Source organism: Chionomys nivalis, chromosome 15 (assembly GCF_950005125.1).
Source record: "Chionomys nivalis chromosome 15, mChiNiv1.1, whole genome shotgun sequence".
NCBI lineage: Eukaryota > Metazoa > Chordata > Mammalia > Rodentia > Cricetidae > Chionomys > Chionomys nivalis.
The window spans coordinates 23,613,492-23,862,900 of NC_080100.1; the positions used below are offsets into that span (position 1 = coordinate 23,613,492).

The 249,409-nt window shown below is 37.4% G+C and overlaps 2 protein-coding genes across 3 annotated transcripts; both read left to right on the forward strand.

The window, feature by feature from the left end:
- Nucleotides 1–26,873: 26,873 nt before the first annotated feature.
- On the forward strand, nucleotides 26,874–27,407 carry LOC130887512 (60S ribosomal protein L21-like). The gene has a single exon (XM_057789996.1). The coding sequence runs from the start codon at nucleotides 26,893–26,895 to the stop codon at nucleotides 27,373–27,375; it is 483 nt and encodes a 160-aa protein (XP_057645979.1). The 5' UTR covers nucleotides 26,874–26,892; the 3' UTR covers nucleotides 27,376–27,407.
- Nucleotides 27,408–71,165: 43,758 nt separating this feature from the next.
- Nipbl (NIPBL cohesin loading factor) lies at nucleotides 71,166–226,983 on the forward strand. Of its 2 annotated transcripts, none has more exons than XM_057789441.1 (47): nucleotides 71,166–71,498; nucleotides 132,052–132,194; nucleotides 133,293–133,458; nucleotides 136,161–136,288; nucleotides 140,756–140,852; nucleotides 141,510–141,661; nucleotides 146,528–146,688; nucleotides 147,398–147,494; nucleotides 149,414–150,040; nucleotides 157,480–159,087; nucleotides 169,690–169,872; nucleotides 174,254–174,451; nucleotides 174,685–174,756; nucleotides 174,840–174,929; nucleotides 176,486–176,589; nucleotides 178,697–178,783; nucleotides 182,161–182,392; nucleotides 183,532–183,683; nucleotides 184,134–184,214; nucleotides 184,743–184,843; nucleotides 186,399–186,537; nucleotides 188,114–188,196; nucleotides 188,724–188,856; nucleotides 189,441–189,584; nucleotides 191,705–191,794; nucleotides 192,693–192,907; nucleotides 193,011–193,113; nucleotides 193,797–193,895; nucleotides 193,989–194,135; nucleotides 195,010–195,144; nucleotides 198,109–198,207; nucleotides 199,031–199,084; nucleotides 202,156–202,264; nucleotides 203,642–203,778; nucleotides 207,299–207,439; nucleotides 207,619–207,712; nucleotides 208,087–208,241; nucleotides 209,267–209,357; nucleotides 211,442–211,615; nucleotides 211,957–212,147; nucleotides 213,809–213,916; nucleotides 214,319–214,519; nucleotides 218,554–218,700; nucleotides 220,331–220,605; nucleotides 222,686–222,860; nucleotides 224,345–224,533; nucleotides 225,082–226,983. In XM_057789441.1, exons 2-47 carry the CDS (start codon nucleotides 132,131–132,133, stop codon nucleotides 225,445–225,447), a joined length of 8,394 nt encoding a protein of 2,797 aa, XP_057645424.1. In that variant the 5' UTR covers nucleotides 71,166–71,498; nucleotides 132,052–132,130; the 3' UTR covers nucleotides 225,448–226,983. The 2 variants fall into 2 exon arrangements, with proteins under 2 accessions (XP_057645424.1, XP_057645425.1); XM_057789442.1 differs by having other exon boundaries at nucleotides 224,345–224,574; nucleotides 225,082–225,212.
- The last annotated feature ends 22,426 nt before the right edge of the window (nucleotides 226,984–249,409 follow it).

A 249,409-nucleotide genomic window follows, 5' to 3' on the forward strand; every position in this document is an offset into this window, starting at 1 on the left:
CTCTGATCCTGGCCATTTCTCATCCTTATTGGGAAACTGCTGTCCTCGTTTCTCTTGTCCGTCCTGAAAATATCTGGTTTGGTCCTATTGATTAGCAATTTATCACCCCATTCTTACTTACAAGATAACATTGTAGAAAAATCAAAATATTCCTTTGCAGAAATCTCCCAGAGGTGAATTGATAAACACCTCCTCTCCTTTCTGTCACCACCTGTGTTATGAAATATGACCTGTATTTTGCAATCACTCAGAATATTATTAGCACAATGAGATAGAAACCCAAGTCAAATGGCGCTACTTGTATGAGAATGTTTAGAATGTACTGCCTTTGACTAAACCCCAACTCGGCTGCCATTCTGAGCGCTGTTATGACAGACAGTTCCCATCTTCAAGAATCCCATAAGCTCACACAAGCATCCTTCCTTATGCCATCTTCTATGAGCGCAGCAAAAGCTCTTCAGCCCCTGTGACGTCATCAGCGAAGCGATCCACCACTTCTCTGGCCACTCACTACTCCAGCCGCATTCCTCCTGGCTTTGCTGCCCTCTGTGCCCAGAGTTTCTCTTTCTGCATCCTTATTCAAGCTAAAGAACATTTCTGGAGGAAATAACGTTATCAGGCTCAAGGATTTCTGTGGCTTGTTTTTTACTATAATGGAGAGGAGTTGTTTTGTCATTTGTTTTCTGTTGTTGTCTATTAAGGTTTTCTTTGGGGGGGGGTGTAGCCACAAAGGACAGAGGAAGGTGCTGGATCCCCTGTAGTAAGCAATGAGTATTGTATTTTCCTCTAAATTTTAGGAGAAATTAATGGTTTCTGTCAGACCCATACTGACTTTATTTGTTTTTAAGTTTTTACACACTTACAGTTTAAAGTTTCAAGTAACCTGAAAGAGTATCGAGTACAAAACAGGTCTCCCTTCAATCCCTGATCCTCGGTCCTGGATGTCCTCCCAAGGAGCAACCCCAGTGATCCTCGGTCCTGGATGTCCTCCCAAGGAGCAACCCCAGTGATCCTCGGTCCTGGATGTCCTCCCAAGGAGCAACCCCAGTGATCCTCGGTCCTGGATGTCCTCCCAAGGAGCAACCCTAGTGTTTTACTTTTGCTGTTGTTGTCATTGTTTTAGATTTATTTATTTTTTTATTTTGTGTGTATGAGAGTTTTGCCTTCATGTATGTATGTGCATCACATGGGTGCCTGGTGCCTGCAGTGTTCAAAAGACGTCATCAGATCCCCAGAGCTTGGCATTACAGACAAAAATATTGATTCATGGAACTGAACCTGGGTCCTCTGCAAGAACACCAAAATCTGCTGAACCATCTCTCTAACCAACTTGTTTGTTTGTTTTAATATCTTTTCTGAAGCTGATCTAGTCAAGATCAATTGGGTTATAATACAGCAAATTTAATTCAAAATGCTAGTAGCTGAATACAGTAAAGATGTTTCCACATCAAAATATGTCTTGAACCCGCATTGCTTTCTGAAGCAAGACTGCAGTGAAATAGAGAGCCAGAGACTGGTTGGACATATACCTCTCTTACCCAGAGGGACTCACATTGAGCTTGGACTAATCACAGATGTACTTAACAAAGATTCATTTTCTGTGAGTCTAGGAACAAGAGAGCCACGTAGCGGAAAGAGCCAGTAATCTCTACCACACATGGGCAACTTTGTTACTTTACATAAATACATAAATGGTGCGTACCAACACAGTCTTTCCACCTTGATTTTTATTTTGCATTGTCTGTGATAGTTCCTTATGTATGACTGAGTATATAATTCACTTATTTAAAACTTGACTGTAGGATATTTGGGTTATTTCTTTTGTTGTTGTTGTTGGTTTTTTTTTTTTTTTTTTTTTTTTTTTTGGTTTTTCGAGACAGGGTTTCTCTGTAGCTTTGGTGCCTGTCCTGGAACTAGCTCTTGTAGACCAGGCTGGCCTCGAACTCCCAGAGATCCGCCTGCCTCTGCCTCGCGAGTGCTGGGATTAAAGGCATGCGCCACCACCGCCCAGCTATTTGGGTTATTTCTAGGGATTTTTTTGTTTTGCTTTGCTTTTTGTTGTTGTTATTGTTGTTTTTCAAGAAGACAGAAGGCTTTTCTGTAGCTTTGGAGCCTATCCTGGAACTTGCTCTGTAAACCAGGCTGGTCTCGAACTCATAGAAGTCCTCCTGAGTGCTGGAATTAAAGGCATGCACCACCACTTCTCGGCTATTCCTAGCTTTTCTTTCTTTTTTTTTTTAAATTATTGCTTATTACAAACAATAGCTGCCGCAAATATCCTTGTAAGACTAATAAAAATCATTGTCAGATGCATTCAGACCTCACTGTGTGCAAAATGCTTTTTTTTTAAATATTTATTTATTTATTATGTATACAATATTCTGTCTGCACGTATCCCTGCAGACCAGAAGAGGGCGCCAGATCTCATTACAGATGGTTGTGAGCCACCATGTGGTTGCTAGGAATAGAACTCAGGACCTCTGGAAGAGCAGCCAATGCTCTTAACCTCTGAGCCATTTCTCTAGCCCCCTGCAAAATGCTTTTTAAATCACAGTACATGTTTGGACACCTAATACTCTTGGCAGGTGACAGAACTTACGGGTTCCTTATTTACAGTGACCTTGAACCTGGGCAGTTTGTCCCAGGGCCTGTCACAGTCACACAGTATTACACGTGTACCCCAGAAGGCTCACTCCCCAACCAGAACTCATAGTTCTATTTGAGATCCGCTGCCTCTGTTTCGGTTGCCTTCTAGATAGGACCACACATAGGAGTCTCAGTCTATTCCAAATGAACCTGAGTCCTGCACCTGTCACCTCCCACCTTTCCCGTGTCTGCAGATGCTGTAACTTCTTCAAGCAGGCGTCCCAGCTGAAAATTCAAGTGTGAGCCTTGATAATGTCCTTCCTCCCTACCTCACTCTCCCATCTCTGCCCCTCTCTGTCACGCACATCCCAGTCAAGCCCTGTGTGACTCTTATTCCTCTGCATGCCCAAACTCCTGGCAGAAACACCTTAAGGGAGGCAGAATTGATTTTGCTCATAAATTTGTTCCGTCATGGCAAGGAGGGTGCAGCAAAGCAGAACAATTTACATTACGGGAGCCAGAGAGCAGGAAGGGAGGGGGTTTCTTCTTTCCCCCTTTCGATTCCTGCTATGCTCCCAGCCTATGGGACGACACCAGCCGCAGTCAGAGCACCTTAGTTCTCTCTGGAAAAGCTCTCACAGCACAGTGAGGAGCGTCTCTAATCTCCTAGGGACTTTGCAATCTAATCCCATCGACACCTAGCTCAGGCACCACAGGCCTCTTTCAAACTCCACCTTGACTCCATCCGCTCTTTTCCATCCCCACTTCTTTCTGAACAAAGCTTTTCATTAGCTCCGAGCTGAATTATTAAAAGACCTTCTTCACAAGCCGCTGTGTCGTTCAGAGTTATTTTCTAGGCGGAGACGCTTAAAACATAGATCATATCATACTCTCCCCCGCCTCAAGCCTTTGCTTTGAAAATCAAATTAGAACTTCTGAGAGGGCTCGCTCAGGTCTGTGTGATACGGCTCCAGATTGCCTCACCAAATGCGCACATTTCATGTCAGCCTCCGCCTCCATTTTGGCTCTGTCAAATGTGTCAAACTTCAAGGTCTTCGTTCTTGCTGGCCCTCTTCTGAAAGGTCTCTCATCCTCCAGTGTCACTTCCTCGGTCGGGCTTTCATTGTCATCTGAACGCGAGTGGATCTTACCAGTTATTTTCGGTTATATTTCCTTCACAGCAACACTCGCAATTGGTCATTTTAATATGCATTTGCTTGCCGATTTTCTTTCCTCACAAAATGTAAGCTCCAGACATTTCTGTGTTGTTGGGAAATCTATTCCCAGGGCCTTAAGCGGCATTTATCTTAAGGAAGGTGGTGGAGTAGAAAGCAAGGACTCAGACATTTGAGTGATATCACAGACACAGGAATGGCCTCCTATTTAAAAACCAAAAATACCTAGAATATGAAGCCACATCTGTCTGGCTCCAAAGCTCATGTTTGTTGTTGTTGTTTTGTTTCGTTTTCTGTGTCATACTGACCTCTCATACACTTTACACCCATGATGCTCAGCTAATTGCTCTTTTTAAATTTTTTTTTTGGGGGGGGGTTCAAGACAGGGTTTCTCTGTGTAACAGTCCTAGCTGTCCTGGAACTCACTCTGTAGACCAGGCTGGCCTCGAACTCACAGAGCTCTGCCTGCCTCTGCCTCCCGAGTACTGGGATTAAAGGTGTGCACCACCACCACCCGGCCTTTCAACGTATTTTAACACATATTAATTCTACAAAACAATGACACTCGTTGGGACATTTTCATGTGTACAGATAATGTAATTTGATGACATCATCCCCATCTCACTTTTCTTTTTCCCTGCCCCCAATCTTATTTCTCATCTCTACCAGTCCTCCTTCTACCTCTATGGCCCTCTCCTTGAGTCCACATATTAAAGAAAATGTAGTAGTTACTTTTCTAAATCTTGTGGAACATTTGTTTACACTGTAAAGATGTGTCTCTGCCTAAGGTACCTTCTGATTGGTTTAATAAAGAGTGAAGTGGCCAATAGCTAGGCAGGAGAGGATAAGCAGGACTTCTGGGGGAGAGAGAACCCTGGGAAGATGAAAACCTGAATTGCCAGAGGGATGCATTGGGAGCAGCATACGCAGTATGGAAATGAAATGACAAGTCAGTGACAGGATGTAAATTTTAAAAATGCGGGTTAATTTAAGTTCTAGGAGCTAGTTGGAAACAAGCCTAAGCTCAAGGCCAGGCTTCCATAATTAACAAATTTCCATGGCTTCATTTGTGGGCCAGCCGTCCTGAGAAGAAAGTACTGCTACAAATGTCTCTTTTTTGTTTGTTTTTGGGGGGGTTGTTTCCTTTCTGAGACAGGGTTTCTCTGAGCCACTCTGGCTGTCCTGGAACTCACTCTAGATGGAATGACCAGGCTGGCTTCGAACTCAGAGATCCACCTGCCTCTGACTCCCAAGTGCTGGGATTAAAGGTGTGCACCATCACGTGGCTGGTTAATTTTTCTCAATGTGATGATCTCCAGTTCTATCTACTTTCCTATAAACGATATGTGCTATGACTTTGTCCTTATTAATGGCCGAGTAATACTCCACTGTGTAGTACTTAGCACTTGGTTGTTGTGTATTTGGACTCACTTTACTATGGACAAGAGCAGCCACAAGCCTCCTGGTAAATCTAATATGAAAACTGAATTTGGTGCTAAGCCCTCGTTTGGATTTCACACAAGAATGAAAGTGCTACATTGAAAGCACTGGTAAAAATCCATCCGTGTGTTGAATTAATTCACTGAGACACGTTTCCCCATCTGGAACTCGGATTTCTGGTTTGTGCTATCCTGTGAATAAAGCGATATAAAAAAACACTCGAGATTCTGGGCTCACCAGCTTTCACATGAGAACTGAGAAATTGTCAGCAAGCTCCTTTGCTGTTGCAAAACCCATCCAAGTCATGGACACTTGGTTGCCAGAAGATACTGAGTAGAAAAATCATCTACAAGAATATGGTGTCTAAGGACAGCAATTGCCCCAAAAAATTTCTTCGCAATTCCAAATGCTTCCAATGAAACAAACAGAAAAGTTTGTCCCATTGTGTGTAATAATTTGAGATGCTCAAAGTAGATTTTACTAGTAGTTCTGATTGGATGAACCAGTGATTTGGTGGATTGGAGAAATGACTCACTGATTAAGAGTATTGGATGCATTTCCAAAGGACTGAAGTTTGATTCCCAGTATCAAAACCAACTGTAACTCCAGTTCCGGGAGCTTTGGCGCCCTCCTCTAACCCCCACAATGCCCAGGAAGCACAGAAACATATGCAGGCCAAACACTCACACACAATAATTAAAACAGTAACTTTTTAAGTAGTAACTGAGAGCTAGAGAAATGGGTCATGAGGAAAATGCTTGCAAGTTGAGCATGCAGAACTGGTTCTGATCTACAGAGTCCATGTAAAAACTAGACATGACAGCTTACCCCAGTCCTGGAGAGGGGAGACCAGCAGGTCCCTGGAGCTCATTATCCATTATCCAGCCATAGCCAAATTAATGAGCTCCAGGTTCATCGAGTGACCTTAAAGTGGAGAGCAACAGAGAAAAGCACTCAACAATATCAGCTTCCGGCCTTCACCTGTGCATGCAAGGCAAGTACACTCATACACACGTGCATGCACACACACCACACACAATGATTTACACTCTGGTAGAATAAATAAAACAAGACTATTTTCAGTTTGCATAACTGACTTCATGTATTGTCATTTACGTCTACCATGTTATTGAAAACTGTGTTTCTTCTGATCAACTGAGTGGCGTAATGCTATATGGTCTCGATGTGTTGTAGGGAAAATTACCCAGCAGGTTTCTGGGTAAACTAAAGGACCCAGCAGAGTTTCTTCAACTGTGTTCCATGGATCATTGAATTCAGAGTCACAAAGAATGCTTGTCACGAAGTCAAGTTCCTGGCAGTTTCCCAGACTTTCTCCTACATCACTGACGATTGGGGCACGGAACCTGCTTGTTAGCTCTCTGGGTGGTTGATTCTTATATGAATTAAAATTATATACCCACATATAATGTGTTCCTGCCCTTGCTTGGCTCAGCGCTGAGGTTTGCCTCTAGACTATGAACAATCCCCCAAACCACCTAAAGCAAGACTCTGTAGCTGATACCTGAGCAGAGGTCTGTCAAGATAGCAGCCCTGTTAACGCTGGGACTCTGGATGTTGCCAGAATTAGCATTCTTTATCATCACTCATTTTCCTTTCTACAGTGTTTTTAGTTGGAAAATGGAGAACCAACTATATAAAACAAAATTATACATATATTAGGTCAAATTTTACCTGCACACATCACTCTTTGAGAATAGAATATATTTTCACAAGTTAAGCTAAGTCATTCAGTTCAATATCTTTTATCTTCTTAATTACTTCTTCAGTGTATCACTCCTCTTGGTCTAAAAGAAGTATATAATTTCTTAAAGCACGTCTTTTATTTCTACAGGGACATTTTTACAAGGATATTTTCACATGTGGAATAACTTCGAATGCATTTTATGACATACTTGATACTAGTTTTTGGTTCACTTCTCATAATACTAAGTCGTCTGGGCAAAAAGTAATATATTTAGATACTGTGGAAAGTGCATAGACAAATCTCAGAATGGGAAGAAATATTTGAAATCCGTGTATATTAAGGGACTGGTACTTACAATATATAAAGACCTGAAACTTAGCAACAACAACTGATTGTATGTTATGAATGCTGTTGGTTAATAAAGAATCTGCTTTGGGCGTATTGCAGCACAGAATAGGGCAAGGTGGGAATTCCAAATAGATAGATGTAGAGAGAGCATAGGGGGAGTCAATGAGAAGCCATGTAACTGCCGCAGGAGACAGACAAAACTTACCGGTAGGCCACAACCATGTAACGATACACAGATGAATAGAAATGGGTTAGTTTCAGATATAAGAATTAGCTAGAGCCGGGCGTTGGTGGCGCACGCCTTTAATCCCAGCACTCGGGAGGCAGAGGCAGGTGGATCTCTGTGAGTTCGAGGTCAGCCTGGTCTACAAAGGGAGTTCCAGGACAGGTTCCAAAGCTACAGAGAAACCCTGTCTCGAAAAAACCAAAAAAAAAAAAAAGAATTAGCTAGAGAGCTGGGCGGTGGTGGCACATGCCTTTAATCCCAGCACTCAGGAGACAGAGGCAGGCGGATCTCTGTCAGTTTGAGGCCAGCCTGGTCTACAAGAGCTAGTTCCAGGACAGCCTTTAAAGCTACAGAGAAATGTTGTCTTGAAACATGCCCCCCCCCAAAAAAGAATTAGCTAGAAATATACATAAGCTAAAAGGCCAAGCAGAGTTTTAATTAATACAGTTTCTGTGTGGTTATTTCAGATCTGGGTGGTTGGGAAACAAACAAATGACCTCCACCTACAAATTGGCACTAATGTGACGTTTGGGGCTGATGCCTGCCACCACTTCAGGTCCAGATGCTTGTGTACCCACTCGGGTTGGGATGAAAGTAGCTGAGACCATGCTGGTGGCTCCGCATTCCCCACCTGGACAGGTGGCGGGATCAGGTCTGCTAAGAGTGCACAGGCAGGAGAGCATGACAGATTCTTACCACCGTACACAGAGATATTTCCAGGCCATGCAGTTCGCTGCATGGCAGATTTAGTTTTTATTCAGATAAAAAAGGGTTTGTATGCTGCATGGAGCTACCCACAGTTGAGGTACTGAGCATGGGTCCCATCCGGTTGTCCCAGCCCTGGTAGTAAATTACCTCTGCCATATTTAAAGCCTGAGAGAGGTGGAGCCAGTATCCAGGGCTGCAGCAACCACACTGCTTACTAATTTAAAATGTGTTTTGTCAGAAAAAGATCTCAGATTCAGATCCACAATAGGACAAATTCAGACATAAAAGACCTCTCAACAAGATACAGTGTATTTAAATAATGTATGTAGGCTTGGGAGAGAGAGAAAAAAAGTATAAAAAGTTATATAAAAATGTAAACCACTTAGAAAAAAATAAAACAAAGAGTATAGTTTGTTTGTACAATGGAGTCATAGATTAAAGGAGAAAAGAAAAATAAGCCATGTAAAGATGGATTATACACAGAGAGCCTGGATTATGTATATTATTGTGTTTTCTTTGAAATTTTTGACTATGAATGAACTAAGTACAGAGAGAAATTTTCTTGTACAGGCTGCTAAACTAAACCAACATATGTATTTTAAAGGTATCTAGACTTCAAAATTTGGGTCTCAGGATATGTTACTTTGGAAAAGAGGTTCTACTTTTGTTTCAACAGAGTATGAGAACCTATGGATTCCTTCCAGACTAATGTGTTTTGATGAATCAAGACCCCCCCACACACACTGAAAGGTCTCTATAAAAACCCAAAAGTACTTTGCCCAACAAAAAGTAGGAAGCGGTTTGAAGAGAATTATGCCCAAATTCCCAAATATTGTTTTTATTTATTTATTTATTTATTTATTTATTTTATTATTTTTACTTTTATTATTTCTTATGACTTACACAGATGGAAAAGAAAAACTTGGTAAACTAATGTAACACTAGGTTCAAGTTCACAAAGCTAGGGAAGAGTGAATAGCTCGGTTCCATAAGCACATTTTCTTTTTTTTTTTTTTCTTTTTTTTTTTCTTGCTGATTTTTTTTATTAATTAATTAATTTAATTATTAAAGATTTCTGCCTCTTCCCCGCCACCACCTCCCATTCCCTCCCCCTCCCCCAATCAAGTCTTCCTTCCTCCTCAGCCCAAAGAGCCAGCAGGTTTCTCTGCCCTGTGGGAGGTCCAAGGACCACCCACCTCCATCCAGGTCTATTAAGGTGAGCATCCAAACTACCTGGGCTCCCACAAAGCCATTACATGCAATAGGATCAAGAACCCATTGCCATTGTTCTTCAGTTCTCAGTAGTCCTCATTGTCCATTATGTTCAGCGAGACCGGTTTTGTCCCATGCTTTTTCAGTCCCCGGCCAGCTGGCCTTGGTGAGTTCCCGATAGAACATCCCCATTGCCTCAGTGTGTGGGTGCACCCCTCGCCGTCCTGAGTTCCTTGCTCGTGCTCACTCTCCTTCTGCTCCTCCTTTGGATCGTGAGACTTCAGTCCAGTGCTCCAATGTTGGTCTCTGTCTCTGTCTTCTTTCATCGCCTGATGAAGGTTAATATTCAGGGGGATGCTTATATGTTTTTCTTTGGGTTCACCTTCTTATTTAGCTTCTCTAGAGTCACGATTTATAGTCTCAATGTCCTTTATTTATGGCTAGAAACCAAATATGAGTGAGTACATCCCATGTCTGGCTTACCTCACTCAGGATAGTGTTTTCTATTTCCGTCCATTTGTATGCAAAATTCAAGAAGTCATTGTTTTTTACTGCTGAGTAGTACTCTAATATGTATATATTCCATACTTTCTTCATCCATTCTTCCATTGAAGGACATCTAGGTTGTTTCCAGGTTCTGGCAATTAGACCGTAAAAGGTTAATCAATCCAATTATAAAATGGGGCACTGAGCTGAACAGAGACTTTTCAACAGAAGAAGTTCAAATGGCCAAAAGTCACTTAAGATCATGCTCAACTTCCTTAGCAATCAGGGAAATGCAAATCAAGACAACATTAAGATACCATCTTACACCGGTCAGAATGGCTAAAATCAAAAACACCAATGATAGCCTCTGCTGGAGAGGTTGTGGAGAAAGGGGCACTCTCATCCATTGCTGGTGGGAATGCAAACTTGTGCAGCCACTTTGGAAAGCAGTGTGGCGGTTTCTCAGGAAAGTCGGGTTCAACCTACCTCTTGACCCAGCAATACCACTATTGGGAATATACCCAAGAGATGCCCAAACATACAACAAAAGTATATGCTCAACTATGTTCATCCCAAATATTGTTTATAAATGTGTGTTTACATTTAAAAGAGGGTATGCTATAGAGATGAATATTTTGTATTGGTATGGATCTTGGTTTAGTGATACAAATTTAAGGTCAATTTTGTTATATGTATATTTCTGCTCTTGATTAAAGTATTGTGTTTGTGTGGATCATTTAAAATGTAATATATAATTAAGAAACACGGGTTAATAGATAATTTTCTGTAATAATCAAGCTTCTAGTCATGTTAGTTAGGCTTTCTAGATGTACAAAGATATATTTTAAATGGATAGCTATTTTTCTAAACCTTTCAAAGACTAATAGAATTTGGCATTTAAATGTTTTAAGAACTTTGACTTATCACAATAATGAGACTCATCTGCTCCTGAATTCACCATCTACTTCAAGAAGATGATAGGCATCAAAGAGGCTCCTTATGGAGTTTGCTAGCCAGTTGGGCAAGAAACGGTTCTTGCCTGGACTGCTTGATGATACGCTGCATGAACTGGACAGGCAGGACCCACAGAAAGATGATTGCTGAACTTGCCTAAAGGTGAGATGATCCTTCATGGTTCCTGCTTCATGAAAGAGTCTGCCAGACATTCTGCAGGACACAAAAGACAGTGACTGACAAACTGCCAATATAGGCGAAACTGTCTTTGAAATTTCTTGTTTCATGGAAAAGTCTATGGGCCTGTAGACTGAAGATGGATGCCCCAATGTTACAGAAGAACTTTGGCTGTTCAGGCAGAGAGATGTATCTGTCAGTTCTAGAGTTTAAGAAATTGCTTACGATGCACTTCCTATTTATTTAGGTAATGTTATATCCTTCTGGGATCTTTGATGGAGTTGAAGAATAGATAGCTATAATTTTCCTTTGTTATAATAAAATATAAAGAGATATAAATATTATAAATATAATACTTGCTTGATAACTGTTTTGTTATATGTCATTTTATTATATTAAAGTTAAAGTCTTCCTTTTCATTTAGACAGAAAAGTGGGGCTTGATGTGGGCTTCTCCTCTGTATGTTGTGAATACCATTGCTTAATAAAGAAACTGCTTTGGGCCTATTGCAGTGCAGAATAGGGCAAGGTGGAAATTCCAAACAGATAGATGTAGAGAGAGAGTAGGCGGAGTCAATAAGAATCCATGTAGCCACCACAGGAGACAGACACTGGACACTGGACAAAACCTTACTGGTAGACCACAACCACATAAATAGAAATGGGTTAATTTAAGATATAAGAGCTAGCTAGAAATATGTATAAGTTAATAGGCCAAGCAGTGTTTTAATTAATACAGTTTCTGAGTGGTTATTTCAGGTCTGAGTGTCCAGGAATGAATGACAACAAACAACCAAACTGAAAAATGGACAAAAGGCTTAAACATTCCAGCAAAAGATAGATATAAATATAGACAGTCTGTAAACACATTAGCATATTCACCATTTTTAGCCATTAATTTCAAGTCAATGCTATAATGAAATATGACTTCGCATTCAGTAAGATGGCTATTATTTATAAAATGGGAAATACTAAGATTGGCAAGGATACGGAGAAACAGAGAAGTTTTGTGCTTTGCTGGGGGAGGTAAAATAGTGTGGCTAATGCAAAAAGAAATCGTATAACACTTCTTCAAAACATTAGACACAAAATTTATCATGAGATACAACAATTCCATTCCCCCAAGGAAATAAAAAAAAGAAACTGTAAACTGATGTCCGTTATTACATTATTTAATAGCTGAGAGGTTAAAAAAAAGCAAAAACCAAAAACAAAGCAAACCCTAGTATTCACAAACAGGTGAATGGAGAAATAGAATGTTGCCTATACACCAAGAAATCTGTCTTTAAATGCTGATATTACAACATGGGAGAACCTAGTAGGTATGTTACTAGGCCATAACATACCTAGTAAGTATGAAATAAGCCAGGTACAAAAAGAAAAACATTATCTGCTTATACTTATATGGGCTATCTAAGGCAGGCAAATCCATAGAGACAGAGACTAATATAGAGGTTTCCAGGTGTTAGTAACAGGAGGAAATGGAAAGCTGTTTTAACTCTGCGTACAGAGTTTCTGTTTGGGGTAATGATAAGTCGTGGAAATTGATAATTGTGCAACATCGTGCCTGTGAGCGGTCCCTGAATTTTTATTTAAATTTTATTTAAACAGGATAAATGGTGATGTCTATGGCATATACACTTTCATACAATTAAAAACATACAAAGTAAACACAACTGAACAAGCATTTCTGTAGCAGGTTATCAAGTCTTTGGGTATATACCAATGAATGGTATAACTGGGTTATATGGTAACATACTTTTAGCTTTTTTAAGAATGCTCCTCACTGATTTCCATAGTGGCAGGAACAATTTGTAGCCCCACCAACAGTCAATGAGAATTCCTCTTTCCCCACATCACTGTCAAGATATATTGTCAGTCATTTCCTTGATCTTAGTCATTCTGAATAGGGTACGATGAAACCTCAAAATAGTTTTAATTTGAATTTCCCTAATTACTAAGGTTGTAGAATACTTTGAGAGAAATCTTATTTCTTCTTTTGAGAACTCCTTGTAGATGAATGCAATAAAGTAATCCCACACTAGCTAATGGAGCTTTAAGAAATGGTTCTTTATTTAGGGACAGACTCACAGATCAACAGTCCTCTGCACGAGCAGGGAACAGGAACTGAATCTAGCAGCCAAAAGAGAGAGAGGGAGAGCAAGTCGCTGTGAAAGTTTTACTTCTGCATTTATAGTACAAAAGACAATGCCCAAGTGTGTTGGTATCTTAAAGGCTGAGTTCCCACAGCAAGTCCATGTTCAGACTGGTAGCTCAATTTTAAATTGGTACTTTTGTTTGCTTTTTTTAAATTTAAACTTTTTTTTTTCATTTTACATACTAGCCCCAGTTCCCCCTCCCCTTCTCCCAACTCTCCACCTTCCTCCATCTCACCCCCATCCACTCCTCAGAGGGGGTAAGGCCTCCTTTGGGGAGTCAACAAAATCTGGTATACCAAATTGAGGTATGACCAAGCCCCTCCCCGCTGTATCAAGGCTAAGAAAGGTAACCCACCATTGGGAATGAGCTCCAAGAAGTCAGTTCATGTACCCAGGATAAATCTCACTGCCAAGCCCCCCTCCAACACCAAGTCATATAACTGTCATTCAAAGGGCTTAGTTTGGTTTTATACAGGCTCCATAGCTACCAGTCCAGAGTTCGTGAACTCCCACTAGCTCAGATCAGCTGTCTCTGTGGTTTTCCCCACCATGATCCTAACCACCCCTTGCTCATATGATCTCTCCTCCCTCTCTTCAACTAAGAGCATGGCTGTGGATCTCTGCATCTGCTTCCATCAGTTACTAGATGTAGGTTCTATGATGACATTTAGGGTAGTCACTAATCCAAGTATAGGGGAAGGTCAGTTCAGTCACCCTCTCCACTAGGAGTCTTAACTGGACTGGAGTCATCCTTGTGGATTCAGTGGTTAAAAAAAAAAATGACATCTTGAATTTGCAGGCAAATGAAGTAGAAAAAAACATCCTGAGTGAGGTAACCCAGACCCAGAAAGACAAACATGATATTTACTCACTCGTAAGTGGATATTAAACATAAAACAAAAGATAACCAGAACGCAATCCACAGCACCCAAGAAGCTAAGTAACAAGGAGAACCCTAGAGGGACACACATGGAGGGCCCCAGGAAAGGGTATAGTCATGATCTCCTGGGTAAACTGGGAAGGGAAGGAGAAGGAAGGGGAGGGAGGATAGGAACATGAGGGCTGGAGATGGTGGAATTGGGGGAGGGACACAGAGTGGGAGCAATGAAAGAGCTGTCTATAGAGGGAGCCATTATGGGGTTAGGGAGAAACCAAGTGCGTTTGTTTCCTTGATTCTTTGTTTTATAAGTTCTATCTTCTAGATCTTAATCTTTAATTGGATAAATAGGTGACAAAGATTCTCTCCCGTTCTCTGGGAGCTTTCCCTTCACTAGGTTGTTTCCTTGCAATACAAAGGTCCCATTTGTTGGCCGTAATTCCTGAGAAGTGAAATCGTGTTCAGAAAGCGCCTTCCTGCACCTCTATCCTGTGGGGCACTGCCTGTTTTCATACAGATCTTTCCGTTTCAGGTTTCACATGGAGGTCTTGAGTCAGTGCAGCTGATTTTTGTGCAGCATCGTAGAAAATGGTCGAATTTCATTCTTCCATATGTGGATATTCCGTTTTCCTAGCACCATTTGTTGGAGATGCTGCTTTTACTCCAGAGCGAGTTTGTGTTGCCCTTGAATATCAGGTTGTAGCACGATTAATAAAAACCCAGAGACAGAAATTGGGGTTCAACCTGAAGGTCAGAAAAGCAAAACAGACAGCCATTGGCTCTTACCTCTACCTCAGTCAGCAATGGCGATCCTGCATCCAGGAATTTTTAGAATGAGACTGTGAGTGAGAGATGTCTTCTCCCATCGTATATTCCTTTCTAGTGCTGGGGTTAAATGCGTGCACCACAACCACCCAGTTTCTATGGCAAACTAATGTGGCTACTAGGATTAAAGGTGTGTGTCACCACTGCCTGATCTGTAAGGCTGACCAGTGCAGCTGTGTCTCTCTCCGAACTTCAGGCAAGCTTTATTTATTAAAATACAAGTGAAAATATTCATCAGGTGGCTCTAATTTTATGCACTTAAGACTGGCTCTGCCATTTTGTTCCATGGATCTATGGACCTGTTTTTGTGCCAGTGTCATGCTTTTTATAGCAGAACCATATATTATAACTCGAAATATATAGATATAGATAGATTTCTATATATGAAACCTATAACTGTATAATAATATAACTTGAAATCTGGTATGATAATCCTGTCAACATTTTCTTTTTGCTCAGAATTGTTTTGATTATTCAGGGTCTTTTGTGGTCCCATAGGAATTTTAGAATTTTTTTTAAAAAAATATTTTTATTAAGAATGTGAGAATTTTAATCAGGATTGCACTGGTTCTCTGATGGTCATTTTCACAATATTTCACAATATTCCATCACATGGAATTGCTTTTCATCTTCTAGTGGTTTTTGCCATTTCTTTCTTCTGAGATTTGAAGTTTTCGGTGTAGCAGTTCATTGCTGCTCTGTTCACAGTATCTAGGAAACAGAAGCAGCCAAGATGTCCAGTAACTAATGAACAGTCAATGGGGGTGTAGTATACTCATACACAATGAAATTCTATTCAAATGCAAAAACATGAAATCATGAAATACACAGGTAAGACAAATGCCACGTTTGTTCTCTCTAATTTGTGAGTTCTCAATCCCAATCTTTAGGTCTGAGGTATAAACTGAAGTAGCTAGGGAAGCCAGGAAATGAAAAAAGGAGAAGTGAGGAGGATCTCCACAAAGGAGACTGGCAGGGCAGTGCTATGAAGGGAAAAGGGAATATGAAGAAAACTTAATTGGGGAGGGAAGATAATACAGAAGGAAAAGGAAGGAAGAAGTGGGAGGAAACTAACATTAAGGATAATTAAAAGTGCCATAGGAATTCTATAATCTTATTAGTTTACTTAAAATACACACACACATGCTTGTTCATGCACATGCCTGTGCATGCAGACACACACGTGCGCACACACACACACACACAAATAAATATGAGGTCATGAGTCTCAGTGGTCAGCAGGTACAGGAGGAGCTACAGGAGAAGGAGTAGCAATGATGCAAATATAGTGTGCAATTTCAAAGAAGATACACATCTTAATAATTTCTTATATTGATCACAAGCTGAAATGGTTACATTGTGCATATATTATTAAATAAAATCCATCAATATTAGTTTTGCTTATTTCCTTGAATTTTTAAACTAGAGTTTTAAATTAATGTGTAGGTGTGAAGATGTCATAGTGATTCCATTATTTTATGCATTCATTAAAACATTTAAAAATCATTCAAAATATACAGAAGATACAAAATATACAAACATTTTAAGATAATGCTTCTTTATTTCTATTATAATTTCATTACTATTTGTTTAATTTAGATTAGTTTTTGAGACAGTCTCACACTGTACTGCAGGCAGCCTCGAACTCACAGTAGTGTTCTTGCTACAGTCTCCTTCAAGTGCTGAGGTCATAAGCTCAAGACATGATGTCTGAGAAAGTAATGCCTGCAGAGGGTGAAACATACCATACTAATGCTTTAGCCAGTTGTCAAAGGCATACAATTAGACAGAAAGTTAAACAGAACAAAAAGAAATATCAAAAGCCTCCCATTTTTCTTCAATTTCTGAGTAATATAGCCTTCTAGAACATCAGTTAAATAAATTAATTTACCTTGTTTTATCAGATTTTGTGAGCACATTCCATGCTATTGAAATATGGAGTAGCACAATGTTATGGTAATGTTATTCACAGAGCCAGTGTGTATTTTATTACTTATGAAGTCACTTGTGGAAATTATATATGCCAAATCAATACATATTTTATCAGTGTTTTACCTCTTAGGAGATAGATGACTTACCAAGACATTTATGAATAGTTTGTTCCCATTATGAATGTACTACAGTATCTGTTAGTATAAATGTATATTTATATTTCCTGGAAATCCCCTCATTCATTGATGAAAATGTTGAAGATTTGTTATTTTTATTTTTCATTATTCCATAGAAAATTTCAAAGATAAAACTGTCATGTATCCTATAATAATTGAAAATATCAAAAGGCATTCATAAATTGGCATATAAGACCAGTAACTAGATAAACTGAAAGAATTGATAAACAATAGAAATTAATGTCTCTATTATCTAACTGGAATAGTCAGTGACACAATTATTACTTCTGTACTGAATGAAGAGTTATTGTTTCCGTATTAAGTCAAAACTACTATTATAAGCCAGGTGGTGATGGCACACACCTTTAATCCCAGCACTGGGGAGGCAGAAGCAGATGGGTCTCTGTGAGTTTGAGGCTAGCCTGGTTTACAAGAGCTAGTTCCAGGACAGGTCCCAAAGCTGCAGAGAAACCCTTTCTCAAAAAAAGCCAAAAAAAGCAAACCTACTATTATACAATCTGCAGTACTGATTATTATTTCCCCTGGGATCACATGAAGCATTTTAATATAGCAATACAGTTAATATTTCACAAAATTAATTTCTATTCTTACAAAAGTATAACTCAAATCAATCTTTTTAGCATGCTGCTTTGTCTTAATATTCTGAACAAACCAGTTTTACTGTAAAATTACTGCCAGATTTCATTTTTATGTAATTACTCTACTTTTGATTTTATGTTTCCTTTTTTGTTTTTTTTTTTTTACACAAAATACAGAGTGTCTTAGTGTTTCTATTGCTGTGAAGAGACATCATGACCATAGCAACTCCTTTAAAAGGAAAAACACTTAATTGGGGTGTCTTACTTACAGTTCAGGGGCTTAGTCGTTATCATCATGGTGGGACATGGTGGCATGCAGGCAGCAACGGCGCTCTAAAAAAACCTGATAGTTCTACATCTTGATCTGTAGGCAACAGCAGGTGAACCAAGATGCTGAGCACAACTTGAGCATAGGAGACTTCAAAGTCCACCCCCACAGTGGCACACTTCCTCCAACAAGGCCATGCCTACTTCAACAAGCCGCACCTCACAATGGTGCCACTCCCTACGAGCCAATTACATTCAAACTATCACAGAGTATAAAGCCAGTTTCCAAACTGATTCTCTGAACAACAGTTTGCAAATAAAAAATACTGACTGATGGCTACAAGAAATTGTGAATATTTAATGCTGAACCATGGACTTCTCCTATATTTGAAATTTATGTTAATAAAGAGTTAGTTATTTATCCCCAGATCTATTGGTGCAATTTGTACTGGCTGTTCTATTACACTTTCGATTGTAGAAGTCAAAATGCTTCAAGCTGCCTAGAAATTTAGTTGTAGAGCATCACCCCTAAATTGCATCTGCATGAAGCAGCTGAAGCTGCAAAGCTGCAGAAAGCCCCATACTCACAGTGTCCCGCAACGGCTTACACGCCATGCACACACTGATGAAATGCAAACCAGGAAACCAAAAGCAGTGCAAACGAGATTGTAAAGTACAGGGAAGAAGAGTGCAAAGCTTCAACAAAGGACCAATCAGGGGAAGAATCTTGGCTCCACCAAACCCTCAGTGAACTAGTTCATAAGATACAAACTCTAGTATTTAAAATATACTGCCTATTATTTGCATTATTTTTTTACCCACTATTTGAATTAACTAATCAATAACAGTAACAATATTAGCAGTGTTTACTGTCCTAATTACATCTAGAAGGGCTTGCCTAAGGGTGCATTAATAGTCCAATACATGTCATAAAAATTTTAATAATACAAGATTTATGTTATTTGGTATGTAAAATACATGGAAGTTTGTCTAAGTGTAGAGTAACAATTCCTGATATCTTAAAATGTTGCATTTAAAGTGATGTTAGCCTAATTTAATAGAAATGGTTAGATAAATCACTGATTCTTATCACTTAGCTTTTAAATGGTAAAGCAGAATGAATTAATTTTTTCTCTTTTAAAAGCTTTATTTTTAGCTGTGTGCATATGTGTGTATCAGTGTGAAAGTATGTGCACATGAAATACAGGCCCCAGGAGGTCAGAGGAGGATGTAGGATCCCATGGAGCTGGATTACAGGCAGGTGTGAGCAATCTGTATGGTGCTCTAAACGCTGGTCCTCTGGAAGAGAAGTTCATGCTTTTAGCTACTGAGACATCTCTCCATCCCCTGGTTTTATTTTCTTGTGTTTTGTTCTAGTTGCAGGGCAGTGCTGTTAATATTATTTTAAAAAAAAAATTATGGAGGAGGTGAAGGAGGAGAAGGATAGAAATGCAATACAGTTTCTCAGGCTTTCCAGGAGTTAGAGTAGAAATTCTAGAAAAGGAACCTTTTAAAAGCACATTTCACAGCTTTCCGGAGGTACGATTGGCACGTAATAAACAGCGTATTTCAGGAATTTTAAAGTAAAATTATATTTTCAATTTTACATCACGATCTTTTAAGCAGGAAAGTATTTAAAGTATAGAGCCTTATAAGACCTGAGAAGTCATCAAGAAACTGCTGGTGCTTTGGAACCTGAGACAGGAGATCATGAGTTTGGAGCCAGCCTGGGCTACAGAGTGAGTGCCAGGCAAGCATTGGATATATAGCAGCACTCCATCTTAACAGTAAAACAACAAAACCAAGCTTCCCAAGCGGTTGTACGTTTGTTTTATTCCCGTCTTCACACTGCCAGCCGCTCTACTTTCTTGCTAGCGGGTGGTCCAGTCTGCCTCTTCAAACTTTAAACTGCCTAATAACTAACGGTGTCAAGTCTTCCCATGTGTGAGTTTGTTATTAACAATTCCTGGCAAACGCTCCTCAGATCCTTTAGGCACTTTCCATTGATTTATTAGTATTTCTATTCCTAGGTAAACATTCTTTCCTGGACATATATTTGGAAACTAATTTTCACCGGACTACGGCTTGCGTTTTGAACTTTATAGCCATGTCTTTTAAACAGGAATGGGTTTCAACATTTTACAGTTTTCATTTTATTCTTTAATATTTGTTCTTTCTCTATATTTTGAGGAAGCATTTGTCCAATCTAGTATTATTAAGATTGTATACTATGTTCACTTCTAAAACATTTATAGCTTTAATGCTTAAGTTTAAGATGGTACTGTATTTAAAGTAGTTTGTGCATATGCATGAGTGAGGTAAGAAGAAGCTGATTTTGTTTTTGTATTTTTTTTTCAGCATTTTTCTGTCTATTTGTTCTGGCACCATTTGTTGACAGTTCTATCTGGAGGGGGAGATGCTAACAAGGGTAGCAGATATGATCAAAGTACATTATATTCATTTACAGAAATCTTATAACAAAGCAAGTTTTACCCAATTTTTTGTTTGCTTGTTTTTGTTTTTCAAGACAAGGTTTCTCTGTGTAGCTCTGGCTGTCCTAGAACTCACTCTGTAGATTAGGCTGGCCTCGAACTCACAAAGATATGCCTGCCTCTACCTCCCTGAGTGTTAGGATTAAAGGCGTGGGTCACCACCGCCCAGCTTTGTACAATTATTATATGTTACTATAAACCCTAAAACAATTGTCCTTCCCTTATGGATTTGTCTTGGCATCTTTATTAAGACTGACTCCTTGCATATGTCATAGTGAATGTCTAAACTCTTTTCTCATGTTCACTGATCCTCTCTGATGTTTCCTCAAGCAATTCATTAGTAACTTTGGTACTAATAATCAAAAATTAAGTTCTCTATTGTAGTAAATTTCATTTTTAACCGACAAAATTCAAATGCCACTGTCCTGAATCCCTGAACTTCTGTATGTGGCCTCATTTGGAGCTAGAGTGTTTACAGCGGTGGCTGAATCGCTAGTGTAGACCCTAATTTAAAGTGGATGGTATCCTTTTATTTTTTTTAATTTGTCATTTGTCAGGGGGGTGCTACTGTTGTTTTATGGTTTTGTTTTCAAGACAAGGTTTCTCTTTGTCACCCTGACTGTCCTGGCACTCACTTTGTAGGCCAAGCTGTCCTCAAACACAGAGATCTGTCTGCCTCTGCCTTCAGAGTGCAGTGATTGAAGGCATGGGCCACCATGCCCAGCAAGATGGATGGTATCATTTTAAAAGAAGAAATCTGGAGACACACACACTGGCACACAAACAGAAAGAACACTACATGCGGTGGAAGACTCCCCCACACATACACACACATGCATACAAGGCACAGAGAAAGACCTGCAATGGCTCACCAAAGGATTGGGCTCTCCGGAGCTGAGACAATAGATTCCTATCTCTTAAGTTACTTATTTGTGTTTCTCTACCAAAACTGTGATAGAAAACTAATGCATTGATTCACAACTTTGGAAATATATCACAATGTGGCAAATTTGTGGAAATGGAAATGGAATATTTCTGACTGAACTTAGATTTTTTTAAGGTTTTCTCATAATGTCAATTTCATTTGCAAAATCAACGATGGATTTTTTAACCACTCCCATAGTCTTTCCACATTAGGTTCTCGCTCATGCCATTTCTTTGGATGCTGGGAGCCGATTCAAGTGGCCGCCATTACAAGATGGCGCTTGGCCCCGGCCTCGCTTGGTAAACAACTCCATATTAGGCAATGCAGTGGAACGGTGCCTCCGCATGCGCAGTGGCGATGATGTGCTTAGGGCCAATCCCGTGGCCAGGAGCATCGGCAGGCGCGCATCGGCCAATCCAGGCACGACTCGTTCCCTTACCCCCTATGTAAGCAGACACCTCTTGGCGCTCCCGGCCCCTTGCTTCCGCTCTCCCTTCAAGCAAGAGGCTCCAATAAAGCGTGATTTGCAGAAGAATCCTCGACTCGTGGTCGTCCTTCCCTGCTGGTCAGGGAGTGCGCTGCATTTGGAGACTCTTTCTGGAATCCCACACTATTGTGCCTCTTGTCTCTCCCATAAAGCAGATTTATCATAGCAAATGGTAACGTATGCCCAGACACCAGTGAGGCACTAAAGTAACCATGGTGGCACCTAGGACTGGAAATATTCTGAAAAGCAGCTTAGAGTAAGTCGCATGCTTTTACAAGGACAGAAGGTTGCAGACTCCAAAGAGTGATTCCAGCAGGTGCTGATTTTTCATTATTGAATGGGCATGTAAGTTTCAGTGACGTAGAATTCTTCTGGACAAAAAGGACTGGTATCACACGGCCATATTAGGAACCTTTTCTCGCACTGGCCTCTAGAACTTTTAAATATTATGGGTTTGTGGGGCACTGAGTTTTACAATGCCCAGCAAGCCTCACCTCTAGCAATTTCCCGCTTACTCTCTGTGCCACTGATTAAAAGTTAATCGGGCACTAACTTTCAGAGTTATTAATCTTTCTCTTCATGTATCCTGTCTTTCTAAGTAGATTATGAGTCCCTCCAGGGCAGAGGCTTCTCTGTAGCCTTTTTTTGTAACTCTGTTTTATGGTACTTTATAGTGGTTATGATGATAAAGATAAAAAGAAAAAATGAATTAAAAATTAAGTACAGTCATAGCACTTTTTTTCAGTGTTATTAGATATTCAGAATGTAAATTAGACATGGCCCTCAATCTTGAGTATCAGAGCAAGTGAACACACTCTGAAGAATGTAGTATTCAAGCGGATTTAAATTTAAAAGACTCTCACCACAGCCTTTTTATTGCATCACCCTCAGTACCTAGCATAACACTGAATATCATTTGCTCGTAGCTAAATTGCTTTGATAAATGATTGATAGTCACAGATATACATTTTCTCAAAGACACGAGGATGGTTAGTTAGTGGTTCCCAAATCTTGGATATCATAGACTTACAAAATTCCATAGACACTTTTGGGCCTGACGTAAACTTGTCGGTCTCTCAAGAAGTGTGGTTACCATTATGGTTATAATAAGAAGGTGCTTTAATACCAAATTAATATAAAGGATATATTAAGGACAAGAAACAGTCCTTTACAGAATACATATAACTTCATTTAGTAAAAACCATACTCCATGCTAATGAGACATCTTTGAGTGGAAATATTACCTTACCTCTGACTTTAAGCAGGATTACACAAGTGTAAGTGTTGTTTCCGTGGACCAAAACAGAGCAGTAGTAAGCAGGTTCTGGGCTTTTGTACTGGACATGAGCACTGAGCACTAGGAATTCAAATGGCACAAATGACCTCATTCAAACAGGAGAATTCAAAGTGCTTTCCTAGCTGTTACGGCTTAGATATGACATGTCCCCAGACAGGCACAGTGTATACTCTGTTTCAAGTTAATGGGAGGTGGTGGATCAGGAGGTGGAGCCTTGTGAGAGTAAAGAGGTCCCTGGAGACACAACTTTGAAGGTTCACAATCCATTCTTGGCTTTCTGTTTCTCGGGTCAGGATACAGACTGCTTGCTCTGCTATACCCTGGCTGCCATAATGACTGAATGCACTGAAACCCTATAGCCAAATAAATCCTTCCTGGCTTAATTTGTTTATGTCAGATATTGTGTCGGAGTAATGCAGAAGCAGCACAGTAGCCAGACTCACTTCATGAAGCACAGAACTTCAGGATGGAAGCCACAGCCATAGGAGCCTGAGCCACAAATCCAGTGACCAGCCTAAGGGGCCTCTCGGAGACAATGTGTTTTACTAGCTCCTAGGAGAACCAATTTGCCAATATAAGACTGTGTTCTAAATTAGAATGCTCAGAGTGGGGAAGAGATGTTACCAGCTCCAAAGCTGTTAGAGAAGATTGGCTCAAAGAAATAGGGAAAGGAAATTTTCCAATGAATATGAACCTATAATAAGAAGAAATCAACATGTAGCAGTAACTGTTACCATAGCAGAACAAACCTGTTCTCAAGCAATAGAAGGTTTGCTCCCAAAGAAATGGAAAGAACAGCAATCGGGAAAGTGCTTGGAAACAAGTCTGTCTTATATCTTCAAAGATAATGAAAGATAACCAATAAAAATTATGAAAAATGGGAAGAAGTTAAACATGAACAGATGGACTTTTAAATCAAAACAATCAGCAATTCTAGAAACAATTTTAAAAAGCAACAATCAATCGTTGTTGTGTTTAATGGTACATACCTGTATACTCATCTCTGGGGAAAATAAGACAAGAGAATTGGAAGTTCAAGGCCAGCGTGAGCTACATGGCCCTTGTCTCAAAACATATAGTCACTTAAATTTATTTTACACAAGGCAACAATGCTTTAGAATCAACCCTTAACACAGCATAGGAAAATATATGTAAAGTTAAGCTATGTACTAAATAGACTGAGAGTTTACTTCATGCAGTAATACAAACTCTAGAAACAAAGTTTAGAGAAAGTGACTAGAACGTTCTAGAATTTAAATGCATAAATTGAAAATACATATTTTTATCTTGTGCTGTATATTATTTTACTTTGTGATGTATGTGTGGGGGGGTGAGCATAGAGAGGTCAGAGGACAACTTGCAGGAATTTCTTCTCTCCTTCCAAGAGATGAGTCTTGGGATCAAACTCACATCATCAGATGGTGACAAGCACATTTAGCTACTGAACCATTTCTCCAGCTCTTACATTGTATTTTTTTCATTTTTAAATAAAAGCACACATTGAATCACTGTGTTTATTTAATCATTTTGCCAGTTGTGTAGCCTAAAACCAGTAATTTGCTTCTGATTGGTTCTAAGAGTTATTCATATTAAGTACTCCCCAAACTGGGATACAATCATTACAACAGCAATTATGTACCTTTATGGGAGCCAGTTTAAACTGTTTTAATGGCTAATAATTTTTGTTGTCCTATAGCTCTTTGAAAAGCCAACAAGTTCGGTCCTTGCCCTTGAGACTGTTTACACCTTTACAACTTGGTAGAAAGAGTATTTATTACGTGACTTCTAAGACAAGGTCATAAATGGCAATCATTTACTCCTGAATTCCTCCTTAAGACCTTCGCCCTTAGACACAGAGCTTGTGTGAGCTAGCCATGAGAGGTCAGAAGAGGAACCTAGTCCTCCAGACTGCAGCCCTATCTGAGTACCCAGCTGACAGTCAGCACCAACTAGCCAGTTGCAGCAAAGAACCACATTGGATTCAGTTCCTGCATTGCTCAGTTAAACCACCCAGTGTATCACATATGGAGCAGAAACTCATTTCCCCAACCAAGCTCTGAACAAATCACATACTGTGGTCAAACAGTTATTGTTGTGTCAAGCCACTAGGTGTTTCTCAATCTACTATCCAACACCAGAAAACTGAACCACTTGTATCAGCACTCACAGGCCTTTACGGAAACAGAAAAAAAAAATACTATTTAAATCACATGTTGAAAAAAAGAGTAAAATCAGTCAATAAGGAGTATTGTTAGTATATTAGTAGAAATGGTGCACAAAGACGTTGACATAGTTTTTTGCAAATCTAAGTAACTGTTTAATTGAGTTATTTTAAGTAGCTTATTAATCTGAGGAAGCAAATGTAATGCTAGAATGGATGCAATGCAAAAGACAGGTTTGTAGATAGAATGCTAAGCTTATTTTATTAAATGTCTTATGATGTGGGATTCCCCTCTCTATGCTAGGAATGTGTTTTATTGCCATTGGTTAATAAAGAAGCTGTTTTCGGCCAATGGCTTAACAGAATATAGCCAGGCTAAAAAAGATACATAGAGAGACTAGGCAGAATCAGTGAGAAGCCATGTAGCCACCACCAGAGACAGACCGGCCAGAACCTTGCTAGTAAGCCACAGCCATGTGGCAATACACAGATTAATAGAAATGGGTTACTTTAAGATATAAAAGTTAGCCAGAAATACACTTAAGCTATTGACCAAACAGTATTGCAATTAGTACAAATTTCTGTGTGATTCTTTCAGTTCTGGGAAGCCAGGAATGAATGAACAACCTCCACCAACAATCTTAGGTATTTCTAGAAAGTAAAAAGTTAAGTATATGGAATAATGTATAAATTAATAAAATGTCTTTTTCATGACTGATGTGATCACTTAAAAACAATTTGGCACTAATGTATTTTTTAAAATGTAAAATTACTTTAGAAAACAATTTAATATACTCTTATAGAGTTGGTCATACTTGTCTTACATAACAACATTTCTGCTCCTGAACATATTTCAGCAATCTTTTGCTCTCTGTGTTGGAGAAGAGATTAGAACTTCCAGAACAATAGCAAACAACGGCAGCAACTCAGAGGCCCCCGGATTAACAGAACAGTGTTTACACTCATAGGGTGAAGACCAATGACCCTTTACTCCCTGTGTAACGTGGTCTTAATATTGTTAACTAACGTTGGATGGAAAAAAGCAAGCCCTTTTCAAAACCTTCTTTGGATTCATTTGTTCTTTTTCATGATGTCCTTTCAACATAGCACCCTTTTTGTAAGATTCAACAGTACCCAGAATTAAAATTCCAATTACATATGTTTGCAATAAAATTATTTTTAATGTATAATTATAAAATATGCCTTTAGAGGCTAGAGCGATAGCTCAACTGTTAAGAACATTTGCAGAGGACCTAGGTTTGGTTCCCAGCTCCCACACAGCAGCTTATCCAGGAATAACACAGTTCCAGGGATCCAAAAGTACCTTTTGTGGCCTCCACAGGTACCAGAAACTCATGTGGTACACATACTAACATGCAGGCAACCACTCTTTCATATAAATTAATGATTAAAAAGATGTTTTTATATCTTCAGAAGGCAAAGGGATGGTAAGTGCAGATGTTAGGACAGTGACTTTCTAAGGGACATGGTGGAAAGGGAGGGCACTCGAGGATTAACGACAGATGGATAAGGTAAATATTAGCTATTAATTTAAAAAATTCTTGGTTTGGGTGTGTATTCATAATAAGTTTTAAAGGAAGAGATGGCAAAATTTAAAAATAAAATAGAAACCAGGACTGTTGTCGGCCGCGGTAGCCATCTTTCAGTAACTCGCCAACATGACAAACACAAAGGGAAAGAGGAGGGGCACTCGCTATATGTTCTCTAGGCCCTTTAGGGAACATGGAATTGCTCCTTTGGCCACATACATGCAAATCTACAGGAAGGGCGATATTGTAGACATCAAGGGCATGGGCACTGTTCAAAAAGGAATGCCCCATAAATGTTACCATGGCAAAACCGGAAGAGTCTACAATGTCACCCAGCATGCTGTGGGCATCATTGTAAACAAGCAAGTTAAGGGCAAGATTCTTGCCAAGAGAATTAATGTGCGGATTGAACACATCAAGCACTCGAAGAGCAGAGACAGCTTCCTGAAGTGGGTGAAGGAGAACGACCAGAAGAAAAAGGAAGCCAAAGAGAAGGGCACCTGGGTTCAGCTGAAGCGCCAGCCTGCTCCACCCAGAGAAGCACACTTTGTGAGGACTAACGGGAAGGAGCCTGAGCTGCTGGAGCCCATTCCCTACGAATTCATGGCCTGATGTACAAAAAGAAATAAAAGACCTGGACTGTAAAAAAAAAAAGAAAGAAACCAGGACTGTGGATGTAACTCAATAGCAGAGAGCTTGCCTAGTATGTTCAAAGCCCTGTGTTCAAACCCAGATAAAATAAAATACAAAACTAACAGAAAGAAAACAATTAAAGACCATTCATGAGCCAAGAAAGACAATGTGTTATGATTAATTCAGTTTCTTTGCCTGTGATTCAAATGTATGTCGATTTAAAATCAATGGGAAAACCTGAAAGACTACCAAGGGGGAGGAGAAAAGATGAACAGGGACAATATCATGCCCACTCCACATGTGACATTCCTTTACTTTGTGTGTGTGCTTCCAGCGTTCATTACAGATGATAGCAAATTTCCTTATGCCCTGGTTCCTGGAGACCAAGTACCTAGACCAAGACCATCTCCTCTCTAGCTCTCAGATGGGTGAGACTCTCATGACTCAATTTCACATACTTTCTTGGGAATTGAGGATAAAAGGATTCGCATCTGATTTCTTTAAATTTGTATTCTTAAAATGCAGAAGCCAGTGACCATAGTATTCATGCAACTGCCCCTCAGAAACACAAGATTTCAGACTCAACATTAGCAGAAACCAGCCTAGAGATATCACTCAGCCAAGCACTCCCAGAAGCTTAGCCCTGAATTGGCCTTATTTGCACCATCTGCTCATCGATCTTGCTTGCAGAAAAGTATTCTCATCAGATATTAACAAGCTGAAAATAAACCAGATCACCCACACCAGTTTGCCTCTTATCACGGAGGTAAATCATTGCATTAAAGAGCCGAGTACAGCAGTTTCATCCCTCATTTCACCCTGCTCTTCTGTGTGGTCCCTGGGGCATGTGTGGTGCGTCCAGAAACTCTTTCCTCCTCAGACCTGTCACCCTCAAATTGCTTAGTCAAACATCAGGAGAAACCCTCCCTCAGTGGCTTAGTGGCTGTATTCAAAGAAATCTTATTTCTCCCCATCACCCCACACTGTTACCAACCTGATTACACTAACTATCAGATGTAAAATAGTCTATACAAATACACAGAAATGATAATGTTATGTTGGATGACAATTACAAGTAAGAATCACTCCTAGGACTTACAAACTCATTTCCTGATAGCCTAGGCTAATGATAAAAGTGCTTACTGTATATATTTCCTATCTGAAACAGCTACTTTAGTATTATGAGTTGTCTTGGTCACTGTTCTAGTGCTATGAAGAGACACCATGGCCAAGGAATCTCTTATAAAAGAAAGGGCCTGGATGGAAGTGGGAGGACCTTGGTCTTCCTGTAGGGCAGGGAATTTGGACTGCTCTTCAGTATCGAGAGGGAGGGGGAATGGACTGTGGGGAGGAGAAGAGGAGTGGGGATGGGGGAGGGGAGTGGGGGAGGGGGCAATATGTGGGAGGAGGGGGAGGGAAATGGGAAACGGGGAGCAGTTGGAAATTTTAATTAAAAAAGAATAAAAAAAAGAAAGGATTTAATTGGGGTTTATTTACAGTTTCAGAGGCTTAGTTCATTATCAGAGCAAGGAGCAAGGTGGCATGCAGGCAGGTATAGTGCTGAAGAAGGAGCTGAGAGCTACAGCTTTATCCATAGGAAGGGAGAGGAAGAAAAACTGGGCCTGATACGGGCTTTTGAACTCTCCAAGCCCACCCCAATGACAAGCTTTCTCCAATTAAGGCCACACTGTAGAAGAAAGTTTCTGTCCCACTTGGTCCCACAGCCATTCAGTCTCAAATAAACATACAGAGGCTTAAATTAATTATAAACTGTTTGGCCTGTTAGTTCAGGCTTATTATTAACTAGCTCTTAGAACTTAATTTAACCTATAATTCTTATCTATGTTTAGCCATGTGACTTGGTACCTTTTCTCAGTAAGTCATTCTCATCTTGCTTCCTCTGCTTCTGGGTGATGACTGCATCTCTGCCTTCCTTTTGCTTCATCTATACTTCCTGCTGGCTACTGACCAATCAGCATTTTATTAAACCAGTATGAGTGTACAAGACCATTATCCCACAGCACCACACCTCTTAACCTTTCAAACAGTTTCATTCCCTGATGACTGAGCATTCAAATATATGGGGGGGGTATGTTCTTATTCAAACCAACATATGAGTTTAATCATGATTTATTTCAAATAAATTTATTTTGTAATTGATTGTTGCAACACTTATTTCAAAATTTTATTTAATATTTAGGGGAAGTTTAAATTAAATTTTACTTCTTTGGATCTATATATACATTTATTTTACATGGAAAAATGTGGCAAAAATGCTAATTTGCCAAGGTGATCATTCCTCCAAGGCAAACATAACAGTTATTAAGTATGAGACTATTATTAGCACCTTTGTTTTTAACCATCTTGGTTATTGGTGTAATTGTTATATCAAGTTAATAGTAGTTATTGAAAAATTAAATGACAATAAAATATTTAACAATAAAAATATAACTATTCTCAGAGTTATTGCCTTCTACTAGGGAACAGCAAAGAATAATTTACACAGATGTATGCTTAAGTTTGTTCTCTTTTTTCAAGTGAACCTCTGCACACAGATGCACATAGACACCACTTGGAATTTTGACCAGACTCTTGCATCCATCATAGCAACAAAATATAGCACTTTTGTAGACTGATAAAGGTGAGGGATTTAGCATAATCATTTCAGTCTTTTGTTCCCAGCCTATAAGCTGTATTAATTATACTTCCCTCCTCAGTTATTGTACTAATTATAGGAAATACAAATAAAAGACTTGGCATGTACTCAATAAAGAGCAGCTATGAGTAAAAACAAGTATTGAAAGTTTGTGGATATGTTGAGCCTGTTTCAGGTTTCTTCTGATTCCTTTTCCCGTAGCTAACAGCTTTAGCTCGACTTTCCATAAATATTTACTAAAAACATCCCACATTATTAGAACTTCAAGACAAAAAAGTGAATTAATTGTTTTGCACATAGTAAATGTGTAAACAATTCAAACCAACTGCATTTGCATTGAAGACACATTATTCTTATTCTTGAAAATTGTGGAAGCTGGAGAGATGATTCAGCGGTTTGAGCACTGTTGATCTTTCAGAGGACCCAGGTTTGATTCCCGGCACCCACATGGGGCCCAGGACCATCAGAAAGTCCAGTTCCTGGGGATCTGACATGCTCTTCTGGTCTCAATGAGCACAAGGCACACTCATTCTGCACATACAGACAAAACACTGATATACATAAAATAAATATATATTCACAAAAATGCTAATATGCGAAGTATTTCTTGCTTGAGCTAATCATATAGTACATTTTATTTCATGCTTAAAAGTTTTGAGTAAAGCTTCGTATACCAAAGAAAACAAGTATTTGATTATATTTACTTAATCATTTTGTGTATGTGCTTGTCCGTATATGTGTATGTAAGTCTCTCTCTCTCTCTGTATGTGTATGTGTGTAAGACAGTGCATCTGTGTAGGTCAGAGGATAACTAGCAGAAGCTGATTTTCTCTTTCTACTATGTGAGTTCTAGGATTGAACTCAGGTTATCAGTCCTGGTGGTAAGGCCTAAGCCATCTCTTGACCCTGGAAATAAATATTTTAAATATACATTGTTTAGAGTCTGAAAGTTAAATAAAATAGCTAATTCAGAGATGTACTAGGGAGCATAAGAGAATCAGGAGAGACATATTTGTTATATCTCATGGCAAAAAAAAATGGAATCCCTGGTTCACTTGTACACCCTGAGACCTTTGGCAGTAAACTTAAGTCATTGCTAGTTTGAACACACCCCTTCAAAGTTTAGGTGCTGAAAACCTGATTCCCAAATTCATGTGCCATTGATATTTGAGCATAAGGTTTTCAGAAGGCAATTAGGATTAGATGAGGTCATGAGTTTGGGACTCCCATGGCAGAATGGGTGACTTTGTAAGAGGAGAAGAGATGCCTGAAGACTAGCTGTGTCTTCCTGCATGACAGTCTCTCCTGTGGTGCCCTGTAGTATAGAAAGCCCTCACTGGGTGCTCAGCAGGTGCTCCTCCATTCCCAGTCTCTAAAAGAGTGAGCCAAATGAGCCCTTTTACATAAAAAAATAAATGTCAAAAATATATACATATGTAAAATATAAAATAAATTTAATTCTGAAATGGAAAATGTTTATTTGTTATTTATTGAGGAAACCTAATATCTATCACAGATTAATCTCAATTTCATCTGTTTGGTATTCCTGCTAAAATGCTTAATGTAAATCTAATTATGATAAAAAGCGCAGCATTAACTAACACACACACACACATACACACACTGTATCTTAACAATACAATGACTGAGAGCCCTTCCTTCTTTCTCCTTGCGTCTTTCATCACCTTTTATCCTTGCCCTTTCATCTCCTGGCTATTTGTTGGCTAAATTGGTATGTCCTTGTTCTGATTCTGGCATGATGCAAAAATCATTGGCAAGTAATTCCATTGAAGCCATTAGTACATTCTCTTTCATAAGAAGGCATTCATTTTCAAGTTCATATGATTTTTTTTAAATTCAGACCATCTGCATCCGTACTTCTTTTGTTCTTTGGCTACTCAAACTAGACTTTGTGTGTTTTTCTAATCAAAATTAAAATTTTATAAAGTTCATGGAGAAGAACTTTATTAAAGATGAAGTTTCTGTTTCTCAGTTGTCTACCTGTCAGTTAAGGAAACATTATCTGCCTCTCAGGATTGCCAGGAGGATAAAGGAACAAACTCTAGGGAAATGCTGAGCGCATAATAATAATACCATTTATTAACATTCAAAAATCTCATAACAATGATTATTACCTAAACTTTAATTTAAAGGCTTTTTCTCTGTAAGGAAAATAGTGAGACACTATGCACAAGAATTCAAAAGGAATCTCAGAGCTATTGTTTCTGTGACCAAAACTGTGGAAAGCATCATAAAGAGCAAAATGACCTCCATAACAGACATCACCTAGTCAATAAAAAGCAAGTATTATGGAAATTCACAGATAGGATTAAGATACTGTAATTCCTTATGCTATAATCTTCAACTCTAAGTATTTCTTATAGAATTTCTCTTCTGGTCTATGGGGATAGTATATAATGACCTTTTTTCTCTTTTCCACATTTTCAGCTCTCCCATAAATGTAAATAATAGATAATCAATAAATGTTTCCAAATTAAAGATTAGAGAAAAGTATAGAATGTATGTTAATGGGAATGATCGTAGAGAGAGGGAAAATTTTGATAATGTATCTTAGTCCATTATGCATGTTCTAATAGAACACCTGAGACTAAGAAACTTCTAATAAAGAGAATTTATAGGCTCACCATTCTAGAGGCTAGGAAGTTCAATATTAATGCCCAGTCATCTGTCAAGGGCCTTCTTTTCATTATCCCATGGTATGAGGGGGCAAATGAAGTCTAAATTCACCATTTTGATGGAGGAATTACTTTCATTTAATAAAGAAACTGCCTTGGCCCATTTATAGGCCAGCCCTTAGGTGGGTGGAGTAAACAGAGAGAATGCTGGGAGAAAGAAGCCGAGTCAGGAGTCGCCATGATTCTCCCACTCCAGACAGACGCAGATTAAGACCTTTCCTGGTAAGCCAGCTCATGGTGCTACACAGAATATTAAAAATGGGTTAGATCAATATGTAAGAGCTAGCCAATAAGAGGCTGGAGCTAATGGGCCAGGCAGTGATTAAAAGAATACAGTTTCCATGTAATTATTTCGGGGCATAAGCTAGTCGTGCGGGCAGCCGGGTGGCGGAACACAGCCCCGCCGCTCTTATTACAACACCATTTTATAACAACATCAATCCTACCCATCCAGGCACAGGCCTCATGACCTAACTACACCCTTGATGATTCCATCTCTCGATATTGTTACAATGGCAATTAAACATGAACATGAGTTTTAGAGGGAGCAAATGACTAAACTGTAACAGTAGGGAAGAAGGGGAAAGCTCACTAGAAATTTGCAAGGACGAGATTGGGTTTTAGGAGGAACCCAGATAACGCGCCTAAAAATAATGCTTCCCTTCAGTAAGTTCACTTGCAAAAAGAAGCTGGCATCTGAGAAGAGAAAAGCAGGTGTGACGTGGTCACCTGAAAGAGCAGGAGACTGTAGAGCGATTCTCAGAACCACCGAGGGTCCTCCCGGGGCTAACTGCTCTCAAGGGAGACCAGCAAATGCATTGCTTCAGCTCTGTGTGGCAGACAACAGATGAAATAACCAGGGTTTTGACTTTGCCATGTTAATCTTACGAGGTAAGAAAGGTAAAAGGATTTTATAACAAATTAAAGTGAGTGATTATAGCACCTGACTATGGAATTTTAAATAGGTAAGGAAGGGAAAGTGATCAACAGGAGCAGGCATGACAGCTACAAAGTAATAACGTCAATGGACTAGTTTTCAGCCTAAAGCTTGTTGGTCATGACAGAGAAGAGCCAGCTGGAGAAGTAGCTGTCAGGGAAGAGTATGCAGAAAAATTGATATGATGGAGCTATTACAATTGTTTAAATAAGAAGGTATGGAATATAACTTTAGGATGAAGAGTTATCAGAGTATTATAGGTTTGATGGGAATCAAATCTCAAGATTACTGAGGTAAATAAAGATTATTGGAGGATACTGGGTGATGGTGGTGCACACCTTTAATCCCAACACTCTGGAGGCAGAGGCAAGTGGATCTTTGTGAGTTCGAGGCCAGCCTGGTCTGCAGAGTGAGTTCCAGGATAGGCACCAAAGCTACACAGAGAAACCCTGTCTCAATAAAATAAAACTAACTAACTAACTAAAAAGATTATTGAAGGAAATATGTTTGAGGAACTAAGTGTCCAGGATATTGGAAGTATCATCCACATATTTACTAATATCACCAAGAATTAAGTGATATTAGACAGGAGTAATGTATCATAAGTCAGGAGATGAAAATCAGGAAATGAGGATCAGTGTTGGAGAAATGAGGACATAAGACATAAATTTGAAGTTATAAAATGAGTGACAGGAACTGAGAGCACACATACTCACAACCCCAAGGCCCCTGAGGGCAGGAAATAACATCTCACTACTTGAGAGCATCATATTAGACTTGGAAGAGATGCAGGCTCATTTCAGTAAGAGCAGGCAGCTGAGAGGAATCTGAGAGAAAGCTGAAGATACAGAACGATCATAGTTCCAAAGCACGCCATGTTAAATAAAATGAGTGTAGGCGCAAACAGTTTTATCATGAGGAGTTCAAGCAGATCCTGGAGGTAAAACAGAAAGCAGTGGGAGACAAGAAGCTGATTTCTGAGTTTCGTCTTAAGTAAGAATATCTAAATATCTAAGAGAGCTCATTCTTCTTTCATAAGTACAAGAAGTGTCCTCTAGGTCTCCAAACGGAAATTAAACTGTGTTCTTGACCACTCTTGACCCTGCCCGTGGAGGCCAGTCTTTCCTCACTACGGCTATCTGGTTTGGTGAGGAGGACCTTACCAAGGGAAGAAAGGCCTTCATCCAACTGCGGCACCTCTCCACCCAAGGCCAAGAAAACAAGAAATAGGTTTTCTTGGGGAAACCTGAAGCCAGTCCAGGACTTGGAAATTTGGAGACAGCTAGACAGCCTTTTATTTTATCATTTGGATTTATTCGAGGGCAGGAAAGAAGACTTTGTGATCCACAGTCCCTTTCATGAAGAAATGAAATATCTGTGCCTGTTTTATTTACCCATGACCGCACTTTGTCAAGGAGTCTAAGAAGCAAGTAGTCTGTCAGGTCTCTCATCTGGAAAGGTGCGCTCTTTATCTTGGTTCCTCGTCTTAGGCCAAATTCCTGGACCTGGAAGCAGGCACTTAGAGACTGTTGAGAACACCAGAACAGGGTATTCCAGATACCCCGAGAGGTCAGGCCGGGTGCTCTGGGTGCCCCGGGAGTGGGGGTAAGGGCTTGGAAGCAGGCACTTAGAGACTGTTGAGTACACCAGGACAGGGTATTCCAGATACCCCGGGAGGTCAAGCCAGGCGCTCTGGGTGCCCCGGGGGTGGGGGTCAGGCCAGGGTGCCCTTGGTGCTTTCAGAGGTCAGGGCGGTGATCCAGGTGCTATGGCGGGGTTTTCCTTGCACCCTGGAAATAACTTTCTCTATTGCTCAGTTCTCCTCCATGGCCCTAACCTCCTTCCTGTCCACCCAGCCCCCATCCCTTTCTCCATTCCACCACATTAATCCAGCTCACCTAATGTAAAAGAAATACTAATTCATACATCTATTTTTATCATCACTGTTGCCCCCAAAAGCCAGGTGAAACAGTGCAATTAAGGCTGTTGGCAAAATCTAGAAGTCGTATGGATTTTGTCATAAGACTAATTTAATTTCAGTACTAGACTCTGCACATAATCAACATTTGTCTTGTAAGCAATTTAATTGTTTCAAATATTATTAGATAAAATAATAAGTTATTACTACTGGCATTCTTGGCAAAACCATTTTCAGCGATCCCTTCCTATTTCCCAGCACTTGGAAGGCTGAGGCAGGATAATTGTAACATTTAATGAGAATAAATGGCAGTTGAACTCAGAAACTTTATAAATAGTTGTGTAGATTTAAATTTTGAAATAATAAACTTGGTAGCGCTAACCGCCTATCAGATGGTGTTAAATTCACTCTTCATCATTTTGCTTTATGCCAGTGAGTACCGACTATTCATATCACTCAGGCATTAGGCTGGCATTTCTATTTAGTCCACATTGTGGGCATTCTCCGAAGGTTCTTGTGTGGTCTCCAGGGTTGACGCTAGAGCCACACGCTGCGGTGTTGCCGCCGTAGTCTTTCACGTGAGTGGGCTGTAAAGGTGAGTCATGCCCTTACGTTTCTGCAGAAAGTGGTCAGTTCCCAGATTACTGCAATAAGTCATCTTACAAACAGGCTCTGGAACCCACCCAATGGTCACTCACATAGAGGCAGTGTTACTGTCACTTTCCTTTTGTCGTTTCCTGTAGCAGCGCCGGCTTTACACGTTTCACTGTCTCACCAAGGTGTCCTCAGCTCAAGCACACTTGATCAAAAGATCCAAAAACAAAGTTCTTCCAGGTCTTTTCCTACATGCCCCCACCCACATTGTCCCTTCAGGCTGTTCTGATGATAGCTTTCTCTCTTGCTCTGTCAGCGACCAGCCTCAACAAACATACCTCTTGCCAGGGTAGAGGTGTTGGGATTTTGAAATACAGTAAGGAATATGAAGATGCGTTGAAAAATAATAGGACAGAAAAACATATGATAGTATCGGGAGGGAGTTCCAGTGAATACTGAAATTTCCCGCATTTAATTTCCAATGGCTTAAAATACCCCTGACCCCAAAAGGTGGAAGTAAGACAAAAAGGTGCATTAACATAATCCAAGGAAATGAACAGACCAGTTGAAGGTTGCAGGCTACAACCACAGTTAAACATTCTGTTGCTAGAACAAGTCACGCTCACACCCTAGACCGAAACATTCTGTAGGCAAACCACTCCAGAGGTGGAATCCATTGTTATCTCCTTAAGGGAACTGGAACCCTAGTTGGATCCTTAGACTTTTGTTTGAGGTAGAGACATATCTACTTCTCTATTCCTGAAATACAAGGTCTATTAGCCACACCTGTTGACAATAACCTCGCGAGAGCAGAACTCTCTGGTCTGAATATAGGTGGGACCTTTGTTTGAGGTAGAAACACAATACCTTGAAGGAATAGAGGTAAGTTCCAACACTCTGACCTTTGGTCAATGTGGAAATAGGCTCACATTCTGCATTCAAAAGAGCCCAAAAGTTCTCCTAAAACTGGTGGCCACTTTGGTTGACTTGCACTTGGGACTTAACCAGTATCCAAACCATTTAACTAACTTTCCACCACTGTTTTGCCTCATCTTAATCATCAGAAAAACCCAAGAACTATGAAGTAAATAAGAGATTCCTGGCCCTAGAAACTGAGAGAAGACCAAGGACAGAGAGTTACATTGTGTTATGGAGGTTTACAAAGCTCCAATGTCCAGATAAGAGCAGACATATCTACTACATAGAATAAATAGGCCATGGGTAATTAGCTGTATCCCAATAGAAAATGTTTAGCCTTTCTGAAGGCCACCTTAGCCACAGGGTACAACAGAAGGAGAGCTCTCAGCGTGGGTCAATGTATGATTTTTATACAAAACTGGAGAGTTGGAAGTTTGCATCAAAGAAAGTTCCCAATTTCAAAGCCTTTACTCAAAAGAATTTTTAGCACCCCGTGAGCCAACCAGACGTAGCTTCAATGTCAGATTCAGCCTGTGAGAATACACTTGCAGTTTGTCCTCAAAAGTAAAATAGAAAAGTTAAAAAGCTGTTGGGGAGGAGAGGGCGAGGTGACCTCAGAAATCCACCCCTGTGCTTCTCTCTGCCTCTATCTTCCTGAGCACATGGCATTGTCCCCAGTCTACTTGAAACAATGAATCAAGCGTTGACTTGTGGCAAAGATTATTAATTTTTTCACTAAAAACTAAAGAGAAAGACCAAGATAGTATTTCCTTTCTCATACTCAAAAATGGTTTTTTTCTGTGTCCTCTGGCAGCAAGAAGTAAATAGCCAGGAGTAGATGTAATAACTAGACAAATCTTTCATTTCGAACAGCTGGTTCCCACATGTAGATTTAAATATGCTGTGGAGAATCCAGGATCTTCTTCCATTCTTTCCTATAAAATGGAATTCACTTCTAATGCTGAGAAGTCTAAATAATCACTAAATCACTGAGTGCCACACCAAATATGTAACATCAGGACGGTGTTAGGCAGAAAACAGGGTTGAGAGAGGAGGGGGAAGCATCCCTTTCTGGAGTCAGCAATTCAGGAGTTACAGGTTTGAAAATGTCAAGAATTAGGAAGTCTTAGCAGAGCCAGGACAAGGTACTAACATAGTACTTTTGCTCAACAGAGCAAAGCAAGTTGAATCTCTTGCTCTCAAAAGTCAATGGAAATAATGTCTGGAACTACATGGTTGTCTCTGCCCACTGAGGCATGTTTGTAAATACAAAACAAACGTTAGAATTTGAAGACATTATAGAATAGTACAAAGTTTTTTTTAATCACATGTTGAGATAACATTTTAGATATTAGTTTTCTGGTTAGCTTTTGTCATCTTGGCACAAACTGGGGTCACCAGGGCAGAGGGAACCTCCATTGAGGAATTACCTCCATCAGACTGGTCTGTGAGCACATCCGTATGTGCACTGTCTTGGTTAATGTTCGGTGTGAAAGGGTTCAGTCAGACATGAGTGATGCCACTCCCAGGCAGGTGGTCCTGGGCTGTGCAAGCAGGCAAGCTAAGCAAGCCTTGGGGAGCAAGCCACTAAACAGTGTTCCCAAATAGAAGCTTCCCAGCGCTCCTCTTTGATGTCTTTTCGTGACTGGTACTTTCTTTAGAGAGACTTTCTCCAGTCATTCTTTGTGATACTGCGCCCATCCTCCACCCCACATCACTGTCCTGTTGTTTTACTTTATTGCCTTCCTAGCCATTGACTGTCACTGTAAAAGTGCCTAATTCTTTCCTTGCCTATTAGTATTCTCGTGGTTTTTTCTAGTACAAACCACATGAGTAGGAACCTAGTTACTATCATATCTTTATTGCAGGATCATCAGAGACAGTGGTGTATTATGTTCTGCACCATTTCATTATAGTCTACATGCAAACATATATGGTGCGTTGCTCTCTGGGTACCTGCCATATATGGTGCTCAATAAACACCCAACAAATGAATACGTGTGTCTTGTTATGTCACGAGAGACATCATCTCTTCGTAGTGTCCTTCCCCATAGATCCATATACTTATTATTATCAATTAACTTGTGTACTTATTACTGTCATCACTTACTTGGGAATGCCTTAATGAGCTGCCAAATGACATTTCTCCCACTTTTATAGTTATCACTAGCTACTACTTAAATTTACATTAATTTTTCACAATATATCAATATTCTTCCTTATATCACAGAGGCAGACCGTGTCTTTTAATTCAGTAGGCAACTAGTAAACTGTCCTTATCTCTTCAGTCCTCGATATAAAGATGCTCAGTTGAGATGAACAGTTTTATTTAAAAGCTGAGGTTCCAATTAAAAAAAAAAAATCCTGCCGGGCGGTGGTGGCGCACGCCTTTAATCCCAGCACTTGGGAGGCAGAAGCAGGCGGATCTCTGTGAGTTCGAGACCAGCCTGGTCTACAAGAGCTAGTTCCAGGACAGGCTCCAAAACCACAGAGAAACCCTGTCTCGAAAAAACCAAAAAAAAAAAAAAAAAAAAAAAAACAACAAAAAAAAACTTTGTAAAAAAAACATCCTTAGAAAGGACCAGACTCCCTTTCTCAATTTATGTCTATATGTATACACCCTGCTGCTAATATTACTTTTATTTAGAGGTTATTGTATTGAGAAGGGATTTTTTATTACTATTCTTTTTGGAAAATTACTAATAACTTATTAAAATTTTATTAGAATTTCCCCCAAATAATGGAAGACCTCTGTGCTTCTGTTGAAAATCGGCAAATCAATATTTAAATTTGCTATAGCTAGATTTTGAAAACAAGTCCTGTTGAGAACTCAGAGGGCTCTATGCTCAAGGTCCAGGTTTCTCCCATCTTGCCCTCAAGGAAGTGCTTGAGCTTGCCAGAGAGAAAAGAAATTGCTAGAGATTTCCTCAAGTCCAGAGCCATAAGCTATATTCTGGATCAGAGTACAAGCAAAGAAAAGTTGGGAAATCTGAAGTTGTCCGTGAGGAATCAATGTTTCCTCTCATTTGACTTATGTTCCTGAGCATTTCCTACAAGCCTGGCACTTTCAATCTGTTGACCTCACTTTTCATACCAATGATTGTTTTTCATAATTCTATCCATTAGCACTGTATTTACAGCCCTTCCATTCTTCCCGCTTTCCCTTCTTCTTCCTCCTGTGCGCCCCAGCCACGTTCTCACTTTAATCCAGGCATTGATGGCCCAAGGAGGTAGGACTATAACTGGCATTCAGAAGGGCAAATATTTTTTTCTCAGAAATGTAAACAATCCTTGGAAAAGATCCTGGAGACTTACCTGTGTCTAGCTGGGTTCAAGTTTGTTTTTTGTTTTGTTTTGTGTTTTAAATTTAAGATTTATGTAAGTGAATGTCTTGTGTGCATGTAGGTATATGTGCCACGTGTACAACTGGTACCCAAAGAGGCCAGGAGAAGGCAGGCATCAGAATCCCTGGAGCTGGGGTTATAGAAGGCTGTGCGTGACCATGACAGTGCGAGGCACCAAATCGAGGTCCTCTGCAGAGGACTACTGAACCACCTCAGCAGCCTCACGTATGAAACCAGTTGTCTAGTTACTGTTCTGCTTCCATGAAGAGGCAATGTGACCAGGCTACTTATAGAAGGAAGCATTTAATTGGGGCTTTCATACTGTTTCAGAGGGTTAGTTTGTGACTATCATGGGGAGAAGCTTGGTAGCAGGCAAGCAGACATGGTGTTGGAGCAGTAGCTAAGAGCTTACATCTGATCTACAGGCATGAGAAAAAGAACTGGGAACTAGGTGGGAATGACATGGGCTTTTAAATTCTCAAAACCCACTCCCAGTGCACACATCCTCCAAGAAGGCCTCAGTTCATATTTCTCACTTACACCAAAAATTCAAATATGTGAGCTTCTGGGGGCTGTTCTCATTCAAATCACACCACTCATTACTTTGTTACCTACAAATTTCTTCATATACGAGCAAGCAAGGAGATATATTTTAGGGTTCAGGATCTCCTGGCCTTGCTCAATGATCATATTTCTGATACTTGTCCCAACCTGTGCTGTGGGTGGGGTAATGAGAAACACACCAATTTGGAAACTTTTGTCTCTCCAGGGATAACACAGTGACACAAACAGACCAAGAGACCAATGAGCACAGTAAGGTATTGCAAGTAAATTTTCAGGTCTATTTCTTTTTAGTTTGATGATTCTTCAACCTGATATTTAATGTTTCTGAGGCTTAATTTTGTTTTCTGCATAGTAGAGAAAACAATAGCAATTAGAGGTTTTTTTAAAAAATTTTTTGTTGGTTTTGTTCTGTTTAGGTTTTTGTTTTGTTTTGTTTTGGTTTGGTTTTTCAAGACAGGGTTTCTCTGTGTAACAGTCCTGGCTGTCCTGGAACTCACTTTGTAGACCAGGCTAGCCTTGAACTCACTGAGATCTGCCTGCCTCTGCATCCCAAGTGCTGGGATTTAGAGGTGTGCGCCACCACTGCCAGGCCATATTTTATAGTTTTAATGATTGAGAGAGCCAGTGTATGTAAAGCATTTAATTCAGAACATGACATCTTAAATGTTAAAGTTATAGTTGCTGTTATCACACAGATTTCAAATTATGTTCAGTCCCTTGCTGTTTTTTTTCTTTCGGGTGAGGTGCAGTCTGTTTAATTGCTGTGCTATTGGCTGAGATTGGCTAAGGCTGAATGCCACTGCCTCTCCAGCCCTGGTCCCAGCTTAGATATGTGAGGGGAAGAGCATGTTACCCCGTTGGCCTCGGTGTGTATGTGTGTGTGTGTGCGCACACACGTGCATACACATGTTTATGTGTGTTTTCACTGCACATAGTTATGGGTTTCATAAAGATATTTTCACACTCACACAAGCATATCATATACTTTAATCATAAGCACCCTTTGCCTTCGTTCGGATATTTACTGCTGTGATAAACATGACAAAAAGCAACCTGGTGAGGAAAGGATTTATTTCAGTTTACAGTTCCCCATCTCAGTCCATCGCTGAGGTGAGCAGGTTAGAAACCTGGAGGCGGGCGCTGAAGTAGAGGTGACATTGTGTGCCACCATCCTCACCTGTCAGTAGTCTCCCTGCAAGCAGCCACACATTTTCCAGAGCACCCGTGAGCTATGGAACTGACTTCTGGTCACTCTTTAAGGGGTCTCTTCTGTCACTCAGGCCCACAGCTTTCATCATTTCTGCCGGCTCTAGCTTCTGTGTCTCTGCAATTATACCATTTTCTTTTCCCCTTCAATCTTCTTTTCTTCTTCTGTTTTCTGGGCTGTTTCACTTCTTGCCTTGCTGTGGATTTAGGAAACAAAAGCTATCAAAATGGCTTTTATGGATTATATTATGTAATCAAGGCTCTTCCACCCGAGATGTTCAACCCTGCTACCATGATGCAGAAGGTTTGAGTTTGGGTTTGACATGTTTCTCCGCAATGTTTGTTTTAACTATGGGTTCAGAGTTGTTCTTGAACTAATTTAGAAATCCAGATATAAAGATGGATACTGGATAGACAAAACCTCGCGCCGGCACACCGTCTCACTGAGGATAAATCAAAATGCACGAAAGCCTCCATCATAACTGTCCCTGGCAAGGCATCGAACCTAATCTGCCGCCAGCGTCCCCCATGCTCGCTATTCCCGAGTCTCTCTGCTTGTCTCTCAGCTTCTCTAGGCCTTTGCACTCCCCGTCTGGCTATGACACTGAACTAGCACACATTCTCTCTCCTCCAGACCCACCCCTCCCACAGCCTCTCTCGCCACCAGCGCATCTCTACGTGATGGTTTATCCTTTTGTGGGTCTGTGTCCACGTAGCACGATGAAAGCTCCAGGAGAAAAGGAGTTGGTTCTTCATTCTTCTGGAAGCAAACTGCCTTCTTACTGATTCCTGCAGCATGTAAAGCTCCTCCTTAACCTAAGAGTTTATCCCGTTTTCTTTCTGCGTAGAAAGCTGCTCCCTGGATGTCACATGACTCAGCCCTTACACACTAGCACCCCTCCTCTAGTGCCTGTCTCCACAGGCAGGGCTTGTCCTGACACTCTGCTGTCATTCTCCACCTCCCATGCTTTTACTACACTCACCACACTGGGATACTAAGCCCTTACGTTCTTATTTATTTATTCATTCCCTCACTAGTCTATAAACTCCCCAGCGGCGATCACTGCATCCTAAGCCTTTCAAGAGGTTCATCAACAAATATTAGTTAGGTGTTTCATACATTTTTTGTCAAATAAATAAATTCACCAACATAAGAAATAGTTTAAAATTTTTGTTAGTCTCAAAGATTCTCGAGATGAAAGCTTTACTTTACTTTGATCTGCTAAACAGAATAGACATCTACTTGCTTACAAAGTAACTCAAATGTAAAATAATAAAAGTATCTCATAATTATACAGAAAAATAACGCTGATCCTATCATCTTGCTCCCAGGCTAATCCAAGAAACTAGCAAGTGGGAGGAGTTTGTGTTCTGTCTCCTCTCTAAGAATCTGTCCTGCCTTCTGCTCTCTCTTCGCAGGTCTCTGCTAACGATGGGTAAGCTTGTTACAAGTTTTGTTACTACTTTGTGGCAAGTTTCAGATGACTGAGTAGAAAACTTGCTTTTGCTGGTCCTTCTCCTCACATGCAATCATTGAATTACTTTTACTGGAAATGCATGGGCTCGTTAAAAGTTACATTTTTAAATGTAATTCCTAACGAAAAATGTATAGCTGCAGCCTACTTAGAGCACAGTACTGGTAAACCAATACCACCAAAATAAAGGAGAAGGAAGGCAGCTTTTCACACTAGAAGTGCTTTACCGTGAAACCAAGTTTTAGGACCCCTCATTTATAGGAGACATTAGCCATGTTTGCCTATCGTTTTTCTTAAAGTGTTGTCTGGATTGTTGCCATTTTGTACTATCACGTGTTGGTTTTACATATTAATAGTACACAGTGTATTTTAACTCATGCAAACACAAACTGACCCACTCAGGATAGTTAACATTTCCTTCTCTTGTCTTTTTTGTTGGTTTATTTAGACAGAGCCTTTGAGCACTGCTTTTCTAACTTTTCATTACACAGAACAGTTTACTACAAACTGTGGACATCTGTCTCCCCTGCAGAACCCCAGAGCCGATTCTGTCTACCTGAGTCTTGGTATCTGTTAGCGAACTTGCTTTAAAGCTTTTCTCTGCCCACCTACATAAAAATACAAATTATTTAAAGATAAGCCTAAAGGATGATGATTTATTGGGGTCAAATTTTTGCAAAAAAAAACTTTTTTAATATTTATTTATTTATTATTTATACAATGTTCTGTCTGCATGTATGCCTGCAGGCCAGAAGAGGGCACCAGACCTCATTACAGATGGTTGTAAACCACCATGTTGTTTTTGGGAATTGAACTCAGGACCTTTGGAAGAGCAGGCAATGCTCTTAACCACTGAGCCATCTCTCCAGGCCCTGCAAAAAACTTTTTAGGCAAAAGAAATATAGTACTAAGTGACTAAAGATAGCAGATTTACCCAACTAAAAGAATGCCAGCTCCGAGAGCAGTGCCCTCACAGGAATACTGAGGAAATGTCAGATTGTTATAGTTCTAAAAAGCAGTGTTAAAGATTGAAGACTTAACTAAGTGTGAAGACTTAACTAAGTGGTTTTAAGCTTGTATTCTTGAAAGATCATTCTAGCAGAAAAGTGGAAACTAATATAATACAGGCCCAATTCTAAATTTGATCATATAAGTAAAAGTCATTGTCAAGATGAAAGGGGTGTGAATCTCAGAATTATGACATAAAGTTATGTTTGGGATTTTTATTTTTCTGCTCAAAATGGACATTTCCTTCATCTTACAAGAATGAAATTATTCTAGTTCTCCAAATTTAAAAACACATCTCTAAAATATAAAAAAATTATCATCATTAATTTTTCTTTCTTGTAACCTCTCTAGAAACCAAATCTTATTATAATTTTTTATAATTCAAAATACACAGAAAACTGCAACTTGAGATGAAACAAATTCAAACAAATACATCTTTAAACGATAAAACTTTACGTTTTAAGGTAACAAAATACAGTCTTAGTTACTTTTCCTATTGCTGTGACAAAATGCCCTGAGGCAAGCAACTTCCGGGAAGAACGGACTTACTCTGACTCCGATCGGTAACACAGTACAGCCTGGCAGGGCAGCCCTGGCGGCAGGATCTTGAAGTGGCTGTCACAAGTCACATCGTATCTGCCATCAGTAAGCAGGAAGTGACGAATGCTGGCACTAGGTTCACTTTCTTCTTTTCACGTAGGTCCCAGGACCCAAGTCCAGAGAATAGTGTGGTGCACTTAGGTGGCTCCACCCACCTCCGCTGATCTAACCTAGATAATTCCTCACAAGCACGTACAGAGGCTTGTCTGTGGTCATGAATCCTGTCAAGCCGATAACCACTTACAACAATTACAAAGTCCAAAGTGATAAAACTGAGACAGGATGGAGGCACAGTATTACTGGCCTTCTCCGTTTGGAGAACACGGTACAAAGCCACAGAAGTTACATAACTATTCTTCACTCCAATAATACCACTTGTGAAAAATCTTCAAAATCAACTCTAGGCTGGGATTGAAGTGCAGTTGTTTTCTAGTTAGCATATTGTTAGATTGTAACTTGAAGGAAGTTTAATAGGTAGACTTTTATCAACTGTGTTTCAGGAGGGCAGATGATGAGTAGATCAAATTACCTACCAAGGATGTACCTCTGACACTGACAGAGCTGACAGTTTAGGAAAGAGCACTGTTTCAGGCAGCATCTCTACGGCTATGAAGACACCACGGTCCTAGCAACTCTTAGAAAGGAAAACATTTCATTGGGGTGGCAGCTCACAGTTTCAGAGGTATAGTCCATTATCATCATGGCAGGGAGTGCGGCAGTGTGCAGGCAGACATGGCGTTGGAGAAGGAGCTGCCACATGTTGCTATTTAGGCAAAAGGAAGTAGACTAGATTGAGTGTCACACTGAAAGAAACTTGAGCAAAGGAGACTTCATAGCCTGCCCCACAGGGACACCTACTTCCTCCAACAAGGCTACACCTGCTTCAACAAAACACTTAACAAAACCCTGCCTCCGGATAGTGCTAGTCCCTTTAGGAGCCATTTTCTTTCAAACCACCACAGGCATCTATTTTTATCATTCACTGTATTCATTTTTGAGGTGATTATTGTTTGTGTCTTTGAGACAAGGTCTCACCACGTAGCCCTAATGGCTTGGAACTTGCTATGTAGACCAGATTGGTCTCAGACTCATAGAGATCTGCCTGCCTCTGTCCTCTAAATTCTGAGACAAAAAGTATGCATCACTGTGCTTGGCTATTCACTATATTCCTACATTTAAAAATGTAATTCTGGGGCTGGCAAGATTGTTTAGTGGATAAAGGCACTTACTACCAAGCTTGGTGATCTGAGTTCAGTCCTCGGCATCCATGCAGTGGAAGGAGAGAACGGATTCCTGTAAGCTATCTTCACCTGCACTCATATGTCATGGAACTCAGGCCTGTGCATGCTCCTCCATCCATAAATAAACATAATGAAACATTTAAAAACATAATTCTACAATTAAATAGTAAGGCCTATAAAAATAAAAACATTTGATGATTTTAAATAGGTAACTAAAATAGTCAATATAAGACAAAGTAGAAATAAATTGAAAGAGATACTTATATTTACAACTATAAATAAAAATGCAATATAACCCAAAATGTAATATTCACAATATAGAGTTCTCAAAATTTTAAGGCAGAGGTCTGACACAATAAAAATATGTTAGTGACATAAACAATGTCAGAAGATGAACTGGAAATGGACAAAAAATGGACAAAAAAAATTTTAACTTAATAGTAAAGGAAAAGAAAGAAAAGGAAGGAAGTAGGGAGGGAAAGAAGGAATGGAAGAAGGGAAGAAGGGAGAGAAGAAGGGAGGGAAAAAAGTAAGGAAGGGAGGGAGGGAGAAAGGGAGGAAGGAAGGAAAAAAAGGAGGGAAAGTAAGGAAGAAATCCATTTGACTTATCAAAAATGAAAAGGACTTGCTGTGGTGGTGTGTGTTAAGAATGGACCTTCAGGGAGAACCAGCTGAGAGTTTAAGGGAACTGGCTGCTCTTCCAGAGGCCCCTGGTTTAGTGCCCAGCATCCACATGGAGGGTTACAGCCATGTGTAAGTCCAGTCCCCGGTATCCAACACTTTCTTCTTGCCTCTGCTGGCACTACACACATAAGTTACAGACTTACATTTAGGCTTTGTGGAACTGTAAATTTCTGAAGGGAAAAGTTTAAAATAGGAATCAATTTAAAAGTAGATACATACTTTTGATCTAGCAATTTCTCTTCTAGGGTAGTAGTTTTAGTCTGTAACTACAAAAAGCTCTGAAAGATGGATACATGGGCTATGCTCTATGGTATTACTTTCTGCTGGTGAAAGCTTTGGAAACCATCTGTCCCTTAACAATAACTGATTTAATAATTTATTGCTCATTTAGAGTGCACATCACATAAAAAGAACAGACCTCTCTTTAAAGACATTAGAGGTTTACAATATGTTGTTTCTCTAAAACTTGCTGTATAAAACAGTATGCATCTGACTTGATACAGTCATCCAAACCGTGTGTGTGTGTGTGTGTGTGTGTGTGTGTAAGATAGCTAGAAAAAATTTTTGTGTGGTTTTACTTTCTCTTTTATACCTTTGTGAATTGTTTTTATTTTATGTGCTATAAATTAAAATTGGGGGAAAAGTGAAAAATGTACTTTCCATATTATTTGTTGTTTTGAGATATTTTATGTAAAATATATGGCAGCATGTTGTAGTGGCTGGTTCTGGATGTCAACTTGATACAAACTAGAGTCATCAGAGAGGAAAAAGCCTCAGTTGAGGCAATTCCTTCATAAGATCCAGCGGTAAGGCATTTTCTCAATTAGTAATCAATGAGGGAGGACGCAGACCATTGTTGGTGGTGCCATCCCTGGGCTGGTAGTCCTGGGTTCTAAAAGAAAGCAAGCTGAGCAAGCCATGGAAGCACATAGCCCTTCTCCATGGCCTGTGCATCAGCTCCTGCCTCCAGGTTCCTTCCCTGCTTGAGTTCCTGTCCTGATTTTGAACATGGTGTTTTGTTGCAACAATAGAAACCCTAATAAGACAACGTTATGTATGTGCATCTTCAGTTCTACTGGAATGAGAGTTCTCCCACTGTTTACTTTTTACAATCCTTTCTTTATACTTAATGCTTCATAATGAGAAAAACATTCTTGAAAAACCTTCAGAATCTATGCCATCAATATGTAAAATGTAAAATTAGAAGTGGTTAGTTGGAATTTGAATATAACAATTTCTAATTTTTTTCATTAATTACATTTAAGAAATTTCTATTAAGGCAACTCAGTTTTTACATGAGAGATTTGTCTTTTGTTTTACTCTAGTTTGACACCCCATTTCTCCTTGCCACAATACAGGGAGCTGGTCTTAAACTGCACCAACTGACCCTGGACTGTTTCATCCCCATTTCACTCTACCCCCAACATTGCTGAACTGTTCCATTTTCCCATAGAGGAAGGTTATTCTTAGAAATCTAACTTTTTTAGTCCCCTATTGTAATGGTCTGTCCTGTTCCTTTAGGAGACAAGCCCTTCCCACTCCTCTCCCCTTCCACTGAGGCAAGTGGATCTTCCTTCGGTTCCAGCCTGTGTGAGCTCTCTCTTTTCCATCTCTCTTCAGAAGAGGCTGTGACTGCCTGCCATGGCCCCTCTCCTCTCCTCCTTTCTCTCTCTCCCTCTGTTTCTCTCTCTCCCTCTCTCTCTCTTTCTCTCCCTCTCTACCTCTCTCTCCTCATCCCCCTTCTCCCTCCCTCTCTCCTTTCCCCTTTCCTTCCATAACCCACTAAATAAATATCCAACCTCACTCTGCATGGCCTGCCTATCCATCTCTGTCTCTCACCCACTGCAGTTCCTCGTTGGGACTGGCTGACCCTCCAAGGTCTCTCAACCACTGAGTGGCTCCCTGCCTGGGACCCACTGCCCCTTGTGGCCTGCTGCCTGCTGCCACCACTTGGGGACTAGAGCCGTTTTATTTTTACCATTACACCTATCTAGCAAAGACACTCCATGTTCACCAATGTAACCATCTGGACAACCTACAGTAAGCAAACACATGCAATAATATAAGTGAATCTGAGCTGAAATTTTAAGTTGGTACCCTTTCCTTGCTCCAGCCAGAACTCAGTGTGAAGAACCCTTTGATCACAGGTTCATGTATGAGGCAGCATAACTTGCCTCATACTTAAACACTTAGGTAACTCTCTGATGTTACTAAATCCCTATCAGTGTTTCCTTCCACATCTACCTGCACTCATTCTGTCTCTGTCTTCATGAATTTTATAACTACAATTAATAGACCCTTCTGTTTGGGAGCTTGTCCCTGCTCAGGGGTTCAGAAGGTCAGGGCTGGGCAGGCTGCAACACTATAAATAGGATATTCAAGCTTCAAATTCCAGGAGTTGTGGACAATAGGAAAGGAAAATCTATACTCCTGGCATTTACCCTGGCAGACCATTTGTTTCAAAGGAACAATATCACTGTCTTTCATATACTGACAAAGATTTCACCAGGTTCCCAGTAAGAATTAGGAGTTGCGTTACATGTTCTATATTATTTATACTTTATCTAGATATACACATATTCACTTTTATGATAGTTTATTATATAGTTCTGCCATGTTCAACTAAATCAATATATTGCAAAAGCAGAAGTTATTAAAAAAATTCACTCGTAGGCATACAGACACAGGGTGAACCTAAAGACTGGCACACCTAGGAAGACAACGTATGGAACTATCTTTGTATAAATATTATAAATAACATAATTGTCTTATAAATGAAGAATGAAGAGAAAATACACAGAGAGGGGGAGGGGAGGGGGAGAAAAAGAGAAGCTTTTGATTAATATAATTGAAATCAAATCCAAAGAGAAAACTCTGTTGGATTCTTATAAAAAGAAAAGAAAAAGAAAGGTAGTTTAATGGGAAAATGAATTCTTTACAACTTCCCACGTGCTTGGACTTTACAGCTTTGTTTTATCTCACTTGCTTTTCACTGAAAAGTCCAATTAAATTTTATCTCAAGAAATTTTCTCAGAGATAAAGAACTAGAAGTTACAGAGTAAGGATGTGGGCATAAATGTTATTTTTAAATTAATGCCTTTTTTCATAGGCTTTCTCCTCATAACGGACATCAGAAGTTCCCATCTTGTCTCACTTTCAATTTAAACCAATTAGCCCTGAAGATGGACTTTAAAGTGGTCAGGTGATTAGTGGCAGGATGGAAATGAAAATGCAGACATTGGGATTCAGAATATTTTCTTACTCAGTGAGTAAATTATTCTGTCTTCTGCTCTTTAGCCAATGTAGAGTTGGAGATGTGAAAAATATTTGTAACTGCTTCATTTAAGCTGGGTCTTAATATCAGTAACCTTTCTAGAACAATAGAGACGGTTACAGGGGGCATATGTGTCTCTGGTCATTTGAACACAAGTAGCTACATACAGCCCGACAATTTCGTGTGATGATGATTTATTCAGACTCAGCCTTATAAAGTCTTTGTGACTTGGGCCAATCATTTGCAGCCTATTCATCACTGAAAGGGACACAGTTGTATAACACTTTAGTCATGGCATATTAATTTCTTAGTAAAGTCAAGGCAGTTTCTTGGTTTCTAATTTTGGTAAAATGGAAGTTTCAGAAAAATCTGTGTAAGGTTGGTAATATATTTTTTTAATAAGAAGAGAAACACAAAAAACTTGGGTATTATTTAAGGACTTACAAATATTCTTTTTAAGACATTTACATCAATTCTATAAGGAAAAATTATATATTCGAAATGTTTCAAAATTAGAACTTTCCAATAAGACCACACACTTATTTAGAGTTGATTATATGCTAGGCATTACACTAAAATCTTACAATTATAGAATCCTTTCCTTTTGCCCTAGCCATATACATTAGCCACAATTATAATTTCTAATTTCAGATGAGAAAAAAATGGGGCTGAGAAAATGACATGACTCGCTTGGAATAGCCAGACTTGCTCCCAGAATCGGAACCGCAATGCACACTGCTAATCAAGAGGACGAAGTGGGACAGCAAACTTTCAGCTCTTCCGTTCAGCACCCGTCTGTTATTACCCATGACATCATTCCTAATAAAGATGAATGTCTAATCTAGTGGCGTTGATTTGGGAGTAGGCCACGTGTAAGTAGGGAAGTCCCATGTGAGATGACTCTTCCTCCATATCACAATCTTCAGACTTACCCTGAATCTGTACGCCTGTGGGCTTGGTTTTTGTTTAACTTCTGCTTTTGCAATATATTGATTTAGTTGAATATGACTGAACTATATAATAAACTATTATAAAAGCAAATATCTATATCTACAGATAAGCAAAATACAAGTAATATAGGGTATGATTATTATGCTACTCCTAGTTCTTACTAGGAACCTGGTGACAGTTTGTCAGTATATGAAAGACAGTGATACTAATCCTTGAATCGTATCATTTCCATGGTCTGTTAATTTGTCTGTGTGTATGTGGGGAAAGTTCCCTGTCGGTCTATATATCAATTCAGCTTTGTGTGTGTGTGTGTGGTGTGTGTGTGAGCGCTCTTGCGTGCACGCCTTGGTGTCACAATGCAGTCTAGAGTTGCCTCACATAGCACAGGCTGTGCTAGCACTTGAAATGTTCCTATTGCAGCCTCCTGAGTGATGAGATTTTTAGGCGTGTGTCACTGTGCCCAGCACTGTCCATATTGGTCTGCTGTGTTAGGGTAGTCATCAGAAGGACGTTTACTTGGGCGGCATCATAAGAGGGAGCATCAGAATGTAGAAGAGGATACGAATGTTTCACTCGTGAGGGTCCACACTGAACTGTGGTAAGAAGAGTTGGGTCATGTTTGTTAAAACACGAGAACATAGCTCAGACTCAGTAGGTGGGCAGCCTTGAGCTGACCCCTCTACCTTTTGAGTGCTAAGATTACAAGTGTGTCTCACCATGCCTGGCTTTGAAGAAAATGTTTGAAATCTATACTTATTGTGTAGGTGACAGTTACTTACGTTTAGTGTGTATGCGTTTATAAACTGTGTGTGTGAGCGGTGTATGGATGTGTGATGCACACCGAGTGTGCAAGGAATAGAACACTGCCTGTCTTCCTCTGTCACTCTCCATTTTATTGTCTTGAGAGAGGATCTCACACTGAACCAGAAGCTCACTGCTTCAGCTAGGCTGGCCAAAGGAATTCTTGGGACCAGCTTCTTTCCACCCCTCCCCCAGTCGCTGGGGGTCATAGGTCTGTACATATGTGCCTGACTCTTTACATGGGTGCAGATGATTCAAACGGAGGCTTCATGCTTGTGCAGCAAGTGCTTGTATGCCGTGTATAACTGTGTCTTTGTGGGTAAAATCCAACACAAAGCACCAAGGAGAGGAGCTAGCAGCCACGTAATATAAACATCTACTTAGCTTGTATCTCTAAAGCTAATTTAGAATTTAGATTATATTTGATCGTTAGTCCCAGAAATGTTGGATTCCTTTAACTATAATTTTTAATTTCTAACTCAGTTCATCCTCACTTTATATAAAAAAAAATCTCATGGTTTAAAAACTTTTAGCTTCTCATCCATTCACATATCTGGCATAAATTTCTGATATTCCAGGTCTGAACCATTCAGTTTTTAACTATAATTCTTTATATGAGTCACACCAAAGAGATTTTGCCAAATGTCCACACAATTTTTACTGCAACATTTATTGAAAAACCTTTCATTCTTCTTCCCAAGACATTCCACACATGATAGATCATTTGTATCTTCGGACTTAACTGATGTGATGGATTATCTATTAGGTTAATGGAATCACATCTTTGCAGTGCTCTTGAAAACATAATTATTTTGGTAGATTCTTTAGGTTACTATTCAATTAAGATTTTAAGATGGGCAGTGGTGGCGCACGCCTTTAATCCCAACACTTGGGAGGCAGAGACAGGCGGATATTTGTGATTTCAAGGACAGCCTGGTCTACAAGAGCTAGTTCCAGGAGAGGCTCCAAAACTGCAGAGAAACCCTGTCTCAAAAAAGAAAAAAAAGAAAGAAAAACTTAAGAGGTGTTAGCAGAGGTACTGGAAAAATGGCTCAGTGAATAAGAGAGCTTGTTCTGGAAGCAAACATGAGTACCCCTGCTTTTTTTTTTCAATCTGGGAGTGATCCTCCATGGGCTGGTAGCCCCAAAGCTGGGAGGGAGAAAAGGAGGATCACTGGGGCTGGCTAGCTTTCAACCTAAAGCAGGATGAGAGACCCTGTCTCAAAGAAATAAGTGGGGGAATAAGAGAGCAGGACACTTAGCATTCTCTCCTGGCTGCCACAGATGTGTGCACACCTGACCACATTGGCACATACATGTGTACATATACTGCGCACATGCAATGAATAATTTGAGGGTTATAGTTTAGCTTTGGGCTTTTATTGTTCTAATGAAATGAATCAGGTAATTTTAAACTACTTTTAAATTCTCAAACTATAAAACATGGACAATTTTCCATTTTATAAAAGTTTGATGATCTGGTAGGACTCAGTGTAATGGTCTGTCCTGTCCCTTTAAGAGACAAGCCCCACCCACTCCCTCCCCATCCACCACCAAGGCAGGCAGATCTTCCTTTTGTTTGCAGCCTGAGCCAAGCCTCTTCCTTTCTATCTCTCTCCCAAAGAGGTAGCTGCTGCTTCTCCCCTTCCCCTCTGCCCTTTCCCCTCCATAACCCACTAAATAAATACCCACTTTCTCTGCATGGTGTACCTATCTGTCTGTCTCTCATCCATTGGGGCTGTAGCTCCTCGTGGGGCTGACTGCCCTGTCTCAGTCTCTCACCCACCATACGGCTTCCTGCCTAGGACCTGTTGGCCTTCCTTGCCCACGGGCCACCATGTAGCTCCCTGCCTGGGACCCACTGCCCCTCATGACCCGTGGGCCACTCAGGGGCTCCCTCCTTGGGAGCCACTGGCTGCCTTCGTGGCCTGCTGTGGTCTGGGAACCTGATGGCGCTGCCATCACTCGGGAACCATAGCATTTTATTTTTACCATTACATTCAGAAATATCTCAGAATAATTTTTTAGTAATTAAAAAAATCTTTTGGTTGGTTACTCTTGGTCATTTACAAAGGTTATATAGAAAGCATGGTGAAGAAAATGACCCTGAGCCCAGATCTAACAGTTGACACTTTCTGGTTCTGACCAACCTTTAAATGATAAAATTGTCATTATGGATTATATTTTTTCTGATTTTACACATCATTACATTATTAGTCTCCTATAATAGTAACTTAAAGATATGACACATTTCCTTAACAATTCAGTTGATAAGACATTTATTTGTTTGATATTGTAAGTAGTACTTATCAATTTTCTTAATGCATTTTTATTTGTTTTATAAGTCATTTCTTATGGCTTATATGGCTCAACATGTAAGATCACTTGCCACCAAGCCTGAAGACAGGAGTTCAAACCCAGGACCTACAGGGTAGAAGGACAGAACAGACTCTTGAAAATTGTGAGCTGTGGCATGTATACCTATATTCATATATACATATACAGTAATAATAAAGCTAAAAATAAATAATCACATCTGAAGTTCTATTAATTTGTCCAAGGCAATACAGTTTTAAGTGAGTTGTTTGGTTTTCCATTTTAAAACTCCAAACTTTCTAATTTATTTTAAATGTAATGTGGTAATTTGGATTTTTTATAGTCTTTAATTGGAGTAGTTCTGTACTTATCAGACACATTCTGTCAGGTGCTGGGGAACCACGCATGGCCCTGTTTAGCAGAATTTACAGTGTAGAGCATATAGACAGACAGGTATGAAATAAGTACACCACACCATGTGAGTACAAACTGAGGTGAGTGGTCTAAAGGAAGGGAGCTGTGAGTACACATGACGGAACGTAATGTTGTTCTAAGCCCTGGAGAGAGGGCAGCTGCAGCGAAGACAATAGGTGGAGATGGGTGTGAGACATGGCTGCAGGGGCAGTTAAAGACACACTAAGCAGAGCCTCGAGACTTACTAGAGGAACTTATCTCTATTTTTAAAGTAATGTGAGCCATTTAGGAGTTTGAAGCAGCAAAATTACAGTGTCAAATTTATGTTTTGAAAAGATCATTGTGACAGCAGGAGAAAGTGGGGCAAGGGGAATATCTTTATGGACACCAGAAGCCCAGGCGCAAGCTATTACAGGAATGGTAGGTGAGACTGATGGTAGCCATTTGTTCATATCCGCAGTTCCGTTATCTACCCAAATCTATAATTGTAAATAATTCAGCGTTTTCACATTTAAAAATTTAGGACTTCCACTGTATTTATCTACTGAGTAATTTTAACTACATATGAGTAAATTGGTGTTTCTGGAAACAAAGATAAATACACAATATCAACAGATACTTGGAAGATAAAATGAAGAGCTAAGACCATAGCTCAGTGGAGGGCACTGGTTTAACACGCAGGAGGCCTGCGCTCAATTCCCACTAAATACCTCCACCCTCTTTCACACACACCCACAAATGATAGTATGAGGGAAGATGGAGATTTTAAAGTTTCTGGCTATTTACCAATATCACATATTAAATATTCTATCTCTCCTTTTGGCTCATATAATGAAGTATCTTCTAATTGTCTGTAAATCTCTAAGGCAATCATATTACAAATTACTTTAGTTTTACAATGTTAATATTAAAAAAGAAATTCTCACCATTTACAATACTTCTTTTAAAAGGTATCTTTATTTTCTATGATTTAAAATTTTAGTTATTATTATTATTTTTTTTTTTTTTGGTTTTTCGAGACAGGGTTTCTCTGTAGCTTTGGTGCCTGTCCCGGAACTAGCTCTTGTAGACCAGGCTGGCCTTGAACTCCCAGAGATCCGCCTGCCTTTGCCACCCGAGTGCTGGGATTAAAGGCGTCCGCCCGGCACAGTTCTTTCTGTAGAGTCCACAGGCTTCTTGTAGCGATCATTCTGTTTCTACTTTTGGTCTTGTGTTAGTTTTAATGCACTAGTTACCTCATTTCATTGCAGTAAGACAGGTAGATTGTGAGATCTGGTTGAACTGTTGCACTGAGGATACCTACTTCAGATCTAAAACCTACAGTCATCAAAGAACCGTACTTCTAGAAACAATCTCATATAGTTCCTCCTGACCTTGAATTTGCTATGTAGGGGAGGCAGGCTTTGAACTCCTGAGTTTAAGACTCTGAGAACATAAATGTCTACTAATATACCAGCTAAGTTTTTGTTGTTTCCCAGCAGAGGTTGAACCCAGTGCTTTATGCCCATTACACAAACACTATGCTATGTCCCTACCCCTCTTTTCACATTTTATTGGGAGACAATGTCTCATTAAATTTCCAAGGCTGCTCTGGAACTTGTTCTATACCACAGGCAGGTCTAGAACTTGATCACAAGACCCTCCTGCCTCAACCATCATAGGAGTTGGGGTTACAAGCCTGCACTAAGAACTCCTAAGAACCAAAACTTCATTTGAGCCCAAGTACCTAATGTGATTATTTTCTGTTGTGTCGGGGACCAGCCTCAACAAAAATACCTCTTGCCAGGGTAGGAGCATTGAAATTTAGAAATATTAGTGAAGAATATAAGACATGTTTAAAAATAATAAAACATAAACATATAGAATAGTACCAGGAGGAAGTTCCAGTGAATACTGAAATCGCCTGCATTTAATTTCCAATGGCTTAAAATATCCTTGACCCCAAAAGGTAGGAGTAAGACAAAAAAACAAAACAAAACAAAACACTGCATCAACAGGGAAATGAATAGATGAGCTGAAGGTCACGGGCTACATCCTTAGTTAAACACCTGTTCCTAGAACAAAACAAGTCACACTCACATTCTAGACCAAAATATTCTGTAGGCAAACCACTCCATAGGTGGGATCCATTGTTATCTCCTTAATGGAACTGGAACCTTAGTTGGATCCTAGACTTTTGTTTGAGGTAGAAACATATCTACTTCTCTATTCCTGAAATACAAGGTCTGGCTATTAGCCACACCTGTTGACAATAACCTCGCGAGAGCAGAACTCTCTGGTCTGAATATAGGTGGGACCTTTGTTTGAGGTAGAAACACAATAACATTGAAGGAATAGAGGTAAGTTCCAACTCTCTGACCTTTGGTCAACGTGGAAATAGGCTCACACGTTTGGGTCTCCACACTGTTGGATGTGGCAAGGGATGTATTGACATTTACTACAGAGAAAAGGAATTAAAGAGCTGATGGATTTGTGAAGGAACTGGATGTTAACAGTCAAATCAGAACACGGGGGATGGGGACACGCTACGTGGCATGTGCATTCTTATCCCATTCCAGAGCTGTGCTTTGTGAAACAGGGTCACAGGATGGAAAGAACCACTGAGCCATTTGTTAGACATAAAATCAGAATTTCAAAATAAATTGACAAATTTTCATTAGCTTTTTTTTTTTTTTTTTTTAGGATTTTGCTCTAAGTTTCTATAGCTGACTTTGATGTTTGAGTTTTCTAAGCATCTGCTTTGTCAACATGGTTCTACTTCAAGAAAACTGACTGAATTGAAAACAAACAATGCTCAACAAGAACGTGTCATGTTTCTGAGATGTTGAAGATGAGTACATACAACACATACGGCTCTGTGGCTATTATCTTGCATTCTCCACCTCCTCCAAACATGTTCATATTCTCTTTGCTGAACTGTGGAAGTCAAATCAAAGAGTCATGTTCAGAATGTAAATCTGGATTGACTGGGATTCAGATAGGCTCTGTGTGTATGAAGTCCTTGTTTTTAACCACTTTTATTGAGATATAATTAATACACACTGTACAACTCAACCTTTAAAGGGTAAAAATCTGTTTTTTCATATTCACACAGATTTGTGTAACCATCAACACAGTCAATTTTAGAACATTTTCATAATCTCCAAAAGAACACTGTAGCCTACCCCGTGTCTACCCATTTTACCACTTACTAATATACCTCCTCTGGAGAGAACGCTCTGTTCTGTCCACACAGGTCTCTCCTGCCAGTCCGTGTGAATGAATCATACAGCATATGAAATCTTGTGTTTAGCTCCTTCTGTTTCCAGTACTCTGTTTGGATCCAAACATGTTGCAGCATGGATTGGTACGTGATTCCTTTCTATGGACAAATAATATGCCATGGTATAGATAGGCCACATCTGTTTCCACTTCTGGTCATTGTGAATAATGCCGCATACTATTTTTGGACACAAATTTCTATGTTGATGCACACTTTCATTTCTCCTGAATTGCTAAATCACATGAAACTAAATGTTTAATCAATTGAAGAACAGCTAGACTGTTTTGCAAACTGGCTACCAAATCCTAAGATAGTACCTGTGGGTTTCAGTTTCTCCCTATCTTTGCCTTTAATCTGTCTTTTTATTACAGCCAATGGAGTGCTGTCCCATTTCTTTAGTGATTGATGATGTCAAACATCTTTGCACACTCATTGGATTTGTATTTCTTCTTTGGACAATACCTAGTTAGATTCATTGCCTATTTCAAAATCAAGTTACTTTATTTTGTAGTTTATACATTACATATACAGATCCTTTATATAATTGATATTTTTCTTTCCTCTTTTGTAGATTGCTGTTCTTGTTCTCCTGATGTGGGATTCCCTTTATATGTGTTGCTTTTTATTGGTTAATGAATAAAGAAGCTGCTTTGGCCTGCAATCGGGCAGAATAGAGTTAGGTAGGAAAACTAAACTGAATGCTGGGAGAAAGAAGGTGGAGTCAAAGAGAAACCATGTAGCTGCTGCCAGCGACAGACACGCTGGAACCTTACCGGTAGACCACAAGCCTCGTGGTAAAGTATAAAATAATAGAAATGGGTTAATTTGTGAGGTAAGAGTTAGCCAATAAGAAGCTAGAGCTAGCCGGGCGGTGGTGGCGCACGCCTTTAATCCCAGCACTCGGGAGGCAGAGGCAGGCGGATCTCTGTGAGTTCGAGACCAGCCTGGTCTACCAGAGCTAGTTCCAGGACAGGCTCCAAAACCACAGAGAAACCCTGTCTCGAAAAACCAAAAAAAAAAAAAAAAAAAAAAAAAAAAAAAAAAAAAAAAAAAAAAAAGAAGCTAGAGCTAATAGACCCAGCAGTGATTTAATTAAGACAGTTTCTGTGATTATTTCAGAAGTCTGAGCGGCCAGGAAACAAAGGTGTAGCCTCTGCTAACATTCTCCATTTTCACACTTTTGGTGATGTGGGTACCCCTTAAAGTATAAATTTTGATGAAGCCGTTATGAACTTGTTTGAGTAACTGATGCTTTTCTTTTCATATTTAAGGATCCTTTGCCAAATCCAAAGTTATAAGCTTTACCTGTTTTCTCCTGACAGTCTTATAGATTTTTATTTTATATATGTCATTAATTTTTAAGTTATTTTTTGCAAATGGTATAAGGGAAGGGTCCTAGTCTTTGCATATGGCTATTCAGTTGTGCTAGCGTCACTTGTTGAACAATACCTTGGATCTTGAGCAAAATCTTATCTGCTGTATGTAAGTATTCCCTTCCAAATAAACTGATCAGTACTTTCCCTTAATTTTGTGCATATATATACATGTATATATAAATGTATATACATTTATACTGGCTTCATTGGAGTCCTACAGTCTTATACCTCAAGGGGTATGTGTGTGTTTTGTTATATACACAAAATAAAAAAAATTGGGTACTGCTTTAGAATACTACAAAACTAAATATTTTTGAATAATTGACTATAATTTTATTTATTTTGTTTTTTGAGACAGGTTTTCTCTGTAGCTTTGGAGCCTGTCTGAAACTAGCTCTTGTAGACCAGGCTGGTCTTGAACTCAGAGAGCTCCACCTGCCTCTGCCTCCTGAATGTTGGGATCAAAGGCGTATTCCACCACCACCTGGCCATTTTTATATGACTTATAACATATGTGGCCATCCATGAATTTTGAAAACTATTACTGTATGTGTGGGGACATACACATCTTAGTGTGAATGGAAGTCAAAGAACAACTTTTTGGAGTCATCTTTCTCCAACTACCTTTAAGTGGATACCGAATAGAACTCAGGCCTGCAAAGCAAGTGCAATTACCACTGAGCCGTCAACTTTTTGATTGTCGCATTTTACTACGGCAAAACATAAATCTCTATTAGTGGTTCTTAGCCTTTCAAGCGCTGCAACCCTCATGTTGTGGTGACCTCCAACCATAAAATTATTTTTGTTGCTACTTCAAAATTGCAATTTTGCTACCGTTATGAAACATAATGTAAACATCTGATACACAGATGGTCTTAGGCAACCCTTGTGAAAGGGTCATTTGATCCCGAGGGGTCACGACCCACAGGTTGAGAAACACTGCTCTGTAATAAATGGCAGGCACAATCTTCACTTCCACTCCCCTTGTAATCCCTCTTACCATTAGGCAACAGGAACCATCAAAAACATGAAATTATCTTTGATTTAAAAGACCCAAAATGTGTGGAGAGGGTAGAAACTAAGTGACTGAATCACTGTTATGAGAGGGCTAGCAGCAAGAGAAACAAAGCCAACTGATAAAGATGGGGCAGTAATAACTAGGCAGGTGGATGTGTAGATTGGATTCCAACTAGAAACTCCGGACTGACTGGAAAGTTGGAAAGATGTAGCTAAATTGTCTAGATCTAAATTCAAAGTATCCTTTAATGTTAATAATTAGCTACTTCGGAGTAAAGAGTTAACCTCTTGCTGTCTTAGGAAATCAATCCACTTGTTTTCCTGATCTTCAAAGTATAAAAAACACAGTAATTGAGTAACTCCCAGGATTAGGTGATGTAAGATTTTACAGGGTACTAACATCTGGAATATTGGGATGAATAAAAAGTTCTTCTAGAATGTCTTATTGGGAAAATCGTGGGTTATTAAACAATAGCAAATATCCCTTATAATTCTTGGTTATTTTTTTAAAATAAATTTTCTGTGTTCGACTTTGTAGCTTCAATTAGCACATGTATGATATCTAATTCCATTTCCTGGATATCTATATGTATTTCCAACTACCTAGCCAGACAGCCTGAGTCAACAGCCACCTTGGTTGTAACTTTTCTAACACCAAACTTATTCTCTGGGCTTGAAGCCTACACTTGGTCCTGTACCTGTCTCAAGTACAACAGTGACCATCTAGAGCACTAAGCCGGCAGGATCAGGAACACTCAATTCCCTCATCCTTTCCCTTATTATGATTACATTAATTTCTTATTGAGTCTCCTTCCTCCATCTTCTTTCACCTTTTATTTTTCATTTCATCGCTCAAGCACTTTTTGTTTGCTTGGTTTGGTTTGCTTTAATTGAAGTTACAAGAACAATATAGTCGTAACAAAAGTTCAGGCAAAAAAGCAGTGTGTCAAAGAGCAGCTACTTTAAACAACTAGATTCATATTTTGTAACTGTATGTCATTTCCAGGTCTGCTACTTTTCCTTGTTTGGGTAACGTGGGTAGCAGTTCTAATGTTACTGTGCAACTATTTGAAAATGCAAAGCTTTCATATCTACCTGTGCGACTAAAAGCCACTCTTTTGGACTAGAGTACATCTCAGCCTCTTTATCTGTTGCATCCAAACTTGTTTTCAGATTATAAAACCTTCTAATGTACATGCTTTTATATGCTTTGCCTCCTCATCAGAATAACTGATTTAGTTCCTGTATTTCCCTGTCAGCTATTTGGAAATTACTTCAATGACATTCAAAATTCACCATGCTGCAAAGCTTTATTAAAACCCTCACAAGCCTCAGTAATTTCACAGTACTTCTGATGCAACTTACTAGATAGATAGTAATCTATGTCATTAGTTATATGAGGAAAGAAACAATTACTCACTTCCCATCTACTGTTTCCTGGACGTAGATGGTCCACGTGCTCAGTGATTGAAAGGTCTATAGGTTTATAACATTGTTTTATCACATCCTTCTTTGTTGCTGCTATTTGTTGAGACAGGGTCTTACTATATAGCTCAGGTTGGCCTTGAACTCATGATTCTTCTGCCTCAAGTGCTATGATTGCTGATGTCACCTCTACACCAGTCTTGTTCATTCTAACCTAAAGATCTGCCATCCTCCAAGCTTGGATCCACAAATCCACATATTTTCATGATATTCTTTTCATTAATTTAATAATCCTCCAAACTAGTTTTCTAGAGAGCACTCCTTAAAGAGATAGCATTCATAACTATAAGGTTCTTATAGCAATACTATAGCTAGATTTAATGTAAATACAAACTAAACATGAGGCTTTATCTGAATTCCTTGCTGCCATCACATTCAAAGCTCTAAAGCAAGCCAGTAAATTTTTAAATTAATTTTTAAAAATTTATTTTACATATCAACCAGTTTCCCCTTCTTCCTCTCCTCCCTTTCCTTCCCCTCACCTCCTTTCCTTCCCCTCACCTCCTTTCTACCCTCCCTCCACCCACTCCTCAAAAGGATAAGGCATCAACAAAGCCTGGCCTATTAAGTTGAGGTAGGAACAAGTTTATCCCCCCCTGCATCAAGGCCAAGCAAGGAACTCCACCATAAGGAATAAGTTCCAATAAGATAGATCCTGGTCCCACCACTAAGGACCAACACAAAAAGACCAAGCTACACAACTGTCACCCACTCACAGAGGGCCTAGGTCGGTCCCATGTAGGAAAGCCAGGAAATTTTTAAAAAATACTTTTGCAATGCTTCGTTTATATACCCTGCATAAATATGTCTTAAATTATCTTTGCATACTTCTAGAGGTCTTCTGGTTTAATACTGATTTTTCTCCTTACATAAGGAAACATTTTGAATACTATGTGAATGTACAGGAAAAATCTAATTAAAGCTCATCTCAGGATTAAATACAAGGTAAAGCAGAAACTACATTATGGACTGATGATTTTAGAAGTAGTGAAGGAAGAGAGAAGTTGCTACATCAGAAACATGACTATTAAAAACAATTTACATCTTTGTACTGGTTTGTTTATGTTTATGCTGATGCACATATACAGGGGTATTCATACATGCGGAGGCCAGAAACCCACCACCTTAGAAGTCACTTGTTTTTTGAGACAGGGTTCCTTAATGGCCTGGAATACACCAAATAGGCTAGGCCGGTTGTCCAATGATCCATGGGAAACTACCTACCTGCCTCCCTGGTAGCTGAGACGACAAGGGATGTGCTGTCAGTCCGTCTTTTCTCATGCGGGTTCTAGGTGTTGATCCCAGGTTCACTTTACCGAGTCAACTACTCAGCCCGAGGTCTTAGGAAAACGTTTAAAATATCTGAGGAGCAATACTAAAAACAGCATTTCCATTTCCATTGAGTGTACCATTAAACTTTTATATCTGATTTTTTAGGGAAAAATAAATTTTATAGCAATTTGTCCTGCTTTTGCTCACTGGGAGCCACCATATTGATATCCCTAATGTCACCTTTAGTTCTTCCAGAATAAGACAAGATATGAGCTATTTTCTTTGCTTTTTTTTGATTATAAGTTAAGTTATAGTTTGCATTAAGTAAAAACTAGATAAAACTTGTATATACTATGCATTCTGAAATGATGATCAGAGTGACAAGAATTATATCCCATTAGATTTTGATATGCATTAAGCTGGCAATAAGGAAATGGTTCATAATAGTTATTGCCACTTTATTAATGTGATTACTAAAAAACTATTCCAGCGATTTTTCCATATGCAGAAGCATTAGAAAAATTTAAAATATGACTTTAAAGGGTTAGATTGTTCACACAATTTTTCAGCTCATACCCATCACAACCTGTATTTTGGTTATTTATTTTGGCGCCAAATTCCTGTAGGAAGGACATGCGATGAGTTTTGTTTCAAACTCATTTCATAATTAAAACAGACTTAATACCAGGACATACATAGCAGACATAATAACAGAGCATTACAAGAGAACTGACTTCGAAATCCTTCATTAATACTATCTCTAGCCCCATTGCTAAATGATCTCCTCCGAAGGACCATTTCCTCAGAACTGGTGGCACACAGTTAATTTGTACAAATGTCCAAATTTTCAGTGGTATTTTCACTGAATTTAAGGCTTTGTCTAGTTTATAATGAAGGTTTTTACATGACATGGAAGTAGTGAAGAGCATAAGGAACATTTTTAAATGAATAAAGGAGTTAACATACATTTGACTAAAAGTTGACTGGATCCATCGTCTGAAACAGTTCTGACAGCATTGCTGCAACCTTATATTAGGTAAGATGTTGGCTACCACAATTCAGTTCATTGTTTAGCTTCACAGTGTGAGTCTTTATTTTGATGCAGTCAGTTAAAACCCAGGTCTTAAAAAGTTCTACTTGAAATAACAAATAGATCATATCTATTAATTTAACATGTGTCTAGGCATTTTGAGGCTTATGAGACATTAAAAGCTGACACATCACTCAGTCACACCTCCAAATAAATCTTACAAAGACACTATTGCACTATTTGTTGTTTATGGAGGAAAATGAAAATAATTCTATTCTCAGTGTTTAAAGTGAAAAATCACTTCATAGTAAAAATATTCTAGCAAAATGAATCACTTAGCTGAAGTGTATACTTAAAAACCAAAATTTTGTTCTACTTATTTGTATTTTTAAAATGTGTCTATTTAGAATCGAATTTCAACTTTAAATACAAAGTACTAAGAAATGCTGACTCTGACATCTGCAGAGCAATTTGCCATGGCTCTAAGTCACTGTTTTCTGTTTGTCCATCCTAGACTACAGCACAGTGGACGTCCCCACTTGTTTCTATTTACATTTCTCTCCTTCAGGTTTGGTGCTCTCTGCTTTGCTCCGATTCACCTTTCACCACCCAGAGTAATGAGAATTAGTACTCTGCAGTTTGCATATTTTACTTCTTAGTTTTTAACATCTGGTTTTTAAAAGATTTTTTTGTTTCATTATTCTTTCTTGAGCTGTTCCTAATTTAACCAGGAGTGTAAGACTGTTTAACATAAAAATGTTAGGATCTTCAAGTTTACCCCCAATTTGCTCCCTCTACAGTAATTTTGGTGGTTAAACATGTCACCATCCCCACATCTGACACTAGTAGCCTTTGTCCCTTTCTGATTGCTTTTGCCACACCAGACTAAAGCAGAACAGCTGCTTCAACAGTTAAATGCAAAACAGGAAGTCATGTGGCCTCGCTAAGGCTTACCTTTCAAGGCGACTCACTCCCCCTGCTGGTTAGTGGAGAACACAGTTTCCAGGGCACTAATTAGTGCGTTGCTAAGCACACAGGATCTGGTTCAACTGGAGTTATTTCCCTGGTAAAATTTATGCTTAGCCACTCTTTTAAAAATGTAGGGTTTAATGTACCTGTTACTTAAAGGAATCCAGTACCAGAAGTCTGAAAAAACATTTCTGTTTAGGTTTAGTTTTGTGAAACAGGTTCTTGATACGTAGCCGGCTGGCCTCTCAGATATGGTGAAAGGCAACGCTTTTTAATTTAAGTCTCTTGAGTTGACCACAGTAAAATACTGAACTCTATAGAGAGTAAGATGAAAGTGTAATGAGATGTGGACATTTTATTAAAAACCTCTTACTTTCTTTGGGTTATATACACATATTATCATTACACACTTCTCTTAATTATGTTCACAATTCTTGTACCTTTCCCATTTTAAAATTCTATACACAATTTTAAGCACATTTATTTAAACAAACAGGATAAACTGGGTAGGAAATCAAAGCTAACTAAGTAGAGAAACCTTATTGAATTTTTTTTTTTAATGGGGGCAGTTTTTATAACTTTAAAACATAATTTAGCCGGGCGGTGGTGGCGCACGCCTTTAATCCCAGCACTCGGGAGGCAGAGGCAGGCGGATCTCTGTGAGTTCGAGGCCAGCCTGGTCTACAAGAGCTAGTTCCAGGACAGGCACCAAAGCTACAGAGAAACCCTGTCTCGAAAAACAAAATAAATAAATAAATAAATAAATAAATAAATAAATAAATAAAAAAAAATAAATAAAACATAATTTATTATGATAATTACTCTGCAAAAGATGGCAATTAGTTTTCTTACGAACATGGGTATAAAAGTTAAGAGAAGGAAGTTAAGGAAGGAACAGAAACCTTACATTTGACCCACATTTATTATTTAGCTGTACTAAATGTTAGCTTATAAAATGCACCGAACAGATTAGCAATAGCCCCTGATCTACATCGGATAAAGACCCATCAGGAAAACACTTTTCCTGTACAGTTTGAATTATGATTGACATTTTAAACCAACATTTTTATTTCCTGCTCTTAACCCTGAAGATACCTTTTTGAAAAGAGCATCAAATCTCCTTTAAAATATTTAGTGTCTCTTCTAAAATTTACTATTTTATAGGCAACATTCTAACATTCCCTTTTTTTTATTTTCTAGGGGGAAAATAAACAAAACTCTGAACTTTGCTTTGTTTTAAAGAAAACAAAGAAAGCATCCTCCTTTTGCTTATAGCTCACGGTAAGGAATATACTCTGAAAACGTAACCTAGTAAACCTACACACACAAACAAGATAAATATTTATTTTAAAACTTGTGAGTTGGGTGGTGGTGCACGCCTTTAATCCCAGCCTCTGCGCAGCGGCAGGTGGATCTCTGAGTGTGAGGCTATCCTAGTCTACAAAGTGAGTTCTCGGCCAGATCTACACAGTGAGACCCTGCCTCAAAAAGACAAAAACAAAAGACAAACACACAAAAACAAACCTGAAATGAGGCTAAAGAGATGGCTTAGTGGTTAAGGGTGCCTCCGTTTCTTCCAGAGGCTTGCTTGGTTCCTAGCACCATGGCACTGGCCCCAGCAGTGCACAAGAACTTGTAGTCCAACTTGAGGGCTACAGCTCCCTCTTCTGACTTCTGAGGATATCCCCACCAAACCCACAAAAGCTAAAATAGTAATATATTTATGTTAAGTCATTTGACAATTTTAAGTTCTACCCTCAAAATCAGCATCTTTAACTCTTCACCAAAGTTTAAGTCAACCTAAAGGTAATTTACTTATCCTAAATATGAAGTAATTTTGAGTCTATTATAAAATAATCCACAAGACATAGTTTGTTTTTATCTGCTGTTCTCTCCCTCTTAGAAATGTGTTCCATATATATAGTTTAGTGTCAGATATAGTGACAAGATCATTTTTAAAAATCTTTTATTCTTATTACTTTAAGACAAATTGCAACCATCTTGAAAATAAATATTCACTAAAATATAAATTAGTCAGCTTTGCCAATTTTCTGGCAATAACATCACAGTTAAAAAGTCCATCTAAAATACTGTATATATTTGTAATCCACAGATCAAAAATACAAATGGAAATAGACATGAACATTCCCAGCAAATAAATGAGTCAGGAAATTCCCTCCTTGATGCAAGGTGCAAAAATCAACTGGCTTTAGAGATAAGTTAAAAATCTAGAAGCAAAACATACTAGCAGTGTTGAGGAAGACAGGTGTTGCGCAAACAACAAGAAAACAACATCACCAGCAGAGTAACTGAGACTATGAAAGAGCTCAGTTTGAAGTCGTTGTGTAGGGGTGGGTACCATTCATCTCAGCGTGGGCAAGCTGAGACAGGAGGGTGAAGAATCAAGGCCAGCCTGCACTACATAGTGAGTGCCTGACTCAAAACAACAAAGATCTTAAATTTAGGAAAGCAAAAGACTAATTGATTCCACGAGGAAATACTCTTAAGTGCTGAAATTATTTAATTCTGGGATCGGAAAAACCTTCAAAGAAAGTGAGCCCTTGTCTGCTTTCATTCACTATTTTATATGAGGTGCCTAGAAAAGAGCTAATTAGCACCTAATAAATCTTCAATATGTTTGAAGGAATAAATTAAAGTTATTAATTTTGGTGCAGGGAGATTGCTTAGTTGGTAAAATATAAACCCGAAGACCTGATTTGGGTCCCTGCATGCTGGACATGGTGGTGCACACATGTCAGCTAAGATAGGTGGATCCCCAGGACTTTCAAATAGTTAGTTTACCTAATCACAGATTCCCAAATCCCAGGAGAAACCTTCTCTTAAAAAGGAAGGTTGGCAGCTTTTGGGAAATGACACCTTAATTCACCTCTGGCCTCCACACGTATGCACCCTCACAAATTAACATGCACACACCAAATTATGTTTTATAAATTTAAATTTGGATTAAATGCTGCAACCATGCCAAGACTTTGTACTAAACAGCCTATCAACTGTCTTTATTGAGGCATGCAAAATTAATAGCTCACCAGTAACATTCAAGAAAGTATACAGGAAGATAATTGTGCTTCCAAAAGGAAAACAAACTTTGAAACTGAGTGAAAAGCATTCTAAGCCATTTGTAAGTTACTTAAATCTGTTCTCAAAATTAATATCAAGCAGACTGTTGACTGTAACTAAACAATATTTAATTATTTAAGCTAATGGGTGTAAAATAGTTACTAAACTATATTCTTGTCCAAGAATTCTGTAAATAAAATAAATTTAAAATATAACTAAAGCCTTTTCTATACAGCTCCAGTTTACTGCTATACTGAAGTTATAAGACCTACTTTTCCTGCTACTAGAAAATCAAATTTCCTACCTTTATAGTTTTCAAAATCATTTTCAATTGGTATCTCAAGTGCTACAAACACCAACCTCAGCGGTGAATAAAATACCGACACGAAGCTTGCCCTCATCTCTCACAGAATCTTTAGCAAACTTACAAGTAAACTCCTCTAGCTTTTGCTTCTCTTGACAGCAGCATAATTAAGAGTACCCAAAGCAGCCATATGTGGTCCTTTATACAGGGCCTGGCAGCCTTTGAAACATACACCTTTTGAATCATAGTGCCGCACATTGTGTGACCAATAAATACTTGCTCAATGAGCTTTCCTAGTAGTGGGGTGTTTTAGCTGAGCCCACCAAATTCTTAGACTTCGGTTCAGTCACAACGGCGTGTATTTTGCAAGAAGGAGGGCATACAGGATTAAGAATGAAGTTTTGTGACTCATGAGAGCACAGTGAATCAGCTCACTATGGAAAAGGTCATTTGATCAACAAGTGCACTGGCCTCTGTCATATAATCTAGAGAAACTTAAAAGCAATCATCACCTTTATGAGCTTTCGAATGTCCAGAAGAGATCTTTTCCTGACCTCTAATAAACTTACCTCCGTTCCGTCTATATTTTTTTCTTGTTTTCACCATCTGATCTTTTAGGTATATATAAGCTCGTATTAAAGGGTAGAGTTCAGAAATAAGGGAGGAGGGTGCCAGAGGCATCCACAGCGCGATGCACACATAACACCAGCGAAGGAAAGCTAAACTTCATCTCCTCAAGCTGCCGGGCTACTGGGCAAAGAGTAAGGCAAGACTGAAAGCCCGGATGACAGAATGAAAAGGAAGCCGCCAACCTGGAAGGTAAACAGGAGCGGTGGAGGCACCAGGTGGCACCCGAGCGAAACCCTGAAGACGGAGACAACTTCAACGGACGCTCTGGGGAAAGACAGCAGCAGCATGGCGAGACATAGTTCTATTTGCAAGGATGCCAATCGGGTTCCTTTCTTCCCCGTTCCTTGCTTGACTTGTTAGCCCCTGACTTACTCCACAGGGTCAGGAGGGCAGTAAAGACAAAATCTTAATACCTCGCCCCCAGCGACTTCTAAAAAACAGAAAAACCTGTAGGTGAGCTGCCTCACATCCTTCTAGCACATCTGTACAGTACACATACGAATAAAATTTGAAGTTGACAACTTAATTCATTTAAAAAAAATAGTATGTTTCCTCCTGAGTAGAATCCGCTTACCTACTGGTACCTTTTACCTGAAGAACAGCCCCCTTTTACAAAAAGAAAAATATAGAGAAAGCTGTGTAGCGATGGAATTCCCTCTTGTCTTACAATAAGACACTACAGACAGGCCCGCTACTGTATGTCTATTCACATTTTGTACTCCAGCCTTGTCCAGTGCCTGAGTTTCAAAGATAAAGAGGAAAACGTCGTCTGAAGTGCGCCGTCCCCGGGTTCCGGTGCCCCGCGTCCGGACGGCCTCGGCTCCACCCACACCGAGACCGCGGCGCCGGAGCGCCCGGCTCCTCGCTCGCACAGCGTCGCCTACAGGCCTTAGCCCGACTATCAGGAATGAATCAAACCACCGTCAAAAAAGAAAAAAGAAAAAAAAAAAAAAGCAAATCCATCAGCGCCCGTGTATTTCCAGAAATTAATGCATCACGATCACGATTCCAAACTCAGCCAGGCTGGGAGCCTTCCCCTCCGAGCATTGTGTCCTCCGCAGAAATAACATAGACGGATAGAGTCCGGCCGCTCCAAGGACGGGGCGTGCGATCCATCCATCACGGCTGCGGGGACACCGTTTACAAGGCGCACCGTCGGCATCCACCGGCCGGCCGGCCGCCCGAGCTCGGCTTCCCCGGGGCTGATGGCCGCCGAGGCAGGGTGCGCAGGGCGACCTCCGATCGCCGCCGTCCGCGGCCTGTGAGGCCCGGAGCGCTCGAGACAAGCGAGCGCGCCCGGCTGCTCGGCCACTGCACCGGCCCAGCGCCCGGCTGCTGTCGCCTCCAGGAGCGCTCAAGCCGGGGAGAGCCGGGCCCCCGGGCTACGCCGCCCGGCAGGAGCGACACCACGGGCGGCGGCCCCCGCGGCGGCCGTCCAGGGCGGGACAAGGACGCCGAGAAGAAGCGCCGTCGTCACCGTCGCCGCCGCCGAGCCCCCGGGTCCGCGGGAACCGGTTCCGCTGAGGCCGAGCTGCGAGCCCGACTGGCGGCGACGGCGGCTGCGGCGGCGGCGGCGGTGGCGGAAGTGGAGTGGGGAAGAGGGGGTGGTTGTTAGTGTTTGGCGCCGGCGGAGGGAGTCATTCCTGCAGCTGCACTTCCGGTCGGCATTTTGTTCTGAGAGGGAGAGACGGAACGAGAGAGAGAGACACACACACAGGGCTCCTTCCCCCCCGCCCGCCCTCCCCCCCCTCCCTCCGTCGGTACCGACTCACCCGACACCAGCCAGCCGCAGGGAGGGACGCCCCCGCCGACAGGAGGATTGGTTCCCGGGCCCGCGGCGATGCCCCCCCGGTAGCTCGGGCCCCTGCTCGGGTGTTTGTGAGTGTTTCTATGTGGGAGAAGGAGGAGGAGGAAGAAGAAGCAGCGATTTGTCTTCTCGGCTGGTCTCCCCCCGGCTCTACATGTTCCCTGCACTGAGGAGACGGAAGAGGAGCCGTAGCCACCCCCCCTCCCGGCCCGGATTATAGTCTCTCGCCACAGCGGCCTCGGCCTCCGCTCGGATTCAGACGCCGATTCGCCCAGGTAAATTCCTGCTCTTTATTTCGGCGGCGGCTCCGGCGGCAGTGGCGGCGGCGGAGGCGCCGGCGCCAGGTCCTCAGCGTTTCTCCTCCTCTCTTCCCCTCCCCGCCGTTTCCTCAGCGGCCCCAGGTCTCTTCCACGGGGCGAGTCGAGAGTTCGCTCCTTCTCCCGGCGGCGGGCACCCTGGGTGGCGGCGGGTTGGTTCCCCCCTCTCGCCCGGCCGGCTTGGGTGACGGGGAAGCGGGGGCTCCTGCCGGGCGGCCGGGGAGGCGTAGGCCCGGCGGAGAGTGCAGGCCGCGGGCCAGCGGAATCTACTTGAGCTCGGGGATTAGGAGAGCTCCGGGCTGAGCGGAGCGACGGCTGGTCGGTGACAGGCCTCGCCCGGGAGAGGAGCCGGAGCTAGTGAGGAGGCGGAAACAATACAACTATCGGCCAATGTGCCCCGATCGTCCCCATATTTACAACTTTCCCGGTCCGGGAGTGGGGAACGTCCCAGTGAAACAAACAACCCCCCTTCTTCCCCCTGTGACCCCATGAAGGGAGGAAGTAGTTTCAGTTAGTGAAACAAATGTAAATACTCAGACCCGGCTCCGGTGGGAATGCTCTGCCAAACTTGTTTGGTGGTTGGAAAGTTAATAAAGCCTCGTTTTCTTTGTAGAAGGCTCAAACCGTCCGCATGTATATTTAATATAGAAAGCCATAGCGTAGTAGACGCGGCACCTCCTCGCCCGGGAGCTTTCCTGTTGTTTGACAGTGTGTGTTGCACATGGACTTTATATTCAGAGCTAAGTGTAAAGTACTTGACAGGTATACTCTGCCACTTTGGATTTGTGTGTGTTATGTAAGGATAATTTTACATGACTGTACATGAAACCCCCAGGTACTTCCTAGCCTAAGCGTGTGCAGGCTTACAAAGAATTGGAAACGTTCTGAGCTTAGGCCAAGATAAGGATGAAACCTATTTCCTTTCAAAGGATAGAAGTTAAGTTACTCTTCAATTCTTTGGGAGGTTGATACACACAGCACTTACACACAAGTAGAAGGGGCCATCCTTTCTTGTCAGGGCAGATCTTCGTGAGGTCCCAGGATTGTCATTGGCTGTTTGTACCATGATGTTTGACTGTGTAATGAGCGAGGTGTCATTTTAATAGGTCAAATGTATCTGCAAATGCTGGAGACAAATACCAGTTCTGTACCTTAACAAGCTCTAGTTCACGAGGAAGGCAAATGTTGGGCGCTTGTTTGTGGCAGCTTCGGTAATGGAAGTTGGCGTGAGATGGAAATACCTTTTTTTTTTTTTTTTTAAATCGTCAGGCTTTACAGATTGCACAGAAAAAGAAATGTCCCGTTTGCTATTTTGTTTCTTACTCGCTGAAGGAAAACTCATTTGTTAAAAGGAAGCAGCACTTCGGTAACATCCCTTGTTGTAATAGTAATGGTTAAATTTTGTTTTAAGTGTTTTGTGTCTTAAGTTTTTATCTCTGTTGATGGAATAAGTAACTTTTCTGCGGGTTACTTTTGAGTTTAACATTCTGCTTTAAAAAATTGCTCCCCACTTCCTGCAAACGTATGGATACATGTTAAAAAGAGTGAAGTTAATATAGCTGTCACGTACTAGGCATGTTTTTAATGCTATAAATCCGTGTAGTAGTCAGTAGCGTGTCCGTGATTTGTATTGGTCGGGGAGCAGTTTGAATTTTAAAAAGCCTGAAGCTCCTGCTGAGCCCCAATCCCGGCCTCCCTCCCTCCCACTAATCTCCCATTCCTGTCTTTGTGCTGCCTGCTCCTGTTCGACTCTGTTTTGCTGTGGAACCTCTGGCCTACGGGGGTGGGGGGGGTGCTGGTAGGGGGTGTGCCAGGAGGGAATGCCTAAATGAGGAAGACTTCCCGGCTTGAGAAAGCAGGGGGGTTGGTGTTTGGGGGCGGGGGCATGTAAAGGGTTGGGCAAAGGCGTCATTAAAAATTTTTGAAAGGCCCTGTGATTATCTTTTCAACTTTTGATTAAAAAGGAACGGTGTGTCAAGAAATGAACCTATTCCGTGAAAGATAATGGGGAAAAGAATACTTCTTGCTTAGTTTTCATAAACAGGGGCAACTTTATTTAGTTTTATAAGTTCCAAGGAGCCTTATGCAGATGTTTGAATCAGTCTACTAGATATCAGTGTGATTGACATATTTTTTTCTTAAGTCTTTGCAGTTAGATTACAGCTAGTCCCTTCTTTTCTTATTATCCCAGTTCTACATCTTTTGTAATTTTGTAAGTATAATGTTCAGTTAGTGATGCTTTCATTAGAGCTCGTAAACACTTCTTTAAAGTTACTTGGAAATACTTTTGTTTGGCTCAGATATAGATTGTTTTTAAGGGAGAAAATTTAATTCTTGAACTTTCTATTCTGGGTAATTTAGTCGGAGATAACAATTTACGTTTCATGAAGGATTATGGGTAGTCTATTGGAAGTCACCTGCATTGGTTAAGATGTTCACCAATGACAAATCTCTTGCTCCTCTTTCTCTGTTTAATTCAGTGAAAAGATAACAACCACCAAACATTCCAGTAATTTTATCATTCTGGTTACAGTATTTGGAGAAATATTCTTATTGAACCGGCATGTTCCTAATATTCTAACATCAACTCCATGGCTTTCCATTTTTGAGTATGCAGTTACCAATAACTTGTATAACTTGGAAAGAAAAACAACTTTAATGTAAATAATGAAAATCTAGTAAACCAAAGTTGAAATTAAATACATAATTACTCTCAGCATTTTAAGAAGTGTGTTTGGGGTGCTTTGTAAGGTCACTCATCCCATTTGTTTACTGAAGATATTTGAATGTACTTTTGAACCTGTGCTAGAAATTATTTTACGGCTGCCTACATTTTAGAAAAAAAAAGAGTGGTGTTATTTGAAGAAAGATTAAGGCTTTCAGTAGGGATGAAAATGAAGATTTTTACTATGGTAGTAAATAGTTTTGGTTCTGCATAGTGATTGTTACTAAGATTTTAAAACATGAGCAGAGCTATTCCAATTGATGTGCAAAAGCTTTTTTATTTCAGCCATACTACTGAACTCAAAAGTGTACTTTTAAGGCTTTCTAAATGAATTTCTTATTTAATTTTTATACTGATCTGTCATCAGACTGCCATAGAAACATCTGACATGTCTGTATTAGATTTTGACGTAGCCTATTATACTTTTACTTTCTCAGAATAAGACATAACACAATTAAGTAAAGACTAACTTTGAGTTTTATAAAGTGGTATTTATCTCTCTTGCTTATTAAGAAAAGCATAATTTGAAAATACTTCTAAAAATTTTAGACTAATAGTTCACTTTTCTGTTGCGTTATTGGGGGATCTGGAGGTAAATTCCTTTGAGAGAAATGTAGTTTCTGTTCATCAAGGTACTAACTAGGTACTTTTAAGGAAGCCTAATTAATTATTAAGCTTGAAAATGCTTATTTTAATATTCTAAGCCTACTAAGTTTGTTTTGATGGTGATTTATGCTCTTAAAAACTTTAGAGATAATTTAAAAATATACTATTTCCAGTAGTTATCTTTTGTAATATTTTGTGTTTTTAGAATTTTTCAATCTGACCTGAATTCATTTATAGATATTCTTATGTTCATCTGAGAAAAATGACTGGTGTGATTATTTTTTAATAGAAAACTTCACACAGAGACCAAGTGATTTATACACACACACAATGAATGAGTTAAAGGAATTTCCTGTTAATATTTTTTATTAGATTATGTTTCTCTAAAACATGTCTGCACTCTGGTCTTCTTCGAGTCACATATTTCATAGTGACAATACTATATCATTTTTTTTACTTTTTTGAATTATCCATGTTCAAGATAATCCCTCCCCCCCTTTTTTTAATTTTAAAAGGGATGGTATCTGTTTTTCCTGCTGGTTGTATTTTTTTGGTGTGAACATACTACTTTGACATACATTGGTGTGTATGCTTAAACTGCTGATTTTATTTTCTTATGCACCTATTATGGATTTTAAATGATATGTAACATTTCCTGAGTTGTTTGCGTTTTATTTTTAAAAACGACTATAGGGAGTTTTAGGGTTTACTTGATTTTCACACTTTAAAAACCCATTTCTTTCTTCTTAAAGCCATCATTCCCATTTTAAAGCATATTTTGTATGATTAGAATATTTTCTCTAAGGAAATTAATTAATAAAAGTGATTTTAGATATTTTTAGTATGTGTAATTTTGTTTGGGTAAAAAACTAGGGTTAATTTTAATGAGTTGAGTTTTATGAGATTGCATTATCCTTTTTAGGCCCAACGTGATATTTAGAAAGGTTATTTAATAACAAGAGTATTGCCAACTAAGAATTTTCCTATAAGATTTTTGATTGCCTATTATTTGTCAGGAATTGTGTTAAGTGTGTCCCCCATAATATTGTTTAATTCTAAAAAGTATGTAAAGAAGAAGCAGTTATTCACAACTTAAAGAAACTGAAGTTAGGAACCTGTAGGAGATTGGCATAGCTATATAGTTTACAAATAATTGCCTTGACATACATTTGTTTTCTGAAGTTTAAGCTTCTACATCTTTAGTTTGTAAAAATCATGTATTTCTTTGATTTCTCAGTTGACTAAACATTCACAAGCTATGTAGTTGAAGAAAGTATGTACATCAGGCTAGGAAGATGGAATGGAATTTGTGTCCTGTACACATGCTACTTTTGAAATCGGACTTTAACTAGCTTTTTAATTTTGTTAAGTGGTCTGTGCATTTTTTACTTAAGTTTTTTTTTATATTGGGTTGGAATTGTCATACTATCTATTTTCAGAAAGGGAAAAAATAGCATTAGAGTTACTTCATTCTTAAAAATCCCAGCACTCGGGAGGCAGAGGCAGGCGGATCTCTGGGAGTTCGAGGCCAGCCTGGTCTATAAGAGCTAGTTCCAGGACAGACACCAAAGCTACAGAGAAACCCTGTCTCGAAAAACAAAAAACAAACAAACAAACAAAAATGTAAATGACCAACTAACTGTAGTATAGAAGATAAAGCTATACATTAATATGACTAACTTTTTTTAAAAAAACAGCATTTATGTAGTTGTCAAATGTCGATCCTTTCAAAATCACCCACTTGATTGTGTACTTGTTCCAAAGCTGTTGCCATTGCATAAGTTTGTGGGAATTTTGCTTTGTTTGTCTTGCTTTGTTGCAAGCATAGTCTCGTTAGGAAGCTCTCAAAGATCCACCTGTCTCTATCTCTGAGTACTGGGGTTAAGGTGTGCACCACTATAGCCAGGGGGAACCCTTTTTCGACTACTCAGCAAAGCATTTGAAACACCAAATTCTCCTTTTTATGTTCCCCCATTTTTAGTCCTTTTTAATTTTTTTTTCACTTTCCTGTCAAGACAATGTTTTCACTATATAGTCTGCTTGGGATTCCCTGTATAGACCAAGCTGATTTTCCTGCTTCTGCCTCTGCAGTTCTAGAATAAAGGCGTGTACCACCACACCCAGCACTGAAGTAGGCTATTAAAAAAAATCATTATGGTGACTTTTTATTTTCAGGAGGTGGATTTGAGTTAAATACAGGAAGGAAATAAAATTAATCTTTTTCAGTCAGGTGTTATACCTTTTGATTTGTGGTACTTGGCTTTGTTCTGTGCTTTTGTTTTTGTTGTTATTGGTGGTGTGTGTGTGTGTGTGTGTGTGTGTGTGAGAGAGAGAGAGAGAGAGAGAGAGAGAGAGAGAGAGAGAGAGAGAGAGAGAGAGAGAGAGAGAGAGGAGACAGAGGAAGAGAAGAGGAGGCAGGGTCTCATTGTGTACACTTGGCTGGACTAGAATGTACTGTGTACACCAGACTGGCTTGGATCCTCTTGCCTCTTCCCACAAGTGCTGAGATCATAGGTTTACTCTACCACACCTGGTAGAAGTATTGAATGGTTTTCATGTACCAGAAAATTCCTATGGAATCTTTACATTGTCTCAGTTCCCTGAAGTGGACATATTATAAAACTAACTTCTAGGATGACTAAGTGCCTAGCTCAAGGTCTCAGGATGAAGTGTGAAAAGTAGAAAAAGCATTCCTGATACTGTGTATCATTTAAAAACTATCCAGTTATTTAGTGAAGCTGTAGTATTCTTGTTTTACAAACATGGAAACAAACTTATCATGTTTAAAAAACTTGTTCTAGTGGCAAGCGTTAAGGAGATTCCAAGCCAAATATTTTTAATTCTAAAACACTTCTATTCCTTGCATTCTTCCATCTTGCTTCTTCAAAGTTTACAGTTGTTTATGTGTATGGATGCTTTGTCTGCATGCATGTCTATGCATCATGTGCATTTCTGGTTTCCATAGAAGAAGGTATTGCATCCTCTGAAATTGAAGTTTCAGCCTGTTGCAGGCTGTTAGTTACATGGGTGCTGGGACTTGAACCTGGGTTTGGTGGAAGAGCTAAATAGTGCTCTTAACCGCTGAGCTGTCTCTCAAGCCTGAAAATGTATACTATAGTTTTTAATGAAAAGAGTGGGCTTGGTTATAAAGTAAGCAATTTTTTTCTTGTATAGTTTATAAAGAAAACCTCAAAATAATTTGTGTGTGTACTGTTTGGGTTCTGATCCAGGGCCCCATCATACTCAGCATGTGCTCTTATCACTGAACTATATCCCTAGCCTCCTCAAAAGAGAAGAGTTAAGTTTTGATAAGCTATAGCTTACTTGTTACTAGATAATAGTCTTTAAAATACTTTTTTACTATGCATTATGCATACCTGTATATATACATATGTATTTAAATAGGGTATTGATTTTTAAATATGTAAACCATATAATTAAAATATATGTGTAGACTAGCTCTTGAAAATGTCAGCTATTTTATTTTCATGACTTTGTTGCAGTTTTTAATTACTCTAGGAAAATAATAAGTATCAAAATTTTTCCAAGAATGTTTTGCTAACTTGTATCAAGCATCATTTAACATGGATACATTAAACTCTAAAGTTACCTTTTTGTTTATGTTTGCCTTTTATCAGAAAGGAAGCACTTGAAATATGCAGAAATTAATCTATTAAAAAATTTATCTGTTTTTACCTCTTTTGAGAAATACCAAAATTGTGAGAAAATTTGAAATACTGATTTCCTTTTTGATACTGTTGTATTTAGGTTATTTATCTTCTCCATTCCAAAGAATCATTTTGTCTTAAACAGGTGAAATACATACTTGTTTGTATGTGACTATTACTTAAAAAAAAAATGTATTCTTCCAGATACTTTAAATGTAACTATTTCTAAAGCGGTACTAAAAGTCAGGACGTGGCCAGGTGGTGGTGGCGCATGCCTTTAATCCCAGCACTTGGGAGGCAGAGGCAGGCGGCTCTCTGTGAGTTCGAGACCAGCCTGGTCTACAAGAGCTAGTTCCAGGACAGGCTCCAAAGCCACAGAGAAACCCTGTCTCGAAAAAAAAAAAAAAAGTAAAAGTCAGTCAGGACGTGGTTTATCTTAAAATCTTAAGCTTTATTCATGTTTATGGTATTTGTTATTTTCAAAACAAAAAATGCCCATGAAATTAATCATAGCAAGGAAATATATCACAAAGTTATCCCACACTGCTACTTTGAAACCCTTTAAGAATTTTAAAGCTGGGCTTCTTAAACTTTTTCCACAAGACATTATTATGTAACCCTGGGATATATAAGCATGTAAATCAAATATTTAGTGATAATAAATTGTAAACATTGGGGCTGGAGAGATGGCTCAGCAGTTCAGAAGCACACTGGCTGCTCTTCCAGAGGTCTTTGATTTGATTCCCAGCACCTATATGGCAGCCAACAACCATCTGTAACTCTAGTCCCAGGTGGTCTAACATCCTCTTTTGGCCTGTGTGGGCACTTCAAGCATGTGGTGCACAGACATAAATGCAGGCAAATGCCTACACACAGAAAATAAGTAACTTAAAAAATAACAACAAAACAAAATGAAATTTATTTTTAAACAATTCTTTGGGATATATACTATTTTCCCACCCATTAAAGACTAAAGCAAATTTGCATGCTAAAGTGATGTATATCATTCTTGTTTTTTACAGAAGGGAATAAATCTTCCTTGAATATTTGATATACAGGATGTAAGGTCTTCAGACTTGTATTTTTTGTTTTGTTTTTATTCTAAAGACAAAGTCTCGCTGTGTATTTCTGGCTGAGCTGGGATTTATTATGTAGACCGGGCTGGCCTAAAATTCAATGAGCTCTGCCTGTCTCTGTCTGCCTCTGCCTCTGAGTGCTGTTATTAAAGCAGTATATCACCACACACAAACCTCTTCAGCTTTTTAAAGAGTTGGTCAATATTTTGATAACCATACACACCAAGAGCACCACCTTACGTAAATAATTAGTACAGAATGGTAAAAGTATGGATAGGGTCAGTTGTTGGAAATTTGTCCCTTTTTCAATGACAAAAATCGTATAATGACTGGTTACAAACTCAAGGTAGCAACTCAAATAGTAATTTTTAAGATATAATCCAAAGAAAAACTAATTTGGTACATACAATCTGAGAAATATGGTTTGAAAGTATTAGAAGTCTTGTTTTTATAGTCAAACCATTATTTTTCTATACTTAATATGTACTCAAAACACTGCAGCTTTTAGAATATGTTATTCTGGAACAATGTGGTGTGATGACATGCACAGTGCAAAAAGTGTGTGCTGCATTGAGTCAATGACACAGGTGAGCACTGCAGGAAAATCCTCCGCTGTCATCCGCATGTGGCTTTGAATTCAATTTTGGTTGCTGTGTAGACAGAAACCTTTTTTGTTGCTAATTTCTTCACAGCACTGTATTTAGTTCCCTGACTTCTTATGGAGCTGCAAGGAGCTACTGAAATTTTAAATTTTCGAGACAGGGTTTCTCCGTAGTTTTTTGGTTCCAGTCCTGGAACTAGTTCTTGTATACCAGGCTGGCCTCAAACTCACAGGGATCCGCCTGCCTCTGCCTCCTGAGTGCTGGGATTAAAGGCATGAGCCACCACTGCCCGGCTTGAAAACATTTTTGACTTGCCCTTTATCTGATAGTATTATGGTTTGCCAGTTTCAACTAAAGAAATTGATCGTCTAGGTATAGGCTATGTATATGGAGTTCAGCTTTTCCTTGTTAATGGCCAAATTGAAATTTTACATGGGTTAAATTAGGCATAGCTCATTATAAGTAGTAGTTCTGTTCTTTTAAAAATATGATACAAAGAACATTTTTTCCAGGGCTTTTCTTGTGCTTTAGAACTTGAGATTGAAAGTTAAATGTAATAAGCCTGAAAGCTGCTGTTCTTTCTCCTTCTAAGGAGAGATCTAGAGATGCAGCATCCCACAGCCTCTGTTCAGGTTATCCTGAAAACCATATACGACCTTTTATTCTCTGCCTGAGTGAAATGTCTGCATAGCATGTGGAATACAGGTGGTAGAGTCAGCGCATTATCCATGGAAATGTTTGTCTGTGCTCCCACTTGTCTACATATGCTTTGCTTTTCAAAATGTTAAGTCAGTAAGTGTTCTTTTGTGAAAAGTAAAGCATTTCTTGAAAACATTCCCTTGACTATTTATTCCATCTCACGGCATTTGTACAGCTTATCACATACCTGTAGAGGAAATAATTTGTTTCTGTGTCCCTTCACCATATGCTGGTATCCTTCCTTAGGCATTTGGTAAAGTTTTGTTGAATTGTTTAGCTGAAATCGAGCTGCATCTTTTATTCCATGCACTCTCCACTTTCTTTTTCACTTCCTCTTCCTTTCCTTTCCCCTTTCCTTTAAGCACTAAACTACTGAGATATAGCTCTTGCCATGTATAGTTCTTAAAGATCTGTTTCTATATCTATGAGTAGCAATGGCAAGTTTTTTTAGTCAGTTTCAAAATACTGTTTTCTTGACTGTGGATATGTACTTGAACCTTCTTGCCTCTAGGATAAGAACTTTTTATTTACATGCATCTCTAGTACTACATGAATAATATAACTTGCATAATAAAAATGATAGAATTCCTTTTTCAGCTCTCAGGATTGTATAATATAAGAAACATCCCCCCCCCCCCTTGGTTCTAGTCCTTTGGACTTCATAGTGGAAGTACTTTAGTAGGTTTTATTTTAAGAAAGTAGTTATCTCATTACTTTGTCTTAATCTTAACATACTTTTAAAGTTTTCTTTGCTAATTCAGATATTATATGTAATGCATATTAGGTTGTGGTGAGAAATGCATTACTGCATATAAAAATGCTTCTCAACTGAAATGGTTATTTGATAGCTGCATTAAAAATTAAGGTAGATTTACTGAGATAATTTATGCCATAAAAGTCATTGTTGGGTCCAGTTCAGTTAGGTGAGTTTGGATGGAACATTAATTAAATCTTGTCATCTACTACTACCATGGGCAAAGTATTTTTATTCTCTTAAAATTATCTGTGTGTCCCTTTGTGTATAGTTTCCTAACTCTATCCCAGTCCTTAGCATTATGTCTGATTTTGTTCTTAGAGCTTTGACCTTTTCTAGAATATCATATAAATGGAATCATATGGTACATAAAACATTACATGTCCTGTTTATTTCACTTAACAAAAGGCTTTTGGGATTCATTCATGTTTCTGTGTATCAATAGTTTATTGGTGAGTGAATTTTGAAGTTAGGTTTAATGTACTCTTTGATGGCTTTCTTATGAAAGTATTATCAAAAACTAATACTTGAAACAGTGTGCGTAGTTTTCTCAGAGCTTAGTGGCTTTATTATTAAATGTTGTACTTTTGCGGTTTTTACCCATTGCCTCCTCGAATCTAGTATAATTGGCATTATTATTAAATGGCATATATTAGTACATGCTGTTAGATCAAATACTTTACCAAATAGGTGAAGTAGACATTACTCTTTCTCAGCATAGGGGAAATAATTAACATTATGTATTTGAAACTTTTAGCATGTGGATTTTAGAACAAGAAATTAGGGATGATCTAGTAATTAACTAAAATTGAATTTACTGTTTTGTTTGTTTTTAAAAGACATATTTATGTATTTATTTTGTAAGTGTTTGCTTGCATGTATGTGTACTGTGTGCATGCCTGGTGCAAGTAGAGTCCCGAAGAGGACACTGGATATCCTGTAACTGAAGTGACGTGAAGTTGTGAGCTGCCATGTGGCTACTGGGAATCAAACCCAGGTCCTCTACAAGAGCAGCTGGTGCTCTTAACCCCTGAGCCATCTCTTTGTTTAGCCATCAAAACAAATTGGTTTGTTTTGAGACAGGGTTGTTAGTTAACTGTGATGTTCTGGCTGACTTGGACTTCAGTATGTAACCCATGCTGACCTCAAACCGAAGCAATCCTCCTGCCTCACTTCCCAAGGCACTTACACTACCACCACACTGAAGCTTACATTTTATTTAAGTTTAAATGCATGATAAAAATAAAGCATATATGACAGTGAGGAAAATCTATAGTCTTCCTGTAAAGACTAAAGTTGGAGAAATGGTGTTGTTTACTGAAAAATGGAGGCAGATAATGATAAGAGTTATTCAAGTTGTTCTTTGCTTATTTTATTTGACCTCCCCATCCCAACCCTAGTTTTGAAATAGGTTCCTTTTGGGGGGTTAGGAATCCTTGTGTGTGTGTGTGTGTGTGCGTGTGTGTGTGTGTGTGTCTTTCTCCTCTATTTAAAGAAAAAAAAAAGATTTCTGTTTATGTGTATTGTGTGGATATATACATGTGTGTGCAGGTTTCACAGAGGCCAGAAGAGGAGCTGGAGTTATAGGCAGTTGTGAGCCTTCAAATGTGAGTGCTGGGAACCAAACTCAGATCCTCTACAAAAACAGCAAGTGCTCTTAGCTGCTGAGCCATGTCTCTAGCTTCTACCCTCCCAATTTTAGACATGTGTGTGTATGAGAGAGACAGAGACAGATACAGACAGACAGACAGAGGCTGACTGACTGTGTAGTTCAGGCTGATCTTGAACTCAGATCCACCTGTTCCAGGCTCCGTGGTTGATAAAATTGTAGGTTTATGCCTCTACTCCACACACTTTTGGAATCTTTGGCTAAAGAGTTCTTGGGACCGAGAAGATGGCTCGTTCAATAAAGTGCTTGTCGTTCAAGCTTGAGAACCTTGACCAATCACATTTGTCTGTAATTTCAGCACTGGGAAGGCTGGAACTCACTGGCTAGCTAGTTCAGTAAACTCAGTGAGTTCAAGGTTAGTGAGAGACCCTATCTCAAATGTAAAGTGGAAAGCTACTGAAGAAGATACCCATCTTCGAACTCTGGCTTCATTGTGCATGTCTATGCACATGTATACACATACATGAGCAGGTATACGGATACACACATATACGCGTGCGCGCGCGAGTTTGTCCTCTGCCTACCTCTTTAAATATTGTTATTCCCAGGATAATCCTTCAACTTTGGTTCACAAGATTTATTACACACTACCCATATATTGATGACTCACAAATTTATTTCTTGATTCTGGCCATTCTGACTGGGGTGAGATGTAGCCTTAAAGTAAGTTTTAGCTTAATTTCTCTAATGTTATACAACACTTTAAAGTGTTTATTAGCAATTTATATTTTTTTGTGAATTCTCTATTTAGGTATATATCCCATTTTTTATTGGTTTATTCCAATATGCATTTTTAAAAGACAAATTGATAGGCTTCAGCCTAAATGATGTACATAATCCATCTGTGCATATTAGGAACTGGAAGGTATTGGTGGTGAAAGGAAGTATTTCTTATAGCTTTAAATTTTACCCAATTACTCATGGTTCCTAGTGTTTGTCAGTGTTCCTTGTACTGCCCTCTGTCTTCAGATGTAGTAGTCCCAAAACTGGAATTTCAAATGGCTCAATTCTAATAAACTTATGGCTTCTCTAGGGTGAACTTCAGTGCCTGGATCTCTACTATGTTAACTAATTGTGTTCTTACCTATAGTAATCATATGCTTTAAATGAACTTGATATTTTTAATCTAAAGGTATTTTAATGCTTTTAATAAAATATTTGTAGTAGTTCAGAAACTCTCCCTTCCCTGAGTTTTCTTACAAGCCAGGACTGTGTATAGTGTTCTGGTATGTCAGATGAGGCTCAATTATAAGTTTGCTGCTCAATTGTAACTTTTCCAAAAATATTAACGTTGAAGATTTCTCAAGGTGTTTGGCTTTTCATTTTAGAAGAAATTTGAGAATTCCTTATGCTATTTTGAAAAGAGAAATTTATAGATTAAAATTTTATTTTCCTAGTAAATTATTTTAATAATAGGACATATAACATATATTTGTGTAGTATAAAGATACATACATACATTGCTTTTTAAGAACATATCATACTTTCTTAGTTTTTATGTTTTATTCATACATAGTATTTCAGATGTTGCCTATTAATTTGTTATAGGTAAGCCATAACTTTTCATTCTACTATTGGATATTTTATTTGCTTTTACTTTTTTCTTTATAAATGTTGAGGCAGAGAGCATCTTTATCTGTACAATTTGGGATTGGGGTGAGTCCCATTTTCAGGCTTTTTTATTCATTATAGAGTAGAATCCAGTAAACACAAAGTTAAGAGGTTTGAACATTTTACGGCTCTTTATATGTAGTTCCAATAAATAGTTTGCCCTGCCATAATCTATTTTCCTTGATGTCTTGATTTATTGAGAAAATTAGTTTTATTGTTCATGAAGAATGCTCTGATTCTATTAAGATTATTTTTAGGTCACTTAAACTTTTATCTCCCCCCAATATTGTGTTCGTTTTCAGTATTAAATTTTTTGATTGTAAAATTTGTGGCTTTTCAAACCATATGCATCATTTGGAGATATGCAGTGAAATTTGTGTAAGATCTATTCTAGTTACTGGCCGAGCAGCACATGTGCCAGTTACTAACCCAAGCTCATGTTTTCTGAAAGTTGTCACAGGCCTGAGGAGTCAGTGGACTAGTAAAGCAAGACAAATTGAAATAGTTAGATTCAAAAATAAAAGTGCTAATTGGTAAGAATGTAGTTTATTTTTAAGGGATAATCTTTTATTTGCCTAAATTCAGAATTGTAATATAATGGACACAAAAATCAATTTCTAGATAAGACCTATTACTTAGTATTTTTATTTTTAATTTCAAAATTACACCTTTATTTAGTGCACACATGGACATGTATGTGTTGGGGAACATGTACTATGGCGCGTATGTGTGACCACCTCGTAGGAGTTCATTCTCTCAGTCTGTGGGCCCAGATCTTTAATTTAGGTGGCCAGACTTGGTGATCTTACCAAGCCATGTTACTTGGTCTTAATTTTTGAAGTACAGAACCTTTAGTGTGATATGTGCATGACTTTGATCTAGTTTTCATTCTTCTGGTCATCAAATATTAGGTGTGTTTTCTTTTCTCAACTCGGAAACTGCAGGCATTGGAAATGGTGAGCCAAAGGCCTTCACCCTACCCTCCAAGATCTTAGAGTCTAATAAAGCTTATAGATAGATGGGCAATGATCTTTGTGTAGCTGCTGTGGCGCCGTGATAAGGATGAACAGAGAAAGTACAGTAGGAACATGGGGCGGGGGGGGGGGGGAGGGAGAGACTGTTAGTGTCGTAGGAAGTCAGTCAGGAGAGCCTTTCCAGGAGAGGTGGCATGTAATCCATAGGCTTTAGTCAGACTTGTGAGCCTGGAGCAATAGTTAGGTTTTGGAAACCATGGATGGCACAAGCTTGGAAAAGTGGTGACAGAAAGATGGAAAGCCACCAAAAGGGCAGGACGCAGATCGTGGAGAAACGTGTATGACCTGGGACTCAGTGGGTAAAGTGCCTGCTGTGCTAGCATTACGACCTAAGTTCACATTCTCCACATAGACTTTAAAGTTAGTAACAATGGTGTGCGCCTATTACCTCATCACTGAGGGTAGGAACAGGTGGATCCTGACCCTGGCAGCTCACTGACCAACCGGTTTAGCTGAATCAACAAGCTCCAGGTTTAATGAGAAACCTGCCTCAAAAAAAGGTGGAGCCTGATAGAGGAACCTCAGCCTCCCACTTGTGTCTGCGTGGGTGAGGTGCTCCCCACACACCACGTGTACACACATATTGCTATGAATAGTGTGTTTTGCATTTAAGGTAACAGGGATTGGGAAGTTATTAGGTCACCAGTTACAGTTTTTATTCTTTAAATCTTGATTAGTAATGAGAAGAAAGGATGTCATGGAGGCTAATGAGAATGATGAGTGTTCAGTTAAGATTCTGAGAATGTAGAGAAGAAAGCTCATAACAGGTATTAAGTCATTCAGTGATCATGTGTAGGAAGAGTGGGTAATGGAGAATAAAGGCAGTTAATATGCCTTCTTAATTTCCAAGTTTCATACATGTGGACCTTGGAATTTGAGATGTAAGTTCAATCAGTTTTGACTCTCTGTAAATAAAAAATGTAGTTTATCAAAGTATGTATCACTTATGTATTCTGGAGGGAATGGATTTTGAAAAGTTTAATGGCTTGGCCAAATGTGGATATGAATGACTATTTGAAGATTAATTTTTATGCTGACCTGGAAGATCTTTCCAGTCTTCATGTAATGTTAAAACATTATGGTAGACTGTACTTGCATTTCTATTTTTTTTATCCAGTATGGTTTAAATTATAAAAAGATAATAGTATCATATATTCCTAATGCTTAATTTTCCAGTGTATTGAATGTATTGCCATGCACTTAGCATGGTAGCACACGTTTAGGGCATCCCTGGTATATTTGTTTACTTAGCATAATCTCAAAACTGGCCATTCAATTTTTACTAAATCATACATATAATGAGATACTATAGTGAAAACTGCTACTTTTCATAAAGAGTGTCTTAATCGCTTTTCTATTTCTGTGAAGATACAACATAAGACAGCAACTGTTACAAAAGAAAGCATTTAATTGGAGACTTGCCTACAGTTTCAGAGACTTAGTTCATTACCATCATAGTGGGGAGCATGGCAGCAGGCAGATGCTGGAGCAGTAGCTGAGAGCATCCTGATTTGTAGGCAGAGAGAGACAGGGCCTGACATAGGCTTTTGAAACCTCAAGTGACCCTCTTCCTCCAGCACGGGCACATCTACTCCAACAAGGCCACACATTATAATCCTTCTCAAATAGCGCCACTTCCTAATGACTAAGCAAGCATTCAAATATAGGAGCCTTTGGAGGCCATTCTTATTCAAACCACTACAAGGGAATTATCTTTATAATTATAATTAAAATGCCAGTAGGTTTTCAAAAGTGTTAAGTACAGGAATAATTATAAAAACAATCAAACTGATTCATTGGAAATAATTGAGGAGTTGATTTTAACCTGGTTTTAACATGGCTCCTTTAATGTTTTTAAATGCATTTTTATTTATATGTATGTGCATGTACCTGCTTGTCTGAATATGGACCATATGTGTACAGGTGCCTGCAGAGGCCAGAAGAGAGTGTCAGATCCCTGGAACTGTTGTGTGCCATCTAATATAGGTGCTGGGAACTGAACATAGGACCTCTGCAGAGCTGCAAGTGTTCCTAACAATTGAGCCATCTCTCCAGCCCCATGTGGCACCTTATTTGATTTTATAAAACTCACCTGAGAAGTATGAAAGGGAAAGGAATCATGTGAGAAGCTAGTGATAGAAGGGAGAGGTGTGTTTATTTTTGAAAAATGGGAGAGGGAATTGCTTGATAGACTTAGGTCATATGATTGAGGGAGGAATTAGGGTAGCAGGAATAAGCGCAGTTGGGGGGAAACTTGTGAAGAAAAATAACAAACAGAATGTTAAAAACAAGCAGCTGTGTGCAGAATAGAATTTTAAGAACTGGAACTGATTGATATGTTCTTAAAGTATCTTATATTTTAAAAGAATATTCTAGGGCCGGGCAGTGGTGGCGCACGCCTTTAATCCCAGCACTCGGGAGGCAGAGGCAGGCGGATCTCTGTGAGTTCGAGGCCAGCCTGGTCTACAAGAGCTAGTTCCAGGACAGGAACCAAAAAGCTACAGAGAAACCCTGTCTCGAAAATTTAAAAAAAAAAAAAAAAGAATATTTAAAATATTCAGGTGTATCTCACATAATAGGTATACTCTGCAAAAGTACCCTGAGTGCATAGAAGCATTCCTTATACATGGACTAATTTCTTAGCAAGTATTTGTTGTTTTGCTAAGTTGGCAGCAAATTTTCTGAATGTTACTTGAAAATATATTGTTACACATACTTTATTACAAATTTGCTAACTCATGACACTTTAATGGATTATTAGAAACGTATTTGATGAGAATTGATTAAGTTTTCCATACACAATGCCATGTGCTTTAATCCCTGTACTCTGGAGACAGAGGCAGGCAGATCTCTTGAGAGTTCAAGACCATCCTAGTCAGTAAAGTTAGTTCTAGGCCAGCTGAGGCTAAACAGTGAGGCTCTATCTTAAAACAAAACTAAGTAATTAAATCAACTTAAGTTACTCTAGTAATGTGTAAGTACTCTTTATAACACAGCTTAGCTATTATAGATGGAGTATTCCCAAGTAACAACTACTTCTATAAGGTTTGATTTTTAACTCGTGTCTAATACAACTGTGTCTCCCAAGGTGGTTCTATATTCTCACATATGTATTTTCAGTAATCTCAGAAATGGACTTATACTTGATAATTCATTTTTTAAGTTTGTGCCTTACAATTTTTAATTAAAACATTTACATCCTGTTTTTCCCATTTACCCAAGTCTTTCCTTCTTCCTATCCTGACTTTATGGGTTTATTTATTCATTACTGGAAAGGTGACATATCATAGTCATCTACTCCCCTCCCCTCCACCAACACAATACTTTCTCCTTTTCCTTCTTTCCCAACTCGTGTGATCTTTTTGTCCCCTAATTAAATAAATTGTGTGTTGACTTCTCACTTTTGGTTGACAGTGGTGTATGGATGTGTGTGTACATGTGAAGGCAAGAGATTGACTTTGGGTATCTTCTATTTCTTTCCACCTTATTTTTTGAGTCAGGGTCTTAACTCAGTGTCTCTAATCAAACCTAGACACACACCCATTTTGGCTAGATTGGCTAGCCAAGCTTTTGGGATCCACCCATTTCTGCCTCTCCATCTCAGTTTTGGGCTACATTGTAACATCTATCACAACTGGTTTTTACATGGATTTTGGGAGTTGAACTCAGGTCCTCATGCTTATACTGCATGCACATTTCCCAACCAGTCTCATTTTTTTTTTAAGAAAAAAATCATACATCAAGGTAAGATTAATTTTATATCATTGTCATCTTATTTGTCTTGCCTTCTCAGTATAGTGTATGAGGGCTGTGGTTCTTGGTAAAAGTGTTTTATCTGAATCAGACTCCTAGCAAGTGTGTGTACTTCAAGACCCCAGTCTAAAACCATAGATAGTACTGAATTCTATAGCCCATATGTGATAATGTTCAGTTTCTAAATGAAGCACGATAAACCATTATAACCACCTGTGATAAAGGTTATGCAAATGTGGTCTCTTTCAAAATATTATTCTATTTCACTCTTGTGATGATAAAGTTCTCTCTCTCTCTCTCTCTCTCTCTCTCTCTCTCTCTCTCTCTCTTTCTTTCTTTTTTCTTCCTGAGAGCTGGGATTAAAAATGTGCACCACCACACCTACCTAAGAGCTCTCTCTTCCTTCCTTTTTTTTGGGGTGTGTGTGTGTGGTTTTTGTTTTGTTTTGAGGGGGTTGGTGAGTTTGTTTGTTTTGGTTTTCAAGACAGGGTTTCTCTGTCCAGCCCTGACTGTCCTGGAACTCTGGAACTCACTCTCTATACCAGGCTGGCCTCAGAGAATGTCTGCCTCTGCCTCCCAAGTGTTGGGATTTAAGGTGTCTACCAACACCACCTGGCATAAGAGCTGTTTGTTAAAAGAAGCTCTAATATGGTGTCTTTTTTGTGTGCCTAAATTGTTAGCATCTTTAGTCTTGTGTTTTGAGGCCATTGTTGAGTAAAATGTTAATTTGAACACAAACAAACTGAGTTATCTCACAGTTGATCTGATAACTAAGACAGCTTCTAAGTAATGTTGTCATTTAGAATGTAGTGTATACAGCATGGATACATGGGACAGAAGAATGGCTTATATTCCTGGTGGGATAGTAAGACAGAGTAGGATGGTACACTTAGAATAATAACACAGAATTTAAAGCATGTAAATTATTGTACACTTGTCCATTTAATCATTTCAATTGACCACGTATAACCAAAACTGAGGGAAATGAAACCACAGATTAGGGAGAAGAATGTATTCACAAGCAGGGCACCCATCATGATTCTAGTTCCAGAGCATTTTCAGCACCCCCAAAGAAATTGCATGCCCATTAGCAGTCATCCTGATTTCCCCTTGTCCCAATCCTTGGCAACCCCCAAATCTACCTCTGTTGTTTATAATTGGAAGTACAAATGGCCTTTCAGTCTGGCTTCTTTTATTTTATCATCTGTATTACAGAATGTCAGGGCTGCATTCCTCTTTATTTGTGTGATTGTGTATATGTATATGACTATGGGTCTGGGTGCCTATGCCCTTACTCTCATGCATAGGCCAGAGAAGAATATTGAGTGTCCCGCTCCATCACTCTGACGTATTTTCTTGAGACAGGATCTTTCACGGAACTTGGAGCTAGCTTGGCTTTCAGTCAGCAGTCCTCCGGCTTTTGTCCCCGATAGAACCCAGATTTTCACATGAGTGCCATGGATTTGAACTCCAGTTCATGCTTGCAAGTACTCTTCCCACTGAGCCATCTCCCCTGCCTCAAGGTTTTATTCCTTTTTGTGACTTAATAGTATTGTATAGTATAGATATGCCACATTTTACTTAGAGATTGTCACTTAGACAAAATGAACATTTGTTTCATTTTTTGCTTTCTGGATAATATAAATAATTTGGTATGAAATTCATGTGCACATTTATGAATATATTTGTATATGTACACCTCAGTTTTCCTGGGTACATATATAGAAGTAGAGGTTTTAGATTGTACAATAACAATAAAAAGAGTTTAGTGCTTTGAGAAACTATCAGGCTGTTTTCCAGTTTTGTACCATTTTAAAAACATTTCTGTTAGGATTCTAATTTCCTTACATTTTTGCTGGCGCTTAAATTTTTTTCTTTTTTTACATTTAGTCATTTTGTGTGTGATAGAGGAAGGCAGTGCCATAGAAAACAGCTTGCAGGAGCTAATCCTGTCTTTTTATCATGTGGGTTCCAGGAATCAAACTCAGGTCATCAATCAGGCTTGACTGCAATTGCCTTTACCTACTGAGCCATCTCACCAGCCTTCCTGGTACTTCTTGTTATCTGACTTTGCCCATTTTTAAATTGGCTTATCATTGTTTTTAGTATTACAGGGTTAAAAAAAAATTCAGGACAAGTCTCCTCACATGTGTAGTGTTTCTCACATTCTATTTGCTTTTATTGCCCCCCTTTGATTGCTTGTGTTTTAGATGTTATATCTAAGAAAGCACTGGATAATCCTAGACATGAAGAGTCACCCCTGTTCTGGCTCTTACATTTAAGTCTCTGATTCATTTTATTTTATTTTATTTTATTTTCAGATTGTATGAAATAGACCTAACTTCACCCTTCTACATGTACTCTTTGTCCATCATGATTTGTGAAAAGATTCTTTGTATCTACTAAATGACAGTTTTTGCACCCTTGTCCAGAATATTTCAAAGTGAAGCTTGCTTTAATTTTTAATTCCAGTACTTTAGAGTCTGAGATAGAAGAACTGCAAGTTTCAGGCCATACTGAGCCACGTAATGAGACCTTATTTTATAAAAACATAACAAAAATAAGTAAGTGCCAGTGTAACAAGTGGCTTTGGGAGTAAGTGCCTGACACCATGCCTAATAACTTAAGTTCGATCCCCAAGACCCACATAGTGGAAAGAGCAAGCTAACTCCTACAAGTTCTTTTCTGACCTACAGACATATGTTATGACACACATATGCCCAAACACAAATACAATAAATAAAAGTGCAATTGACTTTTTAAGAAATTCATAAAACACTATCAGTGTTGGGGCATGGCTTATTGGTGGAGTAGTTTTCTAACATTCCTGAGGGCCCAGTTGAAAATATATCTAAGAATTTATTTCGAATTTAGTTTTATTACTTTGATTTATCCTTATGGATTATGTCTATCCTTATGGATTTTTTTTTATATTTATAGGAATTTTAAGGTCAAATCAATTTTTACGAAATATGCAGCTGTGATTTGGTTATAGCTTTGTTATTGGATCTGTCTGTAGGAAGGGTGCCATCATTACTATGGGAGTCTCCCATCTGTGAGAAGAGGGGGAGGGGAGTGGCTTTCCTTCTTTTAAGCCTGAATTTCTTTCAGTTTTTTTTTCCAGTTAGAAATGTGTTGCCGGGCGATGGTGGCGCACGCCTTTAATCCCAGCACTTGGGAGGCAGAGGCAGGCGGATCTCTGTGAGTTCGAGACCAGCCTGGTCTACAGAGCTAGTTCCAGGACAGGCTCCAAAGCCACAGAGAAACCCTGTCTCGAAAAAACCAAAAAAAAAAAAAAAAAAAAAAAAAGAAATGTGTTGTACTTCTCTGCCTGCCAGCAGTAGTTATGAGACAGTTTTCTTGTTTGCCCAGTTCTATTCCTTTGGAACCTGAACAGACTTACGCACATGAAGAGTGGAAAAAATCGTAGCCACTCAGGTAAACATGTTCGTTTGCTGTTACTTCAATATAACACAGAACTCTAGTATTTAAAAACAGTCTTTGTTGTCTGTAATAAGCTACCTCAAGTGTTTGTTGCAGGAGTAGGTAAGTAACTAAATGACATACACATCCAAAAAAGATGTCCAGCTGACTAGCAGTTAGGGAAATAGAGAGTAAAACTCTGGCTAGCCTATAATATGTTCTGTTGATCAAGGATTAAATAAAATGAAAAATTCTTACTTTAAGTCCGAGAGCAAGTTTTTGTTTCCATTCTCCATGATATTGTTCCTCTTATCACTGACCTTTACTTTTGCAATAGAGAAAGCAGCTGGTGGGTAATTCATGCCTTTTCTATTTGTCAACTGTATTTTACATGTTATTCATTCTCATATTTAATACTCTTAAACTCAGGAATACAATTTTTACTTTAATGATAAAGAAATGGGAGCTTAGGATATTAGCAATTTGCTAAAGGTATGGCTTAAAGCAAGTGGAGGAATTTGAAGCTAATTTTTTCAGATTCTAAAATCTAGTCTTGAACTTGTTAGTTGCTATACTATTACTGCTTCTGTATTACCTTTAAGGAGCTTATGCCAAAGTTGGTTATATTAAACATCGTATTCTTTGGATTTCTAAGCCACGTTAAATAAAATTTAATGCAGAATTTAAAATTGAAGTTTGCTTTTATTTAGAAAACTCGTTGTATTTCAAACTTTAGATAAAGGATTTGCCCATTGCTTTAGTACTGTTGAATTAGTCAGAATTTCAAGTGTTTTTAATTTTCTCTGAGAATTGAACACTTGAAACTCGAAGTCAAGATTTGAGAAGTCAACTTGGGAAAGAAGTTCTAGGAGAGCCCTGTTATGGCTGTAGGGAATTAAGAAAGGAATATGTAAAAGTTAAAAGAGTTAGCTCAAATTGTTTTCTCTGTGTTGAACATTTCTGTATACTTTAAATCTTTCTTGCATAAAAATATAATATAGCGGGGCAGTGGTGGCACACACACCTTTAATCCCAACACTTAAGAGGCAGTAGAGACAGAGGCAGGCTCTATCTTGAAAAACCAAAAAATTAAAAACTAATAATATATTTTTCTTAAATGTACTTAAAGATGAATAACTGTTGTGGGTTTTTTTGTTTGTTTTTATTTTTGTCTTTTGAGACAGGGTTTCTCTGTTTAACCCTGGCTGTCCTGGAACTCACTTTGTAGACCAGTCTGGCCTTGAATTCAGATCCGCCTGTCTCTGCCTCCCTAGTCCTGGGATTAAAGGTGTGCACAACTACTGCCCTGTTCTGGTTTTTTAATTGCATCTTAATGGAAGTTTCATATTTTACTTTATCTGTACCATGCCTTTCCTTGGTAATCTCCGATTTGGTAGAAACCATTCTTACTTACTGATTTTGGTTTGTTTAATGTTTGAATGCTTTGAACTTTCTAGAAGAAAATTTAGCTTAAAGAAGGTCCCAAGACTTTGGGTGTCATGGTCCAATTAAAATGAATTTTTAGGGGGCCAACAAGGTGGGCGGCTAAGCATGTAGTTGAGTTTTCTGTGCAGGCCTACTGGCCTGGAACCATTTAAAGGTGGATGAGAACTAACTCCCAGTGGTTTTTATCTTAACTCCACATGATATGCATGCTCCTGCCTGCGCATATAGATAGATAGATAGATAGATAGATAGATAGATAGATAGATAGATAGATAGATAGATAGATAGATATAATACATATACATTTCTATACATAATACGTATATAATAATGATGATAAATAAGTCAGTGAAATTTATTAAAAATGAATTTTCAGTGGATTTAAGATAATTGATAATGAACTTCTCCAAAGCATTGTTTTCTAAATCTTATGAAAGAGGCTCCCCTGATTTTTTTTTTTTTCAGTTTTAAACGTCAGTCATCCTTTCTGTGATTATGTATTTAATCATTTCAGGCAACCTGTTTTTCCTTTCTTTTTTCATAAACAACTACATATTTCATTTTTGATCTTGTTTGAAATACCTCCACTGTAAATTACCTTCTTAGTTACTGTCTTTGTATTTTAGACCCAGAATGAATTAAGTCTTTTCCTCTGTTACCAAATATTTCTTATTTTTAAAAATGTATAGATTACTGCCCCCCTCTTTCTGTGTGTGTGTGTCTGGTACCTGGTACCCTTAGAGGTCAGAAGAGGGTGTCAGATCCCCTGGGACAGGAATTACAGATGGTTGTGAGCTATCATGTGTGTACTGGAAACTGAACTTAGGTCCTCTGCAAAAGTCACAAGTGTTCTAACCCCAAACCACATCTCCAGCCCTGTTATGAGTATACTGCCATATATGCGGAGTTGAAAAACCTGCCAGTACTCAGATAACATCATCCTAGATTATATCATCAGGTAAATGGATCAGAACTTGTTTTCAGTACTCTTTTCCTTTTTAAATAATGTGATAGAGTGGAGGGTTCTTGATTCCTTAGTTGATAATTATATTAGTAATACTTTTTTGTTTATAGAATGTACAACGATCTAAACAGAAGTCTGTTTCTTTATGATTTAGAAAACAGAAAAAATATTTACTAAAATTTTTAATTTATTTTTTAATAGTGATGGTGGTACATGCTAGCTCCACCTTGTTGCTAGATACAGGTCCTTGGTGGTAGCTGGCTTAGGCTGGAATAAATGCACAGTGCTCCGCTGTGGAAGGGAGCCATAACCAGTACAGTGGTAGGAGTCAGACTGACCATTGCTGCTAAGGAGTTTGCAGGCTCAGAGATTCAAGTAAAACTAATTTTTCAAAGTCTGTCTTTAGTGGTAGATTTGAACCCAAAATGAGAAAACGGGAGGCAACATCAGTGTTAGCTGTAAGCCTACTACTAATAAAAGAAAGGTTATAAATGCTCACTGACAAGTCTTGTTCTTAAACCACATGGACATTGGAGGCTCACCTTATAGAGCAGCTAGAATCAGTGAAACTATGTACTTTCTAGGTAAGGCTAAAAAATATGTCTGATAAATTTTAAGTCTATTAGTCTATGTATGAGTGAATGCCTGTTTTTTTTTGTTTTTTTTTAATATTTATTTATTTATTATGTATATAATATTCTGTCTGTGTATATGCCTGCTGGCCAGAAGAGGGCACCAGGCCCCATTACAGATGGTTGTGAGCCACCATGTGGTTGCTGGGAATTGAACTCAGGACCTTTGGAAGAGCAGGCAATGCTCTTAACTGCTGAGCCATCTCTCCAGCCCCTGAATGCCTGTTTTTGTAATAAGCCTTAGAACTACAAAAAATAAGATAATAGTCATAGCAATAATGGTAATTTTTTAATCAAGTTTCATTACAATTCTTTGAGTTATAGATTTAAGATAACCTCTACTTTACATATCAGAAACTACTGATTACAAAGAATGTGACTCTCACAAGAAAAAGAAGTTTCACAAGCAGTTGAGCATCACTGTAATTAACAATGAATGGTACACGTTCATTTGTTCTGTAAGACTGAAGCTCCCTGAGGCTAGGAGTGTAATATTTCTGCATTGTTACTATTACCTAGCACAGTGTCAGCCATAGTACATGCCAATTGTGTATAACTGTGTTTTGTGATAAAAATTCTAAGAAATAGATTAGCCTCAGCTGTCTTCTGACACAAGAATTTCTGTTTGTAATTCAGCATTTTCCCCCCACTTTGCTTTGGAATTCTGATTTTTCTCTCTTTGGCAGAACATCTAACATTTCTATTAGTCTTTTAAATTCCGAGATAATTGCATCTTTTTTATAAAGCCTTCTTTATCTTTTTGAAATGGGACTTGTCATTCTCTTTTTCACCCCCCCCATTCTTTCTCTCTTCCTTTCATTATAATGTCTATTATGTCATGATATAGTTTCCGTCTTTCCTTAGCCTAGGGATCCTTGAGAGAACAGGAAAGGTGCAGTGGCGGCTTTCTTTCTCATCTTAATCAGCATCAAGGATGGCTTCTGGCACTTAGTAGCTGCTCAGTAAGTACTTGAGGTGGATAATTCATAAAGACAAGCTAAAAATAGACTTAAGTTGAATGGTGAAGCATTTACTTAAATATTGTCTTTAAATTAGCCTAACTTGGTTTTTGGTTTTCTGCTAGTCCTTCCTTTATGACAGTCCTCTGGGCTGCTGTTTTTCAGCAGTGAATATTTGAGGAGATACTGTAACATCCCAGTATTACTATTGGCATTTTCTTTATTTTTGACAATTTCTTTGTATGCAGTGTATTGTGTTTTTATTCCCTTTTCCCAGTACTTTTTCTTATTGCCGTTCCCATACCTTTACACACACACAGAGAGAAACACACAGTGTGCATATTCATGCTGGTATGGGTGTTGTGGCCAGAGAACAACCTTGAATGTTGTTCCTCAGGCACCATTGAAGAGAGGGCTTCATTGACATGGAACTCTCCACTATGGTTAGGCTAGCTGCTCAGCAAGCCCTAGAGAGCTCTGTTTCCCCCACTCTGAGATTACATGCTCTCTGGGGCTAATATATATATATATTACCTTTACAGTAAGAAATAAAAAAAAAAAAACACCTTAATCTTCTCAAAAATGCTTCCAAGGAACAGATGTTGAAGACAGTATGTAAACTAAATAAAATCTTGAGAGTATATCTGAAAATCATAACAGTTTCAATAGAAAGATGGATACTGTGGTAGTTTAAATGAGAAAGACCCTATAAGTTCATGTGCTTGAATGCTTGGTCTGGAGTTAATACAGCTATCTGGGAAGGATTAGGAGGTGTGTCACTGGAGGTGGATCCTGAGGTTATAAAAGCCCATGCCTTTCCTAGTTAGTCCTTTCTCCTGTCTCTCTGCCCCCTCAACTGTAAGCAATCCCCCAAAACTCTTTTTCTGTAAGTTGTGTTGGTCATGGTGTCTCTTTTCGTAGCAGTAGAAAAGCAACTAAGACATACGGTTACTTGCAAAAAAATATTTTAAGAAATAGAAAGATATTAAAGATAACCTTTCATGGTGACTGAAGGACTTTAGGCACTGAAAGATAATCTATAAGCCCCAATTCAGTTTCCTTCATGTAAATCGTATCCAAAATAGTGTATCTAGACTGTTACGTGGCTTAATGTGCCATTCAGTATGGCATTTGGGACCCTCAGATACTGAATACCACACATCTTCAAGGTTCTCTTAAGGTTGCTGGGTGAGAACCACCTTCTTCTATTGGGAATTGGTTTGTTATCTTAGAAAAATGATGGCTAGTGCATGCTTGCTCTGCTGCCCCACCCTTGCCTACTAGGTGAATTTTATGTCATATGTCAGTGCATTAGCAAAACAAATGTCAGGACTTTGCTGCCTGCCACTGCCCTGTTGAGAATTTAGAAATTCAGAAGAGTATGAGATTCAATCTTCTTGGAAGATAATTTTGTCTTCTATTTTCAGCCAAAATTTGAAATAAGTATTTCTCATGAACTTTAATAATTTAGCCTTAAGAAAACTTGAGGGGCATCAAAATTTATTTGTTTGAATGTTCATTTACCGTATCATCGTGGGTAAAATATTGGCTAAGATAAATACAAATTTAAAAGAAAACTAGCTAACCAACAACAAAAATATTCCGCCTACTATAAAGTTGTTCATAGAGAAATAGTTAAATACTATATGCTGATTTAAAACTAATTGTTTTAGTAGTTTGTACCTCTTCACTCTAAAAAGAAATAATTTTAGTTTTTCAGTGCTGATCATCAAACTCTGGCCTACTACACAAGCAAAAACTTTAACACTGAACTGTATCAGAATCATCTGTGTGTCTGTGTTTGTGCACATGTACACACATTGCACATGTCACAATCGGAAGTCAGAGGACAACCTTGGGTTTTGGTCCTGGCCTTCTACCTTGTTTGAGAGTGCCTCTTGTTTGCCACTACACAAGCCAGGCTAGCTGTCATACAAGTTTCAGGGATTCAGGCCTTCTCCTTCCATCCCACAATAGGAATGCTGGAACTACTCCTGCTGCACCTAGCTTTATATACGTTCTAGAGATTCAAACTTAGGTTCTCCTGTTTACATTTCAAACAGCCCCAGAGCCATCTCCCCAGCACTAGTCTTTGTTTAGTAGTGAGGAAAGCAAGTAAAGGTAAAGGGAGGTATGGGAGCTGATATTACTACACTTAGGTACTGGTAATCTGTCTTGAAATACAGTCGTTATTATATAGGCTAGGACACTGAACTAACTCTTGAGGAAGAGAGAATATTAAACTACAGAATAAGTTGAAGCTAAAACTTAAATATATTTATCCTAGAAACCTAGATGGTAAAATTTGAGATTGAGAATTCTATGTCTCTTTTTCTAATATCTTTAAGTATTGACTTATTTATTTGCTATTTTCCTCTGTGTGTCATGTGTAATTATGGATGTTTGTGCCCATTTGTACATATTTTGTATAAAAGTTTGAGGTTGATAGCATGCACACTCCTCAGTTCTCCACCTTATTTTTTGAGACAGTCTCTCATTGACTGTGGAACTTGTTGATTTGACTAGACTAATCAGTTAGTCAACAAGCCTGACGGATCCACCTTTGCCTCTTCCTCCCCTGTGCTGGGATTACAAGTGATTTTACTGTGCCTGGCTTTTTCTAAAGTGTGCTTTCTGAGGGACAGAAGTCAGATCCTTAAGGGCAAGCACTTGCTAACTTAGCCATCTCTTTGAATGTTTCTTCACTGTTGCTGTGATAAAACTTCTCAGGCAAAAGCAAATCAGGAGAGATGGAGTTCATTTTGGCTCACGGTTCCAGGGTATAGTCTATCACAGCAGGAAAACTAGAATTAGGAGCTTAGAAAAGCTGGCATATTGCACTTACAATCAGGAAGCAGAGAACAATGAATGCATTCTGTTGCTTATCTCTTTTTCTCCAGTTACATAGTCCAAGACCCCAACCAAACACTTTGCATCATCCATAGTGGGAAGGGATTCACACCTCAACCCAAGGCATTGAAGATAATCCCTGACATGCATGCCCAGATGCCCATCTAGCACTGTCTTCTATTTTCTCTTTGAAAAATTCTTGACTCAACTAACAAGGAAAAATTACTATATTCACATGTCTAGAAGCATTCTATAAAGACTACAGAACCTAGAAACTAGTTAGTAAATATCCCATTTGGAAGACATTGTAGAGAGGACATAACACCTGGAGAACTTTGTCCAAAAGGATATTCATTAGATTCTGAGTTTGTATCCACTTAATACCTTTCATCCTTTCAGTTTCTGTTTTGATAAAGGTGTACTTAATGAAGATTTCTTATGTGTAGGAACAAAAACTAATTTAGTGCAGTTGGCATAAATTGAGTTGGGAGCAAGAATGATTACTTCCTGCACAGTTATACAATTAGGGTGTCTATTGCTGTGAAGAGATCGTATCCATACACACAATGGGTAACTGGGTAAATTACCCTTTATTTCTTCCAACTCTCTGGACTACTTCTTCCTAGAACATCTCTTTCCTACTTTTATTTACTTAGAGTTTTTGTTGTTGTTTTGTTTGATGACCTACTGAGTTTAATTACTTTCTTGAGCATCAATGTAGGGAGGGTTATTTACTGTAGCTCAGGCAACTTACCAGTGGCTGTTTAACTGAAGAAAGATGATTTTCCTCCAGCAGCCGTCAACTGCCGGTAGTTCTTCAGAAAGGAGTGGAGCCTCCTGAGCCCCTCCCCAAGCTGTACTCGAATGTGGGTGGCTCCATCTTGTGCAGGAAACTGCAGCTTCCGTGAGGTCATGAGTGCAGTAGCTATGTCATGTTCGGAAGACAATCTTTCACAACATCTCTTCCCATCCTCGGGCTCTTACATTCTTTCTATTTTTTTTTTTTCAAAGTTCCCTGAGCCTTGAGGATTTGGGATGTACCAGGGCTGAACATTTCACAGTCACTTCTTTTCAGAACTTTAGCTAGTTGTTTGTCTCTGAATTAACCACTACTCACAGCAAAAAGAATCTTCTCTGACCAGGGCTGAGAGCAGCACTGATGTAAATATTTAGAAGGCATTTGACCGTGTGTCTGATTAGCAAAACTACAGTAGTAAGGACTTCCTAGGACTTATGATCTCCCCAGACATGAATTCCTTCCTGTAATATGGCCTCAAATACAATCTGAAAGCAGTTGGTAACCTTCAAAGGTCTGACACTATTGTATTAGTGGGCACATTTTCCTGGAAGATCACTATTAATCATACACAGACTACTACTGGGTAAAACCATTGATAATTTTCTCTCACAGTGGCCTTATACCAAAAGCTAGCCAGCAAGGAGGAAGCTTCTAGTTCAGTTCCAACTTGATTTTTCTATATTCTACACTCAAAGTATACGGCATCTTTAACAAAAGAATCTTACCATCTAGTTTGGCAGTGCTTGTGTTGTTTTTAGGGCTTCTGAGTCTTCGTTGACCATAGCAGCTCATGAAGAGGTATCCTTGCCCTGGACTTGGATTTTGTTAATAAATGGCTTCTGGGAGCAGTTTTATCTATCTACTCTTGTAGAGTGAATTTATAAAGACCCCCTTTAGAAATTTTGTCTGGTGTCCTTCTAACCTTTCACATTTGTAAATAATTTTTTCCCTCTGACCTTACCTAGATCTTTTTATGACTCTTGTACTTTTCTACCTTGTTATGAAATTACATGTGACTATTTTTTTTTAAAATAAAGCTTATATTCTACACTGGAAATTCTTCCTAGGCTTTTGTAGGGTACATAACTTATTTTGTATGTTATTTAGTGTGTATAGCGATACTTTGTTTTATAATTAAAGCTTGCCTGAAAATTATAAGGTAAAACAAGTCACTAGAGGCCAGGCAATGATGTTACAAACCTTTAATCCCAGGATTTGGGAGACAGAGGCAGATGGATCTCTGAGTTCAAGGCCACCCACACTTGGACTACACACAATCAATACAGAAACATCTAGGTGGTGGCGGCCGGCTTGGTTTTAATCTCAGGACTAAGGATCCACATGCCTTTAATATCAGCACTAGAGAGGAATATAAGACGGGATGAGACAGGAACTCGTTCTCTTTCAGTCTGAGGATTTCTTAGAGGTAAGAGCTCTCTAGTGGCTTGGCTGCTTTGCCTTTCTGATCTTCGGATTGAATCCCAATATCTGTCGCTGGGTCTTTATTATTCGTGCTACAAGTGTGATCATTTATTATTACATAGGAGAGAATGACTGCTTTCTTAGGATAGAGTGCCATGATATAATCACTCGAGGGTGTATTTCTATATTGTCCAGGCTAGGCTGAAACCTCTGTACTCAAGTGATTCTGCTATGTCAACTTTCCAAGAGCTGGAACTACAGGCACCTGGCATTGCATCCAGCCGAATTTTCTTAATAAATATAATTGAGTATTAGAAATTAAATAGGATTCTATTTACCATATGTTGGACTCTTCTGAATTGACTACAGATGGTCAGACCGTGCAACATTCACTGTAAAAGCAGTGTCATATCATGGGGTTCTTGTCTCTTCAGATAAACCTATTAGGTGTATGGGCCAGAATTATTGTTATCTAGTATTGATGAACCCTGTTTTAGTCAGACTACTCTAAGTTAACCCTACAATGTTAGAGGATGAAAATTATTTATTCATCAGTTGGCTGAGGAATAGATGAGCTTCACTTAGTATCTCAAAAAAGCCACACTGATGGAGTTTCTGACAATTTGTCCAACTGGGCATCTGGAGCATTAGGATGTACGGGGAAATAAACAGTTCGTGGGTCCGCCTTTAACTTTTAAATATTTTAGCCTCGGAATGACAGATCACTTCCACCCACAACCCATCAATCAAAATATGTTACATGCCTGTACTGATAGGATTCTAAGTCATATTGGAAATTACACATGACTATTTGATAACAATAAATATCTCTATCATCTCTTTAACTCATTTCAAGAAGTTGCATAGATTCTTTAAATCTGTCAGTAGTAGTCATTGCTACTATAATTTTTTAACTATAATCAAGTTTTGTCACAAAAGTTTTATGTTGAGCTGGAGTGATGGCTCGGCAGTTAAGAGCACTGAGTGTTCTTCCAAAAGTCCTGAGTTCAATTCCCAGCAACCGCATGGTGGCTCACAGCCATCTGTAATGAGATTTGGTGCCCCCTTCTGGTGTGCAGGTGTACATGGAAGGAATGTTGTATACATAATAAATAAATAAATCTTTTTAAAAAAAGTTTTATGTTATGGTACAGTTTACCACATAGGTATTGACTTTTCTCACAACCCATTTTTATTCGTGATCTTAAAAATGTATAAGTACATTGAATTTGTGGGAAATTTTATTAAGTAGTGACAATACATTATTAACCAATCGACATATGATCCTCCTCCATCAAAATTAGAAGATTTAAATGATATTCTTGCTGAGTAGGAATCAAGACTTGATTACTGAACTAAGTCTGTATTGTCACTACTTTCTCAGTTTTGTAACTCTTTTTTTTAAAAAAGTAGCCAGAATCTCTACCTTCATTTAGGTAAAAGAGATTAGTGTATCGAAAATGTCCGATTCTGTAGTTCTTAAAGCTATTTAATGAAATGAAAATGCTTCCTTTCCAAAGTGAATGTGGATAACACAAAATTGATTAGTACTTTAAAACTTCAGTTTTAATTCGATAAGTAATTCTTTAATAAAGTAAAACAAGTGACTAGTCATTTATTTTTCAAGAAACTTTTTCTTAATATGGTCCTTAAAATATTGCCAGTTTGGGGCCGGAGAGATAGCTCAGTGGTTAAGAGCATTGCCTGCTCTTCTAAAGGTCCTGAGTTCAATTCCCGGCAACCACATGGTGGCTCACAACCATCTGTAATGAGGTCTGATGCCCTCTTCTGGCCTGCAGACATACGCACAGACAGAATATTGTATAAATAATAAATAAATAAATAAAAATATTGCCAGTTTCTATGGCTGCCTATATTCCCATTAATCTTTTAATGTGCTTGGATTTTAAACTCGTGTGTGTGTGTGTTTATGAGAGAGAGAGGGGGGGGGGTGCATGCTCACTTTATGTGTGCATGTACGTGTGGATACCCGAAGTCAGTGTCAAGTTCTTCCTTCTGTAATTTTCCACCTACTCCTTTTGCGATCCCTTTGTTTTGTTGGTGGTAGTGGTGGTAGTTTTTTGAGGGTTTTGTTGTTTTCTTGGGTTTTTTGTGGACCTTCAAGCTACAAGAATCCTGTCTCTGCCTCATCCTGTCTCTGCCTCCTCATATATAGGGCTACGGGTGTATATACAACCTTGTTTGACTTTTAACCGTTGTATTGGGGATTCGGACCCAGGCCCTCATGTGTGGCAGACACTTTATCAACTGAACCATCCCCCGGCCTTGAATTTTTGACTCATTTTTAAATTTGGATTTTCATTGATTTCTTTACTCTTGTCACCTGTTATAAAAAAAAAAAAATCTTGCTATTCATAGTATAGGTAAGATTCATCAGAAATGAACCAGTTTAGGAATATATTCCTAAAAGTAATGTTTGATCCATAAGAGCTGTGTATAAAACTAAACAGGTTGTTTTGTTTGGCCGTCACCAAGTATTGTACTTCTGATCTATTATACAAACATCAGCCACGGTAGATGACTGCCTTCTGTGGTGTCACTGTCATTGTGACCAATAGTTAGCATTACTGCAACACTTAGGGTCTAGCTTTTCAGCTTTATCATTTTTTGAAATTAGGCAAATAACAGTTTCTTTGAGGTTCACTCATTTTATTCATGTATCACCTTATTTAACAAATAGAGTTATTATATTAAGATGTAATGTGCTGTAGCAATTTTGTTGATACCAGTAAATACCAAATACAAACCCCTGTGAAATTGATTACCTTTCTTTATCTTGCCTTTGGTAATGGGAATTTTAAACTATGACTAATAATGAGACAGTACATTTGTAGAAGATTTGAATTACTATTTTCACCTATCTTAAAGTCCTCTAGGTACTTTCCGACAATATCTATAGACAAAGTTAAAGGGAAGTACATTTTAAGTATAAGATTTGTTGTAACCAATTTTAAAACTCACTTCTTATGAGACAAGGTTTTTACTTTTTAAATTTTTCATGACTAACTTGCACACATCTATTATTATTTCTAGTAACTAGAATAATCTTTGAATGTTGTATAATGTTAACAATTTTTATCAAGACTTTTTTTTAATGAAAATTGTCCAGCTTCTTACTTTTTCCTTCATTTTCCTCTCTGTAACCTGAAAATAAATGAAATTTACTTATATTGTTTTGTGTTTTAGGGTGTTTTGATAAATACTCCTAAAATTCTCCAAACAGAAGAGCTTTTATTGCAACTGTTGAAGTTAATTTTTTTAATTATGGAGAAGGGGGATTGGGTATGATGTGCTTGCCACAATGCACATGTGGATGTTGGAGACAGTTTTGTGGAGTTGATTCTCTCCTTCTACCTTCCAGGTTGCCAGCCTTACACAACAAGCATCTTTACCTACTGAACTACCTCAGTGGCCTTAAAAGTCAGTTTTTATTTATTTGACTGTGTAGGGTCCATATTCTTAAACATCAGCTGATAGACTTGAATAAGTTTCTTAAAGGTATTATGTTTTAATAAATCATAAGACCTACTTAACCCTGCCAGACTAGGTTCACTTTTGTAGGAAGTCCATATATATTGCTGTACATATACTGCAAATCAAATCCTGGAAAGCTTTAACCTTACAATGGAGATAGGACAAGATCCAGTTTGAATGTTTTACTGGTAATTAATTTTCATTCTGAAATAATTCCTAATAAAGGTGGTTAAGAATTGTTTACAAGTTTCAAAGTTTTCTGAATTGTCCTGTAGGTGACATCATTATAATTTGCCCACTATGTATTTTGCTTTGTACAAAGATCTACTCTTGTTCCATCTTTAGATCTTTTTTGTTGTTAGTGATTGCTTATGTATGATCTCATCACTCTCAACACTTATTGTTGCCTGGTAATGATTGTTCAAGTGATGAATTAAACTAGGTCAGGTAGTAGAGAACTGTGTACGTATTGCTAATAATTTGGGGAAACAACCACTTTTCATTCCGTTTTTTAGCGCTCAGGAATTATGAAATTTTTATTTTTAAATATTGTTTTGAAGCACTGAGAATAGTAAAGAATGTAGGTCTAGAGTAACATTTGAGTTTGTATGTCTCCTCTTAACTATATGACTTTGAGAAAATTACTTAACCTTTTGAAAAGACTTCCATCCTGCAGCAACTTGCAAGTTGAGAAGGTCAGGAAAACCATATTGTCTTGGGTATAATTAAGTTCACAATGTCTAGCACTTAGTAGGTACTCAGTAAGTTTTTTTTTCCAAATGAATATATGTTTTTACATGAATGCCATGAAAATTACGAGTGTAAAAGAGGTAATAGTATACATCAGAGGTGTTAGCTGCTGTTCCTACCAACAATAATAGAAAATTCTGTTCTTCTAGTACATGAATTTTCTGTATGCTCATATCCCCCACATTTTACAGTGCTATTAAACAATTAGTTTGCCTACTTACTGAGACATTTCATAAATGTGTGGAGGTTAATTTCTGGCTAGCAAGAATGTAGTGAAGATTAACATTTATATAATACAATTAACAACAGAATGTCTGCCATATAGAATTACTGAAGAGATGCTGCTTATTAGTTGTAGTTGTATTAATAATAATTTTAAGCAGCTTTTTCTTTCATATCACATTTATCTCACAACTGTTAATATTTATTTAGAATCTTTCTCTTATTAATTTCATGTTCATTGCCTAATATTTAAAAATATATGTGCTCAATACTATCATCCTCACTTTATGTTTGAAGGCACCATCAAAGAAATGAATAGCTTAAAGTTGTTCAACTATCAGTGACTAACATATATTTTTAAAGCTTATATTTTTGCTTTTCAGTGTAGAATAATTACTTCTTGAGTCTGAATTAAGAGAAAGTGTACACATCTGTTGTATTCTTGTCTGTTTATTTTTCTTATTCGTTACATTTTCGTTTTTCTCTTTTTCTTTTGTCCAAACAGAATTTTATGTCCCACATTTCTATATCATAGATAGATTTTAATCTTCTGCTCTGCTGATGCTGCTACCAAGATTATGAACATTTTCTTCTACCCATACCAATGTCTAATTTATTAATAACTCAGTTGTTTCCCCATCCCCAGGCCCACAGCAAATATTAAAAACAGCTCTATTTCCTGACTTAATTTTTAAACTCACTTCATATACCCCTTAACATTTAACACTTGTTAAATGTATCTTCAAAAACTGTATGCTGTCAATGTCTGTTGCTATGTAACAAACTAACCTTAGAACTTAGAGTGACTTAAAATAGTAACCATTTTCTTATGTATCATAATTCTGTTGATCAGGAATTGAGTTGGTTCTTAGCTTTGGTGATATGCTTTTGATGGTGATTGCTTGAAGTTGTTGGCTCGCTGAATGAGTGAGTCCAATCTAGTTTCAGACAGATAAACCCTGATGGAGATATGCAGAAGTCTGGGTATCTCAGCTGCTATACCTTTGAACAGAATTAGCTCTGTGTCTGTTTCATGGTCATCTAACGTTTCTTAGGACCCAGCCTTTGGAATTCCAGAAGCTGTTTGCACTGTATTTTATTTGTCATGCAAATCACAAAGGTCAACCCAGATTCAAGAGGGAAATTAGATTTCAATAAGGACTAGCAAAAAATATGTAACTGATCTGGGCAGTTGTGGTACATGTCTTTTATCCCAGCACTTGGGAGGCAGAGACTGATCTCCGTGAGTTCCAGGCCAGCCAGGTCTACAAAGTGAGTTCCAAGACAGTCTCCAAAGCTACAGAGAAACCCTGTCTTGAAACCCCTTCCCCTCCCCGCCAAAAAAGTGTAGCTGTTTTTAATCTGCCACCATGAATCACACCAATTTTAGATTGTGTAAATCCAAGTGAAAACTGAATTGGTTATAAAGAGTACAAATGATTTCATGTTTTTCTCTGCTACTGACAGATTTAAGCATTTACTTGTTAGAATCAGAACAGCTATAACTGGAGTTAATTTTCTCCTGTAGCTCAACCTAAGCATTTATTGATTTGATTTGAAAGATGAAGTTGGTTTTGTTATCATTAAAACTATGAATCCTTTTTCTTCTAAATATATAAAGTCTCTCTTTAATAACCTGCTTCTTGGTTAATACTGTAATACTATATACTTTCATCTCATATCCTGAGCTTACAAATTTATAGGTATGGGGACCTAGGGAGATGTCTCAGTGCTTAAAAGCAAAGAGGACCTGAGTTCGGATCCTAGCACCCATGTTTGGTAGCTTATAACCAACCTCCTATAACTAAAGCTCCAGGGGATCCAGTGTAATGGTTTAAGTAAAAAGCTGCAAGTCCCAGAGTGACGGCAGTGGGCAGCTGGGCAGCAAGCAGCAGGCATGGGGTCCTGAGACCATGACAGGCCACGAAGGCAGCCCGGTCCCAGGCAGGAAGCCACTGGCGGGTGAAAGACCTAGGGATAGGCAGGCCACACAGAGTGAAGCTGAATATTTATTTAGTGGGGTTATGGAAGGGAAGGGAGAAGGGGGTGAAGAGCAGAGAGAGAGAGAGAGAAACAGAGAGAGAGAGAGAGAGAGAGAGAGAGAGAGAGAGAGAGAGAGAGAGAGAAATGGGGGAAGGGGAGAAGTGGGGAGAAGGGAGAGACAAAAGCTGCCTCAGAGAGAGAGAGAGACAGAGAAATGGAAAGGAAAGGACTCAGGCTGGGAGCTGAAGATCAGCTTGCCTTGGTGGGCAGGAGAGGGAGGGTGTGTCTTGTCTCTTAAAGGGACAGGACAGACCATTACATCCAGTGCTCCTTTCTGACCTTCCTGGAGCCACCTACACTCTCACTCATGCAACTTAAAAAAAAAAAAAAAAAAAAAAAAACACTTTAAAATTAACCAAAATAATTGTAGAGATGAGATTCAAGGAAAGACAAGAATCTTCTATTTTTAATTTTTGAGTTATGTCTCTTCTGACTCATCAAGTTGTGTAACTTTTGTATGTTACAAATAATATTTCTATGAATTAATAATAAAGACTTGTATTTTATTGAGGGGAAATATCAAGGTATATTTTTAGTTAAGAAATGTCAAAATTCATATGCAAGCTTATAGATATTAAAGATTGTGCCTTTTTCTGAATGAAAAAGAAAGTACTTGAGAGGTTTTTGAACAGAAAAAAGCAACAGTATATTTCAATAAAATCGCTGACTACTGTGTAAAACTACCTAGGAGTACCAAGGATAGAAAAGATCAACCAAGAAGCTGCATTAGACACAATCAAGTGCAGTACCTACATAAAAAGATCAATTGAGAAAGGGTAGTGGCTAAAAAACAGTCACCTTCTATGTAGATTTGAAAACAGGGGCTTCTTGTTTTATACCCATTCTTGTTTTTGTTTGTTTAGAGTGATTTCATCATCACAGTGGGTCCTTAAGTTAGCAACCCTTTCCTTAATATTAGTGTATGTGTACTTAAGTGTGCAGATTTATATGTCAAGCATTATAAACTTTAAATGTAGATAACTCAAGAAAAATAGTTTTTGATCAGATAATCCTGCTAAGTGTGTTTTTGTGTGTTTCATATATGTGTACATGATTATGTGCATATGTATGTAGAGACCAGAGGTTAGTTTTGGGTTTCTCTCTCTCAGCCTTTTATTTCTCTGTATCATTTTGTAAGACAGGATCCCTGGAGCTTATTAATTCAGCAAGATGAGCTGGCCTGTGAGTTCCGGGGATCCTCTTGTCTCTGTATCACCCTGGTTAGGATTGCAGGCATGTGCCACCACACCTGCCTTTTTCTGACATGGGTGCTGGGGATTTGAACCTAAGTCTTCATGCTTGCACAGCAGGTAATTTGCAGAGTGTGATGTCTCTTTAGTCCTCTCTTTTGGTGGGAAATTAGAAAGTGACTTTCTCAAAAACCAGTTTGTTTCGTAGAATACATATATGTGTGGAAAGAATTTTGATGGTCAACAATTTAGTGTGACTTAAAGAAGTTTAAAACTAAATGGCATTGTAGTAAGCAATGAATATATTAAAATAAGGAATTAAATGGTTATTATTAAGTTATATAAATCTAATGTGAAACATACTTTTTATAAATAATTACATATCTTAGATACAGAGGAAGCATGAGATTGCCTAAAACTCTAGGGTTTCTGAAAAGTGCAGTGGTTTTAATGCTGCAATAGAGCAAGAGACCTAATCAATTTAGAGACTACTGTTAGGATTGAAGTTGTCTATGAAGATCTGTATAGAAATGTGTGGTAAGTAACTACAGATATGGTAATAGTCCAAGTAAAAATTATCTGAAATGACTAACATTCTTTTGTTAGCAATGCTGTTTCCTGTTGCACAGGCAGAAATTATATTGTTCTGGCAAGTGGTTAAGCCATCTAGGGAGAGGCAGTCAGAAAATGGTTTTGGCTTGAAAATCTTTCTCAGTGAGTGCTGACTTTCCCTTCCTCCCTTTCATGAGGTGTGGTTGGCTATATAGTTTTCTGTGTCCACAAGTACATGGAGTTTTCTGAATGAAATTATTGTAGCTCCAAGTGTTACTACAGTTACTAAGTCATTTGCAGTTTCTAGTCTTCCTTTATGTGCCAGTCTCAACCAATCCCTGGTTTTTCCAGCATCTCTTTTTTTCTATTTCACATTTTCAAATTCAGCAGAAAGGTGAACTTTGGAAATTTCTTCAAGAGCAAAATTAGATTTCCTTCTATTTAACTTAAGTTTCTCACATTTTTAAGATTTTTTTTAAATTAAATATGTCTGCCTGAATGTGTGTATGCCACTTGCATGGCCACTTGCATGCCAGTAACTGAAGTTTACTGTCCATCAGTTATGTGCTGACAGCTGAATTGGATACTCTGCAAGAACAGCTAGGGCTCTTAATTTTCAAGTCTCTCACATTATTTTTTTTAAAACCAAGTTTCTTGGGAGCCAGCAAGACGGCTTAGCTGGTAAAGCACTTTCTGCATAAGCCTGTCATCCCAAGTTTTACCCTGGGAACCCACAGAAAGGGGGAAGGCAAGAACCTACTCTACAAAGTGATTCTCTGACTTGGACATGCGTGGTGTGGTGCACATACATGAGAGTAATACATACACACAAGTATGGTAGCAAAATACATTTTAAAAATATAGGCTAACTTATTTTCCTAAATTGTGAAAAAAAATGATTCTCAGAGAGAAACAGTTGTAAAATATTGACTTAAGGAGCTTGTAGATCCTGAGTCTGTAGATCTCATATGCCAAGAAACATCAACACTACATGGCTATGTGTTGTGAGAGAGCAAGCCCAAGATTTTAACATCCAGAAAAAGTTGGAGAGAGCAAAAGCTAAATTCAGGAAGAAAGCAGGATTTTACTTTATCTTGCAATGAACTTCATACTGGTTAATAGATAAATCCAAACCCAGATACATCTAAGCTAGATAAAACTTCTAATGAAGTTATAGACTTACTGAGTTCTTATGATACATATAGTACAAACTCATTACTGCTTCCCTGGTTTCATACTAATCAACAACTCTATTGTGTGTTTTATTTTGCTCATGAAGAAAAAGTGTCACTTTCTGGGAAGTGTCATAATCTACTCCCTCTCATATTAAAAAGCAGATTTTTCCTGGGATCAATGGCTCATGCCTTCAGTCCTATCGCTCAGGAGGCAGAAACTAGCAGGTCAAATCTCTGGGAGTTTGAGGCTACTCTGGTCTCCAAGGATACAAAGAATATATAGGGAGACCCTGACTTCCAAAAGGGATGGAGCAGGGCCAGATTTTAGTATTGTAGTATTGTGAAAATATCTTTTTCTTCTGCTTAAGGTTTTTTTTTCTCTAAACAATATAAACTTTTGTTAGAAAACTATTATATCAGAAACTAGTTCAAGATTTTAAAGATTATTTCTGATTTAAAGAGCCTAGAAACACAAGATAATAAGAAATAGCAGAATTTAAATTATATATGTGTGTGTGCCTTTATCCACTAAAGCATCTTACCAGTCAAGGAAAGGTGTTTAAAACTAAGATGGATTACTCTCTAGATAAAAAGAGTTTTTCTTTTGCAATTTATTGATGTGTAATTTACATATCAATAATTACATGGTTTCCTGTCTTAGAATTTTACATGGCTCTGTAAATTTTTTTCAAAATTCGGTGTCATTCTCAACAGCAGTGCTTAGTTCCACTTATTTTACTTTAACTATCTCTTTTCTCTGTTTCAGACTTCATTTGCTCTTTTACTAGTTTCTTAAAGTTTGGAGGCTTTAGATAATTATGATTTGTGATTTTCTAATACATGCTGGTGGGTGAGCATGTAGCTCGGTGGTAGGGTGATCGCCCAACATGTGCCAGACCATGAGCTGGATACCCCACACCAAAAAGAAAAACCAACAAACAAAAGTCACATTAACTGTCCTTAATCTAAAATGTTACAAAATCTGAAACTTTTAATAGGTTGCATTTTGGATTTTTAAATTTGGGATGCTCAACTAGTAAAGTCTATGCAAATTTACTAAAATCTGGAAACACCTCAAATCTGAATAAGTCTGGTCTTGAACATTTCAAGAGATGCATCATCTGTTTAGGCATTTAAAGCTATAAATTCTGTATAAACATTGCCTTAGCATCCCATGAAGTCTGTGTTGTATTTTTACTTAGTTCAAAATATTTAATGTCCATTGTAATTTCTTCTTTGACTGGTGGGTTTTCCTAGATTTTCTTTTTTTTTAAATGAATTTTGAGTTCATTCTTTTGTCTTTTAAAAAATGTCTCAGTTAGCCGGGCGGTGGTGGCGCACGCCTTTAATCCCAGCACTCGGGAGGCAGAGGCAGGCAGATCTCTGTGAGTTCTAGGCCAGCCTGGTCTACAAGAGCTAGTTCCAGGACAGGCACCAAAGCTACAGAGAAACCCTGTCTCGAAAAACCAAAAAAAAAAAAAAAGTCTCAGTTATAAATGTTTTGAGATTTATTTAAATCAAGTGGGTTGATAGTGTTGATGAACTCATTTATATCTGTGCTGATTCTATTTCATTCTTTTTCATCATTTATGTTTATCGTTTTGTTTTTGCTTGTGTTTTTGGTAGTTTTATTTTTAATCTATTTATGAATGTTGTCTTCCTGATGTATTGATTCTTTTATTATTATAAAATATCCCTTTTGTCTTTAAATTCTTTAAAGTCCATTTTGTATGCTATTAATATATACACTCCAGCTTTCATATTGTTACTATATGTATGGCATAACTTTTAACTTATTTGTATCTTTGAATGTAAGATATGTCTTTTGTAGAAGTGTGTGCATGTCTTGTTTCATGTGGCAGTATCTCTGCTTTATGAATGGTATGTTTATTCTATTCCTATTTAGTATAATCATTGATACTTTATTATATTTGCTCTTTCCATTTTTTTTCACTGCCATCTTTTGTGTTAAGTATTCTTTTAGGGCACCAAGTTCCTGTGTAGATTTTTTTAAAAACGACTTTGAGTTTATTTAGAGATTCCCATCCTAATTTATCACAACTACCTTCATATTTGAATTTATTGGGGGAAATAGTTCCTTTAATGAAATTTTAAGTAGATTATCTAGAATGAGAGCTAATTTTTCAAAAATATTTTCTCTAAACAATCACAAAGATTTTACTTATACCTTGATAATGATGGCTATTTTGTATCTCTGAATCTATGGTGTTGTCAGTTCTGGGAGTTTGCCTTAGTAGTTACCTATTTATGTTGGTATCCAGTGAAATTTACATCCACCTAAGTGTAGTATCAGAACCTTTACTTATTTCAAAGTTACTTAGAAATTTTCACTTTACCCATTATACCTGAAGTAATAATGATGTTTTCTAAAGTAGTTAATAAGTGTATGGCTCTTCTCATTTTTTTATAATCCTGTATAGGTCAGGTTGACCTTGACCTCTAGATATAGGCTGTAGCCTGTACCCAAAATGTTCTTATCATATAGCTATCCTTCCTTTTAATAAATTCATGTTTATATATTCCCAGTACAGTTGTTTGGAAAGTGTCTTAGTTAGGGTTTCTATTGCTATGAAGAGATATCATAACCATGGCAACTCATATAAAGAAAAACATTTCATTGTGGTGGCTCACTTACAGTTCAGAGATTTAGTCCATGGCAGGAAGCAACGCAGAATGCAGTCAGGTGCTGAAGGAGCTGAGAGTTCTTACATCTTGACCCACAGGCAGCAGGAAATCGTCTAAGACACTGGCCATAGTTTGAACATATATGAGACCTCACTGATCACCTCTGCACTTCCTCCAGCAACTCCTAAAAAGCCACACCTCCTAATAGTTCCACTCCCTTTGGGAACTGTTTTTTTTTTTTTTTCCCAAACCACAACAGAAGGAAAACAGTTTACATTTCAACTCACTGAACCCAAAAAATTTATAGTCAGAGTACTACTTCTTTCAAAAATCCTGGAATTAATTTTTTCTTCATGGTAGTAATTGATAATATATCAATTGTTGCTGTTTGTGTTTGGTTGTAGAATTTGCTTTTTCTCTATTAATAATAGTGATTTTTGGAATATGTTTAACATGTATAGTTCAAAAAGTCAATTTTTTTTTTTTTTTTTTTTTTTTTTTTTTTTTTTTTTTTTTTTTGGCTTTTTGAGACAGGGTTTCTCTGTGGTTTTGGAGCCTGTCCTGGAACTAGCTCTTGTAGACCAGGCTGGTCTCGAACTCACAGAGATCCGCCTGCCTCTGCCTCCCAAGTGCTGGGATTAAAGGCGTGCGCCACCACCGCCAGGCTAAAAGTCAATTTTTTTAAAGGCTACGTTTTGAGTCTCATTAGCTTCATTCCTGAGTTACTTATAGAGACCTATCTTATTAGTTTCAGGTTTGTTTGCTTTTTTTTTTTTAAATCAAGCAATTACCTATCTATATTCTTAATTCACCTTCATGGAAGAAAAAAAACACTCTGTATATTTTGTAACATTTTGTTTTGTTTTGTTTTGCTTAATATATTTCAGAAATTATCCCACATTGCTTAGAGGTCTGTTTAGGGTGTGTGTGTATGTGTAAGAGAGATTTTTTTATAATATTTCATAGTGCCTTTTTCAGCTTCTTATGCATGTTTACCTAAGTTGGATATGGTACCACACACCTGTAATCCCAACATTCTAGAGACTGAGACTACATAATAACACTATCTTTAAAAAAAAAAAAAAATACCCAAGGAGGGAAAGGGGTAGGCGATGAAAATATGTTGTCAAGTTGTGCTCAAACACATAACCTATTTGTTTGGTCCTCCTGTAGCAGTGATACAAGCATGATCTTCTATGCCTGCCTCGCTTATATGTATAATTTGTTCAATATTGCTAAAGTCAGCTCCATTTTGCTTTCTAACTAGTACCGAGAGTACCTATTTGTCATTCTTAACAAGAGCTGTTTGCCACTTGCATGGTGGGCAAGATTTATAACTTTGCTGTCTCGGTGTAGTTTTAGTTTGTCTGACAAATATTAAATGTGAGATTGTCTTCTTTATTGTAAAAGCTGTTTCAGTTGCTTTTCTGATTTTAGTGGTGAGTTTTAGTTCTAAATTGGTTTCACACATTTAAAATGAGGGTGAAACTAACTTGTTGAGCTATTGTAAACAGTAAATGGAAGTTATCTAGGTAGCTATCAAAATACATAACTCACTGTAGATAAGATTCTTTCTCCTCATGTATACCTCAGAATATAGGTTTTGTATTACCTTTAGTTAGGTAGCCTGGTAAGTTTGTTATATCTAACATTCTTTTCTACAAAGGTCAATTTTCAGGATATTGAACAATAGGAACAGTTTTGAAATATTGCCTAATATAAGGTGTTCATCAGCTTTTTGGCTTTCAATTCTTCAAAATTATATGTTACATACAACATTTATCTGTAGTTAGTAGCGCTGGTTTTATAGTTTGTGACCATAGTCCACTCATTTATGTATGCAATATCAGTCTTATTTTGAAAATATTCTCTCTTATCTGAAGCATCTGTATAGAAATAGAATGTTTGGGGAATTAGCTTTTTTTCCCTTTTTTCTATTTTGTTTTGTTGATCTGCTGTGGTCTTATATAGGTGAGGCTGACTTCAAACTCACTGTATAGCCACTGTATCTGTATAGCCACAGATGATTTTTGAACTCTTGATCATCCTGCCTCTACCTCCCAATTACCCAGGTGTTAGGATTACAGGTATGTGCCACCACAGCTGGGTTGGAAAGAATGTTCAGAGTTAAGAATACATGTGACCCTTGCTTAGGACCCGGCTTCAGTTCTCAGCACCTACATGATGGCTCACAACCTTTCTAACTTGAGTCCCAGGTGGTGTGATACTCACTCTGCCCTTGATAGGCTCCTGCACACGCATCATACATATAAACTCACAGAAGCACACACACATGCACATAAAAATTAAACATGCCATTTTAATGTGATTGATTAGCCATATATATAGGGCAGTCTTTTGCCCTAAAGAATACCAAATGTTTTCAAATGTTACCCGTCTAAATTTTTCAGAAGCACAATTTTAAGAAAAGATGTCTCTAGAGCACTGATTGGCTAGTGTTCTATCCATTCCTGTGAATACTTTACATTTTAATCTTAGATAACTCATATCATTAGACGTACTATATATGTGCATTATATTATTTGGTCTCTTTATAGCTTCACACATGTTTTAGGATATGATTTTTTGTTTTTTTTTAAGAGAAAGAACAGGACAATTTATATAAAGCAGATCTTTCGGGGGGAGGGCTTTATGGGTGCTATATCAAGGCCTTTCCCATGGTATCTTTCATCTATTCCCAATTATTTTTTATACAATAGACTTTTTAACTAATTAAATTTTGTTTTTATGTATATTTGTATTTTGTATACATGTTTGTCTGTGTACTCTATACATGCAGTACCCATAGAGGCTAAAAGAAGTTGTTAGATCTTTACAGCTGGGGTTACAGACAGTTGTGGACTGTCATGTAGGTGCCGGGAACTGAACACTGAGCCATCATTCCATCCCCAAGTCCCAGTTCTTTATGAGAACTTACTAAGGAATATAACAGGATATTTTTTTTGTCTTGCTAAGTAATATATGTAACTACTATGACACTTGACACAGAGTTTCTCAGTTATTCTAAGAACTATGTCCTTGTGCTCTGTAGCAAGCTTTTTTGTCGGACTATCTTTGGGTCACCAGCCTAAAAATAAAGACTTGGAGACTTATTAATTAAGAAAGCTTGACCTCAGTTTAGGTTTTTTCCCTACTAGCTCTTATAACTTAATTAACTCTTTTTTTTAAAAAAAAAAATCTATATTCTACCACTTGGATTCGTTAACTCTTCTTAGTATGGCACATCTGACCTGCTCCAAATCTCTGGCAAAATCTTGCACCTAGATTCCTCCTCCCAGTTTTTCTCTCTTTACCCCGAAGTCCTGCTGGGTGAGTATAGTTCTCATCCCTCATTAAGGATACTTCTCTTTGCAAGAGATGGAGACCATTATAGAAAACCACAACTGATCAAAATGCAGTCATATGTCTACAACACAACTCTTGCACCTAAAGTTCATGGATCATTGTGAAAGGAGTGGGAAGACTGTAAAGGGCCATAGGAACAGAGATTTTTGCTGTGATATTTGTCTCCTAGAAATGTCAGAATCTATATCCATGTATAGCTGCCTAAACTTGATGACCAATAGACAATATAATGTGAAAGGAAAAAAGCTCACATGCCTCAACCCAAGACAAAGAACTAAAGGCAACAAAGAATGCTAAGTGAGAGAAATAGTCTTTCCCACAATAATTGGTTATCCAATATCAAATGGTTGGCTCTGAAAGCATATATACAATTAAAATATAGACTGAGCAGATTGTTTTTAGACACACATGTATATGTTTAACAATTAAAGAAAAAGAGGCTATAAATTTGAAAGAGATCAAGGAGGGATATATGGGATGGTTTGGATAAAGGAAATGGAAGAAGAAATGTAATTATAATCTCAAAATTTTCAAAAATATATGTTTATTATGTACATATATATTAATGTGTATTTGTGTGTGTGATTCTAACTAAACATAAAGTAATATGATATCCCAATGGCTTTTCCAAACATCCTTGTTGTTACTCCCAACCTTTTCCCCCTTCCCAGTCTTTCTCATTTCCCCTGTTTGCACCTGTGTCCACCTATTCCTAATAGCTACCCCCTCCCCCCGCCGGCCCCAATTGTGGTCCCTTTTTTTCTTACTCCTATCTATGTTTACTCTGGGCTATCTACTCACATATGAGAATTCAGAGCTAGGATCCACAAATAAGAAAAAAAAAATTGACTAAGTGTGGTGGCACACATCTTTAACCTCAGCTTTCAGGAAGCAGAGGTAGGTGGATCTCTGTGAGCTCAGTAAGGAGTTCCAGGCTAGCCAGTACTAACTATGTAATAGGTAGGACCCAACCAGGGACAGGGAGTTGAGGCAGCTAGGACAGAGGGATGGAGAAAAGGAGAGAGAGAACATATCTGTGGAATAGAATGTCAAGTCCTTCAGGCATCTGCTGAGGAGTGGTATAGTTGTTCATATCGTAGATCTATTTTTAACTTTTCAAGAATCTTCAAAACTTACTTCCAGGGATTCTCCACCAATTTTCAGTTCCACCAACAGTGAATAATTGGTCCTTGCCAGCATTTGTTTCCAGCTGTTGTCTTGATCTTAGCCATTCTGAGTGAGATAAGGTGAAATCTGAAAGTCCTTTGAATTTGCATTTCCCTAATTACTAAGAATGTCCAATACTTTAAAAGTTTTTTTTTTTTTTTTTTTTTTAGCTATTTTTATTCTTTCAAGAACTCTGTCCAGATCCATAGCCCACTTTTTAATCTGGTTGCTTCTTTGCTTTTTGGGTTTTGTTTGTTTAGTTGATTGGTTGGTTTGTTTGTTTTTTTGAGACAGGTCTCAACTATATAGCTCTGGTTGTCAGGAACTCACCTTGTAGACCAGGTTGGCCTGTCCTGTGTCCACCAGGATAAAAATCTGCCTGACTGTGCTGGGATTAAAGGTGTGTGCCACCATGCCCTGCTTTCTTATTTTCTTGACTCTATTTTGAGTTCTTTGTGTGTTCTGAATATTAATCCTTAATCAGATGCATAGCTGGCAAAAAAATTGTCTCCTCCTCTGTGGACTTCCTCCTTTCTTGATTGTTTCCTTTGCTCACAGAAGCTGTTTAGCTTTATGAGGTCCTATTTGTCTATTGTAGGGCTTAATTCCTGGGCAAATGGAGTCCTAGTCAGAAAGTACTTATCTACACATCTGTTTTCTCTATGATTTATCATTGGCTGTTTCCTTGCCGGCAGCTTGCTTACTTTTCCAGGTACTTTGAGAGTCAGTTCTCAGCTACTTCTGTCTTCTAGCAGTTTCAGTGTTTCACCTTTCACACTGAGGTCTTTGATCATTTGTAGTTGATTTTTTGCAGGTCACAGATAGAGGTCTAATTTCATTCCTTTACATGTGGGCCTTTAGTTTTCCCATAGGTACTGACATTTCAAACTCTGAAAATTAACAGAAAGAAGGAAACTTGTAAGTTAATTTTCCTTAAGTATATTGTGTTGAGTCCAGATAATTTAGTATTATAATTTAAATGAAAGTGTTTTGTACGCTTTTCTGTTTTTGTTTAAAACTAATTGTGCTAAAACATAATTTGAACGCTAGGTGGTGAACTGTAATTCCAGCACTGGGGGGAACTAAGGCAGGAAGATCAGGAGAGTCTTCTTCAAAAACCACCATAATTCAGAACTACATAGATGGCTCATGGTTAAGCACATGTACTGTTTACTTACTACTCTTGTAGAGGGTCCACATCTGCTTCCCAGCAACCACATAGCAACTCAGAACCACCTGTAACTCTAGTTCCTGGAGATCCACATAAAGATGTAAAATAAAAGAAATATTTTGAGAAGTCTCTTTGCATACCTCATTTCTGTACTCCTAATTTTTGCTTATTTTCTTCACAACAAAAATCCCCCATGATGCTACAAGGTTTCCTTTCTTCCATCATTTCACCATCCGAAAAACAAACAAACAAAAAACAATCTGGATAAAGGAAATTGCTAACAACCCAAGAACATAAAACAAAAAAAAAAAAATACTCAAGTCATGAGGTGAGAGCAATTTAAAAAGATGAAAATTAGTCAAGAGATACATGCATTGTAGATCATAAGACTCTATCATTAACATGTCACTACTGTTCAAATTAGTAAGTATACAAATTTGTATACTTACGATAATACCAGTAAAGTTTTAGAAATTGTCAAAATGATTGTAATCCATCACTGTAAAAACTCTAGAACCATAGTGATTTTTTTCTAAATACAAAATAAAACTTTTTATTGATTTTTATTGAGCTCTACATTTTTATCTGCTCCCTTCCCTGCCTCTCCCCTCTTCCCTTCAACCCTCCCCCAAAGTCTCCATGCTCCCATTTACTCAGGAGATCTTGTCTTTTTCTACTTACTACCCATGTAGATTAGATCTATGTATGTCTCTCTTAGGGTCTTCATTGTTGTTTAGGTTCTCTGGGATTGTGATTTGTGAGCTGGTTTTCTATGTTTTATGTTTAAAAACCACTTATGATTACATGTGATAATTGTCTATCTGGATCTAGGTTACCTCACTCAAAATGATGTTTTCTAGCTCCATCCATTTGCCTACAAAATTTAAGATGTTGTTATTCTTTTCTGCTGTGTAGTACTTCATTGTGTAAGTGTACCACATTTTCCTTATCCATTCTTCGGTCGAGGGGAATTTAGGTTGTTTTCAGGTTCTGGCTACGATAAACAATGCTGCTATGAGCATAGTTGAGCACATGTCTGTGTGGCATGATTGAGCATCCTTTGGATATATACCCAAAAGTGGTATTACTGGGTTTTGAGGAAGGTTGTTTCCTAATTTTCTGAGAAATTGCCACACTGACATCCAAAGGAGCTGTACCAGCTTGGGAAAGATCTTCACTAACCCCACATCAGACAGAGGTCTGATCTCTAAAATATACAAAGAACTCAAGAAATTGGACACCAAAAGATCGCATAATCCAATTTAAAAAAATGGAATACAGACCTAAACCGAGAACTTTCAACAGAGGAATCTAAAATGGCTGAAAGACACTTAAGGAAATGTTCAACATCTTTAGTCATCAGAGAAATGCAAATCAAAACAACTCTGAGATTCCATCTTACACCTGTAAGAATGGCCAAGATCAAAAACACTGATAACAACTTATGCTGGAGAGGTTGCTGGGTAAAGGGAACACTTCTGCATTGCTGGTGGAAGTACAAGCTGGTACCATAGTGATTTTTACAGAAAAGAACAACCAGTTGTATTGGACAAATTATGTGGGTCCTGAGACTTGCTTGTTCATTTAATTTAACATTTTCATTGTGATTACTGACTTTGGTGAGGCATTTGGAGAAAGGATGTGAGTGAATATATGAAGTGTGGGTTCAAGAAAAATTCTGAGATGAGGATAGATAACGGAAGAATTTGTGAAAGTAAACAGAACTACTAAGCAGTCGTTGGAGGAGAATCTGTCAAGATCAGGTTTTTGTTTTGTTTCTTTGGGAACAGGGATCATTAACCAAGCAGGTATTTCATACTGATTAAAATGATTTGGCAATAAAAAAATCATTACAAAGGATTTCTTGAATGGTATCTTTAGAGAGAGATAAGATGCAGATTACGCACAGGTAATATGATTTTTTATAGTCTGTATCCTTTTGAAGTTGTTTTTGTTCTTTCAGATAATTTTCTTAATGATCTTAAGTGTATATGGGGGTTTTGCCTACATGTATGTCTGTGCACCTTGTATGTGCCCAGTGTCGATAGAAGCCAGAAGAGGGCATTAGGTCCCCGGAACTAGAGTTCCCGATGGTTGTAAGCATCCCTATAAATGTTGGGGTCTTCTGGAAGGTGCTCTTACCTAAGGCTTCTCTCCAGCCTCTTATTTCACCTCTTTAACTAGAAGAGTTTAATAAAATATCAGACTCGCATCCCATTTGTAATCACACTGAGTTATATTAATTAATGGATTGCTCACAAATCTGTGTCATATTAGGATAAAAAAAAATCAATGTTGCCATAGTTTCTTGAAAAGGTTTGTAGGTCAGAGATGGGCATGAAAGTGCACACTACAGCTAAAGGCTAGCCTGAGTTGTATATTGAGAACCTGTCTCAAAAAACAAGAAAAAAGAAAGGAGTGGAGAGGAGGAGAAAAGAGGGACAATTCTAAGGCGGCCAAACGTCAACACAGATATCAAGACTAAGGTTATTTGTAATTTAATATTAATACAGGAGTTTCTGTATAGCCAAGTTTTTCTAAAAGATTGCATGCATTGAAAAAAAGACTTCACTATGCGAGCACTTTACACATCACACACTCATCATTTCTTGCTTTCTAATAATGTTGAGTCATCAGTTTGGAAAAATTTGGCAAACTTTCCTTACAGTAATTTATTAAATCTGATTTTTTTTAACTGTTCCACTTAACAGTAGTTGAAAGTCTGCCCTCTTGTGGAGTTCTTGGATTACAGATAAAATTTCATATTGTCCAAACATATTTTGTTCCAAGCCTGAGAGCCAACTCTTAATACATTTAAAACAAAAACTTAATTTAGAAAGAAATAAAAAAGTGTCTTTATTTTACCCTTCTAATACCATCCGTCTCTGTTTTAGAAACAGCCTTTTTAAGATAGTCTCAGTTTGGTGGTGCAGATCTTAGAGACAGGCTATTTTATTTGCAGCATTAAAAAATAGTTTTATGTTGGGGGAGGATAGACTAGCAAACCAAACACAGTAGCACTTTTCTTCTATAAAATCTTTTTAATTTTACTTATTTACTTACTTACTTGAGGCAGGGTCTCTTATAGCCCTGTATAGCAGAGGACTTCCTTATCCTAAGTGCTGGTTTACTAGCATGTATTACTACACCCTATTTGTGAAGTACTAGGGATGAACGCTGGAATTCCTGCGTGTTTGGCATTCACCCTTGCAACTGAGACACACCCCAGACTCCACTCTATAAATTTTAATGTTATCATTCTGGGATTTAGTGCTAATTTTTTTCTGATGCAGTTTGTATATATATACTGATATGGTCTTACTTTGTCTAAGTACTCAGTCCTCACTGTATACAACTGCCACTAATTAAGTTCATGTAAAATTGGGAAAGAAAACAAATATCAAGGCAAATTCTTATACTTTTGTTTCTCAGCAAGCAGAACTTCATTTTATAAACTGCTTTTGAAGAATGCAAATCCCAAACTGATTTTCTTAGTGGTTAATTTTTCCTTATATAATAAACTCGGTGATATAAGTATACCCTTCTATGTTATGTATGTACACTTCACTTTACATATTATGATAGAGCTACATGATTTAGGCATATATACACAAACATTCTTAGTATTCCTGGAATGACTCAAGGGAACTTCTAAAATTGAAGCCAATACCCCATAGTAGCTTTGTTTTATTTTATATTTTTCTTACTTAATGGTGGTAATTTGGAATCTTATAGAGGCAGAAATGTTTTAAAGGAAGTAAATTTTCACAGTGGACAAGGGTTGCCGATTGATAACTTTGTTTTTGAGCTAGGATTTGAGGAAAATCCATTCATCCATGTATGAATATAATGTGGAAAAAAATGTTCCTAAATAGCAGATGGGGAAACAGATTCTGAAGTTAGTTCAACTAAAGTGAAATGATTAAGTAGTGCAACATAAGATTTATTTACTTAACTCTGTAGCTTTTGAAGATTTATATTCCACTCATTTCCCAAATGGATTTGAAGCCATTATAAAATTCAATATAATATCAACTAAAGTAATAAAATATATTTGTGTGTGTGTGTGCGCGCGCACGCCCATGTAGGATGTGTATGAAGTCCAGAGGTTGATATGGAGATGTATCATTCAATCACTTCTCCTCTCTTTTTGAAACAGAGTCTTTCAACCTTTGAGCTTGCCGTTTCGACTCTGCTTGGCTCACCAGCTGGCTTTTCCCCAGGATCTACGCATCTATACCTAACCCAGTACTAGGTTCACAGGCAGGCAAGCACCGTACTCACTGAGCCATCTCCCTAGCTCTGAGATATGCTAGTTTTGAACCTTGTCTACCCCTAACAAAAAAAATTTACATTAACAAAGAAGGAAAAGCATCAGTTAAAATAGTCAATATTTATGAAATTTGAGTCAAAGGTGAAAATAATCTTATAATCACCTGGTATAAAGATTTTGAATTACAGCATATCAGACATTTGTATTCTATTTTTGGGCTAGGATCTAATTACTTTTCTCTGAGAACTTAGACAAATGCTTAGCTTTTAAAAGAACTTTTATTCTTTGTACCTTTATTGGCTTTTTTATTTTTGTTTTTGGACATAACAATGTAGATAGATCCTTGTATCTGTAAACAGAGATTGTGCTTTTTTTTCCCAGCCGCCCAGACCTGAATAATCACATACAAACTTTATTAATTATAACACTGCTTGACTGATGGCTCAGGCATATTTCTTGCTAGCTCTTACGTCTTAAATTGACCCATTTCTATTAATATATGTATTGACACATGGCCATGTGTTACCTCGTTTTCTACGTGTCTTGTTTCCTTGGCAGCTGGCTGGCATCTGCTTGACTCTGCCTACTTTTTCTCTCTATCTCTGTTTAGATTTTCCACCTGGCTTTATTCTGCTAAGCCATTGGCCAAAAAGTTTTATTCATCAATCCATAAAAAACAACACATATAAGGGAAGGACATCCCACATCATGTGTCCCTGGTTTATAATCTTTTTATGTGCCAGGAATATGAACCTGGTTTAGAAACACTTGAATTCAGACTCCTTGTGGTACTCATAGGTGTGTGACCCTAGCACTCGGTAGGCTGAAGTAGAAAGATCGTGAATTCAAGGCCTGGTCTATTTAAGGAGATCCTACCTTCAAAATAAACAATTAAACATAAAAGAAATGGAAAACACCCAAGTTCAAATCTTATCTCTGCTTTCTACCCATGTAGCTACAAACTGCTCAGGTCCTAAGACTTAAAATTTTAATCAGGGAAGTAATAACAATCATTATAATCACTTTCTTATTACATAGTTAGTAAAGATTGCATGTGTGTTAGTAAAGATTGCGTGTGTGTGTGTGCACATGTGCCTGACAGGAAAAAGTGCTTAAAAACAAATGTCCTACTACAAAGTTACCCTCCTCTTGCTCCTATTTTTTATCCAAAATGCTTAGTATCAGAACTATTGCAGATTTTTGTACTTGGGTATGGTATTTGTTTTGTTTTGTTGTTGTTTTTGTTTTGTTTTAATTTGGGAATATTTGTATACACATAGGTATCTTGAGAATGAGACCAAATCTAATGATAAAACTCATTCCAGCCAAGCAGTGGTGACACACGCCTTTAATCCCAGCGCTCCGGAGGCAAAAGCAGAGAGATCTCTATGGGTTCGAGGCCAGCCTGGTCTATAAGAGTTAGTTTCAGGACTGGCTCCAAAACTACAGAGAAACCCTGCCTTGAACTGCTTCCCCCCCAAAAAACTTGTTTGTTTAATAAATGAAGCCTGAAGGTAATTTTTTTAAACAGTCTATGCTTACTGTAAAAGGTAATTTTTAAGTCTCGTTTCTTGTATAATTGTACCTATTTACTCTGTGTGCCAAGTATGTGTACCATGGCGCATGTGAGGAGGTAAGAAAGCTATGTGGAGTTAGTTCTAGGCTGCCTGTACGTAGGATCAATCTCAGGTTGCCTCAGGCTCCGCAAGCTATGTTCCTAGCCCAGATATGCCCATGTTACACCTCACTGTCACATGATGTCTGTCAGTTACGGAATTTTCCCCTTGTGGCATCTTGTCAGTGCTGAAAGCTCCAGTTGTTGAAACATTCTATATTTTTATCCTGTGTCATTTTAACAGTTATTCTATGTAATATATGGATTCTTCCTGAACTATTTCTGGTTTGGGGAGGTAAGGGGTAGTAATTTTTGTGCGGCTGGCATTGATTGTACCAGGGCTTTGGGCGGGTGAGTCAATGACTCCCATTGAGCTACATTCTATAGCACAGCTGTAATTCTCACTATTTTTATCCTTATCAGCTTCCTACCTTTGAAAATTGCAGTTAAATATTACACAGACATTTATCCTAGATTATCTAAATCCAGACGTGGACCATTGTTGCTAATACTGTTGTGTTCTCACAGAACCTTTTGCTTTCTCTCTCTCACTACTACCCCATCTTTCTTTTGATTATTTTATTACTCCTAAGTGAAATCTTGAGTTTGTTTATAGTAAGGATATGGGAACTCCTTCAACTTTATATGATAAACTCTTGCAGGCATTTCTTCTCTGTCCATATGCACTGGTCAACCTGTTTATAAATACATCTTGTATATTCTATCTAGTATTCTTTAACATGTGCTACAATCCCTTTTGTTTGCCTAGCATATAGTATCTGTGACACAAAACTGACATTGGGTACATCATCATGAAGAACCAAATAGTGTAGAAATGTTTGTTATATTGGATGCCATGCATAGGTTTTTGTGAACTACTGACCAAATCTAACTTTTAACTGCCCATTTAACAATATTAGAAAAAGAATGCACCATATTTGTGTGTGTATATATTTGTGTGTATATATATGTATATCTATAAATATAGTCTGAGATAACATAAGAAGCAAAGCACAGAAAAGTATATAGTAAGTTGCAGTACAGTTTTAATCGAAACTTGCTACATTCCAAGCACAAACCTAAATCCTTTACATCTTTGCATGTATTAATTCAGCTCATCGTTGTAACAAAATTAGAAATAATAATTACTTGTCTCTTACAGAGATAAGCAATTGAGGTACAGAAATATTAAATAATTTGTCTGTGGTTGCCTAGTGGAAGAGCTTAAATAGACCAGTTTTTTTTCTTTGATTATATATTGTGATATTGTTGTTTATACATTTTAGTTATGTAAAATGTCCATGTGTCTGATAGGCTAGATCTCAGACAAATTCTTACCTTCTCTGTATACCAGGTTACTCATCAAAGATTAGATGAAAGTACACTTAAGTGTTTTAAAGCAACTTTATAATATAGTAGCTGCTTTTGATAAACATCAGTTATCTTTTCTGCCCATTTTTTACTGCTAAAATGCTTTATAATGTGTTTATATGGGCACATATGTTTTGAGCCATATATATGATCAGTTCTTTAGGGCATATTCTTATGTACAGGGGCATGCAAGTGTGGGTTCTTGTATGTGTGAGTGTACATTTGTGCACATATGAAGGTCAGAAGACAACCTAAGTTGTCTTTTCTTTTTTTGAAACAGGGTCTCAATATGTAACCATGGTTAGCCTGGAAATCATTGTGTAAATCAGGCTGGCCTCAAACTAACTGGGATCCCCCTGCCTCTTCTAAGTGCCAGGATGGTGTTCTACCTCTCAGATTCACTGGGATTCCCCTGCCTCTGCCTTCAAAGTGCTGGGATAGTGTTCCACCTCACTCAGGCCAACTTTTTTTTCCTTAGAATTTCTTGTTGCCCATCTAGGATATGTTGACTGGCCTGTTAGTCCTAGAAATACACCCATCTCTATCTCCTCAGCATTGATACAAGTCTACCCTACCATACCAGACTTTTAAAAATTGTTTGTGGTGGTGGGTTGGAGTGGAATAAGTATATATGCATATGTGTCTGTGAAGCCAGAAAAGAGTAGACTACTATGGAGTTAGAGTGAGTCCCCCAATGTGGGTGTTTGGAAGGTCCCATGGAAGAGCAGCAAATGCTCTTAACAGCTGAGCATGTTTCTAGCACTCTACAATATGTGTGCTGGTTTTTACACAAGTGCTGAGGTTATTTTCAAGTCCTTATGATTGTGCTGCAGGCTTTACAGACTGGGTTATCTCCCACCCATGTTCAAGATACTTTCTTTTATTATTATTACTATAAAAAATACCAATCCAAATTCCCACTCCCTCAACATCCTCCCACCCCACCCCCTTCAATTCTAAGAGAGGGCAATGCACCCTGCCCTGTGGAAAGTTCAAAGCCCTTTATCTAAGTTGAGCAAGGTATACATCCAAAGAGAATAGGATCCCAAAAACCTGTACATGCAGTAGAGACATCCCAGTGTCACTATCAGTGGTGCTTCAGTCTGCCCCAACTGTCAACCACATTCAGAGTAACTAGTTTGATCCCATGTTCATTCACTCCCAGTCCAGTTGGAGTTGGTGAGCTCCTATAGCTCAGGCAAACTGTCTCAGTGGATGAACCCCTCATGGTCTTGACTTCCTTGCTCATACTCTCACTCCTTCTACTCTTCAACTGGACCTTGGGAGCTCACTCCAGTGCTCCAATGTGGGTCTTTGCCTCTGTTTCCACCAGTTGTTGGATGAAGGTTCTATGGTGATATTTAAGATAAACATCAGTCTGACTACATGGCAAAGCCAGTTCAGACACCCTCTCCTCTGTTGCTTAGGGTCTTATCTGGGGGTCATCCTTGTGGATTCCTGGGCATTTTTCTAGAATTTCTTGCTAACCCCATAATGGTTCCCTCAATCAAGATATCTTTCCTTGCTCTCATATCTGTCCTTCCTCCATCTCGACTATCTCATTCTCTCAAGTTCCCCTCAACCCTCCCCTTCTCCCCTTTCTTCTACCCTCTGCCCCCATTCTCCCAAATTTTGTCAGGCAATCTTGTCTGTTTCTAATTTACAGGTGGATCTATATATGTTTTTCTTCGGGTTCATCTTATTTCTTAACTTCTCTTGGTTCATGAACTATAGACTCAATGACCTTTGTTTATGGGTAGTATCCTTTTATGAGTGAGTATGTACCATATTCGTTTTTTTGGGTCTGGGTTACCTAACTCAGGAGAGTGTTTTCTAATTCCATCCATTTGCATGCAAAATTCAAGATGTCATCGTTTTTTACCGCTGAGTAGTGCTTTAATGTGTAGATGTGCCACACTTTCTTTATCCATTCTTCAGTTGAGGGGCTTCTAGGTTGTTTCCAGGTTCTGGTGATTACAGATAATGCTGCTATGAACATAGTTGAACAAATGTTTTTGTAGCATGATTGAGCACCTTTTGGGTATATTCCCAAGAGTGGTATTCTGGATCCTGAGGTAGGTTGATTCCTAGTTTTCTGAGAAACCGCCACACTGATTTCCTATGAGGTTGCACAAGTTTGCATTCCTGCCAGCAATGGATGAGTGTTCCCCTTACTCCACATCCTCTCCAGCATAGGCTATCATTAGTGTTTTTGATCTTAGCCATTCTGACAAGTGTAAGATGGTATCTCAAAGTTGTTTTAATTTACATTTTCCCTGATAGCTAAGGAAGTTGAACATGTCCTTAAGTATCTTTTAGCCATTTGAAATTCTTCTATTGAGAATTCTCTGTTTAGTTCAGTACACCATTTTTTAATTAGGTTATTTAGAATTTTAATGTCTAATTTCTTGAGTTCTTTATATATTTTGGAGATCAGACCTTTGTGTGATTTGGGGTTGGTGAAGATCTTTTCCCATTCAGTAGACTGCCTTTTTGTCTTATTGACTGTGTCCTTTGCTTTACAGTAGCTTCTCAGTTTCAGGAGGTCCCATTTATTTATTGTTGCTCTTATTGCCTGTGCTACTAGGGTTATATTTAGGAAGTTGTCTCCTCTGTCCATGCATTGAAGGCTACTTCTCACTTTCTCTTCTGTCAGGTTCAGTGTGGTCAGATTTATATTGAGGTCTTTAATCCGTTTGGACTTGAGTTTTGTGATGGCAATAGATATGGATCTATTTTCATTCTTCTACAGGTTGACATCCAGTTATGCCAGCACCATTTGTTGAAGATGCTTTCTTTTTCCACTGTATAATTTTAGCTCCTTTGTCAAAAATCAGGTGTTCATAATGTGTGGATTACTATCTGGGTCTTCCATTCGATTCTATTGGTCAACATCTCTGTTTTTATGCCAATACCAAGCTGTTTCCATTACTGTAGCTCTGGAATAGAGCTTGATGTCAGGATGGTAATGCCTCCGGAAGATCCTTTATTGTATAGGATTGTTTTCATCATGATCAAGTAGTCTTCATCCTAGAGATGCAGGGCTGGTTCAGCATACAAAAATCTATCAATGTAATCTATCATATAAATAAACTGAAAGAAAAAACATATTATCATTTCATTAGATGCTGAAAAAGCATTTGACAAAATTCAACACCCTTCATGATAAAGGTCTTGGAGAGATTAGGGATACAAAGGTCATATCTAAATATAATAAAGGCAATATACAGCAAGCCGACAGCTAACATCAAATTAAATGGAAAGAAACTCAAAGCGATTCCACTAAAATGAGGAACAAGACAACAAGGCTGTCCACTCTTGCACATAGTTCTTTAAGTTTTAGCAATAGCAATAAGACAACATAAGGAGATCAAGGGGATTAAAATTGGAAAGGAAGAAGTCAAACTTTTGTTATTTGTAGATGGTATGATGGTATACATAAGTGACCCAAAAAATTCTACCAGATCCTACAGTTGATAAATACCTTCAGTGATGTGGCAGGATACAAGATCAACTCAAAAAAATTAGTAGCCCTCCTATACACAAAGGATAAAGAAGCAGAGAGGGAAATCAGAGAAACATCACCTTTCAGAATAGCCACAAATCAAATAAAATATCTTGGGTAACACTAACTAAAGAAGTGAAAGACCTATTTGACAAGAACTTTAAGTCTTTGAAGAAAGAAATTGAAGAAGATACCAGAAAATGGAAAGATCTCCATGGATAGGAAGGATCATCATAGTAAAAATGGCAGTCTTACTGAAGACAATCTATAGATTCAATGCAATCCCCATTAAAATTCCAACACAATTCTTCACAGTCCTTGAGAGAACAATAATCAGCTTCATATGGAAAAACAGAAAACCCAGGCTAGCCAAGATACTTTCTAAAAGTGAAATTCTTGAGACAAGATTACATGTGCATTACAGTTTGCTGTAAGATACAAAGTCTTCCACAAAATCTGCCAGCAGATATTCTATTGCAGACCCATACCAATTTGAATATTATTATAATTTTTGCCACTTGTTTTATTTGCATTTATTTTCCTTGCATGAAGGAATCATAAAATTTGAAGGGAAATTAATGAATTTTTTTTAAAAGGAGTTTCTCCCCCCCACCAAAAAAAAAAAAATCCTTGGCAAGTACTTACAGGTTCTTCAGACTCATTATAGTAAACTAAATTGAAGTAGTATCTTGTAACTAAGCAATCTTTCATTAAACCACAAGCCATTCTTAAGATCTTTATTACTTAGTATAATTTGTTGATTTATTTATTAGTATCATAATGGACATTTTGCTTTTGTATTAACATTATTTATTTCTGTTGTCATATAAATAATTTTTGTTAGAAAGTGACAAGTCTATGAAAAAAATAGCATTCCCAGGTAAGAGCACTGGCTGCTCTTTCTAGTAGAAAGTAGTATTTCTACAGATTACTCTTAATAAGTATAGTGAAATTTCTAAGTATTTCTACCAATTTATACTCTTCATACTCTTGGATTCCTGTGAAATTAATATAGTTGAGTGATGCGGTTGTTTGTTTGTTTGTTTTTCAACACAGGGTTTCTATGTGTAACAGCTCTAGCAGTCCTGGAACTAGCTTTGTAGACCAGGCTGGTAGCATATTCTTTGATTGTGGTATATATAGATGACTTGTTGAATAGATTGAACAAATAGAAGCTGAGATTTTTAGTTTTTAAATGATTAAGCATCCTTATATTAGTCATATATTTGACATAGTTCCACAAATAATATGTGGTTTTCTTTTGTGTGTGTGTTGCAGAGTTTGGGAAATGGAAAGTAATGACAGCTGGCACCTGAACTAAGTACTTTCCTAGGCAACACCATTCCAGAACTTCAGGATGAATGGGGATATGCCCCATGTCCCCATAACTACTCTTGCGGGGATCGCTAGTCTCACAGACCGTAAGTTTGGATAATTTATCTAATTTAAGTTTTGTTGTTTGCGAACATTCAGTTTTAGAGACACTTGAAATTATCTTTAATGTTGTAAAGAACGGAAAAACAAATAATATATTTTGTTGTTGTACCTGTGGGAGTAGCAAAATTAATATTGCTATCTAATACATAAATTAATTTCTGTTTCCTAAAGACTTTTAAAACATGACACAAAACTTCAAGAAATGCCAAAACTAAAGAAATGTGTTGACAAATAAGAATAAGTACTTTTTTAGAAAACATTTATAAAAACAGCACCTGAAATTGCTCTCCAACAATGAGAACTTGAGAGCCCATCTTACCTAAATTCTAGTGGTACCGGGTTTTGAATATCATGTTGCCTATTGGTGAGAGCAGTATGATAATTACACTATGGAGTTGGTTTGAAATTACCCCAAAGGCATGATACCTGATATTTTAGTTGGAATTTTTTAACCTTTAGCCAAATTAACAAATCCTCATTAAATGTGCTAACATTAAATAGTATAATTTAAGCTGCAAAATATTTATTTTTGTTTGTTTGCTATTTAGAGTAGAGTAGAAAAAAGAACTGTTTAAGAATTTATGGCAGGAATTTTTATTGTTCTTTAGGAATGTTGTACTCTGAATATTCTACTGTGAGCTATTTGTTTTTGTCTATTCTTAAGCTTTTAAAACTATATTGCATATCAGTGTACTATAGAGTCAGGTAGTGTTCTTGGTTTATTTGTCTTGAGAGTGCTACTAATCTGATCCATCTTATAGATAAGTTACCTTCCAACCTTATGTCTCAAAGTTGTGTTTTATTTAGTTCATTCAAGTTTCTAAATGAAAATTAGCCATGACTACAAAGAAGCTAAGTAATTTCTAGTACTGTGGTTTGCAGTGGCCTGTGGTGTTTTGAGAGGGCTGATTTCTTGGGTTAATTGAGATTTTTTTCAGAGTGAAGAGTAATGTTTTTCAGTCATTTGTTACATTGATACTTATAACTTATTTTTAGTCCTAAAATTTATATAAGCACACATATGTATAGAAAGACTTCTTATAGTCAGTCAATTTCTAATAATCTGCTTTTCCCTTGAATAGTCCTGAACCAGCTGCCTCTTCCATCTCCTTTACCTGCAACAACTACAAAGAGCCTCCTCTTTAACTCACGAATAGCAGAAGAGGTGAACTGCCTTTTGGCCTGTAGGGATGACAGTTTGGTTTCACAGCTTGTCCATAGTCTCAACCAGGTATCAACAGATCACATGTAAGTACAATCAATTTTATATCTAAAAGTAAAAAGTTTTTGTCTTGCTAAGAAAAATCAGCATTCCTTTTTAAGTAATTTCCCAAGCATTCAAATTCATATTGGGGTGGGGAGGGAGGTTGTTGTTTGTGGTGGGTCTCGTGTGTCCCAGACTGGCCTTGAATTTGCCGTGCAGCTGATGTTCTGCTACCTTTTCTTGAGTATTTCACGTGCCACCATGCTCGGCTTATGTGGTGCTGGGACTCAGTTCCAGGGTCTCATATATGATAGGTATGCACTGATGGTAAAGTTATATCCACAACCTACCATTGGTTTTTGAGACAGCTTCACCTTAAAACCCAGTCTGACCTTGGACCAACTGTCCTTTTCTTGCCAACCTTGCAAGGATTAGAATATGTCTGAGTTATCATGCAAGTTCATACATTGTTTTTAATGTCAGTACCCGGCCAGGAGTGGTGGTTTATGCCGTTAATCCTAGCATCCAGAGACAGAGGCAGGCAGATCTCTATGAGTCTTAGGCCAGCCTGGTCTACATAACAAATTTCAGGCCAGTCAGGGCTACCTAGTGAAACCCTGTCTCTAAAAAGGAAGAAAAGAAAATGTCAGTAGCCAAGCGAGATTATAGCCAATTTTGAAGAGACATTAAAGAGATTTAGGTAGGCCATAGTTGATTTGTGACAGTAGTTTTGACCCACACCCATTGATGCAGATCTTTTCAACTTATGGAAATGATACTGATAACATCTGCATAAAGATTTAAATGTGCTCATAAAACTTATCTTCCCTTTTCTCATAGTATTGGAGCAATCTAGTAAATTTCTAGACACTGGAATACAATGCTGAGTATAATTAACTCCTTGGGAAGTAAAATGTTTCTTTTCCTTGGAACTGACTACAGCATTTCAACATAAGTATGTGTTTTCATGTAGTAGACTTTTAAAAATAAAATTGAGCTAAACAATGAGGGTGTACTTAATATGTTTTTCAATCCAAAAGTAATGCATACTTTACAAGCTAAACAGCACAGAATGTATTTAACAGTAACATCTGGGTGCAGAGAGAGGACTCAGAGACTAAAGTAAATGTCACTCAAACCTGATAGGACCTAAGTTCCGTCCCCAGAATAGACATGAAGGTAAAAGTAGAGATCTACCAGCCCTGTATGTGTGTCATGACATGCACATACCTGTACATGCACACATATAATAACAAGCTTTTCTCAAGTAACGTCTGTCACTTTCATACCATTATAACCTACTATTAAATAGTATTCATATAAACTTCCATTCATAATTAATTTTTCAAGTTTAAAGATTTATTATTTAGGGAAAAGATGAAGCATATTAGATGCAGTACATATTTGAGGGACAATTTCCAAGTTGACTAGTTGAACTTCTTATTAAATTTGACTTTTCTGGTGAAGAAACTAAGAAATGGCTGCTTAGAAACCAGAAGGAACTATAATGTTTATGTTTTAATTACTCTAGAAATTCCATTGTCTAGATATTACACAGTTGCTTATGCCTATACATACTCTGCAGTGGTTTCTGAATATTTAAAGAGGTAAGGGAAAGGCATGTAAAAAAATTAGGATTTATTATATAGGAAGTTTCTTTAAGATTATTCCCAGGAATTTATTGAGTCTCTGTTGGGTGCCATATTTTAGGTCATTATTGTTGGATCCAATGAGTTTCTGTGTTTGCCCATGTATGTGCCAGGGTGTGTGAGTTTGTGGAGGTCAAAGGACAACTTTCAGAGATCAGTTCTCTACTTCTACCAAGTTGAAGCAGGGTATAGAGCAGTGGTAATATAGAAAACAAAATAGAGTCCATTGCCATTCCTTCATGAACACACTCAATGCCCACTGAGCTCAGAAACTAAGCAGGGTTGGGCTTAGTATTAGAATGGAAAAAAAAATTTGAAGACACTGTTTCCAAACAGTCACTGTCTTATTTGCCAATTACTGAGATGTTTTCTGAGAATAGCTACTGTGTTTATTTTTATCACTTGTTTGGTTCTGCCTCGTACTATGACTTTATTTGAAAAACCAGTATAAGATAGAAAAATCACATAACCTGTATGTTAACCTTCTCTTAATCAGTGTTGTAACATTGGTTATTTTATTGAGAGAACAGTTCCAAGAAAGTCGCATTCTTTTCATGTTCAGACGTAAGGGAGAGTCAAAATATTCTAAGTCCAGCCGGGCAGTGGTGGTGCACATGCCTTTAATCCCAGCAGTTGGGAGGCAGAGACAGGCGACTCTCTGTGAGTTTGAAGCCAGCCTGGTCTACAAGAGCGAGTTCCAGGACAGCCAGCCAGGACTGATACATAGAAAAAGCCTGTCTCAAAAACCAAACCAAAGAAAACAAATATTCCAAGTTCAAATAGTAGTTTCTTAACATTGTCAACACTTCTGTATCTGTTAATTATTAATATGTAATAGACCCTGCTTTTCTTTCTTAAAATTGACATGAAAATTCAAATAATCGTGTTGTTTTGTAAGATTATGGTTTCAGTTTCCCTTTCCCATGCCCTAGAAAAATGAAGTGGGGTTGTTGTCTATAGTCACTCCTCTCTGTTGTTTTTGATAATTTCCTTTCTTCTGGGAAAATATATGCCTTGGGCCTACTGAAGTATATGATTTTATTCTATAAGTCTTCTTAAGAAATTAATCATGCTTATAATTTTTTTTTCAATGCCAGAGAACTGAAAGATAACCTTGGGAGCGATGACCCAGAAGGTGATATACCAGTCTTGTTGCAGGCCGTCCTGGCAAGGAGTCCAAATGTCTTCAGGGAGAAAAGCATGCAGAACAGATATGTACAAAGTGGTGAGGTTCTTTTTTTATAGTGCATGTTTGTGAATACTGTATCAGAACTTGTTTTACACATGATTAAATTCAAGTGTCTTTAACTAGCTGGCTTTTCACCTACAAATGTCTGTGTATATTTTGCATCAAGACAAGAGCGAGAAGGAAACTTAGTAATTAGTCCTGTGGTTTAATACGTAATTAAATTCCTTGGAAATTAAAATTTTGAGGTTTTTTGTTTTAAGGTATCTTGAAATGTATTTATTAAGTGAACTTTAGAAATTTTGCTTTTAGAAAATTAGAAAGTTTGAAAGAAATCTTTCAGTAATGAAAATATATGAAAACATTTGAGCATATGTTTTATAGATATATTGTTATTTTTAGTAACAGTGATCTATGAATTGACATAATACTCATTTTGCCTTACCAGTAAAACTCAGTTAATATTGTTAGTAACAAAGCTTTTATTTATTCTAAGTATTATAAGGCAGGTTTTTTTTGTTTTTTTTTTTTTTTTTTGAGACAGGGTTTCTCTGTGGCTTTGGAGCCTGTCCTGGAACTAGCTCTTGTAGACCAGGCTGGTCTCGAACTCCCAGAGATACGCCTGCCTCTGCCTCCCGAGTGCTGGGATTAAAGGCGTGCGCCACCATCGCCCGGCCAAGGCAGGTTAAATTTTAATATCTATCACAGATATCATTATTATGTATTTAACTATACCTAAAAGCTAAAAAAACATTGTCTTCTAGAATTTAGCTGTGTTTAGCAAATCCAAGTTTATCCTCGACTCTCAAGGTTAAACTAGGAATAGTTTAGGCAATTCTGAAAGGTCCAAGTTATAGCTAATTGGTTCACTTTTTAAAAAATACCATCAGATTCATTCTAGCTTACTTTTCAGCAATGTCTCCATGCAGATTTCTATTATGTTTCTTAGTTCTTTTTTGTATATGAATATTTTTAAATAATACTGTTTTATTTTGTTTATATTTTTCTATGTGAATTGAATTTTTTGTTTGTTTTGTTAAAGCAATTAACATTTCCTACCTATTCCTCACAACTCAGTTATGCTCCTCTTATCTCTCAGTTGAAAACAGATATACAGAGCATGGCTGTGGATTAACCAGATCCATTAAACAGTGATGAAAGGAAATAAAGCTATGCATTCTGAAAGTGCTGGGGCTAAAGGAGAATATAAAGTTAGTGTTGATTTTAAAAAAAATAGAAAACTGTAGCATGATTAATAAAATCTCAGAAACAGATATTGGGGTTTATCCTGAAGGTCAGAAAGGCAAGGCCACTGACTCTTACCTCTACCTCAGTGTGAAATGGCAGTCCTGCCTCCAAGAAACTTTAGAACGAGACTGTGTGTGAGAGCTGTCCCCTCCTGTTTTATGTTCCTCTCCAGGGCTATGATTAAAGGTGTGTGTCACCACTTCCTGGTCTGTAAGGCTGACAATTGGGGCTGTTTTACTCTCTGATCTTCAGGCAAGCTTTATTTATTAAAATACAAATGAAATATCACTACAGGAAACTGGAGAAATGGTCCAGATGTTAATTAAAAGCATATACTATTCTTTATTTCTGCTTTGGGCTTTTGTAACTCCATTTCCAAGGGATCTAATACCTTCTTTTGACTTTTGCAGACAGCTACATTCAAATGTAGACACAAAAACACATGCATAAATTATTTCTTAAATAATGAGAATAGAACTTTAAAAGAAGGCCTAGTAGAATTAGTAAGGTTAAGAGAATGTAAATATAATTTTGGATAAATAAAATGATTCAAGGATACTAATGCTACATTTTTTGTAAGCTATATTTTTAAGTATAAATTTGGATATTAAATCACTATAATAAAAAGTTTTACAGCATTCACCTTATTTAAGTTATACATTTTGTTTGATTCTGTATACACTTTTAGTTAAAATGTATAATTATTGTATATTGCTATATATCCTATTTTGTGAAAAGGAAAAGTAGAATTTTTAAAACAATTTGTTAATACTGTTGTCATTTTTTTAAAACAAAGGATAATTTATGTGGATATTTATTATGTTATGGGTTTGTGCATATGTGCTTGTACATGTGTGTGTGTACATGTCACAACAATCACTTTGCATCTTTCATATTTTGAGACAGAATCTCTAACTAAATCTGAAGCTTATCTTCTAGCATAAGCTAGCTGGCTACTGAATTTCAGAGACTCACCTGTCTTCACTTACAACCTACCTCAGCGCTAGAGTTAGAAGTGTGTGGCCACAACAAGCTCTTTATTTTGGTACCAGGGTGTAGTGATAAGGCGAGCAGGCCTGCTTTTTGTCCCGCCCAGCTCCCGCATGGTTAGCTTTACACCCAAAATAACAACACACAAATTGTATTCTTTTAAACACTCCCTGGCCCGTTAGTTCTAGCCTTTTATTGGCTAATTCTCACATCTTGATTAACCCATTTCTAATAATCTGTGTAGCACCACGAGTTGGTGTTTTACTGGGAAAGATTCAGCATGTCTGACCTGGGGGCTGGCTCCATGGTGGCTGCCTCATGCCTTCTTCCTCCCAGCATTCTGTCTTCCCCACCTACCTATGTTCTGACCTATCAGGCCAAGCAGTTTTCTTTATTAATTAGCCAATGAAAGCAACAGATAGCAACCCTCCTACATCACCAGAGTTCTAAACTCAAGCCCCTCATATTTGTTTTTTAACAGAACAAGTACTTTATCAAGTGAGCCATATCCCATCCTTAGAAAGATAACTTTTTGTTGTTAAATGCAAATGTGATTCATACACAACAATTTTACTATATGCACGTCACTGTAATCATAGTCTTTGGAACCTTGGGGTAATCAGAAAGAGCTGTTCTGATTTTATTTGCCCCTTTTTTTACATGGTCATTACCTTCAAACTAGTCATTTCAGCTTTACCCAAGTGATGACTGTTAATTGAGAGGAAGAAATTTTTTAATTTCTGTCTTATGACATTGCTTTCCCCATTCAACAACAAAAAAGGACAACCAGGAACAGTATTTATAGTCATTAAATTATTAAGTTGTGGAATAAAACTGCTTCGTACTGATATTCATATTTTAGTAGTCTTTGAGGTGGTCTTGAGCCCTAACAAAATTCTACTGATTGTTGAGCTATCGTCCCTTCTGCAGTGCTACTGGCAAATAAACATATAAACCTTTTGTTTTTCATATCAACAGCAAGAAATAAAGTTTAAATATTAATTTGATCGCAGTTCCCAAAAGCCATATAAGAAAGTCAGGGTTAGTTGCAGAATTTTATCTCTGATTTAACTGAATTTTCCTGCTGCTTTTTTTTTTTTAATAACAAAATGCCATTTGTGCATGAATCAAGAAGCAATGTCCTAGTCAGGCGGTGGTGTGCATGCCTTTAATCCCAGCACTCGGGAGGCAGAGGCAGGCGGATCTCTGGGAGTTCGAGGCCAGCCTGGTCTTCAAGAGCTAGTTCCAGGACAGGAACCAAAATCACAGAGAAACCCTGTCTCGAAAAACCAAAAAAAAAAAAAAAAAGAAAAAGAAAGAAAGAAAAAGAAAGAAACAATGTCCTGCTTGAAAAGAAATAGAAGAATCTAAAAGCTAGATCTGGAGAGATGGCCCAGTTGGTAACAGCACTTGCTGCTGCTCTTGTAGAAGATCTGAGCACCCACATGGTTGCTGACATCTAATTCCTATCCCAGGAAATCCAGTGTTCTCTTCTGACCTCCAAGGGGACCTAGCACACATATGGTACACATATGTACATGTGGGCAGACACTCATACACATAAAAATAAAACGTAAAAAAAAAAAAGAAAATGAAGATGTCCTCGTGTTTTCATTTACTAATGAAATAGTCTTTTAATCCTTACTGAGTAACAAAAGGTTATTTTAGAAGACATATGAATATCATGCTTTGTTAATAGTTTTGGATGGAAATTGCATGAACTCAAATATTTGGTCCATAGATAAATGAATAATAAAGCCTAGGTGTGAAACAATTAACTTGGTGAAATTAAGTACCTAAGCACAGGAGAGGTACATGTTAAAAAAAAAAAAAATTTCTATATAATAACAATAACCTAGTTAGAGGCCTATATTAAAAGAAGTATATAGAATTTTGACAAAAGCTAGATGAAGTGACTTAAAAATTCTTCTTAGTCCTAAGGCTAAAGGCTAACGGGATGTGTATAAGGTTGGGGGTGTAGTTCAGTTTTAACACCGGCCTAGAGTGTATGATGTCCTGTGTCAATTCCTAGCTCTCTAAAAATTGTGAGCAACATCTCTATGTTCAGCACTAGACTAGTTATATTAAAATTATGTTTTAATAAAATTGATGGTTCTTGAAATTTAGTTTGCCTAGTAGCTGTATATTGCTTCCCCAAAACAAAATCATTTCTGGATGGAAGAAAGGAACTTTTAAATGCTTTTAAAAGAATGAGTTAACTCTTTATTGTAAGAAGAAAAATAATAGTGTTTTTTATCTATTGCACAGGAATGATGATGTCTCAGTATAAACTTTCTCAGAATTCCATGCACAGTCCTGCATCTTCCAATTACCAACAAACCACTATCTCACATAGCCCCTCCAGGTAAATAAATAATTATGCATATGTTATATATTAAATATTAAATTCTGTGGTGAATGAATATGCTATTGAATATCAAGTATATACATTTAAATAATCATGAATTATATATAAATAGTTCCATGCTTAGCTGCACTCATGAACATTCACCTAAAAATGTTGAGTGTAGAATTACTGTAATATAATATATTAACTAAAGAAACTACCATATTATTAATTGAATTTCACATAGAAAAATATTTGATAAAATAAATGATGTTTGGGGTGGTAATGCAGCTCACTAGTAGAGTGTTTACCTAAAATTTACAAAACCCTTGGTTCAATGGGTTAATTCCCAGCAGCATTACCACCTAAAACAGAGAAAAGTAATGTTTGATGTAGGTTTTCATAAATAACAAAATTTGGGAAACAAACCGTAAGAGTCATAGATTGTTTTTTCTAAATACAATGCTGATTTTTACATAGTAAAAGAAGTGAATTTTTAGTTATTTGATGTGACTCATGATCAGTGTGAATAATTTATGTATTATTTTGCTATTTTCTGTTTGTGTAGATTTTATGCATAAATTGAAGTTCAAAGAACTTAGTCACAGTTAAATTTCAAGGAATAGCCTTTTGATTTCTTTTCCTGATATACTTCATTTGGGTTTTGGGTTTTAGCCGGTTTGTGCCACCACAGACAAGCTCTGGGAACAGATTTATGCCACAACAAAATAGCCCAGTGCCTAGTCCATATGCCCCACAGAGCCCTGCAGGATACATGCCATATTCCCATCCTTCAAGTTACACAACACATCAACAGATGCAGCAAGGTAAGAAAGTTGTTTGTTACCTAAATAATTACATTAAGTATTGGATATACCTAAATAACCTTAATTCCAAACAAGCTCATTTTAAAAATAATTTTTAAGCATAAACAAAATGATGTTCACTTTGTCAAAAATTTTAACTATGGCTTAAATCATTTTAAACATTAAATTATTTTTTGGTGATTTATCTTTGGAGTAAATGAGGCATTGTCATTGAGTCTTTGATTAGGTTACTATGTAGTTATATTTTGTTATGAAATTTAGAACTCTTTTAGTTGAGTTTCTTCTTACAGTATCATTTTATTTTATATTTATAATTAAAGAAAATTAGAGGTTTTAATACAGAATTTTCTGAGTTGAATTACTATTCTCAGTTTATTGTCAAAACGTTTATACTTATTATCTTTTAAAGAATATACTGTCTCACAACTACTAAGTAATTTATTAGCAGTACAAATTCTTATACTCTTTAAATAAATATTTAAGAAACAAATTTTCAAGAACAATAATTACAGTCTTTTCTTGTTATTTTGAGGCAGAATTTAAGCTACCCAAACTGGCAGTAAACTTGTTCTGGTTACCTTGAACTTTCCTTCCTCCTGAGTAGCTGGACTACAGATCTATCGACTAGTCTTGGCTCTGAATTGTGTGTAGTGAGGATTTAGCAGTCTTTATGTCATATCCCAGACGTTACTGTTTTCTCATAATATGACTTGGTTTGTTCTCATACTTTCTTTCAGCTAAAAACGTGTTTTAAGGGATTTATGTGTTATATGAGTTTTGCAAGGATATTCTATAAGTGATGTATACTTTGTCATGTATTACATTTGGAAGTCTACAGGACTGGTAGTACCGTCTTATGTGTTCACTGATCTAAATACAGCATGTATTTTTTTTTACTTTGTAATTACTAGATAATCCGGGTTAATACTAAAAATATCTTATTTTCTAGTAATCTTATAGAGAGATCATCATCCAGTGATTCTGTTTTTAAGGTTTCTTTATACTTGTTCTTGGAATGTTGTAATAGTTTTAATTTTCATTCAAAAGATGACTCCTTAGCCGGGTGGTGGTGGCGCACGCCTTTAATCCCAGCACTCGGGAGGCAGAGGCAGGTGGATCTCTGTGAGTTCGAGACCAGACTGGTCTACAAGAGCTAGTTCCAGGACAGGCTCCAAAACCACAGAGAAACCCTGTCTCGAAAAACAAAAAAACAAACAAACAAAAAAAGATGACTCCTTGAAATAAGTATCTAAGAATGATAAATAATCTATACAATAAAATTACAAAATTTTAGTGGCGAATGAGAAAAACCTGTTTCTGAGCAGACTGAATACCTAGATTTGAGAAAAGAGAGAGAAAGAGATTATCCAAAATTTCTTCATGAGAATATAAATATGTTACTACATAAGTATATATTATATACAATTATTGTTTATATACCAAGGTATATAAAATTATTAATATGTTGTGTATATGTGCATATTCTATATACAGTATCAAAAACAAGACAAAAATTACCTTAAGAACTAAAAATAAGCGATTTATTTATTAAACAGACAACAAATACAGAAAAGTTTAACTCGTATTTAAAATAATTATTAACTTAAAGTAACAAGTAAATCGATATATTGTCAATTGAAATAAAATTATATCGAATCAGTAAATGTTTTACGTTTTTTTCGTTTTGTTTTTTGAGATTGGGTTTCTCTGTATAGCATTGGTGCCTGTCCTGGAACTAGCTCTCGTAGACCAGACTGGTCTGTAACTCCCAGAGTTCTGCCTGCCTCTAACTCCCAAGTGCTGGGAGAAGGCATGCACATCACCGTCAGGCATTGTTTACATTCTTATTAAGGAAAAAGTTTATACAAATTTTCTGGAAAGCAGTTTGCATAGTTTATAAATTATTTACCTCACTCAGTAAATTAAAACTTTCTTTCAAAAGGCTAAGGGATAAAACACCTTTTTAAATCAGGTTTCCAGAGCATTTAATGATGAGTTGCTCAAATCCTTAACTATTTTGTCAAAAAAAGAAACACATCAGCACTTTCCCAACCTATTTTATAAAATTAAATAATAATTGAATTCTAAAATTAGGTGAGGTGAAGAATATGAGAAGGAGAGTATGATCCTGTTATTCATGTTCATGGAAACAAAATTCTAAAAACTTAGGCGTTCAATGTTACCAGCCTTTATGACAAAATTGGATATATGTTAGGAATTTGTGGAATACTTAAAGTATTTAATTATTACTTCAGATTGATAGGAACAAGAGGATCTTGTAAACTCCTTCATAGGGGCCAAAAGAACATTCAAAGCAATTTAATTCATTATTTCAAAAATATTACTGAATGATAATAAATTGGTACAGCTTTATCTTGCTATAGGGTATCTAATGGTGACAAATTAGAAATTTTTTTTAAAAAAAATTTTTTTACCTGAGTATCTGAACACCACTCTAACTTAGTGGATAATGGGTATCCTACACAATAGAGGAGCCGCATATGACCTTTCTACATATCTAATGTCGGTGTGTGGATATACATACTTACATATGTATGCATGTGAATGGAAGAAATGAAATACCACTTTGGGTATACAAATATCTTGGTGAAAATTCAAAAGAGGCTACAGAAAAGATATTATGTTTAATAAAGACATTCTTTGTACCTGAATGTAATTAACCATATTTTACATATCAATAAGCAATAACAGATACTATTTTAACTATCAGTAACACTCCTAACAAAAACTGCAAGATGTCTTGTGATTAGTGAAAGATGTATATGAACTTTGCTAACAGCATGATAAAAAGTGAAATTGTGCTGCTCTCATAGATAAGAATATTGAGATAAAGATTGCTTTTTCCAAATCTTTTAATTCAGTATAGCATTGCCAGAAATTTGAAGCAGAGTGTATTATGAAACAGAGGCAACTCCTAAAAATTCATATGAAAGAATAGAAGTCTAAGAATAGGCAGAACAGTTTATCGTGATGTTTTTATTTTATGATTACATCGCTTCCCCTTCCCTTTCCTCCATCTAAACCCTCCCATATATGCCTCCTTCTCTCTTTCAAATTCATGGCCTCTTTTGGGAGGTTTCATTTTGTTCTGTTTTGGTTTCTGATTATTCTGGAGAAAGGGTCTCACTATGTAGCCATAGCTGTCCTGGAACTTGCTTTGTAGACCAGAATGGCCTCTAACTCACAGAGATCTGCCTGCCTCTGATTCTGAATTGCTGGGATTTGAGGTATGAATTAACACATCCAGCTGGCCTCTCTTTTTGGATAGGATAATTTTTGAAAGGAGTATTGTAATAGCTCAATATAACAGGAATCAAATCTGTTGTACTGTTAGAACAGACATGGGAAAAAAAGTATGCTAAAGTGCAGTGTGATAAAGTGTCTAGAAACATACCCATAAAGCAAATGAAAACTTCATATGTATCTTACTAGGAGATAATACTTAATTATACACTGTATAGTATATAATTGTGTATTATATGTAACATATATAAATTATTATATAACATATAAATTATTATATATGGTATCTGTTGTATATTATATATAATAGGGGTGTTATTTGTTTAATTATGGTGAGACAATTAAGAAAGAAAGCTTAATTGGGTCTTTTACCCACTATATATGTAAAAGTAAATTTTATTTTTATAAAACTTTTTTTAAAATGTAGAAACCTTTTCTATGACTTGGTAATAAGGAGGGAATATGAGTGGCAGTATAAATGAAAAAGTCTTGGCTTTGCTGCTAATTAATAAATGTAAAGTAAAATGGCTATCAAGAATATTTTTTACCCTCAACCAAAAAAATTGTTGGTAAGTATATAAAGCAGTGGGAATTTACACATACTACTGTTGAATTAAGGGACTGAAGTAATTTGTAAAAGTTATTTGAAAGTATTCAGAAAGACTTACAAACATGTGTAACTAGTAATTTTATTTACTGGTCTAAGTCTTTAAAGTTACAAGCACATTTATAAAAAGACTCATGTATATATCATAAATAGTAACACCCAGTAGTTTAAATAATCCAACTGTTCCCATATAAAAATGAATACACTGTGTACATTATACAGCAAAATATATGTAATTGTTCATTCAAAACAAATGAACTTAAGATTGCATATATACGGAATGGAAAAATCACAGCATAATACATAATGAAAAAAGAAGTTATATGCCTGAAATTAATGAAGCCCTGGATTCTGTCCCCAGCACTGCATAAAACTAGGTGTGGTGGCACAGGTTTGTAATCCCAGCATTTGGAGGTAGAGGAAGGAATACCAGAAGCTCAAGGAAAGCCTTAGTTACATAGCAAGTTTGAGGCCATCCTGGGCCACATGAGGCCCTGTCTGAAAAAATAAAAGCAAGTTGTAAATGGATTTATAAGCAAGCCATTTAGCACATTATATTCAAAACAGTACTTATTTGTATTATTTGAGAATATATTTATTTACAATAAGAGTATAAAGATGTGCGTGCATAAGTAGAGTGGTCTGAATCCAAACTGTTCTTTCCTATGGGATAAAGAGAGAAGAGACTAGAGAAAACACAAATAGAGAGCTTTGCCCGTGTCTGTGGTGTTACACTTCTTTTAAAAATGGGTCTGAATGACATCTATCATGTTGTTAAGATTTGTTGTCAGTGTTTGTGGTTTTGTTTAGATTTTGGTTTGTTGATACAAGGTCCTAAATAGCTCATGCTTTTTTCAAACTTGCTATGTATCCAAGATCAGCACATAAATGTTCATTATATTCTTTGTAATTTCTATATGTTTAAAATATTCTTGTAATTATTTTCTAAGAATTCCTCTCATTGATTTTTATATTTTTAAAATGTTTTATTCCAGCATCAGTATCAAGTCCTATTGTTGCTGGTGGCTTGAGAAACATCCATGATAACAAAGTTTCTGGTCCATTATCTGGCAACTCAGCTAATCATCATGCTGATAACCCTAGACATGGCTCAAGTGACGACTACCTACACATGGTGCACAGGCTAAGTAGTGATGTATGTGATGTACTAGTTATAAATGCGGTAACGACTGATATCTGTCTTGTAGCCCAGCATTTTTATAGCACAGGTGAAGGATATCTAGTTTGCCTTGAGAATTATACTAGATTCTAAGAATCTAGGTATGAACACCATACCTAGGTCTTAATCTGTAGAGCAGGATTAAATTTTAGTTTTAATTTAATAGTGTTTATACCAAAATATTTTCTCAGGTAGCAAACTTTTGTTCATATTTGGCTTTTTTTCTTTCTAAATTATATTCGGACTTCTTCCCTTCTTCATATTTAACATTTTCTCATTAAGATATTTTACATGTTAGAAATTTTAGTATTGTAAATGTCACTGCACTTTTATGTAAATTTCTTATAGGTAACCACAACAGAGATGACAATGAACTCTGCTCTCAAGATGTTTATAGTCTCATAGGGTATTCTTCACATATCTCTTTTATAGAAAACAAACCAAAATGGAGCATGCTCATAATGTCAGTTTTCTTTATTCATTGTCATGCATAGGGTGTTGATTCTTTTGGATAGTTTCAATTCTTCTAAGATAAACCATGAAGAAAACAGAAAAGTGCAGAAGAATTATATTGTTGAATTTCAACACTTTACCTGTCAGTAATTTATGTCTCTATTAGTTGTCCTTAAGATTTCAGTAAGGCCTTTCCTAGCATTCAAATAGAAATTTTGTGTTTCATATTTAGGATGGTGATTCTTCAACAATGAGGAATGCTACATCTTTTCCTTTGAGGTCTCCTCAGCCAGTGTGTTCTCCTGCTGGAAGTGATGGAACACCTAAAGGTATTATTTTAACTAGAATTTCCTTCTCTGTTTTTCATTTTTCAGGCAGATATAGACCAATTATCTAGATATTTGAGTCTGTTCCAATTTATTTAAACTGTTCATCTTTATATTTGCAAAATCCCAGTAAACTCTTAGAGTATTCTTAGGTATATACAATACAATATCATTCTCACTAGTAAATCTAATGACCTTTCACAGTCATAACCTTCTTAACCTCTCTTAAATGTTTGAACTGTTTAATCAGATTCATCTGTCCACTTGAAAAAATTTACTTCATATTGAATTGGCTAGCTCTCTTGGTTTTTCTTTTTTGTTTTGTTTTTTGTTTTGTCTTATTTTGTTTTTTGAGTCGATGTTGTACCTGCAGGCTCCTTCCTGTGCTTCCTTTTCAAGATTTCTGTCAGTGTCCCCGCTGTACTTTTATCATTTGACCTTTGACTCCAATACTTGGGAGGGCAGCCCAGGCTACATGAGACCCTGTCTTTAGAAAAAAGGTAATAAAGCCAGCCAGTGGTGGTGCAGCATTCAGGAGGCAGACGCGGATTTTTGTGAGTTCCAGACCAGACTGGTCTACAAAGAGTTCCCGGACAGGACCTCCGTGGTTATTACACAGAGGAACAACAACCAAAAAGAGAGAGAGAGAGAAAAAAAAAAAAAACGAAGGAAGACAAAGGTAGTAATAAGTTGCAAGATAGTTGGTGATTTATCATTTCCTTGTAAGTTTTAATATGGGCTTCTGTCCCATATGGTAAAGCATTTTTTTTCTTTATGCAGGCAATGTTCCAACTCAAGGACATTCTTTATAAAGTAAAGTCTGAACCTATCTCTTCAAGATAGGTTGAAGATCTCATTTTCACCAGATGTTTTACTAGGTTCTCCAGAGAGAGAGAAAGAGAGAGAGAAGAAAGAATGAAAATGAAATTAGGCAAGAATGATAAAAAGACAAGAGTGAGAAAGCTGCAGTGTGTGGTATTTTATTTCTATAAATATATTCATTTTGAGAGATTTAAAAATCCAACTTCTAGAAAAGAAAACTTCAAAGATACTGTATTTGTAGAGTTTCCGTCACAGTTAGCTATTTACCATTCAAGTATTGTCAAGGTAAGAAGTTATTGATGGTTCTAGGAAGGGATAACAAAGGAACAGATGGTTAATCTAAATAACTATCTTACTTTTCTTTTGACACTTAGGGGAAGATGGATCATAGGTAGATAAATGATAGAAAACTTCAAAATGACAGCTTGAACAATATCTTAAATGCATTATATGTCAAAAGCCTAAACTTAACTTTATCAGGTTGTTTTCCAAATAGTCTTAAAATATTAGTGTATTGTCTGTTATTTTAATTTAATTTTAAGGTAAATTGCTGAAATTTGAAGCTTTTTTCTAATATATATATATATATATATATAATTTGCCACATAAACTTGAAGCAAAAAAGCATACATAGTACTGTGTAAAAATGCAGACAGAAAAATCTGATCCTTAGCTTTTCATGCTTGCTGGCTATTTAACTTTATAAAACTTTCTTAACTTCTGTGAACAGGATCCTTTTCAGCAAAACTGTGACATTAATGCTCAAGAAATTTCTTAAAAATAAATGAGTTAATCAAGCAGGGTGGTACACACAGTAATTGCCGTATTAGAGAGCTGATGGCAATATCAATAGTTCTAAGTCAGTCTTGGTTTTTTAGCAAGTTCAGGCCAGCCTGGGTAGCATGATTCTATGTCTCAAAAATTAAATGAAGTAGTATATTATGTATCTTTTATAGTTCAAGCTACAGTTCCAAAGTTCCTTGGATTAGATGATTTCTTAGTATTTGATCCAACTTAACTGTGCTATCACTTAATATTTTATTGCGCAAAAATAAAATGTGTAAAGTAGCATAACTATTTCTGCTAAATTGTTTTTCTAGGATCAAGACCACCTTTAATTCTACAATCTCAGTCTTTACCTTGTTCATCACCTCGAGATGTTCCTCCAGATATCTTGCTAGATTCTCCAGAGAGAAAACAAAAAAAGCAAAAGAAAATGAAATTAGGCAAGGATGAAAAAGACCAGAATGAGAAAGCTGCAATGTATGATATAATTAGTTCTCCAACCAAGGACTCTACAAAACTTACGTTAAGACTTTCTCGTGTAAAATCTTCAGATATGGACCAGCAAGAGGATATGCTATCTGGTATGGAAAATAGCAATGTTTCAGAAAATGATATTCCTTTTAATGTGCAGTATCCTGGACAGACTTCAAAAACACCCATTACTCCACAGGACGTAAACCGCCCACTTAATGCTGCTCAGTGTTTGTCGCAGCAAGAACAAACAGCATTCCTTCCAGCAAACCAAGTGCCTGTTTTACAACAGAACACTTCAGTTGCTACGAAACAACCACAGACTTCTGTAGTACAGAATCAGCAACAGGTATCACAGCAGGGGCCGATATATGATGAAGTGGAATTGGATGCACTGGCTGAAATTGAGCGGATAGAAAGAGAATCAGCCATTGAAAGGGAGCGCTTCTCAAAGGAAGTTCAAGATAAAGGTAAGAAATCTCTTTATTCCAACTTCAACAAGGGGCACGCACATCTTATGTCTTCTCATGTGTGAGCTCCATTCATTATCTGAAACAATTATATATTATCAATTTTGAACTATATGATTTTATTTTTACTTTTCTACTAAAACAAGCATTGCTATTTCAATATTATACTTATTTTCTCTAAGTTATGCTGACAGAATTAGGTTCATTACCATTGAATTGTTTTAAAGCAGGGCACAAACTAGGTGTGATGGTTGATGCTTGTAATTTCAGTACTTGGGAGGCAGTAGTCAGAAAATTGCTGCAAGTTGAAAGCCAGGCTGTGCTTTATAGTGAGTTTGCTATCAACCTGGGCCACAGAGTGAGACCCTGTCTCAAAAATCAACAACAACAACAATAATAAAAATGGGTATATCTGACATCTTATGTGTATGTTTATTAGTAAGTTACATACTCCATTTGGTTTAGAATTCTTCTATTTTGATAATGCAAAGTTTTTATAACAAGTTTTAGAAAGTTTAAGCTAATATTAAATATCAAATCCTAAGGATCAAAGATCATTTGATGGTGTTCACAATTAAGTGTTCGCCTTTTATTGGATTAGTATATAATGGGCACAGTTTGAAGGTATACCTGTATTATGAGCTTGTTAGCTTGCTTTATCCTTCATAATCAAATTGAAATAAGCCTTGCCGGGCAGTGGTGGCCCACACCTTTGATCCCAGAACTTAGGAGGCAGAGGCAAGTGGTTCTCTGAGTTTAATGCCAGCTGAGTCTACAGAGTGAGTTCTGGGACAGCCAGGACTACACAGAGAAACCCTATCTTTAAAAAAAACGAAAAAGGAACTCTCCAGTGTTTAATTGTTTGACGAATGCTAGATACAGAATCCCTTAAAATTTTTAAGCAAGATACATGAGTTACTAGGATTGCTAGTATAATTTATGAATTTGATATCTTTACCAATGTGTGTATACATTTGATTATCCAAATGTAAGGCATGCTTTATAGTTCAATTTTATTTCTTGATATTGAAGAGTTCATTTTGCCTCTCTGTTATGTGAAAGGTTCATCACTAATTGTGTTCTACTTTAAGACATAGGCTGAAGGTTCATGTTATCTCTTCTGTCATGATGAATTGTCAACATTGTTGGAGAATTATTATACTATAATGTTTGCAGAGTAAATCATAAATAGGAACAATAGTCTTTATCTTACTGGTTAGAGAACTGGAGTCTTTTATGGTTGAGGGGTTTTTTTTTGTTTTGTAGTTTTTGTTTTGTTTTGCATTTTGCCTTTTGAAAACCTTGGTCATAAATCTTTGCTAAAGATAAGAAAGTGTTGTTTTTTTTAATTTGTGATTGAGTTTCAGTATAGATTGTATTGAGTATTGTATTCTTTGCTTTTATAAAAATTGTGTATGTTAAGTTATTCAGCTTTTCTTTATAATATTGATCTACACAAAATTTGTGACTACTATGACAGTTTTGAAACAAATATTGGCCAACGAGAAATAGTAGTAGTGTAGAGAACCAAATTTCTGTGTGGCATTTCATTTTTGTTAAGGGAGAGTCTGTTCTGGAAAAAAGGGGGAGGTGGGTAGTGTTTTAAATGATTTTTAGTAGTTGTTGACAAGAAATCGCAAACACTTTTGTTACTTTTTCTCGATTTTCATTATGTCATATTTGTTGAAACCAGAGATTTTATTTTTAAAAGTGGAATGGGGGGCTTAAGAGATGATTTGGTGAATAAGAACAAATTCTGTAGAGGATTAGGCTTTGGTTCTCAGCGCTCATATCTGGCAGCTCACAGATACCTCTAACTACTCCTTTAGGGGAGCCAATGCCCTCTTCAGTCCTCTGAAGGCAGCTGACACGTGTGCACATAACATACATACACATAAACACACATACATGAGCAAAACTAAGATAAATATGTTTTTTTAAAAGTGGAGTGAAGGGATTGGAGAATGACTCAGCAGCTAAGCATGCTTGTTCTTGTAGAAGACACAGGTTTGATTCCCAGAACCCACCCGCATGTGGCTCACACGGACCAGACAGACATGTAGTACAAAGGCATAATGTGCAAACAGAACATTCATACACATAAAATAAAAATTTTTAGAAAGTGGTGTAAAAATAAATGTAATTATACTAAGCATAATTTGCTTATTGATAAACTTACTTTCCCCCCCAACTTATTTGTGAGAATAAAACAAAGCAATTACAATTTATTCTTTCAGAAATTTGTAATACATATTTTACTTTGAATCATTTAAATAGTTTTCTCCGTAATCGGTGATTGTGTGGCTATTTAACTAAAACTCAGAGGACAAAGCTGCATATAGTTTTAGTGAAAGTTCATATACATTCTGTGACTATAAAAATTAAGTAGACCTTGCTAACTTCATGTCACAGTTGTCATTTTTAAGTTGTTTTCTAACATCAGTTCTTATTATGTCATACATAAATTATATGGAAGTAATAGAGAGATTAAAATTGTATGTTATAGTGTTTCAAGGGTGCACATATAGTTATCAGTAAAAGTGTAATTTTCTGAAGTTGGTTTTTTACTAAATGAGCCCTGAAAAGATAAAATAATCACTTGAAATTAATTTATAATTTCTTATCATTATTTCGATGTTTTCAAACTAAAGTCTAAAGTTAACTTTTAATGTATTCTAGAGTATGGCTCTGACAACTTTTTGTTGTATTGCTGATTACAAGGAGCACACTGAAGTACTCGTTCAGTCTGGAGTTTTGTTGCATGCCCTTTCTTGGGTCTGAGTTATTTGTCATGACATTATTTGTTATGGAAAAAAGATTTCTACAAAAAACAGAAACTAAAACGCTGTTTTTTATAATTAAGAATAGAAGCTGATAACTGGAATTCAAGAAAAGTAATAGGTTAGTCTTAAGTATTCTACATGTGTTATGGTTAAGCCTAAGATTACCTGGTTCTACACCCAGGCAAAACTGCTCTTCTTGATGTTAGGTTTTGTGTTCCTTTAACCTGTTCTTTCTTTGGGTATCATAAATATATACACTAAAAGACTAATTGCAACCCAATGTTACACTATTCCCAAACTAAGTTTCTCTTGATCTGCCTTGTTCATACTTATAGCATCTGTAATTATATGTGTTGATATTTAAAAAAAAAAAAACTGTTCATAGGGACTGGAGAGATGGCTCAGCAGTTAAGAGCACTGACTGCTCTTCCTGAGGACCCGGGTTCAATTCCAGCACTCACATGGCAGCTCACAACTGTCTGAAAAATCCAGTTTCAGGGGATCTGACACCTTCACACCGATGTACATAAAATAAAGTTTAAAAGAAAACAAACTGTTCATTTTTGCTTCTAGGATAACCTATCAGAATTATATTTGTCCTTTGTGTACTAAATATTCTTTCTTTTTATCAAATGAATTCCTTTGCTTATCTTTGTGTGTTTCTTTTCCCAAGGTCTGTTTTCCATATCACCAAATGTAAGGAATGGCCTACCTTCCTAATGTTTGTTATAATGTTGAAATACTCTGACTGTAACTTTTATAAGAAGTAAATATATAAAATTTTATATATGAAATATATAAAAATATAGATTGAGCATCTTTGCTTCCCCCCCCCAAATAAAATAAATCCAGAATTCTCTCACATATAAAACATATTGAGCATTAAAATTTCAGGTTCCAAAGCATTATGAATTTTGTTATTTTGAGATTAGGAGTGTCCAGCCAGGAAAGTCCATGAAAATATTTCAAAGTCTGAATAACTGAAAATCAGAAACACTTCAGTCCCATACACTACAGATAAGAGATAGTCAAACTAAGTTACCTACTATTATTTGAAAGAGAGGTACTGCTCTTTGGGACAAGAGTAAAACAGCGAGCCACCTGGCCTGTGCTGTTGGTTAGGTGTGGGTGTTTTTTCGAGACAGGGTTTCTCTGTGGCTTTGGAGCCTGTCCTGGAACTAGCTCTTGTAGACCAGGCTGGTCTCGAACTCACAGAGATCCGCCTGCCTCTGCCTCCCAAGTGCTGGGATTAAAGGCGTGCGCCACCACCGCCCGGCTTAAAAATTGTTTCTTATAAGACAAAGAAGCTAGAAGTTTTGGAAGGTTGAGTCTTATTTTCAAAATATTCACAACTAGGTGACAAATGGTGTTGAAATTATTCTTTGTACACATTTTCTTCAGGCGTATGGTAAATTCTGATAGCTAATGTTAAGATTCAGAATTAAAGGTAATCAGTGTCCCAGATACTAACATTACTCTGTACAGATGGTCTTCCATTGGTATGTATATAGGTCATGATACAGTAAAGACAAACAGAAGTGGGCAAAGGTGAGCTGTCTTTATCCTTCCAGAGCCATGGGAGAACTGAAGCAGACCCTGAAATCAGAAAATAAGTTCTCTTCCAGTTCCCCCCAGCTCCCTGCAACAATGATAAAATATTGCTAGCTTCATAGAAACGATGAAGTATTTTTCAACAGATGAAAAATTCAGACCTAGTTTGGTGGCCCATACCTTTATTTCAGCAGTTGCAAGGCCAGGCAGGAAGATGAGAAGAGGCAGCCTGGACACCATAGCAAGTCCCACAGCCAGCATGAGACTGTAAGAGAGAAAGGGGGGTGAGAAGAGGAAGAGGGAGGCTGGTTTAAAACTTTGTATCCAGCAATGTTTTCTTTATAATAAAAAATGTAAGATTCTTTCTTAGTCTTTACTGCATTGCTTATATACATACTATCTTTTCTGCTGTTATTCATAGAATCTTTAGTTTAAAAAATTTCTTTGAAATAACTTATTTACCAAATTTTTATTTTATTAACAAGATGTAAATTAAAATGAAGTTAATGATCCATAAATTCTAAGAATTTTTATTATTTATTTCTGAAAAAATATACTAATCAAAGAATGAGGCACAGATTTAACAAAAATTTTTAGATGCCTGGGGTTAATTATATTAGTTTCAAAATATGATTAAGTTGCTATTTTAATGACATTCACAAAATTTGTTGCCTTGAAACTGTAGAAGTCTTAAGTTGTATGAATTTTTGGATTTGTCATAAAGGATTAAGGGATAATCTTAGTAAAGACATTCTGTTTGTAATCTAGGAATTGTTTTATGTGGTGTATGGCAAGACTAAAAATTTTGTGACAATATTTTAAAGGAATTCAATAAACATGATTTTAGTATTCTGAGAATTTTTCCTCAGGTATTGGAGTTAAAGGCTCTCATAGCTGGCAGGTTATTTGGAACTTGGGAAAACAATGTAATGATAATAATGATAACATTTTATTGTTGTTGTTTTAGAAGTGGAGCATGCATGACTATGTTTTTTACTTCTGTGTAACAGAAAGAGCAGATTGTATGTTGCGGGGGTGGTCTCCTGGAGATCAAACTTGTACTGTGGTGCACTCTAGGCAAGCACTGAGCCCTGAAGTACATTTTCATTACATTTGATTAGACTTTATACTGGAATGAGCTGCTCCTTCTGTCTTAGAGAGTCAAACAATGAAATTTGGTATATAAAAGACACAGTATAACTTTTAAAAATGTTTTCAGGATTTTTATTCTGCTACAGTAAAATAATGATGTCTCACCTGCTGCTGTGAAGTTTTTACCTTGTAACAGTGTTCACTTAAATAGTATATCCCAAATAATGGATATTATCAGAGAGTCTAGAAATTCTCTTCTTAAAATAACTAAAAATGACTTTTAAAACATAGTCAAGGAGTTCAGGCAATAAATTGTGTAGACAAAAACTACAAGGTACTACCAATCTACTGTTTTTAGAACTGAAGATTCAGTTCATAGACAGTGAACCAGAAATCTTCTGAGTTAGAAATAGAATCAAACAAACAGAAATGCATAGCTGCTAAAAAGTGCTTCTTAATGTGGTGGACAATGAGAGCTGACGAGAGGCCAAGGAGAATGGCACAGGAACTTTCATCTGGCGATGGATCGAGAGAGAGACAGAGACCCAATTTGGATCAACCGTCTGAGCTCTTAAGGTCCAAATGAGGAGCAGAAGGAGGGAGAACATGAGCAAGGAAATCAGGACCACGAGGGGTGCACCCACCCACTGTGACAGTGGAACTGATCTATTGGGAGCTCTCCAAGGCCAGCTGGACTGGGACTGAATAAGCATGGGTTGAAACTGGACTCTCTGAACAAGGCGGACAGTGAAGGCTGATGAGAAGCCAAGGACAATGGCACTGGGTTTCGATCCTAATACATGAACTGGCTTTGTGGGAGCGTAGCCTGTTTGGATGCTCACCTTCCTGGACCTAGATAGAGGTGGGAGGACCTTGGTCTTCATGTAGAGCAGGGAATTTGGACTGCTCTTCAGTATCGAGAGGGAGGGGGAGTGGACTAGGGGGAGGAGAAGTGGAGTGGGGATAGGGGGAGGGGAGCGGGGGGAGGGGGCAATGTGTGGGAGGAGGGGGAGGGAAATGGGAAACGGGGAGCAGTTGGAAATTTTAAGTAAAAAAGAATAAAAAAAAAAAAGAAAAAAAAAGTGCTTCACAGTCTACTATATAGTAGATTTGGGTTAGTATAAATGTGTTATTATATTTCAGAATACTGTAGTTCTTTTTTCCCCCTGTGGTCGATAATATAAACCACTAGAATGAAAAGCCCTAAGACATTTTTGTCCATGAAAGTTGCTCAACACAAAATTTATCTGAGTAAAGTGCTTATCATCTCCTTCACAGGAGACTGAGGCAGGAGGAGCCAGAGGTCAGGGCCACTCAGGGCTATGTTAGTTATAAGTTCTAGCCCAGGTTAAGGTATAGACCCTCAAACACACAAACAGAAAGATAGGATTTATCTTTTTTTTTTAAAAAAAAAAAAAAAAGAGCCATGTTTCTGAGAATGCCTATAATATAACTTTTTTATTCGATTTTATTTTTAACATTGTGTGTTAGCTTTTAAGTTCCATGTGCACTGTTAATTAACATCTGAAGAGTGTGAATTCTGGATTAAAGTATAATGGCAAAATCAGGGTATTTTGTTACTCTATCATTTGCTTTTCTTTGGTGACACAACTGCATCTACATTTTACTTTTATTCTCTGTTTTATATGTCTTATTAGATGTAGTAAAAGATTGTGTTCTTAATTGTTTTTGGCAGAGTTGGGACTCTTGATTGTTTTAATAATAAAATAATCTAAGGTGAAAATATGATTTATAGCTAGTCTTGGGTCATTTATATATAAACTAATTCATGTGTGTATTACAAGGTCTATTCATTTGTATTCTTATACTTATGTAATCAAAATGCTATTGAATTATTGTTGAAATAATGTATTAATTATTGAAGTTCAGAAGCATATAGATCTCAAATTTTAGTTTTAAAAGTAGTCATCCTGTTTTAAAAAATATATTTTGTTTTTAGTAAGATAAGAATATGTCTGTTACTGATATTGAATATTTATCTTTAAATTTCAGATAAACCTTTGAAAAAAAGAAAACAAGATTCTTACCCACAGGAGGCTGGGGGTGCTACAGGAGGTAATAGACCAGCTTCTCAGGAGACGGGTTCTACGGGAAATGGGTCAAGGCCAGCATTAATGGTTAGCATTGATCTTCATCAGGCAGGAAGAGTGGACTCTCAGGCTTCTATAACTCAGGATTCAGACTCCATAAAAAAGCCTGAAGAAATCAAACAGTGTAATGATGCACCCAGTTCTGTTCTTCAGGAAGATATTGTTGGAAGTCTTAAGTCTATACCAGAAAACCATCCTGAGACACCTAAAAAAAAGTCTGATCCTGAGCTCTCCAAAAGTGAAACGAAACAAAATGAAAGTAGGTTGTCAGAATCTAAACCAAATGAAAACCAACTGGTGGAGACAAAGTCAAATGAAAGTAAGTTAGAAGCTAAAACTGAAACCCAAGCAGAAGAACTTAAACAGAATGAGAACAAAGCTGCAGAATCCAAACAAAATGAGAGCACTGTAGTTGAGCCTAAGCAGAATGAAAGTAGACTGTGTGACACAAAACCAAATGACAACAAACAAAACAATACCAGGTCAGAAACAACAAAATCAAGACCTGAAACCCCAAAGCAGAAAGCTGAAAGCCGGCCTGAAACTCCAAAACAAAAGGGTGAAGGTCGGCCTGAAACCCCAAAACAGAAGGGTGATGGACGACCTGAGACTCCAAAGCAAAAGGGTGAAGGCCGGCCAGAAACTCCAAAGCAAAAAGGTGAAGGCCGGCCTGAAACCCCAAAACACAGGCATGAAAATAGGAGGGATGCTGGAAAGCCATCAACAGAGAAAAAGCCCGATGTGTCTAAGCATAAACAGGATATCAAATCTGACTCACCTCGCTTAAAATCAGAAAGAGCTGAAGCCTTAAAACAGAGACCTGATGGGCGATCTGAGTCATTAAGACGTGACCATGATAGTAAACAGAAATCAGACGACAGGGGTGAGTCAGAACGACATCGGGGGGATCAGTCAAGGGTTCGAAGACCAGAAACACTGAGATCTTCTAGTAGAAATGAACATAACATTAAATCTGATGGTTCAAAACCTGAGAAGCTAGAAAGAAAACACAGGCATGAATCAGGGGACTCACGGGACAGAACTCCTGGGGAACAAAAATCAAGACCAGATAGTCCTCGTGTAAAACAAGGAGATCCTAATAAGTCAAGACCTGGTTTTAAATCACCAAATAGTAAAGATGACAAAAGGACGGAGGGTAACAGAAGTAAAGTAGACAGTAATAAAGCGCACACTGACAATAAGGCTGAATTTCCAAGCTATTTGTTGGGGGGCAGGTCTGGTGCATTGAAAAATTTCGTCATTCCAAAAATCAAGAGGGATAAAGATGGCAATATTACTCAGGAAACTAAGAAAATGGACATGAAAGGAGAGCAGAAAGACAAAGTAGAAAAAATGGGATTAGTTGAAGATCTAAACAAAGGCGCTAAGCCTGTAGTTGTTCTGCAAAAACTGTCGCTGGATGATGTCCAGAAGCTAATTAAAGATAGAGAGGATAAAGCAAGAAGTTCCCTTAAGTCTATCAAGAATAAGCCATCCAAGTCAAATAAAGGTAAGAATACTCCCACTGTCACTGTGTTTTTTAAGATTGCTAAATATAAACAATAAAAATCTTTAAAACTGAATCATATCATGCTGATACATGAAAATGCAGGATTCATATAAGACAGCAGTGAATTATTTTCAGGAATATAAATTAAGTTTTTTTAGTAAACTTTTCTTCCAGTGTACTTCAACTAGTCATAGCAGTCATGAATTTTACTTTCTGTCTGGGTGTAGAAAGACATTCTCTGTGCTTTCCAGTATTTCTGAAAATTACTTGTTAATCAAGTGCATGATGTGTTATGGTAGACATTAGACTTAAGAAGATGTTTTGACTATAGAGATACACTATTCAATGAAGTACTTAGTTTCAAACAGCTCAGTAAAGCTATATATGGCATGCAAGAACAAGTTTTATGATTTTTAATTGTCATACACTGTAGGCTTTATGTTTTAATTATTAATGAATCATTTTAATTTTTATTATTTATAAAGTTATTTAAAAGTTTTTTCCTGGGGAGGCAGTTGGTCAAATAGGTTTTGTAACTTAAGAATATAAAAAGATAGGGAATGGTGCTTCCTTCTAAAACTGGTTTAAATTGTTGGTTTGTGAAGTTGAAGCTGGTGTATTTTTGCATGGTTGCTGAATTAAGTTCTCTAGTTAGTTACCCGACTAAAATTAAGTCTGAGAATATAATTGCAGTTTCTGAAGAAAATGTAATCTTATTCCTTTGTATAACTGTTTGAAATACAGGTTTGGTTTTGGGGTTTCTTTTAATGGTTCCATGTGGCAAGACCTACTTAACCTGGGTTTAATCTGATAATACAATCTAAATAAAATATAGTTCTGAAGGCAGTAAAGCAAAATGTTTGTTTAATTTTAGGTTTTCATTCTGTGACCATCACTTAAAACTTAAATTTATACTTATAAACAAATATATGAAATCTAAAATTACTATCCAGTGTGGTAGTCAATAGCCTTTGGGCTATTTTAATTGAAATTAACATAAATGTCAAAATCTGTTTTTCTGTAGTCAAGTATGATTATTGACTATATTGTTCAGCACAGAGAAGATCTGTATCATCACAGAGTTTGACTGTGTAACATTTCAGTATAGTAGAAGAGGAGGGTATAATTATGACTATTTGAAGCATACTATTGGAGCTGTCTACCAAGGAAAATAGTATTATAAAAGTCTCTTCATTCAAAGTGATTTATGGCTAATCTGGTTTTACTTTTTCTAGATTCATATCAAACGTTCACTTTTGTTTCTCAAAAATGAAGATTACTTTCTGAATCACTATCATCTGTGCCCTTCTTGGGTTGTTAGAGCAGTCAGAACTAGAAAACTAAACTTTTGGTTTTTTTGTTTGGTTGGTTGGTTGGTTTTTTTTCGAGACAGGGTTTCTCCGTAGCTTTTTGGTTCCTGTCCTGGAACTAGCTCTTGTAGACCAGGCTGGCCTCGAACTCACAGAGATCCGCCTGTCTCTGCCTCCCGAGTGCTGGGATTAAAGGCGTGCGCCATCACTGCCTGGCAGAACTAGAAAACTAATAGGTGGTATTTAACTTGAATGTGTCTTTCTGCAATTGTTTCTTAAAATAATACAAAGTGGTATTGAGTATATGACTGGCACAAGAATTGTTTCTTTTAAATGAAGTTTGTTTGTTTGCTTGTTTGATAGGTGAAGATTTCCTTTAATTCTCACTGAAGGTTTTGGGACATCTTATATTTACAGAGAGTGTAGTTTGGAGGGTAATCCAGCACTCAGGAGGCAGGAGCAGGCAGATCTCTGTGAGCTTGAGGCCATCCTGGTCTACAGAGTGAGTTCTAGGCCAACTAGCTCTACTGTTTCAGGAAACAAAGCAAACAAATGAAAAACCAGTGAAAAAACTCAGAATAAAGGTGCTTGCTGTGCAAACCTGGCAGCCTGAGTTCAAGACCCAGAATCTACATGTAGAAAGAGAGAGCTAAGTTTATAAATTGTGTTTACTTTCTTTACACAAATACTGAACCAAGCATGCCAGGCTTATACACACTTCATGGACACATGCAAACACACACAATAAAATAAATAAAATTTTAAAATAAGAATATGTATATAATTTAATAGAGTAAGTAGAAAGGTGGAAAGTGTCAGCTGCCTCACTTTTGAAGCTCTATTTTAACAAAGTCCTTTACAGCTGCTAAAGACCATTAAGAAGTGTGTAGAGGTGGGTGTGATGGTGCAAGCCTGTGATTCTACCGTCTGCACCTGGGCAGCAGAGGCAGGAGAATCCCAGCAAGATGTAGGCCAAGCTGGTCTACATAAGGAGTTTCTGGCCACCAAAACTAGATATGATATCCTATACAAAGAAGGAGAGGGAGAGGCAGGGAAATCTCTGTGACCTGTAGGCCGGCCTGGTATATAGAGTGAGTTCTAGAACAGCCAAGACTTCATAGTGAGACCTGTTTCAAAACACAAAGCAAGCAAAAAGAGTATATTATGGGGCCAGTGAGAAGGCTCAGGGGGCAAAGGCACTTGCTGAGAAGGAGCTACAAACTACAAAGATTCAAACTCCAAATTGTTTTGTTATTTTGCATGGTTTTTCCACATCTTTTTAATGCTAATGCATGTTTCTTGTATGTATATGCTTGATATGGTCATACTAATAAGTATACTAATAAATAGACTAGGTATCTACCTATTAGAGATAGATAGATAGATAGATAGATAGATAGATAGATAGATAGATAGATAGATAGATAGATAGATAGATGAGGATATTTGTGTGTGTGTATATATATTATTTGTATACATATATTAATAGATCTGCTATTATAATCGGCAGAATTTTGGGGATATTTTGTTTTCTGTGACAGAGTCTCACTATGTAGCCCTGGCTATCCTGGAACCCACAGAGAATATATTTACAGAGAATGTAGTTTGGGGGGTAATCCAGCACTCAGGAGGCAGAAGCTGGTTTAGGCAAGGCTGGTCTCAAACTCACAGAGATATGCTTGACCCTGCCCCCATCCCATGTGCTGTGACTAAAGGTGTGCACCACAGCCTTCACCTAGCTAGGACTTTAGTAGAAATATCTTTCCATTCTCAGATTTACTTCCAGGCAGTACATTAGATTGGGGAGTGTGGGTTATGTCTCAGAATCAGCATCTATTGTTTGTTTTTAGTGACATTCTATTTTTGTATATGTTTTATATCTCTGTTACTAAGCTGACACAATTAGACAGTTGTGTATGTTATTATTATTTGTAGTTGAAGCCCAGTTAGGTAAAAGAATTAGTCTGAATATTCCTGGGATACTTTTATAGTTAATTTTTGTACTAGCACAGAAATTCTTAGTAACTTCCTTTGTTGAAAGAACCATAAAAATCTACCATCCAATATTTTACTTTAATGTTTATATAGTTAATACTCACTCTTTAGCATAATTTGAAATTCTTTAGATATGCTTTAGGCCAATAAATTTTCAATAAATAGAGAGGTATAAATTAATTTAGGTTACTGACATAATTTAATTTTTTATATGAGGGTATTGAATGTAAACTGATAGTTACATTTGACCAGTGAGGTAATATGCATGTATACTTAATATCTTGTGTATTGCTTCATACATAATAAGTGCCTAATAAATGAATTGTGACTATGTTGCTGTTATGTTCAGAAAAGGCTTTTGTGAATAGGTTGAAAGTACATACTGAAAAAAAGCTGTGCATTGGTGGCACACACTTTAATCCCAGCATCTGGGAGGCAGAGGCAGGCAGATCTCTAAGTTTGCTGCCAGCCTGGTGTACAGAGCTAGCTCCAGGACAGCCAGAGCTACACTGAGAAACCTTGCCTTTTAAAAAAAAAAAGCAAACAAGGAAAAGTATATAGTGAACTCTTACATTCCCACAAACTCAATAACAAGATCTACTTAATTTCCAAATTGTTGTTCTCTAAACTTTGTATTAACTTTTTTTGCCCTGCCAGCTTCCTGACTTCTGTTAGAATACAAAAGAAACCTAGTCATATTCCTGTGTGTTCACTTTCCTTTGGCCTTGTTTTGAGTTGTAGTCATTACACAATAGATTCCATGTCAGTCTTGTTTCAACATATCTTTTTGTTCCTGTGATACAAAGGAGAACCTTTTAATGTCTTAAATTTGTATCAGTATATAAAATGCCAAAATACTTGTTTTATCAGAATATTACATATAGTGTATCTACAAATAAAATATTAAATAATGAAATGGTCCTTTAAAAGTGGCATGATAGCTAGCTTGCCTTGCATAGACCTTAACAGTTTAATAGATACTCAGAAGTTATCTCAGAAATTCTTCACTAGAGGGTTGGGGGATGGATCCTTAGATAAGAACACTGACTGGTCTTCCAGAGGACCCAGGTTCAATTCCTAGCACCCACGTGGTGGCTCACAACCATCCATAACTCTAGCTACAGAGGTCTGATGCCGTCATCTGCCCTCCACAGGTACCAGGCATGCACATGGTGCACATACAGATGTAAAGCGAAACACACAGAAGGACAAAAATGAATTGTTTAAATCTTTGAAACAAAACTATTTTTAAAAGGGAAGGTTACAAAATGTTTTTTCCTTCTCCTCCCTCTGCCTTCTCTCAGTTACCTTATTCTCTATTACTTGATTTAGTGTCTCCAAGAATATCCTTTACTATTTGTATGGACATCTCTCTTTGTTGGTGGTGGTGGTGTATGTGGGTTGTTACTATGCTCGTGTGTGCACTTTGGCGTGGGTGTCAGAGGTTAATGTCAAGTGTCTGCTGTAATGGATCTTCGCTATATTTACTGGGGCATGGTTTCTTACTGAACCTGAAAGTTGCTCACCTATTTTCGGGGTCCAGTGCTAGCCCGGACCATAAATTATTTCTCTGGACCAGACCCCAACATAAACTATCTCTCTTGACCGGCATGGAGGCGCAGGAATAAAGACACAACTCACATGGCTTTATCGGGAGGGAGATTCTCAGAGATCCCTCATGAAATCCTGAGTTCACATCCTGAAGAATTCTTCTGCTTTATTCCCCAAACAGCCTTATATATCAAGACACAAACTGAGGGGGAAAATCAATAGCATTCTGTTTCCTAGTAACCGGGTGAATGGCTTTTAGTCACGTCCACATCTACCTGTGCTTTCTGTCACGGCTTCCTGGTCAGTATCTAGCTCTGTCACGTAGGCTGAATTAGTACTTCTTTTCAGGCATCCTCCATATTACAAAGAAAGGAGCAGAGCAACATCCTGACCTTTTGTTAGGGTAGCAACAGCCTGTCTGGAAGGTTACCTGACCACTTTGGGTGGGGAACTATGGCTTGATTGCCTGGCTGTCACACCATATAGAAATAAGGGCCTACAGTCCATTCTTTCTTATTAATTTTAATAAAAACCTGTGCTTCTGCAACTGAACAGACAGTTATGCCTGGCATGGGCAAAGAGCTCTTCATTTATCCAAATTCCCCTCTCTGGAGCAAGCATCCATATATGCAAGTTCCTGTCTTAGGCATCTGAGGAGAAGAAGAAGCTTCAAACCTGTCATTGACTGCTGATCTCTGTGAAGAAAAAAGATTAAGGGAGAGAGATACTTTTTGGGCTCTGTATCTCAGAGCCATACTTTCTTGTCAGGATAAATTATAATATTTATGAATAATCATGCTCCCAAAGGCTATATTCTCCTATTTAAAGGAGAAGAGAATCGCCTGAGTTGAGAATGCTTCTTTAGTTAGTGTAGAACAGCTCTTAAATCTCTTATGTTGTATCAAAATCTAAAATTCTTAATATATGCATTAAAGCCCAACATTTACAGGGTGTATCAAACCTCTCTCAACATAGTTTCAAACATTATCATCATGCCAATACCATGATTCTAGGCGTTGTTGGTCAATACCAACTTTTTTCAACATCTTATATGCAGTTACAAATATCATCAGGTCAGTACCTAGCTGTCACACCGTATAGAAATATGGGCCTACACCTGTTGCTAGTCTGGCTAGCCAGTATCCTCTAAGCACTAGTGTGATAGATGAGCCCAGGTGATTCTTATATGGGTGTCAGGGATGTGAGCATGCCTCACACTTACTTGGCAAGAGCTTTATCGACTGAGCCGTCTTCTTTTTAAAGCTAAGTTTCTCTGGGTAGGAGACTTGACTAGCAATGATGTAATCAGTGTCGTTTGGTCTTATGATAACTGTTCTTATTAGAAGTACTCAGCATCAGTACTACAAAAGGTTATCATTTGTAGTCGTTGAACTACTAAGTGCTACTATTAAAATGTGTTGTTTTTTACCTCACCCTTACCAGTCTCATCTAGTAGAACTATGCTTTGCTCAGCTTCTGTGGAGAATGTTGTTTCTGAGTGAGTTTGTAGCATAGTCTGAATTCTTGAACTAGGGAATAGGATTCTGTTTTCTTTACTATAAATCATACTGCTAAGCATCTTTAATAATAGCACAATAGAAATTGGTTTCATTTTAGCAGATTCATGATGCTCATTTCAAAAATCTTACATAAAGACTTTGGTGTTGATAATATCTTTAGAAAGTGTTGGGAGACTATTTTTTATAGAGTTTTTCATGTGTGTATCTATTAGTTAGGTGTGATTTTAGAAGAATATTTTGAAATTTTGTGTCCATTATTTCCATTTGTGGAATTTTTGGTCAAATTATATGCAGTAATTATTGTTAATATAAAGAGATTTGTTCAGTAGAGACTTTCATACAAATTAAATTGATTGAGCTGGAGATTGAGCTCTGTGTGGTGTTTGCTCCAGAGTAGCTGAGGCTATATGTTCAGTTTAGTACCACAATGAGAGAGATGAACATATACTGAAGGTATTCTTACTACTTAAACAGTTTGTAATTCAAGTCACCCCACAGCACAGTTTCTGTAGGGTTCTCAGACATGCAGAAATAGGCATCTTATATGTCTTAGTTACTCACCCATTATGGGATAAAATACTCTTACCAAACCCACTTACGTGGGAAGAGGGATTTATTTAGTTCAAGTCCATCATAGCAGGTAAGTCAACATAACAGAAACTAAAGCAGCCAGTCACATTGTAGCCTTCAGGATGAGGGAGTGTGGAATACTGGTGCTCACCTAGCCTATTCCTTCTTACATAGTCCAGGACCTGGGAATGCCTCTACCAAATCTTGGAAGGGTCTTCCCATCTCATATTTACTCAGTCAAGTCAGTCCCTTAGAGGATTGACTAGAAGCTAACCTGCTCTAAATAATTCCTCACTGGTATGCCCAGAGGCTTATCTCAGAGCTGATTCTAGATCTTGTCAGGTTGATAATCAATATTAGCCATCACATATTTGATGACAGAAAGGGTTAGCAAATAACTCTCATAAAAAAATGTTCTTCTTTTGTGAAAGAAATGAACTTTAACATACACAATTCCCTTATTCTAAAAGAAATAATGTGGCCTTGCTGAAGAGTTTGTGCAGCTGTCAAGACAATAAATTTTACTTGATTATAAAACATGTATTCTAAATGCAGGCTTTCCTACCTCTTCCAACAAATACTCTGTCTTCCCATGTTTCAATTTTTTTGAATTTCTCATTTAAACTTACTTATATAAATTATAGTACTGGAAATAGTGGAATCCAAACTTTGGAAAATAAGAATCTTTCAAAGCTTTGTACGTTCATTTTTGAAAACTGAAAAACCAGCTTTCTTCTGCTCTGTACGGTTAGGAGGAGCAAATGAATATTGTAATAAGAGCTATACTGTATATACAGGAATGCAGCCAATCCAATTTTACCAAATTCAGCCAATACAATTTTAAAATGTCTTTATCTGTCTATTGTTTGTTAGCAATGTGTTCTTAAGATGCTCCTGCTGCACTTCATTACTGTCATGATATGTACATGGCAGGAAAAGGGTCATACAATCCCTAATTTCTACTTTTCTGTCTCGCGTAGTATGTTGTCATTTACATTACTTACCAGAAAACAAGTTCTGACAGTCCATGTAGTAATTTGGCAACTGAACATTGAAATTTTTGTAATGATGATGTCAAAATTAAAACTATAATGCTAACCCCGGGTTTTCTTTTGCCTGTTTCATTTATAATATTGTTCTTTCATGGTACAAGTCAACTAATCCCTTGCTATTTGTTTTCATTAAGTAAACTGCTTTACAAGAACACATGCTTGACATGCTCAAGATACTAGTTTCAGTTTGAAGACCACTTGTTGCATTAGCAGAGTCTGAGTGTGCACAGGTCAGAAATGGTGTGTGTGTGTGTGTGTGTGTGTGTGTGTGTGTGTGTGTGTGTGTAACTCGGAAGCAGAGCTTGAATTGATAAAAAATAATCTCAGGACCATAAGACTTTCCAGCAAAAGCTCTTGGGAGACAGAGGCAGATGAATCTTTGTGAATTGGAGACCAGCCTGATCTTCGTAACAAGTTCCAGGCCAGCCAGAGCTCCATAGTTACTTGAAAGAAAGAAACAAAGGACAACCGTAAAACTAATTTTGTAACTTGCTTCTAAGTCACAGCTTGAAAGTTACCAGGTAACGGCTTGGTGAGATGGCTCCACAGGTAACAACCCTTTACCAAACCTGATAACTGTGTTATCCCTAAGAACCAAATAGTGGAAGAAGAGAACCAACTCCTTAAAGTTGTCCTCTGACCTCCACACATGCACTGTGGCATGCATATTCCTGCTTGTGTGCATGCATACTCACATTACATAAAAATAATGTTAAAGAGAAAATGACTAGGAAATTAAAAAGAAGACACAGTGGTGCATAAACTGCTGAAACTGTTACTTTGAGGACTGTCGCTTTGATGCCATCAGATAGAGTACTTGCACCGTTTACCCTGAGAACTCTTCTGATGCCAAGATAAATGGCTGGTAGCTCTCCATTCCCCCTCCCTTTTTTTTTTTCTTTTCTTTTTCTTTTTCTTTTTCTTTTTTTTAAGACTGAACAATGATTAGGTTTCCTGGCAGTGTTTAAGACATCTACATTCTTAAGCAAAATTAAGGCAACTTTATACACTTGTGCTGTGTCCTTCTCCCTTAAATTAAGACCGTGTCTTGTGACCTGACTTATGCACAGATCCTCTTTCTTATTACGCTGGCAACCACTAATATTTCACTTGATTGCTATTTTGACTTAATGTGTGAGGCTTTGCCAAAAGTATGTAGTTTTCCCTCCCAATTTTCTGTCGTTTTATTTTTATCAAATTGGTGCTCAAACATACACCAACCTCTTTTGTGACCTCAGGTTTGCATTCACGAGCTCTCAATATCCACTCACTGGGAAGTTCAGTCCCTGGTTGAGTCCTCTGCTCACCCTATCAGTCACTAGACCTGTGTCTTACATAGAACCCTGCCATTTGTGTCCATAGCAGAGCAGAAGACTGAAAAGGCTTGAAGAGCCTTTGTGAGACTGAGTAAAACCTTTAAAACAGCAAAGGGTATATTCTCAAAATTGGTTTTCATTCTGTATCTTAAATAATGTAGACTCTTGGGATTGGGAAATATATCTTGATACCCATTTATTTTTCTGTCATGATTTGTTTTTTTTAATGTAAGCACTGTTATTTGAATGTTACAAGATGTAGTGTTAATGTTGGTTACAAGTTGCTGATATTTCCTGCTGTAAACATAAGGAACTATTTGATTCCATTTTATAAAATCTATTATGTAAGGCATCAATTCTAGTCTTCCACACAAAGGTTTACATAGGTAAGTAAAGTTAGGTAAAATTGTCACCTTTATTAGTCCTCAAAGGTAAATTGTCTTGAAAAACATAGTATTTGCTACTTCTGCTTTTATTTTAAGTAGTCAAAATAATACTAACAAATATTTTCTTCATAGAAACCATGTGAATGTTTTATGTCTCTAGGTTTATATGGTGTTAATGATTCTCAACAAATGATAGTTTGTTGATAGATTTTTCTGTCATTACTCTTTAATTGGAAAATGTGAAACTATCATAACAGGCTTGAATTAATTTACTATTTTCATTTGTAATCATTTTAAAATATTTTGATTTATCGATCCTACTTTACAGACTCTTGTCATATTTAAAATGTTCACTGTTTTGTCCTTACAAAGAAATTTTTGTGATTCTAAAGGCACTAATTTGCTTCTCAAATAGACAGTGGCAGGTAAAGATCTATAAAGCTCTTACCCAGCCACCATAGGCAACTGTCAGAACTATACCGGAGTATAAGGAGGTGGTAAGTGCCCTCCGACTTACCATGTGTACTGAAGAGCTGCTTTTGTTCCAGGCTATGGAAACCTGCCCTAGACCTAGTAAAGACTTTAGTCTTTAAAAAATTATGACGTAGAGATGCCAATGTAACTCAGTGGTACAGTGCTTACCCAACATGTACAAGACGCCAGTACCTTTTAGGAAAAGTTACTATATAATTAATTTTATTATTACATTAATTTTGTTAATTTTGTTATTACATTAATAACATTGATTTTTGAGGTTATATAAGTATATACATGTATGTATAAAATTTTTGTGTTTAGGGTTAATATTTGTGTTGTAAATATAAAAAGATTTGTTTTTATAGTGCTAAGTTGGTTAAATTTTATCTTCAGATTTAAATTTCTTTTTTACCTTTCATTAATAGGTAGTATAGATCAATCAGTGTTAAAAGAATTGCCCCCCGAACTCCTGGCAGAAATTGAATCTACCATGCCACTTTGTGAACGTGTGAAAATGAACAAACGCAAGCGTAGCACAGTTAATGAAAAACCAAAATATGCTGAAATCAGTTCAGATGAAGATAATGATAGTGATGAAGCTTTTGAATGTAAGTATCATTTAACTGTTTTTAGGAATTAAAGGCAGATTAATATGTGTCACATAATTTGGGGGTTAACAAGAGCACAGTTACCTTAATGTTTAATAACCTAGTATAGTAAGATTTTTTTTCTTTATGCTTTAAAATTATATGAAAGATGAGATCAGTTGGCACCAAGAAAACAATTTAGATGAGCTGTATTTGTAACAGAGAACACCAAGTGTGTGTCTGTTTGTATTTAACCTGTATTGGACTCCTGATAGATACTAGGCATTGGAAATAAATTACAAATAAAAATGTGACCCCCTGTCTCACAGTCTCAGTCTATTGGGGGAAATATGTGATTGATAATTGTAGTACAATGGTAATAGTGAATGCAGGGTGCTGTGGGAGCACATTGGCATCAATATCAGTGGGGGTTCGGAGAATGCTTACTGGAAGAGGTGACACTTGAGTTGAGTCCGGAAGGACACGTAGGAGATAGCCAGATAAAGAAATATTTAAAACCATACTATCACTAAATTATGAATGGCTTAGCCACATTGTGGATTATCTGTGTGGTTTGGACCTGGCTTCTCCGTTTTGCCCAGCTGTGTCCTGGAATTCCTCCCTTGTTTCACTGTTTTCCAGAGCTGGCTTCTTCACTACACAGCTACCTCTCTACAACACTGTGATCACCTGTCTTTGCACTAGACTTGCTATACCTCGCCTGTCTTCCTACTGGTCCACTGAAAAAGTTCTTCTCTTTTATCCCTATCTTCCTTCTTCTGGAGCAAGAGAATTGAGCCTAGCCAAGAGGGGTCAGCAACCTTGTTTGACTTAAACGGCATTCAGTGGAAACAGACTATGGGAGATCTTCACTTGTGTGCCAACTGACTTAGTCATAATGACCAAAAGAAGTGGGAAGACCACCAGTGTGTTCTACCTTTTCCACCTAGTGTCTGTAGATTGAGGTGTGACAAGCAAGGGCAGGAAGGACAGATGCATGCTGCCATTTTTAAGTGTATATTGCCGATGGAAGCTCTTCACCTCCTCCAAAGTTTTTAATCAATGTTCATTTACTCATCCTTTTAAAATTGTGAGCTCTTCAGCTAGAGCAGTAGAATATGATAATGAACAAATTTTAACAGTTTTAAAATTGAAATATACAACAAGATAATATGACATGTGTGATTGTTATAATTTGTATTATTATGAGATGTATTAACAATACAGTATATTAAAATGACTAAAGTTTTTTTTTAATTATATCAAACATTCTGGTGATATAAGGACATGGTTAGTCTGAAAAAATAAGAGAAAGGAAGCATGGTGGCCGAGAAACTCATTCCCTTTTATTTGTCTATTCCTTCTCCTTCCCCCTATTCTTTCACGATTTCTAAATTCCTTACTTGCAGCTTCATTATAAATTTCACTTTGTGTCTAGTTGCTTGCTAGTGGCTGCCTGCATTGCTAAGTTTGTAAGGATTATGAAATAACCAAATAGTGGAAGGGTAACATAAGCAGAAATGTTCACTGACTGTAAAATAAGGAAGAGCAGAGCCACACATTTGTCATCAATGCAGACAAAATTCCTTTCTTTTTCCCCCCTTTCTGTTGCGGGTGATGTCTCATTTTATGAAAGCATAAAGCTTCATTCTAAAACCATGGATGCCATTATAGCTGTGTCCAAATATATTGGAAACTAATGTTGAGAGAAATTGATCTTTAAACCTCTACTAGGAAAAAGGAAATTTTCTCTGGATATTTAAAAAGATGTCCAAGTAGCTTACTGTTTTACTTGGTTTATTTCAGTCTAATTAAGTATAAAACAAGAACCTGCTGGTTCAAGTGGTGAAAGGTGTTCAATTGGTAATTGATAAAAATTGGTAATTTAGTAAAGAGCCAAATTGTCATGTTGTCATAACAATAATCAAAAGATGCTATGGTACAAAATTTAAAAGTATCACAAAACAGTAGTTGGAAGAATTATGTTACTTTGAGGTAGACTTTGTGAAATTTAAGATTTCCCTTAAGTTTAATCAAAAAAGTTTACTAAAATCTAAAGCTTAACGAAATAGTTTTGTTTTAAAAAATAATAATAATGATAAGGTCACTAGTGCCCAGAAAAGATAGATAACAGATATGAGAAAGTTGGCGCTTAAATTTGGAAAGGGGAGGTAGAGAACACTGAATCCATACTTTACATGTGTGAGTCTCAGTTGTGCTCCTCTCCTTCCTCTGCTCTTTCTAGAGCAGAGAGAAAAATAAAGGACAAGCTAGCCAATGAATTGCAACCCTACTAACCTCATGGAATACATAATGTGCCACACATTGTGAGGTTAGGTTATTTCACTCTGTTCTAATTCAAACTACCCAAACTTTAATGAGTATGACATGAAGATGCTCTAAGGCCTATAAAGAATAATGAGTGCAGCAAACTGTATAATTTTTAAAAACCACAAGATTTATCACGCGTTTTCTAGTGATAGAATTGAAGGCAAGTATAGATTTCTTTGAAATTAATTAAAATATAGAAAGAGTATAATAGATTGTATAGTTTTGGTTCATAAGTATAAGGTCTTATACTTGACATTATAGCATGCTTCTTTCTGAGCAAGTTTGTTAGTTGCCAAATCCTTATTTGGTAGACAATTCAGTAACTGTTGACATGTTAGCATTTAGTGAGTATTATATAAACACATTACCCATCTCTGCAGATTTCTCCCACTTTCTCTAATAAATGAGACAACTCGTTTCAATGGTGTTCTAGAGCATACCCTAATCATAAATGTGCGAAGGAGGGCCTGCCTTTCCTCACATTTATTATAGCCAGATCAAATTTGTATCTAATTATGAAGGAAATGATTGAAGATTTGAATATATTTATTCTCATACAGTCGTTCTTAATAACAACTCTTCCTGTGACGAAACTGTCCCCAAGCTAGTTCAGACCAAATGACCCCTTTCTGTCCAATCTGGAGTTCAGTACCAGGAAACAAACCATCTCATGAGTAGGAATGATGATGGCTGTATATAGGTTAAGATTACCAGATTTAAACATTTATTGTCCACACTAGTAGTACTAGCACAAATATAATAGGGTGTATGGGCCAGATTGACAGCCTTAAATCTAAGCCACATAGTGTGTTCAAGAGAGCTGTCTGAAAATTTGTATATTGATCATAGTTAGGAATTCAGGAAAGAAATCAGACAGAAGGAAAGGCTTTTTAAAAACAATCCAACAAACTAGAGAGTTTATCTTTGTCACCAGCGACTTGTCACTATAGTAACTGGTGTAGGAACCAGCAAGATCGTTCATCTGTGAAAAGGCACTTGTCACACAAGCTGGCAACCTGCGTTCAACCTTGGAACACACCTAAGGTGGGAGGGGAGAGCTGATTCCAGAGCTGCCCTCTGAGCTACACATATACATGCACATAACCATACACATGCAGAGTAACAATAAATAAATATTTTTAAATGCTGTTGTGATAGTCCTGAGACACATCCGTCCTACCTGTTTTTAACTGGTGGTGCCTGTGCTGAAGACCAAGTGTAGTGTGTATTTTTTGCTCGCACTGCCTCTAGCTTTCACTGCAGAACTGTCATTTTTCCTACTGTGATGTAATGCTTTCTTAGAGCTCAGAATCATTTTCAACTTAATATATTAGTTGCTATGTCAGATGAATTGTTTGCCACAGTCTCCTGTCAGTATTGGTGATTTTAGCAGAATGCATCTATGCTTTGGAAAGATGGGGGGAAGTTTGAAGGTACCATATAAACATGCTTATGTAGCATGCATAAGCTTAGAAACTTTCCTTGAGTTAGCTCGTCAATTGTCAGAGAACTGTTTCAGTGTATTAGTGTTTGCAGTTTTGATATATACTATCTCTGTAGGTTTGTGATGTTAGGTCATCAGAGTCTCTGGAATTTATTGCTAAGTATAAACTTAGCTGTTGATTGGTGAAATACTTGGTTACGCATATTCTGTAACAGTATCTCAAAGTTGACTATTTTCTCCCCAAACCCTTCTCCCCCCAAAAAATATAAATGGTGGTTGTTTTTTTTAACCAAATTCTAAATAAAGGTTGTTTTATAAGTCTTAATTAATCTTGAATTTTCTATATACTCCTTGCTGATGTGCTGAAACCTTTCACTGAAATGTACACTGTGTTTTCATTCTCAGAACCTTCCTGTTGCTTTAATAGCTTCATGTAAAAATCTCTTTTTTAGCTTAAATAATGCTAAAATTCATGGTATCCTCTCTATACCAAAATTTAATCTTCTGCTAGATAAATGGCTTAGAATTTATAGACCCTCAGAATGAAGATGTAGTTCATTGTAAAGTACAAGTTTTGACAGTCTTTTAAAGTGAGGTAAATTATTTGTCATGGGGATTTGCTTCTAGCCTCTAGGAAACGGCATAAAAAGGATGACGATAAAGCTTGGGAATACGAAGAGCGTGACAGAAGAAGCTCTGGGGATCATAGGAGAAGTGGCCACTCACATGAAGGAAGAAGGAGCTCGGGTGGCGGTCGTTACCGAAACCGAAGTCCATCAGATTCTGATATGGAAGATTACTCTCCTCCTCCCAGCCTTAGTGAGGGTAATTCATCAGTTCCAGTGGATTTCTAAAACTGATTTCAGTGTTGGGTTCTAACTTTAAAGAACATTTTTATTGTGTCATAAGCTAATTAACACATCTAATTTTTAACTAAAATGAAAGTATTTTTATATTTACAGTGATTGTTGTTTAAGAATTAATGTTCAGAAACTGGCAAAACAAGTGGAAATATTTTATCACTCTTGAGTTTCAGTGTTTCTTTTTGTTTATTTTAGTTGCTAGAAAAATGAAGAAAAAAGAAAAACAAAAGAAAAGGAAAGCTTATGAACCGAAATTAACACCCGAAGGTAATATTTTAGTTCAGCTTTGTAATTTTCAGTTTTACTTACCTACTTGGAATATGAACATAATGTCTTTTTCTTTCTTGTAGAAATGATGGATTCTTCAACTTTTAAGAGATTTACAGCCTCAATAGAGAATATTTTGGATAATTTAGAAGATATGGATTTTACTGCATTTGGTAAAATCAATTTACAGGGTTTTTTGTTGTTGTTTATCCCTTTGTCTGTGTCTGTTTTTTTTTTATTTTTTGAAAATTACTCTAAAAAATAGTCATGATCTGAACTATCAAGAAACTTGAAATCTAGTATGAGTTCATGTTCTCAAACTAAAACTATTGCAAAGCCTAGGCTCCAAATTATCTTAAGTCCCTGAGAATATAGCTATCACAACAGGGTAGAGTAATGAAATAGCTCTGCAGGTCATTCTTGAACATTCTCTAGATAATGAGAAACATGCAGAAATAGGAATCAACTCATCAGTTTGTTTATTATAGCAGTCAACTATGTAAGGATATTAGGTGCTAAAATACATAATACCAGAGCCCCTATATGAAGAACAAAAATTCAATATATAAAATAAAATGAAGCACCAGCTAAAATGTACTATAGCTAATGTTATATAGTTTGATAAGAAACAAAATTACATCTGTAAATAAAACAATGCCCATTAAAGAACACTGATTAGAATATTTGATTGATCTGGGTTTGGTGACGTACGCCTTTAATCCCAGCACTTGGGAGGCAGAAGAAGGCAGATCTCCGAGGTAGAAGCCAGCCTGATCTACAGAGCAAGTTCTAGGACAATCAAGGCTACCCAGAGAAACCCTGTCTCAAAAAAAAAAAAAAAAAAAAGTATTGATTGTCCTACTTTTAGACATCATATACGAACCTCACTGATGTTGATGTAAAAGCTTTACAGATCACAATACTTTTGATATGCGGACACCTTCAAAGGTATATTGACTTTTTTTTAAAGCATTTTTAAGAAGTATAATCTAAGTATCATTCTGATTATTTAGAATATGTTTTATTTTTTCTAAAACTTTTTAATTCTATGCTAAGAAATTATCTTCTTTATAGTTTAGAATCCCAAAAACAAGAACAGGAATTCTCAAATTAGGTTTTTATGTGGAAGAATTATTTACCAAAGAAATTAATTATATATAAAAAGAGTAATTATAAGTATTGGACAAGATAGTGCCAGAACCCAGAGTTAACAGCTGTGGGACCGTTTATTGCCCCTTTACCCAAAAGAAGAGTTAAATGGAGTTCTCTAAAACTCACTCAATAGGAAAAAACTATATCCTGCTTGAAAGAAGCAGTACTTTTTGGATGAGGAGAGTGGAGAGAAGAATGAGGATATAAATAGCTTGATCTCACTTCTCTGGTCCTCTCGCAGGGTACCCTACTGGCTGAGCCCACACAGAAGCCACAGGGCATTGGATTTGTTAACTTAGTTCATCCAGGCCAGCTTTCTGAGGCAGAGAGCATGACTGACAAGTGTCAACACTGTCTCGACAGTAGTAAAGACAGGACTACTGTCTTCCCTTTGTAGAACTTTGTAGAGTTCACCCTTGCTATTTTTGGTTATGGCTTCTATGGGGTTTACAGAGTTCTCTTAAACTCCTCAGGGTTTTTTTATATATGTGATCAAATTTTATTTTTAAAAGCTTATTAACTTACCATTTTCAGCTCTTTCTTTTACGTAACTACTTTTGGTTGGTTTGACTTTCAGGTGATGATGATGAAATCCCTCAGGAACTGCTGTTAGGAAAGCATCAGCTTAATGAACTTGGGAGCGAATCTGCTAAGATTAAAGCCATGGGTATAATGGACAAGGTATTTCAGCAAAGTAAACTTCTGATTTTCCTAAGACATGGCATGTGAAATTAGCTTAAAGTTTTCAGGCAGATTACAAAGTTAAGAACATATTAAAAAGAAAACTCGGGATTGTCATCTAAGCATCTAAATGAACTATGTCTTAGGAAAAACTCCTGGTAAAAGAGGTGTGCAGATTATTATCATGGACTCTGACTTTTCACTTTTTCAAGTATTTACATTGTTCTGTGTAGAAATATAATTAGACTTTTTTCTGGCGTTGTTTTAGTCCTGGGTTATAAAACAGTAGCATCACTTCCGGTACTAATAGAAGGTGGCAGAGTTTGGTTAACTGATGTTCCATTTATAGTCTCATTTCTGTAGGCTTTGGTCAGTTCTCTTTCCTGGGAGTCCATGTTAGTTAGGTGTCTCATTCCACTAATGCATAGCACATTATTTCTGGTGTGATAGTTAGTTCAAACAGGAACAGCAGCTGTTCCTGTTTTGATGCTGTTCATCAAAAGGTGGTCTGCCATTGCATTTGTCATCCACCACTGATCCTTGGCTGCTAACTAGTAAGCAGCTAGAATTCCCTCCCCATCTAACCAGTCTCTAGAACAGAGGTATTACTCTTAGTCTTAAGTTTCCTGGTCTACATGCCTTATCCTTCTAGTCAGATAAGAATTAATAAAAGATTATCTTCACTTTGGAATTGATTCTAACTCCTTAAGTCTGTTTACCTAATTTTCCAGTTCTATAATTTTAACATAGCCTGGAAAATATTTTGGTGATTTTGTTTTTAAATTTTAAATTGCATTTATTATTTGATTATTTTATGTGTGCTTGGAGAAAGTTCTTAAGCTTTGTGACATGAATGTTTAGGGCAGAGGGCAGTTTTCAGTGGCTGGTTCTCTCCTTCCATGTGTCGGGACCTGGTATTGAACTCCAGTTTTGTTTTGGGGTTTTTTGTTTGTTTGTTTGTTTTGTTTTGTTTTGTTTTGTTCAAATATTGCCTACATTCTAAATAATCAGTGTGCCATGAAGTTGACTTTTAAAGCTGGAAATACCAGATAATGAACCAGGGATTTCTCCGTTTATAAATAAGCACATTAAAATTTAGGGGTGGGTGCTGGAGAGATGGTTCAGTGGTTAAGAGCACTCACTGAGCCTGCAGAAGACATGTGTTCAGTTCCCAGCACCTACATGGCAGGTGAGCCATCTGTTATTCCAGTTTCAGGGAGTTCAGTGCCCCCTTTCCAAGCAAAACACTGAAACACAAAGAATAAAAATCATTGAATCTAAAATTTAAGAATTAATGGACTTCTGGTTTGTATTGATAATACTATATACAGAGATACTGATTCATTTTGTATGTAAGACTATCTCAATAGGTTTTGAGATACCAGTGCGAATATTGGTCATTTGTTTTATAAGTTCAGTAAGTACATTGCAGCTGGTATTTCTCTTTCAGAAGGCAAATTCATTAACTGTTGACTAAATATAGATATTTTGCCAATGTTCCAAGATAATCTAAAGTAGTTTACTGAGGAACAATTTTCTATAATCCAGCATCAGTAATCGAACTTGCTTGATCTATTTGGCTTTTATGGCTAGTTTGTGTGCATGTCCTACCAGCATGCTAGGGGCCTTAAAGAAATACTGTTAAGTGAATAAAGCATAAGTAACAAGCAATTCCTAAGTAAAGCAACTTTTCTTCTCATTCCTAACTTTTTCACTCACAATTTCATGCTTGGTATTCAGAATACTTGGATTTTTTTTCCCATGTTGAATTCTTAAAGCCTGTTGGATTGTGTGTAGCACTGAATGATAATTAAATTATGGGTGAAATCTTTAATAGCTAATGCGTGGATAAGTGATGTGAGGTGAGCTCTGAGCCATGCACATGCGTGTGTGCTCATCCTGGGTTCAGTTATCTGTCTTTAATGGAGGTAATTACGTCAGAATTGAGTAGAGGCTCTAGAGAGGAAAGTTTGTTTTCTACCAGTATTTAAAAGAGTGATAATGTTTTTATATTCCATAGCCTAAAGAAAATAAATATTTAGATTGTTTCTCGAGTAATTTGAAACTTTTACCAGTGAGTGATATAACAACTTACATTTCCTTTTAGCTTTCAACTGATAAAACTGTGAAAGTCCTAAATATATTGGAGAAAAATATTCAGGATGGATCAAAGCTTTCTACTTTGTTAAATCATGTAAGTTTAAGACCTGTGTTACTAACTTTACCCCTGGTGTTGTTAAATGCCCTGGTTTTCATTATGTTGATTTGATAAAAGTGCTCTGACCAAAAGCACCACAGGGGAGAAGCGGCTTATTTCATCTTATACTGCAGGAACCATGGAGTTGTGCTGCTTACCGACCTGCTCACAGGCTCATGCATAACTAGCTTTCATATACAGCCAAGGACCACCTACCTAGAGATGGTATGCCCACAGTGGGCTGGTTCCCCCATCAATTAATAATCAAGACCATCCCTCACTAACATGTCTGTTAGCAACATGGAAAAGACAATTACTCAATTGAGACTTTCTTCTCAGGAGTTCCTGGGCTGTTTCAATTTGGCAGTTAAAGCTAACTATAGAACATTAAGATACAAATTTTTTCGTAAACAACTTTTACTTACTAAACAGATTCTAGGTTTCATTAGTTTGTTACCACATATTAGTAGTTATGTTGATTAACATTTCTAGTGCAATTTCACTTTTAGTGATACCAACATGAATTGTCGATTAAATGTTGCCATAGGACTGGGGGGATGGCTCAGTAGATAAGTACCTGCCCCACAATCTTGAGAACCAAACCAAAGTGCTGATCCCAGAATGAGCATAAAAGCCAGGCAAGTGTGCTGACTGCTGTAATTTCCCCCTCTTGGGAGATGACAGTGACATTCTTAGTCAGCTGGCAAATGAAACTACCTAGATTTGGCAAGATTTGGGCTCAGCAAGACACCTTGCTTCATGTAAGTAACGTGGAGAATGATCAAGGAAGGCATCAACTTTAGACCTCTGCAAACATGCGCGCACACACACATCAACACGTATACACACATCCAAAAATTCTTGCCATGCTGGCAGTGGTAGCGCATACCTTTAATCCAGCACTTGGGAGGTAGAGGAAGGTAGATCTCTGTGAGTTCTCTACAAAGCAAGCTCCAAGGTAGCCAGGACTGTTACACCGAGAAACCTTGTCTTAAGGAGAGGTGGAAGATGACTTGTCTTAAGAGAAACAATGAAAACAAATGTAAGTTTCTGTAACTAAAGTGCTGAATCATCAGTTAAGAGTCTGAAACAAGAGAATTGCAAGTTCCAGGCTAGTTGTGGCAGGGTAAGGACATTCTGTCTTTAAAACGGGCCTGATTCCAAAAATAGTGTATTTATTGTTGGAAATTTCTAAAACATTAAAAAACATATCCTCATCTGGCAATAACTACTTATTTAACACTTTTGAATTTTAAATCACGGATGAAATCTTTAATTTTTATGTGTGTTTGCGTATTGCTCTCATTTGTATAAATACAATCTATATACATATATGTCTGTCTTTAATGCATGCACTGAATTTTGCAGGGGTTTCCAGACAGAGTTTGTCTATATAGCTTTGTAGCTTGTCCTAGAACTTGCTCTGTAGACCAGGCTGACCCTGAACTCACAGAGATCGCAGAGATCTGCCTGCCTCTACTCTACCTCTGCCTCCCAAGTGCTGGGATTAAAGGTGTGCACCACCACCACCCAGCCATGCACTGAATTTTTACCTCATGAGAAAGTTGTTATAGAATTGATGGGGTCTCTAAGTGATATATGTAAAATAAAATCCACAGAAAAATATTGTATTCTCAGGGTTATTAAATATATCTATACAGACTAATTTTGATGACGATGTTTTTTAAAACAAGAGACTCATAGAACCTAGGTTGACCCTCAACTTTCCATTCCCTTTGGTTCACCCTGAGTGACGGGATTGCAAGCTCCTGCTACCAATTCTCATTGGATCTATATTTAGTGTTCTTTTTTTTTAACTAGTTAAAGAAGAGAATTTTAAGTTTTTGTTTGATAGAGAGTAAGACAGAGTATGTGTGATAAGTATAGGGTATTTGTGGGAAATAAATGGATACTATTCCCTGAGCTGCATCTCTAACCAGTTTTTGATCAAGGCATGTGGAGAAAGGATGAGAAGAGAAGCTTAGAGAAACCTAAGGTGCCAATGTATTCCATGATTAAGTTTATAAGTCTCTTAGACACTTCACCAACAAATTTTAATGAATACCGTGGAGGCTGCATTCTAGGATTGAAGTATAAACTCAGTGACAGAGAGTATAAATCTCATACATGTGATTTATAATCCTATAATATAAAGGTTTTATTTCATTTACAAGAAGAATATGTTAGGAGGATTTACACTCTAGCAGGAAGCCTAAAGCACTCCATCATAATTTTAATGGCTAAAATAAAAGGAAGACTTATGTCAATTATTAAATTATCCATTTTAGAAAATGTTAAGTCATAAGTACTCTGCATATCTCTACTCTTATGTTTTTGAGACATTAGTTTTGAATCTTGATATATAGCCCAGACAGAACTAGAACTTGCTGTGTAGCCCAGATTTGCCTTAAGTACACCATCTTCCCATTTTAATTTACCAAGAACTAGAGTGACAGGCAAGCATTGCCATTCCCACCTTTAACTTTTTCATTTGCAGATGGAAGAGAGAAGTTCTGGAGATTGAAGTTGAACCAAGTACATAGTTCTACCATAGAGCTATACCACTGATCTGTATATATTTACTTTTCAATATGTTTCAGAAAATAGTGCTTAAAAAACAAATTTGACTATAACCGTAGCACTCGGGGGCAGCTCAAAACCAGCCTGTACAGCATAGTAAGTTTCAGGCCTGCTGAAGATACTAGTGAGACCTTGTCTCCAAGCAAGATACAAACAAAAACAGATATCAGCAGTAATTAAGTCAGTAACGTTTTGCTATTTTTTAGTAAAAGCTCTTCATTTGTAAGTTCTTCCTTTGTTCTCATGTAAAGTTTAACTATTGTGTTTATACCCAAGTCACAAAAATAATTTACATTCATTATAGTTTAAATTAAAATGTTAAATCTGGATGAAACACAAAGAAGATAAAGGTGACAAGAACTTTGTTGTTGGAGTATCTTCTAGTGGTGAAATAGGAAGAAAAGTAGATTGTGTTTGAAAATGCTGAAACAACAACAAAAACAGAATACAAAAATATCTTGCCTAAATTAGGCCTGGTGATTCATGCGTATAATCCTAGCACTCAGGAGACAGAGGCAGGTGGACTGCTTCAAATTCAGGGCTAGCCTGGAAAACTCTAGGCCAGCATGGGCTGCAGAATGAAATTTTATCTCACAAACCATTGTTTTAATCTTGGCTAAAGTGATACCATTATTTGTACTTTATTCCAGACATTTTTTAGAATAGTCTTAATAAAAGTTCTAGATACTATTTCAGGTTGTTTCTCCTACCATTGAAAGTCATATATCTGTTTTTTAATATTGTGAACTATAGGTATTTTATTCCCACTTCACTAACAATGGTCTGTTTTATAGAATAATGATACTGAAGAAGAAGAAAGATTGTGGAGAGACCTTATTATGGAGAGAGTTACCAAATCAGCAGATGCTTGTCTTACCACTATCAACATCATGACATCTCCTAACATGCCGAAAGCTGTGTACATTGAAGATGTAATTGAAAGAGTTATACAGTACACTAAATTTCACTTACAGAATACACTCTATCCCCAGTATGACCCTGTTTACAGATTAGATCCGCATGGAGGTTAGTTTTTTTTTTTTTTTGTACTGATAGCTTGGTTGGTGTTTTGGGTTTTGGTTTTTTTTTTTTTTCTTTCTTTCTTTTTCCTTTTTTCCCCCACACTACCAGAATTATCCATTGTAAATTTTCAGTGCTAGGTGAATCAGAAAACAGTGATTTTAATTGGCTCCCAAATTCAGAGATTATGCACATACAATACATAATTGACTTTGACTTATGACTAGAATATAAAAGCTTAATAACTGTTACATTACTTTGACATCTATAGGTTGAAAATCCAAAATGCTTTGAAAACTCTTTGAGGGGCTAGAGAAATGACTCAGCAGTTCAGAATGCTTTCTATAGAACCTAAATTTGGTTCCCAGGACCTACACTTGGGAACTCACAACCACCTATAACTCCAGCTCCATGGGATCCAACACCCTCTTTTGACTTCTGTGGGCTCCCAAACACATAGCATATACATATATACACATAAATTAAATGTAAATCTTTAAAAACTTTTTAAGGATGAGCATGAAATACAAAAAGCTTTGGATTTGGGTGGGGGGGTTATGATTTTTAGATTAGGAATATTCAAGTGGTAAAATCTATACAAATATTCCAAAAATCTGAAAAACTTTTGAAGAAGAGCTATTCAACCAGTATTTATCTATAATTGAAGTAATTGTTCCTAGTTAGAGAAAATCCCTTCTAATTTAGTTCAAAATAATGCTTACTTGCAAAATGAATTGATTTAAGATATATATATTCTCCATATATATAGCTCCATAACCTGTACTATATGATCAATACAGTAGTTAAATGTTCATATAGTTCATTTGATTACTTAATTGTGTAATAATGCCAGGTAATTTAAATGAGAAATATAATCTTACTTTCTAGTTTGAATGAAGGGGGAAAAAAGAAAAATCTGTATAGTAGCCAGTGTAGTATACCAGACATTTGTTAAAGGATGTTCCACTACAGTACTACTAAGGAATAATTCCTCTGTTAATCAACACTCATCTGTAGAGGTTTCACTGTATTTTTATGAGGCACCCTGAAATTTGTGTTAATTTAGAAGATAGTGCTGTAACCTCCATGGAAGAGTGCAAAAAGTTAATAATACTTTTCCTATCTTGAATCCTCTTTTATTTTAGGAGGATTATTAAGTTCGAAGGCCAAGCGGGCTAAATGTTCTACTCATAAGCAGAGAGTAATAGTAATGCTTTATAACAAAGTTTGTGACATTGTTAGTAGCTTATCAGAACTGCTAGAGATACAGCTTCTTACAGACACAACAATTCTTCAGGTAAGTTTTTTGTTTGTTTTTAAACATTTTGAACATTTCTAGGCGTGAGAAAAATCTTAGTCTAGTATAATCTTCTTTACTCGATAGTAATACCAGCACTCTGTTCAATTTACCCATTCAGAGTATTTTATGTGTAAATTAAAGAAATAGAGATTATGCAGCATTTTAAAGGAAGTACCTACCTGAGCTGAAGAGAGAAGAATACTACATAAATTCCAAACTCTAATTCTACAAAAAATAAGTTCATGTTTAAGAATTTGTGATATTTTCATCCATGAAAACAAAATGACTTCCTTTAATTCCTGCAGTAGGGTACCATGTTACTGAGGTGTGACTGTTAGAATGTAGTAGGGTACAATGTTACTGAGGTGTGGCTGTTAGAATGTAGTAGGGTACAATGTTACTGAAGTCAACTAGAAACATACTAAACAATTAATCTTGGATTTTCAGGTTTCATCAATGGGAATAACACCATTTTTTGTGGAAAATGTCAGTGAACTACAATTGTGTGCTATTAAGTTGGTCACTGCAGTAAGTATAATCAATTTGTAATTTCAGTTACCCACAAATGAAGTAAGAGTTTCATCACTTGGTCCAAACTTCCATAAATTATGATATTGGATTTATTTTTTTCTTGTTTTCCATTAGATTTTTTTCATAATAAATATTATTTTAGTCTTACTATATTTTATTGACTGAGGATTTAATTTCACTGATCATGCTTTCCTTGAATTTAAATTTTTTCTTTTTAAAATTATTGTAAAAACCAGAATTATTTAAAATCTTAAATCTTGTCTTCTCTATCCAAAGTATCATATCCCTCAAAACAAAACTTTATACTCCCTCATTTTGGTAATTAATAACAAAATTTGAATACATTTCTTTAGTTGACTTCCTTGTTCATGTTCATTATACTGTTTAACATGTTGAAAACATTTTCATTCTGAGTAACATGCCTACTTCAGTTTTCCTTCAGATAAAATATTGTCCTAATTTCATACTATTTTTATGTTTTCTGCTTTAGTAAGTTTAATTTATAATTTTATAATTACTAAACAGGTATTCTCAAGATATGAAAAGCATAGGCAGTTAATATTGGAAGAAATTTTTACTTCACTTGCAAGATTACCAACTAGTAAGAGAAGTTTAAGGAATTTCAGGTAACTATAGTAGAATTTAACTACAATGGAGAATTTTGTTGTGTTCTAACTGTTATATATTTACTCTTTACCACTTCTGTCTGGTTTATTTTTTAATGGTTATAGGAAAAAAGTACTTCAATCAGAACTACATAGATAGCTTAGATTTGTGAAAAAATACAGCATAATTTGGGAGACTTAAAGAAATTAATTCATTGATCTGAAATAAAAAGATCTGTGGCAGTTTGAACACTGTTAACATTTGGACCAGTTAATGTCTTCACGCCCAGGGCTGTTCTGTGCTTTCCATAATACATAGGCGCATTTCTAACCCCATAGAAACCGTCCCTTTCAGTTGTGACAGTCAAAACTGTTTCTAAGCACTAGAGGTCAAAATGTGCTACATGAAAAGCATGAGAAATGTGGTTCAAAAGATTTCAGACAGTTTTAAAAGATTTTAGGAACTATGATAATAAAGTTAGGCTTAATCTTTTAGACAGTATTTAACTATTCAATAATTTTAGGAAGCTAAAAGATGGCTTTAAGAGCAATATAGAAGGGCTGGAGTGATGGCTCAGCATTGGCTACTCTTCCAGGAAAGATTGCACGTTTGATTCTCAGCACCCACATGACAGTTTACAACTGTCTGTAACTCTGGCCCTAGAGGATACACCAGCCATGCACATGGTACACACATATACATGCACATAGAACACCCCTAAATATAAAAAGAAAGCCTCCGTGAACATCAGATATGTACATAATAGGTTATCATCAGTTATATAATTCCTAGTGATTAGTGCATTGACTCTGGTATATAGGGTTATTTTGGGGTTGGTCCTGTAAAATAATTATTTTTGTTTTTGTGTAGTTTGAACTAAGTGTGCATTGATAAACATCTGTTCAACTGAAGAAAACTGATCAACATACAGATGAATTATTGCACTTCTACAATTATTTGTAGACGCAAACACTTGGAAATTGATCTTATATAATCAGTGTTTCAGTCCTCATACTCTAGCACAGATAATTAACTAGATGCCTCAGTAGGTAAAGCCTCTTGCAACCAAACATGATGACCTGAGTTCAAACCCTGGAACCTCACATATCAGAAGGAGAGAACTGATTCCCTGAAAGTTGTCCTCTGAATGCCAGCTCTATGATAGCAGGCGCACACATTACTTTAAAGTGAGACACTATTATTTCACACACACACACACGTCCATGTAGGTGATTTTAATACCACTTTACTATCCTACTCGGCAGGTGTAGACCAGAATACATTAGCATTTAGAAACCTCAGACTTTTATTGTTCTAACTTCTTCAATAATTATTCATTTTAAGTTTTTATCTGTGATGCATAAAAATAGAAAATTTTATATTAAATACTGTTTTTTCTCATGAATAGGCATTATTTGGTGTTTTTTTTCAAATTATTTCAGAAATATACTCAATAACTGTCATAAAGCAGTAATGCACGATAAAGAAAGCATATTGAAACTTTCAAGTCGTAATGAAACATGTAAAATCTGACTATTTTTAACTCTGATTTAAATTGTTCCTTCTTCATTAAAGGTTAAATAGTAGTGATGTGGATGGAGAACCTATGTATATTCAGATGGTTACAGCACTAGTTTTACAACTTATTCAGTGTGTAGTTCACTTGCCATCATCAGAGAAGGACCCTAATTCAGAAGAAGACTCAAACAAAAAAGTAAGGAAATATTTATTTTATAACGTATGTACATTAAGGATTGGAAACACCTATACTTTCTGTAATTCTTCTAAAACCAAAATTCTTTTCTAGGGGTTCATGACTGGGGTTTGGGTTGTAGATCATTATAGTAAATTCTGGTTCCAACTCTTCTCTGGGCATCATGAAGCACATAAATCAACAATACCTAATAGGCTTGTTATACCAGCTTGTAAAACTCAGTTGAGAAATGAATGTCAAGGGGAATATCAGAGTTAGGTGTCTATGTGTGCATACATATAATTTAATATGGAATTGGCATGGAAAATAATTTCATGTTCTCTGAGTGGCAGCTAAGGTTTGCTTTTGGTTTTATACAGTCTATTGATACTTATTTTTAGTATACTGGAGGCTTTGTTTTATTTTGTTTTGTTCTTGAGATGGGTTTTACAGTGTAGCTCTGACTGTCCTGGAGCTCACTCTATAGACCAGGCTGGCCTCAAACTCACAAAGATCTTTACCTCCCATGTGCTATGATTAAAGTGTGTGTCACAATGCCCAGTCAGTTCTAGATTATATAGTTTCACTTCAAAGACAATTCCAAAGAAACAAGAGTTATCTATCTATAGTATAGAGTGTGTGTGTATGTGTGTGTGTTCCACGCAAAATAAACAAAATTAGTACAAAATACTGTTTTTCTCCTTTCTAGATTAGATTAGTCTAACCTTCCTTTTCTGATCATTGGTGACTATTATCAAAAGTATGTTTATTTCTATTTTATATATAGATTTGAATATGGTTATTTTGTTTTACAATTTATGCATAAATTATAATGACATATTCATGGCTAATTTTTTTAGTTGACACTTTTTGTCAGATTTGTTTTATAAGGACCTTGGAAGCAGAATTGTTATAGTATAAAAGCATTTACTTCACTGAGGTTGTCCATATTTTCACTTAAGTGATAGTCCCATTTGCATTCCTGCATTCTGATTTTACTGATTCTAGTTACTATAAAATACTACCGTGCTCATTTTGGTTTTTTTCTGCTTAATATTACTGATGTAACTCCTTTTTCTATGTTTACCATTGAGTTTCTTCAGCTGTTTACTGACTTTTTATGTCTTTTTTTTTTATCTTAATCTTTTAATTTCTACTGAAAGTTTCAAATTTTTGTTTACATTGTAGTGGCTTCATAAACTTTGAAGTTAGGATATTCTTCGGTTGAATTATTTATCTGTTTTAGCTGGGTATACTGGCACATATTCTAACACTGAACTATATATTTCCAATTCTGAAAAATAGTTTTGTACTTTGACTCTATTTCTTCTTTTTCTGGTATGGATTATGATATACAACTATTGATTAAGTATTAATACATTTCTGATTGCTTAAATAAACTTAAATTAACTACCACTGTTTCCAAATCTTCTTAATTTTTTAAAATGTGTTTAGTATGCCAACTGGCTTATCCTATTTTGTAAAAATAATATCTTAAATACGTAAATACTCTCTTCAATAATAGCATACCAATAACAGCTGGCCTCATTTATTCATTGTTTCTTCTATCTTTATAAAGTTGTTTTTCTCACTCTAGGTTGACCAGGATGTTGTCATTACTAACTCATATGAAACAGCTATGAGAACAGCCCAAAATTTTCTTTCCATCTTCCTTAAAAAGTGAGTAAGATCAATGATGTGGTTTTTATTTTCCATAATGTGGAGTGGTCAATATAGAAAGAAGACTGATCACATTTCCTGCCATAACTGGAACCTCAGATACACCTGATCTTTAAAATGAGGAAGAGAATTAAAAATCTAAAAATGTGTGAATTTGCTTCCGGTCGACTCCCAAGTTTTAGTACTGGATTGTTGAATTTCTAGAATTTTTTTTTACAAAATTTTGAGGCGTTCTGCTTGTCAAGCAAAGTTATGCAAAGATGTTACTCAGGCTTCATGAGAATTAATGCTAACTATAGAAAAATGCATTTCTTCAGAGTTGTTGTAACTTTCAGAGAATAATATCAGTTAATATACTTTATAATTGATGGAAAAGACAATTTAAGAGATATATTTATTTATACATCATTTTATTTAATGTGTTCTCATATGCCATGGAGGAATCTGTACTTAACAAAATTGCAAGCATTATATAAATTAACATCTTTTTTTGTTTTTTTTTTGGGATTTTCTTTCTTTTTGACTAGATGTGGTAGTAAGCAAGGTGAAGAAGATTACAGACCACTTTTTGAAAATTTTGTTCAAGACCTTCTTTCAACAGTCAATAAGCCCGAGTGGCCAGCTGCTGAACTACTCCTTAGTTTGTTAGGGAGACTGTTGGTAAGAGTATAGCATTTAAAGATTATTAATTACTAGAAGACAACATAATGAGGATGTACTCTGATTCACAGATGATGAATTCTTTAAAAATGTGTAAGGAAACATGAACATTGCATCTATTTTTGCATGTGTATAATTGTACATTATATCGTCGATACCTGTAGAAAACAAAATTGTACATTTTAGCACTTTCATTTCATTACATATAATGGCAATGCTTTTTGAGATGGTTTGGGTGGGGCTTGGACTTGTTATGTCATTGGTTTAAAATATCAGCAATGAGTTAACCGTTTGAAAGCATGAAACAGACTAATGCAAACATTTTGTCATTTTTTTAAAGATTATTTCTAAAATTATATGGCACCTTTTAAGTCTCATAGTACAGAATAAAAATGGAAATACAGTGATCTCTTTTCATTTTAAAGTATATTTGAAGTTGTGCAATATAAGTTGCTACAAAACTTTAAAATGTAACTTTTTATGAACTTAAAAAAGTAATACTACTATTCTGAAACTATAATGATTTGTAGACAACAGCATCTTATTAAATTCTGATTTAGTGATATCCCATCTTTGAACTTTAGGTTCATCAGTTTAGTAATAAGTCAACAGAAATGGCTTTAAGAGTGGCGTCTCTTGATTACCTTGGAACTGTTGCTGCACGACTGAGAAAAGATGCTGTTACCAGCAAGATGGACCAAGGGTCTATAGAAAGAATTTTAAAGCAGGTATTAAAATAAAGAACTTAAATTAATATACAAATAGTTGGATATTTGGTTGCTTTTGGTGTGGGGGAACAAAACAGGATCTAATGTTATCCAGCTTTCTTTCAAAGTTGCTGTGTAGTTTATAGTCAAAGATGACCTTGAATTCCTGATCTTCCCAAGTGCTGGATATTACAGGCATGTGTCACACTAGACCCATTTTAAGAAGTGCTAGGAATTGAACCCAAGGCTTTGTGCATTCTAGGCAAACATTCTACCACCTGAACTGTGTCATCTAGCCCTACATGTTCTTGTCTTATAAGAGTAGATTTTGTAGATTCAAGAAAAATTTGTTTTGTTACTTGGTCCTGAGTGTGATAAGCTCTCACTGTAGTCCCAGCTAGTCTTGTATTCATAATGTCCTCAGGAACTAATCCTTAAGATAAAATTTTAGGTCCTTCTCTGGATTCACTGAATCCAGAACCCTAGGAGTAGAGTTGTCAGTGATTTAACAAACCCATCAGATTGTAATTAGTGCTAAATTTTGAATGCTGTTGTGTGGTGTATATTTGTACAAATAAGAATTGGCACATAAATATTTGTAATACACTATCAAAAGCAAAAATTTAATATTACTATATTACTAATGAATATAATACTTAGAGTATAATCTAGTGCCATCTTTTGTATTTGAAGATTTGTTTTATTTCATTTATTTGTGTGAGTGTGTATATGTGTATGTATGTGTGCAGGTGTCCATGGAAACCAGAAGGGTCCATTGGATCCCTTGGAGCTGGAATTTCAGACATTTGTGAGCTATTGAATGTGGGTGCTGGGATCCGAACTCCAGTCCTCTCATAGAGCAGTAAGCACTTTTAACCGATAGAGTAGTAAGCACTTTTAATCACTAAGCCATTTCTGTAACCCATCATCATTATTTTAATGGTCAAATTGTCCTTACATTTGACTAGTGAGATGCCTTTTGAAGCTAGCCTTTGTGCCTTTTTTTGACATGTTCCCTATATTCTTTTTTGGGTGTGGGGCAGGGGAGTAGGTATGTGTTGTGTTTATGGTGTGTGTACTTACTAGTGTGTGTGCATATGGATGGATGCATAGGTGCATGTCTGCACATGCATGTGGATGCCAGAAAGTTAGTTCAGGTTTTTTTCTTTTGTTTTGTTTTCAGTCATTCTCTATCTTATCATTATTAGTTAAAGGACTAGGATTCTTTGAAGAAATAAATGACCCCCCATATGAGACACTGAAAGTAAAAGATGTCTTTAAAGTACCTATTACATCATGAAATAAAGAATGATGGAAATAGTACTGGGGAGATAGCTCAGCGACAAAGTGTCATAAAAGCATGGAGATCTGAACTCAGGTCCTCAGAATCCATGCTAAGCAAACTCAGTTAAATTCCCAGAACCTATAAATTCTCTCCCTTTCTATGCCTAAAGTATTATTTCCACAGTAAAGCTACCTGAAATGTATGATGCATATTATCACAGCTGTTAACATTCTTATTTACTAGATCAAAACTTTGGTGTATATTCATAAATACAAAATACACAATGAGTTCAAGACAGGGTTGTGATATGTGAATCCTGTCTCCAGAAAAAAAGAAAAAAATTAGCAATTGTAAATGTAAATTAGGTACAGAGCTGAATAGGGTGTTTTTGTGATGATATTTACTTTTGATATTTATATCAACCACTTCCCAACTCTTTAAGATAGCAAATAGCTTATAAAGCCGAACTTAGCTATCAGAGTGTTTTTTGTTTTTTTTTTTTTTTTCTTCGAGACAGGGTTTCTCTGAGGTTTTGGAGCCTGTCGTGGAACTAGCTCTTGTAGACCAGGCTGGTCGAAACCAAGAAACCATACTTTTTGTTTCTATATAATGAGTATACTTGCTTTCCTTCTTACTGGCTTGTTCCTCCGTTAGGCTTGCATTCACATCTACACTATTTATTAACGCACACCAGTACTTTAGTAGTCACATATCTGTGACTATCATTTGGGAGGCTGGGCCAAGGTTTCCAAACTTGAAGTGAGCCCTGGTACAACACTGTTTTAGAAATGGGTGGGATGATCGGTAATAGGCAAATAAGTTACCAATAATCTTGTGATTATTGTTTTTGGTTTAGGTTTCCGGAGGAGAAGATGAAATCCAACAATTGCAAAAGGCATTGCTTGATTATTTGGATGAGAACACTGAGACTGACCCTTCACTGGTGGTGAGATTCATTTTGCTTTTTAAATTTAAATTATCTTCAAAAAGTAAGGTGGGGCTTTAGAGGGAAAGAAAATAAGAGAAATATTTGGAAATATTTTTATAGCTTATCTTCAAGTCTAGGCTAATCCTAAAATTGAATATAGACCTCCCGATGATGAAGATGACCTGTTAGCATACAAAGAAGCTGTCAAATTCATATATGCATACATACAGTTCTTTGAAAATGTATATTAAGTAGCATATCTGGAATATAACAGACTGTATACAATTTGTATGTTTTATAGTCTTGGCATAAGTTTGTAAATAACACTATGCACATAATGGAGTATTTTCAATTTTTCTAAGTAGTGAAATGAAAAAGTTACAATAACCTCTGTATTATTTTAACTACCTAGTAGATTTCCAGTCTGTGGTTATGAAACAGATGCACAGAGTGCTTCAGTGCTGAATGTTTTAATGTATTTAAAACTTGCATATTTTTTGCACAGATAAGAGTTGGAAACAGATGGAAGTCTTTTACCTTCACACCATCTATTCTAAACTTTTCTAGTGGTCTTACCAAATCTACTGAACTATATGAAGTGTCCTACTTTAAGTAGTTGATAGTAGTACTCTATTTAATGTAGCTATTTTTATTGTCAGTGTTTTACGTTAACAGTTAAATTTTTAGTTAAATGTAAAAAAGGGAAATTCCTGTAATCCAGGATATTTCTGTCTTTACATCTGCTTCTGTCCAAGAGAGTTTGCTTTAAAAAAAAAAAAAAAGAAGAAGAAGAAGAAGAAGAAGAAGAAGAAGAAGAAGAAGAAGAAGAAGAAGAAAAAAACAAACTTAGAACTTCTATTCCTGATTAGAAATGTTACTAATTACATGAGCTCAAACCTATCTAATGTCTTTCCAGTTTTCTCGTAAATTCTATATAGCCCAGTGGTTTCGTGACACAACTCTGGAAACAGAAAAAGCAATGAAATCACAAAAAGATGAAGAATCCTCTGATGGGGCACATCATGCAAAAGAAATTGAGACAACTGGTCAAATAATGCATCGAGCTGAAAACCGGAAAAAGTTCCTTAGAAGCATTATCAAAACCACACCATCTCAGTTCAGCACATTAAAGTAAGATACAGAGAGAGAAAAAAAAATTATTTATATATATATGTATGTATTGTAAATATCCATTTACAAAGAACATTTAAAACTGCAGTGCTTTTTGTTGTAGGATGAACTCAGATACTGTGGACTATGATGATGCGTGCTTGATTGTCCGATACTTGGCCTCTATGAGGCCGTTTGCCCAGAGCTTTGATATTTATTTGACACAGGTAAATTGATTGATTGTTCTGATTGATTTTTTTTTTATTATTCTGGTTACTTTTGGAGATCGTGGACAGTTTGTGTTCATTGTGAAAGCAGCATTTGTCTCTATTCCATGTTGTTTGCATGTCTTTAGCTATGCTTACCGTTCACAAACTGATTCTTCTTGTACAAACAAATAGACATGTTTGTTTGACATGAAAATTGTTCAGTTATAAAGTCTTTGATAATACTGTCTTAGTTACACATAGATTTAGTGGAGCTTGACGTTCTTAAATATATATGCAGCAGTATGTTTGACTGAGAATACTGAGGTAAAGACCCCAAAATATAGAGTGCTTTTCCATGTATACTGGTCTCTGTTAAGATTTTGGACCAGAGCCAGGCAGTGGTGGCACAGGCCTTTAATCCCAGCATTTAGGAAACAGATGCAGGCAGATCTTTGTGAGTTCAAGGCCAGCCTGGGCTACAGAGAGAGTTCCAGGACAGGCTCCAAAGCTACACAGAGAAACCCTGTCTTTGTGGAAAAAAAGAAAAGATTTTTGGATGAGTAAGATGATGTATAACTTGACTTACACATAAAAAACAAAAGGTAGCAAGTTATAGATTGTGTTCATATATATATTCATGCCATATTTCATTAAATTTTATGTATTTTAAAATTTATGAGAATGTTAATTTTGCCTGGCAGATACTACGAGTTCTTGGTGAAAATGCAATTGCCGTTCGAACAAAAGCCATGAAGTGTTTATCTGAGGTTGTTGCTGTAGACCCCAGTATTCTAGCAAGGGTAAGAGCAAAAATAATATTTCCTGCTTTTTTATTCAAATTTGAATATTGAAGATTATCTCTCTGCTACAAATGACATTTCTCTCTTCTTTAGCTTGACATGCAGCGAGGAGTTCATGGACGGTTAATGGATAACTCCACTAGTGTTCGAGAGGCAGCCGTGGAATTACTAGGTCGATTTGTCCTTTGTCGACCTCAGCTTGCTGAGCAGTATTATGATATGCTGATTGAAAGAATATTGGTATTTTCTTCTGTTTTATAGAATTTATGAATATAATTTGCCCTAAATGTTACTAAATTAATCTAAATATATATATATATATGACAATTACAATTTTATATTGCCTAATCTGAACCATATAGCACCATTCTAAAGAAGGTTATGCTTTCAAGAGGGAAGCTACTCAATATTATCAAGCCAATTGTTAGTGAAAATAAGATCCATTTTTCAATTACTGTTATACCAGTTTTTAATGAGTAATTGATAGTGATAATAATTATGTATGATAGTTACCTGATTCTGGAGAGTACTCTAGAGTAATTATCATTACAGAGTGATTTTGTGTGTGTGTGTGTGTGTCTGTCTGTCTGTCTGAAAATTATTTTCATGGCAGGCACACCACCCACTACAAGCATATTGATTTTTATAGAACTACACATTGATGCATTCACATAAAAAAAATTACGTATTGCTTCAGGGACATTTATTACCATTAGTATAATACAAGAGTAGTTAGTGCCAAAAGTTTTACTTGATTTAGCTTAGTAAACACTTTGTTGTCTGTATCATAATTAGCATTTTATATGCTGTTGAAGTACCAGACACTATTCTAAAAGCTTATCCTCTTATTCAAATTTGGTGAATTTGTTCTCTGGTCTTGAGTTCATTACTGAGTGTACATACATCCATGTTACATCATATTTTAAAAGTAAATACGGTAAGCTAAATGTCATGTTTATGATATGTGAAGGGTGAATATATGCAACATAATCTTCATTTAACAAATAGGGATTATAATGCTTACAAAAAAAATCTTTAACTTTGTTTTTTCAAATTTCACACACCTAAAACCTCTAAATTTTCCTAACATATGAAAATACATTTTTGTTCTTAGGATACTGGTATCAGTGTCAGGAAAAGGGTAATAAAGATTTTAAGAGACATCTGTATTGAACAACCAACATTTCCAAAAATTACAGAAATGTGTGTAAAAATGATTCGTAGAGTCAACGATGAAGAGGGCATTAAGGTAAGATGGAAATCTGATCTTGTGAAATATCTTTTTCATTAATGTTTAAAATAATTTAGATACTTATTTAATCTATTTTTTATTTTGTTTCTAGAGTTTATATTAATAAAATATGATCTTTCCCAACATATCCAACCATTACAGTTTTGTGTATTTAACTATAGAGACTATTCTATCCAGAGATATTGTGAGAATGAAATTATCTCGGTTTTTAAATAGTATGTTGGTTTTCAGTTACAGACTTACCTACAACCTGTAGGGCATTTTCTTAATTGAGCTTTCTTCCTCTCAGATGTCTTCAGCTGGTGTCTAGTTGTCATCAAACTGTTCTGTATAATTGATCCCTTGTCAGCCTGACAGGAAAACAGATTACTGTAAAGAATACTTCTCCTTTCTTGTTTGTCTTCACGATCACACATTAGTGAAACATTTTACAAACTTCAAAGGCCCAGCAGTTGGTGGTGGTGCTCGCCTTTAACCCCAATACTTGGGAGGCAGAGGCAGGTCTCTGTAAGTTCGAGGCCAGCCTAGTCTACAGAGCAAGTTCCACGACAGCCAAGGCTACACTGAGAAACCCTGTCTCGAAAAACAAAACAAGAACAAAAATAGTTCCACAGTCTTACAAATTCAAACATTTTAAAAATTCAGTCTCTAAAAAAACCAAAGTCTTTTAAAATAGAAAGTCTCTACTGTGGGCTTCTATTAACAAAAATAATAATAAGTTAAATAGTTTCTTATTTCAGGAGGCAAAAACCAGGGCACAGTACACTCAGATAAATTCAGGAACCAGACTCCAACAGTATAAATCACTTAATGTCCAGTATCTGGGATTCAATCACAATCTGGGCTCCTTCAAAGAGCCTGGGTCACTTCTCAGACTCTACACTGCAACCCAGCTTATCTTTTAGACTCAGGCTGGGTCCACTCCAGGGCTGCGGCTGTTCTTGGCCGTCATCCCATGGTACTGTTGTCTTCAAATGCGGGGTCTCATTCTGCAACTGGACTGTGCTTTCGCTCATATCCTCTTCATGGTGCCAAACGTCAATGTTTCTCCATGACCCCTTCAGTCCTGCGGCTTCCACTGCTACTCTGGCTACACCTTCACAAGTGGCCTCTCCTGGCCTCTCCCAGGGCCAAGCCTCAGCTGCTCTCCATGACCCCTTCATGGCTTCAAAACCAGTCCTTGGCTGCCTCTGAACACAACTTGTTGTGTGTGCTGACTCTGAGAAAAGACTTCCCACAAGATTTCACCTCAATGATTCTGATCTCTTCTTAATCACTGCCAATTTTTCAGCTCTAACTAACCAGCAGCAATTGTCCCAGGGAACCAAAGATTTTTCTTTAGTGGTTCTGCTATCTTGTTAATCACGGCTCATTCTTTGGCTCCAGCTAACCAGAATCTTAAATTAACTCAAAATAGCAAATAGCTCTGACAGTCATTAAGAGACTCACAAACTTCTGAAACTTCACAAAGCAGGTCTCATATTCTGCATTGCTCTCAGCAGTCTTCCAGGCTCCCACAGGACAGCCCGCCACGTTTGAGCACTCCATGGCTTTTCTTGCTCTAACTTCTAAAGCCCTTCCACAATCCTCCCCAAAATAATACAGTCTATGACAGCAGTGGCCCACTATTCTGTTAACTAGTTCCTGTCCCTAGTTAGGGTTACTATTGCTGTGATGAAACGCCATGAGCAAAACAACTTCATATCACTATTAGTCACTGGAAGAAGTCAGGATAGGAACTCAAAACAGGGTTGGAACTTGGAGGCAGGAGCTAATTTAATGCTGAGGCCGTAGGGAAGTGCTTGTTCCCTCTAGCTTATCTAGCCTACTTTTTTGTAGAACCCAGGACCACCAACTTCAGGGGTGACTGCACCCACAATGGACTGGACTCTCCCCAACTCATTCACTAATTAAGGAAATACCTTACAGCTGGATCTTACAGAGGCATTTTCTTAATTGAGGTTCCCTCCTCTCAGATGACTTTAGCTTGTGTCAAGTAGGCATAAAGCTATCCAGCACAAGTTTCTCCCTTTATAGCAATAATGTGCTTAACAGTACTTGTTCTACAAGCATGAGGACCTGAGTTCAAATTTCCACCACCCACACTGAAAGCTGGACATGGTCCCATGTGCCTTAACCCTAACAGTGGGCAGGTGGGGACAGGCAAATTCTAAGGGCTTGCTGGATAGCAAGCCTAACCAAAACAGCAAGCTTTCCACTTCAGTGGGAGTTTGCATCTCCAGACAACTAGGTGGAAAAATGATAGCGGTAAACACCCTTATGTCCTGCTATGGTCTATTTTATGTGTACTCATGGGCATAAACACCCACATATGTATATGCATACAACGATAGATAGATAGATAGATAGATAGATAGATAGATAGATAGATAGATAGATAGATAGATAGATAGATAGATAGATGAGAGAGAAAGAGATAGATGCATGAATAAATAAAAGTGATGTTAGTCTGATCAAAGCCTCTCAGGAGATAGAGAGAGAGATGACTTGGCAGTATACTTGCTGCTCTTGCAGAGACCCCAGGTTCAATTTCCAGCATCCATACCAGGTAGCTCACAGCCAACTGTATTCCAGTTCCAAAAGACCCAGCTGGCTCTGGCTTCTGCAGACACTTGCACACAGATGATATACAGCTCTGTAGGCACACATTTATAAATACATGTTTAAAGTTATTTTGTAGTATTTTATGCAGAAGCTGTAGGTTAAACAGAGTATTGCCCATCATTACCTGTTTGAAAAAAGTGTATAATTTGGGAAATCAATTGGTCATTTTAATCATGAAGAAATTTTATAAATTTCTTTAATTTTATAAATTTATAAAGGGAAAATTTTATAAATCCCTGAAAATTTATTTTTTAGCTAGCTGTAATGGGAATTTACAATTAAAAGTTTGCCATTTTTTTTGTTGTTAGTAATTGACTAGATTTCTTTTTCTTCTAGAAATTAGTAAATGAAACATTCCAAAAACTCTGGTTTACTCCAACTCCACATAATGACAAAGAAGCAATGACAAGGAAGATCTTAAACATCACTGATGTGGTAAGAACGATGGGCATGTGTGTGGTTACTAGGATTGCAAAGCTGGTTGAAGTCACTGCAGAGATGAAATACCTACCTGTGCCTGGTGTTAGTGCTGCCTCCTTTGTGTCCTTAGAGCTTCTCCTGGGATTTAATTAAGAGGAAACTGATGTCTGCATATGGCTCAATTTCTTCATACTCATTTGTATAAGCATTGATGTTGAAGTTTTCTGTTTCTTCCATAATTGAAAAAGGAAGAGAGAAAGCGGAGGAGAGCTGTGTACTGCTGGGCTAGCAGCTTGCAGATAGCATTCAGAGTTTAGGTTTTATTACATAAATGATTGTAGTTTGCTGATGTGTGTTAAGTAATTATATACTCAGTTTCACGAGCATCTCCATTTTCTATTGTCCAGAGGACTAAGGAACAAATTTTTTTTTTATTTTTTGAAATCTCACAGACTTTTCTGATAAAGCATGGCATAAACTATATTTTTATGATTTGATACCATATTAGTCTTTTTAATATTAAACTAATGTTTTTGATGTTTAAGTTACTGAATAAAAGTTTTACTTTAAATATAACCTTTCAAATTTAAAAAGTAGACATACCCTTCATGTTACAGCATAACTAAAATGTCTGTTTTAAAATGAATGCCTTTTTTTGTTTTATGAGCTACAATTTCAACATTTTCCCCTTCCGTTTTCTTGCTCCAAACCCTCTCCTATCCTCCTTCTTGCTGCCTTTCAAATCCATGGCCTCTTTTTTCATTGTTATAACTTTCTCAGCCCTTTTAATGTTGTTATAAATGCCTTATTTTAATAATTTAATTTCCTTTCACCGTAGGTTGCAGCATGTAGAGATACTGGATATGATTGGTTTGAGCAACTCCTTCAAAATGTGAGTGTATATTTGATGGCATGAAATTTAATAAAGACCTTTATCGTTTAAAAAATAAACTTTTTAGGCCTCGAAAAATGGCTTGGTAAGAGCTACAGAGGTCAATTCCCAGCAACCACATGGTGCCTCACAGCCATCTGTAGTGGGATCTGATGCCTCTTCTGGCATTCAGGTGTACATGCAGTTAGAGTACCATATACATAAAATAAATAGATCTTAAAAAATAAATAAAAAAAACTTTTCAGATCTTTCTTAATTATTTGTGTTTTAGTAGAAGAAAGGTGCTTCAGTATTTTAAGCTATATGTTTTAATTCCTTTATTGAATTCAATAATTTTTTTATTGAATCAGTTATCTAGTTGACTGCTAAAAAATGTTTTCTGAATTACTAATAACTAGCTCCACTTTCAGATAACTTGTTTCTTATCCCTTTATTGTAGAGCAGTGGGTCTCAACCTTCCTAATGCTGCAACCCTTTAATACAGTTCCTCATAATGTGGTGATCCCCTCTAAAATTATTTTATTACTGGTTTATAACTTTAATTTTGGTGTTGTGTGCCATAATGTGTAAATATCTATTATGTGTAATATATTATGAAGCACTTGTGACAGAGGTCATTTGATCCCAAAGAGGTTATGACCCACAGGTTGACAATCACTGATCTAGGGACTACTCATGAGATCTAAATAAAAAATAAATTGTGTCTATAAACACTTGCACTCATTGAGAATATATTACTTTCTACTCTAGAAATCTAAAATCTGAAGTACTCCACATTTGACGTATCTGAGTACTGAGATGACTTCTGCAAATTGAAAATTCCACACCTGAGCTCATGTGACAGCCAGACTCACACATACTAAAATTATCTTCAAGCGATTTATATAAGAAATATATGAAACTTAAATGAGTTTCATATTTAGACCTCTGTCCTTTGCCCAAGCATCTCCCTTGTGTTGTATGTTAATGCCCTAAAGTCTAGAAGATTTTAGGTTTCAAGCATTTCACATAAGCATTTTGTCCTATGCAATCATTTTGGAAAAGATTATTTTGAGTGTGTACACCATTAAAATTTGACTTAATCTACACACAGAAGAACAACTAAGTGGCTTATATACAAAGAAGACTGCTAAATAGCAGTGAAATATAAAATTAACTCTCTGGAACAGCCTGAATTAAAGTTATGTCATAATTTTTGAGTAAAAATGCAAGACCCAAAACACTAATCAAATTACATTTGTAGAAGTTGAAAATTTAAATAAAAAAAAAAAAGAAAAGGAAAAGGTACCAGGACAAGTGCAGTGGTGCAAGTCTTTAATCCCAGCACTTAGGAGGCCGAAGCAGGCAGATCTTTGTGAGATCAAGGCCAGCCTGGTGTGCAGAGTGAGTTTCAGAACAGAGATCTTGTGTCAAAAAAAGATAACAAATACAAGAACAAAAAAAAAAAAAACTGCCATCTTAGGCATTTCTTTATGCATTAGGGTAATCAAATTTCTCGAGTTATTTCATAGGATAAGAAAGAAGATACTTTGGTAGTTACAAATTACTAGACGTGTTTCTGAATTGGGTTCATACCAGAGTATTATTTATGATTAATATATTAAATCATATACCAGTCAGCAGTGATAGTGTCATAAACCAAGATTTATAATAAATTATATTGCTTGCTCTTGATGTCTTACAAAAAAGGAACATGAGATAGTTTTGGGTGACTGCATTGCTTTATGTAAACCAAGCTAGAATAAGATATTGGTAAGATATTGGTAACTACACTTAAGAAATTGAATTATAGAGTTGATCAAGGAAAATTTGCAGTTTATAAATTGAAAATGGGCAAATTGAACTGTCTCTTTTATCTTTTAACTGAAACAATGATGCTGTGGACTTTGTATTATTCTGGTTGCTGTCGCTCATCTTTAACTATCCAGATGATTTTTATTAATGTTTGAGAGAAAAACAAGAGGATAGATGCAGAAGGATCTCTGAGTTCAAGGCAGGGCTACATAGACAGACCCTGTCCCTGGGGTGAAAACCAAAAGGAAGGAAAAAAACCATGTCTTAAGTTAGGGTGCATGGAAGCCTACAGGTTCAGCAGTGAGGCTTAACAAGTAACTGCACAGCAAGGAGAAGAGGGATAGCTTCTAAAAAGATTGAGAAAGATCAGAATGTCCAGAAAAGTCCAGGATGCTCAGACTTGGTCCAGTTTTTTACAAGAGAGCGAGAGAGAGAGAAGCAGGGAACCTAGTAGTGTAATGCTGTTTGTAAATACTTGCCTACCCATGCATCTTGTAGTAAAAATTTTAAATCGTGCATTTTTACAGTTTGAATATTGCATTTTTTTTTGTTTTACTTCACTTTTGTTCCTCTCATGTGAGCCACTCATGACTTGTTGCAACTCTGTCAGACACAAGAAAAGAGAACGTTTATGCTATTGCAGAAAATTATGTCTGATAGCTCTGGAAAACTCTCCACAGAAGGGAAGTGCAACTTTCTTTTAATATCCCTAGAAATATTCACCTAATTATTATTGGCAAAACAGATACACCTTAAGTCATTTTTTCCGTGATTTTAAGATTTAAAATTTTCCATGATTTCAGATTGGGTTAGTTTTACTTTGTTACTACAGGGAGGCTTATCTCCATCCTCTTTATTCTTCATCGTATTTTTAAGCACATCCTATTAATGCTTTGGCAAAAATGAAGCAGAAAAAATCTGCCAAAGAATATGCCATTATGTTTTGTAGTTGCAAGGCTTAAGGTATAATTCAGATACAGTTGTTGATTATTTAAAATAATTTGCTAATATCAGACAGTGTTTCTGTGGTCTTGACTGGCTTGAGAGAGAAAAGCCACTTTCCCTGCATCTATCCAGTGTCAGACACTGCACACAGCAGTCCAAATACTTCTACTAAAATCATTGACTTTGCAGATTGCTGGTTTTAAATATGTCATGTATATTTCCTTTGTCTTTTAATGTTAACTAAAAAGATGCTTATTGATATTTAATGCATGTACATTATCATTATTGCCTCATAAATAATTTTACTGGAATTTTTATATGTATACATATAGTTGTTGAAGTCTGAAGAGGATTCCTCATATAAACCTGTGAAGAAAGCTTGTACTCAACTTGTTGATAACCTAGTTGAGCATATTCTTAAATATGAGGAGTCTCTAGCTGGTAAGATATTTTATATATTAATCCTTAAGTTAATTTATGAGATTTTTAAGTACTTGGTCTCTTTTCTCAGTTTTACCTCTGGATTTGCCTGCTTAGTAACTAGTGTGTCATTTTTAAGGGTAATTTGAGTTCATGTAAATTTCTGTTTGGTTATTTATTTTAGATTATATTGTAAGATTGCCTAGATCAGACAGTATAATAAATTCATAAATATTATCTGTTTTACATTATCTCTATATGTACTTTTAGATGTCATATTGAATAAGAATAAAGTCCACAGCCTAATATGTTTTTTAGTGGCATCACAAAATTATTTGGTATTATTTAAATTATAGAAAATTTTCAAAGAAAATGTAGTAACCATTAAAATATTCTTAGAATATTGTACCATCTTTCTAACATTGTTCCTCATTGTTTATAAAATTCTCTTAATAATTAATGTTTAATTCGTTAAATTTCTCAATCTTAATTTTTAATCTGTTGAAATTTAATATAAATTAAATGCTTAATATTTTATGTCAGTCACAAATATCAAAAATTGCACCAAAAAGACAAATTATGTTTGGTACCTATTGCTTAAAAACACAAACTACTAATATAACTTCCCATTTCCTGATATACATAATGAAGAGAAGCAGTAGACATCAGTTACTCAACTGAAGGGCCAACTTCCTCTCATGGACATGTCACTTCTGGCCCCTAAAGGAATTGTAGATAGCCTTTCTTTTCTTACACAGGACTTACTAGTTTTGGGAGGTTTGTTTTGGTTTTTTTGTTTTTCTTTAAATTTTCTCGTTTTTCATGTGTACCTTTTTGCCTTTTCTATTTTTCTCATCCTAGACTTCATTGGTGATATTAATATCCATTAATGTTTAACATTGCTAATCATCTCTTAAAAATGTATTTTTTAAGGACCGAAGTATCTCTAACTGGCCTCATTTGCACAGTCTTCTGTGTAACTGACTGTACAGAGTGCTGATTGTTGCTCAGCAGCTCCACAGGCCTCTACGGTCTCATGTAGCTGACTATTTGTCTTCTCTGTATTCACTCCGTCCATAGATGTAGCCAGCATTTTCCCAAGACTCCCTGAATTTTCCAACTTCCTTCTCCTTTTAAACTTCAGTCATGTCCCCTACAGTGAAACTTGCCTTTCTTAGTAAGGCCTCTGTCCTTTTTCTTCATTGTGTAATTTTGTGCCCAAAAATGGAATACAGGTAATCAAATATCATGAGAAATACTAATGCATTTTATTAAGAACCATACTGAATCTGTTATGTTCAGTAAATTCAATAATATTCTAGTTTTCACTACTTTGCCTTAATCTGGTGTCTTATTTCTCTGTTTTGTTTTGTTTTTTTTTTTTTTTTTTTTTTTTAGACTCAGACAATAAAGGTGTGAATTCTGGAAGATTGGTAGCTTGTATAACCACTTTGTTCTTATTCAGCAAAATAAGACCCCAACTCATGGTGAAGCATGCTATGACTATGCAGCCGTACCTCACCACTAAATGCAGTGTAAGTACAAGTACTGTGTTTTGGTTGGTTAGTTGGTTGGTTTTTTTTAAAATAGACCAGGCTGGCCTCAAACTCACAGAAATCTGCCTGTCTCTGCCTCCCGAGTACTGGGATTTAATGCATGCGCCACCACTACTGGCTTGGTGTTTTTCAAGACAGGATTTTTCTGTGTAACAGTCTAGGTTGTCCTGGGACTCCCTCAGTAGAAATCTGCCTGCCTCTGCCTTCCAAGTGCTGACATTAAAGGTATGTGCCACCACACCCAGCTTATGCTGTCTTATTCTTTCTTGCATACAGAATTTACATGTGCTAGCCACATTCTCACTGACTTCAGATTTGCATTCTACTGCTTGTTATCTAAACATATCAACAATTCAAATGCAGGCTCTATTTCGGCTCTTTTTTCTTTTAAAGATTTATTGATTATTTATACTGTATTCTGCCTGCATGTATGCCTGCACACCAGAAGAGGGCACCAGATCTCATTACAGATGGTTGCAAGCCACCACTTGGTTGCTGGGACTTGAACTCAGAACCTCTGGAAGAGCTGACAGTGCTCTTAACCTCTGAGCCATCTCTCTAGACCTCTCTATTAGATCTTAAGCTAACCCCTTTGTAACTGTTTAATAAAAGTTGTAGCTCTTGTTAGGACCTCAAAAGTGAATAAAGCAGAAATTATAACTTGAAGAAACTTACTATATTTTGGATTTTTTTACTTTTTGGTTTTTTGAGACAGGGTTTCTCTATAGCTTTGGAGCCTGTTCTGGAACTCACTCTGTAGACCAGGCTGGCCTCAAACTCACAGAGATTTGCTTGTCTCTGCCTTCTGAGTGCTGGGATTAAAGATGTGTGCCACCACCACCCAGCCATATTTTGGATTCTTAATTTGCAATTCATTTGCCATAATAAATTTTATTACTTTTATTATAAAGCAATATATTGAATATGGATAGTAGAGACATTGATATACTAATGTGCTATGTTCTCCTAAAATAAAATGAAAATTCACAAAATATTGCTTAAATAAAAAGAATAGTGTAAATCAAATGAGATTGTTTAAATGTGATGTATAGCAAAATAGTAAATTGTGATTTTGTACATATGCTAAATTTTAAAATGTTTTAGAAACCACTCTTAATTTTTTATATACTGTGTTCTAAAGAGCTAACTTTAATAGTTTCCTCTACTGGATTGGTTTTTTTCTTTTGTTATTAGGTGTTAAACAATTTCCACTTAATTTGTAAGTTCCATGAAAACCTCAGGACTTCCTGAGAAATTTTTAAGGATCAAGGAAAGTAATAGAGAATAAGAAATATTAGTATATATGTATGTATGTACACACATACATACATATACTATTATATATAAATATATACTATTATATGTTTTATATATACCTATATATTATTTCCAAGACACTTATTCCATCTGCCTATAGTAGATTCAGAAATAACTTAGCTTCATATATAATCTGTAGCTAATAGTTAACTCGTGTCTGTGTAACACTGTGATTAGACACTTGAAGAACTTTACATGCATTTTCTCATTTAATTTTAAAATTAAGGAAACTAAAGCATAGAAAATATAAGTATCTTAATCCTTGTCACATAGCTCCTCAGTGCCAAGCATTTAATTCAGTGCCAAATTCTTTTTCTATAGTTGGGATTCTTGTATAAACCACACTCTTCTGACATATACTTTGAAACAGTGTTCCATTCATTTTCTTGGTCAGATTCTCAGGAATGGGTTCCCTAAGGCATTGAGAAAAATTTGGGTGTTTCTGTTTGCTTCTTCATGTTTTTTTGTTTTTTTTTTGGTTTTTCGAGACAGGGTTTCTCTGCAGTTTTGGAGCCTGTCCTGGAACTAGCTCTTGTAGACCAGGCTGGTCTCGAACTCCCAGAGATCCGCCTGCCTCTGCCTCCCGAGTGCTGGGATTAAAGGCGTGCGCCACCACCGCCCGGCTCTTCATGAATTTTTGTGTTATTCTTTATTTAGTTTTTAGAGATATGATCTTTAGCTCTTTTGAAAAACAGTGCATAACTATTGGAATCATTTTTGTACCTTTTGCTAATCTAACAGGCATAAAGGAATAATTTCTCGTTGTTTCACTTCTAAGAAAATTAAGCATTTTTCATATTGACCAGTTCTGTAAATTGACTGTTTATGTAGTTTTCCTATTTTCTGTGAATTGTGTGCCTTCTTTCAAAGTTTGAAATTTTAAATTATTCTTTAAATAATTTAAACATACTATATATGCACCAGGCATAGTGGTATACTCCTTTAATCCCAGCACTCTCGAGGCAGAGGTAGGAAGATGTTTAAATTCAAGGCTAGCCTATAGAAAGTTTCAGGACTCTATGGAGAGACCTTGTCTCCAAAAAAAAATGTTCACATATGTTACTTTGAAATTTTGCTTGGCTAGATTAAAGGCATACATAGAAAACCTTCTTTCCCTTTACAGCCCCTCCCTCCAGACTAGTAATGTTGCTTTTAGAGAGAGAATTAGCTGATTAGAGGACAAGTGGGAAAAAGTGTGTTATGGGGCTGCAGTGGTTAGGAGCATTTTCCAAGTTCAGTTCCCAGCACCAACGTGGTGGTTCACAATTGGTGACTCCAATTCCAGGGTATCACGTGTCCCCTTATGACCTCCACAGGCACATCATACACATGGTACATACATATAAGCAAAATTCTGATACATATAAATAAATAACAAAAGTTTTTATGTGCTTATTTTTTAATCAAGATATCTGTAAGTATAAAATTAAAGAGCCTTCTAACTAGTTCTGAGGTAATAAATAGTTATTAAATAAAATATATTTACCCCAGCATTTCTCAACTCCAGCACTATTGACAGAGCTGGATGATCCACTGTTGGTAAGAGCTTTTATTGTATTATGGAATGTTCGACAGTATCTTTTGGTCTCTGTCCAATAAATGTCACCTCCACTGTGACAACTAGAAATCCTTCTGACACTGCGAAGTAATTGTGGGTGGAGAAAGGAGAGCAATCACCTACATTTGAGAACTATTAGGTTAATAACCTTCATCAAGAAGGTATATTCAAAGTTGCCAGACTTTGTAAAATATTCCCCTAATATTTAAATATTTTGTTTATAATTGACTTATATTTTGTTTTAGCGAGGGAAATGTGGGGCTGAAGAGATAGTTCAGCAATTAAGAACACTGGCTATAAGCAACATGGTGCACATGCATGCATTCAGGCAAACAATCATAATCATAAACTAAAAATAAATGAAGCCCCCAAATTATTTTAAGTATAACAGCCTTAACATTATTAAGTGCCCCAAAGTCACATGGTAAATTAGCATTAGAGCTAGAATGCAGACTCTTGATAATCTCTCAGATACTGCTCATTTCATACTTGGGGTAGAGAGCTCCTTTTTAATGTTTTAAATGTAACTTTACACACATAATGCTCTATGCTTATACTCCAGACTTAAACCTGTATTTTTTTTAAGTTTTAGATATTAATAAGGCATTCATTTTATTCTCGTAGACGCAAAATGATTTCATGGTTATCTGCAATGTTGCAAAAATCCTTGAGTTAGTTGTACCATTAATGGAACACCCAAGTGAGACTTTCCTTGCTACTATTGAAGAAGACCTAATGAAGCTGATTATCAAATATGGCATGACTGTGAGTAGTTTACCATGTCTATGTAGTGTGTACAGCAGATTGCTATATAATATGTCAGAGATAAGTCCCAAGATCTTTTTTCATATTTTAAGATAAATATGTTAGAAAGAAAAAAAGATCATATATTTCAACTGTGTTTTAGTTTTTACTTAAAGAGTAACATTCTCTCTATCTTTTAGGTAGTACAGCATTGTGTGAGCTGTCTTGGGGCTGTTGTAAATAAAGTGACACAGAATTTTAAGTTTGTGTGGGCCTGTTTCAATAGATACTACGGTAAGTTCAGTGCTGGGCTTTCAAATTGTTTGCTAAGTTCTGCAAATGTTTCTACATCAAAAAAAATCTGATCAAGGAGAGCTGTGAAGATATAAGTGTGATCTTGGGGGTCCACACTTAGAAGTTCTCTATGGTCTTTTGGATTCTTATTAGTTCAAGTTTCTCTCTTTAAAGTGATAAGCTTTCTGGCCACCATATAAAGTAAAATTTTAATATTCTTACATTGTTTTAGCTCTAAAGGATACACACACATTTTTGGTGTATTTAATACTTAAAACCATTAGTAAAGGTTAACTGTATTTTATTAGTAATTGCTTTTGCATAGTTCAAAGATGAAGCGATGACTCTAAGTAACTGTGATTTATCTTTACTAGGTGCCATTTCAAAATTAAAAAGTCAGCACCAAGAAGACCCAAATAACACTTCCCTTTTAACAAATAAGCCAGCGCTTCTTAGGTCCCTCTTCACCGTTGGAGCACTCTGTCGGCATTTTGACTTTGATCTGGAAGATTTTAAAGGCAACAGTAAGGTAAAGATCACAGTATTACCTAGTGTGCTGTGAAACAGTGCTGTGGCCCTGGGCTAAGAATCAGTATAATGACCGCAGAAGAAGGCATCTTTAGAGTAATGGAATGAGACTTTTGGAAGGAGTGCTAGTACAAGCATCGCTAGACTTCCTGCAATCTATGAGTAGTTTCGTAATGGTCTGTGACAGATTTAAAGTTTCCACAACCAATTATATCAATTCGTTAACAGAGACACACTGTTTAGAACAGGTTGTGGCACATACTTGTCACAGACTGTCGCCATTATTCTAAAATAAATGGAGACACTAGAAAGGTGACTCAGAAGCTAAGAGCACTGTCTGCTTTCCAGAGGACCTGGGTTTGGTTCCCAACATCCACACGGCAGCTCACAATCTTATGTGACTCCAGTTCCTGGAGATCTGATACCCACTTCTGGCCTCTGCAGGCAGGGACTCACACATGATGCACAATCATACATGGAGACAGAACGCCTATGCATATAAAAGTGTAAATACATCTAAATAATTAAAATAAATGCAATTGATTTTTTTTTTCCTCCAATGTTGTAAATCAAACCTAGTGCCTTGTATTTGCCAGGCCAATGCTCTGCAATTGACCAACATCCACTGCAAAGTTCACATGAAAATTCTCATTGTTTGCTTTTAGGCATTTTCCTCCTCTATAGTTGGGAATTGAGGGCAGGTGAGATGGTTTAGCAGGCTGAGGAACTTGCATTTACTTGAGGTCCATCCCTAGATCCTACAAGGTGACAGAAAAGAACCAAGTCCTTATAATTAATTCTTTTGGGTTCCACACCTCCACACAAGCACTATGGGGCCTGCACATTCATTCATTCTATCTGTCTGTCTGTCCATCTGTCTGTCCATCTCTATCTTTCTGTCTATCTATCTCTTTCTATCATCTGTCTATTTCCCTTTCTCCCTTCCCTCCTCTTTGTTACACATACTTGAAAACTTGCTCTGACATTGAGTGTTCTTGAATACCTTTACTATGCGCCCCCCCTTAGGTTAACATAAAGGATAAAGTACTTGAGCTGTTGATGTATTTTACGAAACACTCAGATGAAGAAGTACAAACAAAAGCCATCATTGGTCTAGGTAAGTTAAATCTAAATTTCTTAGTAGTTTTTAGCTCTTTGAGTAGTAGAATAGGCTTTTTGACTATTGTGAGTCTAAGTTGTTGGTTTATTTAGACATACTTCTATGGCTGTGTGATCTGATGTGAAGAATGAGAAACTGGGGTTTAAAACAACTGGATTCTGTTCATGTTTCAACCTGTGGCCTTTCTGGGTAAAAACCACTTCTCCCTTCCTCATTTTCTTTCTTAATAAAGCAGAGCTAACAATGCTGTCTCCTACCTGCCTTCCTAGAGCTAGTAAAAAGAGTGACTGGACCCTGTAGTGTTGAGGACATGTTGAAAGTTTTAGGCTATGTGTATTTCTTAAAATTGTTCTTTTTCAGTGCAAATAATGTTTTTATATATATCTGCCACTTGTTAAATGAACAGTCTTTTATTATAAGATCAGTTGGGATATGTGAACCTGATCCATGTTCCTTTTCCAGAAACAAGTTGTAATAAAAACATGTTTTGCATGCAGCTTTATACAGATTACCTGGAAAAGAATTAGTATAGAGAATTAGGAACAGGAAAGTATTAAACTGCCTGAATTAAATACTCTTTTTTAAAAAATAAAAGAGATCTAAAAACTCATGTGCCTTAAACCTGTAATAAATTTTTATATTTATAAAAAAAAGATATATATATCCTATACAGTTTTACTGTTATTGTGTGTTTTGTACATATATACACATATATATATACACAAACATATATATATTCAATAACTTGATTTGTTGGGGAATATTTGATAGCATTATCAAGGTCTATAATTTAATTGATATTCATGGGTAGTCACTGATAATGGTCTTTGGAAGAAGTGAGTAAAAAGATTCTGAGCTGCCCAAACCCTATTAAATCATGTTGATGATTTTATAGATACTCAAATATAGTTGCTTTCTTCCTCATCATTCCTTTCATAAATTACTCGTAAGTCAGGTGTGGTCGTGAACACTTTTAATCCCAGCACTTGGCAAGCAGAAGCAGGCAAATCTTTAAGTTTGACCTTAGCTTGGTCTACAAACTGAGTTCCAAGTCAGCTGGAATTGCATAGCGAAGTCCTCTCTCAAGCAATCAGGGGGAAAGTACTTACAGTCGAAAGTAGAGTAAAAGTGTGAACATCATTTATTAGAGAGTTCTGTGACATGATAATTGCCTTCATGCCAGTGTATCCTTTAGTAGTAAATGCAGAGAATAAGTTTCATAGAGTGACAAAACCAGTTGTATGACAGATAATTCAGAGAACAAATAGATGAAGTTTTAATGTAAGAAAGTAGCACCGTATGAGCCATGGTTACCTTGTGTGACCTTGACATGATTGTCTGCTCTGCTTTAATTCTGGTGGTTTGGCTGTGGTATTACTAATGCTTGCTGACATCAAGAGTCTTAATTTTTTCTTATTAAACATTTATCTATATATACATTGATAATTTTATTTTGCTAGTTATTAATTAGTGGTTATAAGTTAGCATTGTGGCCTCAAATTTCGGGCCATTTGAGAAAGGATCGGGAAGATAATTTTAGTTCTGTTTTTAAATTCTGTTTCATCAGTGGATATATTTCAATATTTTTTTACATTGTCACTGTAGTACCTTCTGTTAGGGGTCTGAAAAAATGTTTGCAGACATTACATCTTAAATCCTGACAACATCCCTCTGAGGTAGGCGGGTGGTAAATATTATTGTCCCCATTTTACAGATGGAGAATTGAGGCAAAGAGAGATTGTGTGACTCAGCCAAGGTCACACTACAAGTCAGTGGTGGAGCCAGGAATAGAACCCAAGACTCCTGACTCCTAATCCACTCCCCTAGCCACTAGGCCCTGCTCCCTCCTCAAGGTTTCCTCTTGTGTGAAATTCTCCTTTGAAATGCAATTTCTTGTTTTTAATTCATGGGGAAAGAAGTACCTGCTCTAATGCTTCTCTAGGTAAGGCCACCAGCATATTATTCCAGTCATTTTAAGTTTTAAATTTTTGAAATAAGGAGCTCTTTGTGTAATTTGATATTTTCATTGTTCTATTTACCTTTAGTAGGAATATATAAAAACATTTTTCCCTTTCTCTTAGGCTTTGCCTTTATACAGCATCCAAGTCTAATGTTTGAGCAAGAAGTGAAGAATCTGTATAATAATATTTTATCTGATAAAAACTCCTCAGTGAATTTAAAAATACAAGTGTTAAAAAACCTCCAGACTTACCTACAAGAAGAAGACACGCGTATGCAGCAAGCAGACAGAGACTGTAAGTGAGAGTGTGGTTGGTGATTGCCCATGCAGGTAGTCCGGACACTTAAACACTAACTCAGATGGGTAGCACTCCTCATCCTAGAAAGGATGATGGAACTCTGTTAGTAGGAGTTATTAAGTTCATAGGCCCCATGGCATTCTTAAACTCTCTAAAATAGTTACAAGATTTTAGGTATCTACTCTTATTGTTCTCAAAGAGCCTCTGACACAGTTGAGGAAAAACCATTGGAAACCATTTGAGCTTGAACCACTGTGTTTGAGTCGTAGGCTTAGTCAGAAGTAGGAAGCCAAAGTTAATATGACCTTGATGTGTTTCTCCTTTGTCCTCTGTTGTAGGGAAGAAAGTTGCAAAACAGGAAGACCTAAAAGAAATGGGAGATGTTTCCTCGGGGATGAGTAGCTCCATCATGCAGCTTTACCTCAAACAGGTGCTTGAGGCCTTCTTCCACACCCAGTCAAGTGTCCGCCACTTTGCCCTAAATGTGATCGCATTAACTCTAAACCAGGGTCTTATTCATCCAGTTCAGGTAAGCAAATTTTATGATAGCAGCACTCACGGACAGCAAAGTGAACTGTGTGATGACACCATGATGGGGACATCAGGAATTCTTTATTCCCCTTAATGAAACCTGTGTCCTAAACTCCTGTGGCTAAACTTTTCTTAGCTCCTTCTTTTTTCTTCCTTTTGTTAAAAATAGTCTTTTTTTTTAATTTATTTATTTATTACATATACAATGTTCTGTCTGTGTGTATGCCTGCAGGCCAGAAGAGGGCACCAGACCTCATTACAGATGGTTGTGAGCCACCATGTGGTTGCTGGGAATTGAACTCAGGACCTTTGGAAGAGCAGGCAATGCTCTTAACCGCTGAGCCATCTCTCCAGCCCTAAAAATAGTCTTTTAGCATTACTCAGGCCATCTACCCTCATGGGCTTAAATATCTCCTGCCTCAACTTCCTGGGTTGTCTTCAGCTCTGAAGAACCTAAGAATCTTAATCATCACTGCCACAGAATACCTTATATTTATGTTAAACTTCCAGTTTCTATTTTGAGAAATGTCCTTTTCTCTCACTAGCTTTGATAAAATTCATCTTAATCTAATTTTACTCAGATCTCTAAAAACCAACAATAAGTAATGTCAATGGAATTAAATAGGTTTAAAAGAGTAATAAATAAGGTTTTGTTCTACCACAAAAACATAAATTCCATCACATGAGTTCCATTTTTCTCTTTAAATTGGAGGTAATATCAGCTATACAGCATGTTAAAATGTCGCAGTGAGGGTTGGGATGAGAGACTAAAAGGCCAGGTTTGTAACTCAGCTGTAGAATACTTGCCTAGGATATTCAGATATTTGAGTTATGGACTTGACCCCAGCATAAGAAAACGGAAAAAGAAATAATGTCATAAAATGTTTAGTATCCGTGAAGTGTTCTCTGCTGGCGTACAACTGCTATCCAGTAGTCAGTAGAGCACCACAAGCTGTGGGACTTCCAGAGACTATGGATATTGTCTTCTTCTGCTCCACGGGGTTTACTCTAATGCACACTGATATGTTAGAAAAGGAACTTTTCTGATATTTTTTAAAATATAACTAAATGTATACTTTCTAATGTGAAGATAACTGTGTCATAAAACAGCATATTGACATCTATTTAGTCTGCTTTTCATCACTCGGCTGTTGAGATCGCTTTATAACACCTAGCAGCATATTGAGATTTTCACCTTTTTTATTACTCAGGGATAAGGCCCATGAGATGGTTCAGTGGGTAAAGGAAGAGGCTGTCTGTCTGTCTGTCAGTGGACAGCTTGCAGAACTTTGTGTTATCCTTCTACCATATAGGTTCTCATTAAACTCAAGTCTCAGGCTTGGCAGCCGTTAACTTGTCCACTGAGCCACCTCACTGGTCCCTATATTATAGACTTACATGAATGGTGTTAACCCGGGAACTTTAAAGAAACTTAAATTTGTGTTGAAATTGTTAAAATCTAAGTGCATCATCATTATTGCTGATGTTTTCTACCTTTAATTTAAATCAAAAAAAGAAAGATTATCACACCAAAACATAGCAATTAAAGAAAGTTTGTACTGCTAGATTTTTATATCTGATGTATAGGCCTGACATTTGTTGAAATCCATATAGAATTTTTACTGCTATGATGTCTTATAAAGCCTTTTTTTCTCCCAGTGTGTTCCATATTTAATTGCCATGGGCACAGATCCAGAACCTGCTATGAGGAACAAGGCTGATCAGCAGCTTGTGGAAATAGACAAGAAGTATGCTGGATTCATTCATGTAAGTGCTTTTAGTAAATTAATATTGCTTTAATAAATCACTACTTCCAAATCATTATTTTAGAATGAGTCACTTAATATTTTTCTTAGCTTACAACCAAGTTTTTTCCTTAAGGTGTTTATTCTAGCTTACAATTAACTGTGACATTGGGCCAGAGTGATTGTTCAAAAAAAAGTCAGGAGGCATGAACTGTAGACCCTAACTTAACCTTGGCTAGCAATGACTTCTAGACCTTGGTTTCTTGTATGTGCAAAATGATGGGGTTACAGTTACCACTCCAGTACCTCATTCTGTGATTTTTCTTATTTTAATAAGGGAAACCAAATAATGAAGTTAGCCCAAGGTGATGTTGAGTATGAGTCTTAATATCCCTTATGCAAGTGAAGCCTTTTTTAATTTCAGATGAAAGCAGTGGCTGGTATGAAGATGTCTTACCAGGTACAACAGGCGATCAACACGTGCCTAAAAGATCCTGTCAGGGGTTTCCGCCAAGATGAGTCATCGAGTGCTTTGTGCTCACACCTCTACTCCATGATCCGCGGGAACCGCCAGCACAGACGCGCCTTCCTTATTTCCTTACTCAACCTCTTTGATGACACAGCAGTAAGCATATACTTTATTATCATCCAAAAATAAATGTTCTAGAAACTGGATGCCTAAAAGAGTCATGACTTAAATATGGCCATTTTGGTAAATGTCACTGACTAAGTTGTTTCCTTATTCTACTAAGTTACTTACAAAGTTTATGCTCTCAATCGAAAGGGGCATTTACATGAGAAAAAAAATGTATTGAGGAATAAAATATGATTGTGTTTCTTCTATATTGAATATCTTGGAAATTTTATCAGGATTTTTTCCTTAAATTTTTACGTTTCATTTTTTATTTTATATTTGGCGGGATTGCCACATTGTGGATATGGAGATCAGAGACCAGCTTGTGAGAATCGCTTTCCTCTTTCCACCATGTGGATCCCAGGAATTGTGCTCAGGTCTTCGGGCTAGGTGACAGGCATCTTTCTCCACTAAGACATCTGACCAGCGAGGAGCAGTTTTTTCTGCCATTCTGGAGGACTCAAATGTTGTTGGAGAATAATATTGTTTGGGGGGGTTTATTTGTTTTTGTTTTTTGTTTTTCAAGATAGGGTTTCTTTGTGTAGCCCTGGTTGTCCTGGAACTTGCTCTGTAGACCAGGGTAGCCTCGTAACGAGAAATCTGCCTGCCTCTGCCTCCCAAGTGCTGGGATCAAAAGTATGCGCCACGACCACCTGGCTTAATAATATAGATTTTTAGTGCTGAGTTTTTCATTTTGATTTTCTTCAAATTACACAATTATGTAATTGCAAGTTGACACACATTTACACTGGCCAGGTCCACTAGTCAAGAATGCAGAAAGTTCTTTTCTTTAGGTTTATCTTTAATTTATTCATCCATTTTACAAATACTTCTTTAGTACCTATTATGGTACCCACCGTTGTGTCAGACATTACCAGATAGAATGGCAAAGCCAGCTGTAGCACCTACCCACCCACATAGAGCACAGACCAGCCTATCTGGAGAGCAGCTTGTGGATGAGCAATGTAAGCATTCTTCTTATTTAATCATATGACACAGTTTTTATAGTAAAGCAGAATTATACTTACCAGAGCATATATACCTTACTAGATCTGTTCTTTTTATAATATTACGTGAAAACTTTTTACATATGACATAACAAATACATGTCCCAAGTTTGTGATTCAGAATGCCTGACATTTCCCCATCACTCACCATTGTATCTCCATTAGTATTCAGCTTTCACAGAGTAGGACTTTACTGCTAAGACTAAGTATGGTATACTATAGTGCTATGGCCTTCAAAGGGTTTCTTTCCATTAAGAGGATACAATACAAATAAGGAAAATAAACTATTGTACTAGCATATATTGAATATGGTTTCTACTGATATTTCTTCAGTCTTTATCTCTGGCTGGGGTTCATGCCTGTGTGGTTTCAATGCATAATCTTTGCTAAATTGTCAGATGTTCTATTATTAGGATATTAGAACTTTAAAACTTTACTCTGACTACCTTCAGTACAGAACTTTACTGTTGACTTCCTCCAACACAGGGTATCAGAAAAGAAATAATAGGCAAGCTAGGTATAGTAGCTAATGCTGTAATCCCAGTCTTCAGAGGCAGGGGCAGGGTCATAGGGTCATCACTGTAGGTTCAAAGCTACCCTGGTCCACAGCTGATTATTTCAGGCCAATCCAAAAGAGAGAGAAGTCAGAGACAGGGGAAAGGATGAATATTGACAAGTGGAGTTCTGTCCTCTGTGTTCCTCTCTGTGACATTTGGACAGTGGTATATAACTTTAAAGAGTAGACTGGGGATCTGGAAAGAAGGCTCAGGTTAGGATCACTTGATGCTCTCACAGAGGACTGGGTTCAGTGCCCAACACCCATGTGACCACTTGCAGTCAGTCACCCATAACTCCAGTTCCAGGGAGTCAGAGACCCTCTTCTGCTTTCTGTGTACCGGGCTTACACATAATGAACATACATATAAGCAGACAAAACAGTCTAACACGTAAAAACAAGTAAATCTTTTAAAAGAGAAACAAAGTAAAAATAAAACAATTAACTTTTAAAAATTTGGTGTCTTATAAATACTAAATTTATTACATCTGCCTTATGAGCTTTTACTATTCCTTCTGCTGCTGCTGCTCTGTTTTGTTACTTGCATGCAGAGAAAATAAATAGAAAATAGCGTGCTTTTAATTACTAGTTTTAGTCTGGTTTTTTTTTTTTTTTTTTTAGTTTAATAACTAATTCATTAGGATTTGAGAAGAAAACAGCAGAGCACAAACGCTGTCTGTCTTGGCTGCTGCTAGAAGGAAGGAGATGGAGAAGAGGAGAGAGAGGCTTTGAGTTAGGTCCAAGACAGCAGAAGGCTCAACAAAGTGGCTTTGCAGCTGTTTGGGGCAGTTGGAAGCTCCAAGAATCTGTTGGTGTCTTGAGACAGGGTCTCACCATGTAGCCCTGGCTGTCCTGGAATATACTATGATGTTTTTCTTCTGCCTCCTGCAGTTGTGGGAATAAAGGTGTGTGCTACCACATCTGTCTAGCACAGAGAATCTGGACAAGCATGCTTAAGCTTTTGACCAGTATCCAAAGAAAAGAGGAAAGGGAACTGGAGAGATGTCTCAGTGACTGAGAGCCCTTGTGCTTCTTGCAGAGGACCCAGACTCAGTTCCCAGCACCCATATGGTGTTCACAGTCATCCGTAAGTTCAGTTCCAGGAGATCCAGTGACCCAGGCACACAAAATATACACATACATTTATGCAAGTAAAATGCCTGTTCACGTAAAATAAAATAAATCTTTTAAAAAAGAAAAGAGCAAAAGGGGCAAGCTGCCATGTGGCTCAGCAGTAAAGCTTTGCCATGCAAGCCTGAATCAAATTCCTAGACCCTCTATGAAGGCGGAGAGAATCAGTGTCACATGTCATCTAACCTCCACATGTCCCCCACACACAGCATGCACAAATGACGATGATGATGTTTTTAAGAGAAAAGGGAAAAAGTTAATATTTTCTGTGTTAAAATTCTAAATGTCAGTAAGCTTAATGGTGAATATCTGCAAGTAATTGCCTTGGTTACTAGTTTTATGATAGTTTTTTCTGTAAATTATCAAACATCCATAAATGTAAATATTAACGTGTCTTCCTATTTATTTATCTCTCTGTGTTGCCTAACCTGGTCTTGAACCCGTTAACTCAAGTGGTACTTTGCCTCTACCTCCATAGTGCTAAGCTTACAGTCACATTCCAGTGTTTCCCAACCTAAGTTTCTGTTTAAAGTTCTTATTTTTAAAGCCAACGACCAGTATCAACCATAATTTCTCTTGCATTTTGTGTATTTCATAGTATTTTGGGTTAGTTTGTTTTAGGGTTTTTTTTGTTGGTGTTGGTTTTTGTATTTGAGGCAGGGTCTCACTAATAGTTCTGGCTGTCCTGGAATTTACTATGTAGCCTTATATAGACCAGGCTGGCTTCAAAGTCACAGAGATCCTCCTGCCTCTGCCCCCCAGTGCTGGGATTAAAGGTGTTTGCCACCAGGCCTGGCCCTAGAAAATATTTTACCAATGCATGATCAGCCATGGGTAAATTCAGATATTAGTAGTGTATTACATATACTTTTTTTGGAGGCTGAATAATAACTGTGTGTAACTGTTCTCCGTAAGTGTTAAATTTTGAGACAACAATGACTAATTACTATATTTTCATATGTATGCTTTCTAATATAGTGTGGATCTGTCATAAAGGTCTCACATAATCTATAAAGGAAAAGGATTTTTACTTAACTGCACTAGAAACTTTGCCTCTTCCTTCGTGAGGTAGCATGGTGTACATCATTATAAAATCTCCTAGAGTGACTGTGAGGTCACTTTTGTGAATTCTGCTTCTGCCTAGCCTCACCCTTGCATGTCTGTCATCCACTGTCTGTCTCTTTGCTTCTTTTCTCCTCTCTCTTTCCTTTGACTTCCTCTCTCTCCAGTACTAACTGAGGCAAACGTGCCTTGTGATAATTTTCTAAAAGTTCTTTGGGCGGGTTTCCAGCTGCTATCTAAACTTGTGTACCTTCTTTTAAAATTTGCAGAAAACTGAAGTGACTATGCTCTTGTACATAGCAGACAATCTAGCCTGTTTCCCGTACCAGACTCAGGAAGAGCCATTGTTTATAATGCATCACATAGACATCACACTCTCTGTTTCCGGTAGTAACCTATTGCAGTCATTCAAGGAGGTAAGTACACATATTGCTATTCTTCTTGTTTGGTTTCAATTTTCAAGACAGGGTTTCTCTGGGTAGCCCTGTAGAGCAGTCTGGCCTTGAACGCAGAGATCCACCTGCCTCTGTCTCCCAGTGCTGGGAATAAAGGCCTGCACCACCACACCAGCATATTGCTATTCTCAAATGCATCCACCCAAATGCAAACGTACTATTTTCATTGTTTCATTTCTCATTATTCTCTCCACAGGCGTATAAATGCCTTCTAAATGAACTTACTGAAATCTGGGCAGTCCTTGAACTGAGAGAAGTGGGTTACTATTTGATTTCTGCTCAGATCTAAAACCATGTTATTTACATATAGCTTATGTATACTTTCTACACATTTGAACTATTCCATTGATAGGTCATCCACTTTCTCCCTCCCACCTTAAGGACTGACAAAGTATTTTGTTTTATACATGTATCCACTTGAGTCCCATTAGAGGCTGTTGCTATTCTGCTGGTGCTGATGTTGTGGTACTGTGTTAGCTCATAAGACTGGAGTGAGTATACATTGATGTGGATGGATATGTGTCTGGTGTGTAGCTTACACCACTGATGTCCTTGTCCTTCCAAGATGCATCTTAATGGAGCTGGCACACACTAAGTTTGTCCTTTCTGTCACAATTCATAAGAACAAATATAATTAATTATGAAAATACCTGATGCAGCACTAGGCAGGATACATTCTTTAATACTTGAATAAAATATTTTTGTATGCTTGCTAATCCAATTATATCTCATTTTACAAAATTGTAGCACTCAAAACTCAGCCTAATTAAACTAGTAACTCAGAGAAATTACCTTAGAAACTGAAGTAAATTACATTAGTACCTAATCTCTGTGAACCACAGAACAGCAGCACTGGTTCCCCTTCAGCTGCCAAGTCTAAATCCTCACCCTGCACCTGCTCAATCAGTTGCACGTTTTAAAGGAAACTTCTAGGGTATGTGTGTGCACAATAAAATTTGAGAATATTAATTTTCTAGCAATTCTAGCTATCTTTCTCTCTTAATTTTATTCTGCTTTGTAGGATGTACTTAGAAATGTGTCTCCTGTTATTTCTTAACAGGTAAAATTTGAACAATTGCTTTTGTAATTTGGTTCTCTCATTGTGACCCCTCACTCTTACAAATCAGCTCTTCCAAAGAAAACTTTCAGAGTGCAGAGAAACAGGGTTTACTAATGTAAGGAAGTTGCAGAGTAGCTTGCTAAAAACTCTTGAAAGAGGTACTTAGATGGAATCTGGAGGTGTGCTGAGCCCACCATAGTCTCCCTTAAATTATAAATGTTGCTCTTATTCTTCAATGGTTTGTATATGTGCCAAATTAATATTTTTATAATAAGGTCTCTCATCATTTCTCTTTAAGTATTGTAGAGGGCCTGTTTGGATTGGGGAGATAGCATGGATGCTGTATATGATTTAGTCTCAGGACTAGCTTTCCCTTCAGGCTTACATCTCAGTTGCTAATAGAAAGTCAATGGGCTTTATCAATTCTTTAGTGAAGAAACTTTTCGCGGCTATTAGATGGAGGACACTAACACTGTTAGTGGCACTTTGCTTTTATTATTTTTCAAACAGAACAATTCCTCTTTCTTTCAGTCTATGGTGAAGGACAAAAGGAAAGAAAGGAAAACGTCCCCTACCAAGGAGAATGAGTCCAGTGAAAGCGAAGAGGAAGTTTCCAGGCCTCGGAAATCTCGGAAGCGGGTAGATTCGGATTCTGATTCCGACTCTGAAGATGATGTCAACTCAGTAATGAAGTGTCTGCCAGAAAATTCAGCCCCTTTAATTGAATTTGCAAATGTTTCCCAGGGTATTTTATTACTCCTTATGTTAAAACAACATTTGAAGAATCTCTGTGGATTTTCTGATAGGTGAGTTTATATAATCAGTAAGAAAGCAAATATACTCTGTTCAGAGCACATTAACAGGTACCCCATCTAAAAATCCACAGGAGGTTCAGATTTGGTTCATTTTACTGCTATGTATTATTCATCTACTGTAAACCATTATTTGGAGTTTTTTACAATATCAAAAGAAGGGAAAACATACTTCACTCAATAAATTCCAAACTTAAAGGACTTTTTTTTGTTGATTTCCATAAGAATGCTTTATTAGATATTCAGTCTAGTTTTAAAATGTATCACAAATTTGGGGTTGTAAAATGCTATACAATAAGAGTAAACATAGACTAACTACGCAGAACTCTTGGTAGCACCCCAAATAGACTTTGTAACATAAATTAATGTCTGAAGCCATCGGTGGAATTTTGAGATTTGCACAGTCTTTGAAACCTTGGGCTTAAGGAAACTCACCAATTAGGGGCTGAAAAGATGGCCCAGTGGTTAAGAGCACTTATTCCTCTTATAGAAGACTCATCTCCATTTCCCAGCACTCACAGGTATCTCTACCTTCAGGAGATCTGGCAGCTTTTTCTGGCTTCAGCAGATACTGCACGTGAATGGCAGAGACACACAGACATACATATATGCAAATTTTAAAAATCTTTTTTAGATCACCAAGTCAAATATTAATATTAGTAGCCAAATGGAAAGAGTACATGTCAGGGTTACTGTTGCTGTGATAAAAAACATCACCAGAGCAACTTGGGAGGACCTTATCACTGTTCATCATCAAAGGAAGTCAGGACAGGAACCTGGAGGCAAGAGCTGATGCAGAGGCCGCGAAGGAGTGCTGTTCCTGGCTTGTTCTTCATGGCTTGCTGAACTGCTGTCTTGTAGAACCCAGGACCACCAGCCCAGGGATGGAACCACCTCTAATGGGCTGGACCCTCCTGATTGGTCACTAATCGAGAAAATACCTCACAGGCTTGCCTTCTGCCAGATGTTATGGAGGCATTTCCTCAACTGAGGGTTCCTCCTTCTCTCCAGTGACTCTAACTTATGATAAATTGACACAATCCCACAGCACAGTGTATCTTATGTAAAGGGGCATTTGCTAAAGTGAACATTTCTGTAACTAGTGAACATAGCTCCATGATGAAACATGTGGTTAACATGTGTGAAACCCTGGGTTCTGTCCCTAACAGCAGTCAGGGACAAAGAGATTTCTCAGTTGTCAGCTGTTCCCACAGGAGAGATTATACATAGTGTAGCCGGAGCTTCCAATGTTTTCAAGAGGTGCTAAAAACCCGGCCACTGTGTTCATCTAGTACTGGAGATAAAGCTAGAGCCTTGTGTTTGCCAGGTGTGTACTGTGTCCCTGAGCTCTGCTGCCAGCCCTAGAAGTCCCGATTTTTCAGAAAAATGCTTGGGTGTAAGATATCAGTAACTAATGTAGAATCATTTTAAGCAGTGTAAAGTCTTGATAAGGAGTTGTAAAGAGTTCCAGACTGTTTCTCATCATCTGAAACTAGTTGTAAACCAAAAGAAGTAAGACCACTGAGATGACTTGATGTGTTAAGGTGCTTGCAACCAAGCCTGGCAAGCCACGTCCAGTTCCCAGGAACCATACTGTGAAAGGAGAGAACTGACACCTTTGACTTGTCCTCTGACCTCCACATGTGTGCTGAGGTGAGCACACGTACCACAACACACAAATGTTGACATTTCTTTTCATAGAAAAGAACTAAAAGTTAGTAGGCAAACCAGTTAGATAAGATCATTTGTAAGAAAGCTGCCCTATTGCCATAGTTACTGTCTATAAATTAGATACAAGAAACTAATTTCATTAAAATAATGCCTTCTACTTATAATTGGATTTGTCCAGGTCTGTTGCTTCCTGAGCCAGGTATCTCTTTTCCATATCCCTGTCAATATAGTTTATGATGAAAACTAAAGAACACTGTTAAAATTTGCTTTTTCTTTTCTCTTTTCATTAGTTGAAATTCATATGATTTAAAAATTGAGTTATTACTAAGTAAGAAAGAACTAGAATCAGTTTAAGTATGTGCCTGAAGTTTTTTAAAACTCTGGTTTTATATTTCCAAAACAGTAAAATTCAGAAATATTCTCCATCTGAATCTGCAAAAGTATATGATAAAGCCATTAACCGAAAAACAGGGGTTCATTTTCATCCCAAACAAACACTGGACTTCCTGCGAAGTGACATGGCTAATACCAAGCTAACGGAGGAGGTGAAGAGGAGCATAGTAAGGCAGTACCTGGATGTGAGTACCACGGGCTGTCAGGGCTAGCTTCCCACTGCACCCACCGCAGCGTAGTTACACTGCTTTGTAAGCTACCGTCATCAGATTGTGTGGGTTACAATCTTAAAGTTAGATCCATGACTAGTCATCCTCTTACCTTCTTCGGCCACTTTGTTCCTGTCTTCTTTTTCTCTCTCTTTCTCTCTCTCTCTCAGTGGTATCTCTGTGTTGGCTATGGCTGTCCTGGAACTTGATATGTAAACTGGACTAGCCTTGAACTCAAAGAAATCCTCTGCACTCCTAGGTGCTTGGATTAAAGGTGTACCCCACCACACCCAGCTTTTCTTTCAGTTTTACATGAGTAATCAAAGTATACCTATGCTTGGCTGCTGTGTGTGTGTGTGTATAACAAATATATAAATACACCTTTTTAAGATGTCTTTAAAGATCCAAGCTTGCTAGCAGATTCCCTGTAATACCAGTACATGGGAGCCTGAGATGTGAGGACTGTAATTTCAAGAACAATCTAGGCTATAACATGTTCCAGGCAAGCTTTGGTACCCAGTCTCAACGCCCCCCCTCCCCCAAAAAATGTGTTGTAGAATAAGCAAACCCCCTGAGTGGCAGTGCGTGTCTTTCATCCAGCACTGAGTCCAGGCGTGACTGTATGGGTAGCTTGAAAACAGCTATAAACATAAAGCACACCCAAAATAACAGCAGATGTATCAAGATTGCCAGGTTTAGGGAGTAGAGCTTCTCTTTAAATGGTGGAAGATGGTGATGGCTGTACAAAGCAGTGAAGGTACCTAAAATACTTAAAGTACTAAATTATATGTACATTTTACCACAATGAAATTTTAAAATATTATTTTTGGAATATGTTTAGAAAGCTGTCCTAGGGTGCTGGAGAGATGGTTCAGCGGTTAAGAGCGCTAGCTTCTCTTCCAGAGAACCAAGGTTCAATTCCCAGCATCCACGTGGTATCTCATACCCGTCTATAATGGGATCCATTGCCCTCATCCAGCATGAAGATGTACATGGAGACAGAGCACTTAAAAACATAAATAAACAAATCTCTTTTAAAAAAAGAATATTGTCCTAACATTTTTATGTTATAATTTTCTTAGAGTAAGTAACACGAGTATTATAGTTATTGTTTATAACCAAACACAAATGTACACCATTGTTTTTATACTATTGGATTTTCAAACTTTAATTTTTTTAATTTAAAAATTATTTTAATTTTTAAAATTATTCATCTTTTTTTTTTTTTTGACATAGCATAAAACAAGCAGAAAGCTGTCTGTGTCCATGCTTATCACCTGAATGCTCGGTGACCTGGATCCACCTCCAGCAAACCCATTGCCTAAAATTTTAATGAATCAGCCGTGTGCAGTCTGTGTGCTTTCATGCAACCGTGGGAGAGCAGTAACTAGGAGAGGGACCACATGGCCACCAGTCCAAACACATTGCCTATCTACTTAAAACTCTCAATCCTTTTTCAGTTTAAACTTCTCATGGAACACCTGGACCCTGATGAAGAAGAAGAGGAAGGCGAGGTGTCGGCCAGTACGAATGCTCGGAACAAAGCAATTACCTCGCTGCTTGGAGGAGGCAGCCCTAAAAATAACACAGCAGCAGAGACAGAAGATGATGAAAGTGATGGGGAGGATAGAGGAGGAGGCACTTCAGGGGTGAGGCGGAGGAGGAGTCAACGTATTTCCCAGCGTATTACGTAAAATGATTTTATGTGCTTATATATGTCAGTCTATTAAATGTACAACAAGTAATGTAATACCTATAAAACAAAACATTTTGTAGATAGAGATTCTCTACTCAACCATTTATACATCCTTTTGTAGAAAGTTTAACATAAAAGATAATAAAAAAAAAACAGAAATGAGATTTATTCAGCATAAAGGGTTAATAATTTTTTGGATTGTATTAATGTGTGCTATCCTTTTTATTGTTGCTAAGTTTTATGTAGCTTTATGGTTTATATGTACATATAATTTTATATATCAAGAGTAAAGACACGGGTACAAATTAAAAGTTATATGGTTTTACAAGTATATGTTAACCCCTTGGCGCTGGCGGTCACGGTGCGTCTCATTGCCGGCAATGGAAGTGTGCTGGGAAATCCCAACTCCCGGCGTCAAGGGATTAAAAGCAATAAAAACGATAATTTCACTAAAATTCTTTTGTGTAACACTTGGTCTTTTTTCCCCTCCCAATGTTTTAGTCATTGAGAAGGTCAAAACGAAATTCAGACTCTACGGAGTTGGCAGCACAGATGAATGAAAGTGTTGACGTCATGGATGTCATCGCTATTTGCTGTCCAAAGTACAAAGATCGACCACAAATTGCAAGAGTAGTACAGAAAACCAGCAGTGGCTTCAGTGTTCAGTGGATGGCAGGCTCCTACAGTGGCTCCTGGACGGAGGCTAAGCGCCGCGATGGCCGCAAACTGGTGCCTTGGGTAGACACTATTAAAGAGTCAGACATTATTTACAAAAAAATTGCTCTAACGAGTGCTAATAAGCTGACTAATAAAGTTGTTCAGACTTTACGATCCCTGTATGCCGCCAAGGACGGGACTTCCAGCTAATGAATTTGTACATGCAGCCAAATTTACAGGAATTTTTTTAAAAGGCAAAAAAACTTGAAATATCAACATTCTGGCAAAAAAATGAGTTTTTTGAAGAGTGGACCCTGTGATGCAGGAACAAGGAAGGAATGTTGGGCAGACATTTCTGTGGGAGCTCCCTTCGCTGTTGTGCAGCAGAGACCTTTCTCGGTTCGTTTTTACTCCCACTGTATTATAGTTTAACAAAATTGTTTATATCTTGGAAAAAACTTTCTGTTTAAAAAATAAACAAGTGAATGTTGGAAATTAGTCTGTTAATGTTCTTAATAAAGTGTTCTTGGAGTTGAACCTAAGCGGATGGCTTTCTTTAGCTTAGCCCAGTTTCCAGGGAAGCATTGTCTCTCCAGGCTGTAAAGTGGCAGACTCTCCTGGACATATAATTTATTCTGTCGAGAACAAAGCATGCAGTACCTGTGGCCTACCTGCAGAAGGAGCTTTTGTAAATGTAGATTTTGTTGTATTAGGTCACCCTGAAAACAGTACGAGAAGGGCCCCGGCCGTCTGGTGGAGCGAATACTGCAATAAATTTTTTTACTTCTCTTTGTTACTTGTCTGTTTCCATTTGAATTTCTTATTGTAAAGATCTGTTTAAATCCATTTATATTATTTTGCAGTCTTTTATGTAAAATTTATTATATCATTGGTTTTCAAAGCAGAACATAAAATATTGTTTATACAGTTTGTACAGGCTGACTTCTGATAATTGCTATCTATTATTTTCATTCCCATAAGAGGGTGTAAACAGCTCCAGGGTTTATTGTATCCTGCAATATTTAGTATTAACTATATATGATTTAGCACTGTGCCAAACACATTTTCAAGAGTACATTTTGATATAAAAGAAACTATAGTTTATTCCTTGTATGCTTCCATTTCTTTCTAGTGATGTCATGATGGTAATACTTATTTTTTAAACCATGGGGAAAGATAACAATTTTGCTATTTTGGAAAAACCGCATTTCTCTTAAAGTGACGCCATGTTATTTTAGAAATAGAGTTGACTAAGTGTGACACTTCCTAGTTAAACACACTACATTTTGACACGCTATTTTTTAATGCTGAGAGTAATTTTACTAGTTGGGATATTCATTTTGTAGCCTAAAAATTTTATACATGTTTTCAGAACAATTGTCATATAGATTAGTTACTACAGATATTTCAACTAAATTGGGAGGCTATTATATGTACTGATTTTTAAATGATCTCTAAAATGTTAAATTTTTATAAAACCAGCAAGTAAATGAACGTACTCAGTTTGTGAGGAACAGTGACTGCCACGACTCCTCTTTGTGAACACCTATTAAACACGATGAAAATACCTCCAAACTACTTCCTATGTGGGGTCTTTGAGAACGCCTGCTTGAAGGCTGTGTTTGTTTTCTTCCCCCCAGCTGCATGGCCCTTCCTTCCCTTCACTGCGCACTAGAGTGGGTTTTCCCTGGAGTGTTTACGTCTAAAGTAGACTTGAGGAAGCTTATAAACACAGCAGTCTATCAGTACGGGGAAAATACCATCTAGAGAAAATATAAAAGTCCCGCCTAGAGAATACTAAATAAACTTGAGTTTAAAAGGCAACTCTTAAGTGCTTTGTGTCTGGCGATGCTTGTTGTCTCTCACGTCTCACAAAATCCTACAATATTTTGTTCCCATTTTGTAGATGAGGATGATAGGCTCAGAGCTTTCAGGCTCAACAGTGTTGAAATCTACAGAAAAGAAACCCTTCTTCCCCAAAGGAATCTGGTCTCCCTAGGAGTACAAGAACTTTGATTTTGTTTCCTGAGACATTGTATCACTATGGAGTCCATGCTCGCATGGAACTAACTACAGCCCGGGCCGACAGATTGGTCCATAGTCACGTGACCCATCTCACCCTCCCCTGTGCACACATACCTGGTAAGGAATCCTATTTAAACTTGTCCTTAGAGCAGATTCCTGAATAAATCTGTTTCCTTGGTCAGAGGTAGGTTCCTGTTCACCAGTTACTGGGATTTTCTATAACTTCTAAGCTGTTAGTAATGTAAGCAGAATGCCAGCAGAATGGAGTGAGTGACTCTTAAACATGAGACCAGAGCTTTCAGAAGTTGAAGGTATCTCAAAGATGACCTTTCTAAGGGATAACACTGAAGTTAAGGCCTTGGTAGTCAAACATAGAAAATTAAACTTCAAGCATATGGGATTTACAAAGCTCAGGCTTAAACTGCTTTGTTGGTTAACTGCTATAGATGAGTAACTCGTACTGACTTGAAGTTACAGGTAGTATAGGAACGCACAGGGGCAAGACCAGATGTGTTCTTGGCATGAGTGAGTCCTCATCAGAAGAGATGTCTTCTGCAGCGCTCCTTGAAAGAAACTGTTGCAGCCAGGAATGGTGGTTGAACGCCCTTAATCTCAGCCCTTGGGTGGCAAAACCTGAGAGATCTCTGAGCTCAAGGCCAGCCTGACTACTACATAGTGAGTTCCAGGCCAGCCAGGGCTACACAGTAAGTCCCTGTTGAAAGAGAAAGAAAGGAAAGAGAAAAGAAAGAAAGAAAACCTTTTACTATTCTAGCAAAGAATGTCTAGTTTCCAAAAGCTGCCCATATGAAAATATACATGGTAGAAAAGTCAGAAGTCTACAATTTCCTAGAACTCAGTAATCTTAAACAGTTTTTAGAAAAAAATAGCTTACTTCAATCAGTGTGCTTGTTTGACTTGTTCGCAAGGTACTCAAGCCCCAGGGTTTTGAACGCTTTGTCTGATGAAGACAGGTAAGTCAAGCTGCTGTGCCTTTAATTTTGTTTGCTTATTACATGTGCAGATGCATGGGCACGTGTGTGGAGGCCAAGGCTGCTGTGCTTGGCTCTTTGATGGATGCTGAGGATCCGAGCTCAGGACCTCATACTTGCTTAACAAGCACTTTACTGAATAGGCTACCATCTTCTCAGCCCCTCAAGCTGAATGTTCCCTAATGGATTTCTCAGAATTCAACTTAGGAAGTAAATGGAGGAACTGGCCTTTTCCTTCCCCTCACTTTCAGGTTCACAAAAGACTCTGGGTCACTAGGATGAGATCCAGGTGAGTTGCTCTTTGGAACCTGTAATGATAAACGAATAAACTTCTGTTCATTAGCGCAGTCACTGCAGTGCCACCTCCCTGGTGCTGAGATTAAAGTGTGATTCACCACCTTTAAAACTCGCCCAATTCCTCCACCAAATACTAATATGCGAAGCTTAACAGTATCTGTTATTCCGTGACATAGTCAGTCTAGCATGGGTAAAGTGGAGGGGACCCCGCACCTGTTTGTTTGGATGTTTTGCAGTTTGTTCATTTTTGGTGAGTATGTTTAATACTCTATGTAACTTTCATCAGTGGAGGTATATTTATTGCACATTGAGTTTTGCTGAATTTGAATTTCTTATTCTAAACATACCTCTGTGAGAAATTGGATTAAAATAACTGAGTGACAATTGGATATGATAGATCTCTAACCAAACAAATTTGTGTAATGTATTGACTAATGGTCATTAAAAACCATGTAAGTAGCTCATCTAATTTCATTTCTGGAGACTGAGGCAGAGGATCTCATTTGAGGATAACCAAAGCAACTCAGCAAGACCCTGTCTCAGAAAATAAGGGCAGAAGTCTCTGCGCAGTGTAGTGTGTAGCTCAGTGGTAGCCTGTCTCTGAGGTCCTAGATTCTGTCCCTGACAGTGGACTGGTTACCATCAAACCTCTTCCTTTTTAAAATATCAGCAATGCATGGCTTACTTGTTGAAAGTAGGGTGTTGTGCTCTCTCCCTCCCTCCCCTCTCATTGAAATTTTGGTTTAGTTTTTTTTAAAAATTGTTAGAAGAAACTCCACATACCCAGTGCCCCATCTCATACACTTTTAAACCCCCCATGCATCCCCTGAAACAGGCATCTGAGAAAATCCTAGGCACATTTATAACTGTTATCTTTAATACTCGCTTGCTAGCAAATGCCCACTAAGTGCTCAGTTTCTAGCTGGTTATGTTTATGAGCAACTACAGTCCCAACTCTCAGGAAGCTGAGGCAGGAGGATCATTTGAGCCCAGTTCAGGATAGATGTTGAGAACAATAAAATCTCACCACCTAAAAAAAAAAATCCAACCTCATATTTTGGGGGTTCTTTGTGTATCTTTATTGTTTCATTTGTAAAAAGTGTTTATTAAAGAAAGTTTTTTCTTGGGTTCTTAAGAAAGCAGTTTACTTCAAATGGAGGGCTACAGTTATCCTCTGGTTTTTTTTTTTTTCGTTTATTGTAATGCTTTGATTGTTGTATAGACAATACGTGACTTCCTGCGTCTTTCTTTTAATTCCTCTTTTTTTATTTTTATTTTTATTCTTTTTTAATTAAAATTTCCACCTGCTCCCCGTTCCCCATTTCCCTCCCCTCCTCCCAGATATTGCTCCTCCCCCCACTCCCCTCCACCTATCCCCACTCCTCTTCTCCTCCCCCCACCCCATTCCCCCTCCTTCTCGATACTGAAGAGCAGTCCAAATTCTCTGCCCTGCGGGAAGACGAAGGTCTTTTATCTATGTCCAGTCCTCTGGTTTTTTTATCTGTTTCTTAACCGAGCTGTAGGTTTGAGGGATAATCCAGTTCACTAATGCTTGAGCCTGTATAACAACGGAGGTGCCCTAGAGATCCAGTGAGCAAGATGCAGTTTTCAGAAAATAGCCCTGTTACTTGTCCCTCTGCATTCGAGCTGCAAATACTAAGCTTGCTACTGGATCCCAACACTTGGAGCCAAAGACAGGTGGATGTGAGTTGTTCATTGCTCCATAGAGTAAGCAGATTTTCGGACTGTGGTATATATTTTCATGTGTGCTGTGCTTCATGCTGAATGGGACTTCAAGCCTTTACTTAGAACTTTTCTCAGTGACTGATTAATCTGTCACAACCTTGAAAATAGTTATTTACTGTCTATTCATCTGGAATTTTACACTTTCTTCCATTAAGAAATGACAGCATAAAGTTTAAGCATTCTCAGACTTAGATCTTGTAGCAAAACAAAAAAAAAATTCGTAAAACCTGAACCAAATATTGAATTTCTTTATTCCATAGTTTTAAAATATATATCAATATATGAGGGAGGGATCTGAGAAATCGCTTGTTCTTGGTTATCTTAAGCATTTTCCATTTCCATTTGCCTTTTGGGCATCTGTTGAGTTAGAAAAGTCCTTTAGGAAATGGAACTAATCCATACTCAATATCGCACACGTAATTTCAAGACATCCACAGTCACCCCACCCCAAGTTCCAAAAGTGCCGTTTTTGCTATAACAGTCTTACACTTCAGACGAAAACGAGAGATGTGACACCTGCGTGCTGTCCAGCAGCTTGTTCTAAAGAGCAGCATGAGGCTCCTACCGCCAAGGTGAGTACAAGCAACTCGTTATTCACCTCCTGGTGAAGCTGGGAAGGGAGGCTACTTAATGACTAAACCTCGCCTTTGCTTTTTTCCAGAGAGACCCCACTTTTCACAGATGTTTTATGGTGTCTGCCATACTATTAGATAAACGGAGAATGAAAAATTGTATTTTTACTGTTTTCTATTTTTTTAAACTTTGATATAGAGGATTTAAACTGGAATTGAGTTTTTCTAAGTGTTAGATTTAAGGCATGTGTTTTTCAAACAGTGTAAAATGAAGCTTCATAAATAAAAATCACCTAGCATTTGTGAGAGCTTAAATCCCTAACTTTCTTCTGTGGTTTACACAGGTGGAGCTTTCGTGTTTTCTTTAAATAGGGAGATGGAGGAACAAATTCTGCTTTGGATGGAAACACCATATTGAGTAGAGAAATGGATATGCATAGAGTTCAATATCAAATGAAGCTAAGAGAATAAGGAAATCCTGGCTAGGGTGGCAAACTACCTTCCTAACCCTTGGAAAATGGGCCAAAAAAGACTACATAAACCCGCCTGGCTCGTAAACAGGATGTGCATTTAGACAACTCATTACAATTTGACCATTTATATGTAAAGTATTTAAAGGGATAGAGTGAGCCCTTGCCTGGAAATGGGGCAATTCAGAGCTTACTCTGCTATATACAGATTTTAAGAGTGTCAAGATGAGAACATTTAAGTCTTACAGATAGCCACTGACCAGGGGTGGGGTGGGGGTGATATCAATAAAAAGACTGCCGAGTTACAAATACATTTAGAAAGTAGAAATAAGGACTGGTGGGATGGCTCAGTGATTAAGAGCACTGACTACTCTAACAGAGGACCTGGGTTTGATTCTTAGCACCCACATGGCAGCTCACAACTATCTGTAAACTCCAGTTCCAGGGCATCTGACACCTTCACACCAATGCACATAAAATAAAGTTAAATAAATTTATATAAAAACAAAAATAAAAATAATTTAACAGTTGTCTGAATGGAACAAATTAAAATGACTGTGCAGGATAGCTAGCAAGTTCCTCTAGCTCAAATGACAATGTTAAATTTTCAACATACTCAAAGTTTGTACCCATGGGTCATTCGGGTAATGTCAGATGGTACAATACTCATATGTATGGCTCTTTAGATGTGAGGCCTGGGGCAGGCTGTGTCGGTGAGTCATTGGCATGCATACTACAAAAGACAGGCAGCATGGAGCCAAGGAGAGACCACGGAGGCTACCAGCATTTAAGGTATGATGGAAGAAAATGAACTTTGTGAAGGAAAAAGAAGAAAGTCACTCGGGAGAATACAGAAACCAAGATAGAAAAATGGTAGGTCTTCCATTTGTGATGTAAATTTTAGCCTTAAGGAGAGTGATTTTAAAGAGGGTGAGAGCAAAAACCGGATTGCATGTGACTTGTGATCAGGGAATGGGTGGAAAGCTTTGGAAGAGTGGCAGGGAAGAGAGCCTGCACCCAGAGGCTGGGAACAGGGGCAGGGAAGGGCCTGCCAGGCCTGTGGAGGTGTGGAAGACTGCAGGCCATCACTGGCTGCCACGTGAACAACTGTGATGGCAGACTACAGGGCCGTGTTGTTTTCTCCAGTAGTGTTCAGCTGCTCTCCAGAGTGGGCTTTGTCACGGGGACAGGACTTCATGGAGAAGTAGGTGAGAGGAAACTGCAGGGCCGAGGTTCAGAGGTCTCGGAATTGGAAGAGTGTGTGTAATGAGCTGAGCAGAAGTGGAGTTGTGGGATGATACATCAGATAGCTCATAAGACGGTTTCTCGGAGTGAGTTCAGGGTGCGAGGGGTACAAAGAAGAGTTTTGGCATTGAAGAGGACAGGGAGTGAGAGACTACACTCAGCACTGTCCTAAACTAAAACCTTGACTTATTCTTTCCTTATGTATTAATGGTTTGTCATAAAGGTGATTTGATATCAATCCTGGGTTCATTATTTTTGAGTGTTGCACATTCTACTTCAGCAATTATTTGCTGAGTGCCTTCTATGAACTATGAAAACACTGACAAATAAGTATGCATTATTGTAGTAGAGATGGGAAGTTACCACAAAGTACACAAATATTTAACTACAGTTGAGTGCTGACATAGAAAGGAGAATTGTAGAAGGGAAATGTAGTGCTAAAGAAGTTTGGAAAATTGGACTCTCCCTGTCCCTCTTCAGAAGAGGTGGCTGCCATTTCTCTCTCCCCTCCCTTTTCCCTTCTCCCCCCCCTCTCTCTCTTCCCCCCTTTCTTCTCCACCTTCCCCTTAACTTCCATAACCCACTAAATAAACTATACCCAAACTCAAAAAATAAATAAATAAATAAAAGTTTGGAAAATTGGGAGGAGGTCAGAAAGGCTTTTTACTCTATGCCAAGTTAGTCTCAGATAAAGCCTCAGAAGTTAACAGGCATAAAAGTTACCAAATGATGTAGAGAAATGGACAGGTTTACACACATACATGTGAATACTTAGTTTTTTCCCTCAACAGTTAATTATTTAGGCACATTATGGTAGGGCTAATGAAGATGAAAAACACAGGTAGGAGTCATGGTCTGGGTTTTTGACTTTTGTGGTTTTGGGTTTTTTTACATATGAGTGTTTTGCCTACATATGTATCTATGAGCCATGTACCATAGAAGGCAAAAGAGGCCATCAGATCCCCTGGAACTGGAGTCATGGATGGTTGTGAGCTACCATGTGGGTGTTGTGAACTGAACAACAAGTGCTCTTACCAACTGAAACACCATTCAAACCTTGGGTCTCTTCACTAAAGATTTTTTTTTTTAATTTGTATTATGTGAGTCTTGGTATGTATGTGTGGATCTGTGCACTTGATTGCAGTGTCCATAGAGGCCAAACGAGAGCATTAAATCTGCTGGAGCTGCAATTGCAAGTCATTGTGAGAGACCTCACAATGTGGCTACTAAATGAAACTCAGGACCTCTGCAAGAATCATTCAAGCGACCAAGTCATCTCTCTAGCCCCATAACTTCTAAATGTGCTCCAATGACTTATGTGTTGAAGACTGGGTCCTCAGTTAACAGCACTGCTGGGAGGTGGTGATGTGAATTTCACTGGTGAGATTAAGATATCTCTTCATGGGTGTGTGTGGTAATTAAATGTTATTGGTTCCCATAAGCACATAAAGAGTGGCATTATTGGGAGGTGTGGCTTTGTTGGAGTAGGTATAGTTTTGTTAGAAAAAGTGTATCACTGTGGGGGGAGTTAAAACTTTAATTTTGCCACTAAAAAGCATATTGCTTGACATGCCTTTCCTCCCCCAACTAATTTTTCTCTATAAAGGTGACCACTTTGGACTCTACTCTTTATTAGAATCATTATGCCTATCCTTTTTCTTAACCTTTATGTGTATGCATGTGCATGATGTGGGATTCCCTTCTGTATATGTGTTGTTTTTATTGGTTGATGAATAAAGAAGCTGCTTTGGCCTGTGATAGGGCAGAGTAGAGCTAGGTGAGAAAACTAAACTGAATGCTGGGATAAAGAAGGCAGAGTCAGTGGGGTGCCATGTAGCCACCAGAGGAGAAAGATGTGAGCTGCCAGCCGGAACCTTGCTGGTATGCCATGAGCCTTGTGATAAAACATAAAATAATAGAAATGGGTTAATTTAAGGTGTAAGAGCTAGCTAGAAATATGCTTAAGTGATTGGCCAAGCAGTGTTTTAATTAATACAGTTTTGTGTAATTATTTCGGGTCTGAGCAGCTGGGAACAAATGAGCAGCCTCCAACAACAGATTGGCGCCAACATGGGTGACTACATCCATAAAACCTGAGAGTGGAAAGGTATTCTAAGTACAAGAGAGCAGAGTTAAGCATGGCTTCTTGGTAGCCATCATTTTCTTTTCAGATAGGCTCTCTTTACCGGCAGCAAGCAGAGACATGGCTCCTTTAAGAGGTTTCCTGACTCAGCTTTAGTGGCAAAAACTGCAAAATCTTCTTTAAAAAAAACAACTTCCTGGTTCCTTCTGGCAGAGTGAACTTTGACTCTTTCAGGAGGTCCAACTATAGAGCATTTAAATGGGGTTTGTGAGCAGGGTGCTACAACTTGCTTAATGGCAACATAGACCTGCTGTGTGCATGAAAATGGAGCAATGTGCATGGCTCTCAAAGGCAGTGAACATGCCGCCTTTATGTTGGACTGGGAAGAGCCAACAGGCAGGACCTTGGAGTTGGTCCTAGCCACACCTGCTTAGCATTTAAAAAACAAGTGCTCCTGACAAAAAATTACAGATACATGTTCAATACATAGAAATTCAGATGGAAATGACTTCTAAATTTGTCACAGTGTTAGATAAATCCATGTAGGTTTGAAAGAGAGGAAAAAGAATATAGACAATTATAATATAAAAGAGTACAAACAGTCATAGATTAAAGGAGTAAAGATAATAAAATAAATATTAAAGTTATAGAAAATAAGTAATAAAAATAAGCCACATGAAGATGGAAAATACACAGAGAGTCTGGATTATGCATATTATTGTGTTTTCCTTGAATTTTTTGACTGTGAATAAGTACGGAGAGACATTTCATTGTATGAGCTGCTAATCTAAACCAACATGTATATTTTAAAGATATCTTGACTTCAAAATTTGGGTCTAAAGATATGTTGCTTTGGAAAAGAAGTTCTGCTTTTGTTTCCACAGAGGATGAGAACCTATGGATTCCTTCTAGACTAATGTGGTTTGATGGACCAAGACTACCCAAAAGGTCTTCATAAACCCCTAAAATTACTTTGCCCAAAAAACAGCAGGAAGCAGTTGGAGAGAATTATACCCAAATTCCCAAATATTGTTTATAAATGTTTGTTTACATTTAAAGGGGGATATGCTATATAAACATGAATACTTGGCATTGATATGGCTCTTGGTTTATTGATACAAATTTAAGGTCAATTTTGCTATATGTGTATTTCTGCTCTTGATTAAGGTATTGTGTTTGTACAGCTCATTTAAAAATGTAATGTATAGTTAAGAAATACAGATTAATGGATAGTCATTTATAATGGTCAAACTTATAGTTGTGTTAGTTAGGTTAGTTAGGCTGTACAGAGATATATTTCCGATGGATAGATATTCATCAAATCTTCCATAGACTAATAGAATATTACATTTAAAATGTTTTAAGAACTTAGGACTTTTTATGACAGTGAGACATATCTGCTCCTGGCAGCACCAATCTACCTCAAGAGGATGATGGACATGTTATGAAGTTTGTTAGCTATTTGGGCAAGAAACTGCTCTTGCCTGGACTGCCTGATGTTATACTGTATAAACTGGACATGCAGGACCCACAGAAAAATGACTGCTGAGTTGCCTAAAGAAGGTGAGGAAGTCCTTCAGGATTCCAGCTTCATAAAAGGATTTGCCAGACATTCTAGAGGACACAGAAGAAAGTGACTGACAAACTGCAAATATAGGCTGAACTGTCTTTAAAATTTCCTGCTTTATGAAACTGTTACAGAAGCACTTTGGGTGATGGTCTGGGCAGCAAGAGGTATCTGTCAATTCTAGAGTTTTGGGAGTTTCTTACAATGCAACTTCCAAAAGGGGAGATGATGTGGGAACTCTTTATGTATTGTTTTTATTGGTTAATGAACAAAGAAGCTGCTTTGGCCTGTGATAGGGCAGAGTAGAGCTAGGTAGGAAGACTAAACTGAATGCTGGGAAAAAAAATGCAGAGTCAGAGAGATGCCTTGTGGCCACCTGAAGGAGACAGACACCCTGGAACCCTGCCAGTAAGCCACAACCACAGATACACAGATTAATAGAAATGGGTTAATTTAAGATGTAAGTGCTAGCCAATAAGAAGCTAGAGATAATAGGCCAAACAGTTATTTAATCAATACTGTGGTTATTTCTAGCCTGGGCAACTGGGAACAAACAAGCAACCTCTGCCTGTTGTCAGGGTTTCTTTCCTGCCCAGTTCCCACAGTAGTTAAGCCCCAAAGAAATTACACAGAGATCTACATTAGTTATAAACTGACTGGCACTTTAGCTCTGGCTTCTTATTTACTAATTCTTAGAACTTACATTAGCCCATAATTCTTGTCTGAGTTAACCACATGGCTTGGTACCTTTTTCAGCAAGGCAGTCACATCTTGCTTCCTCTGCGCCTGGGTCATGACTGTAGACTGCAGAATCCTCTTCCCAGAATTCCCCTCTTCTCATTGCCCCACCTGTACTTCCTGCCTGGTTTCCCTGCCTATAATTCCAGCCTAGTTACTGACCAATCAGCATTTTACTAAACAAGTACAAGAAACAAATGTTTACAGAGTAAAACCATTGTCCCACAGCATCTGCCAATATGTGCATACATGTATACATGCAAAGATCAGAGGACAACCTGTAGAAGTCAGTTTTCTTTTTTTTTTTTCTTTTTGATTTGGAAAATGGTTTGTTTTCATTAATTTTCTTTTTTTTTTTTTTTTTTTTTTTTTAGAAGTCAGTTTTCTCATTCTGCCATGTGGCTCCTAGGGCTTGAACCTAGGTCATTAGGTTTGGTAGCAAAGACCTTTACCTGCTGTAGAGATGAATGATTTGCTTTGGTATGGATCTTGGTTTATTGATACAAATTTAAGGTCAATTTTGTTATACTGTATATATATATATATATATATATAATTTCTGCTATTGATTAAGGTATTGTGATCATGCAGTTCATTTAAAAATATAATGTATAATTAAAAAATATAGGTTAATAGATAATCATCAATCTTGTAGTCATGTTAGATTTTCTAGATGGACAGATATGTATTTCAGATAAATAGACATTCCTCAAATCTTTCAAAGACTACAGAATATGGCATTTATAATGTTTAAGAACTTAAGACCTTTCATGATAGTGAGACACCTCTGTTCCTGGCAGCACCAAGCTACTTCAAGAGGATGTAGAGGCATTGAAGAGGCTCCTTATGGAGTTGGTTAGCCATTTGGGCCAGAAACTGCTCTTGCCTGGACTGCTTGACTGGACATGCAGGACCCAGAGAGAAATGACTACTGAACTTGCCTAAAGGTAAGATGATCCTTTGGGGTCCCTGCTTCATAAAAGACTCTACTAGACATTTTGCAGGACACAAAAGAAAGTGACTGGCAAACTGCCAATATATGCAGAACTGTCTTTGAAATTTCCTGCTTAATGAAAGGTCTTCTGGATACTATGGGCCTGTAGGCTGAAGATGGATGCCACAATGGTAGAGAAGAACCTTGAGTGACTGTCCAGGCAGTGAGATGTCTCTGTCAATTCTAGAGTTTTGGAAGTTGCTTACAATGTACTTCCTATTTACTTAGGTAATAACATATCCTTCTGGAGTCTTTGATGGAGTTGAAGAATAGATAGGAAGTAGATAAAAATATTGTAACTGTAATTCGTGCTTGATAACTGTTTTGTTATATGTAATTTTACTATGTTAAAGTTAAAGCCTTTTTGTTTAAAGTGAAAAGGGGAAATGATGTGGGTGGTCCTTCTGTCTTAGTTAAAAAATAAATAAACTGCCTTGACCTGTTGATAGGGCAGAATTTAGGAATGTGGGGAAAACTAAACTGTATGCTGGGGAGAAAGAAGGGCAGAGTCAGAGAGAAGCCATGGAGCCACTGGAGACAGATGCTGGCAACTTCAGCTGGTAAGCCACAGCCACATGGCGATACACAGATTAATAGAAATGGATTAAATTAATATAAGAATTAGCCAATAAAAAAACTAGAACTAATGGGCCAAGCAGTGATTTAATTAATACAGTTTCTGTGTGATTATTTCAGGGCTGAGCTAGCGAGGTGGCCAGGAAGCAACAAGCAGCTTCTATCCTACGCTTACCTACTGAGTCATCTATACTTCTTTTTCTTCTTTCTTTCTTTCTTTTTCTTTTCTTTTTTTTTTTTTTTTGGTTTTTGGAGACAGAGTTTCTCTGTGTAGTTCTGACTGTTCTGGAACTACACTGATCTCAAACTCACAGTGATCCACCTGCCTCTGCCTTCTGAGTGTTGTGGTTAAAGGCATGAGCCACTATTGCCTGGTGAGTTATCTAAGAAATAAACTTATAATGTACAAATCCTGGACTTAATATATTGAATTAATTGTATGATTCATTGATTTACATTTGAGCTATATTTTAAATTTTGAAGTATTTTTTTCTCATTCTCTGGTTGCTCCTTATATACAGTTATTTATGAAGGCAGCAAGCACCTCATATCTCATTTGTCATTTGACCTGAGCCCAAGTCACATCATGTGTTCAGGTTTAACCAGGTTAACAATCGCACTCTTTATTCTTGGAGTTCTGGTTAGAATTACAAACTGTGCTCAAACAGCTTCATTGTCAAGAAAGCAAGAATGAACAATCTATTGTAGTCCAGACCTGAGCCCACCAGGCTTTCTGTCAGCATCTTCAAATCAGTGCTCAGAATGCACCTGTTGAGTCTCCCAGAGCCAATGCTCACCTACTCAGCTTAGAGGGAAGAGTCACTGCTCCATGGTGATGTCAAGAGCAAGGTCATGGAGAATGGCTCAGATCTGCTTCCCCTGTAATGTTTGGGTTGCACTCCCTTAGGAAACGGGAAAAAATTATTTTCATCTCTTGGCTAAACACCAATCCGAGCTAAAAATATTTATTGCACATAAACGACCTGGTAGAGATACACAGTTCAGGCTACTTTTATCATTTTCTTCTCATATTGGTTCATTCTCATTTTTAACATTGTAAAGTAGTTTGGGGATTGTCTTACTTAAGAATGGGTTTTCATGTGTATGTGTCACTGATTGTACTTTGTACATATCCATACTCTACTTTCATTTTTATTTGGGGGGGGAGTTTCAAGACAGGGTTTCTCTGTGGTTTTGGAGCCTGTCCTGGAACTAGCTCTTGTAGACCAGGCTGGCCTTGAACTCACAGAGATCTGCCTGCCTCTGCCTCCTGAGTGCTAGGATTAAAGGTGTGTGCCACCACTGCCAGGCTCTTCATTGGTTTTAATGTCAACACACACACACATTTGTGTGTGTGCAAAACTGGATATCATGTTGAGCAAAGTAAGACACTCTTAAGAAAGAGAAATGTTTTCTTTTACATGTGTGTGTGTGTGTTTCTTTTCCTGAATCTGACTTACTTTATTCAACATGATTTCCAGTCCCATCCACTTTCTTGGATGGCTGAACAGTATGAATGTACCTGTTCATGGGCATCTAAGTTGGTCCCATATCTTGACTAGTGTGACTGCATTGCAGTAAACATGCATTGTGTGACTGCACTGAAGTAAACATGCATGTGTGTGACTGCACTGCAGTAAACATGCATGTGGAATTCCCTGTGCTATGCTAGCGTAGAATCCTTTGGGTTTGGACATAGGAGTTGCACAGCTGGATCCCATGGTAGTTTTGTTTTCAGTGTGGTGAGGAACCTCTGCACAGAATCCCACTGTAATGTATCATGCACAGCCGGCTTCCCACCAGCAGTGTATAAAGGTTCTCTTTCCTCTTCCTTGCTGGCATATGTTATCAATTGCTTTCTTTTCATCTGCATTTCCTGATGTCTACGGATGTGAAGCTTTTTTTTTTTTTTTTTTTTTTTTAAACTGGTCATTTGTATTTCTTCCCTTCCAAACTTTGTTTAGTATAAGATAGATAGGGAGCCGGACGATGGTGGCGCACGCCTTTAATCCCAGCACTCGGGAGGCAGAGGCAGGCGGATCTCTGTGAGTTCGAGACCAGTCTGGTCTACAAGAGCTAGTTCCAGGACAGGCTCCAAAGCCACAGAGAAACCCTGGCTTGAAAAACCAAACCAAAAAAAAAAAAAAAAAGATAGATATGGGGTGGGTGTTTAATTTTTGAGTTCTTTATAGATCCTGCTAAATGTACAATTGGCAAACATTTTCTCCCTTCTGTGAGCTGCCTCTTCACTGCATTCTGTGCAAAACACTTTTTATTTCACAGAATCCCAGATGTTTCCTGCATGTTCGTCTGTGCGCCATGCCTGGTGCCGCTCATGAAAACCAGACAAGAATGATGGACCCTCTAGAACTGGAGTTGCAGACAGCTGTGAGCTACCATATGGTGCTGAGACTCAAACCCAGGTTATCTGAAATAGCAACCAGCTCTCTTAAGGACTGAGCCATCAGTTGCCAGTTCTTGGTATTCTTCCCTGAGCCATCAGAGTCTTTGAGGAAGCCCACGACCGCCGTATCTTAGCATCCTGCCTGTGCTGTCCTCCGCGGTTTCAGAGCCTTACATTGGTGTCATTGATTCATTCTGATTGGATTTCCCATTTGGATGAGCGATAGGGCTATGATTTCACTCTTCTACATGTGGGTTTCAAGGTTGGGCACCAGTTATTGAGAAGATTGGCTTTTTCTGCCAATGTGTGTTTTTATTAATATTGCTGTAGTTACTGTTGTTGTTTTGGTTTTCACAAGACAGGGTTTCTCTGGGAAGCCCTGGCTGTCCTGGAACTCACTCTGTAGACCAGGCTGGCCTCAAACTGACAGAGATTTGCTGCCTTTGCCTCCCGAGTGCTGGAATTAAAGGCGTGCGCCACCACCACCTGGCCACGCATGTTGTTTAAACCTTTGTCAAAACTCCAGAGACTGTAACTGAATGGGACAAGTCCCTTCATTGTATCCCACTGATCTGTGTGCTTATTTCTGCGACAGTTCTTGTCATACTGCTCTTGTTGTGGCTCGGTAGAGAATGGATCAGGTACTGTGATGCCTCTTTCTCTTTCTGGCTAGGATTGCTTTGGTTATTTTGGGGTCTTTTATGCTTACAAATGAGTTTCTATGAATTTTTTTCTAGTCTTGTGAAGAATGCAATTAGAATTTTAATAAGGATTGCACTGAGTTTCTGGATCACTTTCTGTAATATTACAGTTGATTTCAATGTCAGCCTGCCGCAGACGAGAATCACCTGAGTTGGGAGCTCACCTGAAGAAGTGTCCTGACTTGATGGCTATATGGAAGACCCACCTGGATTGGGGGCGGCACCTTCCATTAGCAGCCCAGATAAAAGGCCTGTGCCCGCCTCCCCTTTGGCTTGGCCTCCTCTTCTCTGGGCCTGATTGACCCTGCTGCTGCTGTTCATTTGCTGACAGCACAGCCAGCGTTTCCAGGATCTTCATCCCGGACAACGGACTAGCGGCTCTCAAGGAGATTTCCGGGCTTCGGGAGCCACAAAGGACTGAGGCATCTCGCCTTGTGGACGAGTAGTTGCCGGTTGTCTCCTCCTCACACCCTCTAAGAAACAGCTACTGCGAGACAGCTGACTGCTGAGGTCTTCAGCTTCAAGGACCCACTCTCAGGGCCTTGGCGTCTCAGGTATGATTTGGCTTTTACTATTTTAAATCTGACCTAATAAATTCACACGGGTGTGTGCGTGCGTGAGCTTGTGTGTGTATGTTTCCCATTGGTCCTGTTCCTCTAGAAAACCCTGACTAATACAAGTAATATAGTCATTTCCAGAATACTATGCGATCTTGTCAGTGGGAGGCCCTTCCATTTACAGCTGTCGTCTTGTTCTCCAGCGTTTTAAGGTTTCATTATAAGAGTCTTGCACTTCATTGTTTAGGTATATTTTAAACTGTTGTGAATGTAATGTTTTTCCCCGATTTCTTAATCAGCAAGTTCATTATAGATACTTAGAAAAACACACTTTATTTTATTTATTTTTGCCATAAATATTGATGCCTGGAGTCTTAGCACTTGGGAGATGTACCAAGGCCAATCTTGACTAGAAAATGAGTTCAGAGCCTTCCTTTCTATATGACAGCCTGTCTCAGGATGGTCACGCTGGAGCATGTCTCTAATGCCACCTCTCAGGGAGCAGAGGCAGGTGGATCTCTGAGTTTAAAGCCATAGCAAGCTCCAGGACAGCCAGGGGAGGAAAAAAATAGCCTGTCTGAAAAAAACAAAGAAAAGAGAAAAAAGGAAGTGCGCTGGTCAGTTTTGTCGATGTAAGACAAAACTAGACGCATCTGGGAAGAGGGCTCCTGATTGAGGAATTGTCTCCATCAAGTTGACCTGGAAGAAAATCTGTGCAGCAATTTCTTGATTGACACTTGATGTGGGAGAACCCAGCTCCCCGTGGGTGCTGCCATCCCTAGGCAGGTGCTCCAGGCTTCGATCTGAAAGTTTGCTAAGGAAGTCATAGGGAGCAAGCTAGTAGGCAGCTTTCCTCCCTGGTCCTGCTGTAGTTCCTGCCTCCAGCTTCCGGCCAGAGCTCCTGCCCTGCCTCCCCTCTATGACAGACTGTAAGCTGTATGTGGAATAAGCCCTTTGCTCCCCAACTTGCATTTGGGCAGGTTGTTGTTGTCGTCGTTGTTGTTGTCTCAATAGAAACCTAACTAGGACTGAAGAGACACTGAGCATTGTATTTCCCGCTGCTCCGCCGAAAGCCTTTATCCGAGCTTTGTTTCCCGTGAATTTTTGAGGGTCTTTTAAGTATAGATCATACAAATAGGGATAATTTGACCCTTTCCTAATTGTAGCCTTTTTATTTCTTTTGTTTACTTTATTGCTATCGAGAAGGCTTCAAACAGCAAACGCTTCGTTTTAACTGTTTAATAACTTTGCTGGCTCTAATTTTGACATACACAGCCTTTATTATTTTGAGCTATATTTCTTCTAGTTTCTTCTGGGCTTTAAAAATATTTTACTTATATTTTAAAATGTGTATGTGTGTGTGTACACACACATGTGGAAGGCAGAGGACGATTTGTAGAAGTCAACTCTCCTTCCACTATTGAGGTCCTGGAAAACCAACTCAGGTTGTCAGGTTTGGTGGCAAATATCCTGGCCACTGACAATATCCTGAGCCATCCAGACAACTCTTCTTCAGGGCTTTCAACATGAGGAGCTGTTGGTCTTTGTTCAGGGTCTTCTTTGCAGCTACTGGGATGAGTGTAGTACTTATGCACCTGAGTCTGTTTATGTGCTGTGTTACATTATTTATTTGCATATGTTGACACATTCTTGCACATCTGGAATGAAACCAGCTTGGTGATGTTATAACCTTTTAATGTGCTATTGAGTTCAGCTTGCAAATATTTTATTGCCCCTAAGTTCTTCAGGGAAATTGGGCCATAGCTTCTGCTGTTGTTATTGTTGTTGAACTTACTTTTATTTTGTGTGTGAGTGTTCTGCCTATGTGCACATTGTTGTGAAGGTCAGAGGAAGACGTCTTATCAGATCCCCTAGAACTGTAGAGATGGAGATGGTAACTCACTCTGTGGGTGCCTAGAATAAAGCCTGATCCTCTACACAAGAGCAAGTGCTCTTAACCTCGGAGTTCTCTCTCCAGTCCTGTTATGGGATGGTTGCTTCCTGATTTTAACATCGGGTGATACTGGCTCCATGAGTGAGTCTGGGTGGATGAGGACCCTGTGTTTTGGTCTTGAAGGTATGGCTAATATTGGTAGTGACTCCTTTTAGTCATGACATTTCCTCATTCATTTTTTCTGTTCCATCCTCTATCATGATAGATCTAGTTAAGGTTTTATGTCCTGTTTTAATAGAGGAAGGTCATATGTATCTAGGAATTTGTCCATTTCTTCCAGCTTTTTACATATAAACTTTCAAAATATCACCTCACGATCTTCTGGATTTCATTTTTATCTGTTGTAATGTCTCCACTTGTCACCTATAATTTAAAATGTATTTTGACTTTTCTCTCATTTTCTTTTAGTTACTTTGACTAGGAGTTTATCAATCATTTCTCTATCCAATAGCCAACTTTTTGTTCCATTGATATTTTTGTATTCTTTTTATTATTCTCGATTTCATTCATTTGTCATGATCTTTGTTTCTTTCATGCACTTCTGTTGGAGGAGGATCCTTGTTCGTCCTGTCTGCCCAGAACCGAAATAATTATACAGAAACTATATTATTTAAATCACTGCGTGGTCCATTAGCTCTAGCTTCTTATTGGCCAATTCTTACATATGAATTTGATCCATTTCTATTAATCTGTGTATTGCCATGTGGCTGTTGCTTACTGGCTAAAGTTTCGGTGTCTGTATCCCGGGGCTATATGGCTTCTCTCTGACTCACCCTTCTTTCTCCCGGCATTCAGCTTACTCTTCCCCACCTAGCTCTGTTCTACCCTATCAAAGGCTCAAGACAGTTTCTTTATTCATTAACCAATGGTATTCACAGCATACAGAGGGGGATCCCACATTAGGCTACTTTTGAATTTGGTTTGTTTTTCTAAAATACTGAAATGCATCGTTGAGTTACATATTTAAGATCTTTCCTATTTTTTTTTTTTTTTTTTTTTTTGAGACAGGGATTCTCTGTGTAGCCTTAGCTGTCCTGGAACTCACTGGGTAGACTAAGCTGGTCTCAAACTCAGAGATCCACCTACCTCTGCCTCCAAAATGCTGGAATTAAATGTGTGATCTATCACTGCCTGGCCTGGCTGATTTTTAAAAAGGATTTATTTATTATGTACACAGTGTTCTGCTTGCTTGCATGTATGCCTACATGCCAGAAGAGGGTACCAAATCTCATTTAGATGGTTGTGAGCCACTGTATGGTTGCTGGAAATTGAACTCGGGACCTCTGGAATAATAGTCAGTGCTCTTAACCTCTGAACCATCTCTCTCCAGCTCCTGATCTTTTAATGTATTTAATGTCATTCCTACAAATTTCCTTTGTAATCTTCCTTTGCTGTATCACAAAGGTTTTGATAAGTTGTACTCTCATGTGTTGTTTTAGCTTCTTTTCTGATTTCTTCAATGACCCACTAGTCATTTAAGAGTATAATATCTTCTTTCCATATACTTGCAAAGTTTGTGTAGCTTCTTATGCTATGGATACAAGAAACCATTTCAACTATTTTGTATTTACTAAGACTTGCTTTATGGCTTAAAATGTAGTAGTCTGTGTTAGAGAAAGTTCCATAGGCAGCTGAGAGGTCCATGTATTTTAACTGTTTGTGGAGTAGTATGTCTAGTATGGCCTTTCATCTATGGTACAGATTAACTCTGATGTTTTCTGATGGAGTTTATTATAGAGAACTGTCTTAATAGGGGTTTTCATTGCTGTGAAGAGACACCATGACCATAGCAACTCTTATAAGAAAACATTTAATTGGGTGTCTCACAGTTTTAGGGATTCAGTCCATTATCAGCATGATAGGGAGCATGGCGGTGTGCAGGCAGACTTGGCTATGGAGTTGTAGCTGAGCGTCCTACATCTTGCAGGCAATGGGAAGTCAGCTGAGACACCAGGACATATCCTAAGCATAGGAAACCTCAAAGCCCACCCCCACAGTGACACATTTCCTCCAACAAGGACATACCCACTCCAACAAAGCCACACCTCATAACAGAGCCACCCCCTATGAGATTATAGAGGTCAATTACATTTCTTTTTTTTTATTAAAAAAAGATTTATTTATTTATTATGTATGCAGTATCCTGACTGCATGTATTCCTGCAGGCCAGAAGAGGGCACCAGATCTCATTATAGATGGTTGTGAGCCACCATGTGGTTGCTGGAAATTGAACTTAGGACCTCTGGAAGAACAACCAGTGCTTTTAGCCAGTGAGTCATCTCTCCATCCCCCCCCCCCTTTTTTTCAAGATAGGGTTTCTCTGTGTAGCTTTGGTGTCTGTCCTGGAACTAGTTCTTGTATATCAGGCTAGCTTCGAACTCACAGATATCTGCCTGCTTCTGTCTCACACGAGTGCTGGGATTAAAGGTGTGCGCCACTACCACCCAGCATAGGAGTCAATTACATTTAAACTACCACATGAACCTACCTCTTGAATATAAGAATTGTGAAGTCCCCCAATGTTGTTTTATCTGAAGCACTGTTTTTTGTTTTGCTTTGTTGTTTTGTTTCATGCCCAGAACCTGTTTTGTGAAATTCCAAAGTCCTGAAGTTGGGTGCATATATATTTATAGTTGTTATAACTTTTTGATAGCAAATTACTTTATTAATATATAGTTACTTATGTATAATATGCAGTTACTTTATTAATACGTAGGCCCTTTTATCTCTTCTAACTTCGATTTGGAGCCTGCTTCTCAGAATAGCTATGTCAGCTTGTTTGGGCTTCTGTTTTCTTGCTAACATGTTAAACCCCATGTTAACTCTCAGCTCCGGGTGTTTTGCCGTGGAGGAGTGTTTCCTGGGCTGGGTAGAGTGCTGGATTTTGTCTAATATAACCAGTTAGTCTGTGTATTTTAGTCGAGAGTTCAGACTAGTTACATTCAGGGCTATCACTGAGAGGTTCTCAGGGTCTCTGTACTTCTCTTTCCTCCTCTAGTTGCATTACAGGGTGCCTGTTTCCTGAGTCACCATGAGCTCTCTCATAGCTCTTCTGTGTGTTCATGATACCCACTGTCTTAGTCAGGCTTTCTGTTGCTGTGGAAACTCCATCACCAAAGCAACGTGGGGAGGACGCGGTTTGTTTGGCGTGTGCTTCCTCATCACGGCGTCACACAAACCCCAGGACTCGGGATCACTGTAGAAGAGGGCTGGGAAGAGTAAGGGTCGGAGGCGATGGAAGAATGCAAGTCAATGGAGTCTTCAGGACACGGCAGAGCAGTCGCACTAAGAGCTCACAGCCATTGTGACAGCATATACAAGGCCAGCTCAGTACCGACCATTTCAGCAGAGAGGGGAGCTGGCAGGAAGTCCCACCCCTAGCTAAGGAGCTAATGGCAACTGATAGCTGGGGTCAAGGAAGAGTCAGTTTTCTTCAAGAGTGCTCCCCTCTAGCCGGGCGGTGGTGGCGCACGCCTTTAATCCCAGCACTCGGGAGGCAGAGGCAGGCGGATCTCTGTGAGTTCGAGACCAGCCTGGTCTACAAGAGCCAGTTCCAGGACAGGCTCCAAAACCACAGAGAAACCCTGTCTTGAAAAAAAAAAAAAAAAAAAAAAAAAAAGAGTGCTCCCCTCAGGAGGCTGACCACACTCCAGTGAAGACCACACTTCAGCTTTCTGTTCTACCAATCCACTTTAAGCTCTCTCTCCTCTCCCTTAGAAGCACCGCCACATTGCCTCTTACTGATTCTGACCCGAGTATTCCAAATGAAACACACACAAATGAACATTCAGAACTAACATCCGTAAAGGAGAGATGTGGTATTTATCTTTCTGGACCTGTGTTATCTTATTCCGAATCATTTTTTCCATATCCATTCATTTACCTGTGAATTTCATATTCTTTTCTTTTTTGAGACAGGGCTTCTCTATGTAGCTCTGGCTGCCCTAGAATTTGCTCTGCAGACCAGGCTGGTCTTAAACTCAGATCCACCTGGCTCTGCCTCCTGAGTGCTGGGATTAAAGGTGTGCACTACCACACCCAACTCATTTTTCTTCCTAAATAAATTATGTATTTATATAATATACCAGATATTCATTTTCATTCATCAACTGATGGACAACTGGGCTTTTTCTTTGATCCATTTGGAGGGATTTTTGTTTTAAAAGATTTGAGTGTTTTGCCTACATGGTTTTATGTGGTCCACATGTGTGCCTGGTGCCCCTGGAAGTCAGTAGGTGATGTTAGATACCCTGGAACTGGAGCATTGGATAGTTGTGAACCGCTATGTAGGTGACAGAACAGAAAGAACCTAGGTCTTCTGTAAGAGCAATAGGTGATAAAAACTGAGCCATCTCTCAAGGAGCTAGTGTGTGTGTGTGTATGTGTGTGTACATGCACACACATGTGCGTGCTCACGTGCAGGGTGAGATATAAGAATTTAGTTTCCTCCTTCAACATGTACATACCAGATATGCAAGCATCATTTGTTGAAGATGCTAACCTCTCCAATGTGTATCTTTATCAAGACTGAGGTGGGTTTAGTTGAATGGGCTTGACTCTGTGTCCTTACATTGATCTACACATCTGTGTCTGTGCCAGTACCATGCTGTTTTTATTATTATGGTTCTGTAATATAACCTGAAAATAGGTATGATACCTCCAGCAACACTCTGTTTTACTTAGGATTGCTTTGACTGTCCAGGGTTACCTGTAAATCTGTATGAATATTGTGGTTTCTACTTCTGAGGAAAACCACTGGAATTTTGATCAGTATTACAATGAATCTGTAGACTGCTCTCATCAGAGAGCCCTTTTCATAAAATTCTTTTAATCCATGTGAGGTCTTTCTGTTATCTAGTGTCTTCGATTTTTTGTTGTTGCTGTTTTTGGTTTTGGTTGGTTTTCAGTGTTCCATTACAGAGGTCTCTCACAATCTTGATTGGTTTCTTCCATTTGTCAAACCATTTTGGCACCTGTGGAGGAAGTCTAACCATAATGAATGATCTTTGCGGTGTGTTAATTCGACTTGGACGTATTTTGTTGAGAAGTTTTACATCTCAACAGCAAGCTTGGCCTATAATTTTCCTGTTGTCTTTAGCTTTATGAAGAGAGGTTGGTGATGTTCCTTCCTTTTCTATCTCATGGGGAAAGTGGAGAGAGCCTGGTGTAGCTCTTCCAAGGTCTGATAAAATTCACCTGTGAGTCCATCTGGGTCTGCTTCTTTTTAGTTGGGAGAGTTAGAATTACTGATTTT

Excerpts from the sequence above, each read along its gene's own strand:
- LOC130887512 (XM_057789996.1), top strand. The coding sequence starts at position 26,893 with ATGACAAACACAAAGGGAAAGAGGAGGGGCACTCGCTATATGTTCTCT.
- Nipbl (XM_057789441.1), top strand. The coding sequence starts at position 132,131 with ATGAATGGGGATATGCCCCATGTCCCCATAACTACTCTTGCGGGGATC. Across the intron at positions 192,908-193,010 it reads TCTCAGTTCAGCACATTAAA|GATGAACTCAGATACTGTGG; the intron begins GTAAGATACAGA and ends TTTTTGTTGTAG. Across the intron at positions 207,440-207,618 it reads TTATCAAATATGGCATGACT|GTAGTACAGCATTGTGTGAG; the intron begins GTGAGTAGTTTA and ends TCTATCTTTTAG.